Source organism: Dunckerocampus dactyliophorus, chromosome 8, assembly GCF_027744805.1.
Source record: "Dunckerocampus dactyliophorus isolate RoL2022-P2 chromosome 8, RoL_Ddac_1.1, whole genome shotgun sequence".
In the NCBI taxonomy this organism is placed as follows: Eukaryota; Metazoa; Chordata; class Actinopteri; order Syngnathiformes; family Syngnathidae; genus Dunckerocampus; species Dunckerocampus dactyliophorus.
This window is the reverse complement of record NC_072826.1, coordinates 21,565,139-21,801,047: the sequence shown is the minus strand read 5'-3', so window position 1 is coordinate 21,801,047 and position 235,909 is coordinate 21,565,139. Positions and strand designations below refer to the sequence as shown.

Genomic DNA, 235,909 nt, shown 5'->3' with positions numbered 1-235,909 from the left:
CATCTTAATTATTGTATCGTTGAATAAATTCAAATGAAATTTTCTTTCCTCACTTTGGCGGTGGCAGGCCTACCTGGTGGACAAAGATCAAGAACCCCTACTTTATTAACGCTGATGCCGTAGTATTATACTAATTACTATGCTCCACTTCCTTTGTAAGGTGACGTTGCCAAAAACAGGTTGCTACATTAACTATACACTGAAAAGAGGGACAATTTAGCACTAGAGCACTGCACGGATACTTGCAACGAGAATCACAAGAGAAAGTAGTTCCTCGATATCATTAAAAATCCATTAGTATAGTCGCTATAATTTTGATCAACACAGCATAGCTGAAATTAGATCATGTCAACCAAACTGCTTTTATTGAATACACATCTGCCCCAAATGCATCAAAATGTTGGAATATGAGAATCAATACCAGTATTGGCACCCTTGGTATCGGTAATATCGATATTTTGATATTAAACCAGGAGTTTTAAAGTAGAAAAAGTACTCCTCCTGCACAATACGACAATGGCTCAGCATCAAATTTTAAACCCAAACACAGAAAAACCTCATGCATATTCTTAAATGCTTCATGGATTATTCACAGAGAAATTACGTAAAATGTATTAAAAAAAAAAAACTCAAAAAAATCTCACAAAACAAGAGTTAACTTCTGAGTTTCCTTGAAATCCGTTAAGTAGTGTTTGTGTAATCCTGCTAACACATGCAATTGGGCTCTCATGTCACAAGCTCTAGTGAGATTGAAACGTGACAAGTTTTCTCGTTCGGAACTTTCTCGTGGGCACTTAGCATGGGACAATAATAAACAAAGTCATTAATCACACAGTAAATGAAAATGAATTAGATCATTTTGCTGCCCTCAATGTATTGCATGTGCATGTGTGTCTGTTTTCCTTGTTTCCCACTTCACTTCACTCATTGGTGCATTGGTTTCCGCACCTTGGAGTGTTTGTTCCATAGAAAAATGGCATGAATGGAGTGAGCCTTTTTCTCAGTCATAAAGAGTCTCTGTCTCGCTGGGTGGAGGCGGGGCAGGTAGCATACACACAGAGTGCAGACGAGTGTAATGTAATAGAAATTAAATTAGTAGATTGCAATATATTGTCATACATTTTTTAGATTTTTTCATTGTACTTTTCTGACAAGTAAAGTTAAAATCTTGTCTTGAGTCGTTCTCGTAGACTCAATGTGGTGTATAGTCTCAGTGAGTGCCTTGTGACACCCCTAACATACAGCGATGAAGACAGTGGTGTGGTGTCTTGGGGGTGTTTGGGCACAAGGAGATGGTCACATTAATACATTATCCCTGTAACAAGACGTTACATTCTAGCATGTGCTGTATGCAAATGGACAGACAGTGATGCTAACTCTGAAAAACAACTTTGTTTATTACAGACGCTAACCTGTTTTGAATCACTTCCTGAAAACAAGCTGAAGTACAGTCATCCCTCACAATTGTGGCTTTTCAAAAATTGATTAAGAAATGATTGCTGTTTTGTGGTTGGTTATGGCCTATTATTAGTCAAAAAAGTGCATATGTAAGCAAGTGTTATGTATAATTGGCCTAAATTATGCATTTTCAAGCATAAAAATGTTCTAAATAAACTAAAAGTTTAAAGCAATATCAGACTTTGATGAACTGTAGTCACTGGCCACTGGGTGTTACTAGTAACACGCACCAAGCTTGATCACCAACGACAGGCTTTTCTTATTTTATAATTAGTTATCTCACAACAGGCGCAGTAAGAACATAATAATAATAATAGTAGTCGTCACCATCATCATAATAATAACACAGGCTACTGTTGCGGCCGTATTCCCAGTAATACTCAACAGAATCCCCGTCACTTCCTGTCCACACGCCCGGAAGACATTTTTTAAAACACACACGTGCACTTATAGTCTTATTTATGCCTTACATGGTTTATTTTCTCTGATTATATCTAATATATTGCGTAATATGAGTATAAAGGTAACTATAGGGGTGTTATTTCATGTCTAGGCGGCTCCAATAACTGTAAAAATTGTATTTAAAAAGTCATAAACAGTATTTCTATGAAAATATTCCATTCATGAATATTGAATCCTACTTTCCATTCAATGGTCGTGACCGGGTCTGGAACCAATGAATTACAACTGTACAGTGGCCCTCAAGGATCATGCTTTTCTATGTAGCTACATTCTGTAATGTACATATACATGTATATATATAATTAATAATTATACTCTTTTGGAATTATTACAGTATTAAAGAGTAATCAATGCCGCCACCCCCCCCCCCCCCCCCCCCCACCAAACCTTGCTGCTAGTTTGATGTTCTCCTCTAGTCTCAGATTAACATTAGCAATAAGCCCCTTCTCTCTTCAATTGCCATTGTTCACAAGTGAGAAAATCCATGTTTAATCCCTAAATAGGCCTCACCTATTTAAAGTATAACATGTATAGCTCCTCACCACTAAAGAATGAATTAATGCAAAGTGATCCATGAACAGATGGAATCGGAGTCACGGTGTAGCCAGTCACAGCACTATGGTGCGCTGAAGTACACCTGAACAAAGTGGGAAATCTAAACAGTTGCCCAAAAAAAGCGAAGTGTAGCATAAAGACAGAAATACATAAAAAATGTGGTCTTTCTCAACAGTGGTACATGCATGCTGTACATTCTACCTGGATTATCACATATGCAGTCATTTTTGATTATTACTAGCTCAGGGTGGATGAGAGGTGTGTTCTGTGGAAAATGTGTCTATTTTTAGCGGAAAAAATACAAATATATAGTTTAAAATGAATAAATAATATATTAATAATAATGTAAAACTTTATTTTTTTACCAAAAATGTCCAAATTTGCAAGGCCGTGAATGCTGAATCGTGAATGTGCGGGATTATTGTGATTACTGTTTATTATTATTAATGACTGTCAAGGAATGTACGCCTGTGTTTTTATTTACCTTCAGTATTTGTATTTATTTACTATCCTATGAAAAATGTCGTTTTCATAGCTCATGCAGCGGAACAAGCAAATTGCCAGAAAAGCCTCTCCCACTCACCTACCTGCACCAGCATCTTTTCCCCAAACACTTGAGATTGCGGGCAGACACACAAATCACATTGAGAGGCTCAGCGGGGTGTCGAGGCGGTGCCTGTCACAGATGGACAAAAGTGTCAGAGTCAAATGTGTGACTAAATGTAAATAGTATATTAATGTAAGAGGCGCGTGTCATCCCATCATGTTTGCAGTGTGTGACACAGCACTGCCTCCCTGTGAACCAAACTGTCACTGCACACTCTTCAGTGTGGACACCAGGGGCCATGAAGAGACTTACTGCTGCTTGTGGATGACTGGCTGCCATTATGCTGTGTGCTTTGCATGCACTGTAAGACATACAGTACCTACACCGCTGTATATACAAGATATGCACGGAGGTTGCTGTGTTCATACATGAATGACAAACACGTCCGACTGCATGTCAGACAAGAATCTGCTGATTTTGAGCAGATATTCAACACATGCCCAAATTATTACAGGTCAGAGGTCGAATCGATTCTGCATCTCGTCTCGACTGGTCACAAGTTTCAATCAGTCTTTTTTCTGACTTATTCAAAGGTCAAGTTCTTGTTTTTCAGTCCTACCATGATTTCGCAGGCTTTTTTTGTTGTTGTTATTGTTGCTTCCTATCGCACTCACGAATATGGATATTTTACAAACGCATATTTTTCTGTGGCGTCCACAGGCAAACTTTGTTTTTTTTAACATTATGTCATGTTTTGAAACCTTATTTAGGAGCAGAGCATGAAGTTATTCATATCATGCAGCGGTAGATGCGCATGCTTGCACCTTATAACACACACGCGTGATTAAAATAACATTCGTAATGTTCCCTGGGCTCCATGTAAGCGTGCACTTATTTTGAAGGTCATGTGCACACCACCGTACATCTAATATCTCGCCATATTGATGAACAGAGGCCAGCTGTGGTTGATTTTTAGGCTTCCAACTGGCCAAAATGTGCATTACAGCCCGTGAATATGTGTTTATGCGGACAGACAATTTATTTTAAACTCCACTCATGTGAATGGCCTTTTTTTTCAAACTGATTTTGCAACAGCAAACAGCAGCAATATGTTGAGACTTATTTTTTTTTCAAGAATGGTGAATCAGCTTGTGATTTTATGAATTTGTTATAAAAATTTTGAAGTGTCTTTCATAACAGTGACCCCAAAAAGTACAGAATAAAATATGCGTTATTTCATGGGTGTCCAAAGTGCAGCCTGGGGGCCATTGGTGGCCGGCGGCTGTTTTTTTTTATTGGCCTGTGGCACATTCTAAAAATATAATTTAAGAAGAATACTCAAAATAGTAGAAGAGTAGTAGAAGAAAGTAGTTTCTGCTAGTTGGTGGGGCCACTCAAGTAACGAGTTTTCCTTCTCAAAACTTTATGCATTCAAAAGAGTAATATATTTGCATCAAAAAACAGTTTTTCTACAAAAAAGTCAGACCTCACAATGGCTCCGCGTTGGTATCACTGCGTGCTGCTGCCAGCTGTCAACCTTTGCACACATTTCCATCACCTGCTTCACAGTGTTTCCTGCTGGGATCGTGAAAGTACTGTAAATATGTCTGAATACCAACCAAGTGGTGGCGACATTCCTTTTAGCACAAAGCTGAAGGGATACCTAGTATCTGAACTGGAATACACTGATGCCGAACTTCGTCAGCTGGCGTTAGAACGGGCAGAGAGGGAGAGGAGGGACAGAGAAATGCTGAAGCTGGACCCACAGCTGTAGCTGTGAGTAGACTATACCTATATTCACCTTTCACACTGGACATCTACAGAGGAGGTGAAAAAGTGTTTGCCCCCTTGACGATGTCTTATTTTTGTCACACTTCAATGTTTCAGATCATCAAATCATTTTAAATATCAGTCACTGACAACACAACTGGACACAATATGCAGTTTTTAAATGAAACTTTTTATTATTGAGAGAGAAAAAAAATCCCAAACTTCATGGCCCTGTGTGAAAAAGTGATTGTTCCCCCCCGTTAAAACATAAGTGAGATTAATTGAGCTCTACGAGTCTGGAAAATGTCACAAAAGACTCCACGACATCATCAAAAGAACTGCAGGCCTCACTTGCCTCAGTTAAAGTCAGTGTTCATGACTCCACCATAAGAAAGACGCTGGGCAATAACCGCCTGCATGGCAGACTTCCAAGACGAAAACCACTGCTGAACAAAAAGAACATTAAGGCTCAGTTTTGCCAGAAAACATCTTGATGATCCCCAAGACCTTTGAGAAAATACTCTATTGTCTGACGAGACAAAAGTTGAACTTTTTGGAAGGTGTGTGTCCCACATCTGGCGTAAAAGTAACGCTGTATTTCAGAAAAAGAACATCATACCAACAGTAAAATGTGGTGGTGGTAGTGTGATGGTCTACAGCTGTTTTGCTGCTTCAGGACCTGGAAGACTTGCTGTGATAAATGGTTGGTGACCTCAAGCTGAAACCAACTTGGGTTCTGCAGCAGGACAATGATCAAAAACACACCAGCCAGTCCACCTCTGAATGGCTGAAGAAAAACAAAAGACTTTGGAGTGGCCTTGTCATAGTCCTGACCTGAATCATATTGAGATGCTGTGGTATGACCTTAAAAAGGCTCTTCAGGCTGGAAAACCCTCGAATGTGGCTGAATTACAACAATTCTACAAAAATGAGTGGACCAAAATTGCTCCAAAGCGTTATGAGAGACTCATTGCAAGTTATCGCAAACGCTTGGTTACAATTGTGGCCCAACCATTTATTAGGTTTTTATGTCTTAATGAAGCATTTTCAAGCATAAAAATGGCTAAGTGAAGTCCAATACAAATATGAGGCATTCAGAAGATGCATTCAAAAACATTGTATGTCCTATTCAACACTGGTCACTGCGTGTCAGTGTTACTGTAATGTTTGGTGAGACACACAAGCACCAGACTTTTATTGCAGGTTTGAATGAGCTCACAACTGGCGCAGTAATGTCCAGCCCCTGACTCAGCTCCCCGTGGGAACACATTTACGGCAACACATGAGCACAAGTATTAATTTATGTCTTCTACGTCTTATTTTCTCTTATTATATCTACTATATTGGCTAATAGGAGTGCAAAGATGACTGTAGGGGTGTTAGTTCATGTTTAGAGGGTGCTATTGAGGTTAAAAAAAACATATTTAGAAAGTGTCATAAACAGGTTTTCTAAGCTCTAAATGCAAAAATATTCCATTTATAAATAAGGAATCCTACTTTGCGGAAATTCTCTTATGTTTGGAACCGATTAACCGCGATAAACGAGGGATTATTGTATTATACATATACGTTACACTTTTTTTTTGTTAGATTTTCTCTGAAAGCACGGTATAAACGCATTTTGGATGCTAGGATGCTATTCCTGATGCTATGCTACACAGGAAAACTGAGAAGAATAACGTCAAAGTTGTCACAGAACAGAGTAAGTCATGTCTTCTTTACATTTGTATTCCAATCACTATGCCACCATAGCAACAAGCATTCAAAGCATTATACATGTTATAAAACATATATTTTTAAAGCGATATGTTGACGGTGGGGGGCAGGGTGGCGACGAAATACACAATAAAAAAGGCTCTAAAGTCCCCTTTACGATCATTAAGACAGCAATTTAAAACAATAACTGAAGGATAAGCAACTACATGGTAATTTACACTTACCATTCTGTATTTTGATGCCGACCAGTCTTCATCTCCATGTCTTTGTCATCGGACACCTCCGCATCAGACAGGCTCGTTTCATCGTCGTTGGTTCAAATAAATACAGCTTAATTCCCTGTTCTGTTCTCTATTTCATCTCCAGATGTTTCTTCCTCCTCAAAAACATGATACATCACGCAAATCTTCGCTGTAATCACTGTAAACATCCTCTATCTCGTATACGGCTATGTTTGTTTACTGGTGAAGTTTGACTGCGCTGACGTCACCTGGGAAACGCCCCTTTTCTGCGACTGGAGTTCGTCATGGCTCCCGCCATGAACAATCAATGTAATTTTTGCGAATTTACCGTCGGCTTTCATAAAACGAACAACGTAGAACATAATTACAAACAATATAGAACAGCGGTCCCCAACCCCCGGGTACCGGGCCGTGGGTCATTTGGTACCGGGCCGCGGCCGCACTGAAAGAAAAAATAATTTCCATTATTTCATTTTTTTTATGTTTTATTTTGAAAAGTGGCCGGATTCTCTCTGTTACATCCGTCTCACTTGACACATGTCCATTGTGCATGTGCTAACTTTATCTCAGGCCGCACAGATAGACTACTACTGTATTTTTAGCATTTTTCTTTCACCTCATATTTGGTCTCAAATGCTGATACTATGTGGGAATGCATAAAGGTAAGTTTTGATGACTTATTGAGTGCTAATGTGCACATTTGTCTCAAGTTAATTCATGCTAGCACACTGCCTTTTACCACACACGTCAAACAGCGATGTAATAATCTCTCTGGAAAAACTTGGCTAGAACTTAAACTGGTGGATGGCGGGTCGGCATTCATTTTGTGCTTTTAATTTGATGTTATTCATGTCTTAGTTTTACACAATACATAATAAATAACATCAATTAGATCGCTATAATGTACGACCCCCCCCCCCCCCCCCCCCCCCCCCCACCCCCGCCTCGGTCCGCGGGACATTTGTGGGAACACAAGCCGGTCCGTGGGTCAAAAAAGGTTGGGGACCACTGATATCGAACACATTTAAGCAAAGTTGCAAGATCACCTCAGTGACCCTTTAAGGTGTTAATATTCCAGTTCTCACATTACACGGTGAGTTGGGGGTGTGTTGACGGGATTGACACCCCCTGTTGTGATGGTGGTAAAGTGACAAAGAACAATTCACCCTATCGACTGGACGCCTCCAACAGACGGCAAACCATCAGTTAAACCACGGCATCCCAACAGTGCCACACGTGTCTAGGGTTGCCGACCCCCTCGCAGACTGTAACCGTGTGTTACAGCCATTTCTTCATCTCCACTGGACCATGAAAGTGTCTATCAGAACTGAAAGAACATAAACAGGAGTGCCCTCCCTCATATCTCCTGTGTGATTTACAGGACCTGCACAGCAGACTGTGTCCTCCACTTTCAACATCTACACAAACACACACACTTCTGGTGCGAGTGCAATTTCTGATCCACATTGGAAGTGGCAGGTGAATTTCGCCCAGCTGCTCCCAGTCTCTTTTCCACTTAGCAGCAGCGGTGGCGCTCGCTACACGGTTAGCGTAGATGAATGAACAAGCGCTGTGCATCCCGTCTCAAAAATCACATCCCAGTGACATTATTCACCACTTTTTGTCTTGCTTTTATCATTTTTGCATACTTACTGCAACAATTAAATAGGGCATGAGTCACATGCCCCTTGATGCATAAAACAAAGTGGAGGATGAGGTGGAACTGTCCCATTCCTTGCAGGAGCATCTCTAATACCACACGTGCACGCTCGGTTCACGAACAGGGATATCGTAGCACGGAGGTTGCGCAACACAATGGCGAGAGGTCACCTGGCAGCAATGGAGCCCCTTTGTGTGTGGAAATAGTCATTTCACCGCACAAAATGAAAACCCGCTCGTTCTGTTTTTCCTTCAGAAACGAAAGCGAGTGTGGCTGCCATTGTCATTCAAATGTTTTGTTGCCGGAGAGGGAATTTGAGAGGAGAACGGGAGATGAGCACTAATGGGGAGCAAAGGGAGAAGTGGAATAATTGGATTTGATGACGTCTGTCAGGGCGGGACATAATGTGGATGTGGAATGATGTGGACTCCAAGGGAGGTGGTGTGATGTGTCTCGTGGAATAGGGAATAGAAATTGACATGTATCATTTTGTGATGGTATTTAGAGGGATATGTCACACATGCACACACACTTCCTAGATGCAACTAATACGTTTATAAAACTGCATCTCTGCATTTCTTAGTCTCATTTCTGTAGTTTTTAGGCAATTCCAGCCTGGCCTTCCTATGTAATGAGTGGTTTGCATTAGGAATGAGCGAGTACATCACTATCTGTATCTGTATCTGTACCTGTTCACCCATCTAAATTATCTGTATCCGTATCTGTACTCGGAGTGGGCGTGGCGTAAACCGGAAGTCAGCATGGTTTAACCGGAAATGGGTGGGGCTTAAATCAGTACAAAATTTTAACATTGAAATTGACATGGATTGATCAGAAGTTGCTATATGTATTGTTTATTATTCATCTCTATGTGTACTGTGTATGTGTGTGAGTGATCTATAAGACTTTATTATTTCATTATTTTTTAATGATCTGTGTGAAGTTGGTGATTCATGCAAAAATCCAGTTATGGCAAACAGAGAAATCATCTGCCAGGCTCGATCACTGTAGTTTTCTCAAAAACACCGCGTTCAGTACTACGAGCAAAGTTTTCTAACTGACTTTATATCACAAGCCAAATTAGATGATAAAAAAACAAAAAACACCGACAGTGACCGACACAACACGAGCCGTTTACAGCTCTGTCTTGTCAAATGCACCACGTACGCAACAAAACAAGTTTACCAAGTAACTTTAGATACCAGCTGAGCTGAGGAAAACCTCAAAAAGCACATCCAGAGTAGAGGCAGTGACCAACGCGACACAAGCCATTTTCAAATCAACTGTATTGTCAAATGCACCGCATACTCCTCTCTCTGGCTGTAGGGAGTCTGTCTAGGGAGGGGCGGTCGCTGTGTGTGACTGGCCAATCACAGAGCTTGAAGAGTGACTACATAAGTAGTTACCCAATGAGGATTTTCCTTCATCACGATTATGGATAATGACGGGCTGTACTCGTTTCATGCTCGTACTCTGCAAAAATGCATTATTCGTAATGGATATTCGTCTAAAACGACTATCCGGCTTACCCGTAATAGTAATACAAGCTAATATCAGAAGTCCAGGTTGGGCTCAGAGGAGTTTGTATGTCAAAGATCGTGACACCATGTATCAACCCGGATGATAACTCGCTTGTCCCATAGCCCCACACAAAGGTCAAAAATTCAAAAAGAGTCCAACAGGATGTGTGGTAGTATGTGTGGGAATAGGCAGTGAGTGCATGAACGCGAACAGCTGCTCCTACCGCACCACCAGATCATCCCCTCCTCATTGGCTCAGGCTTGTGGCCTAGCAGCTTTGCCTCCAGGACTTGAACCGGACTTAAAACCTGGCCTGCAAGAACAGGACCAAGCAATCAATATTCACAATACACCATTTTAAAGTAAAAATAGCATTATATAATATCAAACAATCTTCCATATTCGTTATGCATATGAATATTGAATATGCTAATAAAGATAAGTTTAAGTTTAACAATAAAAAGAGTATTCTATAAAAAAAAATAGAAAAACCCTCGGAGAGTGCAGACCTCTGCCAAGCGCCATAGTCCCCCCCATATTCAAGATTCAAGATTGAAGAGTTTTATTGTCATATGCACAGTAAAACAGGCAGTTATAATATGCAATGAAATTCTTATTCTGTTCATTCTCCCAAGAAAAGAAAGAAAACACAAGAAAAAGAATAAGAACATAAAAAACATATGTACCAATAAATTAAGCAACAATAACAGAAGAGACATTAATACAGATAAATAATACAAATAAATAAATAAATAAATAACGTGCTACGAGTGTGCGTGTGTTGCATGCGGCGTGTGTGAGTGCTTCGTTGAGAAGCCTGATGGCTTGTGGGTAAAAGCTGTTTGCCAGCCTTGTGGTCCTGGACTTCAAACTCCTGTAGCGTCTGCCTGACGGTAGGAGTGTGAATAATGAGTGTTGTGGATGTGTGCTGTCCTTGATGAGGTTGTGTGTTCTGCGTAGGACTCTAGATTTATAAATGTCTTGCAGTGAGGGGAGGGCTGCCCCAACAATGTTCTGTGAGGTCTTGATCACCCGCTGGAGTGCCTTCCTATCACGTGTTGTACAGTTACCGTACCAAACAGTGATGGAGGCGGTAAGGACACTTTCGATGGTGCATCTGAAGAAGCACCTAAGGATTGTGGTGGACATGCCAAATTTCCTCAGTCTTCTCAGGAAGTACAGTCTCCTTTGGGACTTCTTCATAATTGGTTGGGTGTTGTGAGACCAGGTGAGGTCCTCGCTGATGTGTGTGCCAAGGAACTTGAAGGTTTTCCCCCTCTCCACCTCAGTCTCATCAACAAACAGGGGTCTATGTGGCTCCTTTTCCCTTGTTCTTGGGTCAATGATCATCTCTTTAGTCTTATCTGTATTGAGAAGGAGATTGTTATCACGACACCAAGCTATGAGGTCCACCACCTCTCTTCTGTATGATGTTTCAACACCACCAGTGATCAGTCCGATGACTGTAGTGTCATCCGCAAATTTAATTATGCTGGTGTTGTTCTGGGAGGCCACGCAATCGTAGGTAAAGAGCGTGTAGAGGAGCGGACTCAGCACACACCCCTGTGGGGTCCCAGTGCTCACAATTCTTGAGCTGGATGTGCGATTGTGGACTCTGACTGACTGGGGCCTGCCTGTGAGAAAGTTAAACACCCAGTTACAGAGGGAGGGTGACAGGCCAAGTGTGAGGAGCTTATTTGTGTGTTTGTGGGGGCTGACTGTGTGGATGGCAGTGTTGACTGCATCATCAGTGGACCAGTTCTGGCGGTATGCAAACTGTAGAGGGTCCACAGTGGCCGGGATGCTATTTTTGATGTGGGTCATGACTATCCTTTCAAAGCACTTCATTACAATAGGAGTGAGTGCTATGAATGTGAATATTGTGACTTGCATCATAAATATTAGTCCTACATTTATTTTATCTACATATTTTATCTACTCTGGCACTTACACGGGCACCCACAGTCATTATTACAGCTAAATATAAACACACACATCACTTGTAGCTTTTGGCATTGCAATGGTTAACATTACACATTGACGTAAGCATGACTGAAGGCGTGCTCACAACATGAATGGACACGAGCAGCCCACGCTAGCGCCGGCTGACTCGCCCACCACACAATATCCTGTGCACAAAGTCTCAGTAGCGTTTGCATACACAATCACGTCCTCCACAACACTAAGGAGTTAAAGGTCTGTTGGGCATAACAGTTGGTGACATAGGACGGCAATGGTGCTCTCCAACCAGGAAGTAGTGGTCTGTTTTTTTCACACCTACGTGAAGTCTCGCGTTCTTTGTGGTAAATGAAGTCATATGTCAACAACGCAAAGTCTCTCAATGGTGAATACTTGTTTTATATTGACAGACTGTAGAGCAGGGGTCACCAACATGGTGCCCGCGGGCACCAGGTAGCCCCCCACGACCACATGAGGTGCCCGCAAGCCTGCTTTTCATTCAGGTTTTCAGTTAATAATGAAAGAACAGTAGAAAGAAATGCATTCTGAAATACAAAATGTGAGTTTTGGACACCAGCATTTTGTTAATGTTCTGGTAAAACAAGCATATTTGCTTTGATTGGGTTTAAAATAAGATCTGAAAATAAATGTTACCAAAATGAGTAGCTTTTGGCCATTTTCATTTTGTAAAAGTAGCTCTCACAGGGAAAAACGTTGGTTACCCCTGATGTAGAGTATATGTATGAAATATAGAATTATGTATATAATATATAATAGGGTACTACTGTATTATGAATACATACCTGGGTCACAGTAGTGTGATGGTCTGGAAAAGGTTATAAAGCCATTTCTAAAGCTTTGTGACTCCCGCGAACCACAGTGAGAGCCATTATCCACAAAGGGCAAAAACATGAAACAGTGGTGAACCTTCCAAGGAGTGGACCAAAATTGCCCTAAGAGTGAAGCGACGACTCATCCATGAGGTCACAAAAGACCCCACAACAACATCCAAAGAACTGCACTTGCCTCACTTGCCTCAGTTAAGGTCAGTGTTCATGACTCCACCATAAGAAAGACACTGGGCAAAAACAGTTCTAAGACAAAAACCACTGCTGAATAAAAAAAACATTAAGGCTCGTCTCAGTTTTGCCAGAAAAAATCTTCATGATCCCTTAGACCTTTGGGAAAATACTGTGATGAGACGAAAATGATGAGACAAAAATTTTACTTTTTGGAAGGTGTGTGTCCCATTACATCTGGCGTAAACGTAACGCTGCATTTCAGAAAAAGAACATCATACCAACAGTGAAAAGAAATGTGGTGGTAGTGTGATGGTCTGGGTCTGTTTTTCTGCTTCAGGACCTGGAAGACTTGATGTGAAAAATGGAACCGTGAATTCTGCCGTCTACCGAAAAGTCCTGAAGGAGAATGTCTGGCCATCTGTTTGTGACCTCATGCTGAAATGAACTTGGGTTCTGCAGCAGGACAATGATCCAAAACACACCAGCAAGTCCACCTCTGAATGGCGCTGAAGAAAAACAAAATGAAGACTTTGGAGTGGCCTAGTCAAAGTCCTGACCTGAATCCTATTGAGATGCTGTAGCATGACCTTAACAATGCATGCTTTCATGCTGGAAAACCCTTCAAAAACCCTTCAAAATTCCTCCACAGCTCTGTAAGAGACTCATTGCAAGTTACCACAAACGCTTGTTTGCAGTTGTTGCTGCTTATATTTAAATGTGATTATCTGAAACAAGTGTGACAAACATGCAAAAAAAAAAGAAATCAGGAACGGGGCAAACACTTATTCACACCACCGTAACTGCGATGTGGCCCATGGGGAAAATTAGTTTGATGCCCCTTTTCAAGCTTCCCCAGATTAAATACCTGGAAATAAAAGCTGAAATGTTGCCGTCTCAAATTCATCTTTTGATGTCAAACCCATTTTTTTCCATTTTACAGCAAAAATAAAAGCCAACACTTCTGGAGGGCACTGTATATCTTCATCTTGAGATATAACTTGTGGTGTACCCCAGGGATCAATTCCAGGGACCAAAAGTATTGAACCTATATATAAATATATTTGTAAGGTCATAAAAGATCTAAATTTGGTATTATCTGCCGATGAAAATACTGTATTTTGTTCAGGGAAGAACTAATGTTGAAACATTCACAGTGGAAAGTAACAAAAAAAGGTGGTTTGACAAAAACAGACTTTCTAAAACAGTGTGAACACACAGCTAATAACAGAAACATTGACACTGATGCTAACACAGCATGTCCTGATATGTGATAAGGCGTTGCCATGGCAACAATAGTGACACTACTCTCCGTATCACACCATTTTGGCTTTAAAGCTGCTCTTTTCAAGGTAAACATGCTTTAATTCTGAATGTGACCTTTATGTGACCTCCAGCTCGATGGCTGATGATGAGTCCAAATCCAATGATCATCAATTCCATCCGGTAAGCGATCACAGCATTTCCACCAAGACTGGACACATAACATTACGTCCAAAAACTTGTTAATACATCTACAAATTCCTGTCATCAAACATAATAACATTCCTATGTCTGCTTATATTTACTATTTACTAAAAGATAGAAAAAAAACAACCACAAGCAACCATTTATAGCATAACATTTTTGAATCCATAATGTCAGATGTACAGTTAGTCTCAAATTTCTGCACAGCGCCAAAACACCAAAATAAGAAACAGTAACCTCACTAAGTGTGATAAAAGTCCCTTTAAGCAGGAAGCCATTGTTGTATTTCCAAAAATAATCAGGCACACAGGAAGCAAAAAGCACCTGCCGGCTCTTCCACACAAACAAACACACACACACACACACACACACACACACGAGCATCTGCTCATGGCTTGGCAACCCGCCTTCATCGCCACCTTATTAAGATTCATATCCCTGAAAGGTGACTTCTTAGTCGGGCACAGTGACAAGCCGCCACCCCTCAGCACCCAGCAGCCTGGAGGTATGTAGGCACTGTGACAGGTATAGCACTGCACTCCCATGGGACTCTGTATACCGTGTGTGTGCATGACTGTGTGACTCTAAGTGTATGTGTGTAGCCAAGACGGGCAGGATTATCAAGTCAAAGATGACCCCTGCACATAAGCATCTCAGGGGACCAACTTCTTTTTTTTTTTTGCTCTAGAGAACACCTCCAACGTACATCTACTCTCTTTATCCTCTGACATTTATTCCCTTGAGGACCTTTCGGAATATTAGCCACTTGACCCATTTTGCTGTTTAAGCAAATACTGTAATCAAATCAGGAGCTGCTGTTGCCTTTTTGGATGTAGTAGCATGAACCAGACAAACTAAGTAGTACTTGTGTAGTACAGTGAATGGAAACAAGCTGTTCTTCATCTTCCTGAAAGGTACAGTGAAATTCACACCAAGTGGATGGAGCCAGGCCGGGGTTCTGCAAGATAGCAGCCATCAGGCGAGGTGTTGAGTCAGGAAAGCTCAAGTGGATAGACTGAGGTGATGAACACTCAATGTGTCTGTGATTATATTAAAAAAAAACACACACACACACACATTAATGTATACGGTAAGCACAATGCTCATTTCAATGCACAGCCACAAACGCAGGGAGAAACATGGGAAAGGGGACAAAATAAGAATTAGGATTTGGGTGGGGCCCGTGGGCGGTGATGTGTGGCGGTTTGTGTGCTGGGTTGAACAGCAAATAATCTCTGCCTCTCAATCAATCAGTCAGGAAACATACAGAACAATATTGCTTGTATTTATTACTATTCATTATCCATCCATCCATCCATTTTCTGTGCCGCTTATCCTCACTAGGGTCGCGGGGGTATGCTGGAGCCTATCCCAGCTGATTTTAGGCGAGAGGCGGGGTACACCCTGGACTGGTCGCCAGCCAATCACAGGGGAACTATTTATTATTAAATTTCTAATTCTTTTTTTGTCTGATTTAATTAATTGAATTTTTATTCCCCATATTTATTTATTTGACCGACTTTCAGTACAACTCTGAGCTTTGCCATATACAGAAGTACACCGACAACACGGCCATCGTAGGATGTATCAGGGATGGACAGAAGGATGAGTACAGAAGACTGATCCAGGACTTCGTCAACTGGTGCGCCGCAGACCACTTGCACCTCAACACCACCAAGACCAGGGAAATAGTGGTGGACTTTAGAAAAAACAGGACACACCCAGAACCTGTTCTCATTGAAGGTGACTGTGTGGAGGCGGTTCACACCTTCAAATACCTGGGAGTGCAACTGGATGATAAACTGGACTGGACTGCCAATATAGATGCTCTATGCAGGACAGGGCAGAGCCGTCTGTACTTCCTCAGAAGGCTGGCGTCAGAAGCTGTTACAGACCTTCTACCAGACTGTGGTAGCTAGTGCCCTCCTCTATACAGTAGTGTGCTGGGGGAGCAGTATCAAGAAGAAGAACACAACACGCCTGGACAAACTGGTGAGGAAGGCCGGCACTGTCATTGGCAACTGGACAGCCTGACATCTGTGGCACAGCAAAGGACACTAAGGAGGCTCCTTTCCATCATGGACAACCAGCATCATCCAATGAACAGCATCATCTCCCAACAGAAGAGCAGTTTCAGTGGCAGATTACTATCACTGTCCTGCTCCACTGATGGAATGAGCAGATCATTCCTCCCTCACACCATGAGGCTTTTCAACACAACAAAGGGGAGCGATAAAAACACACACAGGACTTATTACAGTATGTATTATTCTTATTGTGTATTATAATTATTATGTATTATTATTGTTTATTATGAATTATTGCACTACAAATTTGGTGTGATATGTTCCATATTTATTTGTTAATTTTCTCTTATTCTATTTTCTTATTTTTCTTCTTTGCTCATGTGTTGCCTTAGTTGTTTTATTTTATTTTGTGATTAAGTGATTAAGTTCATTATGACATTCTTGCAGAGCTGCTGGAAATGAGAATTTCTCTTGGAGTATCTATCTGAATTTACCCTATTTTTTTAATTTCCGGTGTATAAACCACTGTTTTTTTCTTAAACTTTGAACCCTGCGGCTTATACAGCGGTGCAACTAATTTATGACCATGTTCTAATCTCGTGACTTCTTCTTTCCTTGAGCTCCCTCTGGAGCTGAGCTCATTGGCCAATGAACTGCTCTGCAGGGAAGAAATGCATTAGGGGATATTATTGCATATTTGGGATATTATTGTATATTTCTTAGCTACTTTTTGAGTGTTAAGCGTGATTTTAGCCTTCCATCTAAGATGACACCGTGAGTCAGACTGTTATATTGAGTAATGACCTCCTGCAATTTACGATTGGTTGATAAGCTCGTTGTGAGTTTTCTCATAGCTCATGATTGGCTCCTGCCAAATAAAGAGCTGCCTGGTCCTCACGGACTGCTCGCCACAATATGTCATTTTTATGATGTGGACATGTGGTACAGTATGTACAAATCTGTTTTTCTCACTAAATATGGTGGGTGCAGTTTAAACACTGGTGCATCTTAAACATCGGAAATTACAGTCCGCTCTGATCAAAAGTTTAAGACAAATTGAAGAATTTACACTTTGCACTGGAGGATCTTAAGAAGGTACTAAGTAGTGCTTCAAAATGCAAAGAAAAGAAATGGGAGTGAGACAAAAAAAAAAACGAGTCAGCAATTTATTGCAAACAAGCATTAAAGTGAAAAAAGCCGACAAGGGACCATCCTCAGCCCAAATGAAGGTTGTTGCCGAGTGCAGTCGAATAACCATCAGATGGAGAGAAAGCTTTTAAGAACAAAAAAGATCTTCAAAGGCCCGTTTGGAATTTGCACGAGAACACCAAACATGGGACATTGAAAGGTGGAAGAAAGTTTTATTCTCTGATGAGAAAAAAATGTAACCTTGACGGTCCAGATGGCTTCCAACGTTACTGGCATGACAAGGAGATCCCACCTGAGATGTTTTCCACACGGCACAGTGGAGGGGGCGCCATGATGATTTGGGGTGCTTTTTCTTTCAATGGAACAATGGAGCTTCAGGTTGTGCAGGGGCGTCAAACTGATGGCTATGTGGAGATGTTGCAGAGGCCATCCCTCAGGGCTGAAGGCCCTCGTCTGTGTGGTAATGACTGGCTTTTTCAACAGGACAACGCTGCAGTTCACAATGTCCGCATGACAAAGGACTTCTTCCAGAGGAATAACCTCACTCTTTTGGACCATCCTTCATGTTCCCCTGATCTAAATCCAATTGAGAACATTTGGGGATGGATGGCATTCCCCCTAGCAAACTGGAAACACTGGCATTGCAAGCATGCTCAAACCAATTTTTCATGTGATTAAAAACAATGGCGTAGGTACTCATTACTGAGTCCTTTTTTGAACATTTTACTTGTATTTTAGGGGGCTTGTGTTTTTTTGAGCTGTGGTCTTGAGCTTTTCAAAAGGCGGCTTGGCTCAGGTTATAGAATGGTCGCCTCCCAACCTGAAGGTTGTGGGTTCGATCCTCCGTACTCCCGTGATCGTGTGATAGTGTCCTTGGACATGATATTGAATCCCCAGTTGCTCCTGATGCTGCTTTGTCAGTAGGTAAATGTGCTAACATTGTCAAAGTGCTTTGAGTGCCTTGGAGGTGGAAAAGCGCAATACAAGTGAAAGACCATTTACCATCTGGTGACCAGACTGTTTCACTTTAATGCTTGTTTGCAATGAATTGCTTTCTCAAGTTTTTATTTATCTCACTCACATTTTGTCTTTTTGCATTTTGAAGCTCTACTTAGAACCTTTTTAATATCCACCAGTGCAAAATGTAAATTCTTTCATTTTTTTTGGTCTTAAAACTGGAATCAGGAGTGTATATATTTGTTTCCTCTCTCTCTTTCCTCTCTGCTATTATTTATCACTATCTTGTTTTTTTGTGTCTTTTCTTTCATATTTGATGAATAGTCTTTGCCAGCCCACTTCTCATTTAATGACAAATCTCCCGACATCGCACAACCTTACCTTCCTCTTGTACAACATTGTTACTTGTCCTTTGTATAACTCATCACTATGTAAATAAGCACTTTACTGTATATGTCCATCACTGCTGTAAATAGACACTCATGCTTGCAACTCAAAAAAAGGCTCAATTTAAAAAATCAAATCAAGCTCCAACCCAACCAACATCCACCACTGAGGGCCAATAAAAAAATGAGCTGCAGGCCACAAACGGTCCTGACACAGACACATTCTATAGACATATGTCTGTCCCATTCACATATAACGCAAACCTCTGTCTCTCTATATACACATGTAACAAACATGTATTTGTTCATTCATAAACACACAACCTAAACATCTGCCATATTTCACGGAATTCACACACCCGTCGGTCCATTCATTATCATCTGTCTATCCATTCACGTACACATATATTATAAACATTTATATCCATTCACATATACAGTCGTCCCTCGTTTTTTGCAGTTAATCGGTTCCGGACCATACCGTGGTAAGGGAATTTCCACAAAGTATTTTTGGGTACCTTATTGTAAAGTGAGAGCCTTTTTATAATTTGAATATTTTTGTAGTTACAGCATAGAAAACCTGTTTACGACCCTCTATATGCTTTTTTTTTAACCTTTATTAGAGCCCTGTAGACATGAAATAACACCCCTATAGTCACCTTTACACTCCTATTATTCTTTGTTTACACCACATTGCGCAAGCTTTGTATGGGAACACTGCAGGGACATAAGAGACGACCGCCACTCATAGCAGAGCAAGCTACCGACCTAAGTAGTTATCCTCCAGTTGATTTGTTCTAAACTTAAGAAAGTGTTCTCTAGAGCAAAAAAACTTACCGCTTTCACACGGAATGTGAGAACTTTTTTTTCACTCTTATCATGTCAGACATGCCATGGCTAACTCCAGGTAGTGTTAAGGTAATGTAATCTAAGGTAATGTCTCATCAGTGTAACATCAATGACCAGAATACTACATATAACTTGTGTTTCAATATTTTTGGACTAATAATAGGCCATAGTCAACCACGAAACAATGATCATTTATTATTTAATGAATTTTTTTAAAAAACGCGATAGAGTGAGGGAGCGCTGTTCGAACCGTGATGTAACGAGGGACGACTATAATGCAAATGCATTTGTCCACATCTACATCCAAACAATTTCTACCTGTATACTATAAACACCTGTCTATCCCTTCACATAACAGTGTATTATACATGTGAACAAGTCTGTCTACATGCATACATAATATGAATATCTGTCATATACCAGCATAAATGACTGTCTCTCCATAAACACGTATTATAAACATCTTCCACATGCACACGGTGCATACATACATGTAAATATAAACATATATAAATATGTTATATTGTAATGAATGTACACATCCATCTGACCTATTTCTACATACAAGCAACTGTCTCTAAATTCTTGTATACTTTTAAGGAATCATGTTTGTCTAGTCACATACACACATAACGTAACATCCATGTATCAGTTCACATAGCCACATACAGCAAAGTAACCATCTGGCTGTCCTAAAGCATGCACTCATTATGTCACATCAGCCTGTCCATTCACATAAACACAATAACATAAATAAAGATCTGACTGAGGGGAAGCAAATAGAGTGACATAGCTGGACATAGTTAGTTGTAACTACTGTAGAAAGTTACCACTAGATCAGTTAGATCACAACCTGTGATCACCACACTCGGCTATAAAGTCAAGAGCAGAACCTCTGTGTGCTGATGGATTGGACTTAAATAGGGGCAAAACAAGACATACACAAGAGAGAGAAGAATAATCAGCTAATGACGGTGCAGCACTTTCTTGTTCAAGTGAATTCTGTGAGCCCTTCACATCACAAGTCACAAGCAATTAAAGGTGTCGTTTGAGGAGGACATTTTTACACCGTGACCCACGTGTCAGCTATGGCGACTGAAGAACAAGCAAATAAGGTCGTCACTTCTGCTACTATGGTTAGATTGCTCAAAGTCAATGGTAGAGTCACAAAAAAGCATTGATTAGCATGCGATACAAAGTTCTCAGTGAGGACAGAGCAGGTTAGGAGAGGAGGTAGCAGACTAGTGGTCATAATGAGCTCCTCTGTGCCTTCCCCACCTGCACAAGACCAGGTACCCTCGGACACTGCATTGTGGGAGCTCGTTAGGAAGCATCCCCTTTAAAAACAAACACTGTCAAACACACAACATCAACTCTTATAAAAATCTAGTACATAATATACAAAATCTGTGCTTTTAAATACACACCAAATAAATGTCTATTCACATCATAAATAACCGTCTGTCTATTCACATACACAAATAAAGCAAACAATGCAAACATGTCTGTCCCTTCATATACACAATCCACCTTTACACATGGATAACTGAAATAAATATTAATATTTGTCCATTGGAGTGTAATATAAATGTATTTTCTGTATGATTCCAGTCGTTTTTAACAATTTTTAAAGGGATACTTCATATTTTTTTGACATGAAGTTGCATGAAGTTGTACTCGCATCTTCTTCCACTGTGGAACATATACGTATACAAGATGGCCGCGGCGCTCCCTCGCAGAAGTTGATTCGAGCGTCTTCATCACATGCACAAGAATGCACAGGTGACAGTAGTCAGGAACACGACAGGTGACAAATATAACGCCGAGCGTTGGACATGCAAACTCCACACAAGCGGAGATTCGAACCCAGGTCTTCCTGAGGTCTTCCCTTTATTTTAGAAAATTGTGGTAATAAGGAGTACCCAGAGAAAACCCACGCACGCATGGGGAGAACATGCAAACTCCACACAGAGATGCTCAACTGAGATTCAAACCCAGATCTTCCCGATCTCCTGACTGTGTGGCCAACATGCTAACCACTCGGCCACTGTGCGGCCTGCAAGTCAAATCCATTAAAGATATTGTACGCTCTGCTGATTGAATGAATGAATTTGACTCCCAAGATGGAGGATTATATACCAGAGGGTAATCAGACTTTTACAACAAAGTATCATAACTTTTGATTCATATACAGATAAAATTCAGACCTTTTTTTTTTGCCTCGTGAGTTTAGCGCTGTGTATTTAACTGCTGTTTACATTCCACCACAAGCTAACACCGCTAATGCACTAGGCCTCCTGCATGACATCATTGATAAACACGAGACCAAACACCCACACGTTGTATTCATTATATCTGGCGATTTCAACCACTGTAACCTCAGGACTGTCCTCCCCAAATATTACCAGTATGTGAGCTTTCCCACAAGGGAAAATAGCATCCTGGACCAAGTCTACTGCAACATGAAAGGTGCTTTGAAGGCTGTTCCAAGACCCCACTTTGGAAAGGCCGACCACATCGCCATATTCCTTTATCCAACATACAGACAACTTCTCAAACAAGCTCCCCCTGTAAGTACAGCAGTTAAAGTGTGGAATGAAGAAACTGATCAAGTACTTCAGGACTGCTTTGGCTGCACAAACTGGGATGTGTTTAAAACTGCAGCGGGGAGGGAAGATTTTACTGTTGATTTGGATGAATATGCTTCTGCTGTTACTGGCTACATTAGCACATGCATAGAGACTGTTAGCACCACCAAGTATTACAGAAAATACCCTAAGCAAAAACAGTGGATGAACTGTGATGTAAGGGCTAAGCTACGTGCTCATGGGCACCGCTGATGACTACAAAAAGGCCAGATATGACCTGAGGAGGTCCATACGAGAAGCCAAAAGACAGTACAGACAGAAGCTGGAGGGCTACTATTCCACCTCAGACCCTCGGCGCATGTGGGCGGGGCTCCAGCACATCACAGACTATCGACAGCGGAGTAGCGTAGCCACGTCCAGCCAAACCACACTTCCAGATGAGCTGAATGAGTTCTATGCCCGCTTTGACACCCAAACTCCTGATGAGCAGAGAGGGTGGCTGAACCTGGGGAGCACACAGGACTCACCTCTCATGGTGACATCAGCTGATGTGCGCAGGGTTCTGAACAAAACAAACCCAGACAGCAGGCCCAGACAACATCTCAGGCCGTGCACTTTGGGTTTGCTCATCAGAGCTAGCTGATGTGCTTGCTGACATATTTAACCTGTCGCTTGCACAAGTATCTGTATCGACCTGCTTTAAGTCCACCACCATAGTGCCCGTACCCAAGAAGAGCAACGTGACCTGCTTGAATGACTATCGCCCTATAGCACTCACTCCTATTGTTATGAAGTGCTTTGAAAAGATAGTCATGACCCACATCAAAAAGAGCATCCTGGCCACTGTGGACCTTCTACAGTTTGCATATCGCCAGAACCGGTCCACGGATGATGCAGTCAACACTGCCATCCACACAGCCCTTTTGCACCTACAGGGCCAGGACACATATGTCAGAATGCTATTTATAGACTATAGCTCTGCTTTTAATACAGTCAGCCCCCACAAACTCACAAATAAGCTCCTCACACTTGGCCTGTCACCCTCCCTCTGTAACTGGGTGTTTAACTTTCTAACAGGCAGGCCCCAGTCAGTCAGAGTCCACAATCGCACATCCAGCTCAAGAATTGTGAGCACTGGGACCCCACAGGGGTGTGTGCTGAGTCCACTCCTCTACACGCTCTTTACCTACGATTGCGTGGCCTCCCAGAACAACACCAGCATCATTAAATTTGCGGATGGCACTACAGTCATCGGACTGATCACTGGTGGTGTTGAAACATCATACAGAAGAGAGGTGGCGGACCTCATAGCTTGGTGTCGTGATAACAATCTCCTTCTCAATACAGATAAGACTAAAGAGATGATCATCGACCCAAGAACAAGGGAAAAGGAGCCGCATAAACCCCTGTTTATTAATGAGACTGAGGTGAAGAGGGTGAAAACCTTCAAGTTCCTTGGCACACACATCAGCGAGGACCTCACCTGGTCTCACAACACCCAACAAATTATGAAGAAGTCCCAAAGGAGACTGTACTTCCTGAGAAGACTGAGGAAATTTGGCATGTCCACCACAATCCTGAGGTGCTTCTACAGATGCACTATCGAAAGTGTTCTTACCGCCTCCATCACTGTTTGGTACGGTAACTGTACAACACGTGATAGGAAGGCACTCCAGCGGGTGATCAAGACCTCACAGAACATTGTTGGGGCAGCCCTCCCCTCACTGCAAGACATTTATAAATCTCGAGTCCTACGCAGAACACACAACCTCATCAAGGACAGCACACATCCACAACACTCATTATTCACACTCCTATCGTCAGGCAGACGCTACAGGAGTTTGAAGTCCAGGACCACAAGACTGGCAAACAGCTTTTACCCACAGGCCATCAGGCTTCTCAACGAAGCACTCACACACGCCGCATGCAACACACGCACACACTCATAGCACTTTATTTATTTGCTTATTTATTTATTTATTTATTTATTTATTTATTTATTTGTATCATTTATCTGTATTAATGTCTCTTCTGTTGTTGTTGCTTAATTTATTGGTATTTATGTTTCTTATGTTCTTATTCTTTCTTCTGTTTTCTTTCTTTTCTTGGGAGAATGAACAGAATAAGAATTTAATTGCATAGTATAACTGCCTGTTTTACTATGCATATGACAATAAAACTCTTCAATCTTGAATCTTGAATCTTGAAATGTAAGAAAATACATTTTTTCAGTTAATAAAAAAAGAAATAAATGGGTCTATTTGAAAACAAATTTTAAAATTCTCTTTGTTAATTATTTTCTTATTTTTATCGTTATCCTCTTAATGAGCAACCTGTATTAACATAAAAGAACTCCTCACCAGCGCCTCACTAGCCATGAACCTCACCACACAACACTGCATTTTGTTCTCTCTTCTTTAACTCCCCTCAGAAAGTCGAGGTAGACAGCAGATGTCTGACCAGGACCAGAATGAAGAGGGGCGGTGTAAAGAAATACGTGAAGCTGAATATAAAGTACAAACCTTTGTCAGCAGGGAGTCCCTAACTGTTCTGCTATAAAGGTTTACAATCCAAAGAGGATGCTTGTACAAATAAGAAAGAATATGGGCTAGACAGCCATAAAAACTGTTTTGAACTATACAAAACCACAACAGAACAAGATTGTGTACCTTTTGTTCACATCTTGCAGTGTTGGCATATAATAGTTACTTGTCATCTAGGGATGTAGGGGACTTAAGGAACATGGTGGCTGCATGGTTCAGGTCCTGCTTTAGAATTTTATTGGTGCAAGTGTGTCATTTCATTTGTTGAGCATGTTGAGCATCTTCTTCCACTTTGTCCTTATTGATCAATTAACGAATAAATGCATGAAGCAAGGAACACTCCCTGTCTTTCACTTTTAACGGACATCCCTTCTTGTTAAGTATAGTGTCCATGTCGTTAAATTGTCAACACGGATCTCTTCTACATATGAGGTGGAGTTGCAGTTGGCACAGTACAGTCATCCTTTGCTGGATAGATACTTTATTCATCTCCAAGAGAAATTCACACAAAAAAATACCTAAAAGAGGAGAAAAAGTACGAGAACACACAGAGCTGCTTGAAAGGCAGCCACTCATAGTGGAAAAAAAAACAAAACAAAAAAAAATCACAGTTTGAACATTGCTCCGTTGCTCTGTCGCAGATTTTCAAAGGTTAATTCATTAATATATTAACTCTGTTTCATGGTTCATTATTAGTCAAAAAATATTGAAAAGCATGTCATACGTAGTATTCTGGTCACTTGGCGTCAGTAATGACACAAAACATTGATGAGACGTGACATTAAATTACCTTCACACTGCATGTAGTCAGCCATGGAATGTCCGACATGATAAGAGTGAAAAAAAGTTCTCCCTTTCTGAGGGGAAGTGTTTTTTGGGCTTCTTAATTTGTCCTTCTCTGCTCCCTCAGCTACAACCTTATCGTGGTGGAGGAGTTTGCGTGCCAAGATGATCCTAGGAGCTAAGTTGTCGGGGTCTTTTATGCCCCTGGTAGGGTCACCCATGACAAACAGGTTCTAAGTGAGGGACCAGACAAAGCTTGGCTCAATAGACCCCTATGAAGAAAGAAATCATTGGACCAAGTTTTTTCTTGCCCAGACGTGGGTCACCGAGGCTCCCCTCTGGAGCCAGGCCTGGAGGTGGGGTACGATGATGAGCATCTGATGGCCGGGCCTACACCCATGGGGATCGGCCGGGCACAGCCTGAAGAGACGACATGGGTGCCCCCTCCAATCAGCTCACCACTCATGGGAGGGGACAAAGATGTTGGGTGCAGAGGGAGCTGGGTGGCAGCCAAAGGCGGGGACCTTGGCGGTCCGATCCAAGGCTACAGAAGCTAGCTCTTGGGACGTAGAATGTCACCTCTCTGGTGCCTGAGCTGGTGCACGAGGTGGAGAAGTTCCGGCTAGATATAGTCGGACTCACCTCAACGCACAGGAAGGGCTCTGGAACCTCTCAAGAGGGGCTGGACTTTATTTCACTCTGACTTTGCCAGCAGTGAGAGGTGACAGGCACAGGTGCAATTTTTCTTGCGCCCCGGCCTGTACAGTATGTTGGAATTTAACCCGGTGAAGGAGAGGGTAGTTTCCCTCCGCCTTCAGAACACCCAATTCAGAATATCCGCCCTTTTTGGAGTTCCTCGAGTTGGTACTGCAGAGTGCTCCCTTGGGGGATTCCTTTGTTCTGCGTTGGGACTTCAACACTCACGTTGGCAGTGACAGTGAGGCCTGGAGAGGTGTGATTGGGAGGAACTGCCCTCCCAATCTGAACCCGAGCGGTGCTTTGTTATTGGACTTCTGTGCCACAGATTGCCCATAACAAACACTATGTTCAAGAATAAGGGTGGCCACATGTGCACTTGGCACCAGGACACCTTGGGCTGCAGTTTGATGATTGATTTTGTGATCGTGTCATCGGACTTGCGGCCATGTTTTGGACACTGAGGGGTGAGAGGGGCAGAGCTGTCAACCGATCACCACTTGGCTTCAATGGTGGGGAAGGATGCCGGTCAGACCTGGCAGGCCCAAACGTATTGTGAGGGTCCCCTGGGAACGACTGGCAGAGTCCCCTGTCAGAAGAAGTTTCAATTGCCACCTCTGGGAGAGCTTCGACTATGTTCCGACTGACATTGAGTCCGAATGGGCAATGTTCTGTGCCTCCATTGTCGAGGCGGTTGGTGCGTGTTGTGGCGGTAATCCCAGAACCCGTTGGTGGACACCAGTGGTGAGGGATGTCGTCAAGGTGAAGAAGTCCTATCGAGCCTTTTTGGCTCATGAGACTCTGGAGGCGGCTGACAGGTACTGGCAGGCCAAGAGAAGCACGCACACCCCCACCCCTTCAGGATGAAGCAAGAGCTAGATTTCTGTTTTATTGTGGATTAGCAAAAATAATTATGTCACACTTACATTAAAAACATTACACATACTGTAGAAAGTCTGGTATATAATAAATGTTTCTGCAACATTGTATTATTGGCCACATGCTGACAAACACAAGCTGGCAGCTGCCATGATCCAACTCCTCATCTTGGGTTTCTGCCCTGTATTTGATCAGGGACTGTGCAAATTCAGCCATTTTTACTGAACGTAATGTTAAAATTGTATCTGTATCGGTTCTTTCGAGGCTGAGCCGTTGGTGAACCCCATTGCTGCTCAACTCAAGCTCCCCACATCGAATTCAACCCATTTTCCATGTTTCCCTCCTGAAGTGGGTCTCTTCTGGTGACCTCAGCCCTTTGGAATACATCACATAATACAATTCACAGTTCCACATGTCCAAAAGGAGTAGGAAGAAGCAAAGCTTATTTAATCCTACCCCCCATCCGTTTCACATCAGTTGCTGTACATTTATTCACTTCCTGCATTTCATATGTGATCTTCTTAATACATAGAAAAGTGATAAGGTAATGTAACAATATGGTAATATAATTGTTATAATTGGTTGTTCCACAATCATAATAAGTAATAACCATATATAATAATCAATATAATAACAATAAATACCAATAAAGATAACATAACAAATTCAATACTCTTCTTCCTTGTATTTTGCAAACATCAACTGCGTGTACTGTTTCTTGAAATCGCTCATCTTGGTGCTTTGTTTGAGTTCCTTACTCAGTCCGTTCCGTAATTTAATTCCACATTCTGAAATGCTGTGGGTTTTTAGTGTACAAGTCTTTTAAGTTGGGTTTTTCCCTTACACCATATTTCTCCTCTCTTGTAGAAAAGTATTGTATGACATTTTTGGGTAACAGGTTATTGTTTGCTGTAAATTTTACTGAAATTTTCCTGAAAATTTACTAAATCAGCAAATTTTAATATTGGTGATTTTAGAAAAAAAGGATTTGTGTGTTCTCTACGTGGCATTATGGATGATCCTAAATTATATTTTTTGCAGTACATTTAGAGATATAGTTTTATAGTTTATAGTTATATAGTTGGTCATATTGTTTTATAGTTTTATAGTTTTATAGTTTTATAGTTATTACCCCATATCTCCACACAATAAGCTAGATATGGTAATACTAGAGAGCAGTGAAGAGTATGAAGTGATTTTTGGTCAAGGACAAATTTTGCTTTATTCAATATTGAAGTATTTCTCACCACCTTATGTTGTATATTTTTTATGTGAGATTTCCAGCTCACATTTTCATCTATTATGATCACCAAACATTTATTTTCGTTCACCCTTTCAATGTCCACATCGTCAATTTGTATTTGTGCGTGCATGTCCTTTCTGCTATTACCAAATAACATTATTTTATTATTAGGTTCAAGGATAATCTATTTTTTATCAAACCAATTTTTTAATATGGCATTTCATCTGTGACTTTATTAATTAGCTCTTGTGTGTTTTCACCAGAACAAAAAGCGGTAGTATCATCTGCAAATAATGCTAACTTTAAGTCTTTCGTCACTTTACAGATGTCATTAATATACAAGCTGAACAGTTTTGGTCCCAGTATTGATCCCTGGGATACTCCGCACATAATATTTAAACTTGCAGATGTGTATTCTCCTAGCTTCACATATTGCTTCCTGTTAGCTAGGTAGATTTTGAACCAGTTCAAAAGTAACCCTCTGATTCCGTACCTTTCAAATTTTGTAATTAGGTTGTTGGGATTTGTTGTATGGAAAGCTTGTGTCAGATCCATAAATACTGCAGCTGCACACTTTCTGCGGTCTATAGCGTTGGTAGTTTCCTTAGTAATTTCGATCAGTGCCATGGAGGTTGAAATGTTAGTATTCGTATTGGCTATCTGCAATTAATTCATTTTTATTGATACATTTGTCCAACCTGTTATTGAATAGCTTCTCGATTATTTTAGAAAATTGTGGTAATAAGGAGTACCCGGAGAAAACCCACACATGCACGGTGAGAACATGCAAACTACACACAGAAATGTCCAACTGAGATTCAAACCCAGGTCTTCCCGATCTCCTGATTGCGTGGCCAACATGCTAACCACTAGGCCACCGTGCGGGCCGGTGTTCTATATAAACAACTTATTTATACATTTTTGCTTTTTTATTTACGGATTGCAATCTTTATACATTCCAAAATGTTATCAATAGCGAATGGCATATTCTTTACCATTTTGTACTTCAGATCTTAGTCCACATACACAGCCACTCATCCTCCACTTGCATTATTCCTGTTAATGCAGATCATTTCATAAGTCCATGCCTTTGTCGGCATTAATGCAAGTTTCCGAGACAGCGATTACTTTGAAGGTTTCCTTGAATTGATTCGAATATTATTCAAATATACATCCTTCCACTGTTTGTGTGGATAATTGACACATTTTTGTCGATATTAAGGTTGTTTCAAATGAGAAAAAAAATTGTGTCCAGATCTCTGTCTTTTTCCAATTCCAATTGTTTGTGGTCTGTGAAACAAAAGGAGTCCAATTGTTGATCTTCTTGTGGCATGCCGATGACGTTGTTTGAGTTATGTTCCTTTTCCATGTCATCGTGTTGATATGATCCTTAGTGTCTATCCACATCCTTGATGTCTTTGAAAACAGGCACTCTGGCCTCTGATCCTCCATTTGACTTGATGAACATTTTGCAGTTGGCGCTCCAAGTCCCTTGGATCCTCCCCTCCTTCCTTAGATTGCATGCTTTCTTGGCTCTTTCAGCATTGCGCTTGTCAGATGCTCATTCGTATAGACGTTTGTACCTTTCAGCTTCACCATGTCAATTATATAATGTATATTATATAATCATAATTAGGGTTTTTTTTGCACAAAAACAAAAAAGTGATGACCCAAATTGGGCTACTCAACTGGCGTCTTGTGAAAGGCATCAAACCAGGCTGCAAATTCAGATCAAATCGTGGGATTTTGCAGCAGATTCCTAAAAACAGCAGCGCACTCATGTACTAGGACAAATCAATTGACAAAATCCAAGCATTTTTTTGCGAGTAATGATTTACACTGTGTATCCTACCTGGCTGGAAACTAAAAAAAAATGAACAGGCAGCTATAAATACGCATCTGTGTAGCATGGCCCACCTGTTTAACGAGCCACTTATGGTGCCACTAATTGGATTGGCCTAATCTCATGTCATCATGAACTCCATCAACATAACCGTGCCATGTGTGTTTTTAGTTTCCTGAGAGGGGGGGTTTTTAGAGTTTTTTCTTTAATGAATGTTTTGGAAGCCTGGCTGAGGGGCTTTCAGTGGAGCGTCTGATGGATTGCAAAGCAGCGGACAGTGGAGAGATGTAGCTATGGAGAAGACACAGGCAGACCTCACACCCCCTCCAGGGTTTTCCATTATCCCACTCTTTCTGGATCATAAAGCACAGAGTTCTGTGTGTGCGTGTGTATGCATGTGCGATTGTCTGCACCTGTATGGCACTTGTGTTTGTGCAATCACATCAATCTTTGGAAGTCGCCAATCAGTCTTTGCTCATTCCTTTGCCTTCCTCTCTCCCTTCCAACTCTGCGTTGGTAAAGCTAATACAGAGTCCACCAAGTGGGACAAGTTTGACGTGACTTTTTGGAGCGCCGCGGGTACTGGAAACTTTAAGACAAACTCACAGCCCACTCACACCAAGATCACCGCTACCTTGCACAATAGAAACAAGCCAAAATCTGCAAATGATCCACACAGGTTGCAGCAATACGATGTTGGATGATGAAGTGATGGCGCACAAATGCTGTGAAGCAGTGTGAGTGGCGGTCACAAGGAGACAGTGTGAGTGATCTTTAAGGTGCGTTCAAACTGGGATGTGTGGTTCAGTTATAATGACAGAACCCTGGTGTGCACCAAACAAGCAGACCGAGATCAAATAAAGCCTGGATTATGTTTTTTTTTTTTTATTAGAACATATTACAGTTTTTTTATACCATTATTAAAATAAATAGATACATAATAGAAATATTGTTCAATTAATTAAAAATGCAAAAACAATTATGATATTGTCCAATAATTCAATTTCATAATTGAATTGTGAAATATAATATCAAATAATAATATTGAACCCATTTAATAAATATTTATATCATGACCAATTTATAGATTTCATGACATTTTTTAATTATTTAATGGCATTTATTTATTCAATGACATTTACTTTTCTGTCCCACGTAGGGAGAAGCTGTTTGATGCCACATGCTGATTTGCGTTTTAATGGTAATGGTTTAATTGGTTTTGAACGTGCGTACAAGTTACACTGGAGTACATCCCACAGTACAATTCACACTTCCACATGTCCAAAAAGGAGTAGGAAGAAGAAAAGCTCATTTCATCCTACCCCTGATCCGTTTCACGTCAGCTGCAATACATTTGTTCACCTCCTGTATTCCAATGTACCCTTTGCCAATTGTAAATACATAGAAAAGTGGTAAGGCAATGTAACAATGTGGGTGCAATGACAGTCAAGGTTTATACTTACCGTAAATAAATTATATAGCATAATTAATGATAATAATAAATATATAATAATCGATAAAAGGCTTAATAGTTGACAGTTAGTCTTATATTAGGGGCAGTACGGCAATATGACCAATTTAGAAGCCAACATTAACTAAAAGAATTTGTTTCATTTGTATTATTATTAAGTATCCCTGGAATAGTATAGTCAGCATATATGCTGCACCTGTAAACCAGGGGTGTCAGCACTGCCCAGGGGTCATTTGCGGCCCGCGGCTGTGTTTTTTATTGGCCTGTGGCACATTCTAAAAAGATTATTTACAAGAAAACTAAATTTAAAAAAACAACAACAACAAAAATAGAGAGAAAGAAGAGAAAGAGAAGAGGAAAATGTTTTAATCTATCTAGAACAAGTCGTAATTTTACGAGTGTAATGTCATGATATTGTAAGGAAAATAATGTCATTTTAATAAAAGTTGAAATATTAAAGAAAAAAAGGTGTTATTAAAAAAATCATAAAATTATGAACAACAAACAAATGAACAAATAAAGTTAAAATTTTTGAAAAATTAGGTTGAAAGAAAAGTTATAATGGTATGAGAATGAAGTCAAAATATTATGGAAATGAAGTCATAATTACCAGAGGAAAATTTACAAGAAGAAACCTGAAATAGTTGAAAAACTAAAAAAAAAAAAAAAAAGAAATGCAGAAATGAAAACAAAACAACTGTAATTTTATGAGAATAAAGTCAAAATCTTCAGGGAAAAAAGTTGTATTCCACTGCAAAAAACGTCACAGTTTTACAAGAATAAACTTGTAATATTTTGAGGAAAATTAATGTCATTTTAGTTGCATCGAGTTGAAGTATTCAAGAAAAATATATAATTTTTTAAAAGTCGTAATATTATGAAAAACAAACAAAAACACAATAAATTAGGTTGTGGAAAAAGTTAAAATATATTGGAAATAAATAAATAAAACATTGAAACACTGAAAAGTTGAATTACTAAAATAAAAAAAAGCTATGTTCCACAATGCTGAGATGGAGGCTTTTTTTTAATATACATAAATTATCAGCATATCTACATGTTTTTTTTTTTTTTTACAAAATATCAAAGTGGCGCTTTCATTTTTTACTATGTGGCTCTTGCTGGAAAATGTTTGGACACCCCTGCTGTAAAGAGTTGGAATATTGTTTGGCAATTTCTCTTGAGTGCTGTTCCCATACAACATTTAATAAACATATGCTGATTATGTAAAAAAAAAAAAAAGCCTGCTATGTGCAAACACCAATACCACACTGTGTCGGTATGGGGCATGTACTATAATTATATGTACTGTATATATATATATACTGTATATATCCTGGCTATATATTGTGTTGGTGGCCATGTGAGTGTCCCATGACAGATGGATGGAAGCAGTCCTGAATCGCTAACGATGCAGTCTGAAGGTGCTTGTCTGTTACAACGACCATCAAACCACTGCATGCATTTGGCATGCTATTCAGTTCATGCTGCATGGCTATACAAGGTCGAATGGCGACTCGGGCAGCGGTTATGATGCTTTATATTCAGAGGCGGTGCGGCCCAGACAAGTGCTAACTGACTGGCTGGGCCCTGAAACCTCGGGGCCAGACACTTCCTGTGTTCCATTCAGATGTCTTGTGTTCATGTGTGTGTGTCTGTGTCCACCTGCCCACCTCCACAGCCACCTATTTTTGTATTTATGCTGGTGTAGAGGAAGCTTCATCCTGCCTTAGGCACGATTAAACCTCAAGAGCTGAGCAGAGGGAAAGTAAATAGAAGGAAGTGGTAAGAAAGTGATGATGCACAATGATTCACACCAGAGCTTCAACTGGTGGCCCAAAGGCCAAATCATGCCCATGAATGGCATCAGAACGGCCCACGAGTTTATGTCATGAACAGGATTTTTCACCAGCCTTTTGCAGTAGGTCTTAAAAAAAACCAGCAGAGAACTTCTGTCATATTGGGGGTCTTTGGTTTTTGCATTAGGTCCTTAAAAAGCACAGTCACAGTCCCTCAATAGACCGTATGTCAAGAGTGTTCTACATTTTTAAGGACCTTCAAAAATGCTACTAAAAGATCTTCTATATCAGGAAACGTGCGGCTCGGTATCGGCCCATAGTTTTTGCATGTTTATGTTGTTTTGTTTCATTGTTTCGCCCAGTGTTTATTCCCAGCGGTTCATGAACGCACCATAGTTGTGTGCGCAGAGACAAAGTGGAAGTCAAACTTTGTCCGGCACTGCCACAAATAGACTTAATAGACTTGCGTGTGAATGTATAAAGGTAAGCTTTTGATGACGTATTTTCTTTGTTTATTTCATGCTAGCACACTGCCCGTCACCCACATCAACCGAGGATGTCATCATCTTACCCTCTGGAAAAGAAACTCCAGGCTCGTACCAGCGGTGAGTCTGCATTCATTTTATTCTTTGAGCTGGTGTTGTTGGACGCTACCTTCCTCAGACCCTTATTTTCTTCTGTGCAATTAGACAAGAAGTAGTGAACAGCGCTTTTATTGTGAAGGCGTAAATTGCGCTTGTCTTTGTTTTATATTCAAGATATAATAAATAAAAAACATCACATTCGGATTATACTGCAAAAATGCCAATCAAAGATCCTGTATATGACAGGAGCCACATGCTGTTTTTAGGAATCTACTGCAAAAATGCTAGTCAAAGATCCTCACTATATGACAGGAGCCATCTGCTGTTTTTAGGAATCTACTGCAAAAATGCTAGTCAAAGATCCTCACTATATGACAGGAGCCACATGCTGTTTTTAGGAATCTACTGCAAAAATGCTAGTCAAAGATCCTCACTATATGACAGGAGCCACATGCTGTTTTTAGGAATCTACTGCAAAAATGCGAGTCAAAGATCCTCACTATATGACAGGAGCCACCTGTTGTTTTTAGGAATCTACTGCAAAAATGCGAGTCAAAGATCCTCACTATATGACAGGAACCACCTGCTGTTTTTAAGAATCTACTGCAAAAATGCGAGTCAAAGATCCTCACTATATGACAGGAACCACCTGCTGTTTTTAAGAATCTACTGCAAAAATGCGAGTCAAAGATCCTCAATATATGACAGGAGCCACCTGCTGCTTTTAGGAATCTACTGCAAAAATGCGAGTCAAAGATCCTCACTATATGACAGGAACCACCTGCTGTTTTTAAGAATCTACTGCAAAAATGCGAGTCAAAGATCCTCAATATATGACAGGAGCCACCTGCTGCTTTTAGGAATCTACTGCAAAAATGCCAGTCAAAGATCCTCACTTATCACAGGAGCCATCTGCTGTTTTTAGGAATCTACTATGCAAACACAAGTCAAAGATCAGGAGTGCTCTGATATTTTTAAGAACCGATTGCACAAACTCTAGTCAAAGATCTTCTATTATCAGTAGCACTCTTGTATTTTTAAAGGGCGTACTGCAAAAACGTGCGTCAAAAATCTTTTTTGTGACAGGCTCACTCTGCTGTTTTTAGGACTCTACTCCAAAAATGCTTATCAAAGATCCTCTAAATGACAGGAGAGCTGTGCTAATTTTAAGGAACTGTGTAAAAATGCTCGTCGAAGATGCTTTATCAGACAGGAGCGCTCTGTTGTTATTACGGATCGACTGCAAAAACATGAGTTGAAGATCCTCTTTATGACAGCAGGACTGCTGTTAGGACTCTACTCCAAAAACACCTGCTTTAAGAGTAAACAACAAATTTGTGGATTACATAAATTTCGAATGCTATGTCAGCACTTTTTTCGGTGACGAAGTCTTGTCACACTGCACTTATTTTATTTAAAAAAAATAAAGCAATTCAATTCAAATTCAAATGCTTTCATTGTGTTTATCAAATTTGTTACATCGTTAAAATTGCATGCTATTTTGGTAAACACTAAACAGCGCTCATGACTTGAAAGGATTCAAACATTCCAAGCTTATGACTTCGGACTTGACTCGACCTGTCTTGTCTTGACTTGAGACTTGCCTTGAGACTTGCACGTCTTTACTTGAGACTTGACCCAAGACTTGAGATTAAAGATTGAGACTGACTTGAGACTCCCATAAACACCGACTTGCCCCCATCTCTGCTAATAAACGTGTGTCATAATAAGCATACATGCTGTACATGTCCTCCTGTCCAATTAAGCATACATGTCCTATAAGCATACTGTATATGTCCTCCCGTCCCTCGCGTTCACTGGTCATAGCTGTGGATTAGTCTACTTTCAAAATCTATAAAGCAATTTCCCGAGCTATTGATTGAGAGTAGAAATGTTGAAGAAAATGCCACCTTGGTGACGCAGGTAGAGTAAAGACAATTAGGAGACAACGTGATGATTTCTTTACATATTTATGTTACTTTCTGTCCTTTCCTTTTTCTGTGCATTTTTAAAATTTCCCTCTTTCTTCATTCTTCTGTCTTATTATTCTACTGTAATGTCTTCCCATATGTTGTCTTCTGTACTTCCTTGATTCTTCTTGTCCTCCAATAATTAATCTGCTGTCCTCGGTCCTTCTTTCTTATCTTGTTTTTGTCTTTCTTACAGACTTTTTTCATTTTGTCCTCACTCTGAATGTCCTTCCCTTCCCTTTTTGTACTACCATTCCTTCCTTTGTATGTCCCTCCTTCTTTCTATCCTCATTACTCCCTGAGTTTTTACTCTTTTATTTTCTTGTTTTGGTTCTTCCTTTCTTCTGTCTTCCATTTTATTGTCCGTCAGTTGTCCTTTTCTTCCTTCAGCCTGCCCTTGTTTGTCATGCCTTCCTTCTATCCTCTCTTTTGGCCATCTTTTTGTTCTCCCCTCCTTCCTTATCCTGCCCTGTTGTCCTTTTTTTTAGCCCTCACTTCCTTTTGGTTTTCTGCCCTTCAACTTCTCCCCATCATTTTATTCTTCCTCTTCTGTCCAACATTCTTTTCCTGCTAGTCCTTCATTTTCATGCATCTTTCCTTTTCATATTGTTATATCATATTGCTCCACCTTTCTACAAACAGATGTAATGTGAAGTCGTGATTGCATACTGTAAAACAGTAGCAATACGTCAAGCACTGCATGTACTGTATGTCTACAGTACATGTGAATAAAATACAGGTGCATCTCAATAAATTAGAATGTCCTTGAAAAGGTCATTTATTTCAGTAGTGATAGTCATGTTATATTGAAATAATCAAATACAATAATCCCTCAACACTTTGAAATATGCAGCTTCACTTAAAGAATATATGAATTTACAAATCATGCTGTTTCGTGGTTGAATATTAAAATTAAGCATTTTCAAGCATAAAAATGGTTAAATGAAATAAAATACAAATATAAGGCATTCAGAAGATGCACTCAAAGACGATATGTAGATTCAAAGATGATATGTGGTATTCTACACTAGTCACTAGGTGTCAGTAATGTTACTGTAATGTCGGGTGAGACACACAAGCACCAGACTTGATCGCCGGAACAACAGGCTTTTATTGCAGGTTTGAATGACCTCACAACAGGCACAATAATCCCTAATGTGAGCTACTGTTGCGACCGTCACCCACGCTAAAGTTAAAGCTCAAGTGCAAGTTGTATTTATGTCTTAAATGTCTTATTTTCTCTTATTATGTCTACTATAGTATATTGGGTAAAAGGACTGTAAACGTGACTATAGGGGTGTTATTTCATGTGTTAGAGGGCTCTTATAATGTTGTAAACAAGGTTGTAAAATCTATGTTCTAACTAGGAAAATATTCTATTTATAAATAAAGAATCCAACTTGGCGGAAATTCACTTATCACCGTTTGGAACCGTTTAACCGCGACAAATATCATATTTCCAGAATGTACTTCTTAATTTGTCAATAATTTGGATGTTTGCAGCCCTCTAATCAGCAAATTAACGACAAAAATGCACTGAACCTTTAAATGTTCTTAGTCTGAACTGATTGAACTCATACTGCCATATAGCACAGGCATTGCTACATGTATGCTCGTGATGAGATGTGATTTAAAACAAGGCACGAGTCCAGGATTCGTGGAATTTACTCTCTACTTAACAAGGCAACAACGACACTATAGCAACGGCTCAAACGCTCCAACGCACATACTGTAACCCGGAACCCTGGTAGAAGCTGTAAACTATATTGTGGGTCACCACACTAGTATATATATACAGTACACACAAGGCTATATGTCTACAGTACATGTATATGACACAACTCAACATCACAGCTGTAAACATCACAGCCTGCATTTGAAAACACTAACATTTTAGCTTACATCAGCATGAGGAAAATATAGCAGGGGAAAAATGTTGAATAGATGCATTAAAAACCCCTCCAAAGTCATAAATCTTAACAAGTGAGTGGCTGCTGAATGGGTGCAGGGGGGCTTTAACCCTTCCATCCCATCTGCTGCCAGCCTGCTGTCTGTGGCTACGTGGTCATAGATGCACATGTGCACAGTTCCTAACTGCAGAGCCAGCTGGTGGATGTAGAGGGGGACGATGGAGAAGCCCCCCCGTCGTTTTCCCAATATGCAGGGAGCCATCTTGTTGTTGCCTCCAGTTATTGATCAAGGAGAGCAGACAGGAAGCTAACAGCGCAAGGCTTTTACGGCCGAGTAAGCAGCAGCAAACACTCTTGAAGCAGCCCGCTTGCTCTCTCTTTCTCTCTCACACACTCAAACACACACACGCACACACACACACACACACACACACACACACAGAATAAAGACATTTTTCATTGTCAGGAATGTGCTTGAGGAAGAACAGCCATGGTAAAGTGCTGATTTCAGCAGAATAGGGATTTAAACATCATACCTGCTTGGCTTTGTTAGTCTTATCGCCTTTACCCCGCTCAATAAAGTCATCCATAGGCAATATATAGAGTGGTGTGAAGAAGTGTTTGCCCCCTTCCTGATTTCTTTCTTTTTTTTGCACACTTAAATGCTTCAGATCATCATATTAGTCAACACAACACAGCTGAACACAAAATACAGTTTTTAAATGAAACTTTTTATTAATTGTTACTTATTATTAAGGGAGAAAAAAACATCTAAACCTACATGGCCTTGTGTGAAAAAGTGATTTCCCCCTAAACCTAATAGCTAGTTGGGCCGCCCTTAGCAGCAACAACTGCAATCAAGCGTTTGTGATAACTTGCAATGAGTCTCTTACAGCGCTGTGGAGGATTGGCCTACTCATCTTTGCAGAATTGTTGTAATTCAGCCACACTGGAGGGTTTTCAGGCATGAAGCGCCTTTTTAAGGTCATGCCAATGAATCTCAATAGGATTCAGATCATTTTGTTTTTCTTCAGCGATTCAGAGGTGGACTTGCTGGTGTGTTTTGGATCATTGTCCTGCTGCAGAACCCCAATTTGTTTCATCACAAACAGATGGCAGGACATTCTCCTTCAGCATTTTTTGGTAGACAGCAGAATTCATGGTTCCATTTTCCGACACAGTGGAAGGGGTGCCATCATGATGTGGAGTGCTTTTTCCTTCAATGGAACAATGGAGCTTCAGGTTGTGCAGGGGCGTCAAACGGTAGCTGGCTATGTGGAGATGCTGCAGGGGGCATCCCTCATCTCTGTGTGGTAATGACTGCCTTTTTCAACAGGACAGCGCTGCAGCTCTGTACACAGCAAATGGATGCCTTCCGTGAAGCCATCTTTACCACCTGAACGTTCCCACGAGCATCCTGGAAACACTGGCATCAAGCATGCTCAATCCTATTTTTTCGGTGATTAACAAGAATGGCACAGCTACTCATTAAAGAGTCCTTTTTTTGAACATTTTATTTATATTTTGGAGGGGGTTACATTTTTTTTTCAAGTTTTTTGAGCTATGGTGTTAAACTTTTGATCAGCTGATGAACAGCCTATTTCACTTTAATGCTTATATGAAAATCTTTAAAATCCAACAGTGCAAAATGTCAATTATTGCAATTTTTCAACTGGGCTTAAAATTTGGATCGTGAGTGTATTGCAATATTTTGTAACAATAGTAGAGATGTCCGATATTGGCTTTTTTGACGAAAATCGATATGCCGATATTGTCCAACTCTCAATTTCAGATATAAAAGAAGACTACTGTGTGGAATGGTAACTCCCCCCACGATCTCTAAGCAGCTGCTAAGTTCATAGTGGGCTGTGTTGATACTCTTGATACTACTTTCAATTCAGAGTTACTTTATTCTCACAGACTTGTGAACAGCACATTATTAACTTCACGATGCGGCAAGTTCAACAGTGTAGCAAGTTTGCGACCTTGGCGCTAAAACATCTGTATCAGGTTTTATTGTAGGGAAAAAAAAACGATACCGATGTTGGCCGATATCACATTTTTATGGCAGTATCGGCATGATATAATTATCGGTGGCATGTCATATCGGACATCCCTAAACAGTACTGATCATATCACAATACAGTGATTTTGCAACAATATTTTGGGGGAAAAAACATGTACAATACACACGAAAATAATAATAATAATAATAGTATCATGATACTGTGAGTTTGGGTTAGTTGTTATATTTGGGGTGTATTAATGTATTGTATCACGATACTGTAGAGCCTGGGATGCGTTCTAGGACAACTCGTGAAAAACTGTCAGCCCTAAAAACGTCTATTTTACCAAAAAAACAACCTCCAGCTAGCTTGACCTAGACATTCTCCTCCGATTACAGATCAACATTTGCAATAAAAGTGCTGATTAAAAAAATAACCCCAAAACTCATGAATGTTGGTGATGGTCCCGATTCAGTCATCATTGTCTTTGGCTAGGTATAGGTAATAGGTAATAGGTACCTATTGTACCTATTACCTATTACCTACTACATATTACCTATTACTACGTACTACCATCTCATGGTGAATGAGATATGTATGATACATGTACAGTACATTGTGCTATTAATGTAACAGTATCACGATACAGAGAGTTTGTAGTCATCAATATTTTGGGGGGGGGAAAGTGATGTATGATACTGTACATCACTATATCACTATGAATGCGAAAGGGGAACCTAATTTCCTTAGAGGGGAGTCAAAGAGCTCACCTTTTTTGGGCTACAACATGACCTGCCCCATGTGTAAAGTGACTTCCTGTTGTGAGTTGGGGCTGTAGGAATCAAATTGCCTTGACTAGACGCATTAAAAGTCATCTTGTACTATTTCAGGTTTGGTATTTCATTTTGCAACGTGAGGTACAGTGCGCCTCCCCACAGAGAACATAAAACGGTTGGCGTCCCACCCCAGCCTCCCTCACTATCGGAACTAAAGTCAGTTGCTTTTGGCTTGAAACAGAACTGGAGCAAGCTGAGCAGGTTTGGAAAACGTATTTTCTTTATTTATGTCAAGCTGCTGCGTCTCACACTTTAAAAACCATTACACTCGAGCAGTAGTCTGTCATGCCCGTCCTGAAATGAAATACTGTTGGGAACCTGATCATATTTATTTATTGATCTTTACAAACCACTGTATGAGTTGCTAGCACCAGTAGTCTCCATACAATGTCTAAATAGATGAATAAAGTCATCTGAGATCTCCAAGTTGAATTTACTCCCTGCCCTCAACGCACCCCCTTCCACCGGGGGGCCCGTACAACAATTTGAGAAGTACTGCACTATAATTACATGAAAAACTTAAAGAAATTAAACAAAAAAAACCATTTCATAATGTTACTAGTAAAATAACGTCTGATGAAAGTCTGGTCTTTCTGACATTTTACATTTTTTGGTTTCCAGGAACAAGAAATGCAATACAAACTACGGTAATTATTCTTTCTGCAATCATCGCTGCAGTGTTGAACGTACGTAAAGGGAGAGGGATACGGCTATGGATATACAGTTCATATACCGTTCACCTCAGTTAGCGTGTGTTTCGGTTAGTGTAAAAACATTTATGCCAAAATTTTGCCTTGCACGTCTTGTCGTGTTATTAATACACCGAGTGAGTCCAACTGTTTTTTTAAATGTATATTCATCACAAAATATCCTTGTTAGCGTCCTATTAGCTAATACATGGAAACAGGAAGCGGAAGTCATGATGTCATCGGTTGACTGTAGTTCTTTGTCTCAAAAGTCTCAAAAATGGAAACACGAAATGCGTTTTTTTCGTTTTACAATTGTAGTTTTACATGCATAAAACAATTCTAAACACCAAAAGCCAACACCATCTTTTATTTGGGTCAATACGGTAAGACTACACTTAAGTTCAATGAAATAAACAAGAATGGCATAAAGCAGCTTGTACTGTTTCACTGTAGTTTCATCTGCTGGATTTGGTTGGCAGTGTTGGGAAGAACTGGGAGTATTTTTTTCCAATACAAGTAATGTAAGTAATTACTTTTTCAAAAGTTACAACACTGCTGTGGCGCGTGCACTGATCAATCACCATTGTTCACTACTACTGCACAGGAAGCTAAAGAGCTAGTCAGCAAGGGTTTCGGTTTCCTCACTCTCAAGTAAACACTGCCCCCTAGCGTTTTGGTAGAGAATTGCAAGTCACGAGCTCAGCCATCAGCTTTAATCTCATGAATCTCATAATCTCATCTCTCAACGGGCCAATGTCACTACAACGCTAAATCCAAATTATTTTCCATATTTAAAGGTTTTTCCAAAAAGCGACGTAATAATGACTTTCCCTGGTAGCTAACTACATTCATGAAGGAGTAATTCTGATGCTAATTCAATTACTTTTTTGGAAAGTAACTCGCAACAATAACTACTTGCTTTTTTGAAGGTAATTTTCCCAGCACTGTTGGTAGGTCACGGCACCACTTTGCCCCAATGCAATGACCTTAAAGGTGAAAAGTTCAAATAAATCGAATAAATATCTGCACCTTTTTTTGCATTCTCACCAGAAGTGAATGGGTTAAACATCTGTCACACCTCCGTAAAGTACTGTGGAAATTGTCTATGTGATTACTCGACGAGCAAGTAAATACATGACGTTGTCAATAAAGCCCGACTTTCAATGGCTCCCTTGTCTTGTTACAAGCTTGCCTAAATAATGCTGTCATGTCACGAAGCACCACTTAATTAGCGCTTCACTCTCTAAATTGTCTCCCCTCCACATAACTCTCTCCTGTTGGTTGCACCTCAGCGCATGAGTGCTACAGACAAGATTGAAAACTCCCCCCTGGACGTCTGCAAGTCCTTTAATCAACTAGTTCATCTTCAGGACTAGAAATTCTGCCGAGGTTCCTCAGCCAGTTACAAAGTTTCCACACTTGCTTTTATCAACGTGCGCCCTTTGCTGGGCCTGATTCTGCTCCTTGACCTTTATCCGGTGATGTATGAGCTGAGTGGGGGGAACGCCTGCAGGGCGTTGAATCCATTATGCCAACAGAGGAGTCCTGACAGTCGGAGGGAAATAGCCTTAAACAGCAGTTAGCTTTTCACTTGGATTTTAAATTATTAAGCATACATCTCTTACAACTATTTTCAACATTTGAAGTAACAGTTCACCAAAAAGTGTCCATCTGAAGTAGTTTTGTGCAATGCAGACCTCCACCAAGGCGAAACAGAAACACTTTTGACACTTGAGTATTGTTCCACTCCAGTCCTGTAGGTGGCGGTCATATGCATTACAAACATTTTTCAGCAGCATCTGATGGATCTGTCTGGTGGGTCACTGCCCCACCTGGACTCGATGCATGCGGACAGTAACAGCTCAAAGTGAAAATAAACGTTTAATACTTTTATGGGGAGCGTAGATCTCCAACAAAGCAAACCTCCACCAAGTATGATTCCTTACTTTAATATTTTAATATTTTTGAAAAACCACGGCAGAGTGAGGGAGTGATGATTGAACCGAGATGTAGTGAGGGATTTGCATTTGTATTTTACTCAAATTAGTTTAAATATGTATCTTTTTTTTACTATTAGTAGAACGTATTCAACCGTGAAACATCATGATTGATTAGTTAACATATTTTTGATAAAGTGACACTGCAAAATTCCAAGTGCAAAGTGTCGAGGGATGACTGTACACCTGACTCAATTGACACATGTGCTGTTAAATAGTGTCCTAAGTTGACGGTGTTCCGTGTTACATCGTTTAGTGCAGTGGTTCTCAAGTGGTTTGGCTGCGGGATAACCATCGCCTAAATCACAAGCGGTGACCCAAATTGCCTAAAATTTTCAACTAAAACTTCTTAAATGTCTTATATTTAAAGGGCAACAAGTTTGCACAGGGCGCTAACGTGTTGCAAGCATAATATCCCGCTCTCTTCCTGCTCGGGAACAATACATTTTTATCCACAAATTGAAAAATTATTATTAACAAAAAGTGTGTATAAAGGTTTTCAGTACATGGTGTCTCTGAGGAGTTGAATGACAGCACCTGGACTTGGACCTGGATGAGAGGTGAAACATCTTTAAGAAAATCAAGCTATGCTAGCTATATGAATCAGAAAGTGCAATTAAAAACATACAAACTGAACTTTTTTCTGATGAACTCAGCAGGTAAGTTTAATAATAAAAGGAGGTCCATTTCTTCTGTAGACTACTTCTGTGCTTGGGTCATGGATCGAACTGAACATGAAACTGTACCTGCAAGTCTGCATTCTGAGCGAAATTCCCCATAAAACAACGTGGACTGGAGCGGTGTGACGCTTGTCTCTTTGTACAGATACAGACCTGATCAAAATCTTAAGACCTGTTGAAAAATTGCTAGAATTTGCATTTTGCACATTTGGATCTCAATGAGGTTTTAATTAGAGCAACAATATGCAAAAACAAGAAGGGGGAGTGAAAAACAAAACAAGGTTGTTCATCACCTGATCAGAAGTTTAAGACCACAGCCTATAAAAGCCCAAATCTGCACAAAATGTTCATTTTCTGTCAGGCATTCACACTGTCATGCCCTCCTGATGGCTAAAGCTAAGAAGCTTTCTCTTTCTGAACGTGGTCGGATTGTTGAGCTGATAAGCAAGGCATCTCACAGCGTGCCATTGCTGCTGAGGTTGGGTACAGTAAGGGCACAGACGCAGTAAGACAGTCATTATAAATGTTTTGAAAGATCCTGAGCATTATGGAACAAAAAAGTCAAGTGGTAGACCCAAAAAAATCACACCTGCGCTGAGCCGGAAGATCCGACTGGCGGTCTTCGACCCAAAATAAGGCCCTTACTGGTGCCGACTGCAGCGCAATAACCATCAGACGACATCTGCGGGAAAAAACACAAAAGGAATTCAAAGACCTCGTCTCCTTCAACGCCACAAAACTGCCCGTTTAGACTTTGCCAGGGAGCATCAAACTTGGGACATTGAAAGGTGGAAAAATGTTTTATTCTCTGATGAGAAAAAATGTAACCTTGACGGTCCAGATGGCTTCCAACGTTACTGGCATGACAAGGAGATCCCACCTGAGATGTTTTCTACCTGGCACAGTGGAGGGGGTCCATCATGGTCTGGGGTGCTTTTTCCATTCAGTGGAACACTGGAGCTTCAGGTGGTGCAGGGTCGTCAAACGGCGTTGCAGCGGGCATCCCTCATGACTCAGGGCCCTCGTCTGTGTGGTAACAGCTGGGTTTTTCAACAGGACAACGCTGCAGTTCACAATGCTCGCTTGACCAAGGACTTCTTCAGGGAGAATAACATCACTCTTTTGGACCATCCTGCATGTTCCCCTCATTGAAATCCCATAGAGAACATTTGGGGATGGATGGCAAGGGAAGTTTATAAAAATGGCCATCAGTTCCAGACAGTTGATGCCCTTCGTGAAGCCATCTTCACCACTTGGAGCAATGTTCCCACTAGCCTCCTGGAAACACTCACATCAAGTATGCCCAAACCAATTTTTAAAGTGATGAACAAGAACGGTGGAGCTACTCATTACTGAGTCCTACTGAGAACATTTTTTGTTCTGGTTTGGAGAGTTTTTTGTTTTGAGCGATGGTCTTAAACTTTTGATCAGCTGATAAACAGCCTGTTTCAGTTTAATTGTTGTTTTCAATAAATTACTTTTTCAAAGTGTTTTTTGTCTCACTCCCTCTTCTTGCTCTACTTAAAACCTCATTAAGATCCAAATGTAAGATTTTGATCAGGAGTGTATAAAGGCAAGTTTACACATTAAGTCCACACTCGATGACCTTCCTCTCCTGCTCTACCGACACCGTAAAGAATCTTGAGACCTTCGATAATGAGGCAATATATTTTTTGGCGTCCTCTCGCCGTTTCCTCTTGTCGGTAAGTTCGCTTCATTCTAAGTAGCTTCACACTTAGCTTCTCACAAAGGCGCTTTACTGCCGTCATCATGGATCAGTCCATTGTAGTGTGAGGGAGAGGGGGGCAGGTAATATGAATTTAGCTTTCAGATGGCTTTCTGTTTTGTTCTGTTATTTGTTCGTTTAGTATGTTAACATAATTGTACATGAATATAGTTGGGGGTGCTGCTGGCTGTGGTGGCCCTGGCCCATGCTAGTTGGGGTGGGGGCAGCTGGTTGGGGGCCCTCTACTCGTTGGGGGCCTAGTAGGAAATTGCCTACTTTGCTTTAATGGCAGATCCGCCCCTGCATGCAGCTCGTGGTGGTATTGCAAGCCAATAGCACAGATGCAAGGTGCATTTAGAGGCATCGGGTCTTTGCACATTTTTTTTTTGGCAAGTTGAGAATCACTGGTTTAGTGGTTCCGTACACTCTTCCATGAATTTAAACCTTAATTTTGGTCCGTAAACATGACACACACGCAAGAACGGTTTACAGCACAATGATCGATATTGGCTGCAGGGATTTTTCACCGGACAGCAAGTGTAATGTTGAAACATGGCTGTGGAGAGAAATGTGGCATTTCAGACCTGTTGCTGTTCCCCATGTGTTGAAATGAACACATCATTTAGCATGGTGTTTTGCCATGTTTACATTCAGTGACTGTCATTGTCTTTATGTTCTGTCAGCATGTTGGGACAGTAGGGGAGCCAGAAATTTTTCATAGGGGTGACAAAAAGTTGATAACTGAATTGTCTAGATGGCCAGTGGAGTGGCCACGGCCACCCCGTAGCTCCGCCACTGCTATTGGGCCGTCTATTAGACTGCTTAATAGCTGAGCAGTGTGCCGAGGACATGTTTTCAATACATAGTTTCTGGATTCTGCTCACCATCATGTTAGGCAAACCCGCGCAGGGCATAATACGGAAGTGGATGCCGATCGGCACTCCTGATCGGCACCTCTAGACTCCTTGGTTTACATGCCCACTCATGCTACTACAGAGAGCTTCCATTATTAACAGATTTATGTCAGGATTCAAGTCAAAGTCAACATAGTGAGAAACCGTGACCGGAATCGACCAAAGTAATCATAAAAAACGTACCTACCGCTCGCAGTTCATGCAAGACGCGGTTTTACTGACCGGTCCTCCACAAAACTTTCCTCCCACAGAAAGTTGAGTGCTGCAGTGAAATGCGTCCAAGCGGAAACGGCGGTTAGGCTGAACTAATGTTCTGCACCACAGAGCAGCGTTTGTCAAAATTGTGCCCCGGCCGTGGGGGTGGCCGGAGAGTGACCAAGGATGGCCACGGTCACCCCTGGCCACCCCGTAGCTCCGCCACTGCCTTGCGATATGTTAAACAGGTGTTATGTGCTTTGTTATCAGACATAGGCCATAAGCCACAAGGGTACGTCAGTGACGTCATGCAGCCCCTGCCATGGTGGCCTTACCACACACGCAAAACAAGAAAGAAAGAAAAGTCACTGTGTGGGTGCCAGTCAAGTGGTCAATAAGCAACCAAAACCTATTTTTGTTTTGCTTGTTTGGTAGTTAAGGGCAGTCTAATTCTTTAACATGCTAGTATTTTGTCAAAATGATGCGTTGAAGCACATGATGATGTGCAAAATAAATATATATATGTGTGTAATGTATATTCAGTATATAATATATATACACACACGTGTGTGTATACTGTATTATAGTTTTTAAAACATTTGTACATGTTGCATTCACTTGTAATTGGTATCCACAGATACATAGAGTACAGTAATTGTATCCCCACATTCTTTTTTCCTCATCCAAATTCCAATACTTACACATAAGTTATTATTATTATTATTTTAATAAAACTGAACTGACACTAGACAATACAACTTTAAGGTTTTGTCGAATAAAACAGGACTAAAACTATCACACATACAACTGAATAAAACAAGAAGCATTTTCATCCAAAAGACTAAGACTAAAAATAAAATGGCTGCCAAAGACCACCTGTACTGTAGGTGACGGTCATATGCATTGGAAACACTCTTTTCAATGGAGCGCCATCTGCTGGATATGTCTGGTCACCTGGCCTAGATGCATGCAGACTGTAACAGCTAAAAGTGAAAGCAAATGAATCTTTTCACACTTCACAGACCTCCACCAAGGCAAAGCCACAATTGTCCATCTGTCTCGACTGAATGACAAATTGCTGTCATCCTGCTGTTCCACTGCAGTCGTGTCGCTGTACAGCATTACAGACACTTTTTTCGCTACAGAGCCATCTGTTGGATCTGTCTGCTTTGTCACAGCCCCACCTAGTCTAGATGCATGTGGACCGTACCAGCTAAAGTTTTTTCTTTTTACTTTTATACAAAGATACACCAAAATATCATCTTTTTTTTGTTGTTTTTGAACACTGCAAATCTCACCATCTTATAAAACATGAATATCAAGTGTAACGTCTTAACTGTAAATAATAGTTTGTACGTACGAAGCTAGCATGCGGGCCAGTGTGCAACCATAATAGAGTTTTATCATTTGGAGGCAATTTCACACCGTTCCGCCCCTAATTGAACAGCCTGTTTGTTACTTCCATTACCTCACACTCGCTCCCTCTTGAGCGAGCCTGTGGGATGGACCTGAGAAATGACAGTCTCTGCGTCTCATTGAGCCTCGGCCGGCTAAAACAAAGCTCACAGATCCGCACACATGGCGGTGGCCTCGACTCATTGATTGTGCCTGGCGGAGGAACGGAAGGGGGAGGGAGGCATGATATGTGATATCCACATACACATTTGAAGTTTTTTCTTCACTTTTGGGTAAAAAAAATATACAGTATCTCACAAAAATGAGCCAAAGTATTACAGTCGATCGCAAGAAACCATAAGGGGGGCCACATCGACATAATGGCTGTCCTCAAAGGGCCAGATGTAACTTATAAATAAAACTAAATGTAATCAAATGTAATGTAAAATAAACGTAACAACTCCTTAATGTTAAATAACTCTGAATTTACGACTTATTCAAGTGATAAACATTACAGTTGCATAGAAAAAACATATCTTTACTTGTTGCTCTGTTACAACATAAATCATTTGAATTTGTCAGCTTATGAAACCCACACTACTCCATCAATCAAGGATCAAACTATCCAAGTGAATTAAGAAAAATAACAAAACACAAGTTTTTGTTCAAAACGTTTTTGTCCAAGTTAAAATGGGCTTAATTGCTGTAAAATCAACAATTGTGAGCTGCTAACAACATGTATGACAGATGTAGCATTTTACAAAAAAAAAAGGCTGCACAGTCTTGCATCCAACTGATGGTTTGACTAGAATAATTTGTCTGCAAACAAACATAAAACCTGCAAATACTAAATAATTGCAACAACAGCTACACATAAATAATATGTAATCAACTTAAAATTACAAAATAAAAGTTGACTCAGTATACAACTATATTGGTCAAGTTTTTAGGTTAGTAACTAAAAACTGATATTTCTAAAGTCTGTAATTGGTCGGGACACACCTGCTCACAGACCTTCAGCATCCACTGCTTCAAAAAACGTTTCCTCTGAAAAACACTTGGAAGCGTGGGCAATTTCTTCAGCCACAATAAAGCTAGCTTCCGCTGCCGCATTGTTTTTGGCTGTGGATTTCGTGACCACACTCTGCTGCAACCGCAGTTTTCCTTTTAATTCTTGGGCAATTTGTTGCTTTTCATGAAGGCTAGCTTTGGCGTGCTTAGCTCCGTGTTTAGTGTCAAAATGCCGACGCAGATTGTACTCTTTAACAACCGACACCGCTTCGTAACACAAAAGACATACCGGTCTTTCTCCTTGAAGCACAAACAAGTACCCGCCTTCCCTTTTTTGAAACGGTCTTCCATCCGCATCAACTTTTCTCTCCCTGGACATTTTGGGATCATTTTTTATTTGGCAATTCAACTCGTTGGCATTGATGTGGAGACACTGCCGTTTAGTGGCGTTGAGACGTCACTTCGTATTGTAGTCGACAGGCATTGTGGGAAATGGAGTTTTTGATCAAAGCACGCGTTTGGCCTATTTAATTGCTCTCGCGGGCCACATAAAATGACGTGGCGGGCCACATTTGGCTCGCGGGCCTTGAGTTTGACACATCTGTATTAGTAGCTCCAAATGAACTGAAAAGATACCACACGTCTGAAAATGTATTTGCCCAACACTAGTTTCTTTAATAGTACATTTGAATCACATTAACTGTGTTATTATCAGCCATAAAGGCTTGCGTCCGAAGACACCACGAAACTTAATTTGAATTCACATGTTTTGAGTGTAGATGTATTTTCGAGCATACTTAAATACAGTAAGAGTTACGTTAGTGAGAGATAACAATATCCACTTACTGTTTTTCTGTGTCTTTCTGTTTATTTAGACCACACATACACGCATAATAAAGACGTTATTTTCGGACTGTCAGTGAATGCACCTCGCTGTCGTCTAGCGACAATGAGAAAGTGTCGTTCCCAGGAAGCGCTGACTAGAGATGTGTTTGTGAGTGGGAGTTACATGTGTGGTGTTGGAATTGCACTGCTGTTGACGTTTTTCAGGTCAGAATACATTTATGTGTCAGACTCTGTGTGACTCTGCAAAGATGCTATTGTGACTCCGCCTGCTGTCATCACAGAGAAATTTGGCTTGGCATAATGTGCATACGTTAATGACGCTAAAAAAGTTCATGTAATTCATTAAATCAATTAGTTACCGCCGCTAATGTGCTATTTTTGACAGCCCCCATAAAAAACATGTGGAAATTCAGAGGTCGTGCAATTTGGAAACCAGCCAAAAATATGTCTCAAGAGTCGCACAGCCACTTCAACCCAAAGGATTAGGGTTTGCTTTTTCTTTGGCTTTTTACTGCTTTTTACTGGGACGCCATCACAGAATGCTACTAAGCGTGACGCAGCATTGCCGTACATTGCAACTGCAGTGTTCAGTCCTGACGACTCAGGCTAAAATAGCTCAAGTCAACAAAACTAATAAATAAATGAAGTATGAAATGTACAATGCAAATTGGAGAGACTGAAGTGAAGAGACTGACCTTCCAGGAACACTTCTCTGCAAGTCCTTTACATTCATTATGAGTAGACAATATATCATTGTTCACTTTTCATGTACAGCAGTTCATTGTTTTTACACTTGTATGATAGCTAAGAATGTTAAGTGCAATGCATGAAGTCAAGTAGTTTTGTTTTATTGTTGTTGTTTTACTTCAAATGGCGACATTTTGACCCTGGAGTATTTCTTCTTCCATTATTTCCTATAGGAAACGTTCTTCCAGCAATCTATTTTCTTCTGCTTATCCGGGTTGGGGTCACAAGGCAGCAGACTCAGGGGGGAAGAACAGACTTCCCAGTCTCTTCCCAGCCATTTCTTCCTGTTCCTCCGAGCGGACACCGAGGCGTTCCCAGGCCAGCTGCAAGACGTAATCCCTCCAGTGTGTCCAAGGAGGCATTTAGGAGGCATGCGGACGAGATGCATGAGCCACCTCAGCTGTCTCCTCTCGATGTGAAGGAGCAGCGGGTCTACTCTGAGCTCCTCCTGGATGACCGAGCTCATCACCCTATCTCTTAGGGTGAGTCCAGCCACCCTATGGAGGACTATGGAGGACTATCCAAGGCTCATGACCCTATCTCTTAGGGTGAGTCCAGCCACCCTATGGAGGACTATGGAGGACTATCCAAAGCTCATGACCCTATCTCTTAAGGTGAGTCCAGCCACCCTATGGAGGACTATGGAGGACTATCCAAAGCTCATGGCCATAGGTGAGGGTAGGAACGCAGAGCTTTGCCTTCCGGCTCAGCTCTTTCTTCACCATGACTGTCCAGTGCAGTGACCGCATTACTGTAGACGCACTGCCGAGCTCAAGTTCGAGCTTTCCCTCACTCGTGAACAAGATCCTGAGTTAGTTGAACTCTTCCACCTGGGGCAAGATCTGACTCCAAACCCAAAGGGTGCCAGAGAACCATGGCCAAAGACTTGGAGGTCCTGGGTCTCTTCTCAGAAGCTTCACTCTCAGTTGCAAACCGACCCAGTAAACACTCAAGGCCACAGCTTGATGAGCCCATCAGAACCAAGCATCATCTGCAAATAGCAGAGATAAGCTGCTAAGGCCCCCAAACTGGACTCCCTCATCGCTTTGGCTGCACCTAGAAATTCTTTCCATGAAAATTATGAACAGAATTCGTCTGTGTAGGCTCTCAGTCGTACAGGAGTTGTCCATCGAGGAAAAGGCTTCTTGAGACGTCATCTGTACTTCTGTGAAGAAGGTGTCGACACCTTCTTCACAGAAGTACAGATGACGTCTCAAGAAGCCTTTTCCTCTATGAACAGAATTGTTGACAGAGGGCAGCCTTGGCGGAGGCCAAAGTTCACGATGCAACCCAGGCTCCTTTTCCGGTTGTACAAGTACCGAATGGCAGAGAGTGGCATGGCACGGACCCGGTACCCCCAGATCACCCACCCCAAAACACAGCGAAGGACACGGTTGAACGCTTTTTTCAAGTCCACAAAGCATATGTGGACCGGTTGGACAAACTCCCGTGTACCCTCCAGTACCCTTGCAAGGGTGTAGAGCTGATCCAGTGTTCCATGAGCAGGTCTAGAACCACACAGAATCTCCTGTAGCTGAGGTTCCACTAACGGTCGTACGTTTCTCTCCAGCACTCTGGAATAGACTTGCCCAGGGAGGCTGATTATATTTCATAACAATGTTATGAAATATAAACAAATGTGAGGTCTGTCATTTTGCTCGATACTAACTTATGGTGCAATGTTTCCAATGTTGCGTGGGATGAAACTATTTCTAATGACCCGCCCCCGCCCTTTCCCTCCAAAAAAGTCGATATAATTGTTACATTACTGAATATTCATCAGCCTGAGCTGAGAGGCGAGGCAGCAAGTCAAAGCAAACACTTAATTGGGCTACTGATTGGCCTCTGTTAATTGAAGGCAAGCTCAGAAGAGTGAACAAGTGAGGCGGGGGGGCTACGACACCTCCGTATGGTGTGAGATGTTGCTCCAATTAAAAGCCACTGAGGATGTGTCTTCCTGTTTGCTTCTGCTTGTTAATTACCACAAGGAGTTCTGTACGAGCTGCTTGTGACAACAGTCGATCTGCTATTTTCTGTGAGAAAAAACAAGAATATAGATTTCTGGGGGCAAAGTGGGTATGAAATGGGAAATTTAAACAAGCGCACCTCAGTGGAAATGAAAGGCAACCATGCTGATTAAGGTGATGATTGCGTTGTTTGGTTGATGCATGAGTCAGAGTCGTGTTCTTTGCAGTTGACATCCTTCATTTTCTCCACTTCCACAAGAAGATGCTAACATGAGGAGGACAAGCAGCAGCGTGGACGGTAATTACATTTCAAAACAAGCAGCCCTTATAGTATGTTTCATGCTGGGAGTGTGAAACACAACTGTTAGAATATTGCCAGTCTCTCCAAAATAAACTTCACTTCACTGCAAAAACAAGACTTTTTCAACCTCCGATTTATTACGTTTTCAAAACAAAATGTCCCGTTGAGATTTATAGATATAAAATATCATAATGTCTTCCAGGATCAGACTGTCAACATTAACTGTACATGCAAGGTTTGTCATGTAACTCTTCTAACTGTCTGACCAGTATAAAAATAAGCTAACCCATCTTAGAGTAGTACATGAAATACTTAAAACACTCCCTTAAAGTGAATGATGAATAAAGATGATAATAAACATTGCACAGCCCTTTTTTAAACATGAACTGTCACAAGTATAAAATGAAATACAACAGGCTGTCCAGGCTGCTAAGTACAATCAGTAGATAATAATAGTAGGGGTGTCCAATATTATCGGCCACTGAAAACTATTGGGTCGATACAAGCATAAAAACGTGATATCGGCCAACAGCGGTATTGTTTTTTTTTTTCCCCCAACAATAAAAGCTGATACAGAGCTTTTAGCACCAAAGTTTTTTAAAGAAAGAGCTAAAAAAAAACTATCACACAGGTAATAGGTACATAACAACAGACAAGACACTACCAACTACCACTACCACGAATGCAGAATAACCGACAACTATGTGAGCGCTAAACATGTAACTTGGCGGCTATTTACAACAACAGTACAGCAAAGCACACTGGGAAAAACAGGAAGCTCTGCTGTCAAAACCATATACGTAGACACCGCTTCGCTGAGCCGTAGGTTAGCGTCGCCGCCATATTGGATGTGGCAAGGCTGCGCTGTAAGTGAATACAAGGAAATGTACTTCATAAAACGCCTTTCTACAAAGAAATTGAAGTTGATGCCTCTCGTTTACACATTCACACACGCACTATTATACTTGGGAAACAGTTAGGCACCAAAAACAATGTATTTGATCTTCTCGGATGGCTAAGATAAGAACTTTATTGATCCAACACAGTAGTAATTCACATTACATCAGCTATAGAGCACATAGTAGTGCCAAAAAACCATAGACAGTATATATACGTATATAGTAGTTTTAATGCAATAAAAAAGAATATAAAATAAGAATATGAAAGTCATCAATCAAAATAATAATCAGCAAATTCATGTATTGGGCCGCACGGTGGTCTAGTGGTTAGCATGTTGGCCACACAGTCACAGTCTGGAGAGCGGAAAGACCTGGCTTCAATTCTCCGTTGGGCATTTCTGTGTGTAGTTTGCATGTTCTCCCCGTGCGTGTGGATTTTCTCCGGGTACTCCGTTTTCCTCCCACATCCAAAAACACGCATGTTAGGTTAATTGGTGACTCTAAATTGTCCATAGGTATGAATGTGAGTGTGAATGGTCGTTTGTCTATATGTGGCTTGCGATTGGCTGGCGACCAATCCAGGGTGTACCCCACCTGTCGCCCGAAGTCAACTGGGATAGGCTCCAACATGCCCCCGCACAAACAAAGTTGTCTACTTCGCAGATTTCAGTTATTGCAGGCTAATTTGGGATCCTATCCCCTGTGATAAACGAGGGAAGACTGTACAGACTACCTCCTCTGTTTGCACTGTGGGCTATACGCTCGTGAGCATCAATTGAACAGCATTGTACTGGAGAAAGTCATTTGCTGTGACAAAAATGGCAAGAAAAAAGGGAATAACAATGGAAGAGAGACAGACCATGTTAACACTTTCAAATGTAGGTTTTCCCTCCAGAGAAATTGGCGTGTTCTAAAACTTTTGACTGGTAGTGTCGATGTCAATAACAATCTGAGCAGCAGTATGAAAGAAACTTTCCATAAATCACAATAATTGTAATTAATAGAATAAATAAATAATAACTACAATTACATTTAAAAAATATACATTATATTTTTCCTTTCTTACAGTGTTACTAAGGCTTATAACAAGCAACAAACAATAAGATTCAGTATATTATTCAGTGTATTCATGTATATAATTAAATAATAACAACATAACAAAGTAACCTGCAAGTGTGGGTAGCGCCACACATGGCATCATTCATTACCATTCCACTAATCCATTAATTACAATTCCAGTAAATTGATTTCTTTTTAAATCTGGTTATTTTTTTCAAATTTCTGTTGTCCATACGGAACAACAGAAAGTTGATTTAGAAGTACTTACATGGATATTTAAGTGGAAGTATTTACACAAAACATTTATTTCTGTAAAGGCATTGTTAATACATTTGATAGACTATCATCTAAATCATCAATATCAATGATTTATCATTTATTCAACAAATGAGTGGGAGTCCCACACAATATACACTTTAAGTCTTTCCAGTGTCCTGTTTATTTACAACAACCAGTGTTATAAATCTACAACATTTTTATGACACGTGCCTGTCTTTGTGTTTTGGGAACTTGAAAAATGACAAATGTGGACTTTTGGACCGTCTGTTAGAGCAATTAATGGCTGAGCAGTGTGCCGAGGACATGTTTACGATGCAGTGTTTCTGGATTCTACTCACCATCCTGGCGGTCAAACCCTCGCAGGGCATAATACGGAAGTGGATGCCGAGTCAGCGGTCCTGTTTTAACTGTAGTGTCCTGGGTCCTGAGTAGACAAAATACTGCTGGAAAACGTCTGAGAGTCCTATCATGGAACTTTTTCAACAGAAAATGCAATATTTGATATAGAGATAATACATGTTCAACATTTAAGGCACATTCTTTATTAACATTTTGAAGTTCATATGTTTAAGCTTTAAGGGGTTGTGGTCAAGGGATCACTGTTCTTCCTGTATTTCCTAACAGACTATCCGCCACATTTCTGCCCCTTGTTCTCCACCAACTTCAACACAAATCCTCTCATTTGTTCCCTCCCCTTGTTTCAGTGTGACATATGATGAAGTGCACGTATTGAGACACTGTGGTTCCCATCTTCATTTCCCTTTATCTCCACTGTTGTGAGTGTCAGTGTTATTAATGCAGGGCCACAAAAGAGGGAGGCAAACAGTCAAGAGACAAGAAAGAGTGCAGCCACACAGCAATCTGGCATATAGACTTCCGAGACGAGAATATCTACAACAAGTAGGAGTGGAAGATAGAGAGAGAAAAGGTGTGTCTTTGCCTTTGATGCATTACATGGTTTCATTAGGCCCCAGACAAAAAGGTCAGGGCAGCATAAGGTGGACCATGACAGAAAATGCAAACAGTCCTAAGTATTCTTAGACACAATTAACCTTTCCCTCTCTTTCTCTCACTTTCTCTCACGCTGCAGCAATGTCTTGCTGTCAGACACTTATTACCCGCTCATGGATTCACAGACGTGTTCCTAGCGCTGTGACAATGCCGCTCATCATCATGTCTTGTAAACATCATTTACTGTCCTACTGTCGAGAGTCCGCCAAGTACGAATCAATATTAACAAATGGAATATTTTTGCAGTTAGAGCATAAAAAACATGTTTATGACCTTATAAACATGTTTTTTTAACATTATTAGAGCCCTGTAGACATAAAATAACACCCCTATAGTCACCTTTACAATTGTATTACCCAATATAGTAGACATAATAATAGAAAAGAAGCCATCTCCGACATAATAGGATAAGACAGACTCACACATTAGCATTGCCAGCGTACTTCCTGGTGGCTGTTGTCTCATCAATGTAACATTACTGGCACCTAGAGACCAGTGTAGAATACTACGTATTCTACTGCCGCTGTTTGTGGTTCAGGAGAGACTCAAGATGTACTTCAATCGCTTTATTGACAAGCAGAGAACATATGCAGTGAACATTCACAGGATCTGCTGTCAATCACTCTCGACACTGCTAACCTCCTGCTAGCACTCAGCTGGTAGTCAGCTCCAGCATAGCCGACGTCACACGTCACTTCCCTGGCCAAGTCCCAGATACTGTATTACACTTCATGTCACGTCTTTTGAATGCCTCATATTTATATTTTTGTTTTTGTGTTTGAAAATGCTCCGTAAATTATTTAGGCCAGGAACACGTACAATTTGCATAAATCAGCATTTTTTTAAAAAACAACGAATAATAGACCATATTAAATCACGAAACAGCGATCATTTATCAATTTTTTTTTAAACGCAATAAAGAGAGGGTGCGATGTTCGAACGGCGATGTAGCGAGGGACGACTGTACCCCTCAGTCCATAACGACACAAACACACAATTTTTTTCTCAAACAATAAACATTCCAATCAATCAAACAATGTATAGGAAGGTTAGTATAATGCACAAATTGGAGATTCCATTCAAAACGGATAATAAAACCTGATCATCTGATTGAAGAGGTTAAATAAATCAGTGTTTTATTGTAAATCATTGTGCTAACAATACTCAATTTGTACATAACAAATGAACAGATGACTTTTGTTATCGATATAGACATTTTGCCGCGGGAGGAGCACCAGCGAATCACGTGGGGAGCTTCAGCTGGCTGATGTCATATGACATCTACGACGTGACAGTTCTGCGATCGACCCACAGTAACTTCTTGATCTACCGGTAGCTCGTGATCGACGTAATGGGCACCCCGATTTAAAGATGTATGGCTGATTGTTATCGATACAGGAGGCTTCCATCGGAATCATTCTTTTGTCAAACAGGATATAAGATCGCATCGGTTTATCAATTTGGTAATAGGAGAAAGGATACGTATACGCAAAGACCAATTGATGGTGTGAACATTGAAAGGGTGAACAAAAATACATTTCTGGGGGTCATAATAGATGAAAATATGAGCTGGAAATAAAAAAATATACAACTTAAAGTGGCAAGAAACACCTCAATACTGAATAAAGCAAAATTAGTTCTCGACCAAAAATGACTCCATCCTCTCTATTGTTCTCAGGTATTACAATATATAATTTATTGTGTGGCTATATGGGGAAATAATTATAAAAGTACACTCCACTTGCTAAATGTGCTACAAACAAGATCAGTTAGGATAATCCATAAACCTGCTTGTAGAGAACATACAAAATCTTTATAAAATCACAGTTATTAAAATTGACTGATCTAGTTAACGTTCAAAGAGTGTACATACAATGCTATGTCTAACACCTCTTGCACTGACTACTAACTCTTATTTTTTTTTGTGAGTACATTTTCTGAACTCACTCATTACATGTCAACTATTGATCTTGTCATCAGTTATTATCTTAATTGTACAGGCTGATGGTCTGCCTGCTCGGCATTTCTGCCTGACGCACCTCCACCATTCAGGTGTGACACCTATGGGCCTAAGCGCGTCATTAGCTGGGGACCACCAGTCATTGATGTTTCGCTCCTTTAACCCCAGTATGATAGAGCGATGGAAGAGATCTCTCCCTACCACCCCCTGCTAATGTTGTCTGGCCCCCAAGTCCTGTGCTTCCACAGCCAGAACCTGCCTCTCTGCCTCCTCAGCCAGTTCTTTCCGATGCGCAACTCCTTTGCATCCCACATCACGGAGTAGGCGAGCAGTTGAGGCTCCTACAAAGCCTCTACACACCACCTCAACAGGGCAGGTAATGGCTTTCCAGCCAACGTCTCTGCACTCTGCCGCTAGATCTGCGTACTGTGTTCCACTCGTGGGCTGCTTCTGTGTTCTCCCATGGCACGGTGAGCTCCACCAATAGGACAGGCTTGCGAGTTACCGACCACATTACCAGGTCTGGCTGGAATGATGTTTCTGCAATCTCCCTTGGGAACTGGAGCTACTTTCCAAGGTCGACCCTTATGTCCCACGCACTTCCTGGTGAGAGGTGACCTGGCGTATCTCTCTTGCGGAGTGTATTGATGTTCTCTCCAGCCCGGGTAAACTGGATGGAATCCCTCGGCGGGGCCGCAGGTCTACTGTTCGCCTCCTGTCTGCATGCCTCCACTACCTCTGCCAGCTTTTTCAACACCAGGTCGTGTTGCCACCTGTATCAGCCTTGTGTAAGTGCTTTCTGGCAGCCCGACAGGATGTGCTGAAGGCCTGCGTTGATGGTGTTGCATGGTGGATGTTTCGTGGACAGGTACAGAATGGACTGATAGCACCACAGGTTGTACTTGCCCGGGAGCTGGCTATGCTTTGATTCCACATGGCCACGCAGTGAATGCTCCAAGATAAGGCTGAGGTCCTTGTCCATTTGCTTTAGGCCACTAGACCGGCTGCCTCCTTCCTAGTTTTCTCATGTTTGTTCTTTCTCCTGGCTCTTGGCTGATGGTGCTTGTTGGTGTCTTGTCTTGTCAGTCCCACTCTCAGGGGCATCTATGTCCACCAAGGGCCCTCCTATTTCCTTTCCATTCCCTATTATTATATATTTATTATTATTTAGCATTGTCATGAGCTAGGGTGCTGCTCTGCTTCCCCCTAATTGTTGTTTGTTGCAGCACACCTGTCGACCCGTGGGAGGAGCTCCTGCACACCTGTTAGCAATCATCCCTTGGACTATTTAGACCCTGTCTTGCTACCTACCTGTTGCCAGATTTTCTTCCCATGCACGCTTGATTCCTGCTCCCGTTTACCTTGTTTGTTTGTGCCTTGTTCCCTATCTCTCTTGTCTTCCTGTCCCTGCACTTGTAAGTACCTGTATTTTCCTGCTATGGAGTTGCAGCAGTGATTTTTTGTTACATTTAATCTTTTGATACTTCTTGGTTTTCAGCAGCTTTTTCTGTTCCTGCTTTCCCCTGCTAGTTTTTTCAGCAGTGTTTTTTGTTATCTTTGTATTTTTCACTCCAGCTACTTCCGTGTGTGCTGCATCCTTAGTTATTAATTTTTGTTGTGTATTTTGTCCCGCGTATTTTTTACCTGTGGACATTTTAGTCTTTTGCTACTTGCTCTGTGCTCTTGTTAATAAATTTGTTGTTACACGGACTGTTGTCTCTCTGCATCTTGGGATCCTAATTACCGGCTACATGCCGCTCGTGATAGTACAATCTGGCCACGATGGATCCCGCAGAGCTAGATCACTTTCGATCGGCGCTAGCACACCAGGCGCAATTAGTGGGGAGCAACAAAAAGTCCCTCAGGGACATCATGGAAGCCATCAGTGCTTTGTCCACTAATGTGAACAAGCTAGATCAGCGTTTGGAGCAAACTTTCGCTCCAAGACCACATGATGAAGCCACTTCCCCACTTAGCCTATCTGCCGCCAGCCCGCCACAGACTCTACCTCTCGGCCACCTGCTACACCGAGAGCCAAATATTCCTCACTCTTCACGTTTCTCAGGGGAATCTGTGTCTTGCGAGCAATTTTTACACCAATGCTTGCTCGTTTTTGCAGCTTAGCACTTATTCTACTGAGCTGGACAAGGTAGCACGTATCATGAGCCTGCTTACTGAAAGAGCGGCCGCATGGGCAGTCAACGTCAGCAAGGCTAAACCCGCCATTCGCTCTTCCTTTCCCTTATTTTTGAGCGAGATAAGAAAGGTTTTCGATCATCCCATTTGAGGCACAGAAGCAGGGAATAGATTTCTAGACTTAAAACAGAAAGGACGCTCAGTGGCGGCTTTTTCAATTGAGTTTCGGGTATTGGCGGCAGAAAGCGGATGTGGAGACGCCGGCGGCATCAAGGACGAGCTTGCTGTCCGAGGTGATACTACTACCTTCGATGTCTTAATCGACCTGGCTATCCACTTGGGCAACAGACTGCGAGAGCGTGACCGAGAGCACGCGGAAGAGGAGAGTTCCAGCTGGATCCCGATATCTACTAAACACCTCTGAAGGACGATTATATGGAGACTGCCGCTACGGAGCCTACCACCCTAGCCACCGAGCTGCCGATGCGTCGCCGATTACGCCTCTGCCTCTACCACGGAGCAGCAGACCACCGTATCGCCCTTTACCCCACCAAACCTGCTCCTCGTTTGCAATCCCCTCCTGATGTCGTGAAGGGTAGTGAACCTAGACCTAACCCGAACCGATCGTTTGCATGTTCTCCCCGTGTGTGGGTTTTCTCCGGGTATTCCGGTTTCCTCCCACATTCCTCCCAAATTCCAAAAACATGCATGTTAGGTTAATGTTGGCTAAATTGTCCAAAGGTATGAATGTGAGTGTGAATGGTTGTTGTCTATATGTGCCCTGCGATTGGCTGGCGACCAGTCCATGTAGCCCGCCTCTCGCCCGAAGTCAGCTGGGATAGGATATAATAGGTATAATATAATATAATAGGTATAATATTAGAATGGGAAATATTCCATAGAATATGATATGGTATATCAAATTCTGGTATGGAGTATTAACAATATAAGAAAAGTGGCTCTGTACAGTACATGAGAGAAAATTAAACAAATGGCACAATGTCGAAAGGTGTTTTTTTTTTCTGACCTGACCAATTACATTGTTCAAAGTCAATCCTGTGCCAAGCAGACCTCCTTGCTGTGTAGATTCAATGGTCACCATGGCAACTCCTAATTATGGGCCAAATGAGTGGTATGCTAACTACTGAGTGCTTTCTCACATGTCACTGAAGTGAAACTGTAATTGCTGTGTGAAATGTGATTCACTGCGCATACATACACACACACACACACGAAACTTACACGACTTGGAGAAATCAATCGTCTGTGAGTGACTACTTAGAACAGAGCTTTGAAACAAAAGTGATTAAGTTAATGTTCATATGTACAAAACACATGGTGGATTATTCTCTGCTATGATTAACACCACCTGTTCTCTTCTTTCCATAGAAAATTGCCTGCCTTACATTAGAATAGAATAGAAGCAAACTAAAAATGGTGGCCACTGGTGAATATGCTTGTATTTAGCTAAATGTAAAAAGAACCACAGAAGTGCAAGTGTAAAATTGATTAACCACATCATGGAAAACTTACAAATTCTTTACACGCATTTTAATCAGACATGACTGAAGCAAAGCAGCTTGGGAAGTGAAGGTGAGCCTTAAAGCGAGAAACAAAGACACTGATCCTGGAAGACCCAGAATCACCTTAATAGTGAAAACATGGAACAGTGATGAACCTTCCCAGGAGTGGCCGGCCAACCAAAATGACACCAAGAGTGCAGCTATGACTCATCCAAGAGGTCACAAAAGACCCCACAACAACATTCAAAGGTCAGTCTTCATCACTCCACCATAAGAAAGACGCTGGGCAAAAACAGCCTGCACGGCAGAGTTCCAAGACAAAAACCACTGCTGAACAAAAAAACATTAAGGCTCTTCTCAATTTTGCCAGGAAACATCTTGATGATGCCCAAGACCTTTGGGAAAATACTCTGTGGTCTGACGAGACAAGAGTTGAACTTTTTGGAAGCTGTGTGTTCCATTACATCTGTCCTAAAACTAACGCCACTTTTCAGAAAAGGAACATCATACCAACAGTAAAATATGGTGGTGGTAGTGTGATGGTCTGGGGCTGTTTTGCTGCTTCAAGACTTGGAAGACTTGCTGTGATAAATGGAACCATGAATTCTGCCGTCTACCAAAAAATCCTGAAGGAGAATGTCCGGCCATCTGTTTGTGACCTCAAGCTGAAACCAACTTGGGTTCTGCAGCAGGACAATGATCCAAAACACACCAGCAAGTCCACCTATGAATGGTTGAAGTGGGCTAGTCAAAGTCCTGATCTGCATCCTATTGAGATGCTGTGGTATGTATGACCTTAAAACAATGTGGCTGAATTACAAAAATTCTGCAAAGATGAGCGGACCAAAATTCCTCCACAGCGCTGTAAGAGACTCATTGCAAGTTATCGCTTGATTGCAGTTGTTGCTGCTGAAGGTGGCCCAGCCACTTTTTCACACAGGGCCATGTAGGTTTGGATTTTTTTCTCCTTTTATAATAAAAAGATTCATTTTACAACTAAGTTGTCTTGTCATTGACTAATATTAAAATTTTTTTGATGATCTGAAACATTTAAGTGTGACAAATAGACATTTTTATGGAAGTCTCAATTACTCCACATACCCCTACAATTAACAGGGATCTACTGAACATCTCATGAAGTTCCACTTCTGGTTGTATGGTCTCCATCACATTTTTTCCTCTTTGCCATCAACCGTCTTGCTTGAGGCAGTACATTCTCGAGGATTTTGTGTGACTTTAGAGGTGTATCGTTCCCCAAAAATTGAAGATCTCATGGGCAAAAAGTCCTGTTATCTAGTCTCATTGAATTTGAATATTAAATGGATTTGCATTAAAGTGAGGGCAGTTGGTTGAATTTTTTAAAATGAACATAGTGTCTTGGTCTTGCATATAAAATACAGCAATAGGGCAACAGATGGGAGCACGTCCATGTGTGTTTCTGTAAATGCAAAAATTGTGTGTGCGTGTGTGTGTGTGTGTGTGTGTGTGTGCTAGGTGACCTTTCGGGCGGCGAGGAGGTGGCGTCTCACTGACAGTGTGACAGAGCTTTAGCCTTTTTTTGTAATGGATGGCCGCTCTCAAGGTTAACACCTCTCCTTCCTCGCTTCCCTCTTCATCCCACACAGAGCTTCACCTTTCTGCTTTACCTCGCCTTACAATCCATACGCCGTTCCTCCACACATTCTACTACCATAGTTTGCTCTGCTTTAGAATATCACAGTACATGTCTGAAACATAGAAAATGTTTTGATGAACTGCAGCTCTGCTGAGCCGGCAGCACTCATGCAGCCCCAGACCATGGTGTTACAACCACCAAGACACAATTATCTTGCTGCTCATTTGTGTTGTCACCTATTAAGACATTAATGGCTGTGTGTTGACTCATTTTCAGTGGATTGTAAATCTATACTGCTACAGTACACACGCTCTACACTGACTACTCCAAAGTATACACTTCTATAGTATTTGTTTTTGTATTTGAGAGGCTGAAGTCAGAGGGTCTTGACATTTTAAGTCAAAAAATGATGAAAATGAAATACCAAAATAGTTGACGATTAACTGGATTAATTAATCATTGAATAATTGTTGCGGCTTCACACACATCTGTGTCCTGGCAGCTTAGCACAATATAGCTAAAGTTGGTACGTTCCGTTTTGCGCTTCCTGTTCTGTTTTGTATTTTCTGCCTTTTTAGGTTGTTGTGATCTTTATTCCATGTGCCAGATTTCGCTACTTCTGTTGTTGGGCAGAGCAACAAAACGAGCAATTTATTAGCCACCGAATTCAGACACCGAATTGTTTCCTTATGTGTGGCATTCCTTCCTTGCTCCTCGTGTTCCCGGTCTACTCCTTGTTAACTTTTTGGAGCTGCATGCTTCCGATTTGCTGCTGCTTACGAGGTTTGACTATTTCACAGTCCTCAGGTCAGTTTTTAGGTGTGAACTTTTGTGCATATTTAGCTCTCAGATAGACTCTAGTTCCTGCAAGTTTTTTTTCCTTATATTTTCTTTGATACTTTGTCCTTTAATTGTACCCCCATTTTTTAAAATTACTCTTTCACATTTCTGTGCTCTTGTATTTTTTTCTCTTTTGCTCTTTTGTACTTCACAATACTGCCTTATGATGTTAAACTTGTGTCAGGCTTATTGAATGAGTCTCTTAAACTCACTATTTATGTCCCTGGTGGATGTGTTCCCTGGGGGTGGTCACAATAGAGTGGTTGTGGTGTGCATAACAATAGCTTGCTCACCTGCCTGGTGAAAAAATAGCTAGTCAGTGGCCACCCTTCCCGTGGAATGAGACAATCTTTGGTTGCAATGTTTGTTTATGAAGTACAGTGTAGTGAGGAGTGCAATGACCTCTACATTGGAGAGACCAAGCAACACTTATACAAACTCATGGCACAACATAGGAGAGCATTTTTTGAGTAAATTTGCATCTCAAAAAGAAGGCCTATACCTTTGAAGCCATTGATGTCCAAATTTTGGGTAGGGCGTCCTGCTGGCTTGAAAATGTGTGAAAGAAGCCATTTATGTCAAACTGAAAGACTGTGCAAAAGCACAGGAGGAAGTTTGCGGCATCACCTATCATCTGCTGATAACAATGTCCTAACCTCTCTCCCCCAAAGATTGTCTCATTACTCTAGTAGAGTAGCCACTAACAAGCTGCTTTGCCACCACACAGGCAAGCAACCTATTGTTATGCGGGACGGTCGCTCACCAGCCGCCAACAAACAACAACCCTATTGTCACTACCCCCAGGGGACACACCCACCAGAGACATTAAAAAAATAGAACTGAAACGGAAATGTCTTCTGTAATAAAGGCAAAACGAGTCCCGTTGCTTCTCTTTAACGTTTGCGGATGACCATGACCTGGATGACTTTAACTTACCTCTCTGTGTCTGCATCTGGGGTCAAATCTCTTAACTATAACATCACAAAAGTGACAATAAGTCAACAATAGTAATGCAAATCTTGGATTCTCCACAGAGAAATATGTCAATGACCACACCATAAAACTGGACATGAACTTAATGCAGCATAGTAGCAACAAAAGTCATACACACCTGGGCCTTCAGTGGGGCCTTGTTTCACTTTGTCAACATTTGTACACTCTTGATCAAAATCTTAAGACTGGTTGAAAAATTGCTCAAATTTGCATTTTGCACATTTGGATCTTAATGAGGTTTTAAGTAGAGCTACAATATGCAAAAGCAAGAGGGGGAGTGAGACAAAAAGCATTTTGAAAAAGTAATTTATTGAAAACAACAATTAAACTGAAATAAGCTGTTTATCAGCTGATCAAAAGTTTAAGACCACAGGCTATAAAAGCCAAAACATGCTAAAAATGTTAATTTTCTGTCAAGCATTCACACAGTCATGCCCTCCTGATGGCTAAAGCTAAGAAGCTTTCTCTTTTTGAACGTGGTCGGATTGTCGAGCTGAATAAGCAAGGCCTCTCACAGCGTGCCACTGCTGCTGAGGTTGGGTGCAGTAAGACAGTCATTCTAAATGTTTTGAAAGATCCTGAGCATTATGGAACAAAAAAGTGGTAGACCCAAAAAAAATCACACCTGCGCTGAGCCGGAGGATTCAATTGACTGTCCATCAAGACACAGGGCGGTCTTCCACCCACATTAAGGCCCTTACTGGTGCCAACTGCAGCGCAATAACCATCAGACGGCATCTGCAGGAAAAGGGTTTAAAAAACAAAAAACAAATTCAAAGACCTCGTCTGATTCAACGCCACAAAACTGCCCGTCTAGACTTTGCCAGGGAGCATCAAACATGGGACATTGAAAGGTGGAAAAAGTTTTATTCTCTGATGAGAAAAAATGTAACCTTGACGGTCCAGATGGCTTCCAACGTTACTGGCATGACAAGGAGATCCCACCTGAGATGTTTTCTACCTGGCACAGTGGAGGGGGGTCCATCATGGTCTGGGGTGCTTTTTCATTCAGTGGAACACTGGAGCTTCAGGTGATGCGGGGTCGTCAAACGGCGGATGCTTACGTGCAGATGTTGCAGCGGGCATCCCTCATTACTGAGGGCCCTCGTCTGTGTGGTAACAGCTGGCTTTTTCAACAGGACAACGCTGCAGTTCACAATGCTCGCTTGACCAAGGACTTCTTCAGGGAGAATAACATCACTCTTTTGGACCATCCTGCATGTTCCCCTCATTTAAATCCCATAGAGAACATTTGGGGATGGATGGCAAGGGAAGTTTATAAAAATGGCCATCAGTTCCAGACAGTTGATGCCCTTCGTGAAGCCATCTTCACCACTTGGAGCAATGTTCCCACTAGCCTCCTGGAAACACTCACATCAAGCATGCCCAAACCAATTTTTGAAGTGATGAACAAGAACGGTGGAGCTACTCATTACTGAGTCCTACTGAGAACATTTTTTGTTCTGGTTTGGAGAGTTTTTTGTTCTTTTTTGAGCGATGGTCTTAAACTTTTGATCAGCTGATAAACAGCCTGTTTCAGTTTAATTGTTGTTTTCAATAAACTACTTTTTCAAAGTGTTTTTTGTCTCACTCCCTCTTCTTGTTTTTGCATATTGTAGCTCTACTTAAAACCTCATTAAGATCCAAATGTGCAAAATGCAAATTCTAGCAATTTTTCAACTGGTCTTAAGATTTTGATCAGGAGTGTATTATCTATTATCATTATCTTATGTATTATGTATTACCTGTTACACAACTGTTAACTTATTTTTACACTTGCGTGACTGTAAAGAATGTTAAAATGTTACTTAAAGGAAAACTGCACTTTTTTTTTATTTGCCCCTCATTCACATTCCTTACTGTATGTGAGACATGAACACATGTGTCTTTCTGTTTTCTGTGCGTTCTAAAGATATATAAACAGATAAAAAAAAACATGCATCTAAGAATGCACGTGATGGGAATCACCTATTCCACCTATAAAAACAGAGCTTTCTCCATCACCACCCCCACCTTCTAGAATTCATTGCCCCAACCATTCGGTGCCTGCTCTGACCTTCCCACCTTCAAAACTCAAACCCCACCTGTTTAAATCTGTATTTGATGGTTAACCTTTTATACATTGCTGCTTTGCTTTGCTTTGCTTTGTTTTCAGTTCTGTTAGTTGTATTTTAATGTGCCTTCTGCTCTGTTTGTTATTTAGCGTTATATTGTTTTTATCTTCCATTGTAAAGCGTCTTTGAGTACCTTGAAAAGCGTTATACAAATAAAATGTATTATTATTAGTATTATTATAAAGCCTTCTGAAAAAAACTCCAAAAAGCACCAACAACCTTCCATTTACATACAATATGACGTGCATACTAACTACAACGAAGTATTGACACCTTGCCATACCACACACCACAGCTTCACCACACACTCGCCCGCAGTGCGTCAGCGCCGCACTCACAATGCCTCAGACCACTACCCAAAGGTAACGCTACATATTGGAGCTTCCGCTACTGCTTCTGATTCTGCTGTTTTTGTCTTTGAGTTTGGAAAAGTTAATGCTTGGTGTAGGTGTTTGTTTCTATATTGCTATGAGAAAACAATGCATCCATCCAGGAAGAAAGGACCTGTAATACTGTAAGTATTACATGTTATCATGAATGTGCCTGCTACTACTAGATAAATGCATGTAAATAAAACCATAAAACCTTGTGTTTTAATAACGGTTTTTGTAGGCGGCACAGGTGTGTCCCATTCTGTGCAGTAATGAGCTGCCTCTTTTGATCTGTTTTTGTATTTTTTTAGAATGCCCAGAAAAGATAAAGACATGTGTGTTCATGTCTGACATAACGATTGTGGATGATGCGAAAAATTCCCCAAAAAAGTGCTGCCGTTTTCCTTTAAAGCATTGACTATACAGTACTGCCTCGCCACTTTGCGCTTGGAATTTCACAGCTTCACTCTATCATGGCTTTTCACAAATATATTAATTAATAAATCATGCTTGTTTTCTGGTTGATTACAACCTATTATTAGTCCAAAAATATGCATATTTACGAAAAATACAAAAAAAAGGTATTCACAAGACACATTCCAAAATGTTGTTACGATATGTAGTATTCTGCACTGTAGTAGTATTCTGCGTCAGTAATGTTACTAATTTTCAGTGGGACACACAAGCACCAGACTTGGTCGCCGGAACAACAGGCTTTGCAGGGTTGAATGACCTCACAACAGGCACAATCATCCCTAACACGGGCTACTGTTGCGATCGTAACCCACGGCAACTTAAAACTCAATGCTGAATCCTTGAATTTGTCACTTCCTGTCTTCCCTCCCCTCAACACATTTAGAGCAACACACACGGGCACAAGTCTGTCTTATTTTCTCTTATTATGTCTACTATATCGGGCAATACGAGTGCAAAGGTGACAATAGGGGTTGTTATTTCACATCTAGAGGGCTCCAATAATATTAAAAACCATATGTAGAAGGTCGAAAACAGAATTTTTATAGGGAATTCTACTTTGTGAAAATTCACTTATTATGGTCAGGTTTGGAACAAATTAACTGCGATAAACGAGGGATTACTGTACAGTCAACAAAGGTTTTCTGAGGGTGTAAACATGTATTGTTACTCTGTCCATTAATTCGGCTGGGAAAATTTGTTTTGAATTATGAACAAATCCTAAAAAAAAATCACCATCATACACACTCAGCTGCTATGCGTCCTGCTACATCTTTGTGAACTAATCCTGTCAATTGAGTTTCGCTGACGGTGGCCTTTCATAGAAGGGATATACTGTATAGTGTATGATAATGGTGTTGAAGAGGCACACACTAATCCCTCAGAGAGTCCATGGCAGCGGGTGATGAGGGTTACAATTTGATGGTGCTATTGATCGGGGCTTAGGGGACACGCATGGTGGCTCACAGCAACACACTTTCATGCTATCGAAGAGAGGGGACACCCACACGTGTAAAGTTTATCCTTAGATGGAAAACAGTATTATTTTACCATTGTGGGGACAAAAACATTCATTAGCCTCTCTGTTGGGGTAGATTGCAGAAAATGAAGGGTGCGTTCACACCCTTCATTTTGGTTCGTTTGATCAACATGAAGGCGAACATCCGAACCCTGTTAAGTACCAAACAAGTGGCCCGAGAGATGGGTCTCAAATTTGAATACTACATGGACCAAAGACACGGACCAGTGTTAAAATGATAGCAGAATGTTCTTGTAGTAAAATGATATGCCAGATATTAGTGTAAAGGTATCCCCTTTGCGAAACATCACATGATCACATGACTCACAAGCTCATTCACTGCTGTCACATCACTCAAAGCTAACCAAATATGTTGCTGCTTTAATTGTCCAATATGTTTGCTCGTTTAAAGAGATTAACATTTACACACACGCTGGCATGAGGAATGTGTCATTGCGGGCGGGCGTCAATTTAATCACGGCCTCATTAATGATGTGATTATGACGCTTACGGCTGCTTCAACACGAGGCCTCGACCTCACCCTCGACCCGAGAGCGGAATAACTGGAAGAAGGCTGGTGACGAAAATGCTTACACTCTCATCCATCACACCGGACTCACTTTGACGTTCATTTGAAAGTTTGCAGACGGACGCAAGCTCCTGCTTTTAATTTTTTTGGAGACCACCGTACTCCATCTACACTCGAAAGATGCTGAGCCAAAGAGGCGAGTGTAGTGCATTAATTAAAAATACAGCAATTTGCTTTCCTCTCCTTTTTGTTGTATCGGGGCGGCACTGGTGAGATTGATGAGGCCCTGTCCCAAACGCAAGAGGCACGATCCATCTATATTGGAGGAGGTGCTGATGGTGATGGAACACCCATTTAAAAGCCCGCTATGCATTAAAATGTCAGGTTTTGTATTAGAAAATCGCGTCGCTCGTAACAATATTTGTTTGCCAGGCGGCAGTCTTGTAATATCACCTGTCACCTGGGTGAAACTGCAAAGACTCTGCTTTACATAGAGGTTGAACGCTACGCCATAATCACGGTTCAGTACGTACCCAGCAGGTAATTATCCAATAAATGCAATTATCAAATAAAAAATGCCTGTGAATATTCTCATTCATTGAGGTCATTGTATTCTCAGGGCATTGAATCAATCGCAACTGGACTGTTCAGGTTGTCTGAGAAGACGTTTCGCCTCTCATCCAAGCAGGCTTTTTCAATTCACAATCAAAGACCACAGAGCAACAACTGTCCTATCTAGTCTTTGAGCATGAACTGAAAAGATGTATCTAATTTGATACTGCTGTTTGATATTGCTCAAAAACTAGATAGGACAGCTCTACTCTAGAGCAAGAGCTGCCCTATTTGTTGAGACAGCTGACTAGAGGTAGAGATGTCCCATCTTGTCTTTGAGCACGAACTGCTCAAAGAATCGATGGGGCAGCTCTAGTAGTAAAGTTGTCCTACATCTCTAGTCTTATCTAGTCTTTGAGCAGTTCATGTCTAGAGCTAGATTTGTTTTATCTAGTCTTTGAGCATGAACTGACTTTAGTATAGATGTATCCCTTTGATAGAAATATTTGATTTTGCTCCAGACTAGATAGGACACCTCTATTCTAGAGCTAGAGCTGTCCTATTTGTTAAAACAGCTGTAGTCTAGAGATAGAAATGTCCTATTTTTTATTTGAGCATGGACTGCTGAAAGACTTGATAGGACAGCTCTAGAGCTAGCGTTGTCCTACCTAGTCAATGAGCATGAACTGACTATAGTATAGGTGTAATCCATTTGATATTGATATTTGACCGACTAGATAAGGCAGCTCTAATCTAGAGATAGAGCTGCATAGTCTAGAGCAGTGGTCTCCAACATTTTTTGGGGGTGGAGCTACTTTTACAAAAATGTAAACAGACATTTTTTTGCATTTTTTTGCATTTCAGAATGCAAATCTTTCTAGTGTTCTCACATTATTAACTGACAACCTGGGGCACCTCATGTGGTCGTTGGGGGCTACCTGGTGCCCGTGGCCACCACGTTGGTGACCCCTGGTCTAGAACTAGAATTGTCCTGTCTAGTCTTTGAGCATGAGCTGACTTTAGTATAGCTGCATCCCATTTGATATTGATATTTGATATTGCCCGAAGACGAGTTGGGACTGGAGCTGTCCTATCTAGTCTTTTAGCATGAACTGACTCGATAAGACTGATTTAGTGTAGAGCTGTCTAGTTTAGAGCTAGAGCTATCCTATCTAGTCTTTGAGCATGAACTGACTAGATAAGGATAATCTAGGCTAGAGCTGTCTAGTTTAGAGCTAGAGCTGTACTATCTAGTCTTTGAGCATGAGCTGATGAAGCTTGGACGAGAGGCAAAACATCTTCTAAGACAACCTCAGCAGTCCAGTTACGATCGATTCAACACCCTGAGAAAAAATACAAATAATTTTATAAATAAACATGAAATAGTTTCATAGTTTAACTTTTTTTAATGTTTTTTTTTATTTTTAGGAAAGCACAACGATGTAAGACTAACAGTTTGAACAGTGTGAATGAGTATTTTGTTCCTTATTGGCTGAAATGCATTAGTTCCAGCTTGCAGTCTCACTTAAGGGGTTCCATATGAGCTCCATATCGAAAAACCTGATTACGAAAAAAATTACGCCCCGCCTTTTTATCCAAAGGAACCAAGAGTGGTGCCTAATGGGAATGTGGAGGTGGAACAGGGTTAAAGGTGAGTCAAAGGAGGTCCTGTATAGATTTTACATTGCAGGACTGTAATGTCATTTTAATGAAGTCTTTCATTCAGCTAACACACAGCAATACAAGCTCATATTTAGCCTGCAGGCAACTGGACCCCTTGAGATGGCATCATGTGTGTTTGTGATAACAACAATTACACTTTCACAGACACACACTTGGAATTTGGTCATTCTGAATCGTCAATAAAAGAAAATGTGGATAAATGCGCATCTGGCAGTGTCCTGGATGTGGACCAAAACTTAATGTGTTCTCCCCCAAATTTCCATGAAAGCTTAGTGCAAATCAATACGGTAGTTTTGATTCATTAACAAACAGCAATGCAAACAGTAAACATTTGGCTAAGATTGATGAGCAAATGACTAAACCGCCTCCAACTTTTTTACATTTAGAGTTATAAGATAAATGTAGCATATACACTTACAGGTTGGCATATCTCAAGCTAGGATGTCCAAAGTACAGCCCAGGGGCACTTTGTGCACCACAGGTGTTTTGGGGTTGGTTTTTTTGGCCCTTTGTATCTTCTCAAAATAAATAGGTGGCATTAGAACATTACAGTGAAGTGAAAATGGAAAAAAAAAGGTTACAAAACTGGGGTATAATGTGGAGAAAGGAGGAAAACATTGAAAAATATTCCATGCTCACTTCATTGGGTATCGTACTAATACAGTTGTGGCCCAAAGGTTTGCGAGTCGCTTCAATGCCGTGTTTCAATATCATTGCTACTTAAATTGTTTGTGGTTCACGTAAAAAAAGGTTTGTTTTTTTCCACTAAATAAGAGACACATCATATTTTTTCTTTTTTTGCATCTGCCAAAACCTCTGGACACGACTGTACGGATATCTCTGTGCTAAATGTGTCTGGACACCCCGATTTAAACAAGTTTCTTTTGCTTTATATTTGGCTGTTTTTTGTAATGACACCACAGAAAGTTACAGGTCATGACAAAGAGGAAAAGGCGATGATAACCATAGAATCAAACTTGATAATAAGTTGTACTATACAGCGTTTAACTTATCTTTACACTATTTACACTATTACAATTATGATTATTATTATGATAATAACTGTCATTGTTTTGCTTGGAATAAATGTGATGTGTGTTCTAAAAAAAATGCATTCTTAATCCAAAAAAATCAGAACATCCACTGTATTTGAAACTCTTAAAGCTGCTGTATGTTGTGGTTAATACAAGTGATAAGTGAATTTCCGTGAAGTAGGATTCCCTATTTAGAAATGGAATATTTTCATAGTTATTGCATAGAAAACCTGTTTACAACCTTCTAAATATGTTTTTAACTTTAATAGAGCCCTCTGGACATTAATTAACACCCCTGTAGTAACCTTTAAACTCCTCTTACCCAATATTGTAGACAAATAAGAGAAAATAAGACATTTAAGACATAAATAAGACTAGTACTTGTATGTGTTGCTGTAAATGTGTTCTGGTGCTAGGGGAGCTGAGTGGAGGGCAGACAGGAAGTGACATTGGCGGCTCAAAGTACAGTTTTAGCTTGGCGTGGGTTCGGGCCGCAACAGTAGCCCTTGTTAGGGATTATTGTGCCTGTTTTGAGATCTTCCAACCTGCAATAAAAGCCTGTTGTTCTGGTGATCAAGTCTTGTTCTTGTGTGTCTATATATATATATATATATATATATATGTGTGTGTGTGTGTGTGTATATATATATATATATATATATATGTGTGTGTATATATATATATGTGTGTATATATATATATATATATATATATATATATATATATATATATATATGTATATATAGTATAACAATATATGTATGTCATACAGTACAATATATATGTGCATATATACAGAGGTTAATAAAGTATCTATCCATTTATCCATCTATTTATCTAACTACAAAGCAGCATGATTTATAAACTAATATATTTTTGAAAAACCATGATAGATTGACACCGTGAAAGCAGAAAATGGCTGCTTTGAGTACGTAAACTACGCGTGACATAACATGCACGAGTTATGTTTGTTATAAGCTAATGATAGCTATCTGACAAAGTTGAGCTACTAATGTTAGCTATCGTAAAATGTATCGAAACAACAACTTGACCGCAAATTGTTGTCTCTCTGAGACTTCTTTTGTGTGTGTGTGGACGCGCTACGGAACTACTTGTGGATTTCCATAGGTTGTGTTTGCTGCATATAAACAGTCTAACAGTTTTTCACTACAGTGCACCACCCTGCCCCTTCGGTCCTTCACTCCACCGCCACCGCCACCGCCACCGCCCTCGCTGCAGTCTCCTCGCCGCTGCAGCCTCTGTGGCCTCCTCACACTAATTGATAGGAGCAGACTTAGTTAAGATGTCACCTGAACACATCCACAAGCCTCAGAAGGTGGCGACAGCCCGCCCAGTGCCACGCTGCGACTTAAGTGATGCCTAAATTGCTGTTGTAGGAGGCTGAGGGGTGCACGCTGCTCCCCCAGGGGGGCCATTTGACCCTCGCTGTCACAAACTTGTGTGCACACTCGAGCCTCCTTCCTCCATTTGCTCCTACAGCAGCTCAATTAAGACATGCAGGTGCTTTGGGCCCTCAAGTCTCTACATAATTACACACACACACACACACACACACACATGCACATATGATTGGTAATTGCTAGCCCACTTCTGACCCAGCTGTCATGATCAATGGGTGCGACCAAGTGATTAGACAAAAGCCATTGATTATATGTGTCCATTGTGTGTTGAATATAGATCCATAGAGCAGAGACTTTCTCTCTGGGCTGCACAAACAATGAGTCAACCATGGCGGAATTTCTTGTGTAAAGGTTGCAAAAGGCTAGAAAAATCTCAGAGTAAAAGATTTCCATTTGGAAGGAAGATACCAGTGACCTTTTGTAGAAACTTTGTCAGAATGCTGAGTGATAGAAGTAATTGCGTCTTCTACCTTGTAAATATGACAAATTACTTTTTTAAAGTAATTTGCCCAACACTGTCAATAATGCAGAGGAGGCCTTTTTTTCTCTAGTTTTTTGAAATGCGTTATACTAATTTAGTGCTTTGTCGGCTGTGTTCAAAATGATCAGTTATCGCATTGACTCGAATACAAGACAGTATTTTTTTCAGCAATAATCAAACCATTGTGAGGGAAATACACGACAGGCCAGAAGTTTGGACGCACCTTCTCATTCACTGCATTTTCTTTATTTTCATGACAAGATTCTCACTGAAGGCATCGAAACTATGAATGAACACGTGTGGAATTATGTACTCAACAAAAAAGTGTGAAATCACTCAACATCCATCCATTTTCTATGCCGCTTATCCCCACTAGGGTCGCAGGTATGCTGGAGCCTATCCCAGCTGACTTCGGGCGGGAGGCGGGGTACACCCTGGACTGGTCAGCAGTCAATTGCAGGGCACAAATAGACAAACAACCATTCACACTCACATTCATGCCGATGGACACTTTGGGGTCGGCAATTAACCTAACATGCAACACATCAGTTGTGTTGTGTTGTCCATATATATATATATATATATATATATATATACAGTATACATGTACACAATTTCCGCTGTATGAGCCGCTACTTTTTTGTCATGCGCTGCGGTTAAATGGCTTTATGGATAAAACCTACATTTCTCATGAAGTGGACGAGGGAAGTGGAAGCTAATATCACATTCTGAAGTCTTATGCAACAACCTCTGACACATCTCAAGTATGTTTCCTCAAGTGTAGAATTAATACAGCTTTTGTTTGATCTACTGTCCACCATCACCGGTGGGTTTCGAAAGGCTGGACTGAGTGAAGAGGACAGCTCAAGCTAAATGGCTAATTTGCGTCGAGACAAAGAAAGAGAGCAAGAGACTCACAAAGCGTGCGATGAACAAATTATGAGGCTGCTCAATTGTGATGCTTGTCAAGACGACTTGCGTGGTTTTCGTCGTCTTATATTCAACAGTGAGCAGCTAAGAAATGTGCTTAATGAAACACAAGATCAGTTTTGTTCTTTTTGTTTTCTTTTTTTTCCAAAAACAGGTCTTTAAAAAAGAAGGGTCGTCTTATATTCAGGTGCGTCTTACATATGGGATCAATACGATCATTTTCATTAGAAGCCATCTGGTATCAGATAGAAATGTTTGTGAAAGTTTAACACTAGAACTTCACATCCTTTCCACTTGAATGACCTGAATGCGATCAATACTTCATTGCCGCATGTGGAAAATCAATAGACTTAATAGAATTGTTTTTGCTATCATACGAGCAGGCGCTGAATGCTCATTTTAGAGTCTTTTCACAACGTGTGCATTGCGTGCAAACGGTCAAACTATAAAGGAAAACATGGACCAAGGTAATGTAGTTTGGTTTTATTGTTTTTCCAATAGCAAGTAGGAGAATTGTCATTCTCTTGTCTTGTATGGATTACATATTTGAATCGGCAGTGGTAACAGCACATCACAAAAGTTGGACTATGTATTTTTGTGTTCGTTGTCATTGTATTGTTTCAGTGTGCCCATTCTTCCATTCATCTTCTTGCACTTATCCCATGCTGGGGCAGCAGTCTCACTAGAGTAGCCAAGACTTCTCTGGCCACCTCTTCCATTTGCTGTTCTCAGTCCGGCTGGGAGACATAATCTGATCCACCTGTCAATCCCACGCTCCAGCCTTCCCTCACTCATGAAGAAAATCCCAAAATACTAGAACTCCTCCACAGATGAATGCCTTAACTCCCATGAATGCTGCAGTACCTTTGCAAGGGTGTAGAGCTGGTCCAGTCCAGTCCAGTGTTCAATTAGCCAAAGTGCAACGATCGTCTTTTTCTGTCCAGCAATCTGGAATAGATTTTTCCAGGGAGGCTGAGTAGTGCGATGGCCCTGAGTATGAACACACTCCAGTCACCCTTGCTGAAAATGGGACCGCCACCCTTGTCTAGGCATGCAGTGTTGAAGAGATGTGTCAACCAGGATAGTCCCACAGCATCCCAGAGCTTTAATGAGTTTCAGGCAAAACTCGTCCACCCCCAGAGTTTTACCACTAAGGAGTTTTGTGACCACCTTAGCTACATCCGCCACGGTGATGGACATGTCTGCGTTTGTGTCCTCAGACTCTACTTCCTCTACATACCGCCCGATTATACAGTACCTCTTAGTTGAACTCAGCAGGCTTCTTCCCTCATGGTAAACGGTGATCTATTAACCATGCAGACAAGGGGCTGCTTCCCCTGAGGTGTCAGACAGTTTGCCAGAACCTCTTCGGAGCTGACCAAAAATCATGCTCCATGACCTCACCAAACGCCTCCCACACCAGAATTTTTGGTCCAACCTTCAGAGACCAACCTTCCGCTTGGCCTGCCAGCACCTGTCAGCTACTTCAGGAGTCCCACAAGCCATCCATGCTCTGTAAGCCTCCTTGACTCCATGACTGGTACCAAACACCATGCGACTGCAGGTTCAATCGCCCACCAGAGGCAAAGCTCTGCAGGTGTAAGTTGAAGACTTGGCCAAATGCTCGCAGCACACCCTCACTACACACTTCTTCCAGGTCTGTCCAGCATCCTCCCCCGCCATCTAATCCAACTCATCATCAGGTGCTGGTCCATTGACAGCTCAGTCCCTCTCTTCGTCCATGAGTTCAAAACATACAGACACAAGTCTGGTGATATGACAACAAAGCCAATCATAGACCGGTGCCTAGGGTGTCCTGCTGCCAGGTTCACATGTTCGAAAATGGTGTTTGTTATATACAAACTGTGGTTAGCACAGGAGTCCAGTAACATAACAAGTGTTTAAGTCAGGCAGGCTGTTCCTCCGAAGACGGCATCAAAGTCTCCCAGTAAAACTACAGAATCTCCAGCAGGGCTAGTCTTCAGCACCCCCCTGATGGACCCAAAGAAGGCTGGGTACTATGAACGGTCAGTCTGGACCTTTAGGGAAGTAACCTTCTTGTACACTGGGGATGACTTAGTTAAGCACCGAGCAAGGGGGCTATTCATAAGCCTACACCAGCTTGCCTCCTCTCACCCGGAAGCAACTCCAGAATACAAGGTCCAGCCCCTCTAAGGAGTTTTGTTCCAGAGCCTGAACTGTGTGTTGAGGTGAGTCCGACTCTGTTTGATAGGGACTTGTTTTTGAATTGTGCAAGGATAAACATGTGCTGTACTTCATGTGATGTTCTAAATAACTCAACCATAGCATCGCCATTTAGAATGAGCTGAGAGATTAGTTTGGTCTAGTAGAAGAACATCATTATCTTTTTGTCCCCACTTCACCTGTGGAGTAAAAGGATCTAATTCACAGCTTGAGAAAACACACAGTTTTATGGCAACAATCTCACTTAATGTAAAGAAACTGGCCGAAATAAAAGCGGGACATAAGCTGAGTAAAGAAAAAGAGCAAAGAGCAGCATGCTGACCTGGAACATCAGCAGAAGTGTATCTGCTAGAGTTGGTCATCAAGGCAGAATGGATTGTACTTAATTTCCAATAAGGTGCTTTAGCACGATCCCTAATCATGCCTTTAATTAGAATCCCTTGGTCATTAGCAGGAGATAATTCAGTGAAAAACAACCCCTGCTCTCTGCTGGAGCGCAGCAGTGGCAGACGGACGGATGCTCACAGCGATCCTTCTCACCTGAGCATGCACCACAGGGAGAGTGAAATAAATGGTGAAAAAAACTTCATTTCATATTCCATCCATCCCATCCATTTTCTATACTGCTTGCCGTCATTAGGGTCACGGGTGAGCTGGAGCCTTTCCAGGATGACTTCAGGCGGGAGATTGGGCACACCCTGGAGTCACAGGACGCACATACACAAACAACCATTCATAACTCATTCACACCTGTGAACAACTCTTCAATTAACCTAACATTTCATTTCAACTTTAATTTCTAAATATAAAGGAAATAAATTGTAGAGACAGCCCTGGAGCACAAAAAAAATAATTGTTTTACTTTTTCTTTAATTTATATTTTTGTATTTAATTATATATACTTAACTGACTTTGTTAATTTATTCTTCATTTTAATCATAAGGAGAAATTTTGTCATCTTTCTTTTAATTATACAAATGGATTTAACTGTGTGCATGTTTTTTTTTGATAAAAGTAAAAATGCACGCCGCACGGTGGCCTGGTGGTTAGCATGTTGGCAACACAAACAGAAGATGGGGAAGATCTGGGTTTGAATCTCCGTTGGACATCTCTGTGTGGAGTTTGCATGTTCTCCCCGTGCGTGTTTGGGTTTTCTCCGGGTACTCCGGTTTCCTCCCACATTCCAAAAACATGCATGTTAGGTTAATTGGAGACTCTAAATTGTCCATAGGTATGAATGTGAGTGTGAATGGTTGTTTGTCTATATGTGCCCTGCCATTGGCTGGCGACCAGTCCCTGTCTCGTGCCCAAAGTCAGCTGGGATAGGCTCCAGCATACTCCCATATGAGGGCAAGTGGCTTAGAAGATGGATGGAGGGATTTTGTATTTAATTTTAATTTTGTTTTCGGGCCACCAAGTAAGTAGTAAGTTTAAAAAAAATAACAATAGACAAATGAGACAAATATTGCAAATTTACACCGGTGAATTTTACAGAAAGTTATGATAAAAGTAATTATACCAACTTGACTTAATTTACTTACTTAATCAATTTTAACCCAGATGAGACATTTTTATTGTCTTGTATTTTTTTTATTTACAAATGTATTAATTTAGTTCATTTATATTGTTGCATTTATTTTAATATTGCTAATTTGAATTCAGGCAATAGTTGAAGTTATATGAAGTTATTTTATCATGCAAATGTAGTCATTAATTGATACACTAGATGAAATATTTTATTTTATTATATTATATTTTAATTTATATATTTTACTTATTCTCTGTTTTGCTTTGCAAATTTACATATGGACTAAATTATAGAGCGAAATAAAATTATATTTTTTCTTCAAATTTTGGATTAAAATGTGCATAGTAAAAACCATTATTTAAATTCCTAAAAGTTGCTGTGGTCACCAGTCATAGTAGTAGTAGCGCTTGTATCATTATTATGAACAACTACAAAGTTCCCAAAAATAAGGCTCAGTTAGCCTATAAAGAGCGAAAAGCTGGTTTGGCAAACATAAAGTCAAACAAGGTGCAAAAATGCAACAACGTTGGAGTGTATTTGTAGATGCTTATAGCTCGTGTATGGAGGTGTCCTTCATTCACTGCTGCTTGTATACATGGAGCATTTCCAAAAGACACATCCTAGTGTTTGCAGCAACTGTGATAAGCTGCTGCTTCTCCACGTCTGTTGTGTATTATCTCTATTGTCTCTTTTGTCACTCGTTTCATTGTACATCTTGTTTTCAGGCTCCGCGTCTCAGATTCAATCTACACACAACGACAACAACAACAACGTGGCTGGAAATGGATATATGGTGGCGTTTGCTTAATAATGTCCCGGGCGTTTCATTACAGTAATCGTGGTGGCGATCGGCAGCGGTGGCAGGATGACTTAGAGCTGAGGGCATCGCCTCATTAACTCTGCCTGACCAACGAGCGACACCCTCAAGACACATCGGAATTGCCTACGCCATGGCTCTGGGAACGATTGTATTCCTTTGCTTTGAACGCTCTCCAGGAAAAAAAAACATTCCAAACATTGTATGCCTGCTTTTCCTTCAATCCACGTCTTCCTCGGAGCAGGCTCGACTCAATAAGTATACATTTCGCATCGAGACTGGTCACCCGAAGCCACGTTATTGTTTAAAACTATCCTGTAGAAAGTATTGTCTTTACACTTACACATGTATATTGTGTCTTTAGCAAAGCTGTGATAATACAAAGCAGTACTAGAGCCACTAGAAAAATCATTTTAGTCAAAATATGAGAGTCAACACATCATTACAAGAAAAATGCCATCTATTCCGATACCCGCAGCGTTCGTGTGGTCCAGTTATGGTACAGTTACATAATGTCTTCCACGTGTGAATGAGGGAGGCCTCTGGTTTGATGACCTCCTGTTGGTTCGTGTTAAAGTGTCAAAATAAACATTTACTGTACCGACAGGATCTACTGTAGAAATATACTCACAATATGGTTACAGTTCGACCCTGGAACAGATTAAGTGACTTTCCAGTGTTTCCTATGGGAAGAATGGCTTTGAAATTAAAATTGCTGATGATTTAAAAAAAAAAAAAAAAGACAGATGTGAGACATTTTGGGGCTCAAGCTGCACACCTGCAAAGCGAGTGAAAGCAAGCGGGGGGGCCTCCTAACCACCACACTTCAATGTTAAGATCCTCAGTAACCTTCCTCCATATTTCCCCTCCCTGACACTAATAGGAAGCATGCTGCGCGGCACCACTGAGCGCGCTCAGTGACGGAGGTCGTCTATCCCGCACACAAGTTGTGAAAGAGACTTCAATAACCCGTTGGGCACTGAAGAAGCAACAAGCACATCTGCTTCCAAGCACACACACACACACACACTATGATATCATGATATCGCCTCAGTGTGATCCAGTCATCAGTGTGAGCTTTAAGGCGCTATCTCACATCACATTAACCCTTATAGTTAGAAATAATGTCAGTTCAGGAGTTTTCCTAGCAAAGAAGTTAATAAAGACAACACACGGGTCACTACGTCATGTATTGTTAATGATTCACTTGTTCATTTGTTGTTATTGCACACAACACCAAGTACGCTTGCACAATACAATAAACAAGCTCTATTGAAAAGTCTATTTTATATTTAAACTGAATTATTTATTTCTACTCTATTTTATTATGTCATTATTTTATTTTTGATTTTATTTTATTGTATAATTATTACATTTTTAATTGCATTATTACTTTTATTATATTGTGTTATTTTATACACTTTATTTTATATGACGTCTTTTATTTAATTTGAGTTCACTATTAATGAAAAATGTATTCATTTAGTTTATTTGCATTTAATGTGTTCTTATATTTATTGTTGCTTCTGAGTTTGTTTGTTTTTTTTTAAGGTTTCGTACATTGTCCTGTGCCAATAAATACAAACAACAATAATAATAATCATGGTGATAAAAATACACTTTACAAGTTAGGGATATTCAGCTTTCGGGTGAACTTAACTTGACCTTGTGTAAACTTTTGAATCTCCGACTGTTGAATATTTCAGTACTTTATGCAAAACTTGATATTCCGTAACAAGGAACTGAACGGCAAAATTCACAACAGGTGTCAATACGTGTGTGTGATACAGCATATACACACACTTAGTATATAAGAATTATTAGTATTGTTATTATTATTGATGTTGTTGTTATTATATTATTATTATTAGCATTGTGTAGCATGGCACTGCATCATACTGATTTTGTAAAGCTATTTTGTAACTTATGCAACATGGTATGGTAATGTACTGTATGATGTATTATGCAATGTGCATTGCAAACTATAGTTGCAATAAGAAACACATTTTTAACTGAATACCTTACGGGGCCAAGTTACTCTCCTTTCATGTGTCGTTGCTGTGTGACCTCCAACCTGATCCCAATCAGGCCCTGATGTAATTAATGAGGTGATTAATTGCTGGATTGATCTTCTGATCGATAAAAAAGGCCCTGCGGTAGAAATGGGAATACAAAGAGTGTAATTGCTGAGATGTTTAAGCCTTTAATTGGATTGTGTTGGTCAGATTTGCTGAGAAGGTGTTTTTAAATAAGCATATTTGTTAACTTAATAGCAGAAATTATGCTTAAAAGTAAGGTGATTTTGAATTAAATGCATTTTTTATGACAAAAAAGGGTGCTGAGCAGCAGAGGATGATTTCATGTCCAAGCAGCAGACAGCCGCTAAATCACAGGTAAGGAGGGAGGTGGCACTGGTCGTGAATGCTTGCTGCAAGAGGAAGGTGACCCTGAGATACAGGCGACGTTGTTCATTTAGACAGGCGGCGAGCACGCTGCTGACAGCCAGCAGCAGAGTGGAGGCAGACCCCCGGGGAGAAGCTCGCCGGCCGAAAGAACGAAAGGACTTTAGATGAACAATAACCCTAGACACTATACACACACACACAGTAAAAATACATTATATAATATATAGAGAATTTTAAATATTTGAATTCAGGCAATAGTTGAAGTTATATGAAGTTATTTTATATATATTTATATATATACAGTATATATATATATATATATATATATATATATATATATATATACTGTATATATACTGTATATATGTATACATATATATATATATATATATATATATATATATATATATATATATATATATATATTAGGAGCATGCCCCGACGTTGTCAGGCATGCGTACAAGCACGTGGGGGCCACACAAACTACTGAGAATCATTTTGAGTTGCTACAATGACATTTTAGCTAAATGGACCAGTGTGCTGCATCATTTTTTCACTTTCATTTTTGGGGTGTCTTTGATTTCCCCCCTCTATAGGGTGATCATTTTCATTACTATCAAATGATGTGGCATCATTTTGTTACTAATACATCACCCACTTATTATCAGGAAAGATATTCAAGATCATTTTTCCCCCAGTTTAGATCTGATGTGTTTTCGAAGTCTTCCTCTAATTTTTTTGAGCAATATATATACATGCATAATTGTGCTAGCAAACGAGAGAAAAGCATCCTTGGTGGAGGTAATAACATTAGAAACCAGTGTCAGAAGAGAGTTTTGAAGTCATTTGTTTTAAATTACTTTTTTTTTTTACTTGTAAATTAAATAGAAAAAAATTAAATAAATGATGCATATTTAATATGTACAAACATGAAAACAACATCAATTAATACCAGCAGGTAGTCGTAGATTAGTTGAGTTTCATGGAAAAAAGTTGCACGTTTGGTTGAATAAAACTTTTTTTTTTTCCCGCCATCTCGTGACGTTGTACAATGGAACGAGCAGCTCCACTTCATTAAATGAAAGCACGTTAGAGACAAAACTCATTCACCAGTTGACTAAGACCATCATAACCTCATGTGGAGTCCAGCTTGACCAGAAAGAAAAGAAGATTGGAAAAAGGACAAGCCTGACCAAGCAGCTGCCTGACGTGTTAAAACTTTTGATTCACGTCTACCTTTAAAGCAACAGTAAGTGATTACATGTCGGCTCCTTCAGCAGCTGTGAAGTGTAATAATACACACTCAACATTCTATAAAAAGGCAGAAGTGCAACAACCAGAATTCTCTGACGTCACCACTGCTGCCAGCCACTAGGGAGCATAGTTGCATGATGGCGTCAGAGGGTGGCTATGCTTTGCTGTTGGGCCTCATATTTCCTGCAGTGAGGCGTTGAGTTAAACTCACGTGAAAAATGTTGAAATACTGGCAGTGATGTTGGAACAGATGTTCCTCAGTCTGACAGTTTAGCGTCTACCTGCACCGTTTGGCTTTCTCCCCGTGGGAGATGCCTCTTCGGTGGAATACAACACTCACTTGACAGCTGCAGCGTCTCACAAACTTGTGTAGTTGAATGCATCTCCAAATTGTAACTTATAAATCAGCACAGTTCATCAACCGACTGAACGTCTTCATGAGACACAAACCGCAGCAACGTGAACTACTACACAGATGGCGCCACTGTATTTTGACACCGTTTCTATGACAACCGACTGCAACAGCATTATGCTGTCAAAAAAACTCAACTTTCAAATGAAAACAACACATATTTAGGTTGCCAAAGTGCATGCAACAGGTGGTGCTATAACCACTAACCATCTGGACCTTTCAGCCAGTCACAACTTTGAACAGGATAAGCAGAACAGCAACAGTGTTGTGTGGAGTAATGGTGCGTTCAAGACAGCTGGAAAGTGGGACATTTTCAACCACCCACTAGGATGGAACGCCGCTCAAAGTAGGAATTACCGTATTGACCCAAAGATTAGACTACCCTGAATATACTCAGGGTATTGAATGAATCACAACTAAACTGTTCAGGTTGTCTTAGGAGACATCATGCTCAAAGACTAGATAGGACATACAGGACAGCTCTAGCCTGCGGGGTTGTCCTATTTGCTCATGCTGAAAGACTATATAGGACAGTATGTGTTAGAAGACGTTTCTCCTCTCATCCGGGCACACTTCAATTCATGCTCAAAGACTAGATAGGTTAAATAGGACAGCTCTAGTCTGAGGAATTGTCCTATCTGTTTATGCTCGAAGACTACTTAGGACAGCTGTAGTCTGTCTTAGAAGAAGTTTCGCCTCTCATCTGAGCAGATGTAATCTGTTCACACTCAAAGACTAGACAGGGTACATCGGACAGCTCTAGTCTGAGGGGCTGTCCTATCTGTTTATGGTCAAAGACCATGTAAGACATCTGTAGTTTATCTTAGAATATGTTTTGCCTCTCATCTGAGCAGATTTGATCAGTTTATGCTCGTAGACTACATAGAACATATAGGATCTGTTCATGCTTAGACTATATAGGACAGCTGTGGTCTGTCTTAGAAGACGTTCCCCTATCATTCGAGCAGATCTTGATCAGTTCATGCTCAAAGACTAGATAGGATATATAGGACAGCTGTAGTCTAAGGGGGCGGTCCCATCTGTTTATGGTCAATGACTATATAGGGAAGCTGTAGTCTGTCTTAAAGGATGTTTTGCCTCTCATTCAAGCAGACTTTACAGTAGTTCATGCTCAAAGACTAGATAGGATACATAAGACATCTCTAGTCTGAGAGACTGTCCTATCTGTTCATGTTCAAAGACGATATAGGACAGCTGTCCTATCTAGTCTTTGAGCATGATCTAATGAAGCCTGCTGAGGTGAAACATCCTATCTTTTTTCAATATCAGTAAAATAACAATAAATAAATCAATTTAAAGGGCCGCACCATGGTTAGCATGTTGGCCCCACAGTCGGGAGATCGGGAAGGCCTGGGTTCGAATATCCGTTGGGCATTTCTGTGTGGAGTTTGCATTTTCTCCCCATGCGTGCGTGGGTTTTCTCCGGGTACTCCGGTTTCCTCCCACATTCCAAAAACATGCATGTTAGGTTAATTGGTGACTCTAAATTGTCCATAGGTATGAATGTGAGTGTGAATGGTTGTTTGTCTACAGTATATGTGCCCTGTGATTGGCTGGCGACCAGTCCAGGGTGTACCAGGATGATTATTTATCTATTTATGTTGAAGAATGTTTATTCTTGTCATCATGTCAGTTTGTGAGAAATGTATGAGCACAGCAGAGAGAAAAGATGATGCAGATGTGATGAAATTGACTGGTGGAGATTGATCTTGTTAGAGAGTAAACTATACATCCTCATTGGGGTCTGGGGGGGGCGAGGTCATCACTTTGTGAGTACTGACATACATGTGATCGACAGTGGAAGTCAGTAAGAGGACTTTTCTTAAATTACATTTTTAAAGAGGATTGACAACCTGGTATAATCTGCTAATCTCAGCCACTTTAATCAGACGCCTTAGATTACAAGGTACACAGTGATGGTTGCTGTGAATTATTAGCAAAGCAATCTGCCAGCAGGTTGTTTGGGGTTACGCGACATGACCCCAGACCTTGAAGTGTACGTTATGGACCGCATGGAGGTGATTAATGCAATTACAGTGGACGTGACCTTCCTGGCCGTCCATCTTTGTATCATCCGATACCTTTGGGATTCAATCTTGAGGGAGAATTCCATCATTCTAGCTGATTGCAATCCAGGCAGATAATACAATTGATAAGTGAAATGCAATAAATGTACAATGAGGACATGTTAATGAAAGATAAGGCTTGTTCTGTTCCTCCATTTCATAATAAACCTGACAAATTAATGAGCAAGATGGAATCTCATCCATCCTCACTGCGGGGTGTAGTTGTACAGTTGTAGTTGAGTTGTAGATTCCAGTTGTATCATGAAGCCACACCTCATACAAACATACGAACTGTACGCAAAACAAGTGTTCTGCAACTGCCACTTAATTACCTATTTGCATGTCACATGGGCACACGGGCACTGAGGCAAAATAAAGTAAAAAATAAACCTGATACTCTCACTCCAGTTAGGCAACTCTGATAACGTTTTACTTCCTACAGTTCCTCGGGAGAGCAGAGAAGAAAAATGTGATCCAAAAAAATGTTAAAAAAAGCAAAAAAGATATGGCTAATAATATTAAGATAAGACGAAAAGCAGTCCTGTAATCACTTGTTGCGGTTAATTGGTTCCCGCGATGAATTAATTTCCGCCTAGTAGGATTCCTTCTTTATAAAGTGAATATTTTCGTAGCTGGATCATAGAAAACCTGTTGACAACCTTCAAAATACTGTTTTTAAACATTATTGAATGTTAAATAGGACCCTTATAATTATTTTTACACTAATTTTACCCAATATAGTATATATAATAAGAGAAAAAAAGACATAAAAAGGAGTTGTAAATGTTTCTGGTGCTGTTCTGGTGCTCGAGGAGCTGAGTGGGGAGTGGACAGGAAGTGATGTCGGGGGTTCAGCATTGAGTTTTAAGTTGGCGTGGGATACGGCCGCAGCGGTAGCCCGTGTTAGGTAGATCATTCAAACCTGCAATAAAAGCCTGTTGTTCCGGCCATCAAGTCTGGTGCTTGTGTGTCTCACCCAACATTACAGTAACATTACTGACACCTAGTGACCAGTGTAGAATACTACATATCATCACAACCTCTTTGAATATGTCTTTTGACTGTCTTCTATTTGTCTTTTACTTCATTTTGCCATTTTTATGCCTGAAAATTATTTGTTTAGCACAGTGATTTTCAGACACAGTGCAGAATGTTTTAAAAAATACATTTCTGCTAAATGAGTTTTAAACTAATTTATTTTATAAATGCAAAATCAAAATATTACGTTATATAAAAACAATTTCGCCACCTGAGGTTTCGTGATTACATTTAAATGAATTAAAAGCCTAATTTCAGCCCGTAAACACGAGACTCGCTAGATAGCTAGTTACCGTGCGGAGGAATACTCACCACACAGCAATGTAGTGCGTGGCCTCGTGCTGGGCGTACGAACACAGCCACACTGAGGAAGAATAAAATCGCTGACCACTTAGCTTTTTGCACTTCATTATGTTTCCCAAGCAGCAGAGTGTCAAAGAAAAAAAAAAGCCATCACCATGGAAGAGAAAATGAACATCATAAGCTCAGAGGGGAGACACGCCTACCAACTGCTCGACTGCATCCATCATTAAGGATAAAGATTACTGAATGCTAATGAAAGCTACAAGGGTCGTGGATTCTGTGCGCTGTTACAAGGAGAACAAGGAGTATGAGAAAAGGAGGTTATCTTTCCAGACTAGCCTGGGCCCGTATTTTAGGAAGGTAGAAAGGCCTGCAAGACAACTACAAAGATAAAAGTAAGGAGTTGTTCTCTTATTACTACATTTTCATTTCATTCTTGTATTTCATCTTTAATTACTGTATTTTATATGTACTTCATGTGTTCTGTGTGTGACTTAGGAGTTCATTTGTGTAGACGTTCCGATTTACACTAAAACTCAACTTATATCATCACAGTCTAGGATGGAACTCGTTCGTAACCCGAAGACCACCTGTATGCTATATTACTTGAAAGGACCACCTGTATGCTACATACTATAAAGGACCACCTGTATGCTACATTACTTTAAAGGACCACCTGTATGCTATATTACTTGAAAGGACCACCTGTATGCTACATACTATAAAGGACCACCTGTATGCTACATTACTTTAAAGGACCACCTGTATGCTATATTACTTGAAAGGACCACCTGTATGCTATATTACTTTAAAGTACCACCTGTATGCTATATTACTTTAAAGTACCACCTGTATGCTACATTACTTTAAAGTACCACCTGTATGCTATACTACTTTAAAGACACAGAATAAAATACTGCAATGACTGTACACAGTCTCTACAGCAGGGGTGGCCATTACGTCGATCGCGAGCTACCGGTAGATCGCCAAGGTATTTTGGGTCGATTGCATCACTTTGTAGTTTGCTCCCTTGCAAACTACGCTTGCTCCCCCGCAGCGTTTCAAGCTACACACGAAGATGCAACTTTCATCTTTATTATTGTGATTATGGATGAAGTAACTCTGCGGTAAGATGTCTATATCTATAACTAAAGTTATCTGTTCACTTGTAGCGGCTAGCTACGTAGAAAAAAAGTGTATTGTTTACTGGCTTTGCTTGGCGTCACGAACTCTACTAAAGAAATCAGTGTTTTCTACACGTTCGCTTCTTAAACTATTATTTCATGATGAAATTAAAAATGTGCCCATTGGTGAAACCTTTTCAATATGTTGCCTTGACTTCGGCTGCATTGTCTTTTGCATCATCACTTTAAATTCTTGTATATGGGTAATGTTTGATAGCAAATGCTAACTGGATGTAATACATGACCTGTGTGTCCTAATGAACGTTACATAGCTAATTTGACTGATATAACACCAGTACTCAGGTTATGCACACAACTATTGAGGAATTATGTGTAATCATCTTTATTTTTCTATATTGAAGTGAATTATGATAGCAACTACTTTGATTAACTGTAAACTTTGAAAATGTCAATGTGAAATACTAATCATTCATATTTACAATAGAATTTCAGAGTTTACTGGTTACATTTTGCATATGTTATATGTTTTATAGAAAGAGGTAGATCATTTTGACTTGTACTTGCATGCTGAGAAAGTGCGTGCACTCCTGATATACAGTACATGTATAACGTACATAAATAACGTACATAAATACCTACCTACTTTTTTTTAATAAATATAGTAAATAGATATACTTTCTATATTTAGTAGTTTGTAGATCTTTCGGACTTGGTCATTTTAAAAGTAGCTCGCAGGCTAAAAAAGTGTGAGCACCCCTGCTCCACAGTTATAAGCAAACCACAGTGGAAGAATACTGAATAATGAAATCCAGGGCATATTTTAGAATATTATTAGTATTTTAGTCACACTGAAAGAAGGAAAACTTGAAGCAAACATGAATAAGCAAGAGGAAGTAGTATGCCAAAGTGTCCTTTTGCATCGTCGCCGCTCTCACCAATGAAAAATACAGTCCTGGCCACAAGTTTGTATATTTGCGCCCGTCCTCGGCCTTGAAACTAACACCTACACAAGAAATATGACACTCATAAAGTTGATCAGTCTCGCAGACAAGTAGGTGCAGCTTGCGCCTCGTCTCTGACAGAGCACCTCTCCTCTCAGAGTTTGTTTGCAGACAGCCGCCATATTCTCTGGAGGGTATTTGTTGATCGCTGGCACCATTCTGTCATTCAACAAGCCCACTGATTTACCTGAGGACAAAGACTTGAAACAATGCCGTCAATACATATCAGTCTCTCGCTGCCACCGTCACTCCTCTGCGACTTCAAACGCTACTTCACACTGCTGATGCGATCGCACGCACACACATGCGCACACACACGCACCCACATACTACCAAAAGACATCCAGACGGTGTTGAAATTGAGGAAAAGTCTAGAAAACCCCAAAAAGTGCCCAATAAAAGTAGTCTAACCGTGAAAAACAATAGGATAGGAAAGTTTTGAAGCTTTGCATTCTGTCAAGGTTGCAAAATATTCACTTTTTTATGTAGTATTTTAGACATTGTTTTAACCCGTATGTCATTTAGGAGTTAGCACTGTCACTGTAAACGCACCAATGAATGCCTCGATATCAGCGTTGTTGTTTTTAATGGCCCGCAGCGCATTTGAAAAATAGGATTTGACAAGAAAACTAAAAAAACAGCAACAACGACAACAACAAATGAAAAAAATCAACAGTATTTTTACAAAAATAGTCAAAATATGAAAAGAAAAAAGTTGGAATCTACCGAGAAAATTAGCAAAAATAACATCGGTATATTATGAGGAAAAACTATTTCATTTTAGTCGCATCAAGGTGAAAAGATGAAAGAAAAAAAGAGGTTATTCCTTTAAACTTGTAATATTACGAGAGACAAACAAAGTGACTAAGGTTTTACAGTAAGTTCCGGTGTATAAGCCGCTACTTTTTCTCCTGCTTTGAACCCTGTTTATACAATGATGCAGCTAATTTAAGGCTAAAAACTCCATTTCCCATAATGCGTCATGTGCAGCTTCAGGAAGTAGTGAAGTGAGAGCTAATATCACGTTTTTGTCACGCTTTGTGTTGTAGCCTGCGAGACAGTTCGTTTATTTCAATATTCATCAATGAGAACACAACTGGACAAAAAATGCAGTTTTTAAATGAAACTTTCGATTATTAAAGGAGAAAAAATAGTCCAAACCTTCATGGCCCTGTGTGAAAAAGTGATTGCCCCCCTGTTGCCCCCCCCCCCAACCAGAAAACCGTATCTATCAGTCTGGGAAAGGTTATAAAGCCATTTCTAAAGCTTTGGGACTCCAGCAAACCACAGTGAGAGCCATTATTCACAAATGACAAAAACATGGAACAGTGGTGAACCTTCCCAGGAGCGGCCGGCCAACCAAAATTATCCCAAGAGCGCAGCGACGACTCATTCAAGAGGTCACAAAAGACCCCACAACAACATCCAAAGAACTGTAGACCTCACTTGCCTCAGTTAAGGTCAGCGTTCATGACTCCACCATAAGAAAGACACTGGGCAAAAACGGCCTGCATGGCAGAATTCCAAGACCAAAACCACTGCTGAACAAAAATGATCCCCAAGAAAATACTCTGACAAGACAAGAGTTTAACTTTTTGAAGTTTTTGGAAACATCACGCTGTTATTGACTTTCAAAAATAGTGGAAAGTGTTGTTATCTGACATGACACTGATGGATACCATTTGTCATTTATCATAAAACACCATTACGCACCAGCGTATAGTCTCCCGACTAAAAGATCAATGAAGCACACAAAGCAGCGTTGAATACGTCATTTAATTTTAGTTTTTCGTTGCATACGTCAAGTATTTCATCAACAGCAACATTACTCATTAACCTTCAACATTAACAAGGTACTCTTTCCTTTTCCAAAAATGATGGGCTTTTCAGTTGTTGTCCTTGGAACTAACGCACAACATTAGTTCCTCATGAAATAATGATAATATACTTAATAGTTTGATGGCGTTAATGTCATCATTAAGTGAAATATTTCTAAAATATGCGTCTGCCATTACAGCAATTTATTTTCGGCATAACTTCATCCCTGTTTTGAGTCTTTGTGGCCACCTTTAAATGAAACAGATTTTGCTAAGCTTATATTCATCTAAAATGTGGAATCAATTAGGAAAAATGTAAAAACATCCTCACTAAAAATGGAAATGTGTGCTTCGATATTGTTGATATTGGACCGTTTTGGGTTTTTTTTTGCCTCATCGGCCACACAGATGGCAGCGGACGTGCTGTCACTCAGTCTTTGTTTTATTTGTTTGCCACTGCTGCGTCTTCCAAATATAGTACGTTTTCCAGGATTTCCACCTCCATTTCCAAAGCCCACTTCTTCATCCTCGTCGTCGTCCCACCAGCCGTGATTCCTATCCAGTCAAGGCTCTTTAAATATGGACGCCACATGCATTGATCTTCTATGGTGGAGGCGTGGAAATGGCGTAACTTGAGGCGGAGTTGCGTATGCACACTTCTCAAGGTGGAATCTATGAACCGCAAATTGCATGAATGTGTGCGTACGCCAATTTTTTTTTAGGTCTGAATATACATGGATTTGGGTTTCTGGAGCACGCAGACTTTTAGTCAGATTTCCACGCACGGTTTTATAAGTGAGGCCCCTGAGCATTCGTCGGACCTCTGTGAACGCCATCAGACGCGCACACTGTGGTATCACACCTGTCCAAAACCTGAGAACTGATATCTTCCATTGTGTCGTATTGTGTGTATGACCGGTTTCAAACAGATGGCAATGTAGCTTTCTTTAGTCTCTACCTCAGACAAAACAAGCCATGGTCTCGGCACGGTAGTAAAACATGTACAGTTACGCCACGCAATGCATTCACGCCACACTTTTCACTCCGTAAACTCGCTTGCTACTTAGAGCAACACGCTGTTAAATACGGACAGTGTTCATCTTTGTGTCATATGTTGGCACCGCTTGTTGCTCCCTGTCACTCACTGAGCTGCATTGCAAAATGGTACAGAATAAATTGGGATGTGTTGATTTCATCCACAGTTCAGGTTGGATTGCATTCGGTGCGCTGCTGAGAACGCGAGAGCAGTGCGCAAGCACGCAGGGGGAACATCGAAAGGGATAAATGACCTTTTAAGGTTACGTTTGCCTTCATTGAAGACGTGATTGTTGCCAAACACACGATGTGCCTGCGAGATCAACACAGAACCCGCCTTCCTGTTTTGCTATGAGTTATTTCTTGAATTCAATAGTGTTCTCCATCAAAAAGGTGGCACTTGCAACTCTCCTCGGCTCCATTTTGGTTTAAAAACGCAGAGGCTTGAAGCGAGAAAAGTGATTGAATAAAAAAAATTTTTAAAACTCATAGCAAAACATGAAGGAAGAAATAACTCATGGCAAAACAGGAAGGTCTCGCTGCCATGTCGTACCATATCATGTCATAGACGAAATGCTACTAAAATAATAAGACAAGTTTATTCTTGTCAAATTGTGACTTTTGTTCTTTATTAGATTAGGACTTTTTTTCTTAATATTTTGACTTTATTCCCGTAAAATTACAGCTGCTTTTTTCCAACTCCTTCATTTCAGCTTTCCTCTTGTCAATTTTCTCCTCGTAATTATAACTTCATATCTTTTAGAACAATAATGGATTTTTTCTTTATTTCAACATTGTTACTCAAATGATATTTTTTTCCTAATTTTACAACTTTATTCTTGTAAAATTGCAACATTTTTTGTCTTAATATTTTGACTTTGCTTTCTGCTATTGATTTTTTTTGTCAAATTTTCCAAATATTTCCACATTCTTGTATATTTTCATCTCCTAATATTTTGACTTTATTCCCAAGTTATAGATTTTCCCCCAACTCAAGTTTATTCATTGTTTTTTTTTTTAATAAAAAACAACTTTTTTCTTTAATATTTCAACTTCATGCTACTAAAATGATATTTTGTCTACTAAAATAATATTATCTTGTGGAATTATGGCTTTTTTTCCCTTGCGAGATTACAGCTCTTTTCTTAATATTTTGACTTTTGAGTGATTTTCCCATTTTTGCTGCTTTCGTTGTTTTTTTTTTAAGTTTCTTTGGTTAAATGAAATTTTTAGACTGTTTCTTATGAGAAACATTGATTCGGTTGGAGCGAACCAGTCCCCAGGAAACTTTCAGGCGCAATGATTTAAAAAAAAAAAACACTTAAAAAAGAATACATGTGGGTAACTACATTGATTTGTATGTAAATGCATATCAATTTTGGAAATATGGGCCATTATTTTATTTAAAAAAGAGTTTTTGCATGTTTATGTTTTGTTTCATTGGGTTTGGGCGAGCGGCGACCAGTCCCATGTCGTCCTTGAAAGCACCATGGTTGTGTGCGTGTGCTAAGTTTCTCCCATGCTGCACAGGGCGACAGGACGACTACGCTGTATTTCCCTGTTTTTCTTTCACCTCATACTTGGTCCCAAATGATGCTACGTGGGAATGCCTCAAGGTGAGGTTTGGTGACGTTAGTGAGTGCTAATGTGCATATGATGATCACATGATCAGGATTTTTCACATTTAGATGATAATGATAATAATATTTCCAAGAAGTGGGCCAATTTTTCCGTTGTTTTTATGCGGGCTCCCTCGAGCCTCAGCGTTGGACATATGGGACATATCCATGCAAAGTGTGTGCTGGGTGCTTGAAGGGAGAAAAGACATAAATAGAGTTGTTTGTGAGTGTATTTTGAGCCCCATTACCCCCATTACACGTGAGTATGTGCTGGTGAACGCTGAGGGTGCAGGTGGCCCGGCGAGGGAAGCACCTATCAATCTCCACCATTCTCTCTGCCCATTTATTCATCAGCTCATCACAATGACAATACCCATTCCATGCTACTATTTGTCCGCCTGTCCTCCATCTTTTCACGTAATCACTCCATCAACACATCCATCTGAGAACCCGTCCAGCAATTCATCTCCGCGTCCATTTATCTGGCCATCAGTCCATCGTCTGCCCATCCTTCCATCCATCCATCCTCACATGCATGCTGCCTTTCAGCGGCTCCATTAAGGGCGGCGACTCTCAGTCATTTCAAAGTGCCTCCGTGAGCACGGCGGTCCGTGCGTCAGACCCTAACACAGACAAATAACAAAAGAAGGAATGGGATCAATAGATGCTCCTGTAGTTAGGAACATTCCCACAAGTGCAAGGAAAACACGGATGGAAAACAAAGCAAGGATGCTGTTTGCGAGCGCAGCCGATAGCCCAGAGAATCAAATAGGAGCCTGCAGTTAAATCCGCTAATTGAAATGGATTCCTGCGAAAGGGTTATTCTCCTGTACAAGCAGCCGGAGTGTGAGCAACCAGAGAACACAGCACGTCAGTCAGGCCGCACTGCTGTTCTCACCTTTTAATGCTGCTGTGTTCTTGCTTTACATAGCAAATATTAAATGTATATATTTCGCCTGCAACGGGTCTCATCTCTGCATTCCGGGGTCATCGCCACAACACGCACAAGCCAAAACGTGACAGTGTCTCGTAACGTTTTAATCTCACGAGACACGAGACGTTTGTTGTAGACCAGGAGTGTCCAAAATGTTTCCACCGAGGGCCGCATACGGAAAGTCAAAGGATGCAGGTGCCATTCTGATGCTTTTTTTTTTATTTTGCAAAAAGCCTGAAGAAAAAAAGATGTTTTCTATGTATCATATGTACAGTACATGTTAACCACGCATATGCTGTCCCTGGGAACAGTCACGCCTTCAAAGAAGGTAACAGTAACCTTAAATGCGCATCATTTATATGAATTTTTGTATTATTTTCTGTTAAAACGTGTTTTGTGTTAACATTTTTGAGAGTCAACCACCAATGGCATCACAGACGGGCGACATGACAACGCTGACTTCCGGTTCCAGTTGCCATTTTGTTAGCTCGCTAATAGGATGCTAATTAGGGAGGACATTTTGTGATAAAAAATACATTAAGAACACAATCGGACTCACGGTGTATTAACGACACAACAAGACGCGCAACTTATTGTACGCTAACCAGTGAGTGCACGCAAACTGAGGCAAAATATTTTTGTGTTTCTTTGAGTTGCCTAACAAGTCTGCACACTAATAATTGTGCACACACGGATATTCTCAATAAACGCCAAAACCTCACTTTCTCTTCCTTAAATATTCCACTTTGAGGTTCATTAACGCTTTAGATTGACCAATCAACCACCAGTTATTCTTAACAACAAATAACAACCAATACAGTAGTACCTCGCATCACGTAAACCTCCTTTTACGTAAATTCCACTGAACGTAAAGAATTTATGTAAAGTGTTTGCATCGTATTACGGAAGGAATTCCATATAACGTAAAGCGTCAAGTCGGTGCAAGTTCAGAAATTCGATTTGTTTAGCGCTTGGTGACGCCTTCTGACGCTTCACGCTCTCATTGGCACCGCCTCCGCCCTCATCTCATTGGCTGATTATCAGGGCACGGTGTGTTTGTGTGACATGCTGCTCCCTTCAACCTCCCTTCCTCATCGTAGTCGCCCTTAAACTACGCACGCGTTGAAATCTCTTCTTAATGTTTTTACTTTTCTTTGTGTTAAAACTACCGTAGTCATGGGCCCTAAACCGAGTGTAAGGGATAAGAAAAAAAGGGAAAAATTGTCGATAGAAACCAATCAGGAAATGATCCAGAAATTCTGACGCTTCACGCTCTCATTGGCTGATTATCGGGGCACCGCCTGTGCTCTCATCTCATTGGCTGATTGTCCCTTCAAACTCCTTTCCTCTTCATAGTCACCCTGAAACTAACTTAGAAACAATTAAGTTAAGTTACAAATTAAAATTTTGCACACAGCATTATCGTGTAGTGCGTTTGTCTGTGAGACCAGCTGACTCTTAGACTCTTTGAGTCGCGTTTCGACTCAGGCTAGTCCTCCTCCTCCTTCCTGCCTCCACTTGCGCTCCTGATCAAGACATCTCGTGAACGGTAGGATTGTTTTTGTTTTTCAGTTTTATTCTTTTACATGAATCTTATTTATTACCTTATTTTATATTGGAATGTTACTCTACTATGTTTATGCTAACGTTTTCTTATATTTTTCCACCATATTTGGTGGACTTTGAATATTTTGAAGGGCCAAAGAGGTGAGTTTGGGAAGATCTTGGAACGGATTAGGCTATTTACATGTATTTTACGCTTCGTATAACATAAAAACCCTATAACATAAAGGTTCTCGGAACAGATTATTTACGTTGTAGGGGCGTCTACTGTAATAGTAATAATAATAACTAATAATAGAACTAATAATCAATAATGCAAAATCCTGAATAATTGTGGACGTCGTGTATTTCCCTACAGAGATAACAATGACTTCTCGTATTAGCGGTGGCTAAATGGATGGTATCGATACCAAGGGTAGTATACCGATTTTTCAGTTCCCTTCTATGTTTATTTTCACAAATATCTTGTTTTTTCTTGTGTTGTTATATTGTTGATATTGTTCTTTGTAAAATATAAACACAATAATTTTGTTTTCGCTCTCATCCTTCATGAGCCGAACAAAGATGTAACACTTTTTTTCTATGCACACAGAAGGCCTGCGTCCCTCAAACGTCGTTGACAAATCAGTCTAAATCTGTTAGTGATGTGGTAGTGCTGATTAGACCGGTGTGCCTTAGGCTGGCCACAATAAAAGGCCACTCCACTTAACCTGGCCAGTGTCATAGGAAGCCGGAGCCTATTGTATTCACATGGATGAATACCGATATTTGCAGTACGGCCCCGCCCCATTTCACACGAAAGACAACAAACATTTGCATCCTGTAGAGTTAGCCGTGCAAATAAACCTCAGCGCTGTGTGGATCCTCTCCCATTTATATGCAAGGAAGACACCGTTAAGTGCTGAGGCAGCAAATGTGACAAAGATACTGCGTCACGAGGAAGAGGATGTCGATACATTGCTGTCTGTGGTATCAGCAGTACATTGAAATGTCGTCCGTGTAGCCGCCGTACAGCGAGTCATTCTATCGTTCTTGGAAGCGTGTGATTGGACGACACGGCTCATCTGTGAGGGAACATGGTCGGTATCAATAAACCAATAGGCTCGTTGCACTCGACCAGTGTGGGAAGGGGAACATTTGCGATGTTAGACCTGCTGTGACTCAGCATTTCTGTTAAAAAAACAAACTATTCTACGGTGTTAAGTATGAGCACTGTTGTTTTATGTGCTTGAGCTCGTGTGTTGATGTGGGCAGGTGTGCTTTTGCTGCAGGCTCGTCTTCACCTCCTCGTCATGCTGCTGCCCCCCAGTTGCTTCGTGCTGGCTGCTGGCATGACACTGAGCAGCAGTCTGGACTTTTGCTTCCATTAGTTTTTAGGTCTTGTTTGTCCTGGTGTGACCAGCTGTCCTGTTTTCCTGTTTTGTTGTCTTATTTGTTGTGTATTTGTGTTTTTCCCTCATTTGGTGGTAGCGGTGAGGTGACCGGACGACAGCCTTGTACAGTACAGGGTTGGCCTGCTCACCCCTCAGTCCTTTTGTTTGTTTGGGTCACGCATAAGGGCCTTTTCCTTGGGCATGGGAGGGATTCTCTTTCTTTTTTTCTAGTTTATTCATTGGATGACTTGATTTCTACGTCTCCTGTGTCCTCATTAAATACGTTATGTTCCCTGGGGTCGTAACATACAGTGAAGGTTTAACCCTTGAACCCATCATTTCCCTTTCCGTTGGTATCGAATTCATGTTTTTCTTTCACTCGTTCAAAATCGCTAAGTTACGAGGAAACGTAGTATCGATAAAGAACACTAGGACAAAGTGGTCAATTTGAAAAAAAGACGCAGGTATGATGTCATAATGTCACAAGAGAAAAAAGTTGAACAGTAAGCCCAAAATGCACAAACGTAAAGTTGTCAAGAAAACAGTTTGAAATAGTCGCGCAGTTACCGGAAAAAGTCGGAAATTTCCGAATAAAATTGTAGCATCAAGAAAAAAAAAATTGCAGTTATGACAAAACAGTCGGAAGGTTACAAGAAAAATGTTGTAAAATAAATGTTCATGCAAAATAAATGTATGTCCAATAATAAAATTGGGATCATGGGGGGAAAATATGTCCGTTTTTAGAAGTCGTAATGTTACGAGAAAAAATAGTTATTAGAGACAAGTCATAAAGTTACTTAAAAAAAAATAGTTGTTATACAACAATAAATAACAGTTACGAGAAAAGGTTAGAACAGTTATAAGCATTATGTCTTATTATGTCTTATTATGTTCAATGCAATACCAAGAATAACGTATTCAGTTACGAGAAAACAGTTTAGAGCCGTAATATTACCAGAAAAAAGTTGGGAAGTCCTAAAGAAAAGACATAAAGGTCATCATAAGGTTATCAGCAGGGCTGTCTTTGACCGAGGATTCTCACAGTCAATTCTCATTTGTTAGATTTAGTCCGTAGTCGACTAATAGTCCAATGTTGTTTTGTTTTTTTAATGGTGATCCCTACAAATCAACCGATCTCACTTGTGACTTTTTACACCTCAGAGAAAAAGGATAAAACAAACAAAGACGGTAGGTGTACAACAACAGTACCTTTATTTATTTAGTGACACAAAAGTCTCTTCCTGCGGGTGAAGTGGCGTCGTAACTCATCCATTTTATCACTAAAGACCGCACTTTCACAATAACAATGCTCGGTAAGGAGGATCTGTGCGGTGTTAGCTTGAGCTTAGCTCGTATTCCTCAGCGCCTTCCTTGCTTTTGTTTACATTCTCGACACTTCTGCGTGGTGTGTGTGTAGACTTTGGTACTCTGGAGATCTCAGAGGCGAGTCAAAGATCGGCGCCATCCAATCTTGTCAAGCGCCATCTTGTCGCGTCTAACATGTTAAACCAGACCCGATATGAGCGTAACAATACTACAAAACTGCTAATCTGGGATTTGCTGTGTGTGCACGTGTGTGTCTTGTGCAAAGTCTTCTGTTGAACACGCAAGTTGTGTCTTATCACACAAATGAGGCGGAATTTCTAACAAAATATGTTATTTATAACAAATACAAAGACATGCTATGTAAAAAATGCATGCTCAGCAGCAGCCGGGAGCACCCCCATGTAGTCAGAATGGTACAATCTTGATCGCATGACTTTTTCATGTGGTTCGACCGTGCGATTGAAAGTCGAATCAGACTCCTCCGGATGGAACCGTCGAACTGTTGACTGTTCTCAGACACCCGAGTTACCAGAAAGAGTTTGAAAGCTACGAGAATAACGTTGCAAAATAGTCTAAATAAAATTGCCAAGAAAACAGTCTGGATGTTACAAGAAAAAAAGTTACAAAGGAAATGAAGGAAAATCATAGCCAAGAAAAAAAGTTGTGATGGGAAAGTTGTGCATTTAGGAGAAAAGTCAGAAAGACAAGGTTGTATTGTTCTGAGGAAAAACTAAATGCTACAATAATAACATTGTAGTCATGGGGGGCGGGGAAAAGTCAGAAAGTTACGAGAAAAAAAATAGTTACGGGAGAAAAATCGTAAAGTTACAAGAAAATAAAGTTACGGCAATAAAGTTACGGCAGAAAAAAAGTTGGAAAGTTCTAAAGTCATAAGTTACAAGGCTAAAATCGTAAGGTTGGCAGACAAAAAAAAGTGCGAAAGCTACGAGAATAACGTTGAAAAGCTGCGGTAGTTGTGAGAGAAAAAAGTTGGAAAGATGACAAGAATCAAGTTTAAATGTTGCAAGAAAAAACACGTACTGTCTCAGGAATGAAACTCTAAAGAAGGAACAAGATGGGAGATAAAAGACAAGATGCGAAATTGAAATCGAGTGAAATGAATCTGCAACTTCCTGGTTGGATCAACGAGCAGCAGAGGCGAGGCTCAGCCCTGAACTTCTCCACAGCGCTGTGCACAGAATGTTAGCAAGCGAGAAGGCATCGAGGTTCCTTGCACGCCTCCAACACTCTTTTTTTTCATGTGTGCTCACTTCTTCTTTTGTTTGCTTTTCATTCTCTGCAGCCTCCCTCAGCTTCCTACGCTATGCATGATGGTGGACACGTCCAGTCATGGTGTGTGTGAGGGGAATAACTTCTTACTGTAGGTGTGTTTGTGGGTGTGTGTATGCATGTGTGTGTGTGAGGTGACCTGATGCACCCTAATGGTAGCAGTGCTCCAGTTTTGTGGCTCTTATGGGATAATGGAGGATGTGTCACTCTTTTCTCTTATTGTAATGTAGATTTGTATCACACACACGCACGTGCGCACACGCACTCTGTCTCATCCATCTCCCTGAGAAGCTTCCAGGCCTTATCGGCTTAAACCCGGCTTGACAGCGCTGGACCTCCACACACACACACACACATACCTTGTCCCTGGGGGCACAGCACATTATGAAACAATTACGGCCTTAATTGACAGTTAATTAATCTAAAGTCAATTTGACCTTGCCTGGCTAACCTTGAGTCGGAGTGTGGCGCTCTGTGAAGAAGTCAGAGGGTGGAGGGATGGAGATGCTGGGGGGAACCACACACTGATAGCACCCAATCACTCATCTGATCTCCTGCTGTGTGTCACATGACACCTCATCTGTATTTGTGCTAACTCTGTCATTTGCATGCTAGTTGCTTTAAAAAAAAAAAGTGTGAAGCTTCCACTACACCGTTTAGGCGGCGAGTGTTTGTGTGCGTGTTTGTTCTCATAAGCGATGGGCGGGAATTCATTCAGAAAGTACAAATGTTAACGCACTCCCCAAAACGATGACATTCGCCAACCAACACGGCACATGCGTGTTGTGCTGATAACATTGGACAGTATTCATTTACTAAAACGCTATACAGTCATCCCTCATTTATTTTGGTTCATTCTTTCCAGACCAGGGAATTGTTTCCAGGGCCGCACGGTGGTCTAGTGGTTAGCATGGTGGCCGACAAAGTAACAGTCTGGAGAGTCCGGGTACTCCGGTTTCCTCCCACATTCCAAAAACATGCATGTTAGGTTAATTGGCGACTCTAAATTGTCCATAGGTATGAATGTGAGTGGGAATGGTTGTTTGTCTATATGTGCCCTGCGATTGGCTGGCGACCAGTCCAGGGTGTACCCCACTTGTCGCCCAAAGTCAGGTGGGATAGGCCCCACCATACCCTCGCGACCCTAATGAGGAGAAGCGGTATAGAAAATGGATGGATGGATGTTTCCAGACCTGATCGTGATCCGTGAATTTCAGCGAAGTAGAATTCCTTGTTCATGTTCATGTAGTTAGAGCATAAAATACCTAAAATGCACTTTTAAAAAATTATTAGAGCCCTCTAGACATGAAAAAACACCCCTATAGTCACCTTTACACTCCTATTACCCAATATAGTAGACATAATAAGAGAAAATAAGACATTAAGACATAAATAAGACTCATGCTGGATGGTTATAAAGTACAAGGAAGAAAGACACAATACTTAATATAGAATGCAAAGTCTAATCACTCTTACACTGACCATTCATTCTTCATTCTGGTTATCATACTGTCTGTGTCAACTATTAACCCTTTAATGAGTTATAATCTATTTGTTATCATCATGAAATCTGTGCGCTATAAAAAAAAAGATAAGACATAAACTATGTGTCTAAAATATAAGACATATTTAGTTATTTCGCACTATTTTGTTACGTACATAATTCCGCATGTGTTCATTCCTAGTTTTGAGAATCTACAATGTAAATACTCATGAAAATAAAGAAAACGCATTGAATGAGAAGGCGTGTCCAAACGTTTGGCCTGTGCTGTATTTTGAATAAATGAAGCATTTTCCAGCATACAGACGGCTAAATGAAGTCAAATACAAATAGAAGGTATTAAAAAAACACATTCAAAAGGCGTTGGGATGATATGTAGTATTCTACACCGGTCTCTAGGTGTCACTAATGTTTCTGTGATGTTGGATGAGACACACAAGCACCGGACTCGATCACCGGAACAACAGGCTTTTATTGCAGGTTTGAATGATCTCCCAACAGGCACAATCTGGGCTTCCCTGCTGAGGCTGCTGCAACCTGACCTCGGATAAGCGGAAGATGGATGGATGGATTTTCAATATTTGATCTTTACATATTTGAATTAGGGGAGGCCATGGTTTCTTTCAGATTGTCTGAGGACAAAGTCACTGTCCCACACTTAGACTTTTACTATACTGATACTTCTGCGCGAAAAAAGAAAAAAAAGAGTTGGACGATGACGAAAGAATGGTGAGAAGCAATGCAAGCATGAAGAAAGTTATTTGCAACACGGGACCAAAAACAATCCTGACAGGGCGTTTGCCCTTCCAACATTGTTTTCACGGCATGTCAGAGATGTTCAACGAAGTGTATTTTTAATTTCATCAGGCTGCATGAACATTAACACTCGAATAGCTTTTCACACTCTTTATTATTTACACCACGTTGTTGCGCTGCAAGTGTCATTATTTCACTGATGCTGATGGTAAAGGTTATTTATGATTCATTTATTTATGAAGTCTGAAAGGAGCAGGAAGAAGCCCAACGGCTTGGTTTCCACTCCAGTGATATGAACTAAAATTAGCAAAGTACTTCACAAATCTGATAGTAACAAAAAGATTAGGAAGAAGAACTCGATTGTGTTCTGCAGGTTCCGCCATGTGCCGCTTGTAAAGAAAAATACAGTGGATCCCCCGCACATTCACAATTCAGCAGATTTTTTATCAAAATTATTTCTTTAAATAATTTTTTTACGAAAATAAGCTGTTTTTCCCACAGAAAACGCATGGCATTCACCGTAAGCCGCTAATAATTGATCTAAATGTAATAATGAAGGTAAAATGTACAGCATACATGTACCACTGCTAAAAAAAAAAAAAAAAAAAAAAAGCCTACAAGTGTTTATGTCTTTATGCTTTACTGATGATGTTTTTTGTCCGCACCATAGTTTGAACGCAAAATTTTGTTTGGCTACGGGAGCACTATCCAGGCTAAAGGCTACTGCGTGACTCCGATTCCATGTGTTCATGCATAATCTTACATCATCATTCATTAGTGGCGAGTACCATCCATCCATCCATCCATCTTCCATGCCGCTTATCCTCACTAGGGTCGTGGGTATGCTGGAGCCTCCCCCAGCTGACTTCAGGGTGGTGAGTACCCATACATTTTATTCTTTAAAAGTGTTTAATAAGTGTGTGTGGCATACAAATGGCTTAAACCTGGATTGTGTGACGAGTGAACAATGGCAATTGAAGAGAGAAGGATTTTCGACATCCATTAGTGGTCCCGTAACCCCCTTGAAAATCAGGGATCTACTGTAGGACAATCAGGGGCGTATTTAGTCATTTGGGGGCCAAGGCAGACCCTGTCATTGGGCCTCTCCACATTTTTTACAAAACGTGACCATGTAATTTAAGACACTTTTTCCCTGCTTTTGAAATTTGTTGCAGTTATCTGTCAGCTTAAGTTGCTAGTTACAAAGCCATGTTTATATACCCCCCCACCCCCCCAAAAAAACGATTTGAAATATTAATGTTTATCATCAAGTGTGAATGTGAGAAAATTCTCCTATTTCCTGAACTAGATAAAGTTCAAAGGACTGCTGGGCATGCCCAGAACACCTCACCAGGGAGGGGTCCAGGAGGTATCCGGACAAGTTCCTCACCCTATCGCTTAGGGTGAGTCCAGCCACCCTACAGAAGAAACTCATTCCGGCCAATCGTATCCGCAATCTTGCTCTTTCGGTCACAACCCAAAGCTCATGACCCTACAGCAAGGGAGTTTAGGAACACAGCTCTACCAGTAACTCGAGGGCTTCATATCAGCTTCAGCTTCATACAGCGACAGCATTACTGCAGAAGCAGCGCCGATCTGTCGGTTGACCTCACGCTCCAGCCTTCCTCCACTCATGAACAAGACCCCGAGATACTTGAACTCCTCCACCTGGTGCAAGACCTCACTCCCAACCTTTTCCAGCTGAGAACCATGTCCTCAGATTTGGAAGTCTCATACCTCAGGTATGGAAATATGCCACAGTTGTTCCTGTCCCAAACCGAAATAGTCCCAAGTTGCTCAATGATTTCAGACCAGTGGCTCTGACACCAATTGGAAGACCCGGTCTCTATCCAGGGGGAGACTGTGGAGCATTGACCCATTACAAATACCTGGGCACAATCGTTCACTCCGGGCTGAACTTTGAAGCTAACTGGGAGGCGGTCTGTAAAAGGGGACACCAGCGCCTACCCTGTCTCAGAAAGCTGGCTGTTTTTAACGTTGACAAGAGTCTAATGACTGTTTTATCGCACTTTTATTGAATCAATTTTATTATTTTGTTTACTGTCTGGGTTTGGAAATGTGCCTGCAAGAAGTAAGACCGCCCTCAATCAGATCGTCAAATGGTCTGGGAAGCGGATTGGACCGTCACAGGTGAGCTTGGAGTTAGCAGGAGAGATTCTAGTCTAGCATTATGCGGGACCTTCTGCACCCCTTCAATCACCTGTTCTAGTGCCTGCCATCGGGACAGAGACTGGTGGTTCCAAAATGCAGAACCAAAACATATATAAGGACTAGGGGTGTCTCTAAGATGTGACAAGATTTCCTGTTTGGAGAAAAGTTGCATCGTGAAAACAATGCAGCCAGAAGCCAATCAAGACTGTCAACTGTGGCATCGTTGCTATGAACGACAAAACAGTAATCTGGAAGTGGCATTGTGCAAAGCATTATTGGAAGTGCATATTAAGTGCTTTCGGCATACCTTGCAATCCAACCCGCCTTGGTGTTCACAGCGTCATCATCGAGTGACGTGTGGCTGGTTTTACCATTGGAGTTAAACAGCTGCTTGCTACTTGTTGATGCCCAAGCAGAAGCTGTAGTAATTCTACATTTGATCAATTTTACTTAAAGATTTGTCAGATCAACCCACGTAGATCAACACTTAATCAACGAGCGGTTCTATTGCGGCTCATTGCACCAGTTTTCAAGTATCGGCAATCATCTGCTTCATAACACGCCTCATACAGTACGTAGAAGAGATCCGTGTTGACAATTTAGCAACATCGTCGCTACATTTAGCCAGTAAGGGCGCACATTTAAGTGTTTCTTGTGTCATGCAGTAATTTGGTAACTCACTCCAAGCCATCAACACAGAGGCAAGCAGGAGAGCGGGAGTCAGCTCCATCTCCATAACGTCTGAAAGCTGTAAAAAATCCTCCACAATGTCATCAATGCCAACAGAGCCAAGAAGGCAGAGTTTGGACACAATCCTCCGTCACCTCGCTGCACCACGCCTTCCTGGCAAAACACGGATGGGTTCCAAAGTGTGACGCAGGGGCCATCTGTGGAACGTGGCACATAGCAGAAATACCAAAAATGTATAATGTAACTAACTAAAGTAAAGTTTTGATATTAAATTGTGTATTATTGATGTGATGCCTCACCAGGGAGGGGTCCAGGAGGTATCCGGACAAGTTCCTCACCCTATCGCTTAGGGTGAGTCCAGCCACCCTACAGAAGAAACTCATATTGTGAACCTGAACCTCATCCCGGACGCTTCACACTCAGCTGTGAACCTCCCCAGTAAATACAGAAGGTCACAGAGAAAACCCCGGGACTTCTATTAATGAGGCCATCGAGACCACATCATCCGGGAATAGCAGAGATGAGGTCCTAAGGCCCCCAAACTGGTACTCAACAATGTCTTGGCTGAGCGTAGAAATTCTGTCCACAAAAATTATGAACAGAATCAGGCCAACGTTCCTCAGGAACAGGCTTGACTTACTGCTGGCAATGTGACCCAGGCTCCTGCTCCAGTTGTACAAGAACCGAATGGCACTTAGTAGCGTGCCACCAATCCCAGACTCCTAGAGTCTGTGACCAGAACAAAAACCACATTGGACCTCCTGTAGCTGAGGTTCCACTCATGGTCGTACCCTTCTCTCTAGCACTCTGGAATAGACTTTCCCAGGCACTCTGTGGAGTGTCATCCTCACAACGACAATAAAACATCAGAAAACTGCAAAAATACAAACACGCTTTGAGAAAAAAGTTGTGAAAATAGTAAAGCTGTGATGCTACAAGAAAAAAAGAAGTAAACTCATAAGAATAACCTACTGTTTCGTGGAAAAGGTAACAGTTACCTGACTAAGGTCGTATTAAAGTAAGCATCAGCTTTACAGATGCCATGTCGCTTTGTCTACTCTGACACGTGATAGTAAAAAGCCATTAGCGCCCCCTAGTGGAAGGCTCTGGTGTGGTTTGGTGTGGTGTGGTGTGGTGTGCATGCACTCCAGTGGACAAAAGCGCCCGTCAATTAATTCTACGCTGAAAAGTCAACTCATCCACGTTTAGGCTAAAGTGCGACCTTCACCGTATTGAAAGCTTGCAGAGCGTGAGCAGAGCAATATGGATCAAGTGTCTCATTAAATCTAAGGTGGTATTTATGTAGATAGATACACAAAAACATACACAAACATGACATGCTACACACAACCATGAATCCAGTACATTTTCACACTTCAAATTAAAAGTTTGACTTCCTGCCAGGCAAGCATGCAGCAGTCAGCATTAATGGAAAACAATACTAGAACACCCCCGCACCCACCCATTCCTCCTCACAAATACCTAAACACACACACACACAGACGTGCTGTATGGGAATGTGTGGCAGGCGAGCGTGACAAATTTGTCTCCACTTTGTGTTGCTTTGACAAGACGGAGCTGGCGCTTCATGGCCGACTGACTTTGTGTGATTAAAGAGACGACACGCAAAAGCATCTGCTTGTCACATCCATCCGTCATCGGCTGGCGCTCGCCATCAGCTGCTCATCACTCAAAAACAACAGCAAATCACGAGGAGGGGGGGAGGGGTGTGGGAGCACCGGGGATGCAGAAAGAGAGACGAAGGCTCGGAGCTGCATAGATGGGCTGCAGCAAGAACGCGAGCAGCGGGAAAACCAGGCGACAAGATCATTTTTTATTCCAGTGCTGCCCACAGCTGCTCGCACATTGCTTAGAAATCAATAGAGATCTAGCATTGACTTATTAACTCATAAAGACAATCCAAATAAAAACGGGTCTCGTCGGAAGTTGGCAAGGGAAATCACCTGAGACCACCTCAGACTGTGCACGGACAAAAGTATTGAGACACACCAACAGGAAGTGAAAATATACTGTAATCCATCCCCACTATAACAGTTTTGCAAAAATATATTAATAAGTAAATCATGCTGTTTCGTGGTTATTATTGGTATTGGTATTTGTGGCTAAATGGAGCATTGCCAAGCATAAAATGAAGTCAAATACAAGTATAAGGCATGAAAGGGTCCCTGACATGACTCATCAACTTTGCTTGAAAATACATTGTTTGCAATTATGTTCTACATTGTTCCATTTTTGAAAGCAAATGGTAAACTTACAAAAATGACATTGATAGTTCATGGTGCCAGCCATGACAAAGTAGCTCTCAGCTCAGCCTCATTTCAGGAAGTGATGTCATCGGGGTGACACCTCTCAGCTAAAGCAGAGTGACAAACACTTCTAGACGTAGATCGGTGACTTGGTTCAGTATATTTTAATCAAAATAGTAGTCATGCCAAAATATTGTGTTGCTGCCGGATGTTCATACTATCCGAGTGATACTGTAAGTTTCTTTTCTTTTCCAAAAAAGGAAGGTTGAAGACAACAATGGACAAAGCAGAGGACGAGAGACAGATGGACGCCCACCTTGAGGTTTTTTTTTAATTTTTTTTGCAGTGATCATTTCACTGACAACTGCTTCAAAGGAACACCTTTACAAAAACCATTGGGCTTGAAAGTACAGTATAAACGCATTTTGAAAAAGGATGCTATTCAGGTACAGAGGAAAAAAAACAGCACAAGAAAGAACGAGCATTAGGTCAAAGTTGGCACAAGGGAGTAAGTCATGTCTCGTTCACATCATGTCTTCTAAACACTATTCCACGATAGCGACAAGGATGCAAAGCTTTATACATGTTATATAAACATCTTTAGACAGCGATACGTTTACTGTGGGGGGCGGCGGCGGCGGCTATAAAAACCCCTTTACTCTCATTAAGAAGCAGATTTAAAACAATAATTGAAGAATAAGCAACTCCAGAGAAATTGACATCTATTAATTCGTGTTTTGAAGGCGACCAATCCTCATCTCCATGTTTTAAGGCTTAGATCCATGTTCTGCAAGTTTTCTATTTGATCTCCCTTGAAAATTTGACACATTGCTCAAATCTTCCCTATAATCACTGCAAACATCCTCTGTCTCGTACACCGCCATGTTGGTTTACTTGAGTGAGAGTACCCTGATGGAGTCACTTCCGGAAATGAGACTGAATAGCGAAGAGCTGGCTTGTCATCTCTGGTGCCACGAACTATAAACGTAATTTTTGCAAATGTACTGTTTGCTTTCAAAAATCAAACAACATATAAACAAACAATATATAACATATTTAAGCACAGTTGATGCAAAGATGCATGTGATGATGTGAAATATGCTACACTGGTCACTAGGTGTCAGTAATGTTACTGTAATGTTGGGTGAGACACATAAGCTCCAAACTTGATCACTAGGCTTTTATTGCAGGTTTGAATGATCTCACAACAGGCCCTAACACGTCCCTAACACAAGCTACTGTTGCGGCCGTAACCCATGTCAACCTAAAACTCAACTCTGAACCTCCGATGTCACTTCCTGTCTGCCCCTCACTCAGCTCCTGTAGCACCAGAACACATTTACAGCAACACACTTGAGCATAAATATATTTATTTATGTCTTAAAGGTGTATTTTCTCTTATTATGTCTACTATATTGGGTAATAGGAATGTAAGGGTAACTATAAGAGTGTTTACATGATTAGAGTGCTCTAATAATGTTAAAATTGTATTTAGAAGGTTGTAAACAGGTTTTCTACGCTCTAACTATGAAAATATTCCATTTATAAAAAAGGAATCCTACCTGACAGAAATTCACTCATCGCAGTCAGGTCTGGAACCAATTATCCATGATAAATGGGGGATTATTATACTTGTGATTGAAAGTTGTATTTTCAACGTGTCATAATGAACTTAAGTGCAACGGTCAGCCCCAGCCTTTCCATTGTATATCATGAAATATCCATCTATTTTCTATGCCACTGATCTTCTATAGGGTAGTGGGGGTATGCAGGAGCCTATCCCAGTACACCCTGGACTGGTCGCCAGCCAATTGCAGGGCACATTTAGACAAACAACCATTCACACTCACATTCATACCTATGGACAATTTAGAGTCGTCATGAAATACTTTAGATTATAAATGTATTGTAAAATGATGACTTAAGTCTTGTTAATTCAGCTTCTTTTCTGGAAAAAGACAACTATTCTAAAAATTATATATACCTGTATGTAATTAATAGTAGCGATACACAATTTTTTTTTTCAAGTCAATATGGATACTGATAAGTTTCTGCTTGTCAAGACTGAAACAGATACCAGTATTGATAACCGATACATTTTTATCTTTAGAAAAAAAAAAGTCATAAATTACAACTTTCCTGTAAGTGTGACAGGAATAAAGTTGTTATTATTATTATATTCTAAACGACATAAATTTAATCCTGACTTTATCACCCCCCCTCCCACCACCACCACCAAAAATCACCTTATTTCTGTATTCTCAAAGCTTAAAAAAATAACTTGATTCTCCAAAGACTGAAACTTTGTTCTCATAATATTATGATCTTTTTTCTTGCAATATTACAACTTTATTTTCGTAAAATTTTACTTTATTCATGTAAGATTATGACTAGAAATGTTACTCTTTAGTAACATTTGTCACAGGAGAAGTATAAAACACTGTATATATTCATAATCATCATTACTCCTATTGTCTTTATCCTAAATATATATATATATATATATATATATATATATATATATATATTATTGATTCCATTCCATTCCATTTTCCTCCGCTTATCCGGGTCCGGGTCACGGGGGCAGCAGTCTCAGTAGGGAAGCCCAGACTTCCCGGTCCCCTAGTGTGTCCTAGGTCTTCCCCGGGGCCTTCTCCCGGCTGGGCATGCCAGAAACACCTCACCAGGGAGGCGTCCGGGAGAGATGAGATCCTAGTGCCCCCGAACTGGACTCCCTCGACACCTTGGCTGCGCCTAGAAATTCTGTCCATGAAAATTATAAACAGAATCGGTGACAAAGGGCAGCCTTGGCTGAGGCCAACGTTCACCAGAAACAGGCTTGACTTACTACTGGCAATGCGAACCAGGCTCCTGCTCCGGTTGTACAAGGACTGAATGGCACGTAGTAGCGCGCCACCAATCCCATACTCCCAGAGCACCCCCCACAGGACACCGCGAGGGACACGGTCGAATGCCTTTTCCAGGTCCACAAAGCACATGTAGACCGGTTGGGCAAACACCCGAGTACCCTCCAGGACCCCTGCAAGGGTGTAGAGCTGGTCCAGTGTTCCGCGACCAGGACGAAAACCATATTGCACCTCCTGTAGCCGAGGTTTGATTAACGGTCGTACCCTTCTCTCCAGCACCCTGGAATAGACTTTCCCAAGGAGGCTGAGGAGTGTGATCCCCCTATAGTTGGAACACACCCTCCGGTCATCCTTCTTGAAAAGGGGGACCACCACCCCAGTCTGCCAATCTAGAGGTACTGTTCCCGACTTCCACTCAATGTTGAAGAGACGTGTCAGCTAAGACAGTCCCGCAACATCCAGAGCCTTGAGGAATTCAGGGCGAAACTCGTCCACCCCCGGAGCTTTGCCACTGGGGAGCATTTTGACTACCCCAGATACCTCAGCCACGGTGATGGAACTGTCCGCGTTCGTATCCTCAGTCCCTGCTTCCTCTATGGAAGGTATGTCAGTGGGATTGAGAAGGGCCTCAAAGTATTCCTTCCACCGCCCAACTATATCCTCAGTCGAGGTCAGCAGGCTCCCGTCCCCACTATAAACAGTGTGGACCGGGCACTGCTTCCCCTTTCTGAGGCGCCGGACGGTTTGCCAGAACCTCTTCGAGGCCGACCGAAAGTCGTGTTTCATGGCCTCACCGAACTCCTCCCACACCCGGGTTTTTGCCTCGACCACCGCCAAAGCCGCGTGCCACTTGGCCTGCCGGTACCATCCATGCTCGATAGGACTCCTTCTTCAGCTTGACGGCAGCCCTGACCTCTGGTGTCCACCATCGGGTTCGGGGCTTGCCGCCACGACTGGCACCGACCACCTTGCGGCTGCAGCTCCGATCGGCTGCCTCAGCAATGGAGGCACGGAATAGAGCCCATTCGGACTTGATATCCTCGTCCTCCCCCGGGATACAGGAGAAGCTCTGCCGGAGGTGAGAGCTGAAGACTCGACGAACAGGAGACTCTGCCAAACGTTCCCAGCACACCCTCACTACACGTTTGGGTCTCCCGGGTCTGTCCGGCATCCTCCCCCACCATCTAATCCAACTCATCACCAAGTGGTGATCAGTTGATAGCTCAGCCCCTCTCTTTACCCGTGTGTCCAAAACATGCGGACGCAGGTCTGATGATACGACTACAAAGTCGATCATAGACCTGCGGCCTAGGATGTCCTGGTGCCATGTGCACTTATGGACGTCCTTATTTTCGAACATGGTGTTTGTGATGGACAAACTGTGGTTCGCACAGAAGTCCAACAACATCACACCGCATGGGTTCAGATCGGGGAGGCCGTTCCTCCCAATCACGCCCCTCCAGGTCACACTGTCATTGCCCACATGGGCGTTGAAGTCTCCCAGTAAAACGACAGAGTCACCAGTTGGGGTGCTCTCCAGCACCCCTCTGATGGACTCCAGGAAGGCTGGGTACTCTGAACTGCCGTTTGGCGCGTACGCACAAACGACAGTCAGGACCCTTTCCCCAACCCGAAGGCGTAGGGAAATGACCCTCTCGTTCACCGGGGATGACTCCAACACAGAGGCACCGAGCGGGGGGGTTATTAATAAGCCCACACCAGCTCGCCACCTCTCCCCTGCAGCAACTCCAGAGTAGAACAAGGTCCAGCCCCTCTCGAGGAGTTTGGATCCAGAACCCAAACTGTGGGTCGAGGTGAGTCCGACTATATCTAGTCGGAATGTCTCAACCTCTCTCACAAGTTCGGGCTCCTTCCCCGCCAGAGAAGTGACGTTCCATGTCCCAAGAACCAGATTTGGCCGCCGAAGACCAGGTCGCCTAGGTGCCCGCCCTCGACCGCCACCCAAAACGCAATGCACCGGACCCTTATGCTTGCCCCCGCAGGTGGTGGGTCTACGGGGGGGAGATCCCGTGTGGCTTCTTCGGGCTGAGCCCGGCCGGGTCCCACGGGTGAAAGCCCGACCACCAGACGCTCGCCTGCGAGCCCCTCCCCCAGGCCTGGCTCCAGGGTGAGGCCCCGGTATCCCACTTCCGGGCGAGGTGCGGTTTCTCCTCGTGTGTTTGTTCATACAGGTCTTCTGAATCACTCTTGGTCTGGCCCGTCACCCAGGACCTGTTTGCCTTGGGAGACCCTACCAGGGGCATATAGCCCCAGACAACATAGCTCCTAGGATCACTCGGGCACACAAACCCCTCCACCACGGTAAGGTGGTGATTCACGGAGGGGTATATTATTGATATACAGTAAAATGATTACTTTAAAAATACAATAATAAAAACCAAAAGATACAAAAATAAAAAGCATTCTCGTAACATTACAACCTTTGTTTAGTATAAATTAGAATCTGGTAGTATACTCATGTTTTTTTTCTTGTCTGTATGGACCAGGGGTCACCAACGTGGTGCCCGCGGGCACCAGGTAGCCCCCCACAACCACATGAGGTGCCCACAAGCCTGCTTTTCATTCAGGTTTTCAGTTAATAATGAAAGAACAGTAGAAAGAAATGCATTCTGAAATACAAAATGTGAGTTGTGGACACCAGCATTTTGTTCATGTTCTGGTAAAACTGGTAATATTCGTTTTGTTTGGGTTTAAAATAAGCTCTGAAAATAAATGTTACAAAAATGAGTAGCTCTTGGCCATTTTCATTTTGTAAAAGTAGCTCTCACAAGGAAAAACGTTGGTGACCCCTGATATGGACCTAATACAGCTTGGTTAGATGGCTAACAAGGAAAATCCCATTCTGGACTAACTTCATTATGGACACTCTTTGAAAAGCAATATAATTCTTGTTTTTGATCTGTGAAGAATAACTCTTGAAAGTTTGAAGACGACATGTTGACGCTACAATGAGTCGTGCATTTTTGTGTGAAAGCGCTGACTGCTTTCATGTTGTTAGTCGCCTTTCCCTCATTGGTGGTTTTGCTCGTTCTTTCCAGTTCTCCTCCTTTGATAAAGACACAGTCAGCAAGGACGCTTTTGGGACTTTGTGGGGAAAAGCAAGCCTCATCGTTCATCTTCACATCCTGGCCATGTTCGCTCTTTTCTCTCGCTTTTCCTGCAGCCACATTCCCTCCATTTTTCCCTCCTCCCGCCAACTATCTTCCAGGGATTATCGATTTTGCGTAGGCTGTGATGGAGTCTGGCTGGGTGTGATGTGGGCCCTAAGGTGTCTTCTCAATGGAGAGCATCATGACTTATGGACTAACGATACGCTACACAACAACACACACACACACACACACACACACACACACGGACACAATGCAAACTGCCCTTGTGTGGAGACAAAGGATGTGCACATTGATCCCCTTGCTGAAATAGCATCATGTCACAGGAGAAATAACTCCAAGGGGTCATTTCATCACTTATTCTTGTGGTTTTTCGGTATTTTTATATTCATTTTACAGTTTTGGGGTGCTGGTCAACCTCTGAATTGGTCACACTTTGAAAAAACAGGAAATAGAAGTGGGAAGTGGGAAGTGGAAAGCCCACGTGCACACTTCCCCAACAGCAAGCTACCCAGCATGCCTTGCGGGTCATAAATTACTATAAAATAGTATTGTTTGCATGGATATGAGCTTGGAAGCGTTAATTCCTTAACCCATGTGGTGCAGTTACATTGTATGTTCTACATGTGTTACTTGTGTTGGTTGCACCATGAGCGAGGGAGGCGTCTGGTTTGAAGCCCCCCCCACCTCGCCCATCCCCTGATTTGGACCCCTCGCCACCCCCACCCACCAGAACCCCCACGGGGGCTTGCTTCGGGGCCACAGCTTGTAGATAAATCTGAGTTCCATTTGGAGATTGGAACGATGACTGTGTTGACATTTTTTGAAAGTAGAATATACAATTTAGATCATGTTTTAGGGGCAAATATTTTTAAAAAATTGGTCAATGGTGTGATTGCTTTCCCATGATATATTACTGAAACTGTAATTTATATGCATTCAAGAAATGTGTTATGGTTTATTCCATACTGTGTAACAAGGTCGTTAAATGAGGTAAAGTTGTTTCTTTTTCGTGCCATGTCAGAGAATCTAATGGTTTCTTTTTAAGCAAGATGTCAGCATTATTCCAGATGGGAGTGTATTGGCAAGGCGTGCGCGAGCATGTAGTTATTAAAAATTCCCGCCAAGCTGTCAGAGTGGTGCTTATAGTTATACTTTTAAAACAATTATTTTTCCGGAGGATTTGGCTAATGAAGGGCAAGTTGAAGATTGGGATTTCTTGGCTAAATGATCGTCAATGTCTAGCCATAAATAATCCAATGGGTTAGGTTTGATCCATTTTAAAATATACTGTAGCCTGTTTGCAAGGAAGTACCGGTAGTTGGAGAAATTTGGAAGTTCTTAGCTCCCACATTCATTAGATTTTTCTAATGCTCTGAGACTTATTCCTGCTGGCTTGTTTTTCCAAAGAAATGTATTTATATATGGATCTAATGACTTGAACCGTGTCGTAGATGGTTTGGTGGGGATCATGGAAAACAGATAATTAACCCTTGGTACGATCATCATTTTGATGGACAAGGTTCTCCAACGCACAAGATCATCCTCAATTGATTTCAATAGTGGAGTATAATTCAAGCGGATTAGGTCTGACAGGTTGGAGGAAATGTTAATACCCAAATACTTAATGTTCCCTGAACACAGTGGTATAGAGGGGGTGCTCTGGAAACCAACATTAATGAGCAATACTGTGGATTTAGACCAGTTAATGGAGTAGTCTGAGAAGGTGCTCAAATTGTTAGAGTTAGACAGATTCAAGAAGTGAGGAATGTGAATTATACATCATCAGTGATACATCATCAGCATGAAGGCTTATCTTATGATGAACATTTGTTGTGTGGATCCCTTTAATATTTATATGTTGTCAAATTGCGGCTGCAAGAGCTTCAGTAAAGACAGCAAACAGTGAGGGAGAGAGTGGCCACCCTTGCCTAGTACCTCTTTGTAAAGTAAATTCTGGAGAGATCTGATCGTTGGTCCGAACAAAGGCCTTATTTTAAAACGTGACTGGTTCCTCTACATAGAATAAACAATTGCCAGGCTAGGCAGCATGATGGCTAGCTCGCGATAACATTGGTCAAACAATAAGATAAAGTGCATTCATTTGTTTCGTTTAATGTGAACTAATGATAAGTATTGATAAGAAAACATTGCGTCCGTTAGGTTGCTAAAGTTTGTTGCTAAAGACGTAGCAAAACAGTTGAGCACACAAGCTATTATCAGGCACTTCCTGTTCCTGTGTCTCAAAGCATTGTGGGAAAACTGGCTACCTTCAAAATAAAATCCTGTAAAAAAAAAGATCTACAACTTCGTAATTATCAACATAACAAGCATTAGCGTAACTAGGAATCATTTTGAGTGGCAGAGAACTAAATTCTTGATTGTTTTATTTTGACATCTCAGTATTAGGTAGAATCGAAATCACTCATTTTGACTTATATAAAAAGCAACAATAAGAGAAGACATTGAATAACAATTGGGGCATATTCATGCAGCATAAGTAGCTGCTGCCACATATTCTTGATGAGCCACTGGGCTTACAATCGGTCTGCATCATTGATTATCAGGCGTTTCCAAATCTCCGCATGCATTTATCCATACATTGACACCCACACCCACAACGCCACACTTTCTCCTGGAGCATCCTGCATGGCCCCTAAAAGCACAGACTGTAATTGGTGAACGTTATTAGCATTGGCCCCAGAGTTAGCAAATAAATAATAGTAATGATGATGATCCCTCATCTTGTCACCGGGCAGCCCCCCTGGGGTGCCTCGCTAGTGCAGGTGGAAGGGTGGGGAGGGGAGGGGTGTCTCTCTTGGCCTAATTGGTTCCAACCCTGCAGGCTTCTCTGCAGCTATTTAGCCCCCCCTTATTTAGTAAATGTGTGTGAAGTGCACGGATAATGGCAAAGATGATAACCATAGAACAGGAACTTTAACTCGAGATATACAGTATATATGTAACGGAAACAGGACGGGTTACATATATATATATATACAGTATAGACACACACACACATCCAAATGTATACATACACATACACTATACATATATATACACACACACTGACGGTTTCAACCTACAAACATTTGACAAAAAAGACGGATGAAGCAAATAATAATGCAAGTTGTTATTTGATTAAAATGATGTGAATAAAAGGGTCTTTCCATTCTAGTGACGTCCCTGATTTGGTCATCATGTCAGTCAGATATGGCGTAGCAGTGACCTCTGCTGGTGTAGGGGAGCATTGCACGCCAACCGGCTCAATGTATCACGATGCTTTATGTTTGTGAGCGTATTTATCTTAAAAAATATGAACCAATCTGGATGATATATTGGATTATCTGCAAGTTAATAGTTCTTGGTCAAATTAAAATGGCGAATTCAGGATATTTAAAGAGTATTTTATTTCCAAAAGAGGTTATTTATTCTGGGGTTTGTCTCTGTTCCTCAATGAATAGTACATGGATTTTTAAATGCAACTGGTTTTCTCCTAATATTACAGTGCCTCACAAAAGTGAGCACAGCCTTCACCTTTCTGCAAATATTTGATGATATCTTGTCTTGGGACAACATTGCAAAAAGGACACTTTGATGCAATGTAACATGGTGGTTAACAGTGGCGAGTTATTGTCCCCTGAAAATAAGTCAACACACAACCATTCATCTCTAAACCGCTGGCAACAAGGGTGAGTACACTATTAAGGCATTTTTAGGCATTTTCTCTCCACAGTGTCATATGACTCGCTAGTGTTGCAGGATCTCAGGTCACTCGCTCCCAAACTCCCTCATAATGATCCCTGGAAGTTCATCATGGCACGAATTTCAGAACAAACTCATTTTCTTTTAAAATTTTCTTTTAAAAGGCCGCAGTTCGAGGATCGACTTTGTGGTCGTGTCGTCACACTTGCCGCACATGTTTTGGACACTCGAGTAAAGAGAGGGGCGGAGCTGTCAAACCATATTCCAGTTTCATAAACATACATATTTTTCTGTCTTGATTTTTGTAATACTACATCTTTATTTTTGTAGAAATGTAATTTCATCTCATCTCAATTTGTCATATTCTAAAGACGTCACACAAGTGTAAAAATAAGTTAACTATAACTGTTAGCCCATGGCTAATGCTAGCAGTCGACGCCTGGTACCTTGTGCTTGTGGAGGCTGTTCCTTCTTTTGTGGCACAAAAAGTCAGAGAAAAAGAAAAATGCATGCAAAGTTCAGTGAGACATCATGATAAAAACGCTTTGACCTTTGCTGTGCTTCCCCTCACAGGTAAAGGTGGTTCTCCAGTTGGCCTGTCTGGTTTTTTGGCGGGGTGAGGAGGTCGCCAGGACAACATGACACGGCTGTGATATCCTCCTCCTCGTCCCTCAGTCTCGTCGAGAGTGGCGGTTGTTTCCCAAGAGGAAGTCACCCGTGTCTGTAGAGGTTATGTGTGCTCCAATCAGACGACAGCTGACGCCTCAGGAACTCATCATCTGGATCCAAACATGGCCGCACAGCCAAAGAGAAGCCAGACAGGACACACAATAGGAAAGATATGCGCATGTGTCCACCCCGTGGAGGACAGATGCCATTCTCCTCATTCCCATCACTTCCTGTTGCTAATCACAGCACACACGGACTAAATACTGCTGTAACACATCATTCTTCAGCAAATATCTCATAATGCTTCTGTTTTAGAGGCTGATCGTCACATTCCTGCACATTCTGGACTCTCTAGTTATGCAGCCATGACCTTAGTACACATATAGTGGATACGGTATAATACATTGTATAAAGTAGTACACATACAGCGTGTAGAATGTATCAAGCAGTGTGTTGCTGGCCTAAATATTGTCCTTCTTTCCTTTTTCTATTATGCTGCCGTAACAATTTCCTTTTTCCACTCAACAAAAATAGAACAGTTTTGTTTTTGCTCCCATCTTTCATAAGCTGAACTCAGAGATGTAAAATGTTTTTGTGTAATATTTGTACTATTCCACCTATTTATTCATTAGTTTTAAAAAATATCTTTTAAAATTATAAAACGTTTCTTGTAAAGTTAGAATTTTTTTCTCATAACATCAAATTTCAGCTTTATTCTTGTAAAGGTATTCTCATAAAGGTTACGATATTATTGTCATAAATGTACAACTATTTTTGTACTACTACGCCTATGGGGGGGGGGCTAAAAATAAAAACTCAAAGTTCAAGTTAATCTTATAAAATAAAATGAACTTTTTGTAAGATTAGAACATTTTGGCCTTTATTCTTGAAAAATTTCTATTTGTTCTCATAAATATTAAAATTGTATTTTATACCAGCTATTTTTGGAATATTCAGCCCTTTTTGTGTAAAATTACAGCTTTTCATAAACACTTCCTATACAAAAACTTGTCCACCCCCCTATAATCTTACTATTCTTGTAAAATTACAATTTTATTCTAATTTTAAAATTATATTGTCAGAAAATTACAAATGTCTGTAAAATAATAATAAAAACATCTATTCTATGGTGTAAAAATTACTGTTTTCGAACGTTAATCTTTAAAAAAGGAAAATTTTAACTTTTTCTCACAATATTCTTGTAAAGTAAAAAGTAAATAGTATGACTTTATTCTAATAATATTAAAAGCTTATAGTTTGACTATTTTCAGAAATGACATTTCTTTGTTATATTTACTCTCGCTATATAACCATGTTTTTCTTTTCAGTGTGACACTAATATTTGTTATCAATATGAGAATTTGGCAGTACCAAACAAGAAATGTAACTCCAACAGGAGTAAAGTGTGTAGCGCTACCTTGACAAGCAGCCAGTGTTTCCTGTTCACGTCAGTTCTGATAAAACAGCTGCTAAAGTAATGTTAGTATAGCAAACTAATAAAGGTTAATGATGGTCAACTTCAAGTATGATTGTCCTAATAAACAAGTGTAATTAGTAGGGGTGCTCCAATTGATCGGCCACCGATCGGCCGATTTCCGTGAAAAAGCATGGTATCGGCATATCCCGATACACTAGGTCCCCTAGTAACGAACACCCGACGTGCGAACACTCGCCGATACGAACACAAGCCGACAGGTCTATTTTTTTCATGATTTTTTTTTTTAAATTGCCATATTTTGTCATTTAAATTTTTTTGAAATACAAAAGCGCTATTTTTGTATTGTGCGCCATTCCGCCGCTACGAATGGTGGGTAGCAGCATCCCTCTCACGCGATCTTTCTCATTTCGTCGCTGCACTTGTCGCTGATAACATCTCGGAGCACGCCAACGACGTATGCTCGACCACTCCTCTTCAAAGGTAAATAACATTTATCATTACGTATTATTATATCATTTTTTTTTATTGTTTTCTTCATTAATTATCCTCGTTTAATATTACTACTGCATCCAAACTCATATTTACATACATACACATATACTGTATATGTATACACGTACATGTAGTACCTATATCATTGGTAATATTAATTTTGATTAGACTTAAGAACGATTCGACATAAGAACGGTCGTCTGGAACTAATTGTGTTCGTTAGTTGGGGATTTAGTGTACTCGCTTTTCAACGCCGATCAGCTACACCCCAGTTGCAGCAGCCAGCGTATAGCGACAGTCTCCCGTCCACTTTCCCTTCACAAAGCCAAAACAAGCATGTCTGCCGTATTGGACTTCCTGTCGTTGTGAGAGTGATATAAGTTTTGCACCCTGAAAATCACGCCTTAAAAAGCTTTAGTTTGGTGCGCCATGTAGGGGCGGGCACTTTGAAGGGTGTGGTGAGTTTTCGTGGCTTGCGATGTGATTGTCTAATTAGCCAAAACGCGGGACACGCGCCCGTGACAGCCCGAACAGTAGTTGGATCCTCTGGACTGGATGGCCGGCCCTCGTCGGCGGAGGGGGAAATCGGGTTTGCCGACTGCCAGGGGTCCTGCTGGAGTGCCATCAAGCTTCCCTTGCATCCAAAGTCTCCTTAAAGAAGGCGTCTGATCCTCTAAGATTCACCAGTGATTTTGTAAAAGTAAGTCAAATACAGTTTTGTCTAAATTTATGTTTCCCCTGTCATATAATATAGCCCAGGAGTCACCAATGTGGTGCCCGCGGGCACCAGGGAGCCCCCCACATTGACATCAATCAGGTTTTCAATCAGGTTTTCAGTTAATAATGTGAGAACACTAAGAAAACATTCTGAAATACAAAAAGTGGATGCCATCATTTTGTGAATGTTCTGGTAAAACAAACATATTCACTTTGTTTGGATTGAAATAAGCTATGAAAATAAATGTTTTTTTTTTTATTTAAAAATTTACACTTAATCTATGTGATCAGTAGCAGTATCGATATCAGTGGATTTCACTCATGGATGATCGATATCGTTATCGGCAGCATAAAAACCTGATCGGAGCATCCCTAGTAATTAGCCCTCAAAGTGGTGGCATAGTAGTGTTTTAGCATGTAGCAGGTGATGTGGCGAGGTAGGCGGGGTGCAAGCGCTCATATCTCCTGCAGCAAGTTGGCAGGGAAGAAGCCCAGCTTGCGTCCTGTGCTGACTTTCAGGTAGCCGTTTACCTCCTCGCCTTTCTTCACCACAATCTGCACAAAAGGCCAGACAGAAAATGGCTAGAAATAAATAAGTAGCACAATAATAATAAAGCTCACCTGGTCTTTCTTCAGAGTAATCTGTCCCATCTCTCTGTTGCCAACAAAGGAGCGTGTCACCTTGTAGACTCCCTCTCCGGCTCGTACTCTGATGATGTAGTTGGCCGGGATGAAGCCTGTCCTCTCGCCGATCTTCCCCTAACGACGGAGACAGAGATTGGACTAAAAATGTGACATGACTTCATGACGATCATCTGGGATTACATACTCACCCTCCACCACTCCTCATTGGAGTCATCGATCACTGTGATGCGGTCGCCAGCGCTTGGCAAACAGACAGGATGTGACATATTTTTTTCAAAAAACATAAAAAAGTGACGGTACGATGCCATCTTACTGTACATCCAGGTCATCTTTCTCGATGGCCTTAAAGCGGTACAAAGCCAGGTAGTAATGAGACTGGCTGAACACACCAATCTTCCCTGGCTGAGGTTTTTTACTCTGCATAGCACACACACACCATTAGAGATGAATGTTTGCATATTTAATACTGTGTGACAGCAAATGATCGTAATGTTGTCCATTTGACATGCGACCTTGTCATCTGCTAGAGCTTTGTCTCCTCCTCCTCCTCCTCCTCCTCCTCCTCGCCTGTCTCCCTCTGAGGTAGCTAAAACACAGAAAATGGCAATGGAAAAAAAAAAGAAAAAAAAATCCCACTGAAATAAAATATTTTTCTTCATTAAACGAAAAAATAAATACTTTGATATTTTTATTTGAATACAAATAACATATAATTAAACTGAATTAGATTTAAAAAAAATAACTACATATTGAAAGCACGTCTACACAGGAGCTGCAACTAACGTTCATTTTAATAGCCGATTAATCAGTCTATTATTTTTTAGATTAATCCATGAATCGGATTTTTTTTAAAAACAAGCCATTTTTAATTTTTCCTCTTTAGTCAGAAATAGAAGATCTGAACTGACAGAGCAAATATGTGCAAAAATGCGAGGTTGCCGCTTGAAGATTCTGTTAAAATAATGTTAAATCTTTAAAAAAATCGAAATAGCTTCAGTAAAACAATAAATGTACGCACACAAAATACAATCATGATAATTTTCTTAGTCGATTAATCTGAAGTCTTGATTATTATACTTATTGTTCTGCATGATTGTTTTTATTCTTTATTGATTATTTCACTTATTATTATACGGAAAAATATTACAGGGAATGCAGGAAATGAACAACATGAACTGCACAAGATGTGTAATGGATGGGGGGAAGGATTAAATAAGCTTTGCTTCTTCCGACTCCTTTTTTTGGGCATGTGGAACTGTGAAATGATGATTCATGAGATGTATTCCATTGTAACCTTTATACATGTTCAAATAAAATTAAACCAAACAAAGTTTGTTTCAGTTAATGGTGTAATAGGTTAGGCCATAGATGGACCAAATGAATATGAAGCAAACACCTACAGTTTGCGGTTGGGTCGGCAACATATCAGAAAAGAGGCCAAAATGCCTATCACTGTTTTCCAGAGTCAAAGCTGATGTGTGTGAATATCTTGTTTTAGCTAAAACACAAAGATAATAGGTCTGCTTTCATGGATGACAAGGAACATAAAAAAATATTCACATTTGAGAGGCTGAAATCCAAGGATATTTACATATTTAAATCAAAAAGTGATTAATCGATGACAAAAATAGTTGATTAATTGGGTAATCGATTAAACATTGATTAATCGGTGCAGCTCTGAATTAACTAGAAAGGTGAAGAGGAAAAAAAACGAAAAAAAACATACGGTCTATTGTCGTGTGTGTGATGAAGATGCATCCGCCGCGACGTCGCAGCCATCTTGTTTACGTCTGTGTTCCACAGCGGATGAAGATGGGAAGGTCGCAGCCATTTTCATCACACACACAACAATGGACAGCCGATAGCACGCGTTAATGCGACGTCAGAAAAAGCGAAGCCGAATGATTTATGAGGTCTGATTTTTCCAAGGAGGCATTTCTGTCATGCAAATGTATTACTCTTTCAAACTCATATTGTTTTCAGAAGCCAAACTCTTTACTTAACTAACCCGAATTAAGTTTGTCATCGCCGAAATCCAACCGGAATTGGGCTCACGGGAACGAGTGCGGGGTAAGTCACTGTTGGACTACACTGCCGATGGGGATGTCCTACAACTTCATGTCAAAAAATACCAACTATCCCTTTAAAACAATTAGCGCTTAAAACTCAAAATTCCAAGCGTGCCTGAACGCCTCATAGCGTAGCGCACACAGAGCAGAAAGAAGGAAGGAGACAGAGCATGAAGTTCTTCATTGCTTTTGGGTGAGTTATATGAACAAGTAAGTGCGTTTGATGATTATCTTGTGCATTAAGAGTGTTTAATCTTGAAGATGTCATTTATATTGGTGTTCCAATCTCCTCACTGTGAAAACCCGTCAACGTACAGTACAAGCCAAACGTTTGGACACACCGCGTTTTCTTTATTTTCATGACGATTTACATCTCATATGTATTAGCTGTATTACTGTATTTCATGAACAGAAAGATAAATGACAGGACACAATTACATACAGTCTATTTGTATGTCAAGTCAAGCTAAAAGAAAGCACATGTCTGAAAATGTATTTGTGGTTGTTGTGTTCATGTCAGAACAAAGTTTTAAAAGAGCATCGGACGGTGTGGGGACGCTACACTGTGCCTCCGTCTGTCATCATAACAGAGTAACATTAATTACTCAAAAAAAAATTATTTTAATCAATGAAATAAATTAGTTACAGCCATTAACATGCTATTTTTGGCAGCCCTACTAAAAATGACACCACTAACCATTACATCTTGTCTGAACAAAATAACATCTTAAAGATGCATAACGCAGCCAAAAGTGATCATTTTAGCTCCAGGCCTGAAAGACACCCACAGGGATGAAAGTAAGGAGTTGTTCTCCTTTTGTTTCATTTCATCTTTGTATGACTGTTTTTGATGTGTGTTCTGTGTACAGTTTGAGTAACGTTGGGCTTCATTTAGGTAGAAGTTCCCAGTGACAGTGACAATGACAGTCTAGGAACGGAAATCGTAACCTGAGGCCCAAGTGTATATATTCATGACTTAAATGAAGTGTTGATTTGTCGTGTTTACTGTACACATTAAAGACGAACCAGCACTCACCTCCTTCACCGCTGCCGTCCTCCTGTTTGGGCTGGGACTCATCTTCCTCCATCATCATGATCATCTGAATAAATTAGTATAAAAAAACATCAATTATGTGTAGGTTTAGTAAGAATAAGTTCAAATAGTAATAAATAAATAAAAGTGGCTCCACGCTCACGTTCTTTTTGTCCTCAGAGCCTTTTTTGCGCTCCTTGTTGGCCATTATAACGCCGATGCGCAGCGTCTCAAACACGGGGTCGGTGCGATTCGATTGCGCTGACAACATCAAATCATTCAAGCGGCGAAACTGGCTTTTATAAAAGTTCATTCATGAGATAGTGTAGCACAGCACAGTTAGGTGTACTCACAGAAGGGCAACAGCTGAGACACGGTCGCATTCTGCTGGCTGCTGTAAAGAGGAGAACTGTATGCTCTCCTAAAACCTGGAGGCTGACAGACACGGAGGACACCAACCACGTGAAGCTCCTCAATGACAGCACAAGTAGCTTCATAAACAGTAAAAAAAAAAAAAAAAAAAAAAAAAAAAAATTAAAAAGCTTACAATTTTGCCAAAGCACCTCTGGAACTCCACATAGGACTGACACTGGTGGTGGATGCTGGTTTTGCAGTTCTTGCAGCGCAGTGCAAACTTGTTGTTCACTGAGGGGCAGATCGTAAACGTGAGTGCAGCAGCGGAGATGTTCAAAGACGAGTTTGTACGTCAAAATGCCCGTACAAACTATCATGCGCGCGCAGACGTCACAGAACTTGGGCTTTTTGCAGTAGTGATCTTTGAACTTGTGAGGTCGGTCGTTGATCGGTTTGATGGATTCCAGAGGAGGCGGCTCGTCTCGCTCCTCTTCTTCAACCTCCTCGTCGTAGATGAAATATACCTGCAGGACATCAGGCAGAAGGACACAGGTGTACAATCTAAAGCAGGTGTTCTCAATAGGTAGCTTGTGGGCCACGTGAGGCCAAACATCCCCCAAATAATGTAAACCATCGTTGGGTTGCAACCACATGACCTAGAGGCACGCCGCATCACTTCTGGGGTTGTTATGGGGGGCAAGCAGTCAATGCCATCACCGTTTACCACAGAGATGCACAGATGTCAGAATATTATATGATGTCAAACATACTGTATTCACAGTTTGGCTATTCCTGCGTGATATGTAGTATTCTACTCTGGTCACTAGGTGTCAGTAATGTTACTCAAATGTTCGGTGAGGCACACAAACACCAGACTTGATCGCCGGAACAGGCTTTTATTGCAAGGTTTGAATCATCGCACAGCAGGCACCACTGTTGCGGCCGTAATCCACACCTATAAAGCCGTTGATCCGGAGGTAACTCTACTAGCAGGCCGCGCTACCGGCGTCCACCTCAGGAACTAGGAAAGAAAGACACCAGCGGCCAGTCCCATTCTTATCATAAGTACCACTGCCGTAATGGCAGATGATACTTCCAGATGCGTCTGTGTAGGCTCTCAGTCGTACAGGAGTTGTCCATCGAGGAAAAGGCTTCTTGAGACGTCATCTGTACTTCTGTGTAGAAGGTGTCGAACGTTTCGCTCCTCATCCGAAGAGCTTCGTCAGCAAACTAATAAGTGCTGGTAGCTTAGGCCTTAAATACAGTAAGAGTGGGCGGAATTGGTGTGCCAACACCCTCCTCCTATTGGTTCGTTACACTAAGCCTGGGCGGAGCAGTGGTATAATCCTATCCTGTTATTCACACCTACGATAAAAGGGAAGTGTCGCTCCCTGAATTGGGTATGAACGACTCTGATACTGGCTTGTTAGCATCTATTGTTCTGGCTCGGCCCTGCCTTCACCTCATTTGCAAGACTAAGAGCTGTGGGTTTTGGTCTCAGTAACCTGCTGAACACAGGGTCCAAATTAAACCTCAAACCACCATTCCGATTCAATGATGGGTTCTGTTGTTTGACAAAAATAGCTTCCTTAACTCCTCTTTCAAACCATCTGTTTTCTTTGGCCAAAATCTTAACCTCGCTGTCCTGAAAAGAGTGATTGGTAGCTTTCAGGTGTAGATGTACTGCTGATTGAGGACCACTAGCATTGTCCCTGCGATGTTGATAAAGCCTTTTTTTGGAGCATTTGCTTAGTTTCCCCAATGTAGTGCTCTTTGCATTCCTCATCTTTACAGTGGATGGAATAGACCACATTGCTCTGTTTCTGGTTTGGAGCCTTGTCTTTAGGATGCACTAATTTTTGTCTCAGGGTATTTACTGGTTTGAAATAGGTAGGAATTTTGTGTTGCCATAAGATCCTCTGGAGTTTTTCGGAGACCCCCGCTACATAAGGGACTACCACTCCTCTCCTTTTTGCTTCTGTGGGCTTTTGGGTTTCTTTCCCTACTCTCTTCTTTTGACATTTGTTAGTGATGCCAACACATATGAGCAACTTAAAAGGGACCCATCCAGTAGGTATAAGAAAGAAATCATACACTGTCTCCAAAAGTTAGAGAAGGAAGAACTAATTGACAGACAGATGTATCATAGGTTATACCCTGGGGAGGCTACACCATGTATCTATGGCCTTCCAAAAATCCACAAGGAAGGGTTTCCCCTCAGACCCATTGTCTGTAGCATTGACTCTACCACGTACAATGTAGCGAAATATGTAAAAACAGTCTTATCCCCATTGGTAGGCAACACTGATCATCATATAGAGAACACAAAAGGGTTTGTGGCGAGCATCAAAGACCTCAGATTGGAGCCAGAGGAAACTTTGGTGTCTTATGATGTGACTTCACTTTTCACATCTGTCCCCACCTCAGCAGCAGTCTCGGTGGTGAGGAAGAGACTGCTCGAGGACTCAACTCTGCATCGGAGAACAAAACTTAGTGCTGACCACATCTGCCAATTACTGGAAATTTGCCTTAACACCACATATTTTCAGTTTAGAGGGAAATTCTACAGACAAATTCACCTACGATAAAAGGGAAGTGTCGCTCCCTGAATTGGGTATGAACGACTCTGATACTGGCTTGTTAGCATCTATTGTTCTGGCTCGGCCCTGCCTTCACCTCATTTGCAAGACTAAGAGCTGTGGGTTTTGGTCTCAGTAACCTGCTGAACACAGGGTCCAAATTAAACCTCAAACCACCATTCCGATTCAATGATGGGTTCTGTTGTTTGACAAAAATAGCTTCCTTAACTCCTCTTTCAAACCATCTGTTTTCTTTGGCCAAAATCTTAACCTCGCTGTCCTGAAAAGAGTGATTGGTAGCTTTCAGGTGTAGATGTACTGCTGATTGAGGAGCCTTGCCGTGGGTACCCACAGGTTGAGAGCGCTCTCTGGACATGTTGTGTCTCCTTTTTCTTTCCCTCAGCACTAGTTGGTATTTGTTCCGCTCTATGTTGGAGGGTCCTAATAACCCCTAGTTTATGTTGTAGTGGATGGTTTGATTCAAAAAGCAGGTATTGGTCAGTGTGTGTGGCCTTTCTAAAGACCTCTGTAAGTAGCTGTCTGTCCTTTCCTATAATTACCTTGCAGTCTAAGAAGGCTAGTTGGTTTTCTTTAGTGTCCTCGCGAGTAAATTTGATATTGGTGTCCACCGCATTGATGTGATCTGTGAAAGACTGAATTTCTTGTTTTTTGATTATGACAAAGGTGTCATCCACGTATCTAAACCAGTGCCTTGGTTTTGTCCCTGAGAAGGATGTGAGAGCCTGTTTCTCCATCTCTTCCATGTACAGATTCGCCACTATGGGTGAGACTGGTGAGCCCATAGCACAACCATGAATTTGTCTGTAGAATTTCCCTCTAAACTGAAAATATGTGGTGTTAAGGCAAATTTCCAGTAATTGGCAGATGTGGTCAGCACTAAGTTTTGTTCTCCGATGCAGAGTTGAGTCCTCGAGCAGTCTCTTCCTCACCACCGAGACTGCTGCTGAGGTGGGGACAGATGTGAAAAGTGAAGTCACATCATAAGACACCAAAGTTTCCTCTGGCTCCAATCTGAGGTCTTTGATGCTCGCCACAAACCCTTTTGTGTTCTCTATATGATGATCAGTGTTGCCTACCAATGGGGATAAGACTGTTTTTACATATTTCGCTACATTGTACGTGGTAGAGTCAATGCTACAGACAATGGGTCTGAGGGGAAACCCTTCCTTGTGGATTTTTGGAAGGCCATAGATACATGGTGTAGCCTCCCCAGGGTATAACCTATGATACATCTGTCTGTCAATTAGTTCTTCCTTCTCTAACTTTTGGAGACAGTGTATGATTTCTTTCTTATACCTACTGGATGGGTCCCTTTTAAGTTGCTCATATGTGTTGGCATCACTAACAAATGTCAAAAGAAGAGAGTAGGGAAAGAAACCCAAAAGCCCACAGAAGCAAAAAGGAGAGGAGTGGTAGTCCCTTATGTAGCGGGGGTCTCCGAAAAACTCCAGAGGATCTTATGGCAACACAAAATTCCTACCTATTTCAAACCAGTAAATACCCTGAGACAAAAATTAGTGCATCCTAAAGACAAGGCTCCAAACCAGAAACAGAGCAATGTGGTCTATTCCATCCACTGTAAAGATGAGGAATGCAAAGAGCACTACATTGGGGAAACTAAGCAAATGCTCCAAAAAAAGGCTTTATCAACATCGCAGGGACAATGCTAGTGGTCCTCAATCAGCAGTACATCTACACCTGAAAGCTACCAATCACTCTTTTCAGGACAGCGAGGTTAAGATTTTGGCCAAAGAAAACAGATGGTTTGAAAGAGGAGTTAAGGAAGCTATTTTTGTCAAACAACAGAACCCATCATTGAATCGGAATGGTGGTTTGAGGTTTAATTTGGACCCTGTGTTCAGCAGGTTACTGAGACCAAAACCCACAGCTCTTAGTCTTGCAAATGAGGTGAAGGCAGGGCCGAGCCAGAACAATAGATGCTAACAAGCCAGTATCAGAGTCGTTCATACCCAATTCAGGGAGCGACACTTCCCTTTTATCGTAGGTGTGAATAACAGGATAGGATTATACCACTGCTCCGCCCAGGCTTAGTGTAACGAACCAATAGGAGGAGGGTGTTGGCACACCAATTCCGCCCACTCTTACTGTATTTAAGGCCTAAGCTACCAGCACTTATTAGTTTGCTGACGAAGCTCTTCGGATGAGGAGCGAAACGTCCGACACCTTCTACACAGAAGTACAGATGACGTCTCAAGAAGCCTTTTCCTCGATACTTCCAGATGATGGCACAAAACGAGACTTACACACTTACACTGCGAATGGTGATCGATGTACCAGCCAGAGGAAAGCAACAAAAACTTACCGACACAGGCCAAAAACTAGGCCTGCTGAGATGGATTTGACTCTGGTAAGTGTCACTTTCTCGGAATAGTGTTCTTACTGTCGGACAAAGTCCAAAATCTTATTTAGAAAGTCGTAAACAGGTTTTGTATGATCCAGTTAATATTCCATTTATAAAGAAGGAATTCTGCTTTGCAGAAATGTACCCATCACAGTCGGGTCTGGAACCAATTAGCCATGCTAAATTATGACTTCTATTTGCCTAACACTCTCTTTAACAGTCTCTTTAAACACATCATTACGAGCAATGAGGCGTTGCATTCAAAGACACCACCTAATTTAAACTGAATTCACGTTTTGGGTATATGAGCATACTGAAATTGTGCTCCCGCATTAATTTACCCAGTTCACTTGAACGCGTCATCATGTGAACGGTGCCTAGTCAGCGGGCAGAACACAGTTCTGTTTAGGTCCTGCACCAATACCAAGAAAGGCGAGTTATGGAGTTATGATGGAGCTTCATCATGTGTGTGCGTTATATGAACCAATTAGTGAGTTTAATGATTATGTCTTACATCAAGAGTGACTTACATTCACTGTTACTGATAAGAACATTCACTTATTGTTTTGCTTTGTTTACTTAGACCACACATACACACAAAGATGTTGTGATGTTGAGAGTAGCCATGAATGCACCTTAAAGAAATGTGGAGAATGAGTAAGTGTCGTTTCGACAAATTTTTTTTGGCTTCCGATCCGACACGATTTTTTTTTTACCGATCATTTTTGTTGTTGTTTGTTTTTTTTTTTATAATAATAAGCTTTTGTTACAAACATGGATTTGTGGAATTTAGTATGGTTATGAAAATAAGCATTCAAAGCATTAAAAATAATTTTCGACATGTTTAGTAGTGCTTGTGCGGTGCCTATTATAAGCAACCAGTGGTTAGAGCGGCACTTCTTGTGCGAGCTGCATACACCATGACGCAGCAGTGCGGGCACATTGAGAGGGAATCACGAATATTCAACGTCCAACGTAAAATTAACTTCACCACAATACCTCGGACATGTATGCATGGTGGTGTTGCTTTTTCTTCTTCTTGCGGGTGGTGCGAGTCGAGTGGCAACCAGCTTTGAGGCCCATTACAGCACGTAAAATGTTGGAATATGGCTCAGAGTTACGAAAGTGATACGGCAACCGGATCAGCAAGACCTTGTGACGGAAGCCGATGTTATCGGATCTTCACAAATGCAGCGGATCGGCAGCCGATCCCGATCGGATTGAGACTTCCCTGCTGTATGGTGTTGGAATCGCACTGCTGTTGATGTGTTCAGGCCAGAATAAAGTTATACAAGAGTCAGACTCTGTGTGGATGCTACACTGTGTCTACACTGTGCCTCTTTGCCTTTACACAGATAATATTGCGAGCATCACCTATCTATGAAAACATAAACTCCACAAAGTTGTTTTCCTTGTTTTCAGGCCAGCCTGAAAAAGTTTTAGATGTAAAAATATCTTTTGACTGGCATCCCACAAACACAAACCCCAAAAGGATGTCACAAAGCTTTACTACACTACTCCCAAATATAATCCCAGACCCGGACGGACACGCACGCACGCACAGACTAGAGCTGGGCTGCCCATTATGTCGATCGCGAGCTACCGGTCGATCGTGAAGTGAGTTTGGGTTGATCGCATAAACATCACTTCATAGATGTCATATGACATCAGTCAGCTGTCATTAAGCTCCTCCTCCTGATACAGCTCTTCCTCCCCCGCGGCAATGGTGATGAACGTCATGTCTCAAACTACACACAGAGATGCAACTTTTGTCTTTATTATTCCAATTATGGATGAACTGACTCAGCAGTAAGATGCCTATATCTACAACGAACGTTATCCGTTCACTTGTAGTGGCGACTTATGTAGGAAAAAAAGTGAATTGTTTGAGGGCTTTGCTTCCCCTTATGAACTCCACTATTGAAATGCGTGTTTTTCTACACATTCGTTGCTTCAATTATTATTTTATGATGAACTGGAAAAATGCCGGTTGCCGAAACCTTTTTAATATGTTGCCTTGACTTTGGCCGCATTGTCTTTTGCATAATTATTTTCATTTGTTATATATCGGTAATGTTTGCTAGCAAATGCTAACGAGACGCAACACATGAAATGTCTAATGAACGCTACCTAGCTATTTAGATTTGATTTTATTAAGGGTACTCAGGTTATGTACACTTTGAATGTGAAATACTAATCAATAGTATTTAGTATAGTAGTTTAAAAGTTTACCATTTAGATTTGATATATGTATATATATAATTTATATATTTAATATTTTATGTTTTATAGTAAGAATGATCATGTAGACTTATAGCTTGCATGCTGAAAAACTGTGTGCACCCCTATATACAGGTACAATGTATACTCATATTTATCAAGACAGTAAATATATATTTTCCATATCCATAGTAGGAGGTAGATATTTGGTACTTGGTCATGTTAAAAGTAACTCGCAGGCTGAAAGCGTGAGCCACCCTGGACTAGAGCATCCCCAGCTCTCCATTATGGACAGGATTAGAGGTGTGCTGTGCTTTGTAAATCTGTGGATTAACACACCAATCAATGGCAGAACTGCAGACAGTTCGCACATTACGACGCCACCACCCGCTGACTATAAACCAGCTGTCAGCATTCCATCCACTGGCACACCTTTGCCTGCTTCACAATCCTCACTCCGGAAAAGGCTCCCCCCGCTTAGAACAATAGGGGACGTCACGCCACTGTCAGTGCGTCCAAAATACATGTCGAAGTATGATCATGAGGGCACGTGATGCTCAGTTTTCAATGTTATACTTATTTTATTTATAAATTAAAATATAAAATAAAGAAATAAGGTAATTACTGTATGTATGACTTAGTAGTGTACCTCATTTTTCAATTATTTTATTACTTAGTCTATTTTAAAAATACAATTGTCCTGATGACTTGCAAGTGTAAATTTAAAAAAATAAATGATTGTCATTGAATTGATATGGAAATGATAAGTTCATTTTAGAACCATTACCTTCATCATCAAGCAAATCAGCAATTTATCATTTTAAAACAGGTATATTTCCAAACAAAAATGGAAATTGCAAAAGTAGTACCAATACAGAAAAATGGATATAATCACCAATTTGCAAACTACAGACCAGTTTCCTTACTTCTATAATTTAACTCTTTGAGAAATGATTCAATAACAAGTTGGACAAATTTATAAACAAAAATAAACTACTCGCAGACAGCCAATATGGATGCAGCGCTAACGATCTCCACATAACTGAGGAGATTATCAATGCAATAGACCACAAACGGTTTGCAGCTGTGGTGTTTATGGATTCAACAAAAGCATTCAACGCAATTAATCATAATATCCTAATCAACAAGTTAGAAAGCTATGAAACCAGAGGGTTGGTCTTGAACTTGGCAAAAAGCTACTTAAAGTAACAGGAAGCAATATACAGTATGAAGCTAGGAAAAAATACATCTGCATGTCTAGAAATATCTCGTGGATTACCTCAGGGATCAATATTGGGACCAAAACTGTTCATTTTATATATAAATGATATCTGTAAAGTCAGTTCAAGTCACAAAGGCTTAAAGTTAGTATTATTCGCAGATGATACGTCTGCATTTTGTTCGGAAGAAAACACACAAGAGCTAATGAAATCAATCAGGGTAGAAATGAACACATTAAAACAATGGCTTTACAAACAGACTATCCTTGAACCTAAGTAAAACTAAAATTATGTTTTTTGGTAGTAGTAGAAAAGACAGTCAGACACCAACACAAATAGACTAAATACACCTTGACAGGGTGAACAAAAATACAATTCTAAGTGTTATAATATACGATAAAATGAGCTGGAAATCCCACATTGAAGTGACAATGAATACTTTAATACTCAGCTGGGATAGGCTCCAGCATGCCCCCGCGACCCTAATGAGGAGAAGCGGTATAGAAGATGGATGGATCGATGAACAAAGCAAAATTTGTTCTGGACCAAACATTACTCCATACTCTCCATTGTTCTCTGGTGCTTCCAATCTGAGTTATTGTGTGGAGACATGGGGAAATACCTACAAAAGTACACTTCACTCACTAACTTTACTGCAAAAAAGGTCAGTAAGGATAATCCACAACGTTGGTTCTAAAGAACACACAAACCCTTTATTCATTAAAGTGTTGAAATTCACTGATCTGGTACATTTTTGTTTGAGCAGCTTGGACCAAGAGTCTCCCTCATGAGTGGGAAGGGAAACAAGGAAGGGAAACAAGTTCCCTAAAAAGAACACAAGACATCCTCAGTGGAGTGACGCACAACTACGTATTCTTCCGCCGCATGCACCCAATAGTTCTGTTTTTGTTTTATTAGTATTGATAATTTGTGGGAGTGCGTCGTCAGCACGAAACATGATGACGACCTGTTAATGAAAACAAAATAGTTAATTTGCTAATGTCCCTCAATTTGCAGTAGTTTCTCATAAGTCATAAGTGAAACAGATAAAAATATTATATATGGCTTAATTTGATACATGTTGGATGTATTTAATTATAATAAAAAATATAGGTCTTGATACAGTACATGATTTAATTTTAGACATTTTTGTCTAATTATAATTAAATAATATAAAATAAAAAAATAAGGTCTTGATGACTTGATTTTATAGTTTTGATTTCTTTAACATTGAAATAAAAATCTAATAAAATGATTTCATATAAATATATAAAGATCCACATGTATGACCTCATTCTATAATTTTTTTTTATGCCTGTAAATAGAATTTTACAAAAAAAAAAATAGTAACTAAAAAATAAGTGGCATGACTTCATTTTAGAGTTCTTCTTTTTTTTTAATAAAATACAAAATGTATTCATTAGGGCCACGGCGGTATGGTGGAGGCTATCCCAGCTGACTTTGGGCAGAAGGCGGGATACACGCTGGACTGGTTGCCATTTTATAAAAAGATTACATTTTAAAAATAAGATATAAAGGCCGATATGACAATATACTGTACGATATGACAATTTTCAGTGTTTTATATATATATATATATATATATATATATATACTGTATATATACAGTATATATACAGTGTATATTTGTTATTAATAAATGTTTCTTTGATTTGAATCCTTGAAACAAAACAAAACAAACAAAACTTGAATCCCGGACAGTATTCTTAACTTGTGACATGAACAAAATATTTTCCCGACTCCCATTCATCTTTAGATGCAAGGTCTTACCATGTTGTCGTCCTCTTTCACCACGTTATCCGGGAGAGGGGGGTTGTCATGAATATCCACAGAGTCCTTGTCATCCAGCCTGTCATCGTCACATAGCAAAAACGTCATACTGAGTGGCAAAATGAAAACGATATTCCAAGAATTCCCATGCTTATTTTCATTTGCTGTGTGTCGTATCTACCAGTGCTTTACAGTGGTGGTGTTCAACTTACGAATCATAGTGGGCCATGGTACACCACACAGGTTTGGGGTCCTACCAGAACCTGGGCAGAAGTCACCGCAGCCATAAAATCATCAAAAACAGATCAGATGAAATGGAACAGAGTATAAAGCACTCAAGGTGTCAGGATGGTCGTCATAAGGCTGCTTTGAAGTTTGGTCGATGTTATGTTAAGTCACGTTGACTTGTAACCACCGAGGCAACTTGATCATGTTGAAGCAAGACTAAAAACATGTTTTCCCTACTCAGGTTGCTTCAAGTGTGTTACATGTTAAAGGCCCAGACGGGGAGGAAAAAACACCAACCACACTTCGGGAAAAAAAACACACAAGCAGCACACACACAATCTTTTTTGCAGAGTGATGTTGAAACTGACCGTAAAACTGAGGTTCTTCTTCTCAGAGATTCTTCTTTCTTCCTGTTTTTGACAAGCCCCAGCTTTCCAAATGAGGCTCCAACAGGTGGGAGACTGGGAAGAGAAATAAATGCAAGCCCAGCCCCACTCACACACACAGCCCGTGTATGAGTGTTTGGGACAGCTGAGCACTTTAAATGCTGAAAGGCCCTCCCAGCGCTCCTGGTTGCTGGTCGCAGAAAGATTAATGTTAGAAGATGATCATAGTGGTGGATTCCTGAAATACACAGTCTCTGTATTAAATTGAAATATTAATAAATCAGATGCCACCACAGTAGAGCATCAACGGCCCCTGTATAAAATGAGCAATATAAAAAAAATGAAGGGCTCACAATCAGTGTAATTCCATGTCAAACAACTCCAGTTTAAAATTTTAATACCAGTTAAAAAATTGCAAGAATTTACATATTTTGGACGGTTGGATCTTTTTTTTTTTTTTTTTTTTTTTTTTTTTTTTTTTTTAAACAAAAAAAATGAAGGGCTCACAATCAGTGTAATTCCATGTCAAACAACTCCAGTTTAAAATTTTAATACCAGTTAAAAAATTGCAAGAATTTACATATTTTGGACGGTTGGATCTTAAGGACATAAAGTAGATTTGTAAAATGCAAAAAGAAAAAATGAGAGAGACAAAAACAATGTTGAGTAAGCATTTGGTTGCAAACATCAGAAACAATTAAAGTGAAATAGGCTGTTCATCAGCTGATCAAAAGTTTAAGAACATAGCTAAAAAAAAAACGAAACACCCCTAAAATAGGAATCAAATGTTGAAAAAAAAGGACTCAGTAACGTACAGTAGATGTGCTATTCTTGTTAATCACCTCAAAAATCGGTTTCCAGGATGCTAGTGGGAATGTTGCTCCGGGTGGTGAAGATGGCTTCGTGAAGTGCATCCACAGTCTGGAGCCGATGTCCATTTTTGTAAACTTTCCTCGCCATCCATCTCCAAATGTTGTCAACTGGATTTAGATCAGTGGAACAGACAGGATGGTCTAAAAGGTTATTCCTTTGAAAGAAGCCTTTTGACAGGCGGGCATTGTGAACTGCAGGGTTGTCCTGTTGAAAAAGTCAGCCATTACCACACAGACGAGGGCCTTCAGTCATGAGGGATGCCTCCTGCAACATCTCCACATAGCCATTTGCTGTTTGGCACCCCTACACAACCTGATGCTCTATTGTTCCATTGAAGAAACGTTGGAAGCCATCAGGACCATCAAGGTGACGTTTTTTCTCATCAGGAAAGAAACATTTTTCACTTTTTCCATGTGCAGTACTCAGGCTAATTCAAAATTTTGTGGCATTGAAGTCGACAAAGCCTTTGAAGACATTTTTCCTCTTAAAAGCCTACTCTCACAAATGCCGTCTGATGGTTATTGGACTGAACTCGGCACCAGTAACAACCTTCATTTGGGGCGAGGATGGTCCCGTGTCTGACAGACATTGGCTCCTCCGGCTCAGGGCCCGTGACATTTTTTTTTTTTTTAAACGTTTTTGGGTCATATCTCACTTGACTTTTTTGTTCCATAACCCTCAGGATCTTTGAAGACGTTTCAGATGACTGTCTTACTGCATCCAACCTCAGCAGCAATGGTGGCCTGCGAGAGGCCTTGCTTTTGCAGCTCAACAATCTGACCGCGTTCAAAGAGAAAGCTTTTTTGCCTTTGACATCAAGACACCATGCTAGTATGAATACCTGAAGAAAAATGACATTGAATCCACATTGTTGCTAAAATTTTGGCTTTTAAAGGCTGTGGTCTTAAACTTTTGATCAGCTGATGAACAGCCTATTTCACTTGAATGCTTGTTTTCAATAAGTTGATTACTTTGATTTTTTTTTTTGTTCTTTTTGCATTTTGAAGCTCTACTTAGAACCTCCTTAAGATCCATCCATCCAGCTGGAGCCTATCCCAGCTGACTTCGGGCGAGAGGCAGGGTACATCCTGCACTGGTCGCCAGCCAATAGCAGGGCACATATAGACAACCAACCACTCGCACTATGGACAATTTAGAGTCCCCAGTTAACCTAACATGCATGTTTTTGGAATGTGGGAGGAAACTGGAGTACCAGCTGAGAACATGCAAACGCCACACAGTGATGCCCAACGAACCCAGGTCTTCACGATCTCCTGACTGTGTAACCAACATGCTAACCACTAGGCCACCGTGTGGCCCTCCTCAAGATCAAACAGTGCAAAATATAAACTTTTGCAATTTTTCAAGCTGTCTTAACATTTTCATCAGGAGTGTATCAAGTTGGTTTTACCTTTTTTTTCCTCTCTCCAGCGTCCTCTTCACTATAATAACATCATGAGGCGATTAGGTAGCGTAGTTCCTCCAGGAGGGCGCATCCCCTTTTGAAAGACTTTGCCGTGTCTTCCCAGAAGAATGTCAAAGGCTGGAGGAGATACCAGGAGACAGGCCAGCACACCAACAGACACACCAATCCACATTTTCAGCAAATCACAAAAACTGATCAAATTTGTAGTAGATATACACAATCATTGTGCACTGCAGCTACATTTTCTGATACTTCAAGTTAAGCACAATGCCAGTATGTCAATCTTCCCAATTAGTATGCAATGATAATTACCAAGCTAGTTTTACTTTTTTCCTCCAAGCTCCTATGCACAATATTGGAATCATGGAGCGATTGGGCAGCGTAGCTCCTCATTGCTGCGCATTCCCTGTACTGTGTCAAAAGCCTGGAGGAGACACCAGGAGACAGACAAGCACACCAGGAGAGGCAACAATCCACAACAGTCGTAAATCAAAAATTAAACATAACACACAAGACAACAAAAAAGTTTTCTTTGATTTTTCCAACTTTTATATTTTTAAAAACAAACAAAAAAATAACAGATTAAATAAAATTTACAGTAGACATATGCAATCATTGTGCACTTCAACTACATTTTCTGATACTTTCTGCACAGCTGTCAACAGAAAAACGCAAACACAGTGAAGGAGAGTTGGGGGGTGGGCTGTTGCGGGAGAAGTGAGGCTGTGGGGCGGGGATGAAGAGGGAAGAAAAGGACAAAAAAAAGCCAAAATTTTCACTCGGGGAGGAAGAAAGAAAAAAAAAATCACTGAATATATAGATTTCTTTATTCCTTACATCACTTATATAAATATATTGAACTCCCTCCCTCCCCCCCCAAAAAGAAACATCAGCGAAAAAGAAGAGCGCGATACGAACCCCACAACAGCAGTAAGGCAAACAGAAAGCAAGAGAGTAGAGAGTGCAGGAGAGCCACAGAGGAGCAGCATGAAAGAGGCGTGGTCAGAGAGAGAATGCGGGACTGTGCGTACCAAAATGTAGAAATCTGTGACACGGGCGGGATGGTCAGCGCTAGAAGAGAAAGAACGCAAAGAAGGTGTGGGTCGGAGGTCGGCAGGAGGACAAAGAGGAGGGAAAGGTTTGACTGAGGTGGACTGTCCAGTGTGTGTGTGTTTTCACTTGTTTCTGTGCTACGTGACCCTGTTGCCTGCGTGTGTATGTGAATAGGGTTGTGTGTTTTCATACGACGGCAGCACAAATTTCAGGTGAAACACATGCTCGCGTGTCTTGTGTGCTCTTCTGCTATATAAATACAAAACAAAATAAGGAAAACGAGGAATTAAAAACCAACGACAAAATCATATTTGAAAGCAAACACCGACCACCTGATGATTCACCCCTTCTTCCCTTTTATACATTTGACACCTTTTACTCATCAAGTTTTTTTCTTGGTAATTGTACACGAAGAGCAGCCCAACCCCCACAGTTCTCCATCCTTTTCCACCACTCCACCGAGAGTCCATGTGTGTGTCGTCCACATCCTCCGGCTCCTGGTCTCACTGAGAGCTGGCTCTCTCCAGCACGCGCAGGTCATAGTTCTTTTTGGTGGCCCTCAGTTTGAAGAGGCCGGCTGCGCTGTTGTTCAGTTTGAAGGAAGCACTCTGGGCAGCCATGGTGCTGGGGAACACGGCCACTACTGTGTACAGGTGAGCCGGGTCGTCACCCTTCACTGCTCCCATGCAGGCCACGGGGCCGCCCTCCGCGCCCGCCCCCGGGGGGCCGCAGCCTCCCGCTCGGCCTCCCTGAGGCTCCTTCAGCCACTGGATCTTGGCGCCGCACATGGACAGTTGGTTGAAGAGCTTTTCAGCTTCTGGACGTGAAATCCCTTCTGGCAGGTCCGTTACTTCAAGTACTCGACTCACCACTGTGGCAAAGAGGAGGGGGACAGAGATGAATATCGAGTCACTGCAGAAGTCTAAAATAGCGAGTAATATTAGTGACAATAACCCTCACTGAGGATCTACTCTGCATACCATTTGAGCGACGGTCTTAAACTTTTGATCAGCTGATGAAATGGCTATTTCACTTCAGTGCTTGTTTGCAATAAATATCTTACGTCTCACTCCAATTTCTTCTTTTTGTATTTTGAAGTACTACTACTGAGAACCACCTTAAGATCCAACAGGGAGGCTAGGTTAGGTTTGATGCCAAGTGAATTGTGTGTAAGTGTCATTTGACCTCATTTGTCACATCTCCATTTGAGTCTCCACTTTTCACTGCCTCCAAAATGTGCGTACGACAGCTCAGTTTGCATGCAGGTACATTCATTCTCCTGCCAAACCTTTTTACTTTTATTTGTTTATTTTTACATAAATCACAACGTTGCCGTAAAAATTGATGTACGCTACTTTCAGGCCCAGTTTTGTGCGCACACAACCATTATTAATTAAACGTCTGTTTATTAATGGGTGAGGCTTTTTGGGATTCATAAAATTTGTCCTGTGCAAAACTCTTAACTTTCGTGGCTTGCTGCAGTACAGGTAATATGAGTATTAACTAGGAACGTAAGACCATATCGGTCAGCCGATATTAAATGAGATATCCGTTTATCGGTATGACGATGTCCTCCACAACCCGCAGCTACAACCTTATTATGTCAGCATGTCCACAGTGTGTGTAAGCGACGGTCTTAAGATGTCCGTTGACATTGTGCAAGCTCAAGTGGATGTCAGCCTTCACTTTTTTATTACCACGGAAGTAGCTTACTAGCTCAGTCTCATCACCAAAACCACAGAGCCATCAAGAGGTAAAAAAAACAAAAAACAAAAAACAACAACAACAACAACAACAACAAAAAACAGCACACTTCCGGTACTTCACAGTAAAATGATTTAAAACCAGAGGAACGTCCATGCTGGTGTCCATGTCTCGATTTGTAAGAGTTCATTAAACAAGAACGTGTGAGAGGAGATGCTCAGTCACTTTAGAAGTTATGACTTGTCAGGATGTCATGAAAGAAAAAAGCTTTGTCCTCGTAGACACGATTACCACCTGTGTCTGCATCTGGCCTGATGAGCCCGCTCCACGTATATGCGCACCATTTCAACGACAGCTTTTTTTTTTTTTTTTTTTTTTTAAAGCCAGCTTCACTGTGCATCTTATATAACATATACTGTATAGAATATTGTCTGGAGCTCTGCAAACTATCCTTTCTTCAGCAAAAAGGCTAACCTATCATGATGTTGCTGTTAAAATGTGAGTGTAATGTTAACGTTGTGGTTCACATGGCTATGCTAGTGTTGCTAACATTTCCATTCATGCTAACATGTCCATTCATTAATGTTACGTTGTTGTATGTTGGACAGTAGTAGTAGTAGTAGTAGTAGTAGTACTTTATTAATCCCACAGCAGGGAAATTCACTTGTTACAGCAGCAAGCAAGATACACAAGTGAAGAATGCATAGTGACATAGTGAATACAAAATGGTTCAGGTGTTGTAGAGCCTGATAGCGATCGGTATGAAGGACCTGCGGAACCTCTCCTTCTTACACCGTGGGTGTAACAGTCTGCTGCTGAAGGAGGTGTAGAGGTGTAGAGTTTTTCCAGCAAGGTTGAAATACTTGGAAAAATGAAAGGATCCGAGGGCTACTTTGACATGTAGATGTGCTACATATGATATATTTGAAAAAAAAAAATGCATCTCAGCTTTGTGATAAAGGTGAAGAAGCCTATTATCAACTTTGCTCTTTTCTCTCTTTTCCCCATTTTTGATGGGTTGTCATGGACTCAACACTAATGCTTATTTTAGAACACGTAAAACCAAACAACACTCCCATTTTCAAACTCACCAACATCTGTGGTGCCGAGATCAGTGGATGCAGATTTAAGTGTTTGTTTCTTCCCTCGTGCACCGTGTTTCATCACTCCCTGGCCCTGCAATAGTATAATAGTAATATTACAGTTGCGACACTAGATGGCGACATACACCATTAGATGAGTCCTTGTGGTAAGAGGAAACAATGGCAAGTACAAAATGGAGAGGACCGAGAGGGTCTTCTGACCTGATGGGAGCTGTATGAAGACTGGCCGTGCATGAGGGGAGGAGGGCACAGACTGTACTGGAGAGGCTGTCCCAATAAAGAGTAGCGGCCATCACCTAAACACAAATGAGAAAATAAGTGGTTTATTGGAGCTCTTGAATTGCATCTCATTAGACTGTTCAGATAATGTAAAGAAACCACTGATTTTAAAATGTTAAAAACTCCAATCCATACAGGGGGTGTGTTTGTATGGGAATTGCAGCTGTGTGCACGTGTAACTCACACAGATGAGCTAACCCATGTGCTGGTACAGAACGTTTAAACAAGGCATGATTGCCAGTCATGTGACCTGACGAGGTCAAGCATGGCGACATGGCAGGCTAATGGCTTTGTCACTGCTTGGAGAGTAGTGAAAATAGGGGAAAGAGCATGTGCACATTGACTATTTAATGTCTTAATGGTAGGGGTGTCACAAGAGCTCACAAGATTTACGTGAGATTTTTCATTCAGGAAAAAAAAAAAAAAAACTGTCTAGTGGGCACCAAACCTGGGACAATAAAATATAAATAGATTAATCACACAATAAATGAAAATGAACTGGATAATTATGCTGGTCTCAATATATTGCCATGATCTGATCTCGTCTCGTGAAATGAGTGCCTCGTGACACCCCTACTTCATGGCATTAGCTAAATTACAGCACAGTACAGTAATCCCTCGTTTATCACGACTAATTTGTTCCAGACCCGACCATGATAAGTGAATTTTCGCGAAGTAGGATTCATTATTTATGAATAAAACATTTCATAGTTACAGCATAGAAAACCCGTTTACGACATTCTACATACGGTCTTGAATATTAGAAGCCTCTAGACATGAAACAACACATGCAGTAGATATAATCATAGAAAATAAGCCGCTTCAGACAAAGACTTGTGCTCTTGTCTCGATCCATCCATCCAGCCATTTTCTATGCTGCTTATCCTCGTTAGGGTCGCCGGGGTATGCTGGACTCTATCCCAGCTGACTTCGGACGAGAGGCGGGGTACACCCTGGACTGGTCGCCAGCCAATCGGAGGGCACATATAGATAAACAATCATTCACACTCACGGTCATACCTATGGACAATTATAGAGTGACCAATTAACCTGACGTCACACGCTCGTGTGTGTTTCAATAAATGTCTTCCGGATGTGTGAACAGGAAGTTCATCAATGTCTCGTACTGCCTTTCAACTGAATTTGTATTTTAGTTCATTTAGAACATTTTTATGCTTGAAAATAATTTAGGCCAAGAATACATAACACGTGCTTAAATACGCTTTTTTTTTTTTACTAGTAAGCTGTACCACAAAACACAGATCATTTATTAATTTTTTAAAAAACGTGATAGAGTGAGGGAGCGATGTTCGAACAGCAATGTAGCAAGCGACGACTGCGTTATATTTACACAAGTGTGTTTCACATGTTGTTATTCACACCTTGTGCTGTCCCACCTGGCCGTGGAAATTGGGGAATGAGGGGTAGTGGTCCCAGGCCTGGACAGACACTGTTGACGCTGCCAGAAGGAGATGGCGTGGGAGACTGGGTAGGCGAGGCCAGAGGGCTCGTCAGCTGGGTGCTGGCCTGCAGAAAAGGAGATGATAGAAGAAGATACACAAGAGGTCATGTTGATGTAGTAAAACTATGTTGTTTGTTGCGCTCTGGCGTACCTGCGGAGTGTTGTCAGGCTTGTAGAGATCTCCGGGCTTTCCGGGTCTCTGCTCTATGCTGTAGTACTTGCACGGGTTCCACTGGACCAGCGGAGGATTCTGGGAAGGCTGCGGTCCATTGGGGACACTGAGCTGCATGACCATGACTCCAGGACCAGGAGGCGGGACTCCTGCTGACATCGATAGCTGCACAGTTATGTCATATTTGACTGCAGCCATTCTAATGATTCCAATTTCAAACATGAACACTGCCAAAAGCAGATTCAGCATGTTGTTCAGGTGTGTTGATTATCTATTTACAACAAATAATGTATTTTTGTTTATCTATCTATGCCAGCAAAGTATAGTGACAGGCAGAACAATGAAATGCTCTTCCACTAGATGGCAGGAGGTACATAATTAACCTGTGTATCCACCCGCTACCACTCATACATTTTCGGTTGGTGGTGTGACGTGAGAGTTTTCTAATTTAAGATATGTGCCTTGGCTCAATAAGGTTGGAAAACACTTAATTAGGCTGTGTACACACGAACATCTACAGCAGTCCCAAACATTTTCCAGCGAGGGTCACATCCAGAAAAATAGAAGGATACGAGGGGGGCATCTATGATACATTTTGTACACGACAAATGCTAAAAGCAATCCAATGTCGGTCAATATTTGGAAAGGTCTCTGAACAAAACAACATCTTAGTTTTGTGTTATAGTTGACAAAGCAAACTAGCTAGCATAATATCTCATTATTAATGAATTTGACTTTTACAATATGTCATGGGCCATCGGAAAAACGAGCTGTGACCGAAAAATCGGCCCTTTGGACATTCCCGACCTCAAAGTGAGTATAGTCACACATACTCCCCACGCTTAGTTATATTTATATTTAAGTTATACTTAAGTTTCTATAGTTTTGTCCTTTGAGAAGATATAATAAAATGGCTGCTGAAACGAGAAGGGTGCACTCACTTTGATACTGTGTAACCACAGCAGAGGTTGATGACGAAGTAATTCACTGATGGCCAAATGTGTGCATAGGTCATTGGTGTTTTTCAGGTTTTCCAGAAATTCTTTATTTATTATCTAGTTGCAAACATTGCGTCCTTAGTGACCTGGTATGAACTTCCTTGATTAAGTTTCTCATGTTTTTTTTGCAACTGCAATGTTTATCTTTGCCTCAGGTTAAAAGCATTGATTTTACAGGTGCCACATCACAGCTGATTGGGAGCGGGGGTCCTCACCTGAATATTGCTGCTGTAACTGTTGAGGGTTGCATGGGGACGGTGATGGTGTGATTTGATACTGTTCAGAGCTGGGGGGCTGCAGGTAACCTACTGATGGGCTGCAAAAAGAACAATGCAATTAGCATGCATTCATACAAATATACATATAAATCAAACATGATTGTTTGGCATCATTCTTAAGTCCAGTCAACATTATATAACACTGCAACTTATTTATAAACATGGATGAAGGTGATTACTACATAACTCAGTTAAATGATAAACCAAAGCATTTCAAAGGTGGCGAGGCAGCAAGGCAGCTAATGACACCACCTCACGGCTATGGCAGTTGAACATTTTTCATTCTCTCATTCAGGGCCGGGCATTCAAACCCCAGCAAAATTAGCTTCTTGTCCAGCAGGAGGCACTGTGCCTGAAAACACAACACTCCTTGGATCATGTTCCCATGAAAAACCCTATCCCTTGTTGTCTTTACATATACTGTACAGTTAATTCCTCCTTTATTGTGGTTAACGGGGTTCCACACCTGGCTGTGATAAGTGAATTTCCGCAAAGTAGGATTCCTTACTTACTTCCTTACTTCCTACTTATTGAAAATGTTCATACTTAGAACATAGAAAACCTGTTTACAACCTTCTAAATACAGTTTTTAAAATTAGAGACATCAAGACATGAAATAACACCCTTTGATCACCTTTACACTACTATTACCCAATGTAGTAGGCACAATAAGAGAAAATAACCCAAATTACAGAAATATAGACTCATATTGACTCATTTAGCATTGCATTGGCAGTCACATGATCACCGAGTATTTCCTAGTGACCATTGTAGAATACTGCATATCATTACGAGCCTATGGTTTGTTTCATTTGATATGCATACAACATTGTTATATAGTAATAATACTTACATACTTGTATATTATAATTACACACACCCAGTTCTTACATACATCTACTAACCTGTGAAAATACTACAACTTGTTTGATGATGCTACGTCGTCTTTGAATAGGTGAGTACAGTAAGTCTTCTGAATGCCTTATATCTGCAATTTAGCTCATTTTGCCATTTGTATGCTTGAAAATACTTAACTTGGGCCAAAAACATGTCAAATGTGCTTAAATAATTTTTTTTTTGCTAAATAGTTGGCTGTAGTCAACTATGAAACAGCAATGATAAATGAATTAATACATTTTTGAGAAAGGGTGATAGTGAAGCCGAGGACGTCAATGAATACATACCTTGTGCTATTCGGCTGGGTGGGTGTAATAACACTGTAGTAAACAGGCATGGGGCCCTGAACTGACTGGCTGACCGGCACCATCACCTGCTGCTGGTACTGCTGCTGCACCACCTGCTGATTCTCATTCCCCACTGGCACCTGAACAAGAAGTGTACTTAGGAGATATATATGTATATATCCTGTAGGTGACACAAAGCCACTAGACAAATTCCGTACCTGATAGGATGGCATCTGTGGATATTGAACCATGATACTTTGCATTTGCCCTCCCATGCCAGCTCTCTGGGTATTGAGCAGAGCAGGGTTTTGCTGCTGCTGCACCCCCATGATGCCCTGGTAGCTCGGTTGCTGGCTGGGCATCATGGTCTGGAGACCTGATGAGAGAGAGGGGGGTGCGCAATGAATTATTTGTCTGCCAGGCAACAACCGTGGATCAAGGTCAAACTGACCAAGAGCCATGTGGAACTGGCAAACCTTCAGAGTTCAGTGTTCAAACCAGAGTTCAGTGTGTTTGTCAATAGTCTATCAAAAAACAGCAACCTCCACTGACTGGAAATGAAAAGCCCATTCCTCATTCTCTCCACTCCAACAGAGGACACACAGTAATAAACATTTACATGGCGCATTCAGTCATGTACAGACCTGACTGCTGTGCGGGCTGAGGCATAGGCTGTGTGCGCTGAGCAGGGTAAGACACCTGGTGGGACATGGGCTGGGCCACACGGTACTGCTGGCCTGAACTGGGATACTGACTTGGGGGGTAGTATGAAACTTGTATCTGAAAGATAAAAACAAAATGTCTAAAAAAAAAAATCAAACAATAAATGTATGCTATTTTCAATACCATTTCATAACATGCAAGGCATGATATGTAACTTCTTGTTGGTTAAGTGTAAGTGTGGGCTTCCCAGCATGCCTTGATGGTTAGAAATTGGCATAAAATAGTATTGTCTTGCATGTATATTAGTGTATAAGCTAGGAATATGCAACATGCGATAGAAACTGTAGAAACTTTTTTTAAATAATATTTTTGTGATATACAGTATAATAGGGCTGCGATTGGCTGGCGACAAGTCCAGGGTGTACCCCGCCTGTCGCCTAAAGTCAGCTGCGATAGGCTCCAGCATGCCCCCGCGACCCTAATGAGGAGAAGCGGTATAGAAAATGGATGGATGGATGGATATATAATAGGGATGTCCTAATCCACATTTTTTTGACACCATTACTCGCATAGAGGTGGCAATAAGTTGATACCTGAAATGTCTAGATGGCCAGTGGGGTGGCCAGAGAGTGACCAAGGGTGGCCACGGCCACCACGTAGCTCCGCCACTGCGTGCTAACTGCCTGCACAATAACATAGCGCAGCTCTATATGAAGACCACCTCCTCAAGCAAGTTGAAGTTTGTCTCCGACTACTTTTTGTGCAACTCCAGCTTTACCAATGTGGGACACATGAGACCAATTTCTTCCAATTATGGAGCTTATTAGCACAAAAAGGTGGGTTTTCCCCCACAAACGGAAAAAAAACTGCAGGGTTACAGAATCGCCAATATGTGGAGATCCATTGAACAAGTTAGCGAATGTTGAGCCACTTGTGTCTTATACAACAGGGCTAAAAGTAGCATACACTATTTCAATGAGGAGACATCCAAAAGGAAGAGTAAAAGAGGATCGATTTGGCTTCTGTAGCCTTTTCCAAGGATGTAAGCGCCGATATCTGCACCCGTTACACTGGAGACTGCCCACATATTGAACAACACAGCAATACTGTAATCTGCTCATGGAGTGAGGACAATACTATAAAATACTACAATACCACTTATAAAATACTTGGACACAAAGCTATTGTCAAACCCTCGCCATGAGAGACTGCAGCTAAATGAAAATAATTAACTTGGGTCTTTCACTTCACGTTTTCACGTCAGATCGCTTGTCTCATATAAACCATAATCACAGTTTTATGGATTCACGTGGCAAAAAGCTTGAATAAGGGAGCCGGAAGTGTGAATGATGAATGAGAACTCATCGTCACCGCTTCTCCTATCCTCCTAATACTAACAGATTATGACCATTTCAGCTCCTTTAGCTATGCGGGTAGAGGAAGAGAATGCTACATACTACATACTAATAGCGGTCAACAGTATCTTCACTCATATGACCTTAGAATACACTCACTGACATAAAAGAAAACATGGTCTTGTTTCCACAAGGTACTGTAATTTATCATCAAGACTTAAACAGAATGTTTTCGAAGTTTTATATCTACAGTACTAGGCAAATTTCATATTCACAAACCCAGAGTGATGTTATGAAAGCTAAATATTCACTTATTTTACTCTGAATGCGGCTTCACTATCACCTTTTATCAAAATTATATTCATTAATAGATCATGCTGTTTCATTGTTGACTACGACTTATTAATAGTAAAAAAATATGCCTACTGGATCAAATTTTCCGTATTTGTTTTTTCTAAATGAAGCATTTTCAATGGTAAAAATGGCTAAATGAAATAAAATACAAATATAAGGCATTCATAAGACTCATTCAAAGACTTTGCGATCTGTAGTATTCTACACTGGTCACTAGGTGTCAGTAATGTTTGGTGAGACACAAGTACCAGACTTGATGGCGGAACAACATTTATTGCAGGTTTGAATGAAGCACAATCCCCAACACGGGCTACTGTTGCGGCCGTAATCCACGCCAAGCTAAAACTCAACTCTGAACCCCCGATGTCACTTCCTCTCCGCACGCCGACACACACGAGCACAAATTTATACAACAATTTGGATGGTTTAGTTTTTATACTGCCTGACTGATACAAGGCAAAGGTGATGCACAACATGAAAGATGACAAAATGCCCCACACTGTCAGTGCTAAGATACTTTTCAACATTCATTTTACTATGGTGTTTCAAAGCATACAAAAGAAAATAGACTACATGTCTGTATTGTATGCAACTGATGTTTCCATGAGAAGTGACTTACCTGCTGGGGTGGCGGGGCCTGCATGTAGCCTTGCGGAGGCGGAGCCTGCATTACTGTCTGCGATGGAGGCGGTGGCGGCGGTGGAGGATGGGGATGTCCTGTGGCCGGTTGGTAGCCAGACGGCGGAGGCATGGCCTGGCCAGTGGTCGCCATGATGTAGCTGGTCTGAGGAGTTGGATGCTGGGACAGGACCGTCGGAGTAGCCTGATACAAGGGGGGAGGCTCGGGGTTCTCACTGGAGCCCTGACGGCTCAGTGTCATTTGGCTGAACTGGGGCGCCAGTTCTTCTCCCTGTGGGGAAAGGGACAGGTATTACCTGCACCATGTGACTAACTTGATGCAATTACAGTTGATCTGCTAAATGCAATATTATGCTAAATATTTAAATTCTGTAACAACTTTACACAAGTACATCAATTACAAACAATTTCTTTTGTTATAGCAGCCAGTCTCCCATAGTCTCCGGGTGTGTGGTATACAAAAGGCACATAACCGCCATGGTCTCCAATTAGTTAAAAAAAAACAAAAAAAACAATGGTATTACAAGCTATGACTAGAGTCAACTACCTGATATTTTGTATTAACTCCACAAGATGGCAGTAACTTCAGTTGCAGTATCATACATGTTCAGCAACTAGCAGCTTTATGTGCCTCTAGTGCGCTTTCGTGCGCAAATGTTCAGCTGTCAGTGGAATGCATGCTACTTAGGAAGATTCAAACTCGATTCAACATTGCAAAAGTATTACGGTACTGTAAGTACTTTTTATAGTCAAAAGTCATCCAATCCATTGCTGTACTGGAAGAACCAACCAACCTAGACTGCCCTGCACTTGTAGTCCAGTACTCTGGTACCAGCCAAAGATATTTGGTGGTCACTTTGGTGCGGTCTGGTTCGCGGTCACACGTGCCCAATACAAGATATCTTCCAGGTCATACACTCGTAATACTTTCTCTTCTGTGGCAGATTTTTATTTTATTTTTTTAACCAGCTGTGCTGTGGTGAAGAGGATATAAAGTACATAAAGACAAAAAGTTACCCGGAGATGTGCTGCAAGGAGACAGCGCTTCTGACGACTTCACTAAACTTTTATGATCAACCAAACTGAAAAAAGCCTGCTACGTTTCAAAATTTTTGTACACTAAAATTTGAATTCCCTTTTCAATTGTTTGACTCATATTTAAACTTTTGCACAAGGTGTCACTTTGTTTGCTTTTATTTTGAATTATTGAAAGGTGCTGCTGGGTCTGCTGACCAATCAAAAATGATAACAGAAAGCTGCATGTGTTTTAAAGTTTTGATAAAAAGCAGCAGTATTGCATAACGTGAATGATGTTGGCAATTTAATTTCTTACCTCAAGGGAGCTGAATTTGGTTCCCAGTTTGAACATTTTTAGATGTCTATATTAAGATTTATCACTTTCTTTGGCACCATCATTGCTGTGATACACAAAAGTGACATTGACGTTTTTATACCATGATTCAGATTCCATGTGTTCATGGATCATCTTACATTATCATTCATTAGTAGTGAGTAGTTATACATTTTATACTTTAAATGTGTTTATTAATAAGTGTGTGAGGCATATTTAGGGCTTAAACCTGGATGGTGTTGCCACTGAACAATGGCAATTGAAGAGAAAAGGGGAGAGTTATGGAGCTGAATCTAATCTAATAATTACTACAGTTACTTTTATTACAAATGTGGATCTGACAAAGGAGGAGGGGGAGCGAGCCATTCCATTTCTTCCGCTTATACAGGTCTGGGTCACGGGAGCAGCAGGCTCTGTAGGGATGCCCAGACTTCCCGGTCTCCGGCCACCTCTTCCAGCTCAACCGGGAAGACACCAAGGTGTTCCCAGGCCAGCCGTGAAACATAATCCCTCCAGCGTGTCCTGGGTCTGCACTGAGGCCTCGTCAGGGAGCTGTCCAGGAGGCATCCGGACTAAATCGAGCCACCTCAACTGGCTCCTCTTATTGTGAAGGAGCAGCGGCTCTACTCTGAGCCCCTCCCAGATGGCCGAGCTCCTCACCCTAACTCTTAGGTTACGGAGGGAACTCATTTTGGCTGCTTGTATCCGCAACCTCGTTCTTTCGGTCACAACCCAAAGCTCATGACCAGAAACGAGGGTGGGAACATAGATCAACCGGTAAACTGAGAGCTTTGCCTTCCGGCTCAACTCTCGCTTCACCACAACAGTCCGGTAAAGCGACCACCAATCCGCCTGTCAACGCTCCAACCTTCCCACCGACCAACCCAACCCACTCCACCCTTTTCCGACTGAGAACATGGCCTCAGATTTGGAGGTGCTGAGTCTCGTCTCAGAAGCTTCACACTCAGTTGCAAACCGCCCCAGTAAACACTGAAGGTCACAGCCTGGTGAGGCCATCAGGACCACATTGTCTGCAAATAGTAGAGATGAGATCCTAAGGCCCTCAAACTGGACCCCAGACGTCTTGAATGCACCAAGAAATTCTGTCCATAAAAATTATGAATAGAATCGGTGACAAAGGGCAGCCTTGGAGGAGGACAATGTTCACTGGAAACAGGCTTGACTTACTGCTGGCAGTGCGAAACAGGTTCCTGCGCCAGTTGTACAAGGACTGAATGGGACGTAGTAGTGTGCCACCAATCCTATACTCCCGGAGAACCCTCCACAGGACACCGCGAGGTGTCCACAAAGCACACAAAGAAAATCGTGCTCCATGGACTCACTGAATTCCTCCCACACCCAAGTTTTTGCCTCAACAACCACCAAAGCCGCGTATCGCTTGGTCTGCCAGTCCCTGTCAGCTTCTTCAGGAGCCCCACAAGCCATCCATGCTCGATAGGCCTCCTTCACCTTGACAGCAGCCTTAATCTCTGGTGTCCGCTACCGGGTTTGGGATTTGCCGCCACGACAGTTGTGGCCGCAGCTTGGATCGGCTGCCTCAGCAATGGAGGCACAGAATACGGCCCATTCAGACTCAATATCCGGGTCCTCCACTGGGATGCAGGCAAAGTGCTGTCGGAGGTGAGAGTGCAAGACTCGACCGATGGGAGCCTCTGCCAGAATTTCCCGACACACACTCACTACACGTTTGGGTCTGCCAGGTCTGTTCGGCATCCTCCCCCTCCATCTAATCCAACTCATCACCAGGTGGTGATGAGTTGACAGCTCAGCCCCTCTTTTCACCCACATGTGCAGAACATGTGGACGCAGGTCTGATGATAAGACTACAACGTCAATCATAGACCTGCAGCATAGGATGTCCTGGTGCCAGGTGCACTTGTGGACATCCTTACAAATGACATTGGTGGTTCAGAGTTGAGCTTTAGCTTGGCATGGGTTACGGTCACAACACTAGCCTGTGTTTTTATTAAGCACTGTTGTTCCTGTTGTGAGATCATTTAAACCTGCAATAAAAGCCTGTTGTTCCAGTTATCAAGTCTGGGGCTTGTTTCTCTCACCGAAAATTTCAGTAACATTACTGACACTTAGTGACCAGTGTAGAATACTACATATCATCACATCTTTGAATTGAGTCTTCTGAATTCCTTAAATTTGTATTTTACTTAATTTAGCTATTTTAAAGCTTGAAAATGCTTAATTTAGGCAAAAATTGAAAAATTTGCTTCAATGAGCATTTAAAAAAATAATAATAATAGGCCCTATTCAACCACAAAACATTATCAAATGAGGTTTAATAATGTTAGCTCTGTGTTGCTGTGCATTTTTGCTTGGTGCATAATCTCAAGTTATATGTGCTCACATGTCCATTTGACTCAATAAGCCTCGATTTTAATTATTTGCCTTATTGATTTCTGTATGTTATGTGCCTTTGTTTTCATAATTATTTTTATAATTAGGTTTACGTGTAACATTAGTTGCATTGCACTGATTATTTCCATGTTGTTGCAGACCAAAGCATAGCAAAAGAGCATAGAGATCAAAGTTCACATTTTACCACAGCTTGTCATCACTTGTTATAAATTCCCCAAACAGAAGACAAAACAGGCGATACCTTACCCCTCTAAAACCCTCTGTTTTAAATTAGTAGCCTAGGCGTGCAGTTGAAAAATAAGATTATTTTTTAACATAATGTCATAATATATATATATAATAATATATTAAAGATGGTTCATTGTGTGATTTATGTTTTTTAAGTGTGCAGGAGTAGGGCGTGCATGACTTCCAATCAGATGTATGAAAGGGTACACAACTGTGAAAAGTTAGGGAACCACTGATTTACAGTAATTAACTTGGCGTGCAACAATGAGCAAGAAACTTGTTTTGTGCAAGCACGATAGTACTAATCATAACAACATACCTATATCATTTAAAAGAGTGGAGTATGAGTGCCGGGATGAATGCATCATTGGTTAATTGCAATGTTGGTCAGTGAAAAGCAAACAAAAACAGTGATGACGCCACAAACTCTGTGTCAGTACCATTGTGTACTGCTGGGGAGGAGAAACTGGCAGGAGAACCTGGGGGCAGGAGGGGCTGGAGTAGGAGACAGGCTGAGAAGGCTGCAGAGATGCTACCGGCTATAGGCACATACACCACCAGAGAGGGCGGGGAAGGAAAGAGAAAGAGCACAGCAAGAGGGAGGGTGTCAGATAGGGCCAGACAGAAGGAAATAAAGATACATGAAAACAATGGAGAAAATGTGGGTCAGATCACAAAGGAAAAGTTGTTAATGACCAGATGGACTGTAATGGAAATCACTTTTAGTAATCATGTCTGCCATCAATTCTTTATATGACAGTGAAGTTATTTACCAGGACCTATGACCAGAATTAGCTTCAAAGCAAACATCATCACACAGGTATACTGTTTTGATCTTGAAAAAGAAAATGTGTCTTTTTGGAACTGACTCTTACCTGAGCAATGATGTGGTTGCCCATGGGGTGTTGTTGCGGGGTTGGCAGCAGGGCAGTCTGAGGCAGAGCCTGGGGCTGCTGCGGCTGCTGCGTCGGGCAGGGAAGCAGGCTACGGCTGGACTGGGAGGCTACAGGTGGGGAACACACATCAGGACTGACTAGGTGCAGGCCTAGTGATGTAAGAAGAGTACACCCACACAGTTGCACATTTCAGCCATTTTGTGATTCATGGTTATTTTCATACATTTACTTGCTTCAGTTTTGGTGGGGCGGATTTGAAGTTCTACGTTTTTATGACATCACAAATGAAAACCCACAGTCATGGACATGCCAATGTTCAGTGGAACAGCGTTAAATATATCTTGCTTTCAAGTAACAGCTCATGTAATTAATTCCTAGGGGTATCACGAGACGTGCCAATATACGAGATTGGGCTTACGAGACGAGATTTTTAACATTACGGTACTTTTAAGAAAAGTACAATGAAAAATATATGACAATTTATTGCAATCTACTCATATAATTTCTACTTCTGTACTCTGTGTGTATGCTCCCGAGGCCGCCTCTACCCACTGAGACAGAGAGTATGACTGACAAAAGGCCTCACTCTGTTCATGCCGTTCTTCTATGGAACAAACACACCAAGGTGCTGAAACCAATGCACAGAGTAAATCTGCCTGTTTGAAGGTGGGAGACACGAAAAACATGCATGCATGCATATGGTACTATATGGAGGCCGGCAAAATTATAGAGTTCGTTTTCATTTATCGTGTGATTCATTCATTTATTTATTATCGTCCCAGGCCATATTTTGTCTGAACAAGAAAACTTGTCATGTTGTAATCTCATGAGATCTTGTGACATGAGATCGTGTGACACCCCTATTAATTACTATTACCCACAACTGCTACCATTACCCACAGTGAAATGTGGCATGTTATTATTGTAGCGTCCCCGATGTACATATTTCGATACTCTTTTTTTTTTTTTTTAACTTTATTCTGACTGTAAAACATCAACAGCAGTGCCCAGTTCCAACACTGCATCTACAACTTGCACACCCTATTTGCATCCTTTCCACATCCACACATTTTCTTTCTCCACTCATTCACGGACATCGGGACTCCAAACACAAAACTCATGGAGAATATTTTTACCCCCCCCCCAAATTTGAAACACTACTGAGCACCTGATGATATTTGTTTATTTATCTGTACACGTTGCTGGCACCAGCATCATTCAAGCATGAATAAAGACGTTACTAATACTGACAGTATTAGTAAAGCCTAAATGTTTCTCCTTTCCCTTAAACTATGTCCCCCTTGCCCTTACCGGATCGAGAGCCTTTGCAGCTTCCCTGCGAGCCTTTGTTGCTGCCAAGACTGTCCCCTCGAGTGAGAATGGAGATGCCAGAGAAGCTGCTGGCCTTGGTGACGGGAGGCCGCAGGGTGCGGTTGGAACTATCCGAGTCCGTGCTGCTCCATGGCCGCGGCTCCAAACATTTCATGTCACTGTCCGTGCTGCTCTGACGACTGCTAGACGCCCGGCTGGAGCTCTCGCGGTTCCCTCTGACAGGAGACAGATGCGGAGGGGAGAGATTAAACCAAGGGGTGGGTAGAATAAATTTGGAAGAATGAGGTGGAGTATATAAGAAATGAATGTTGGTAAAGTTGATTGCAAGTCAGAGGTGTAGTAGAGTTGAAGAAACAAAGAAGGATGGAAGGCTTGTAAGAGCACGGACGACCAGTTATAAACAATACATCAACAATGATAGGGAGTGGGGAACTCTCAACACAAAAGTATACAGTATTAGCACAATCAGGCAACAAGCCACTAAACATGAATTAAGATTTTAAGACATTCAAACACATTCTCTCTGACCCGCGCATACAAATAAATCCATCCAGAGGAGCACATGCAGGAGGGAAAAGATTCTCCAGACAACAGGATGAGAGGACATCAGGAAAAATAAACACACAATTAACTTAACATGATGCAGTTTAGATACATGAATACAAGAAAAACAGAACATGCACTTCAACAGTGTTGTACTGCAGACAAGAAAAGAACACACACAGACACTTAATACAAGATGTTAGATCACATTCAGACTCACACACACCATCTACAAAATAATAATTTGCTACCACTAGTTCACCACTACTACATGTTTCTTGAAGACTATGCTGTTGTATACACACACACAGGTTGCCTTTGCGGTTTGGTGTTGTGATGATGCTGTCACCATCGATAATGGCAGCTGTCAAGAAAACCAATGATCATACTGTAAGCGGATGCACCAACCCTGGGAAAGCCCTCCATCACAAGTGCACGCCGGCATTTATGGACGTTCCCGATGGAGAGCAGGTGCACACAGGCCTAGTTTGCTGAGGTTTAAAAAATGATGCTTTAAAAGGCAAATTAAAAAAAGAAATATGTGTGAGCTACATAGCAGATTGTGGTGTTTGCGTCCTTCCGTAGATGAGCTATACATAAAGCAAGTATGTCTGTGTATAGACAGCTGTGTAGCTGGGAAATATTCCACAGACTGTAATTAATGGAGGATCTATTCTGAGACCTCTCTCTCTCTCGCTCCAGCTCTTTCTCCACAACCTATTTTAAGAAAAGATGTGTTCACTGCCATTTTCTGCAAAGGCTAAGCCACACGTTTACTGAATTCTCCGCAGACGTAGGATGAGATGCAGGGTGAGCTGGAGGCAATCTGCTGGTGATCACATGATATTTCTGTTATGCACAAGCACACGCACAGAGCCATCACCTGGTTCTATCTAAACAAGTGCTACATGATGAATACTGTTTTACAGCATAGCAGGGGAGCAAAACATTAGGAGCACCCTTTGGGTCAGTTTGCAATTCCTTCAACCGCCACCTGGTGACTCAACTCAAAACACGTGCACCAATGCACTTACTAACATCATCCGGCTGAAAAGCTAGCGAGAGAACAGGACCACTCAAATTCCAGTGGATATCTTTGACAATACTAAATAAATTATACGGAAAATTTGAATCACTTTACATTGGATCCCGCATATTCGCAATTCAGAATTCCCGAGACGCACAGTGGTCTAGTGGTTAGCACAGTCAGGAGATCTGGAAGATCTGGGTTCAAATCTCTGTTTGGACATCTCTGTGTGGAGCTTTCTACCCGTGCATGGTTCCCTAGGGTCTCCAGGTACTCCAGCTCCCTCACACATTACAAAAATATGCATGTTAGGTTAATTGGACACTCTAAATTGTCCATAGGTGTGAATGTGAGTGCGAATGGTTGTTTGTCTACATGTGCCCTGTGATTGGCTGGCAATCAGTCCAGAGTGTACCCCACCGCTCGCCCAAAGTCAGCTCGGATTAGCTCCAGCATACCCCCACGACACTAATGACGACAAATCAGTATAGAAAATGAATGAGTGAAAAAAGATTAGCGTGAAAAAGATTAACCTGAAATCTCCATAATTTGACCGTTTATTCATTTGTCCAAGTTTGGGAAAGCTTGAGTTGCATAGAAAGTAGTAGGAGCAAACTTCAGCTTACTTGAGGACCAACAGAAGCTTATCAACCCAAATGCATACTTGAATTGGGTTAAAAACTACCCAGCAAACAGGAAGCAATTTGTAAAGCTAGAAGAATACACATCTGCAAGCTAAATACTACGTGTGGAGTACCCCAGGGGTCAATATTGGGAGCAAAACTGTTAAATTTGTATATCAATGACATTTGTAAAGTGACAAAGGACTTAAAGTGAGCATTATTTGCGGCTGATACCACTGCCTTTTGTTCTGGGGAAAGCACGCAATATCTAATTCAAAGTCGAGAATGAAATGGCCATATTAAGGACATGGTTTGATAAAAACTGATTATCCTTGAACTTAAGTAAAACTAAAATAATGCTATTTGGTAATAGCAGAAAGGACATGCATGACCAAATACAAATAGACGGGAGTGGACATTGAAAGGGTGAATGGAAATAAATTTCTGGGGAACATAATAGATGAAAAATAGCAAAAATATACAACAAAAGGTGGCGAGAAATACTTCAATATTGAATAATGAATTGTTCTTCATCAAAAATCACTCCACACTCGTTACTGTTCTTTGGAATTACAATATCTAACTTGTGTGGAGATATGGGGTAATAATTATAAAAGCAATCTTCAGTCACTAAATGTACTGCAAAAAAGATCGGTGAGGATAATTCATAATGCCGCGTATAGACAACATAAAAATCATACATACAAACCATACATACAAACAAATATTAAAATTTGCTGATTCAGTAACTTTTTAAACCTCTAAAATAATGCATAAAGTTATCAATAACTCGCTACCCAAAAATGTCATACAATACTTCTCTATAAGAGAGGAGAAATATGAATCTTAGAGAAAAACTAAATTTGAAACACTGAAACACGCGAGAACATCGCTAAAAACCCACAGCATTTCAGTATACGGGATTAAATTATGGAACGGATTGAGCAAAGGACTCAAACAATGCACCAAGATGAGTGAATTCGAAAACAATACAGGCAGTTGATGTTTGCTAAATACAAGGCAGAAGAATCTTGAACTTGCTTTATTATGCTTGTCTTTACTTTATTTATTAAGTATTATACTGATTATTATATTTATTGTTCTGTTATGCTTGTTTTTATGTATTATTTATTTATTATTATATGGATTATTATATTATTCGTGAAAAATCGTAATTACATCATCATATTGTAACATTATCTTAATATTACTCTATGTATTAAAACATCACATATGGAATACAGGAAGTGAGTAATATGTACTGCACAAGATGTGGAATGGATGGGGGGTAGGATTAAATAAACTTTGCTTCCTCTGACTCCTTTTGGACATGTGGAATTGTGAAATGAATCATGTCACGTATTCCAATGTAATTTGCATGCATGTTCAAATAAAATTTAACCAAACCAAACCCCATAGTTTGACCCCATAATTGTATTTAAATATCTCACACAGCTCAACGCTGTGTTGAGCCAAGTCACTATGAAATTTCATACAGACCTTTAGTGGTCTGACAGGTATGTCTTTAAATATGAACAAGACTGGTTGCAAAATGTCTTTGCGGGGGCATGGGCGGGACTTATGAAATAGTTGCCCGTGAGTCATTGAGCATTAATGATTATAAAACGTTGAAAATAACTGTTTTACATGTATACTAGCATGTCTTCCAAATCATTTTGACCACAACCCACAGCAATAATCATATTTTAAGAGGCAAAAACATGCACTACATTGTAATATGTAACTGAGAAAGCGAACATAGAAAGCATCTATCTTAAAGAAATCAAGTAAATGCAAAAAAAAACAAAAAAAACCTCCTCACTTAAAAATACATGTATAGTACAGCTGATGGAACAAATGTCAAGTCAAACTGGAAGACTCCAAACTGCAATTCAACAGAAAGAATTGCTTACTTGGTCTGGCAGGTGCTGCTTTTTTTGGTTTGCAATTCAGCAGAAAAGTCATCTATTAGAGTGGAGGCCGTTATAAATACGGAAATACACATTTTAGTTTCAGTTTACCACTAAAATCTCTTGAATCTTTTTTATTTTGGCTCCATTACTGCTGACAATCATATGGCAATGTATGACATGCTTGCAAAAGCTACAAGGATAGGTCAACCACATAACAAACATGTTGCTGTGGAGGAATGCAACAACTTTATACAATGGGCAGGTGGATGGTAGGTAGAAAGGTACAGTAAGTACACCAGTCAGTCCTCAGTGAAACTACAAAGCAGCCATGCATGTGCCACGGGGAGCCCCACGGTGCAGTAGAGTGGAATAGGCAATCAATCAATCAATCAATCAATCAGCGGACTATGCCAAGCAGAGATCACAAGTCACCACTATCATCACTACAGTAATCCACTTTCAAATATGAGCATGGCAACACACACGCAAAAAAGGTCAACAGCACCCCAATACCTAAAGATCTGCCTCCTCTTTTGAGAGCTAGAGCAGTAGCCCTCAGTGGAAAGTCTGTTGGGGTTAATATTGGGAGAAAACGCTGGGGTTACAAGACTGCACTTGACAGAAGGTCAGAGAGAGGGTTTGGGGGATGAGGGGGAAAGTAGGCATGGCGTAGGACAGGGGTCACCAACGTGGTGCCCGCGGGCACCAGGTTGCCCCCCACGACCACATGAGGCGCCCGCAAGCCTGCTTTTCATTCAGGTTTTCAGTTGCTAATGTGAGAACACTACAAAGAAATGTATTCTGAAACATAAAATGTGAGTTGTGGATAGCAGCCTTTTGTGAATGTTTTGGTAAAACAAGCATATTTGATCTGTTTGGGTTGAAATAAGGTATCAAAATCATTTCTACAAAAATGAGTAGCTCGTGGCCATTTTCATTTTCTAAAAGTAGCTCTCGCAAGAAAAAAACGTTGGTGACCCCTGGCGTAGGACCTGTGACCCTGGAAAGGAGGAATGAAGGAAAAAAATGCAAACAAGGCAACTTTCGCAACTGTTGACAACCACTTTCTCTGCCTAATGTACTTAACTCTTTCAACTTCAATGACCAGGGTGCTTTGGAATAAGATACTTCAAGAAAACATTGCCACAATTCTTTAATTCCCACCATATTTTTATGACTTGTCAAAACAGTTTACAATGAACCACATATGTTCATAGAAGTCATTATATTGGTTAGATTGATACATAAGCAACTAGGTTTAGGTGGTACCACTTATTGGTGAACGCTGCCGTTATTATGGAAGACACAAAGAAAAGCAAGTAGCACTGCATCATCTTACCTGTTGTCGTTGATGTATCCATTCTGAGAAGACTGTAAGAAAAAGGACACCTGCACATTATGACACGCTTCATTCACAGAGGCACTTATGGCCCATATTGTACATACGGTATTTACGGAAAGTGTTTCACATCTCTTTCAAACTAGCTGAAGTCAATACAGAAGGTCAAAAACGATTTAACAGAAACAATGGCAGACCTCAACACACCGCCGAGATGATGTCAATAAATGTAAATAATAAAGTCTCATCCGATATTCATCTGGTAAATCCAGGGTGTGCCGGATTAATTTAGACTAGAGTATCCTGCAACTATCATTTCAATGTTGAGGAGATGGAAACAGTAGCTAGTATTTATTAATTGATTGCATGTGATTGCATCCTTGTGTACTATATACCCAGATCAAAAACTTACTTCTCGGGCAAAGATTCGGTCTCGTACCCTCTGATATTCCTCCTCTCGTTCCTCGATGGACTTGCTACGCCGCCCGTCCTGCAGCGGCACACGTATCTAACATGAAGAGGGTGGTGGGGATGGGGACATAAAAAGCACAAGTGACACATATATATAAATTAGAGAGAAATATGCCACAAAATCATCTGGGTGACTGGAAAGCAAATTTAAACACACAGACTTCTTTCTTTAAAGAAATCTTTCTTTAAAAAAAGGCATGACTTCAGTTAAAGTCAACACAGCCATCATTGTCTAAATAGCTAGCAACACAAGTAGTAGCTAGATAATTGTATCTTTTCTACAGTCAGGCATGGTTGTAGTGTCATCGTCCGGGGGTTACATGAGTGCTGCTGGCACTAGGAAGCTGCAGTTCTTTGAGGGGAAAAATGAATTCTAACATGTACTCTGACATTGTGAAGCAGAGCATGATCCCCTCCCTTGGGGAAACTCGGCTGCATGGCCATAAGCCGTCCAAATTAGGGGTGTCCTGATTAGATACAGATATCGGTTACCAGGCCGACATTAGCAGCCGGATAGAGCCCATGTGATCCCAACAACAGCATGTGCTAACGTGTTAAGCATCAAGTAAGAGTGATGCCAGCCGTGTGTATTTTTTTGTTAAAGTCCGAAAAAGATGTTGCAGCTGAGTGCAAAACATGCTATGCACAAGTTTCCCGCGGTGGCACAGAACCGGGGAAGTTTAATATGACCAAAGTCATCACACAGGACACTCCCACGGGACGACAAGAAGTCATTGGCTATGACAGAAAAGACGACCAGCCCCTGTCGGTGGTGAGTAAAGTCAGGTTTAAACGCTTAATTCAGCACCTCGAACCTCGCTACATTATACCTAGCTGCCAATACATTGTGGATAAAACTATACCTCACATGCTTAAAGAGGTAAATGGGTCCATTTTTCTCATTCTTACTGTTGCTGATTTTTGTGGTTTGTTTGATCAATATCACTTGTTGAAGCCTTTTCTAATATCCCACACACAAAATAAGTAATAAAAGCATGACTTATTTGTGCTGATATCTAATTGATATCATTATTGGACGATATTCGAGGCTGCAATATTGGTATCGGAAGTGAAAAAGCTGTATCGGTACACCCCTAGCCCAAATACACCTCCAAGATGACAAGTGCCTTGCTGAGGAATGGAGGTGAAGGTGATGAAGTGGTGAAGTATGTGTCCTCCACACCTGAATCCAATTCAGCACCTGTGGGGCATCCTCACGTTGAAGGAAGGTAGGTCACAGGTAACATCCACCAGCTCTACCAGTGATGTCATCATGGAAGAGTGAAAGAGGATTCCAGTAAGATCCTGTGCAGCTCTGCTCAATTCCATGCCCAAGATGGTTAATGCAGTGGTAGATAACGGTGCTCACTGCGGTTGGGTGATATGGACCTTAGCATGTGTCACAATATTTTTGGGATGTATGACGATGACGATATAATTAAATTCAGCAGAGTCTTGTATAAAAAGTTACAAACCTTAACCGACATAATTCAAAATCATTTAATTAAAAGTACTTGTGTAGAGTGTCCAGAAGCAAACCAGTCTATTCCAGTTGTTGAAGGCAGCTGCTTTCACAACATTAGATCCACTGTCAGTAGTTACACACACTTGTTTCTTCTCATCTAAGTCCCATTCCTGGAGAAAATCCTTCAACTCAATTGCGGTGTTTTCACCTGTGTGGTCCTCCGGGAAAAAAAAACTTGCCTGGAGACAGGACGACTTCAAAGTCGAGTCGCTGGCTACGTAGTGGACCGTGAGGCTAATACTGTATATGGTTGAGTTGCATCTCTGCTCGAAACCAAACCACGTCCATATTATAGAGGTACCTCACGTTTACCAACAATTTCTTCATCTATAGTCAACGCTTCTCCTCCACCTTCAGCCATGCTCATTTTCTCTCTCTTGGTTGTTTTGCTGTTCGCTCTGTTTTCTCCGCCACCGCTGGACCATGCTGCCGGTAGACGTGAAGCGCCAACGCGTCAATACAGTGCACCGCGGCGCGCAGGTTTGTTGCAGGAATGCACGTGATCAACACTGCGTTTGAAGTTATCACTTCTACCAGTATACTTCATTTTCTTATCATTGGGAGGATTTATATCGGGATATAAAATGTATCGCCCACCCCTAGTGCTCACGCTAAATACTCATATAAGTGTCATTTCTATAATATTTTACCTTCAGAAGATATAATAAAATGCTTGCAAGAATGTGAAGAATGCAGATTGTAGATTGCACTTGTAGAACATACCTGATTATCATCCTTGTCCATGCTGGCATCATCTCTCTTGAGAATGAACTTCTTCTGAAAGTCCACGTTACGCTCATCCTTGATGTGTTCTGAGAACCTTTGCTCAGGGCTACAAAAAAAGAAGCAGGTGCAAAGCATGAGACTGTCAACGTACAGTACACAGTGGATCCCCGTACATTCACCATTTAGCATTCACGGCTTGTTTCTTCAGTTTATTGATCCATTTTCATGACTGGTACCTAAATGCCTAAAGGTACATTTGTTTGAACAAATATAATGATGATAACAAATATAGCTCATAAGAGTTTCATTTAAGAGCTGATATCTAGCAACGTCCATGGTTTTCTTGATAATAACCAAAATCACTTGAGTTCTTACTTGAATAGCTATAACATTGTAATGCAAAAATATATAATTCTTAAGAGCTATTTTTGTTGTCATTATTATATTTGTCCAAACAAAGGTACCTTTAGTTGTATCAGGCACTAAAATGAACAAAAAACTGAAGAAACAAGCGTGGTCTAATAGGTTTTTCCATGACTGTATTTGCATACAGTAACCCCTCATTTATTCCAGTTAACTGGTTCCAGACTGCGATAAGTGAATTTCCGCCAAGTACGATTTCTTATTTTTAAATGGAATATTATAGCGTATAATATACAATATAGCGCAGAAAACCTGTTTACAACCCTCTAAATACGGTTTTTAACATTATTAGAGCCCTCTAGACATGAAATATGACCCCTATAGTCACCTTCGAATGACCCAATATACAATAGTAGACATAACTGGAGAAAATAAGCCATTTAAGGCATAGGATTCATGCTCATGTGTGTTGCTGTAAATGTGTTCTGGTGCTAGGGGAGCAGAGTGGCAGGCAGACAGGAAGTGACGTCCGGAGTTCAGAGTTGAGTTTTAGCTTGAGGTGGGTTACGGCCACAAAAGTAGCCCATGTTAGGGAATATTGTGCCTGTCGTGAAATCATTCAAACCTGCAATAAAAGTCGATCAAGTCTGGTGCTTGTGTGTCTCACCAAACATTACAGTAACATTACTGACACCTAGTGACAGAATACTACATATCGCAACATCTTTGAATGAGTCTTCTGAATGCCTTATATTTGTATTTTACTTCATTTAACAATGTTTGTCCTTAAAATAAGTAAAAAAGTAAAAATACACAACATTTGCTGAAATTTGCATACTTACACTAATAACAGGCCATATTCAGCCACGAAGCAGCATGATTTATACAATTTACAGTATTTTTGAAAAACCTTGATAAAGTTAAGATAAAAAAGTACACAATATTCTGGAACAAAACACAGTATTTTGCCACCAACAGCCATATTTTGCCACAAATGTGCTATATGTTGCTATAAAGAACATTGTGTCACAAAAATACTTTTTGAGACACAAATACAGTGGATTCAACTTTCATGGCCCTGCAAATTTGAAGATTTGTGGTCCAAATCTCGTTCACTGTAAATTGTTAATTTATAAATAGGTGATACAGGTAAAATGTACAGCATAGATTTACTACTGTTATGTCTACAATTTGTACGTCTGTTTTTATGCTTCGGTGATAATGTTCTTTCGTCAATGAGATTTCACACTTTGTTCAGCAGTCCTTCAATGCACCATAGCTGCGTGCTGTGACTGCTTACAACATGACTCCAATTCCACCTGTTCATGGATCATCTTACATCATCATAAATTAGAGGTGAGTACCTATACATTTTATACTTTAAATGCTTTATAAGAATGTGAGGCCTATTTCGGGTTTACACCTGGATTATTTTGACCGTGAACAATAGCAAATGAAGAGAGAAGGGTAGGGCTCTGGAGCTGAGTCTAACCTAATAATTCTAACAGCCACTTTCATTGCAAATGTTGATTCGAAATTGGAGGAGAACGCCAAGCTAGCAGGGGGGTTTGGAATTGGATTTTTATGGGCGTATCAATTACTTGTGTTTTTTTGCCATTCGCTGGTGGTCCCTGGGAAAATCTACTGTACAGTAATAAAGTTGTCATTTCTAGCATTTCTTAGCTCTTGGCTAAGGTGCTTACAAACACTCACATGCGCGTGTTGCCCGTCTTGTTGATGATGACAGCCTTGCCTGTCTGATCCACATTGTGATCCATGCCAAAGTAGGCAGCCACGCGGTGCAGCAGCATACGGTGATAAGATGTCATCTGGGGGAACTTCTTATACTGGTTACTACAAGTTAAAACACACACACACACACACACACAGTTGGACAAAAAATTGCACTTGGTGTTAAAAAATAGAATGAGATTTCAATCTGTCATCGTGCTATCATGACGAATCACGCTCGCTTGGAAATCTGACTACTCTGGCATTGATAAGCCAACAACCAACAAATCTCCAACAAACAGCATCTTTACCAGAGACAGATAAAACCGGCCCCTTATCAACTCGCAACCTTATCACCTTGGCTTGATCTATAAATAAATACAAATGAATGTGAAATAGACACTTGAAGAACATGACTTACTTGTCATCATTAATGAACTCCAGGATATCTTGTTCTAGTTTGAGCAGCATCATTCGATCCCTGGTAGGCCAAAGTGGGGGACATGGGAGAAAGATCAGTGGCTTCAGTTGTTTATATTCATTGACTTGGATTTATTTATTTACTTTCTCTGTCATTCTATCGGTCAAAAAGTTAATTGCACATCATCATGATTGCAACTAAAACTTATGGCAGTATATAAACAATCTGCTCTGTCTAATTTGGATCATTGTACAATGATATTGCCAATGCATGTGGAAATTAGATCACTGACTGAGCATCAAGCTCCCACCTGGGATTGTTCTTCAGTGTGTTGACCAGAAACTCATGAACGTCGATACCCGTGGAGTCAGTGTATTCCTGACTGGAGTCTACAAAGAGACAGAGAGGAAAGTCAAATGTGGATGCAATGATAGAGTATCAGATAGCAACAGGGAGATGGGGAGTCAAGACCGCCGCTCAACATAATGGTTAAAGTGACCTACAACACATCTGTCAGCATCCCGTCATCAGGAAAAGTAAAGCTGTTGCTGTTCTGTGCCCTCTTACACATATACGAGCACGCACAGAGAGACACAGACAGACAATATTCGAAGGATCGTTTTCCACCATTTTCCACTACACTAAACAGTAAGGATAGGCCATTTGATATGTGCTGCTCTCAGAGTCTAATGATGCCTGAGGGTCTCTGCCGAAAGGATGAGGGAGGTGGATAATTAGAGAGACAGGAAAGAAACATAACATACTTTGAGGAATTACCTTGACACCAAACTAGTCTGGATGTTAATACGCCTCCAAGTATGGATCTGTGTGGCGTCCGCTCAACTCAATTGTACTGGGGGCCACAGTTTCAGAAAGCTAAGGAATGGGGGATTTGTCCCTTCACTAGTATTCTTACTTTGTATGATGACAACACAAGCAATATGTTCAAAGATCCTTTATTTGACAAGACTACTCTGCTGTTTTAGGACCTAGAGTGGATTTGAGGATTTTTATCGATACATTGTTATTTTTATTATTTGCAGGAAAACCTGCCATTAGTGTTTCTAGTCTCCATAATTAGGATGATTATTGATAGAAAACCCATTTCATGTGCCTTAACCCTACATTGGTATAGCTTGAGTTGACTTCACATATTACAGTATATACACACACATACATACATATACTGTACATAAACATCTCACAAGAAGCTAGGGATATTTCAGATACATTTCAGGATGAACCTAAAATGTACTACTGCTATAACCTTTACAGGTGAATTTAATTTGAGCTTCTCTAATTTTGAATGCACACGTTCAACATGTTCAATACTGAACACATTTAATGCACAACTTGCTCTACTCTAACATAACAGGCTGTGCATATCCCTAACTTTTTGTATGATACATATATACACACACACACTTTGCCATATACATTTTGTACACACTAATGTACATGCAAAAAAAATTGTATTTTATCCTCAAGGCATATTGCCTACATGCAAAACAAGATTTTATGCCATTTTACAAACCGCAAGGCATACTTTCAACGGGTTACCAGCATGTCTTGCGGGTTAAGAAGTAGTAGAAAATTATATTTTTTTTTTTACATGTATATTAGCGTGTAAGTATTTATTTTAATACACGCATTGTCCATGTGGTAATTACATTGACTCAGAGCACGTAGCAGTAAAGACTTTATTGAAGTGTGTGTCCATGAACCCTGGTGTAGGTGTAGAAGTTCTGGGGTACTTCCTCTAAATTTTCAGCCACTCTCGTTCAATATACTGTATTGGTCATAAAGTGTGGAAATAATTCCAACAACTTCAATAAATTCCTCTGTCTTTACTGCTACGCACTCTAGGTCAGCAGATCCCACTTCCACAACTCCCGAGAAATTTGGAGTATGTTCTCAGACTTCAGAGCTTCACACCAAGGTAATCATTGGACTAGATTCGCATTAGTCCCGCCCACAAACTTTGATGGGTGCTTGTGGCAGATAAAATAAATTCATGAAGTTGCACACACAAGTCCATGAAATAATTAAATGATGAATTAATTAAATCATTAAATAATTAATAAAATAATTAATCATTAAATAAACTATTAAATAAATAATGACATGATTAAATAGTGAAATTATATGGTTTTACATTAAGTGAATTAAGTTAATTATCTAATGACACATTTAATTAATTATTAAAATATGTATTTATTGATGTATTTATTTAATGACACATTTAATTAATTATTTAAAGATTTATTTATTGATATAATTAATTCATTATACATTAAAAAAAAAAAATCCCCCATTTTGTCCCATTTGGTCCTACAAGGTTAATTGTATTATTTTTGGTTGCATTGTAAGTGAGGGAGGGTGGCAGTTTTTGAACTCCTGTTTGTTTGTGTTAGAGTGTCACAACAGACATTTTTATGGGCGTCTCAATTACTCTGTTTTTTGTCAGTCACAGTGGTAGAATGCCACCCCGACAAATAGCGGGGATCGCCTGTACTGTAAAAATGTTAGCCAAGGATCATCTACATGACAGGAGTGCTGTTCTGTTTTTAAGGACCTCCTGAAAAAACACTAGTCAAAGATCCTATATGTGACAGCATACCTCTGATGTTTTTAAAAACAAAACCTTACCCCGTGACAACATCTTTCGCGGAGTCTTGTCCTTCTTCTCCTTTTCTTCATTTTCATATTCATCCTTGGAGGACTTCTCCTCTTCCTTGTCTGATGGACAGCTGATGTGGAGCTGTATGATATCCTGGAGGGAAAACAACTTTGCAACATTTACCAAAAACGACACGCAGATTGAGGGTGGTGTGTTCAGCATTTCATGTTAGATCATAAAAGGAACCGTACCGATTCTGGAGGGCCATCGTTAGAGAACAGACCAGAAGATTCCTCACATACCGCCAGACTCCTTACCAACTTCAGTTTAGCATTAGACTAAAACGTAATGAAGACAAAAACATCAAAATGACACAAAGTAGCTTGAATAAACAATATCACAGATGCTCAATATTGGGTTATCAATATTACCAGTGTCCAATATAGTCCAGCACTTCATTACCGACACAGATATCAAACAATAACCGACAGGAATAAAAAAAAAAAAAAAAAACCTAAATAAATAAAAAATAAATAAATAAAAGAAACTATTAAAACAGGAGGGCGCTGGGGGAAAAAAGGCATATACTGTATACAGGAGTTTCCTGGAGAAAACAGGAGGGTTGACATATGTTCTGTGTGTTGCAACATAAATAACTGATGAATCTCCCTTTAAAACAAAACAAAAAAAATGCATTCTTTGAGGAATGGAGGTGGGGCTTAAGCATCAGATGGCAAACACAGAGAAGCTTAATACAACAGAGCTCATTAGGATGCTTTCCGTAGGCAGATTATGTGGACTCAAAACAAAAAGAGCGCGATCCAATTCAGACAAGTTACAACAGTAAACCGCTAATCACTCGGGATGTCCCGATCCACATTTTTTGGCTTGTAATCAGAGTTTTTCTATAGTCTTGTCGATGCCGACTGTTTTTTGCTTTGTTTGTTTTTTTAAATAATATTAAGCTTTTGCTACAAACATGAATTTCTGGAATTGAATATGTAATATGGAATTGAAAATAGCTCTTCAAAGCATTAAAAATAATGCAACCAAAGTCTTGCTGAATTGACTTTATTACACAGCATGACCAACAATATTACAATAAAAGATAAAATTGGGGAAGAAAATGGGTGTGCAAAATACTTTTAGGGTAGGAGTAATCATTTGACATGGTTATAGATCAATGTGTGGTGTGATTTAGAATATATTACTTTTTTTTTCAACAAACTCTCTTAGGGCCCTATGAAATCCGTTTTATTTTTTCCCAAATTCAGTTTTAATTTTTTAGAATTCAGTTTTTTACGTTTTCCACTTATTTTACCAGCACAGAGTATGTGCTATTTGGGTTAGTGAATAAAATGCAAAAATCCTTCCATTTATTGATGCAATACATCATTGGCCCATTTTGCCCAGTAATTGAGAAATGGACGTAGCTTAGCTAACTTTTCTAATGGGATGTCAGCCTCAGCACATATTGCTGCAAAATCTTCAACAAACTGTAATATCCGTCCTTGTGATTAAGGAAGACGGAGTCACAGATGTAATTCTAATCGCGTTATTCGTGTATGATATTTTTATTAAGAATTAGACAAATGTGACAAAGAGCGCTCTTATTTCGAGGGCCGGAATGTGTTGTTTGTTTTGAGAATGGCCATTGACGATTGACATGCGCTGGGTGCAAGAATAAACTTGCTTCTAGTCTCTTTTCCACTCAGAACCTGTATTATCCGATCTTCACAAATACACATAAACTCTATAGTCATACACTCAAGCACTGGCACTGCTTGACCATGTTTAATCTATGATTTAGAAAATCAGGACAATATTTTTCAATAGCTTACCTTGGCCCTTTTCCTGCCGTGACTGTGGTTTGGAGCGCGTTTCTGCAAGGCATATGAGAACTTTAAGTGAAACGTTACACAGCGGACATGAAAAATATTCTTCTATATTACCCTTTTGTGGTGAGCTATTGATTTTTGTATGAGAAAAGGAGGACTGGCTTAAAAATCATTATGGAACCACAGAAGTTCATGAACATATTTATGTTTATTAAACAGATTCATTTCAGCTTCCATTTGTTAATCATGCATACGTATGTCATGAGAGTGTTTTGTAAAACATAGCACTTGATTGGGATTAAAAGGTCCCCTAATATGCAAAATGGACTTTCTTAATGATGTTCTAAGAGTAATGCATGTCCCTTCAACCATCTTATGAGCACCAAACGTGAGAAAATTCAATCTTTCCTTTACTTGTTTGCGTTACTTTTGATAGAGGTGGTTTTCAAGTTGCACTTTTTCCAGTTATCATGAAGGAAAAACCTCTTCCTCATTGACATGATACTGTTTCTGACCCGTCCGTAGGCTTCTCTACACATTTCTTAAAGTGAAATCTGGAGCTCTGCCAACTGTCCCATCAGTCAGCTACAGATGTGGGAACTGTAACTTTGATCATTTTGTTTTGATGTTCATGTTAAAATATGAGGGTAATGTTAGCACTTTACCTAGTGTTGCTAACATTTATGTCGTCATGTCTGCGCTTTAATGTTATGCATTTGCATGGATGTCTTAAGTCTATTTCAAGGTGGTTTCCTGGAGCAGCCACGGATACAACTTCCTGGGTGTTTTGTGTGTAAATAAGAGAATGGAAAGGTAGGGTCTTTTCCAGAGAAGGAAAAGACAGCCAGATAACTCCTGATACATGCTCTTCAAATAATGAATGAATTGATGAAGCCTATGTTGGTGCACGCACAGCCTGCGATACTCAAGTCAACTGGAAAGAGTTGTGTGCTATGATTTGCTCCTTCCTCCTCACCTGTACATCCTGCGGGGTGCTATCCTCAAGCTCCAGACCCTCTCCTGTCCCTTCCTTGGTGCCCTGTGGTTGAGGGGAGGTCTTGCCTCGACCACAGGGCTCGATGAGTGGCCCACTCTCTCCCTCCTTCTGGATGTCTGCTGTCAGGCTGACTGACATCTTCTTCTGGGAGAGGGAGAGGGTGGGAGACGGGGGAAGGGAGGTTGGGTGCAGGACCCGGGAGTTGCTGAATGTTTGCGGGGGGGAAAAAAAAGTCAGAAGTTGTAACAGAAGTCAGCATAAACACACAAAATCTGTGTATATAATGTATGCATGATAGCTACCTCCAGGTGGTGTCAGATCGTTTGTACACGTTTTACAGCAAGTGTGGATGGAAAACACTTAGAGGAAGATGATGTGAAGAACCCACTATGGCAGTGTATTGGGTCGGACTGCAGCAGGAGGCAAAGTGCAGTCCATAGTCAGCCTTAGCCTTTAGGTTTGGGCTGGAGAGGGAGAGAGGTCATTGTTTAAAAAAAATTCACAAGCTGTTTATTAATAGGCCTATTTTAAAAGAAGCTGGAAATATATTTACAGCAAGCAGGTGAACTGAAGAGGGAGTGGCTAGCCAACCAGCCAGTCAGGGAGGGAGGACAGAGCACACCAACGGGCCAGCAAAGGGGTCCTCTGGGGCCACTCGCTTCTCTCCCTGAGTCTCAGTGCAGCAACATGGTCGGTCTTGGGCTCAGGATCCCTAAACAGCAAAAGCAAAAGAGGAAGAGGAAGACACGCATGACGTCATGGTTCACACGCGAGTGACTCATCTCTGCTGCTGCTGCTGCTGCTGCTGCTGCTGCTTGTAGCACAGAGAACAGAATACCAGAGGGCTTACATTCTATCATTTCTGAATCGTCCACTCTTTGACACGACTTTCAATGCAGGTTTCTATGCAGTGGCCATCACACTGTAGGAATTGGGTATCTCTCTAACACAACAAACAATGGCACTTGTAGTTTTCTTTCACAATATAACACATGCAAGCAAGCGCAAACACAGATTTCCTGCATGTATATGAGAATAAACCCACAGTGTGTGCTGCAGGATAGTCGAGATAGGCAAACACCAAGGCAGGGTTTCCCAGAGCAGGGAGAACCCTTGCAATGCTACAGCAACTGCGTCATAAGCAGCATGATATAGCGCCGCATCGACTAGGACACCCACAACAAAGCCCATGCTGCTTATGCAAGCCCTGCAATACATCCGCTTATGCTTTAGCTTCATTCAAGTCCTTCCTGATATTCAGCGACTCAAATGAAAGAAGCAACAAAAAATAAAGACTTGGGTTTCAAATTTGAAGCCATGCACTGATGTCAGTCATCGGTGCTAGACTGTGCTAGTGGCAGGGGAAGGGGCGGAGGGCTGAATTCGTCAGGCCGAATTTTTCACAGGCAGAAATAGAGTGCTTATGAATAAACTGGCTTCACCTCGTCTCTCCTCCTCCCACCCAATCCTCTTTCATGTTCCCTTCCTCAAACACTCCCCCCGCTGCTTCCCGCAACACTCTCACAGCTACTGGCACACAGGGTTGCCAGGGAGACTACAACGTCATTCCCAACTGCCGCCGTTTGTGGTGAGCGAGTGCCGGTGAGAAGGACAAGCGGGCGTGGGGGGGATGATGAGCAAAAATAAGTATGTGGATTCTAAGCACATGAATCAAGAGGGGAACATGCAGTGGACCACACAAAATTATGAATTGTACACAAATTAGCAAGGGAGCACCACGTTAAGGCGGTGTGAATCACATCCTAACACTAACTAGTGTTCAATTAGAAATCCCAATGTATTCGTATATTACTCATTACTCTCAAGCATAAATTCAGGATGGGTGTTACGAGATTCAAACGTGATGAGTTTCTTGTTCATATTTAGCATTTGCTTGCTAACTGCTGGCACTATGTGTATCCACTCACTAGTAGCCACGCCTCCATGTGCTGGTGGACAAAGAGGCTGACAGGAGGGTTCAGTCTCTCAGTTCATTCCAATATAGAACCAATGGGCACAGACACGTGCAGAGTGAACCCTCTTGCCATCCAGCCAGAGTGGTACAGAGAGAAGAGGAAAACAAACAGGCATACATGCACGTCAATTGATCAAGGCGGCAAAATTATCAACTTTTTTGTTTTGTTTTGGGTTTTTTTTTGTTGTTGTTTTTTTTTAATCATTTGATTAATTGATTATGATGATGGGTCTACTAGCGATAATAAATAAATTCATTAAATCACACAATAACGAGTACACTGCTTCAACATCAAACATCAAAATGTAAGCTTCCAGGCATGCTTACATATCAAACCACCTATGTGTCAGTTGTGTGGGGGGAGAAGTGTGTCATTTTGGATTAAAGTTAAAAGAAACTATCCAGAGCTTTCCACAACAGTATGGACAAGGTTGCAATTCCCGTGCAATTACTTGTGGAACACTGGCTTTTCAATGCTGACCACTACCCAAACAATGGGCGGTAAATACACGCCGAGCCTGTCACACACGCACATCAAACCACACTATGATCACCATCTCTCTGGAAAACAAAGGTTCGTATTTCCAAAGTAGTTTGGCCTCTCCATTTTTTACACATGAAGTCCCCATTTACACATTCCAGGTTTAATTTGATCTTTGCTCAAATTATGTCCACCTCAGAGACACACAATAACTTTATGGCTCTTCCTGGTTGACCTATTACGTCTCATCAACACAGAGCTGGTAGCTCGTCGCAAATCAGTACCATGACGAACATATGGACGAATTTACAGCCTGTCACTGTCTGTGCAGTATGCTTTAATATTAGTACGCATGAGGCGGGCTACGGTGATATTTCACGGTAGGCAGCAACAACAAATGATTAAGTGTGCCATAAACACCATCGTATCGTATTAAAGTGTAAACGTGCTGGTTTCAACCAATTTAAGGCAATATTTTTTCTTTTTCTTTTTTTTTTAAGTGCATGTAAACGTACGTACGAGTGTCTGCTGTAAAACATACAGCAGAATAAGGATGGGAAGATTTGCAAAGATTGGACAGTAGTGATCGCCAAAAGATATTGGCTTAAGAAATCAGATTCGATCCTTTTACAAGTTCACAACAAACACTCTCTTGTAAACCCACCCCTTGCTCCAGATTCTTCAGGAGTAGCAGTGTAATTTTTCACCATACGCTGGCCTAGTGCATAAAAATAACTGATTCCTAACGGGGTTCTCAAACAAATTACAGCAAATGATCTTGAGAAGCACTTTTAACTGCCGCAGTCTCTTCTTGCTCCCTATTTAACTGGCTATTTGCAAAAGCACTTTGAAGGGTTTTTTTATGGCAGAATTAAACAAATGTAAATAAATAACTTGGATGGATTTTTTTTTTGTCCATTAACTCAATTGTAAAAAAATTGTTTTTTTAATTTTAAAAAAAGACTGACTTTTTTCAAATTTAATGTCAAACGTGTTTGAAATTGTATTATTTCAATCGCAATTGCATTTTTAAAATGTATTTATGAGGGATACAAGATATCTTTTCCAAATCAATACTGATAACTAATAACTTTTTTATATCTAGGTTTTTTCTTTTTTTTTTTTTTTAATTACATTAACTGTAATTTCTGCACACCTGGAGGTAAGGACTTGAACAAATTCTGTTGATTTGTCCGCAACAAATACCATGACATTATTACTACCACATCACTACTATCAGGAGAACCAGAGGATAGAGCTGAAGGAGCCTCCTGTTGTAGCCCAGCAAAGTGCACTATATTCGGACACATGTTCCGAGCAGCAGGTGTGCCATTTCGGAGGTCAACAGAAACAGAGTATAGGGCGAGAGGAGCCACCTGGCGTGGCCCAGCAAGTGCACTATATTCGGGCCGCCGCTCTGAGCAGCCGGGTTGACACCAATGAGGTCTATGGCAAACCTTTTGCACTTTTCAAACTCCGCACCACTGGCGTTCCAGGTGGCTGATAAGGTTTTTTGTGTGCTTGAAAAAAGAATGTTTACAAGTGAGCTCTGAGGAAGTTGACAGGCAAATAATGTCACATGCAGGAAAAAAAGGAGCGCTTGATTTGCTCACCCACACAGTAATGGTAATCTCGCCTCATTGGAGCATTCTTATAAATTATCAGACCTACATGTGAGTGTATATTGTGTCTTATTTAGGTCCAATATGTTTTTTCTTTTATTATGTCTACTATCTTGGGTACTACAAGTGTAAAGGTAATGATGGGGTGTTACTTCATGTCTACAGGGCTCTAGTAATGTAAACAAAACGTATTTAGAAGGTCATAAACAGGTTTTCTATTGTCCGACTACGAAAATAAATGTATAAATAAGGAATCCTACTTCGCATAAATTCACTTATCACGGTCAGGTCTGAAACCAATTAATCGCAATAAACAAGGCTTAACTGTAATGAGATTTTTCAATTATTCATTTATTTTAATTATTTCATTGAGAAATCTGTGCAAATCAACAAAAAATGTTATTCTTCATAAATACTACCTTCAAAATTTGCATGAACTTAGTAATTCCATCACTTAGTAAATAGAGATGTCCCAAGCCGATCTTCAGCTGCCAATCCACTGTATTTGTGAAGATCGGATAAGATCGGCAGCAGTGTGTGTGCGTGCGTACGACTCACACACACTGGATGAGTACATTTTCACTGTGTTGTGTTTTACTGCTTTAATGTAAGGACCATTTTACAATGCCCACTGACGACGTGCAGGTGAAAAAAGATGAGAGGCACGTTTTTATCTTGCACCCAGCGCGTATCAACCATCAATTGCCATTCGTAATACACTTACACACACACACACACACACACACACACACACACACACACACACACACACACACACACACACACACACACACACACACACACAAAACACATTCCAACCTTCAAAATAAGAGCGCTCTTTGTTACATTTGTCTAATTGTGTAAACAAAATAAAGGCGTCATTAAAATATCTTCACGCAATTGGAATTACTGTACATCTGTGACTCCATCTTCCTTAATCACAAGCACGGTACTACAATTTCCTTGAAGATTTTGTAGCAATATGTACTGAAAAGTTAAAAGTAAAAAAAAATGTTTTTATTGCTGGACAAAATGGGCCAATGATATGTTGCATCAATAAATCTAAGGATTTTTGCATTTTATTCACTAACCGAAATAGCACAAACTCTATGCTGGTAAAATAAGTGGAAAAGCTTAAAAAAATAAATAAATAAATAAATAAAAAATGAAAACTGAATTTGGGAAAAAATAAAAATTGATTTTATAGGGCCCAAAGAGAGTTTGTTAAAAAAAAATAATAATATTCTAAATCACATCACAAATTGATCTATAACCATGTCTAATGATTAGTCATACCCTAAAAGTATTTTGTACGCTCATTTTTTCCAATGTTATCTTTTATTGGATCATTTATTGGATTAGGGGACCTGGTTTGTTACAAAAGCCAAGCAATTGGTCATGCTGTGTAATAATAAAAAAAAAAAGTAAATTCAGCAATACTTTGGTTGCATTATTTTTAATGCTTTGAAGAGCTATTTTCATAACCATATTCAATTCCGCAAATTCATGTTTGTAACAAAAGCTTATTATTATTTAAAAAAAAACAACAAAAAAACGATCGGTACCGGATCGGATCGGAAGCCAAAAAATGTGGATCGGGACATCCCTAGTAGTAAATCATGACAGTCAGTCCTGCCAACGCTTCCTTGTTGTAGGCAACTACCAAATCAATCATCATGCAAGGCATTACAATGCAAATAATTGGATCAAGTACAAATGCAATAAAGTCAATCATTTACTGTAATGTTCCTTTTTTTTTTTTTTTAGTAAATCAATATGATTAAATGGTACACTCATTTAAACAAATGAGACATGTGAGGCCAACTAAAATCCCCTTCATCACCTGTCACATTGCAGGGAAAGCCACGCTGACCCATTTCACACAGGCACTCGCTAGGCAACACTGGTGACTTCAAAATGGGAGCCTCCTGATGACAGTCGGCCAGCTGAGGCACACAGGGCAAGCTGTCCTTCCGAGTGGGTCATGTTACCACACCAGAGGATGCTTGGCCTGAATGAAACACTGTGGTCCCGTGAGTGAAAGCGATAGCACTGTCCATCAGGGATACTCTGTGTACATGCATGTACATATGTGTATTGTTCCAAACAAAACTGTAGACATATTATTTGTTGTGGTATGAATTCATCAGATTTAGCCACAACAGGTCAAGCTGGGTCAGCTGCTAACTAACTAAGAAATAGTTAGTTAGCTCGTCTTTTTGGGGTACCTCCTAGGAGAAGTGAACTTGTCGAAATCAGGTTCGAGAAATGATCCATCCATCCATTTTCTATACCTCTTCTCTTCATTAGGGTCGCAGGGGTATGCTGGAGCCTATCCCTGCTGACTTCGGCCGACAGGCGGGGTACACCCTGGACTGTTCGCCAGCCAATCATATAGACAAACGATTCACACTCACATTCATACGTATGGACAATTTAGAGTCGCCAATTAACCGAACATGCATGTTTTTGGAATTTGGGAGGAAACCGGAGTACCCGGAGAAAACCCACGCACGCACGGGGAGAACATGCAAACTCCACACAGAAATGCCCAAGGGAGAATCGAACCCAGGTCTTCCCGATCTCAGGACTGTTACTGTGTTGGCCAACATGCTAACCACCGTGCGGCAATGATCAGTTTTCAAAATCATTATGAAAAACATACATCATGCAAAGGTTCTTCATGGATGAATCATCACCAATTTAGGGTCAAGAAATTAGTACTGATGAACGTCCTTTCAGGGTGAATCTCATTTAAAATTCAACTCTGTGAAGTAGCAAAACAACAGAAGAATAAGTACTTAGTAGCAGCATTGGATGGGCCCTCACCCCCCGACGTACTGTAACTCCCGGTTCAAGCAAGTAAGTAAACTTTCATCATTCCCTATTGCCACCGGGTGGTACGGTGACAAATTGAGGAAGAGACCTAAGCATAGTTTCAGGGTTTTATCACACGCACCAATTCTGATGGAAAACAGCAACATTTTTGTGGCGAATCGTTAGACTGACCATCAAAGTTTGTCGTCCTGCGCCGCCCACATCCAATGTGTAGGTTAAAATGCTTCACAATTTCTCATTGTCCATCTGTCTAGTATCCATGATTTTGATTTGGGCTTATTTAGCAACAGTCTCTACAAGGAGTTTGTCAAAATAAGACCCCTGATTTGGGCCAAAAATGGCCAGTCCAAACTAAAATGGCCGACTTCCTGTCTGACACTTTGTGTGTCTTGTCATGACAGATGTCGGAAGAACAGAGTATATGAGGAATTATGACATCACACCAATAAATCCTATAACATTAACAAATAGCTCCAATGATTAAAAAAACAAAAACCTCCACTGAGGTGAGATTGCCTGTACTGTGCTGGTGAACAAATCAAGCGCTCCTTTTTTCTCCTGTCTGTGATGTTAACAGCTTGTCATAACTTCCCCTGAGCTGACTTAACAAACATTCACTGTTTCAGAGGAAGACATTTCAAGTGCTAGTTGCACCAAATGCTCCGAGATGAGGGGACAAAAAGGTTAGCTATATTGGTCTTGAGAAGCAGGAACTTACCTATAGACTTGGAAAAAAATATTGTTCATCAATAATAAACAACAGCAATTATAACAATAATAACAATATCAAAAATAATAATAATAATAATAATAAACAGCAGTTCTTCGTGAATCTGAACATCTGAATCTGAACCAAACTGCTACTAATTATCCCAGTAGTTACTGCAAGAGTACAGTTTTGTGCATAAAAAGTTCTACTCAATCATGAATCTGTTATTAATTGATTAATTGATTTCATGGAAATGCAAATACTTCTGTGCTTCCTTTGCAGATGCGGAATTAAAGGTGAAGGTGAAGAAGGCTGTGCAAACAGGAATGTACGTGCTTGCACAAACGCACAGACATCATTGGGTGAGACATCCACAACTCGCTTGACCCAATTCATCTCCTCTGTATTCAGCTGTGCCCCCTGCCCATTTGACGTCAGAGAGAGAGAAAGAGCGAGACAGAAAAGCCACTTTCACAAAAGACGGCAAGGTTATGTCTTCACAGAGTGAAGGCTGACGTGTGTGTGTGTTGTAAGAGCCCTGGTTTGTGCAAGCTCAGTGCCTTCCATATACTGTATCGTATATCAGCAGCGTTTGCAGTTTGCTCAGACTGTGCGGGTGCTGCGTTGGTCTATGTCAGAGAGGATTCCCCTTTGCATCGGTTGCACAATCTCCCAGGGGTGTGAGTCTGGCAGTCTCAGTCAGAGCGTCACAGACACGCACAATCAGCCAACATTATACTTCCGATACTGAGCAATTCCGTTTTAAGAAGTTAAGAAATCACAAAGGATTGGTCAACGGCAGCGGAAGAGAGGGTTTCTCTTTAACCATCTACGTTCTCGCTACCACCTACGCTTGTCCTTCTCCTCTCAGTGCAACGAGGATACCCCTTTCCTTCCTTCCTGCCTCCCACCCCCGCCCCTTCCACCTCCAACCCACAAGTCAATATCTCTTGTGGCGTCCGCCCACGACTGAAGTGTTCTCTCCTTTTCTTCCTTTTTTTTGGGTAAAGTGTCTTCTTAAACTGTCAGCCCCTGCTGCTGACGCCATCCTCCTCCACACAAGCCGGCCCCCTCAGTCCTGTGGGACACGCTATGACTCATTCTCTCGTTCTCTCTCCCTTTCCTCCTTACCTACCTACCTACCTTGCTGTAGACCCCCACCCCCAGCCACCAAGTCTCCCTTTCACAGTTGCTCTCTCTAATTTGAATGTACTGTATGTTTAGTTGTAGAGCATCTAGAGGAGTGGTACAAGGCAGCATTATGCAAGCAAAATAGGACGTCTGAAAACTAAGAAATGGAAGCTGTCCCTGCTACAAAATTCTTCCATATGATTCTGCATGCACAGGGGCATGGGGAACTTTCACTATCAGTGTTCTGCTCCTGCTAATGTTTGGTCTCTACTTGCTGGCTCAGCAAACAGATAACAGGTTCTCCATAAAGACGCCGGTAGACTTCCATTTCAGAGCCTTTACTTTGAAGCACTATAAAACTGAACATACAGAACTAAAGCATGTCTATCATCACCAGCGGTGGAAAGTAACTAATTGCATTTACTCACCTTAAAGTAAATGAGTACCTTTTTTAATGTACGTGTACCTCAGGTCATTTTTAAAATTTGTAAAGTACAAAGTTTAAAGTACAGTAATCCTTTGCCACGTCGCACTTTGTAAACTAATACATTCGTATATTAATAAATCTTGCCATTCCATAGTTGAATACTGCCCATTAGTAAGAAAATCTGCATATTTAAGCACATTTTACACATATTTTGCCTACATTACGCATAATATCTAAATGAAGTAAAATACAAATGAAAGGCATTCAGAAGACACATTCAAAGATGATGATATGTGGTATTCTACAGTGGTCATTAGATGTCAGTAATGTTACTGTAATGTTGGGTGAGACACACAAGCACCAAACTTAATCACCAGAACAGGCTATTTTTTGCAGGTTTGAATTACAGCCCATCGATATATCGGCCGATATATAACTTTTGGCTCCCAGTGTGTCTCTGTGCTGCTTGCTCCCTGTACCTAGTCCTTCCCCCCCACACACAGCAACGCTCTCGCTCTGTGGCTCTCTCACTCAGTCCGCTTAGGAGGAGACAAAACGCAAAAAGAAAATGCTTTTTTTTTTTTTTTACAGCTTGGAAAGCTGTGACTTTGTAAAACAATATACCCTTTAGTGCCACGCTGTCAGGGCCCGTCAAGAAGAACATGCGATAGTATGCGATAGTAGAAGAACTCGCATACGTCGCATCTCTGTGAGATAAACATATATTTAAGTGTTAATTCACATGTCCACAATTATCTAAGACTGTTATACAGCGTTTTAAAGTGAAATAAAGACATATGCAGATACAGTGTCTCACTTCACTTCATACTTCCATGCAGGATTTCCAAGGGCTCATACATTCACAAGTTAATGTCTTCATGCAAATCATTTTGAAAGTGTCCCAAGTAATGTATTTAGTTGTCATTTGATATACTGCATGTTTTGAAAGCAGCTAAATTGTTACATAAAATGTGTAGTCCCTTGTATTAAGTCTAGTAACATGATGCATGTTTTCATTATTTCTTATTTTGTTTGTAGTCAACTTCCCACTCTTTTTATGCTTCATTTGTTATTCAGCAGCTGTTTGCAAATACTCGGTGGCCTCAGATGGATCGGATATTGGCTTTATTTCAGCCCCCAATATAGGTAAGAGCCCCAAAAATCCCATATCGGCCAGGCTCTAGTTTGAATGATCTCAACAGGCACAAAATAATTCCTAACACTACTCCTAACTACTGCTGCAGCTGTAACCCATGCCAAGATAAAACTATGAATCCCCGACATCACTTCCTGTCTGCCCCCCACTCTGCACCAGAACACATTTACAGCAACACACAGAAGCACAAGCCTTATTTAGGTTTTTCTATCATTACGCATACAATGTTGGGTAATAGGCTTGCTCCCTCCGGGTTGGGAATGAGGTCCTGCCCCAGGTGGAGGAGTTCAACTATCTGGGGGTCTTGTTCACGAGCGAGGGAAGGTTGGAGCGTGAGGTCGATAGGAGGATCGGCGCAGCGTCTGCAGTAATGCGGTCGCTGTACCGGACCGTCGTGGTGAAGAGAGAGCTGAGCCGGAAGGCAAAGCTCTCAATTTACCGTTCGATCTATGTTCCCACCCTCACCTACGGTCACAAGCTTTGCGTCCTGACTGAAAGAACGAGATCGCGGATACAAGCGGCTGAAATGAGTTTTCTTCGTAGGGTGGCGGTACTCACCCTAAGAGATAGGGTGAGGAGCTCGGTCATCCGGGAGGAGCTCAGAGTAGAGCCGCTGCTTCTTCACATCGAGAGGAGCCAGCTGAGGTGGCTCAGGTATCTAGTCCGGATGCCTCCCGGACGCCTCCCTGGTGAGGTGTTTCGGGCATGCCCAGCCAGGAGAAGGCCCCGGGGAAGACCTAGGACACGCTGGAGGGATTATGTCTCACAGCTGGCCTGGGAACGCCTTGGTGTCCTCCCGGTGGAGCTGGAGGAGGTGGTCGGGGACCGGGAAGTCTGGGCTTCCCTACTAAGACTGCTGCCCCCGCGACCAGGACCCGGATAAGCGGAGGAAAATGGAATGGAATGGAAAGGATTGTCGCGGTGACTATAGGGATGTTATTTCATGTCTAGAGGGCTCCCCAAAACCGTATTTAGAAAGTTGTCAAGCTTTTCTCTGCTCCAACTACAAAAATATTCAATTTATAAATAAGGAATCCGAACCAATTAACTTGGATAAAAAAGGAATTACTGTATTGTACTTAGCTCAATTTAAAATCACGCACATTACTGTGTAAAAAAAAAACATATATACAAAGAAGAAAATACAATAGAAATAGAAAAAAAAACAGCTCCAGTGAATGATGGGCAGGAGAACCTGGATGCCGTTAAAATCACATTAAAGATGGAGACAGACATGTCTGACACCAGCGGGGACGACCGGCTGAAAACAAAAACCCACTGAATTCCGCAGAAGCTAATGCCATGGGAAAGGCTAACCCTGCCACATTTAAGCGACCATTTTTACATTAAGTTTGGGTTTGCCCAGTGACCGAACAAGCAGCGCGTAAAAACTGGACATGGAAGCTGACAAACATGCACAGGTAAGTTAAATAAGACTTGTGTGCTTGCATTAGTAAGCTCTTCATAGTTTATTAGTTTGGCTACCACACAGTCCCTTACACTAAGCAACATTACTGACTCTAAAGTCACAAACATTAAGTCTCTCAAATCCTCCAAAGCTAAGAATGCTTTTGGAATGTATACCAGCATGCTCAAAGACCTTGCTCCAGTCCTTGCTAATTCCATTGTATCCATTATCAACCATTCCATCTCAACTGGTCACTTCCCAAATGCTCTGGAGACTGCTATTGTTACTCCGGTGTTCAAATTTGGTGAGTCAACATCTTTAAATAATTGCCAGCCTATTAGTATACTTCCAAAAGCTATTTCCAAAATCCCAGAAAAATGGGTAACTGAACAAATAGTTCACCTTTTAGATAACAGTTCCACGCCTCTCCACCCCATGCGATTCGGCTTTAGAGTCAAACATTCAACATTCCATTAACACAAGCATGGGCATTACAGTTTTTTGAGGATTTTGAAGCGATGTGTGCAGAGGCTAGCCAAGCTATGCCCGTTTCTGAAATACTGGGCAAAATTGGCCAATGATGTATTGCATCAATAAATGTAAGTATTTTGCCAATTAAAAGATATTTTATTTACAAGTTCACATTCTACGCTAGTAAAATAAGTGGAAAAGGTAAAGTACGGAACAAAAAAAAAAATTCAACAGAAAACACGGAATTTTGAGAAAAAAAATGAATTTGAGAAAATAAAATGGATTTCATAGAGCCCTATAAAATTCAACTATGGCTTAGCTCTGTGTTGTATATAATGAATTGCTCAATGAACATTTTATTGGAAATTGAAAATGACAATTTGAATGTAAATAGGATAAGACTTCAAATACAATCTCATCATGCCTGCCTGCCTCAGCCACTGGTGTGCATTGCTTCAGCTGTGCTGGACTGCTGTTCACTGCAAAGCCTACAAGAATCAACTCTACTAACTTTGAAAGCCAACTGCTGCTCAAACTTAAAGAAATAGTTTGGATTTTTTGATATCAAGTTGTAGGACATCCCCATCAGCAGTGTAGTCCATCAACAGTGACTTACCCCACCCTTGGTCCCGTGAGCCCAGTTCTAGTCAAATTTCGGTGATGAGAAACGTAGTTCTGGTTAGTTATTGGGGTTACTTAAGTAAAACGTTTGGCTTCTCAAAAAAATGTGTGTTCAAAAGAGTAATACATTTGCATGGCAAAAATGCCTCCTTGTAGGAAAAGAATAAATAAATAAATCATACCTCACAAATCGCTCGGCTTTACTTTCTCTGACGTTGTATTAATGCACGCTGTCGGCTGTCCATTGTTGTGTGTGTTATGAAGATGTTTAAATGTTGATGGAGATGTGAGTCACTGTTCGCCGACACTGCTAATGGGGATGTCATACTTCATGTCAAAAAATTCAAACTATCCCTTTAACAGGAAGTTGAAAGAATGCTCTAAAAGATGAACACTTTCATCCAAATATTCATCATTATACATATTTACAAACAAATCTTTGTGTTTTTATTAGATATTAGTATCAACATTTTAGCTTATCTAGTTACATTACACCAAGTCTTACGCCTACTCGCTAAATATACAACCATGTCTCTATATGGTCAACACTAGGGATGCTCCAATCAGGGTTTTATGCTGCCGATTCCGATACCGATCATCCATGAGTGATATTGGCCGATACCTATCGGCATATGTGTACATTTTGTGTACATTTTTTAATTTACTATTGGCTATATGATATGAAAACGGGAACCTTCATTGAGGCAAAAACATATTTGACTTACTTTTTCCACTGGTAAATGGTCTTTCACTTGTAAAGGGCTTTTCAACCTCCAAGGAACTCAAAGCGCTTTGACACTGTTAGCACATTTACCTACTGATGGCACGGCATCAGGAGCAACTGGGGGTTCAGTATCTTGCCCAAGGATTCTTCGAAATGATCACGGGAGAACGGACAATTGAGCCCGTGACTTTCTGGTTAGGAAACGACCACTCTACCATCTGAGCCATGCCGCCCCAGTTTATGGTGAAAATTAGAGAGATGAGAAGCTTTCTTTAGTGAGACCTTGGATGCAAGAGCACACAGCTTGATCATGCTCCAGCAGGACCCCGGTCAGCAAAACCCGGTGTCCTCCACCGTCGATGAAGGCCAGTCATCCAGTCCGACGAACACAACCACTTTTCAGGCTATACGCCTTAGGCCTCCAACTGCCACACACACACAGGCGAGTGTCCAGCATTAGCCATAACGAAGCACTCGCACACGCCGCACGCAACACACGCACACACTCATAGCACTTTATTTATTTATTTATTTATTTGTATTATTATTTATCTGTATTAATGTCTCTTCTGTTGTTGTTGCTTAATTTATTGGTATTTATGTTTCTTATGTTCTTATTCTTTCTTGTGTTTTCTTTCTTTTCTTGGGAGAATGAACAGAATAAGATTTTCATTGCATAGTATAACTGCTGTTTTACTGTGCATATGACAATAAAACTCTCTTGAATCTCTTGAATTAGCCATACTGTATTAGCCCAAATGCCGCGTCAAACTTAAGCTTTTTAATGTGCCACATCGGCAAGATATTTTCTTCTGGCATGTTTTGCAGGGTGCAATATTTATATCACTCTCACCAATGACAGGTAAGTCCCACACTGCACACATTATTGTTATACAGACCTGATCAAAATCTTAAGACCAGTTGAAAAATTGCTAGAATTTGCATTTTGCACATTTGGATCTTAATGAGGGTTTTAAGTAAAGCTACAATATGCAAAAGCAAGGGGAGTGAGACAAAAAACATTTGGAACCTGCATGTTCCCCTCATTTAAATCCCATAGAGAACATTTGGGGATGGATGGCAAGGGAAGTTTATAAAAATGGCCATCAGTTCCAGACAGTTGATGCCCTTCGTGAAGCCATCTTCACCACTTGGAGCAATGTTCCCACTAGCCTCCTGGAAACACTCGCATCAAGCATGCCCAAACCAATGTTTGAAGTGACTAACAAAAACGGTGGAGCTACTCATTACTGAGTACTACTGAGAACATTTTTTGTTCTGGTTTGGAGAGTTTTTTGTTCTTTTTTTTGAGCGATCAGATGATAAATCAGCTGATAAACAGCCTGTTTCAGTTTAATTGTTGTTTTCTACGCTGCACGCAACACACGCACAAACTCATAGCAGTTTATTTATTTATTTATTTATTTATATGTATTAATGTCTCTTCTGTTGCTTAATTTATTGGTATTAATGTTTCTTCTGTTCTTATTCATTTTCTTGTGTTTTCTTTCTTTTTTTGGGCGAATGAACAGAATAAGAATTTAATTGCATAGTATAACTACCTGTTTTACTATGCATATGACAATAAAACTCTTAAATCTTGAATCTTTTTCAAAGGGCTTTTTGTCTCACTCCCGCTTCTTGCTTTTGTATATTGTAGCTCTACTTAAAACCTCATTAAGATCCAAATGTGCAAAATGCAAATTCTAACAATTTTTCAGGAGTTTTGATCAGGAGTGTATATTAGTGGTGCAACGATTCCTCGAATAATGAGTACCTCGATTACAAAAAATAATCAAGGATTTTTTTTTCTGCCTCGAGGAATATTGAACAGGCAAGCAAAAGCGACAAAGGAACGAAAGAGAAGGAAAACAAAACGTAAAAAACAGAAAATGTAGCTAAACAGCAAGTTGAACACGACGTGTAACCATTGTAACCCGGCATTTACATACCACAACAGCACATCTTATATGTTGCATCATCTCCTCCCGAATCGAGCGGTAGATCCGAGACAAGGTAAAATGAACATAGCGCCAATCAGTGAGATTAAGTTGAATGTATTTTACTAACATAACGTTAGCCGTAATTTCTTCCCGTAAAATTTATTCTCATCATATTTTGATATTATTCCCATAATATTGAAACGTTTTCCCCAAACTAAATTTACAAAAATTTATGTTTTATTTTGTTTATTGTAATATTTTTTTTATTATTTTCAACAAAAATTAAAATTTTTTCCTCATAATATTACGTGTTTATTCCTGTAAAATTACAACTTTTTTTCTCGTTACAATACGACTTTTGTTTGTTAATATTTTGACTTTATCCTGGTATCGAGGGAAAGGCTTCTTGAGACGTCATCTGTACTTCTGTGAGGAATGTGTCGGACGTTTCGCTCCTCATCCGAAGAGCTTCGTCAGCGAACTAATAAGTGCTGGTAGCCTAGGCCTTAAATACACTAAGAGTGGGCGGAATTGGTGTGCCAACACCCTCCTCCTATTGGTTCCTTACACTAAGCCTGGGCGGAGTAGTGGTATAATCCTCTCCTGCTATTAGCACCTCCGATCAAAGGGAAGTGTAGCTCCCTGTAGTTGGGTATGAACGACTCTGATACTGGCTCGTTAGCATCTATTGTTCTGGCTCGGCCCTGGCTCCACCTCATTTGCAAGACTAAGAGCTGTGGGTTTTGGTCTCAGTAACCTGCTGAACGCAGGGTCCAAATTAAACCTCAAACCACCATTCCGATTCAATGATGGGTTCTGTTGTTTGACAAAAATAGCTTCCTTTACTCCTCTTTCAAACCATCTGTTTTCTTTGGCCAAAATCTTTACCTCGCTGTCCTCAAAAGAGTGATTGGTTGCTTTAAGGTGTAGATGTACTGCTGATTGAGGCCCACTAGAATTGTCCCTGCGATGTTGATAAAGCTTTTTTTGGAGCATTTGCTTAGTTTCCCCAATGTAGTGCTCTTTGCATTCCTCATCTTTTCCCCAGCCTAATTTTCCAAAAATTACAACTTTGTTGTATTTTTTGTTTTTTACAACTTAAAAAACTCTCTCTTCATTGTCTCAACCTGTTTTTGTACGGGAAAACATTGTGAAAAACAAACTACTGTAAATTCTGGATTATTGAGCGCACCTGAATATAAGCCGCCCCCACTAAATTTAAAGAGAAACAATGTTGTACATACAGTATATAGGCCTCACTTGTCTATGAACTGCAGGTGTGCACGTGGCAACATGGGATATTTACACAGAAAGACACACGATAAACCTTGCAATCCTACTTATGCTTGATGTTCCTGGTGTCACTAGTTAGCGCCGATGATTGGGACATCAGACGTTTATTTCCCCGCCCCCCTCCACCAGAGTTCAACAGCTGCCACGGTCGAAGCGGTCCAAGCAGAAGCCGTAATTCTACACTTGATCAAACTTAGGGTCTGTTAGCTCGAAACACGATCGCTGCATAAACTTCAAAACATTATATTATCCTCTACTTCACTACTTCCTGAATCTGCACTTGGGAACTGCATCATGGGAACTGTAGTTCTCTTAGCCGTGAATTAGCTGCATCATCAGCTGGGATAGGCTCTGGCATGCCCCCGCGACCCTAATGAGGAGAAGCGGTATAGAAAATGGATGGATGCATTGTTTAAGCAGCAGGGTTCAAAGCATGTGAAAAAAGTAGCATCTTACAGTTCGGAATTTACGGTAGTCCGTTTGTGGTAGTGTGTTGGTCATTTATTTATTGTTTTCTTTTAAAAAAAATATTTTTTCCCTTTGCTTTCATCGCTTTATCAGCCAACTATCTATTATAGAAGTTCAGAAAATGCTAACATTTAAACACAGGAAGTGAACAAACTATCAGGAATTGCTGATACATGCAGAGGGGTAGGTTTAAATAAGTTCTGCTTCTGCCTACTCCTTTTCGGACATGTTGAATTGTGCGAGTATAAACTTGTTAGGCATGACCGAAACCAATTAAAAAAAAACAACCATTACCCACCATGAGGTGGAATGAATTGTAACTTGTGCCCCTTACATGTTAAAAAACCCAGCCGTATCAAACACCATTCTAGCTCAGAGATCTTCTAATCATAGTAACATACTGTATACTTTCGACCTCTCAGAGAGATTGGAAGAGGGGAAGGAGGTGAGGAAGATGGTGGAGCAGCGGCTTACTAGTGAGACAGGAAGGGAGCGAGAGAGAGAGAAAAACTTCAATGATGAAACAATCTGTGCTGTTAAGTGATTGGAGGAGCCCTCCACCAATGGGAGGACCAGATCCATGGCAACAGGCTCTGTCACCAAGAGAAACCCAGCCGTATACCTCAACACCCCCTTATTTTTTCACTCCTTATCTCTCACGACCCCCGCCCACCCTCACCCCATATTCCAAGGCCATTACTCAAGGCTATTCAGTTTAAAACTCATTTAACACACAGAAACACTATCATGAGGGGGTTGTTACTTAACGGCACAGACAAAACAAATGCACATGTGCCACGCAAATGTGGCTTGAAGAGCCCCCAGACTTAATGGGGCTTATACAGTGATCAGAATGGGATTCATTCACAATGAGACATTTAAAAATGTGCACATCTGCAATGCTGACAGTTGCGTTCCCATAACCGTAATTAAAAATACACTCCATTCACACAAACTGATTTGCTCCTTGCCCACCACTTTGTCACTTAAGAGTTTGATCCCTCACTGACAATACAGGATCTGATTACCACCGTAATTCTCACATACGTCCACACTTTGACATTAGCATATTGGTTTAAGATGGGCATGTTAATCATGCATGTGGGTAAAAATATACATATTTACTAAGTATTAAACGCAATTCAAACACTGTGTGGTCGTTTATTCTTGCATATGGAAATTCCCCAATTGCCTGAGTTACTTTTATCCCCAGAGCTGGAAAAAAAAAAAAGATTATTCACACTTGCAAGTGTTGTGAACTGCCCACTCCTCAACACTTCAGATCGATATAGGCTCAGTCAATTCCCACCATTGGCGCACATGCTGCGGTGTAGCCGAATGTGATGGATGAACTCCTAGCACCCATGGAGAAAATTTAAAAAAACACAGCCATTTTTTTTTTTTTTTTTTTTTTTAAGCTAGAACACAGGGTCGTGGGCCAGTGATCCCCAACCCCCCGTACCGGGCCGTGGGTCATTTGCTACCGGGCTGCACAGAAAGAAAAAATAATTTCCACAATGTTTTATTTTGAAAAGTTGCCGGATTCTCTGTTACATGCGTCTCACTTGACGCATGTCCATTGTGCGTGTGCTAACTTTCTCTCGCCGCACAGATAGACTACTACTGTATTTTTAGCATTTTTCTTTCACCTCATATTTGGTCTCAAATGCTGATACTATGTGGGAATGCAGAAATTGAATTTTCTCACAAAAGGCACAATAACAAATCCCTAAAAAAAAAAAAAAAAAAAAACATGGGCTACTGTTGCAGCTGTGTCCCAGAGCAAGACGAAACTGAACTCTGAACCCCCCACGTCATTTCCTGTTCGCCACATGCCCCTCAGGAACACATTTACAGTATAGCAACACACACAAGCACGAGTCTTATGTCTTAAATGCCTTATTTACTCTTATTACATCCACTATATTGGGTGACAGGAATGTAAAGCTGACTATAGGGGTGTTAGTTAATGTCTAGAGGGCTCTAAAACCATATTTAGAAGGTTGTAAACAGGTTTTCTATGCTCTGACTTAAAAAATATAACATTTATAAATACCGAATCCAACTTCATGGAAATTCACTTATAGTCGGGTCTGGAACCAATTAACCACAACAGACTGCTAAATCAATTAGCTATTAGAGCTAACCTGCACATGCTGACTGAAGACTACAGTCTAATTGACACTTATTATATGCAAGTATATTTCCTGCCATCGTTACAGGTCAGAATAATAACATCCTGTACTTCTATCTGTATTTCAGATAGTAAACTAAACAAGGGGGCCTTTGCACACTTTGTGCTCGGGCCCTAATTAATGCAACATGTGTACACTGAGCCCGAAGTGGTCAAGAATTTCAGAGTTTCCCTTGTTCCCTTGCTTTATTTTATTTTATTAACACATTATAAAGGGGACACCTCCAGGTTTAAGGGAGAATTCTCCTATTTTCCATGAAAACTCCCCTTATTTCAAATGCAAATGTTGACGGGTATGCCCAATTATGCAAATTAGATTATTGTCATCCAATCCCTCTGCAACCAACCTCCATAGATAGATTGCAGTCCTGTGGCGAAACACTAAATACCTTTAGCCAGGGGTCCCCATTTTCCATAAACAATGCAATGAAACAAAAATAAAAATAAACTGGCAGCATCTGCCAAGCCCTCCTGAAATTTTGCCATCCCCAGTAGCAGTCAATATTGTGCCAAAAGTCTGTATTCATCATGTAAAGATCATGTGCTCCCACTTTGTGTATATATGACAATACCGAAAAGCCCAGCATCTGGTTCCCTCCAGATGGTGACCAGTGTGTTCCACGATGTGCACAAATACATCCATTTACCAGCGCCACATTTAACAACAGCTGGCAGTCTGGGGCTGCCATGCCAAAACAGCGATGGAGGCTTGAGCATTGCCAGCTATTGCAGGCCTAACCCAGAAATCCAGCAAGTGGCCAGTCATCCAAGTAAGGCAGTGCTTGCTGCACTTGCATAAAGTGACTTTTATAATGCGAGTTGTTTAACCCCAATATAGGGGTGAGGCCACCAAAATAACCAGGACATGACTCAGACCATTAGATAACAGAACAGACGATTGTGGTTACCTGGAAAAACTCCCAAAAACCTCTGTCCGTCTTTCTCAGGACAGCAGTTCCTGTTTTACCAGAAAAAATGAGCAAGATGCAACGTGAATGCAGGACACAATCTTTAAATTGTGGACAAACTACACTAACAGAATGACCCTCGTGTGAGATGTTCTTTCAGGCTCCAGGTGAGACAGCGTAAACCTTCTGACTTAAAGGCAATTACAGCAATAGTTACTCCAGGGGTTGCTATTGATTTTTTTGCCCCCCCCCCCCCCCCCCCCCCCACCCTCCCTCCCTCTCACTCTTGAACGTCCTCTGTTTCACGCTCGCTTCTTTTTCCCACGCACTGGCAATTAGTATGCAGGCTGCAGGAGCACCAAGTACCTGAGAAGCAGCGGAGTAAAGTTACAAAACAAACAGGATAAGAAACAGCCATATTATGTAAAACCTTGTGATGACATTACATGACATCACAAGGTTTTGCCTTGCTCTCTTGCCATGTCGCCACAGTAGATGGCATTGTAAATCAGGTTGCTTAAATAAGGCACTCTTCAACCTGCAAGTGACAGTCAACAACTAGCTTGATAACACAGGGCAAACGGACAGTCGTCAGGCAGAACGACAGTCTTACTGACCATGCGAGCCAAAAACAAATGTGGGTAACAACAACTAAGCGCTAACAGCAAACTCTAATTTACGAAGTGCCTGCAAGGCGTGCTGGGTACTCAACGCTACAATATAGTGAGCTATTACATGTACGCACACACACACTTACGCGGAGCCCAGGACACATTATGAATGTTTTTTTTTTTTGTTTGTTTGTTTTTAAAAATCACCTGTGTATGTTATAATTATATCTTTTGCAATATATCTATTGCTGTGTGAAAAACAAAACACCTGCAAGCCAATAACTTCATTTTCTGTCGTTAAATAAGGTTTAAAATGTTGCATATTTGCGGCACAAACCAAAAAGCTCGTTTCAACCGTCCACACACAAACACCATGGCAAATTATGCAAAATAGATGATGTCACCCCACTTCTACAGGTAATTTGCAAACCTATATGAAACACCGGCGCTCATTGATTTTTTGTTGCATTCAATTAAAGGATTACGCTTGTTATAATGACTGATATGACTATTAGAGATGTCCCGATACGTTTTCATCGATCCGATACAGATCTTGTACCCTTAAATATCACTTGTAAAATAAAAAAAAAAATCAAATGTACTTTTGTTATTTATTTTGTAGTGTATATTACAAAATCACAAATCATACATACTTTTATGGCTTATTTTGTAGTGTGTAAGAGGGTTGCCGCTACATGTAATGCATCGTGGCGGGGTGCCACTGCTCAGTGAATGCCGCCACACCTTGGAAAGTAGCTTTTCTTTACGTAAAAAAAATGTAAAAAGTAATACAGTGTACGGATGGACATATATGCTATATCAGGAGTGCCCATTACGACGATCGCCCATTACACTACGAAGGTGTTGGTCGCCTACATCATTACTGTCACTTCGTAGAGGTCATATAACATCAGCTGATATTAAGCCCCCTCCGCCTATTATTTACATGTTGACCACACTTAATTTAAAAAGAAAATATCTATCAAATATCATAAAAATGTTTCACGACACTTTATTTTGAAAAACATGCACCGAAATCACCTGTCTTCCCTGTTGGCACTTGACAGATAAGGAGTGGAAGAAATAGCTGAGAGAAAGACATTTAAAGTGAATTAATGCATTTGTTGTTCAAGCCTGTGGAGAAGACCCTAATGTTGACATTATTACTGACAGTACATTTAAATATATATATATATATATATATTTTTTTTTTTTTTTTTTTTTTTTTTTTTTTGTTCCTGCTACAGCGACGCAGCAGCAGCATAACACAGAGGCAATAGTCGGCCTCCCATGAAGCCCACCACCAGAGCTTAAAAAATCCTAGGGGAATGTTAGGCGTGATCAAGTGATATTACTCAGAAAATAGGCAGCATCAGAATTATGAGAAAAAATCAGCAGTTTACTTCTTTATGCATGTGGGGTATAGTTTTATCCCCAATGTAGTGGCAGCTAGGCATAATATAGCGAGGTTTGAGGTGCTCAATGAAACATTTCAACCTGACATTACTCACTACCGCTAGGGGCTCGCTCTTTTTTGTTGAACGTAATGACATTTTGCCGTCCCAAGTTTCCCGTCTGATGTCGCTTCATGTTCGCCATAAGGTAGGTCATCTTAAACTTCCCCAGTTCTGTCCCACCATGGGAAACTTGTACATGGCAAGTGGGCCCAAAGTCTGACACGGGTGCCATTTGCAGCCAACCAAGTAACAAGAACAAGATTAAATGCTGCAAGATATCACGGTAATGCTAATTTGTCACCTATCACCAAAAGCTGTGTTGTCTTTTTTTCTTTAAAATACTTCACTGCATAACATATGTATCCTACATTGTATTAACATGTTTAATAACGCAAAATGCAAAATAGTCCCTCCACCCGCCCCGTCCTGCAATTTTTGTAGCCAATGATGGAAAAAAAATGTAGACACCCCCTGCTCTACAAGGAAGCTATTATGGAGTCTCATTCTTCCAGGCTGTAACCATCAGAGCAGAGAAGCTTCTCCAAGCCAGGTCCCATCAACCTGAAACAGTCAATGAGGGCTCTTTTCTATTTATGGCTGCTGATTTTTTTTTTTTTTATTATTCAAGAGGGCTCTTCTGTTGTGCTTCTGCACTGCCCCCCCCCCCTCCTCTCATTTCACTGCTCTTGCACATTTCCTCTCACGCAATACTGGCAAGTGGATGCATATTGTCTTAGGGAGATCAAATGTAATTTGAATGTGCTGTTACTGCTGCTGCTGCACACCTAACCTGTCATGATGACAACCCACGGTGCCGCTGTGCCTCCCAGCTAAGATGATCATTGTGGATAAGCGTCAAGGTCTCTTAACACAGGACTTCCCACATGCAGCCTTATGTAAGCGACTAGGTTGTCCCTAGCACACACTCCTCCCCTCGCTACTCGGTATGACAGAGTTGCAACGATGCCTACTTGCTCCGTGACTCTCCTCCCCCGACAGCCAGACCACCTCCACACCCCTCCACCCACACTGGGAAACAGTGGAAGGGAATTCCTCATTATCTCAGCCGCAAATTGGAGGGAATCATGAAGACTGCCGAGTACAAACTGGATAAAACCTTCCTTTACTTAAGCCAGTTAGCCACTAATTCAAACTGACACAACTTGAGGTGCAAACCGCATTACATGCATATGGCCACTGATACTCGGCATAACTCTATAAATAGCCAGCAGAACTTCAAAGGCAAAGCACATTACATGGCACGCTTAGAGCACCATTAAAGTCAATGTACCAAGTATAACAAACTTACTGTATGAAGAGGTCATCTCTATTGATCTCCAGACAAGTCAGCTCAGGTTATTCACAATAACAGCATCACGGAAAGCAACTTTGGACCAGAAGGAACTTCCGCCGTTTGCTAAACGGCAAAGCTGAATGTAACCCATGCTTGGCAGCATGTAAAACAGTCATTCCACTTTTCTCCTTACTACAGCTTTTTCAATGTTGAGAGGCGTCGCTTTTTTTCTGAATGGAGCTCACACATGCACCCGCACATATAAATCCTAGCTTGCCTGCCGTCTCGCTCCCACTCTCATGCCATCCTGCTCAGTTTGCACGGTTCCCTTCTCTTGCAAACCCTCCCTTCCGTGTGGATTCTCTCGCTCGCTCGCTCTTCCTCGTGTATCTTGTTTGCTCTCTTGCCCTCTCTGTGCAAAAATATAATTGCAGTGACAGCCAAACGAGGGCTTGCAGGGAGCCCAGCTGTTTGTGAGGCTGCAGGAATCAGTCACAGTATATTTTTGATGACATTTCGATCCTACCATATGCAAGAAAAGCCTAAAGCAGACAAAATGCAGTCAAAATATACATCTAGTCTCTGTGACTGATGGGAACCTCTCTTGGGTCAACACCAAGCGAGTATTAAGTACTGACAGCTGCTGTAATGAATTGGGGGGGGGGGGGAATGTTATAAAAAGGATTTGAAAGGGAAGATAGCGGGCCAAATTAATGAAAAAAACTCATTAGCTGGGAAAACCTTAATCCCTCAAGACGACATATTTGCATGTTTCTCCCCGCAGCTCCTTCTCTGCCAACGGTGGTGAAGAAAAGGAGGAGGAGGAGGAAGTCAAAAGTTCATCATCAAAAGAAGCATCTCCAGAGAACTTGGGAGAAGGTAGAATTTCGAGGGATGTCTGCTTTGCGCTTCTGTTGATAACACAAGCTACATCAAGCACCATCTTTGATTTGGCATACAAGATACAGCATGGATGCATTTGGTAGCAATCATCTGAGCAGCAATATTCTACTCAGCAAGACACTAGCAAGAAAACAGGGGTTCAGAACATACAATGATACCCTTTAAACAATAACAAACGATAGGTCATTTTTAGTGGCGCACGATAATTATACTGGTATGAGAAATTATGACGTCATACCTGTAAATCCAGTAACATTAAAAAAACAGCTCCAATGAGGCGAGATTGGCCGTACTGTGCTGTAGGTGGGTTAGCGTGAGCAAATCAAGCGCTCCTTTTCTGTGAAATGCTGCAAACAGCCTGTCGTAACTTCCCTTGAGCTCACTTGTAAACAAACATGGAGTCGAACATGTGGGACTTGTCACTGTTTCAGAGGACAACAATTGGCCAAATGCTCTAAATGCTCTGCAAACATTCTGGAACATATCTGGCTGATACATCAAACAGTATCAGCCACCTGTAACACCAGCATCGATACAACGTCCGGGGCCCAGAACTTGCTCCTATCGCTGCGTTGTTTGAAAAGGTTTGTCAGAAAAGACCAGGCCCGGTTGTTCAAAACTCTGTTATTTTAACCGAGTTTTGGACAACAACATAACGGTGCCGTTAAAGTTAACAGTTGGTTAAGTCTACTTAACCAGAGGTTAAATAAATAACCGAGTTTTGAACAATCGGGCCCAGAGGGCTAAAGCCATTTGTGATTTCATCATGGAAATGATGGCGCTGGATGACCGACGCGTTTAACATCTTTGAAGATACTTTTGTCAGCTCGTAAACCCCTCGAAGCCAGGGTTTGTACTTCTGAGCCGCCGCATTTTTACCTCCAGGTGTGCACAAACTACAGTTCAATCTAAATTTTAACTACATAATACATATAGTTATTTTTCGAGGAGGTATTTTTTGTGACGCAAAATTCTGTTGAACATACATTGCTTTGAGAAGTCAAACTTTTAAGTGGCCCGACCAACTAACTGGAACTATGTTCCTCATCACCAAAATCCGACCAGCACTCAGCTCATGGGACGAAGTGGGGGGTAAGTCACTGTGGATGCACTATGCTGCTGATGGGGATATCATACAACTTTCAAATCAGGTGTTGTACCAAGAGACCTTAAAGCAGCCAAAGTAATACCACTGTTCAAATCTTACCCTTTTCTCTAAAGTAATGGAGAAGCTTAGTTTTTGTAAGAATAATAAAACATTTAGGCAGAAGTAACATATAGTATCATATAACCACGATATGGATTAAGAAAAAACTACAGAAATGGCTCTTTCACAGTTTGCTCATAAAACCTCTACAGACCTAGATAACAAAAAAATATCTCTTGGTGTATTTTTAGATTTATCCAAAGCATTTGATACAGTTCATCATATTCTCATTGCAAAACTACAAATATATGGATTTTATGGCATTGTCTTGACACGGTTACAGGATTGTCTAAATGATAGAGAACAGTATGTATGATTCAATAAGCATAATTCAAATAGAGGTAGGATAATGTGTGGGGTTCCTCGGGATTAAATTCTTGGGTACCTCCTTTTTTTAATTTACATGAATGATCTTCCTATTGTCTGTAAAAATGTACTCCCTCTCTTATTTGCTGATGACACATTTGGTTATATCACATGAAAATTGTAATACGCTGATTAGAGAAGCAAATGAAGTTCTACCGTCTGTTTCTATGGTTTCAGATGAATAAACTCTTCCATCCATCCATTTTCTGTGCCGCTTATCCTCATTAGGATCGCAGGGGTATGCTGGTGCCTATCCAAGCTGACTTCGGGCAAGAGGACTGGTCGCCAGTCAATCGCAGGGCACATATAGACAATCATTCACGCTCAAATTCATACCTATGGACAATTTAGAGTCGCCAATTAACCTAATATGCATGTTTTTGGAATGTGGGAGGAAACGGGAGTACCTGGAGAAAACCCACACACGCACGGGGAGAACATGCAAACTCCACACAGAAATGCCCAACAGAGATTCAAACCCAGGTCTTCCCGATCTCCTCACTGTGTGGCCAACATGCTCAGCCACGGCGCGGCCCTAAATAAACCCTTAATACCCAAAACCCAATTTAATTTTATTTTGTAACAAAAATAAGAAGTATAATAATTAACCCAACAAAATATATGTAAAAAATTCCACATTGATCTGATTTGTAAAAAAAAAAAAAAAAAAAACAAGAAGTCAATTGGCATCTTGTGTAGAGTCCGTTCATTGATAAATCATTCCTGTTTTTTTTTTGTTTGTTTTTTTATTGCTTCATTTATCCATACATTACTTACTGCAGTACTGTTGTCCCACTTATCTCAATAAGATTTTTCCAATTCAAAAGAAATTTTGAAGATTCATCAGTTTTTCCTAAGAGACTGGACTCATCTGCTCCGCTTTTCAAATAATTCAAACTTCTCTCAGTTTTTGATGTGAATATTTACCATACCTGTGTCTACATGTGCAGATGTTCATTAAACTCATGTCCTTCCTAAAGTTTTCCAGAACCTCTTTATGCTGTCTTCCGTTATTCACAATTATCCTACACAATATTCAAGTCTATTTTATTGTCCTTATTGGCAAACTTCTGTCAGTCAGTATTCTCTAAAATATTGTGCACTACATCTTTGGAATAATTTAGGTCCTGCACTTCAATCAACATAATTTAAAAAGCATCTAAAAAGGACAATTTGTATTTGATGACTTGTAATTGGATTTGTACTTTTTATGTTTTTACGTTAGAGTATTATACAGTTATATTGTAATTTAATTTTTTTCTCTCTCGCTTTCTTTTTCCCTACCTACTGTATAATTTTGGGGAGGTATTCACATAAGCCTCTTTTGGCTTCCATCCTCTCCAGCACAATGATGTTAACTGTTTATAAATTGTGTTGTTTCCTTTTTTCCCACTGTTTATGATGTTCAAATAAATAAATACAACGTCATGTCAAAAAATCCAAACTATCCCTGTAATTCTGGCTGAGCAGTTTGCTCGTTACTGCTATTACAACATTGGTTCTGTTCATGCTGCGTGATTTCCACTTTGTAATGCACTCTGCATCATTATTAAAGTTTAAAACTAAGTTGTTCCATATAAGTTTGCACATTTAGCAAATACTGTAAAAGCCTCTCTCCAATTAATGCCCTGTCCTCTTTACAGTTTAGGGAAATAAACGCCGGCTCTGTTACAGAATTTGTCTATGAAGGTAATGTAGTCGAGTGCATGTCCTTATGGTCATCTCATTAGGTGGCAGGTGACAAAAAAATAAAATTCAAATCAAAAAAGCAACAGATTGAAAACACGGCTAATAATGTATTGCCATAGTTCACTCTCACAGCTTTTGCCCAACAGGCATGCCCTACCAATTACAGCCATACCTCTTATATGAGGGAAGTGTTATGTTTCGCAGGACAGGAGCGAGCTCTTCCTGTCCTGTGCCTTTATTTTGGCAAGCTGTACTTCCTGCGTGGTGACGGAGACAGCCGCTTCACGCCTGGTGGCCGGACAGCTGCGGCCAATTGTCATTTATGGTAGTTAAAAGGCCAGCGCCGTCGTATGTGCGCCGCTGGTTCATTGCCATTGTCTTTGTCTTTGTTATCCATGCTTCTTGTCTCCAAGTCAGTGCTGTCACTTGAACTACTTGTATTTACATACCTGGACTATCTGCACTTTTTGTCACAGAGCCTTTTCTCTGTCGCTTTTTGTTTTTTCCTGTTTTACACTATTAAAGAACCTTTATTTTTGCACTCCATCGCCTCTTCTCTGCACACTGGGGGTCAAGTTTCCGACAGCACCAGCCAAAACGTAACAGGAAGGCTCTGAAGGCAAGCAATGTCAATCACCCGCTAACATTACTCATCCAGATCGCCTACTGATATGCATATTTGCCAACTGTCTTTCCCTATAGCAACAAATGGACAATCGCAGTACAGCCGTGGGAAAAACCCAGTTTGACCACATGACTGGGATAAAGTGTACAGCGTTAATGCCGTCTAATGCTTCCAACTGACAAGCCTTCCTTTTGCATTCGGGTGCACGTCATTCGCGAGTCAGCAAAAGAAAAGGCTTAGAAAGAAGGGATGGAGAAAGGGGAGGAGCTACATGAGGATCAGTGGCCAAAGATAAACCGTTTCAGAGCTGTGAACGTCATCACCGGACAGGTTGAGCGGTGTCTACACGCCACATCATGAATATATCATAAAAAAGGCTCACACTAAAGTATGCTTTAGTTAAATTATGTTTTCAACCTCAGAAAAAAAAACGATTAATTCATTTCCAATTAATAAATGTGTTCAACCCCTAAGGTTAACTTCCTTTCACACTTGTTTGACAGTGAAAAATGATACTGAATGATAGGCTGCCTGCACAATTTATGACGCCTTTATGATGGTGACAACAGGGACAGCTATCATAATCAATTCGCTGACTGGATTGTGTTCTTACAAATTCTGTCAAATGTGGGGAATTGACTGGATTATTATTCATGTCTTGAAGCAACTGATGCAAAATGGAGCGCACTACTCAGCTACAAGAAGAGGTGCTGTTGATTCAGCATGAAGAAGTCAACAAGAGGTCAGCTATGCGAGGATGGAGGTACAAGTACATCCATGCTATGGCACCATTATACAACACTAGCATCAAAACTGGAGATCAGAACATTCAGAGAGAGTCTCCCTTTAAAGAATAATTCATATTTCACATAGAGATTTTCACATGATATCAAAAACAGAATTAATCAATTAATTCATTATTGATATCAAGCAAATGCCATCCCTTGGCTACAGTTTGATCCTGGAATTGATTCATTCAATTTGCATCATTCGGAAACTTTTTTGGCAATATGAACAGATAGGACCATAAAGGTTCCAGTGTATTTTTTTCTAGAGAACATCATGCATCATAACCCTCCAGCTATGCAGCAATGACTGAAGTCAGTCAGACAAACTGTAGCCAATCTGGAGGCGAGATTTAAAGCCCGTCACCTCCCCTCTGACCTGATCAATAATTTACATGAAAGCAAACCACGAAGGATACGAGTGGAAACTCTTCTTCTGAGTGGAGGTTTGGGGGGGGGGGGGTGAGGCATACACAGAAAAAAAGACGACTGGAAATGAACACAAAATAGAGAAGAAATGGAGTTGAAAGATGAGAAGGAAGGAGTAAAGATGGAGAAAGGCAGTATCAGAGGAAAGCGATGATAGCTGCAGCAGCAACAGCACCACCACCACGCATGGTGCTCTGGCAGAGATCTATAAATAGCTCTTCAAATCTCACTAGAAAAAGACACTCTTCTTCTGCTGCTGCTGCTGCAAACAAGACATTCACAGACATCGGATGAAGCACGCTGGCGAACAAACCACATCCTGTTGGATAAGAGCTGCCTGTTTCAATTACATCAGACTATGAAATGCCATTTAAAAATGACAACAAAAAAAACTTTCATGTTATGCATACCATCTTAGCTGGTGTAAATATTTGATGGTGGGAGGGGCAGCCAAGCTATACTCGCACATAAACTCAAGCTCTGCCCTAAAAATGGTACAACTTGGGAGTTCAAACCATCATCATGCGAGGATTATCCCTTTTGCGACATAGGAAAGGGTCTGACCGCGCAGTAGGATATACTGTAAGCATGACGTTTCATTAATAAATATCACAAGTCTGTGGCTGATTTGGAGTCCTTCTGTTTATTGTATATTATGCAAGGTGGCAGTTAATAAGCGGCAAGAGAAGTGATCACTGTGGCTTTTGACTTCTCTGATTATTTCTAGCATTTCTATTCAATTATACTATGCAAGGGGGGTGCCCTGAAATGATATTTTTTGAAAACGGCTTCCAGAGTGGGATAACCTGAAAAGGCCGTTTTGATGATGTCACCGACTCACCGCCACCCCGTCACCGTCACTTGACCACAAGTCGACTGGCATGACTCACCCCTGTCGACATTCTCCTGATATTTTGTTGTCTGATACTCCATAATGACTCACAGAAGTAATTCCACTTCTCGTAAGTCCAGATGAGCCTTGGAAAGCGTAAGACAACGGACTTTTGCGCTTGTGTTCTTTCGTCTACGGTTTGGTGTGTCATGTGGTTCTGTCGGAGGGTCTGTTCACAGCGCCACACGTACAGTAGGTGTGCCTTATGAATTACATTGTTTTCACTGAGATGCAATTTTTTTTTCAACCTGCCAGAAATAAAAAATAAAAATATCTCTGGAACGTTTACCGTGTGCACAAGGCCTCAGCGTGCTGAGGCCAGGGAAGTGAACCAGGTAACACTTTATATTAAAGCTGCTTGTAATAACCTTTAATAAGCAGTAATTAAAGTTAATAAACCTCATATTATAGTAATAAGATGTATATATTAAATGCTTATTTGCATTTTAATGGGACATTTCTTGACAATAGTGGTCAGGTAATGGATAATGATGCCTTAGAAAGGCTAATAAATCCTGGTATTATGTACTTATTAACAGTTAACAATGCTGCTCTGCAGCTACTGGATCTAAAGTGGGAACAGTGCTTTATTAGGATGAATAATGAAAGTAGTGTGCACTTATTAACAGTTAAAATGCTGTGCTCTCATTAGGATAGAATATGTAATAAATCAATAATGCATGATTAATGTATTATTGCTATAATGTATCATATCTAACCTTAACCTTATTAATATAATAAAAGTCTTATTAACTTTAATTCCTACTTATAGCACCTTAATATAAAGTGTTACTATGAACCACACTCACACAAGCAAACTGGACATAAGGTGTCAAGATTGCTTAGCGTATACCCTTAGCATATACCCTTAGTATTATTATACATTGGTTAGCTTCTCTTTACACTTGTAAAACAGTCCAAATTAAAATGTGACAAGCAAGCAAGCAAGCAAGCAATAAGTCATTGCAACGCAACAAAAACGTGGCTAAGTAACACGGTAAGGGGAAATATGTGGACAGGTGGGAAGGATAGTCCATCATGTTTTCTAACACGGCCTTCAACAGCAGCAGCACACTGTTGATTCAATGAGTCACCTCCATTAAATGTGTCTCTGGAGCACGCTGCACTCAACCATACCAGCTTGAGATCCACAATCACACCATATTCGTCAGTCACAGACATCACACCCAGCAATAGATTCACTAACGCTGCAGATATACACGATGTTTTCAAGACAACCGCGACGTCAAACCAGACTATTTTTGCTCTGGGCGTCACACAACTTGTCCTGTACACACCGATATTTGATGAATATTTACGCTTGTTTTTTTGGTTTTTTTCCTCTTTTCGGAGACACATGCTGTTTTTCCCCACAGCAGATGTTCGAATCACAGCTCGAGCAGTCTGTGCAGAGATCGCACCTTGTGTGACACAAGCGCCTCTTCATCTATTTCCAGCTCGTGTCAAAATGTGAAGTCACAGCCGTGTTTGTCAAGCATAAGTGCAGGGTTTCCGCTACATGTAATTGATCGTGGCACAGCGCCACGACAAAATAAAGTTACTTGAAAATAATGTTAAGTAATATATTGTATGAATGGAAATAGATATATGCTACATAGATACATATATACCTTATCATTTATTCACATATTGACCACATTTAGTTTGAAAACAATTGAAAATATCATAAAAATATTCCACTGTGCTTTATTTTGATAAACACGCACCAGGATCGCCCGTCTTCCCTGTTGGAACTTGCGCACGTGTGACCAGAGAGACATTCATTTTGTTTGTTATTACGGTGAGAACGAAAAACAGCCTGTAAAATGTGGAGGCAATAGACGACAGCTTGTCACAGGCTAAGCTCATCTTTGCCCGCGTGTGTGATCCCTCACGTTTCAATCTCATTCGACTTTCTGGCATTTTTGTTTACACATTTTGTCTGGCCCTCACTGCCTCTCTGGCGGCGGCTAGCTAGCTCGTTTTTGTCCCACGGGCGAGCTACAAATGGCTATCACGTTCATGGGATACATGCTAACTTTTTGAAAGTGTCACTTAACAATCTTGCTCTCTTGTTATCGTTAGAATACTTACGGCTTGTCTTCACAACACTAGTTGTGTGTCTAAGTTGGATAGATATTGACGCTATAGTGTCGCTATAGTGACTCATGTCGGGGGTCGCCGAACAGGAGTCGAGGATAACTGGTATAAACGGTTTAGTAGCCCCTGAAAAACATGCAACAACCACTTAACGACAACTCAGTTGCAAACAACAATCACATGACCTGGAAACGGAAGTTGGTGGAAATGTCTGATCATTGGTGGTGAGTACCTACACATTTTAAACTTTGAATGTGTTTAATAAGTGTGTGAGGCATATTAAAGGCTTAAACCTGGATTGCGTCACAAACGAACAATGGCAATTGTAGAGAGAAGGGCTCTGGAGCTGAATCTTGTAAGTACAACAATCGCTTATTGCAAATGTGGATCAAAATCCAAAGAGAACATCAACGTCAAGCTGGCAGGAGGGTTTGGCTGTGTGCGGGAGTGGGGGCTGAGGGTGAGTTAAGGAGGCGATCCAATCAGAACGACTGTTTTCGTGAAGTAGGGCTGTTGGAGTTTCCACTGCAAAAACAATACCGTATGCTACAGTAGTGAAACAAGTTACAAGCCGCAATATGGACGTATTTCACTTCTGACGCTACAGAGAACAAGACATTACGTAAACCATGCGGAGCCATTATTAATGCTAAAAACAACTGACTTGAGGAGTCTGAGTTGGTCTCACTATTTCTGGATGTACTGTTTGCATATTTTTGTTCGCAAAGCAAGCATTGGCAAAACGTGGGACTCTAATGATGCACATTGGGGTGCAGGAATGGTGTATTACAAGAGTATCAAAAGAGACGCCATTAAGTCATATGTCTTATTTTGTGCTGTTGCTGCTAGTGGGTATAAATAATAACGTGTTGTCAACAGCCAAGCGTCAATTCATTTGAATTATTGTCGCTCGATGCAATCTACCTTGGGACTTTAAAGATGGTGCTTCACATTCAGGGTCTACTCAAGGAGCGTGGAGCGTAACATCGATCACAAGTCTTCTTTAACCTCACCTTTTTTCCCTCTAGGGTCCGTGTGAAGAGTCCTTCAGGTTGTGGAGTCTGTGGAGAACAAATGGTGGTGTGCTTGAGAACATAGCTAAAAAAATATTAGCTTGCCCACACGCTAACAATAGCTAGCTCGTCCGACGCATATAATTAGCCACACGCACAAACGCGCACGCACGCGCGCGCGCACACACACACACACACACACACACACACACACACACACACACACATTTTATCATGGAGTTAACGTTAGCATACAAGCTAGCCTTTTCTTTGCGCGTAACACCAACTAACAAACCCTCACGCTAATCCTACATGCTGATAACCGATGCTAGGCAGATAGGCGTGTCTTTCGTACAACGCCGAATAACCACTTGTCAGCTGAGGCGCGAGCTGGCGGTGTCGCTAGCAAACGGCTCGTAAGACTTACCAGGGCTAATGCTAGCGAATGCTAGCTGCTTGGCGCTGCTGCTGGTGGTGGTGGTGGTGGTGCTTCACTGCAACCCCGACTGTCAAAATAACGCCGCGTGAGCCGAGAGCGGCGTGAGCATTAATGGCAGCTTGCTGACTCCTTGATAGTAAAACACAAGCCTAACGCACAATACATAAACTATAAAACGAATGGAAAGTAACGGAAAAAGGAAAGAAAACGCGATTCTCCCCGCCGTCTCAGCTCCGGCTAATGAGTGTGTACACTGTAGCGCCGTCACTTTTTTTTTCCCACCAAAGGCTGTGGCGTACTCCGGGCCTCAAGGGGGCGCTCTTACACAAAACATGGACTCCATCAATAAACTACAGCTAGCTTATGCTAGGATCAACACACACATAGAATGTCTATGGATCAACAAATATGGGATCAACAGGCGTCCTGTCATTACTCATAAATATTAAAATAATAATTTCATTATTCATCAGTATTCTTTGTTAAGTAAATGTATGATGATAAAAGGTGGGGGCTCACTTTCCACTATAACACACACTTGGCCAAAACACTTAAGTATATCTGACAATAATGATAGAATATCTAGCAATATAAACAAATCTATATAAAACCCTCCCGTTTTCAACGGGAAACTACCTTATTTTGCCTTTCTTTCCCGGCGCCCTCCCGTTTTAATAGTTTCCCGTATTTTTCAATATATATATTTGTATTATTATTTTAAAAATCCTCCCAGGTTGTGCCGAAGCCGTGCAGCTTTCGGTCAGCTCGGCAACACTCGGGTATCATCGACGCAACTCATCAGCTACAGATCAGTGCCTGTAGCCCGTAGCCGGTAGAGTCAGGCCTTCAAAATAAAAGAAGCACGCCAGTAAAACAGTAAAATACTCTTTAACACGTTGACATTACAATAGGCAGTCGGGTCTTTACACGAATATGCTACTTTGAGAACAAAGCTTGTATGGTATGTTTATTTGTTTCAGACATGAGTAACAAGTAACATGAAGGAAAATCGCAAGTTTAATTTGTTTTGGCTGAAATGTGCATTTTTGCTAACTTGGTAAAAGACTGCATCCTCATTATTCATTATTATATTCCACTATTAAATAAAATCTTACCAGCACAGTTTTCTTCACTCAGATGAGTTACTTGTAGCGCTGACTCATGACGCAGTACTTTTTTAAACATTATATACACTGGGGAGCTGCGATTTATCTCATAATATAATTTTATGAAGTGAAAAAAATTATTGGGTGTGCCTTCGGCCCTTTAAAATTGTGTACTGCATGTTACTAAGTACTAGACATAATACAATGAATGTATTATAGCAGGGGTGGTCAAAGTGTAGCCCGGGGGCCATTTGCGGTCCAGGGCTGTTGTTATATTGGCCCACGGTACATTCTAAAAGATATTTGAATAAGAAAACTCTATATAAAAAAAGGAAAAACAGCAAAAACGGAAACATGGAAACATGGAAAAATCAGCAGTAATTTTACAAGAATAAAGTCAAAATATTATTTTGGAATAAACTTGTAATCTAATAAAAAAGGTTTTAATCTCCCGAGAATAACGTTGTATTATGAAGGGAAAAAATGTAATTTTAGTAGCAGAAAATTTAAATATTTTTTTAAAAATGCTATTTTTTTAAAGTTGTAATTTTACAAGAAACAAACAAAACAAAGAATAAAGTTGCGATTTTTGGAAAATCTGGTATTTTAATTGTAATATTTTATTAATATTAATATTAAAATATTTTGAAAAGAACATTTACAAGAATAAAGTTGAAATGTTTGTAAAATTATTTTTAAAGAAGCAACAAAAAAAGCAACAGCAGAAATGGGAAAAAACAGCAGAAATTTTACAAGAACAAAGTCAAAATATTAAGAGAAAAAGCTGTATTCTAATGAGAAAAAGATGCAATTTTACAAGAGTAAATTTGTAATATTATGAGGAAAAACAATGTCATTTGAACAGCATAGAAATGAAATATTAAATTAAAAAATCCTTTTTTAAAAGACGTAATATTATGAGATACAACCAAAACAGAGAATGAAGTTGCAATTTTTGGAAAATTAGGTTGGGGAAAAACTTATAATATTATGAAAATAAAGTGAAAATATTATGGGAATAAAGTCATAATACTGCGAGAAGAAAATTTACAAGAAGAAAGTTGAAATAGTTGGAAATTAAAAAAAAAACACACAATAACCGCAGAAGTGATTTTACGAGAATAAAGTCAAAATATGAAAAAGAAAAGTTGTAGTCGAATGAGGAAAAAAGTTGCAATTTTACGACAATAAGCTGGTAATATTATGGGAGAAAATAATGTTATTTTAGTAGAGTTTCCCCTATATCACAAAGCTGAAATGCATTTTTTTTCTTGAAATATGTATTTAATCTACTTGAGATCTTCCAGTCAGGATTTAGGACCACAGCCAGTGGCAGTTCTGGCTTGAATGATGCCCTGGGTGGACCGACACTAATTATGAAATCCACATTATTTTTCAGTTTTGGGTAACTTTACCATTGTTTTAACCTCTGGCAATTCACCACTTACCTTTGTACCATTTCAAGCTATTCATTGGACTGGTACGATTTGAAATTCAATAAATAACTGGAAAAATTGGGGTGTTCTAAAACTTTTGACCGGTTGTGTATATGAAGTTATACCTTTATCTTTGGTCCCCGTTTCTCCTCTTCTTCTTTTCTACTCTTTTTAAATTGTGCACCTGATGGCTTTGATTTTCTCTTTTCCATATTTTGTTGACAAAAATATCGACACTTAATTGTCTTCTCCCAATGACACTCAAACAGCAGTCAAGGCTAAACCAACTCACATTGAGTCACAACTCCCTATTTTTTATTTCACATTTTAGTAGTGAAATAACATGTTTGAGACTCTTGGTCTGCGATAAAATGAATATAATATAATAAGAATGAAATATGTCTTATTTTTGAGCAATTGCTGGTGTAATTTGTTGTTTTTAACCGTATAATTAACCTGAGGGCTGAGGCACAGCGGTGAAGTGAGCCCCACCATAATCTGTTTGGTTTGGTCACGACATTTGATGATGTCTGAGCAGCATGGGGGCGCAAGTATCCCGCCTGGAGAGGGCGCCAATCTGCCACACATCCTGACTTGATGAGCGTTGAACACAAATAAATGGGATTTTTTAACCAACCCCCTCACAGGCCCCCCCCAAAAGAATGCCACCCTGTGCAATTGCCCATCAGACCCATAGCTAGAACCGCCACTGACCACAGCACAGAAACAGCACTTGTAAAAATGATGAACGACCTACTCACTGCCTCAGACAAAGGCCTTGTTTCAGTATGAGTTTTATTAGATCTTACAGCAGCATTCAACGCAATTGACCACCAAATTCGAATACAAACATTATAACATTCCCTTGGCATTAAAGGAACTGCATTAAAACGGTTGTCAGATCGCCTGCAGTATGTATCCATTCTAAAGAATCCAGACACGGCAAGGTCAGTCATGGCATCCCACAGGGTTCTGTCATAGGACCTGTATTGTTCATCCTTTATACTGTCTGTCCCCCTAAGGCAATATCATCAGAAAACACTCCATTGACCTTAAATGCTATGCAGATGACACAGAACTCTGTTTATCAATGAAATCTAACGAAACTAGTCAGCTTTCCAAAATCCAGGCATGTCTTACAGACATCAAGAGCTTGATGACCTCAAACCTTTTACTAAAAAACTCGGATAAAACTGAAATCATAGCTCTTGGTTCCCAGCACCTCCGAGACAAGATTGCAAATGCTATTACTGCCCTAGATGGTCTTGCACTCCCTCCCCACAGTATAGTCAGAAACCTTGGTGTCATCTTTGATCAGGACCTTTCCTTTAGCTTCCAAATACGACAAGTGTCAAGAACAGTATTTTTCCATTTACAAAACATCCCAAAAAATTCCTGCCACTACCAGATGCTGAAAAACCTATTGCAGTGGTTGTCAATTATTTTCTGTCCTGATAAACTGATAATATCTATTTATTTATCTGTACTGTACAGACTGAAAGCAGCAAAATGCAACAGAAAGGAAAGCAGTGAAGAACATAAGCATATTCAAGAGTCAACTTGCATGCTGAGTACGGCAAATTCCGACATGTTGGCAGGTCTGCACTAATACTGAAAGTCCTCCCTGCCTCTCACGTCCCCCATGACAGTTCATCGTACCCCCCAACCAGGGGGGCCCGCCCCACTATTTGAGAAGCACTGGATTACTGTAACTCTCTGTTACTTATATGTTACCCTAAGAAGTCTTTAAAGACCTTTCAGTTGGTCCAAAATACTGCTGCACGAGTCTTAACTGGAACCAGAAGAAGAAATCATATTTCACCCTTATTAGCCTCACTGCACTGGTTACCTGTAAAATTTAGATTTGAGTTTAAAATTGTCCTTCTTACATCCAGTATAAAGCACTTCTCCAAGACCACGAGGCGCCCGCAAGCCTGCTTTTCATTCAGGTTTTCAGTTAATAATGTGAGAACACTAGAAAGAAATGCATTCTGAAATACAAAATGTGAGTTGTGGATACCAGCATTTTGTTCATGTTGTGGTAAAACAAGCATACTGAGTTTGTTTGGCTTGAAATAAGCTACGAATGTTACAAAAATGAGTAGCTCTTGGCCATTTTCATTTTGTAAAAAGAGCTCCCACAAGAAAAAACGTTGGCGACCACTGCAGTACACGGTCAGGCACCAGTATATCTAAAGAGATGATAGTACTCTATCAGCCCAGTAGAACACTGCATTCCCAGAATTTACACTTACTTGCCACTTTTTAAGTTATCAGGCTCCCCTTTTATCCAATCATCTCCCCGACTCAATCCGGGGTGGCAGACACTCTCACTCTATTTAAAAGTCAACTCAAAACCCACCTTTTTGCTAAAGCATACAGTTAGAACTGACCCATGATTCGCTGATATGTAGCAGAGACACTCCTCTATGTTCCTTGGACTAAGATAAAGACTCTCCTGTTTTGTGGCTTGATCTGCTATCTATCCTTCTACTCTTATTTTTCTATCTCAACCCAAACCATCGAGACAGACGACTGCCCCACCGAACCTTGGTTCTGTTCACAAGGTTTCTACCCCAGTGGGAGTTTTTCCTCACCTCTGTCAGCAAGCGCTTGCTCATGTGGGGTTTTGATTGGTTCTGTTTTCATTTATGAGTGTGACCTTCATGTATAAAGTGCCATGAGATAACTGCTGTTGAGATTTGGCACAATATGAATAAACTGAATTGAGTTGAATATAACTTTTTAGCATATCTACATGTTGTTTTGCCAAATATCAAAGTGGCTCTTGCATCCTTTCCTTGAGCATTTCTGTGCGGAGTTTGCATGTTCTCCCCGTGCGTGCATGGGTTTTCTCTGGGTACTTCGGTTTCCTCCCACCTTCCAAAAACATGCATGTTAGGTGGCAACTCTAAATTGTCCATAGGTGTGAATGTGTGAGTGAATGGTTGCTTGTCTATATGTGCCCTGCGATTGGCTGGCGACCAGTCCAGGGTGTTTCCCGCCTCTCACCCAAAGCCAGCCACCCTAGTGAGGACAAGCGGCATAGAAGATGGATGGAAGGATGTACAAGGTGTGTCTGAAAAGTAACGGGACTTGGTGTGCTGTACAAGCTATGGGCAAAAGAGGGATTAGCAAATTGTGAAAATTTACCATCATATCTTGGGAGATCAGAATGTCTACAGAGAGGTCCAGCAGTGTTTGCTTTGCTCAGTTGGCGAGAAGAGATGAGAGTTGTGGCAGGACAACTTGTGGCTACTTCACCACGACAACGCACCTGCTCACAATGCCCTGACCTTGGCCGAGATCAATATCACTGTGCTGGGACAACCTCCCTTATTGGCCTGCCCTTGCTCTGTGTGACTTTTTTCTTTTCCCCAAGCTTAAGGGGGTCATCAAGGGGACCCGTTTTGAAGTCGCGGAGGCCATCAAGAGGGCTGTAACGACGGAGAATCCTTCCGGCAGTTGCATAGAAGCGTGGCAGAGAAGGATGAAAAAGCGCATTAGACTTGCGGCGGGTTACTTTGAAGGTGAAACCATGTAAACTGTTGTTTGGACTTGAAATAAATTGTTTGTGACACCAGTTCCGTTACTTTTCAGACACACCTTGTATGTTTCTTACTGTACATATTTCTTATTGTAATTTCTACACCCAAACTGTACATTTATTGGCTAATTCTCAAATAAGTAAAAGCAAAGTAAATTTGTGTTTTTGTGTATTACATGCAGTAGGCCCAATGATCAAAAAAAGTGTTGTTGCAGTTGCAAGGATTGTCCACACGTCGGCAGTCGCGTACCGCAGTCTTATTGTCCTAGCCTAATACACAAAAATAACATATGAAGGGCACTTTTCTCATGCATCAGAGTTTTCATGAGGCATATTACATGTTAATATACTTTAACATGCGCAAACTGCACTCAGGGCGCGTCAGGCAAGATGGTGAGTGCATGCATTCAGTAATGAGTGCATAGCATAGATAAATAGATCTGCACACAGGTGGTTGTAGTTTTCCTACATTACGTGTTTGGTGCTTGGTGACTCACGCTTGCACTTGTGCAGCATGTTGTAACTGGGTGAAAGGGTACCCAAATCCAACTTTGATGGACCCATGTGGTGGTTTCAATCCTCATACAGGACGTGCATGTGTCCCACGTACTTGTTCGCCCTTGCCCGTGTTTTTTGGGTCATTGTGAGTGAGTCAAGTCACCCGCCGTGCATGTGAGTGTTTGTGCGTGTCTGCAGATGCGTTGCCAGTAAAGTTCATTCCACACACGGTGCGCTCATTGGTGCGTCCCTCCAACGTGTCACCACTTTTGGTGGATTACCCCACCAGATATCTTCACCAGCAGGACGCTGGAAACATCACTGCAGAACTTGCCCGAAGTAAGCCCAACTCTGCACGGCGTCCAGCTGCAAGGAGACAAGGACATCTGAGCAGAAACAGAAACGAAAAGACTTGTTCTATTCAATGGAGATGGCGCAGTCCTCTTCATTTCTCTTTTTGTTGCTCCTGGAGGCTCTCTGGGTGAGAGGGAGCCCCCCAGGCTGCGCGTCCTGCGGCCCTCGTTCTCCCCTGGGGAAGGATGCAGAGGAGAGGCTGATGGTGGAGATGGCCAAGCAGCAAATTTTGGACAAGCTGCACCTGAAGGAGAGACCCAGGATGTCTCCGACGGTGCCGCGGGTGGCGCTGCTCACTGCGCTGCGCAAACTGCACTCAGGGCGCGTCAGGCAAGATGGTACCCTGGAAATGAACAACAGTGTGCCATCCAGACAGCAAGGCTATGAAATAGTCAGCTTTGCCGATATAAGTAAGTGTGCTAAAAGATCATTATACAGGATGATGAATCATATACTTTCTGTTTGTTTTGTTTGCAAGTCGAGATAGAGGAAGAATTAGGGTAAAGTGCAGGATCATAATAGTATCTCTCACCCACTTTTAAGTTAAACATGACTTTAACACATAGGAATACAGGACTGTAAGGTTAGACGGACTGTTGGATGGAAGGTAGCCAAAAGACTGGTAGAAATCATCCAAGTATAAAGTAACCCACGGATAGAAAGACAACTAGAAGGTGTCATAGAATGAACGGAGTGGCATTATAGAGGGACAAAGAACTAAAAGGTGTCATAGATAACGAAGAGTCAGCTAGAAGATATCATAGATCAACAGGCGTACAGATAATGAGAGAGCATCATGGACAAATGGACTGACTGACAGCTAAAAGCAATCCTACAAAGATGGATGGGTGGATGGACAAACAGTTAGAAAGCATCAAACATAGACAGATGGACAAAGTAGGTACAGACCAGGGGTCGGCAACCTTTAGGATCAAAAGAGCCATTTTGCATCCTCTTCCAGTAAAAAAAAATAGACGGGAGCCGCAAAACATTACACTGCTCATAAACTTGAATGTAATCTTTTTAAAACGTTACCTGTTACAACCATAAAATTCAGCAAACAGAAGTGCACCTACTCTGAAATTTAAACACTTAACTCTGTCAGACTTAGTGAGTGGTTCTCATATTTGTGTGAAATTAAAACAAAATGTAGCCATCTTTAAGATTAAACAAGTCCGTCAGCGTTCACATAACCGCACATGAATGTTGTTTGTGCAATGCCGTTTATGTCTGCGCTCAATCGTCATTAATAACCATTCTATTGGTCCTGTCCTTGACTGTCTTTGCAAAAACAGGCATTCTTTCATTTTCGGAATAATTTCCTGTTTGCTTTTTAATTTGGAGAATAGATTCTTTCATGTATTCTCCATCTGTGAATGGCTTCCCATCTCATGTGCAGCCCAGTGTTGCCAACTTGGTGATTTTCTCGCTAAATCTGTCAACTTTCTAAACCCTCTTGGTGTCTTATTTTCTCAAAAGCGGCTAGCGACAAATGTAAAGACTTTTCATGACGTCGTTGGGAGATTTTTCTGGTATTTTTCACATATTGTTCTGAGCGATGAGTGTACAGCCAGCTGCAGCGGCACACTAGCTGCCTTTCCTGGAGTCACCACCTCGGCGATTAGCATGTCACGGGCTCCGAGCACATAGCTACGGTGTGCTTCTCGTTATAAAACATATTGCTATGCTCCCGTTAATCATTGCTTTATTTTACTGCGCTGTAACTTGCTCCACCGCAATCACGGCAACAAGGAGGCTGAAGAGCCGCATGTGACTACGAAGCCGTGGGTTGCCGACCCCTGGTATAACCAGATAGAGGGTATTGGCGTGTGGTATGTTAGCTTGTATGTCAAAAATGTCAACATGGTTGTATTAAAACTATGTTTTCCCCACAGATGACAACGAGCATGCGGATGAGGCCAACCTCAGTCTTACCTTCCAGTTCCTGCAAGAACGCGGCCAGAGTGTCCAGGTGCTGCAGTCATCTCTCTGGATTTATGTCCACTCCTCCAAGCACCCTTTCCAAGTCGCGGCCCGCGTCTTCCTGACTGCAGACTCAAACCGCACCCTGGTGATCGAGAAGATGCTGGAGGTCCAGGAGAGTAACTGGCACACCTTCCCCATCAGCCGCACCCTGCAGGCCTTCCTGGACGGGGGCCAGAAGCGGCTCCGCCTGGAGGTGATCTGCGAGGAGGACGGGAGGAATCTCTGCGCGCTGGAAACCTCTCCTGATACGCCCTTCCAGCCCTTTCTGGTGGCGCAGGTGCGCCTCCGTGAAGACCCTGCCAAACACTTGCTGAGGAAGCGCTCCTTGAGGTGCGGCGATGACATCACCGTGTGCTGCAAGCGAGACTTCTATATCAAGTTTAAGGACATACAGTGGCACGACTGGATCATTGCGCCTGAGGGCTACCACATGAACTACTGCATGGGGCAGTGCCCCCAGCATCTGTCTGGGTCACCCGGCATCGCCTCCTCCTTCCACGCCACCGTCCTGAGCCAGCTGAAGGTCAACGGCATCAACACGGCGGCATCATCTTGTTGCGTCCCCACAGAGCGCCAGCCTCTTTCCATGGTGTACTTCAACTCTCAGCACAGCATTGTCAAAACGGATGTCCCCGATATGATAGTGGAGTCCTGTGGATGCACATAAGATGTACATGTAAGAAATGCTCTACGTTAGACTCATACAATGTTCAACTCAAAAGATCCAAAAAATCCCTTCTGGATCACCTCTACAATTGTGGTGTCCCCTATAGTTGGTGAGATTGCATATGTAAATTTCCATCCATCCATCCATCCATCCATCCATCTTCTATGCCGCTTATTGTCACTAGGGTCGCGGGGGTATACTGGAGTCTAACCCAGTTGGCTTCGGGCAAGAGGTATGTGCAAATTTCTAGACCCAGAATTTCAGACGACTCATCTGTTTGAGACGTTTTTCCAAGGGAAACAATGATGTCGGTATGTCAATGTCGTTATGCGTCCATGAGTTTACGCACCTTAATTTACACATACATTTGCGGCGCCCCCTATGGGTTGTGGTCAAAATGCTTTGGACTACATGTAATACCCTCATAGTTTTAGAATCATTAGACCAATGGTTGACGACTTATGGACAATGAGTTGCTAAGTCCCGACCCTGCCTCTGCAAAAATGTTGTGCTTGATGGCAGCCATGTTTAGTCCCCTAAAGGTGTGTACCAAAATCCGGCTGGAGGGGTACTGTTAACAATTTCTATTGGAAAGACCGAAAGACCATTATTTCCCTTATTTTTCCTCTCTTTCCCTCATTTTTGAGAGAAATTTACCGGTCAATTTACAACGGATTATCTTTTATCATAGTAAAAGGCTGGGAGGGATGAGATCTTGCCCCAAGTGGAGGAGTTTAAGTGCCTCAGGGTCTTTTTCACAAGTGAAGGACGGATGGAACATGAGATCCACAGGCACATTGGTGCGGCGTCTGCAGAGATGCAGACTCTGTATTGGTCCTTTGTGGTGACGAGGGAGCAGAGCCGAAAGGCAAAGATTTCAATTTACTGGCTGATCTACGTTACTATCCTCACTTATGGTCATGAGCTTTGGGTAATCACCGAAAGGACAAGATGATGACTGGAAGGATGGATGGATTCATCAGAGTAAAAGGCTGCTTGCTGTAATAATTACTGCATGCATTATGCCTGTTTTTTCTTTATTATTCGTTTTTTTTAAACAACACAAATGTTTAATTTGAGTCTCGACTTAAAGAACCCTGCTCCAAACCAGAGGCATCTGCTTCCTTCTGGTCATTTTTATGTAAGCGTCACCTAACTTCAACGTAAAAAAAAAACACGGGAAACAGTTGAAATGTGCTGTACCTGCGGCCTGAAATATGTTCAGTCAGCATCTCCACCATATTATTTACACAAGATTGAGTTGGGCAACGGTCTGCTCTGACGGCATGCGAAGCCAAGGTCATTATTTGGCAGACCTGAGCTAACACTGCGCGATTGCCTCATTGTGAAGTCAGGTGGGTCAATGGGCATGCAGCTGTTGTACGTTGCCATTTTTCAGTCTAAAGTTTACTGGGCTGATGTAAAATTAGAAACTTTCCAGCGGAATGCAATCGGTTAATCATTGCACGGGGGGACTTGACATCATCCCAATTGCACAGTCGGTTTAGAGACGTGTGCAGTACATTAAGGGTGCGTTCACACTTGTTTGGTTTACAAACTATAACAATGAAATGGAATCAGGTTTAATCCTTGTAATGTTTACACTATCGATGCAGTGTTTTCATCATGAATTAGACATTTATTTGACTCTTCTATCTTCTTAGCCAATTAATCTAACTTATCTGTTGCCTCCAAAGCTGCTACTTGAATTGTCATCTTATTTAGTTTATTATTATTACAATGATGTCTTTTTGTTGTCTGTGTATCTTATTACTAGCACTTCTTGTCTCTGACACTGAAGTGCCGTTCTACCAGAAGCACTTTAACGCCCCGCTGGACATTGGAGAGACAATTTTGCTTCGTATTTTGTTCACATGTATTTTCTCAGGTTCTATTTGTGTGTTAAAGGGGTGTTTTTTTTCTACATACTGTAGGAATCCACTGCTCTGTGGTGGTGGTGGTGGAATAACATGTGGAACAACATGTTATACTGTAATTATGTCTATTTTCATATGAGATTATATTTTTTGATTTTTCAACGTGATTTATTGTAATATTTTTGCACAAAATGCTGAAATTGCATTATTATACTACAAATTTATTTTGAAATAAAAATAAATAAATGGAATGTGTCTGTTGATTTTCTTTTATATTGCATCTACAGCAAATAATAATAATAATTATAAATTAAAACTCAGCATCATTATTATCTTTACACGCATAACATTACAATAATGTGTCATGAGCTATTCAAGAAAATAGAATAGTTTAAAAAAAAAAGAAATGCTCAGAAAAGTATAACTGTAATAATAATAAAAATAAAAATAATATAAAAAATAGTGAGAGACCAGACAAGTTCTTTGGAAATAATCAGAGGTACAACTGAATAAAACTTGCATGCAAGAAGACAAATCAATACAACCTGAACAAACGTCTTCTAGAGAAAACGTATGACTATTCATGATAATATGTTAGTTAATATCGAAAAGCACATATGAGAGGGGAGGGATGAGCTTCTCTTGTGAGGGACAGAGACAATGAAGGGCAGACTCACATGCCTAGACACCTAAAGCTATTTGAATCAGGTGGTAAGCATGTGGAGGACGGAAACAAGAGGTCTCAGCCTTGACCACATAATCATTGAAAGACATTAAAGTGTATAGCTTAACAGAAATACATATGTATGTTTGTGCATAATTATAACTAATATTAGTCAAATCTCATGGAAGAATGGACACAAAACATTTTAGAGGAGTAATAACAATACAAACACACACGTAGACAAAAAAACATTCACAGTTCATACCTATGGGCAATTTATTTAGAGTCTCCAATTAAGCTAACAAAATATGCATTCTTTTTTTAAATAGAGGAAACCGGAGTACCCGGAGAAAACCCACGCACGCACTGGGAGAACATGCAAAATTCACACATAGATACGAACCCAGATCTTCTGACTGTGTGGACAACATGCTAAGCGGGCCGCACGGTGGACTAGCGGTTAGCATGTTGGCCATACGGGAAGTCCTCGGTTCAAATCTCTGCTTGGGCATCTCTGTGTGGAGTTTTCATGTTCTCCCCGTGCGTGTGTGGGTTTTCTCCGGGTTCGCTGGTTTCCTCCCACATTCCAAAAACATGCATGTTAGGTTAATTGACGACTCTAAATTGTCCATAGGTATGAATGTGAGTGTGAATGGTTGTTTGTCTATGTGTGCCCTGCGATTGGCTGGTGAACAGACCAGGGTGTACCCCTCCTCTTGCCCGAACTCAGCTGGGATAGGCTCCAGCATACCTGCAACCCTAAATAGGAGAAGCAGCATAGATAATGGATGGATAAAGGCCATTATGACAATAGATGGCCATGTTAAATTCATAGGTTGTGTTTGGATATTTCAATTCTTTGAACACAGGAAGTCAACAAACTATCATTAATTGCTGAGACATGGAGAAAGCGTATGATTAGATGTTCTTCCTACTTCTTTACTTGTGCACAAAGATGATTACAAATAAATACATAAATAAATACCACATTAGTGGCATGTTTCCTCCGTAAGGCAGGCAGTCACGCTCGCTGTCATGCCCACAGAGCATACATCAAAGGGCATGCAAACAGCAGAAGTGGCTTTATCGACTGTCTGTGTTTGATGTGCAAACAGTTGTCACATTCCCTTGGCATGCTTTCGTTTGGATTCAAGGATGTCTTCATTTCAACTCCTGTCCTCTGATAAATGACCACAAAGACATCAGAGGGAGACACGTGCGCTTTGCCTTGCAGGTTCATCATTGGAAGAGCTACTGTGACATCAATGTCAAATTTGGATGTGGAGGAAAGTTTGCAACTTTCCAAATCAATAGGTCAAACAAATATCCTGCCAAAACCAAAACCATCCAAATGGACTACAATGAATTTGCAAGGGTTTGTTTTATTTTGCCTAAACACACAATTTAAGTCGTTTGTTCATTAAATGGCCACGTGTAGTGTCCAAACGTCAGCCTTGATGTTGGAATTTAGAGTTTCAAAAGTGCTTTTCGAAGGCCCTACTGGAAACACGGCGTTTTCTGTGTGCGTAGCTTTAATGCTCATGAGCTGTGTTTGTCCATGCCTCTCTCTGACTGTGCGTCTCCAACAACTGCTGTGTACTTTATACATATATACACTGTAACTATATAACATACAACCATTTTTCCTTTATGATGTCACAAAAATCTGCAACTTCAAAGTGACAGATTTTTCTCACATTTGTTGGACATAAACAGGCTCTCGGGACATATATTACTGTTGGAACACCATTAAAAAGACTTTTTTTGTTGTGTGTCTTTTACGTTGTGTACACACTTTAGTAACATTCACAAAGCTGCATCCACGTTTGCATTAGTGGGGTCTGTTTTCGCTATTAAACTCAGTTGCTTTCATCAAGAATGTAATTTACATTAAAAAAAACTACACATGCCACAAACTGACACAAAGACAGCTGTCAGTGTGATGCATGTCAGCACCACTGCAAAATAACCACTATAATTTAATTTAAAATAATCTATTAGAGGAAATTAAAACATTTTATAAAAAGAAAGAAAGCAAATAATAATAATTACAAATTCTCTATACCTTAGGTTCTCAAAGTGGGGTATGCCAATTGCAATAGGGGATACGTGAATAAAATTAAAAACAATTACCGCCTAACACTCACTATTATGAGTGGCGCAAGGAGAACGGCGCAGAAAGGAGACAGAACATGAAGTTGTTTATTGCTCTGTGTGCATCATATGAACTAAAAAGTCAATTTGATGATTATTTTGTGCATTAAGAGTGCTTAATCTTGAAGATTTCACTTATATTGGTGTTCCGGTCCCTGCACGGCGCAGCAGTGAAAACCTGCTGCTGTGAGCGGGGATTAATTAAAATAAGGCTTTATCGTTGGTTGTATGTGTTTTTTTGCATCGTGATTGTTAAACATCCCCCTTCAATTTGGTTTTAAATTAATATGCAGACTTACAGTAAACCATAGCCATCGTTAGTGGACAAAAAAAGCTGCGCACAAATTCAAGCCATTCCAACGGAAGGATGCCAACATGAGATTGGAATAACAGAGATGTAGGATGATTACTTATCTATTTTTCAGTGCTCACATGAAACTTTATACAAATGTGAATATGCAAAATACACATTTTTGACCAGGAATTACTATAAAATTACATAAAATAAAATTATAAAATAAAATAAAATTACATAAATCTAAAATTATTGTGGGCAGTCTAAGGCACACCTGTGCACTAATCATGGTGTCTAATCAGCATCTTGGGTGGGATGGATTATCTCAGCAAAGGAGAAGTGCTCACTATCACAGATTTAGACAGATTTGTGAACAACATCTGAGAGAAATGGTGATATTGTACATGTGGGAAAAAGTTTTGATCTTTGATTAATAATACTTCTCATTCGGAGGCAATTAAAGAAAATATTTGTTTACATCACTGCAAAAAACACAATGATTCAATTGAAAATATGTTTAAAAAGTAATTTAAAAATAAAAATACAAATAAAAATTATTTATTTCAGGGGCAATTCAAGGAAATAAGTTTTAAAAATTGTTACACCGCTGCAAAGTACCCACATTAATTCAATAAAAAATATATTTTAAAAGAAATGATTCCAGGGGGAATTTAAGAAAATATATACATATTTTTAATCATTAAAGCATTGTAAACAAAACCACAAAAATCCGCTTAAAAATATATTTAAGAGGTAATTTAAAAATAAAAATAAAAATACTTTTCATTCAGGGGCAATTCAAGAAAATTATTTTTTTTTAAATGGTCTACACCACTGCAAAATAAACACAATAATTCAACTAAAAAGATATTTAACAGTTAACTTAAAAAAAATAAAAATTAGTTTCTTTCAGGAGCAATTCAATAAAATAATTTTTAAAATTGTCTATGTCACTCCAAACTAAGCACAATAATTAAATGAAATATATATATTTAAGTGTTAATTGAAAAAAAAAACAATATTTAAGAGGTAATTTAAAAACAAAACTAAAATTAACAACAAAAATCCTTTTTTTCAGAGGAAATTCAATAAAATAATTTTTAAAATCAACAAACCACAATAATTTAAAAAATACATTTAAGAGTTAAAAATAAAAAAAACAGTAGAAATAAAAATACTTTTCTTTCAGGGGCAATTCAGGAAAATGTATTTTTTTCATTATAAAAATAAGCAAAATAATAATAATGAACATTGTTTCAATCAAAAGTGAGCCTCATGAGCTTTGTAAAAGGCACATTTACTGATACAACTCTAATAATGGATGCCATTAGACTACCGTATGTTGTGTCCGGTCAAGACTTTTGGTGTTCAAAGACTTTCTACTTGGTCTAAACATGTTAGCAGTCTACCTGACTGGCGTTTGAGGATGGATAATTAAATGAATTGATGACAAGTTAAGTAGGCATTGCCAAAAGCATGAATGAGTACTTGTAGGTGTGTCAACTAAACACTAAAAATCAAAAAGCAGGGAGTAAATGTGGCGTGAGAGATGAGTGATGCGTCCATGCGCACGTTTTTCACTCCTTGTGCGGAGGCATGCATCATGAGAGGACACTCCCGGGTCGTCGTAAACAGGCGAGTACTCCTTTTCACCTGGGGAGCTAAAGGCATTTGGCGCCACTAATGGAAAGCAGATAACTGACCCGCTCTGGGAACAAAAAAAATGAATAAAAGCCTACTGACTCACTGATACACTGACACACTGACCCACAGACCCACTGCTTGCACTAAAGCCCTAATCCTTTGCTCCACATGCAATCCTACAAAATCCCCTTTGGAGAGTTAAGGTGTCAGCCCGTCCACCTTGCAGCGTCATGGCAAGATAAAGCTCTGCTCTTATGCACTCTCCTCTACATGTCAACAACGGAGTAGTAACACTGCACACGACGTGTTGAGACGAGTACAAATGCAACATGAATTCAGTAACAAGACACCACTATGATAGAAGTGTGAAAAGACACCACAAAGTGCCTGGTTTGTGTTTGTTTCTGCAATCAGAAGCATTTCCTCTGACAATAATGAGCCAGTAGTGAAGCTACACACAAATAGTAAAGTCTTGTACAAGTCAACATAAACAACAAGTCAAAGACAAGATTGGCCTTGTCGGAATAATCTGGGTATCGCAGAATGATTTAATTGTTGGACCGTACTTTTTCCGCAAAACATCAACGGTGACGTTTATCTCCGAATGTTGAATGAGCGTGTCGTTCGTACTCTCAGAGGAATGCCGCGTTTTCATCTTCAAGGAAACGGTCGGTTAGCACGTGTTAGGTGGGCCCAAGATGGTGCTCCACCACACCGGAGGACAACTGTAACTGATCGGCTGACAGAGCTTTTGTTGCTTTGAACAGCCCAGTGGAATGGCCCCCCGAGGGCACCTGATTTGACACCGCTGGACTTTCTTCTGTGGGGCCACCTCAAATCAAAAGTGTATGTGACACCACCACGTGACCGCCACAACATTGAACAGCGAATCAGAGCTGAAGTTAACAACCTCCGGACGGACGGGGGAATGATCAGGCAAGCAGCGAAGGACATGCGGAGGTGTTCACTTCCTGTGTGAAAAGAAGGAAGGTGATTGTGCAGTGTTGAAATAAGGATAATGTAAATGATAATTAAATATATATTACATAACATAAATACAGTGTACAGTAGTGCCTTGTTTATTGCTGTTTATTGGTTTCAGACCCAACTGTGATAGGTGAATTTCCATAAAATAGGATTCCTATACACTAAGTCCCCAAACTTACGAACATCCGATTTGCGAACATTCGGAGATACGAACGCAAGCTGACTGGTCTATAGTTTCATGTATTTTGCCTTGTAGTAACTCCATATTTATACTGCTACATGCTTGACCAGTAGAGGGCACTGTGACACTGCTAATGGGACCAACAGGTAGAGGAAGACGGTGGGGAGAGAGTGTAAAGGAGAAATGCAAAGCTAAGTTGTAGCTGTATGATGCAACCCGGACAGAGCGTGTGATTAAAGTTTATGAAGAGTTAATAGGCCTGCTTAATTCTATACCACCCACAGAACACTACCTCTTTTAGAAGAGTCTAACGACGACGATTTGTCCTTTTTTTCATTAACTCCTCCTCCAACTCCACCACAACAACGTATGCTCGACCTCTCCTCTTCAAAGGTAAATAACATTTATCATTACGTATTATTATATCATTTTTATTATTGTTTTTTTCATTAATTATCCTCGTTTAATATTACTACTGCATCCAAACTCATATTTACATACATACACATATACTGTATATGTATACACGTACATGTAGTACCTACTGTATACAATTGGTAATATTACCTTTTGTTGGACTTACGAACAAATCGACTTGTGAACGGTCGTCTGGAACCAATTGTGTTCGTTAGTTGGGGACCTGGTGTATATAATTGGAATATTTTCATAGTTAGAGCATAGAAAACCTGTTTACAACCTTCTAAATACAGTTTTTAACATGATTAGAGCCCTCTAGACACCCCAATAGTTATCTTTCACTCTATTACCCAATATAGTAGACATAATAACAGAAAAATTACAACAGATTAGACATAAATAAAACATGACGTAAGTGCTGAAAGTGGACCGAAAGTATCTCATCAAAGTAACATTACTGACACCTAGTGACCAGTGTAGAATATTACAGAATATTACTGAATGCCTTATACAGGATGTATCAAAAAAAGGCGACTCTCCAAAAAGTAGCCACTAAAGTTAGCATTGAATATTTTCATGAATTGTCTTTATTTGCATATGTTGGTATGGACATCATCCTTGGGTCCATGCCAACACTGATAGCATAGTTGCATGCATGACTGAACACAGGCCCGTTTTCTCAGAGGAATGCCGCGTTTTCATCTTCAAGGAAACGTGTGAGGACGTTGAGGACTAAGTTGACAAAAACTTACATCCATGACACCAGTGCAAATAGCGTGAAACGAAGGGTTCATCTGGGTATCGCAGCGTGTTCAGTCATGAATGTAATTATGCAATAAATGTTGGGATGGACCGAAAGATGACGTCCATACCAACATATGCAAATAAAGACATTCACTTGTAACTTTAGTGGCTACTTTTTGGAGAGTCCTGCATTTGCATTTTGTAGGATGGGGGTGTCCAAAATTTGGTGAAAAATGTAAGGATGCAAGGGCCACTTTGGTATTTTGTAAACCAACATGTAGCCATGCGAAGGAATAAAAAAAAAAAGGTCATCTCAGCTTTGTGGTATAGGGGAAAGTTTAAATCAAGCTAAATGATACCACACGTCTGAAAATGTATTTGCCTGACATTAGTATCTTTACTAGTAGACTCGCACTTTAGTGGCGTCATTATGAGCCGTGAATGGTTGCGTTCAAAGAGTCACCTTTCGAGTGTAGCTGTATTTTCTGGGATTTCCAAGCATACTTAAATGCAGCAAATTGTACTTCCGCAGTAAGAGTTACGTCGGTGAGAGATGAGAATGTCCACTTACCGTTTTTCTTTCTCTTTCTGTTTATTTAATTCGATTCAAATGTATTTACTGTATATGGCGCCAAATCACAGCAACAGTTATCTCGTGGCACTTTACACATGAAGGTCACACTCGTAAATGAAAACAGAGACCCAACTGAAACCCCACATGAGGAAGAACTTGGTGACAGAGGCAAGGAAATACTCCCTGTGGGGACGAAAGCTTGAACGGAACCCAGGCGCACATGCACGCATAGTAAAGACGCTGTTGTGATTGTTGTGAGTGTCAGTGAATGCACCTCGCTGTAAGCGCCGTTCCCCGGGAGAGCCGAGAGACGTGTTTGTGAGTTGGCGATACGTATATAAAGGGTGGCGGACTCTGCGGGGACACTATTGTGGCTCCGTCTGCCGTCATAACAGACAGGTGTGGCTTGTTAGTGACGGTAAAAAATTTTAGGTAATTCATTTTTGACAGCCCTAAAAAAAATACTATTTCCTACTCATGTATAACCTGCAAGGCATGCTGGGTAATGTGGGCTAATTTTTGTATTGTATACATTTGTATTGATCTACTGTTTATTAGTGTGGATTAGCATCTATTTCATTTTGTGTTTCACATGTTACCTGTCGACTCCTCAAACGAGATGGGTTAACTACTAATAAACCGCCTAATTATAAGAAATTATAAGCACAAAATGGCAGGTTTCAAACAAAATGAAAAACTTGATTCAAAAGGGGGTCGCAAATACCCAATATTTTTATTTATTTGCCCTTTTTAATGTCAAGCCTGCCTCCAAACTGTCAGTTGAAGTGTGCACTGCAGCATATGGCCATGTGTAAGTGTACCTGGCTGATAGAAAGTGTCGGCTGGGTTTACCGATGTTGTCAACATTCATGTTCCGATGTACTTCAAATAACTTTTAAGTCCACACCAGGTTGATCCCATTAGGACAGACCCAGTTACCTGATATATCAGCGTTACATCAGACCCGTCTTAGCCACAACAACAATACTCTCAAGCTTTCTCCCTTTGCGGTCATGTAAGAGAGGACGTTTGATTTTCACACCTTGACGCAAACGCCGGCATATAAAACAACAAATAATGCAAAGTAGCAAACAAATAGCCTGCATGAATACAGTATTTTTGATGAGTTATCATACTGCGTGTATAAATGTAGCATGCTTGTCCACGGCGGCTGCTGTCTCACTAACAAAAGAGCTAAATAAACATGAGAAATGAGCTTTTGCTGCGGAGAATTAGCACATATGCTAGCTTGGTGGCGACATTTTGTCACTTGGTGGTGGTGTACTTTGTCTAATACAGGTCACTTGGTCACATTTACTACGAGGCGCAATCCAATTACAATGGCTGCCTGCTGGGAGGGCGATCACCTTCGCCTCCTAGAACGGACAAATCGGAGCGTGTGACCCAGGTAAGGTCATTGGTATTGCAATGGCTTTAAATGACAAGAGAAATATCTATAACTAATAAGTTTCTTGTCTGTTATCCCCTTGAATCTTAGGAACTATTGCCAACATTTGCTGTAAAAGACTTTTTCATGAAATATCATGCATTTCTGTTACTCAAAAGTTACAAAAAAAAGCACAATGAAGCTGCGTTCTCTTCTAGATATTGACAGTTTGGACAGCAGAGGGCGCTAAATCAATTAGCATTACGGTGGATTCCGCGTATTTTTCCGCAGAAAACACACCTCATTCAGCATAAATTGATAATAATTTATAAATACTTGCAATTACGGGTAAAATGTACAGCATACATGTACCACTGTTAGAAAAATTCCACAATTTTGACATGTTTTTGTCTTTACGCCTCACTTATAATGTTTTTTCTTAAGATTTCGCACTTTCCTTGAATGCACCATAGTTGTGTGCTGTGAGACGCGGAAATTTGCTTGGCTTCAGAAGCAATCAGGCCTCAAAATTTGCAATGAGGTGAGCAGAAGTTAATATATGATGGTGAGTCCTTGTTGGGTCTAAATACAACAGGCAAGCAGTGTGGATTATGTAGCCGCAGCTTATAGAAACACCTTCTCTGGCCTGCTGGATGACCAGGCTAAGGGCTCCGGCAATGCCACAAAACAGGGGTGTCCAGCGTGTTTTTTTATTGGCCTGCAGCACATTCTAAAAATAGGATTAAACAAGAATACTAAAAAAAAAAACAGCAGCACAAATGGGAAAATGAGTGGAATTTTACAAGAAAAAAGTCAAACTATTAAGACAAAAAAGTTTTAATCTAAAGAGAACAATTTTTAATTTTACAAGAATAACATGGGAACGTATTTTTAGTAGCCTGACAATGAAATATAAAACAAAAAGTTTTATTTTTATTATGCGAAACAAACAAAATAACAAATTTGTAATTTTTTTTTAAATAGGTTGTGGAAAAAGTTATAATATAAAATATCCTGGGAATAAAGTCCTAATTATGAGAACAATTATGAGAAGAAACTTGAAATACTTAGGAAAAAACCCAACAATAAAGTCAAAATATTAAGAGAAAAAGCCACCATTTTTTACAAGAATAATCTGGTAATATTATGAGGTCGTTTTAGTAGCATGGAGTTGAAATATTAAAGAAAAAATATGTTATTTTTCAAAAGTCGTTAACATTATGAGAAGGGAGAAAGTTGTAATATTATGGGAATACAGTCGGAATATTGCAAAAAGAAAATTCACAAAGATTATTTAAGAAGGAAGTTGAAATATTTGGGGAAAAAAACAGAAAAACATGAGCAAAAATGGGGGGCAAAAGAGCAAAAAGTGAAGTTGATACTAATAATTGGCATTTTTACTTATATGACAAAGCTGATAAGCAGTTTTTATTATCTATATATAACTTCTTAGCATACCTACATGTGTTGCTTTACAAAATATCAACGTGGCCCTTGAATCCTTTCATTTTCAGTATGAGGCCCTCGGTGGAAAAAGTTTGGACACCCCTGCCATAGAAGAACCTGGATACTGTACATTTTAGAGTAGTCAGTGTCAATCAAAATATTGACAAGCGCAGCTACTGACATGTTGACAGTGAGATGTACTCACCTGTGTTATCACCCGTTTTATTCAATAATGGCTTTTTTTAGTGGACAGTAAATCTATACCCCTATACAAGCTGTACACGGACTACTTTAAAGTATATCCACATTTCATTCGTATGCTATTGTCCTCATGTAAATAGTAAATAGTTCACCATGCTTGTGAATCTCAGCGTGCGCTGCTCAGGGAATTAGTGTCACCGCCCGTGTTGACTGTTTCACCCTCACTCGGGACTTCCAACACCTAACTTCCTGTTCCTGTGGAGGACCTCATTCTGTCAACGGAGACTAAACAGAATCCACCTAATTGAGTTAGTGTGTAACAGCCTCACTTTTTAAGATTTTCTTTGTGACTAACGAGAGGATTTGAAATTGGGCTGATTGGCTTCAGTTTGAAGATGACATCCATGAGCAGCAGGCTGTCTGACGGCGTCCATAACAACACTTTATCCTCATATGGGCATCAGATACCAGCGTGATGGCCTGCGTCCTCTCATGTTAGACTGGAAACAAGCCAATCAGGTCATAATGCCTTCTGTCCGCTTATTAGACACACACCCTCATGCTGTCATTTGCACCTTAATAGTGTAGATAACGTATATTCAAGTATCAAAATTAAAGGACTTACTAAAATTTCAGTCATTTAGGAAAAACTTGAGCTTTGCCATTACTTTAAAAAAAAGTAATAATATTAAAGCAATAATGCATGTAGGGATTACTTTGCAGGCCTTATTGTAGTCATTAATTTTTTATAATAATAATAATAATACTAAAAAAATTTGAAATGCTTGAAAATAACATCATATTAATCTAAATATTATATATGTTCATATTTTTGAATATGTTCATATTTTTGAATAACTTAAAAATGATATTGTTATATATAATTATATTTTATAGTTAATAAAACATACATATATATATAATATTTAGGTTAATATCATAATAATAATGTCAATATCATATATAATATATATTCTATATTATTTATAATATGTAATATATTATTTACATATATATATATATATATATATATTTATATATATATATATATAATTTATAGATTTCAATAATTATAACACAATTTATTAATAATCATATTAACCATTATTATATGTATAAATTTAAAATATTTTTAAGTAATTAAAATATTATTTAAAAATGTATTGTCTTTATGTGTTTTTAAATAATAACAATGATGATCGAATAAATGATTTATATTATCCCAAGTATTACATTTATTTGTTTTGTATCTTAATTTCATCTTTTATATTTTGATTTAAATTTTATAATACAGTGTTTATTGGCTTTAATAATAATAACAATATAATTAATTATTTAGAATATTAACATAATAATTGTATGTTCATAAAAATATTTTTAAGTAAAGTAAATGCTATATAAAAAATGTTTTATGGCATTAATTTTTTTAATAAATGGCTTTTTAATAATTTATAATATTACCCTAATTATTACGTGCATTCATTACAAATAAGTTAAATATTATAACATGATTATATTGCATTTATTTATTTTTAATATAATTTAATAACAAACATCTGTATTATTAATAAATATATATAAATATATAATAATAAATGATTTATATTATCATAAGTATTTTTTTAGATCTTAAATTATTTCATACTACAATATTATATTGAATTTATTTGAAATAATAATAATACTAATAATAAAATAATAATAAATAAATAAAGTAATAATGTAATAATAATTTAAAAAAGAATTATAATAATAATCATCATCATCATTATTATTATTATTTATAAATATTTGAAAATAATGTGAATGTTTAATAAAATGTGTTATGGTATTTGTTGTTTTTATAAATGCCTTATTAATTATGTATATTAATTTAATATACAGTATGTATTTATTTAAAAAAAATAAATTAATAGAAAAGTTCTAATTAAATTATTTTAGGTATAACTTTCTCTGAGTGAATAAAATCTCTGAATAAAAAACTTTTGTACTTACATTTTTTGTTTTTAGGTCAAAGTGCACATCAACCTGTTGAGGGAAAAAGAAGAGAAAAACATGTTGACTTAACTAGTTCACTTATCTTGCGTAACAACATTTTATTTTATTGTTGAGGCCGGTTATTCGATATGTGATATTAAGTACAATATACAGGACGTATCAACTGTCTGTAGACATTGAACAAGGAAACAGATTGGCAAACAGATTCCATTCATTAAGCAATGCTGCCCTCTGGTGGCAGTAACACAAATCCACCCATCTTTTAATGTCAATGTCTACTGTAAAAGTGTAAAAGTCGTCATTTATTCGCTGCGAATGAGCTACTGTATTGCACAACTACTCTACAGCACGATGTGCAAGTAGAGTGTACAGAAATTACAGTAAATATAGTATGACATGCTTAATGAATAGATAAATAATGCATTTATATTGGAAAATGTAAATCACGTGTAAATTGGAAACAATAAAGTCTCCTGTTGTTTGTTCAAATAGCCTTACACTTCATCTCAAGGCACAATACCAACATACAGAACAAAGAGTTCAGAGTAGTCAGTGTACAGTGTGCACAGAAGCACAGTTTTACTAGTTTTACTAGTTTTACTAGTGCTTGTAAAAAGCCTTTGTGAGAAACCATATGTTGTTGATAATTAACAGCGTTGCCGTTCAGTTGCATCGTATATGCTGCCGTCCTAATACGGTACACACTCACTGACCACAACATTAGGTACACGTGCAAATTACAGACATGTTAAAAAAAAACAAAAAAACTATAAGTACTAATTATTTAATGAAATACCATGTTTATACTGGTTATAGTAATAATTTGTTCATGCCATGTACTCAAAATATTAAACAATTAGTATAGTTGTACACCACTAATGATGATAAAAGTAATGTTGAATGAATAACTCTTCGCATTGGATCAGGGGTGTCCAAAATGTGGTCCGCAGCGTGTTTAGAATTTACATTGTAGAAATAAAATGAATCCAAAACAAGCCAGAAAAAACGAGAACCATAGAGCACAAGGGAAAATGTAAAGAGTTTTAAATATATAACGTTTTTTTCGCCTTTTTATAAAATAAAAAAATACATAAAGATATGTATTTTTTATTTTATAAAAATCCTTTGATTTTCAGTATGTGGCTCTCGGTGGAAAAAGTTTGGACACCCCTGTATTAGATAGTACAGTACAAGCATATGGTGTTTACATGGCACATACTGTATAAGGAAGTCTGTTTATTTACTGCATGTATTGATGCAGTACATTATACAATGGTTGGCACGCTGTATTCATTCATTTCTTTTTAGTCTCTTTATTTTTCATTATTTTCTTTTCATTTATGTATTATTTTTCCATTTTTGAAACAATTTATTATTATTCATATGTTTATACATTAGTTGTTCATTTTATCGACTATTTCTTTAGTTATTTAGACACTAATTTATTTATTTTGATTTGATTTGATCACTGTGTAAGCCATCGTTTTCACTCTCTAATAGAAAATTGACAGGAAGTGAACAAACTATGAGTAATTGCTGACATTTGGAGAAGAGCTGCGATGATTCTTCCTGCTGCTTTTGGGACATGTTGAATTGTGCAAGTGTAAACTTGTTAAGCAAATCAGAAAAAAAAACAGAACTATTAGTATTTTATCACTGCCATTAGCTTGTGCAAGTGTGCCTAACATTGTGGCACATACAGTGTGTGCTAACCCAACACATGCTGATGATACATGTGCAGCATAGGATGCAGGAACTTTTGCATACAAACAATTCCTAGCATGTGTTTAATAAGGTGAAATGCATTACAAAACAGTTGCAAAAAATGAAATAACGCCACGCAACCGCGCTCCACGGTGCACACACCGCACATGCATGCATTCCAACAACACGTGCATTCATTCCCACACACATGCAACGCTTACCTGCTGCATGCCTTCTCTTCCCGAGTTTGCAACATGCAAGCAGCATGCAAGCACCATGACTTATATAAGCTCTTCCACACTGTCCCTGCACGACTAGGACCAATGGGAAGAAAACATGTGCAAGGGACCATCTGCAGGGACGGAAAAACAAATCCCGTAAAAGATTCTGGTGGATTTTGCTGCATGGGGGAATCGTGTCCAGGTGACGGGCGTCTTAGGAACAGATGCTTTCTCTGCACTTCTTACCTGGTGCTGGTGACAACATCAACATTTTCACTTGGCGGGATTCTCTTTCACCCACTTGGACACAGAACAATCAATGAACACCAGAATATGTGCTGTATAAATAGACATCATTAGTAAAATCTATAAACTTGCTTCCTTATAGTGTTGTTTTTGGAAAAATATTATTTTCCTTCCAGCTCCCTGTCCTTTCTCTGCTTGTGTGCCCTATAGTACATTCAATATTATTGACTATGGTCCGCAAAGTCTGCCTAGCAACAGGTGACCAAAGAAAATTCATGCTATACGTTAGTCTACGTGCTGTATACCAGGGGTGTCCAAAGTCTGGCTAAGGGATCTTTTGTGGACGGCTGCTAGGTTTTTAGTGGCCCGTGGTGTAAAAATACAATTAAAACACAATAAAATAATAATTATACTATCATAAATAACAAAATACGTGTAAGAAATAATGATAAAATTGTCATAATAATGATAAAATACATTTAAAAATGGAAGAGACTAATAGTATAAGCGTAGAGAATGTGGCGCAAGGGATAAGAAAAGAAGCACAGGGGAAAAATAAATCAAATAAAAATAAGATCACGTGGCTACTAAATAACTAAATAACTGACAGCGTATAGATTGTGTAATGGGAAAGGAAAATTAAGAAAATGTATGATAAATAAATGGTCTAAAAATAAATAATTGGAATAAGTAAAGATATTCAAAATATGCTGACGGGAAAAAAAATGTGCAGTGGTGAGGAAAAGGAAGAAATAAAAGTGTTAAAGTGATAAGTGATAAAACTAAAAAATAATAATCATAATGAATCATAATTGTAATTTTTAATACGTGAAACTGTACAGTTGTTATTGTGGACTGCTGGTGACTTCCATCTGCATCAAGTCATGTTCAATATGTGTCCAGTTCCTTGATGTACAGTATTTGATAACAAGTATCCGGCTTTATCCGGTCCTCCACGCCATCTGAATTCAGAAAGTTGGCCATCTGTTGCTCTGTACAAGCAACATCCTCTTGTTCTCCCCCTCTGTTATCAGCTGGCATAAGCCCTGCGTGTAATGTGAAGCCCACAGTCCCAAATCACGATGTTCATGCGTGTGTTCTTCTCCAGTTCGTCCATTCCGCACATCATTTGCAATATCATGCAATCCTCATCATCACGCTACGTTCAAGCATCCATTTTATTCCAGCCCGTCAATTTGTTTATGGAGTGTGTAATTTTCATTGCTCACTTCCTGAACGTCTTTTCTTAGGTGTTTCATGTCGTGTCGTAACGCTAACGAAGAATTACATCATGAGACTAAATTCATAAAATGACAGGAGTCAATAAAAAAAAATGCAAGAATACATTGTTAAAATATTACAAGAAAAAAAGAACACCATGAAAATAAAATAAAAATAAAAATAAAAATAAAAATAAAAATAAAAATAAAAATAAAAATAAAAATAAAAATAAAAATAAAAATAAAAATAGTAGTATATGCATCCATTCATCCATTTTCTATGCTGCTTATCCTGATTTGGGTTGCGGGGGTATGCTGGAGCCTATCCCAGCTGACTTCGGGCGAGAGGCGTGGTACAGTATATATATATATAATTATAATAATTATTATAGTCTTTTTAAAATTCTTCTTAAGAAATAATAATAATGACAATAATTATTATATATAATGATAATAATTATAATTATTAATAATTACAAAATAATAAAACAATATATAATATAATATGATATAATATAATATAATATAATATAATGCAATATAATATAATATAATATAATATAACATAATATAATATAATATAATATAATACAATATAATATAATATAATATAATATAATATAATATAATATAATATAATATAATATAATATAATATAATATAATATAATACAATATAATATAATATAATATAATATAGTATAATATAATATAATATAATACAATGCAATATAATATAATATAATATAATATAATATAATACAATACAATGCAATATAATATAATATAATATAATATAATATAATATAATATAATATAATACAATATAATATAATACAATATAATATAATATAATATAATATAATATAATATAATATAATATAATATAATATAATATAATACAATACAATGCAATATAATATAATATAATATAATATAATATAATATAATATAATATAATATAATATAATACAATATAATATAATATAATACAATATAATATAATATAATATAATATAATATAATACTATTATCTTTTGAAAATGATTATATTACAATTAGTTATTTTTGTCCAAACTGTGTCTTTTTCATAAAAATCATAAAATCTGACATGATGGGCAAACGCACAGCAAACACCATAAAACACATGCATCAGGTAAATGCCGCAAATAAAAAAACTGCTACAATCACATACATTCTGCAGGATCAAAAAGAAATGGCAAAAAAACGCTGCAAATGCCAAAAGAGACCCAAAGCCACGAAACACATGCATAGGAGAAATGCGGTCACTTCACGGAACAAAGCAGAAGTTAGGACGGGCCCCTGTGACTTTTGTATGTACATCTATGCTACATGCTATGCTACACCTGCTAACCAGCTGAATGCTACATTGTGATTTGCAGGAATAAAAAAGTGAAGCTGTATCACCTTCCCAGCTTCTTAGAGCTCATGTTGACTGAAAGCTGAAGGTCTTGGCAAGCAGCTTCTTCTTTGGCTTACCTGCAACAATACTTGCCCTCTTTCTAATCCCTCTAAAGCCCTCATGAGCT

The 235,909-nt window shown here is 40.5% G+C and overlaps 3 protein-coding genes and 1 long non-coding RNA gene across 26 annotated transcripts; 1 reads left to right on the top strand and 3 right to left on the bottom strand.

Moving 5' to 3' along the window:
- Nucleotides 1-55,962: 55,962 nt before the first annotated feature.
- Nucleotides 55,963-136,997, bottom strand: LOC129186922 (SH3 and cysteine-rich domain-containing protein 3-like). Of its 5 annotated transcripts, XR_008572321.1 has the most exons (15): nucleotides 136,732-136,993; nucleotides 136,348-136,398; nucleotides 136,136-136,214; nucleotides 126,310-126,466; nucleotides 126,136-126,233; nucleotides 125,942-126,023; nucleotides 125,752-125,849; nucleotides 125,592-125,655; nucleotides 122,999-123,072; nucleotides 122,800-122,903; nucleotides 122,675-122,726; nucleotides 122,463-122,600; nucleotides 119,097-122,396; nucleotides 118,972-118,996; nucleotides 95,442-95,573 (listed from the first exon to the last, which is right to left on the bottom strand). XR_008572321.1 is itself a non-coding variant. In XM_054785671.1 (13 exons), exons 2-13 carry the CDS (start codon nucleotides 136,362-136,364, stop codon nucleotides 122,298-122,300), a joined length of 1,062 nt encoding a protein of 353 aa, XP_054641646.1. In that variant the 5' UTR covers nucleotides 136,365-136,388; nucleotides 136,732-136,997; the 3' UTR covers nucleotides 117,628-122,297. The 5 variants fall into 5 exon arrangements, 2 of the variants coding, with proteins under 2 accessions (XP_054641646.1, XP_054641645.1); XR_008572320.1 differs by lacking the exon at nucleotides 95,442-95,573 and adding an exon at nucleotides 55,963-56,023 and having other exon boundaries at nucleotides 118,972-122,396; XR_008572319.1 differs by having other exon boundaries at nucleotides 95,433-95,573; nucleotides 118,972-122,396.
- Nucleotides 136,998-139,567: 2,570 nt separating this feature from the next.
- Nucleotides 139,568-207,112, bottom strand: LOC129185874 (R3H domain-containing protein 2). 19 transcript variants are annotated; one of them, XM_054783459.1, is made up of 28 exons: nucleotides 206,795-207,112; nucleotides 206,279-206,415; nucleotides 173,181-173,339; nucleotides 172,930-173,091; nucleotides 172,607-172,832; nucleotides 171,634-171,675; nucleotides 170,044-170,130; nucleotides 169,822-169,945; nucleotides 167,483-167,561; nucleotides 167,173-167,232; nucleotides 166,734-166,874; nucleotides 164,655-164,763; nucleotides 162,348-162,443; nucleotides 161,936-161,985; nucleotides 161,110-161,163; nucleotides 156,470-156,705; nucleotides 155,138-155,307; nucleotides 154,703-154,801; nucleotides 150,273-150,563; nucleotides 147,926-148,061; nucleotides 147,500-147,657; nucleotides 147,282-147,421; nucleotides 146,035-146,135; nucleotides 144,801-144,973; nucleotides 144,570-144,714; nucleotides 143,110-143,204; nucleotides 142,897-142,981; nucleotides 139,568-140,972 (listed from the first exon to the last, which is right to left on the bottom strand). In XM_054783459.1, exons 5-28 carry the CDS (start codon nucleotides 172,763-172,765, stop codon nucleotides 140,605-140,607), a joined length of 3,198 nt encoding a protein of 1,065 aa, XP_054639434.1. In that variant the 5' UTR covers nucleotides 172,766-172,832; nucleotides 172,930-173,091; nucleotides 173,181-173,339; nucleotides 206,279-206,415; nucleotides 206,795-207,112; the 3' UTR covers nucleotides 139,568-140,604. The 19 variants fall into 19 exon arrangements, with proteins under 19 accessions (XP_054639434.1, XP_054639433.1, XP_054639438.1 ...); XM_054783458.1 differs by having other exon boundaries at nucleotides 206,368-206,415; XM_054783463.1 differs by having other exon boundaries at nucleotides 144,585-144,714; nucleotides 206,368-206,415.
- Nucleotides 207,113-210,224: 3,112 nt separating this feature from the next.
- Nucleotides 210,225-232,915, bottom strand: LOC129187022 (uncharacterized). The gene is made up of 4 exons (XR_008572332.1): nucleotides 232,895-232,915; nucleotides 230,967-230,999; nucleotides 215,683-216,384; nucleotides 210,225-214,090 (listed from the first exon to the last, which is right to left on the bottom strand). It is a non-coding gene; the product is annotated as an uncharacterized LOC129187022 (long non-coding RNA).
- On the top strand, nucleotides 213,481-218,511 carry LOC129187021 (inhibin beta B chain). The gene is made up of 2 exons (XM_054785874.1): nucleotides 213,481-214,157; nucleotides 215,643-218,511. Exons 1-2 carry the CDS (start codon nucleotides 213,818-213,820, stop codon nucleotides 216,398-216,400), a joined length of 1,098 nt encoding a protein of 365 aa, XP_054641849.1. The 5' UTR covers nucleotides 213,481-213,817; the 3' UTR covers nucleotides 216,401-218,511.
- Nucleotides 232,916-235,909: the final 2,994 nt, after the last annotated feature.

What these genes read in the sequence shown, in the direction of transcription:
- LOC129185874 (XM_054783459.1), bottom strand. Translation starts at nt 172,765, where the DNA reads ATGTCAGTCAGCCTGACAGCAGACATCCAGAAGGAGGGAGAGAGTGGG. An exon ending in TGGACAAGGATGATAATCAG is followed by an intron (nt 162,444 to 164,654) that starts GTATGTTCTACA and finishes TCTTCATGTTAG; the next exon opens with ATACGTGTGCCGCTGCAGGA. An exon ending in TCAGCCCGCACAGCAGTCAG is followed by an intron (nt 147,658 to 147,925) that starts GTCTGTACATGA and finishes CTCTCTCATCAG; the next exon opens with GTCTCCAGACCATGATGCCC.
- LOC129187021 (XM_054785874.1), top strand. Translation starts at nt 213,818, where the DNA reads ATGGAGATGGCGCAGTCCTCTTCATTTCTCTTTTTGTTGCTCCTGGAG. An exon ending in AGTCAGCTTTGCCGATATAA is followed by an intron (nt 214,158 to 215,642) that starts GTAAGTGTGCTA and finishes TTTTCCCCACAG; the next exon opens with ATGACAACGAGCATGCGGAT.
- LOC129186922 (XM_054785671.1), bottom strand. An exon ending in GTCTCAGCTGTTGCCCTTCT is followed by an intron (nt 125,850 to 125,941) that starts GTGAGTACACCT and finishes TGATGTTGTCAG; the next exon opens with CGCAATCGAATCGCACCGAC. An exon ending in GGACGGCAGCGGTGAAGGAG is followed by an intron (nt 123,073 to 125,591) that starts GTGAGTGCTGGT and finishes TCTGTGTTTTAG; the next exon opens with CTACCTCAGAGGGAGACAGG.